General features: G+C 45.9%; 1 protein-coding gene and 1 pseudogene across 9 annotated transcripts; one reads left to right on the plus strand and one right to left on the minus strand.

Moving 5' to 3' along the window:
* The first annotated feature begins 45,395 nt into the window (after positions 1–45,395).
* GAPcenA (GTPase activating protein and centrosome-associated) lies at positions 45,396–193,421 on the plus strand. Of its 9 annotated transcripts, none has more exons than XM_055063597.2 (26): positions 45,396–45,620; positions 45,952–46,043; positions 48,595–48,726; positions 51,497–51,583; positions 51,844–52,028; positions 55,614–55,731; positions 66,403–66,586; positions 75,937–76,134; positions 84,218–84,380; positions 85,299–85,417; positions 86,284–86,350; positions 88,423–88,534; positions 89,891–90,057; positions 100,305–100,464; positions 100,998–101,359; positions 128,517–128,591; positions 144,707–144,832; positions 147,692–147,835; positions 149,327–149,368; positions 154,824–154,952; positions 155,370–155,456; positions 165,696–165,806; positions 167,843–167,947; positions 174,774–174,857; positions 178,813–179,070; positions 189,746–193,421. In XM_055063597.2, exons 5-26 carry the CDS (start codon positions 51,870–51,872, stop codon positions 189,890–189,892), a joined length of 3,117 nt encoding a protein of 1,038 aa, XP_054919572.1. In that variant the 5' UTR covers positions 45,396–45,620; positions 45,952–46,043; positions 48,595–48,726; positions 51,497–51,583; positions 51,844–51,869; the 3' UTR covers positions 189,893–193,421. The 9 variants fall into 9 exon arrangements, with proteins under 9 accessions (XP_054919572.1, XP_072140155.1, XP_054919574.1 ...); XM_055063600.2 differs by lacking the exon at positions 45,396–45,620 and adding an exon at positions 45,660–45,832; XM_072284054.1 differs by lacking the exon at positions 75,937–76,134.
* Positions 108,236–111,843, minus strand: LOC140215480 (uncharacterized; annotated as a pseudogene).
* Positions 193,422–209,871: the final 16,450 nt, after the last annotated feature.

A 209,871-nucleotide genomic window follows, 5' to 3' on the forward strand; every position in this document is an offset into this window, starting at 1 on the left:
TGGCCTGTTTCTTCATGACCAATTTTATCCTTTCCCTCTTCAAGTTGAGGTGAATCCTAGCTCTCACTAACCTATGATCACTGCACTTTGTCCTACCTAACGCTTTTACATTCTGCACTATGCTGGGACTGGCAGAAAGTATGAAATCAATTGCATTTCTTGTTTCACCATTAGGGCTTTTCCAGGTCCACTTTCTGTTGCTACGTTTCCTGAAGAAGGAGTTCATTATTCGTAGCTTATTCCTTTCTGCGAATTCTACCAGTATCTATCCTCTAGCGTTCCTAGAATCGACGCCGTAGTTTGCAATTGCTTGTTCACCAGCCTGCTTTTTCCCCACTTTTTCATTGAAGTCGCCCATTACTGCAGTATACTGAGCTTGCACTTTTCTCATCGCTAATCCAACATCTTCATAATACTGATCTACTTTATCATCATCGTGACTGGATGTTGGAGCGTATGCTTGTACTACCTTTAATCTATGCCTCTTATTAAGTTTGATTACGACCACGGCTACCCTCTTATTGATGCTGTAGAATTGATATCAACGTTGTCCGCTATGTCCTTATGGATTAGGAATCCTAATCCGTATTGCTTCTTATCTGGGATACCTCTATAGCAGAGGACATGGCCATTAGTCAGCACTGTATAAGCCTCACCAGTTCCTCTAATCTCGCTAAGGCCAATGACAATATCTGCTAACCTCGCTGTTGTCCAGACAATATCTGACAGTTCCTCAAAAAGTCCTGCTAAGCTAGCCTCACTCGACAGAGCTCGGCTGTTAAAGGTTGCCAGGGTCAGTTTCCATTGGCGGCCTGTCCGGGTTCAGAGATTCTTAGCACCCTCTGGTGCGTTACAGGTCTGACCGCCGCCTCGGTCAGTTGCTCCGCAGCTGCTGTAGACTGGGGGCCATGGGTTAATTGTAGGAATCATGAGGGAGGTAGTGGCCGAAGAGTGCACCAGGGAGGCCAATTTCTGTTCTCGTGAGGGAGTGTCCTTGCTCAAGCTTAGCGGGCCTTCCTAATTTGGTTGTATACTTGGATTAGTATAGCCCCACTCGCTCGCGGCATCTTTTGCCGGTGTCAGGCGTCACTCGAAGCCTGCAGATGTAGTGCACTGGAGGAGGTCTAAGTCAGGCACACCTTCGTTAGATGTTAAAAAAAAGAGGATTCGAAGTTTCGACTATCGCAACCGAGCATTCGACACAGCTCAGTCAGATAATCCCGCAGGCAGCGAGGCTATCTTATCACCGAAAAGTACAGCACAGTGGGCCCTATACATGCCAAAGAAGTCCGTCGATTTATCCGACCTCTGCGGGTTTTCCAAATGTAGACGAAAGGAATGGGCGCAAATACGATCGTTCTGACTAGCTGAAAATCTGTGTGTTAACTTTACACGTGATGGTGTCGCTACTTGCTTTTTCCTTATTCTGTGCGTGAATACTGTAAGTACCTACTCGTCACTTTTCTCTGTTCCTTTTGTGCGGAAATTTTGCATCATCAAAGAAAGCACTTTTTGGCAGCGTGCCTCGTCAGTTGCTGTGGATAAATTCGTGAACATTGTCGTGGTTTGGAGGGTGCAGTGCTATAATCTATTCACGTATCAACTCCCCGAATACGTGTACAAGATCTGTACAAGTTGGCTTCTATTTATGTAGGCTTATAAAGAGAGAATCGCGGCATGTGCAGCTGTTAGGAATTTGTCCGCGTTATATTTTCTAGTGTCACTAGAAAGCATGTGCAAGATATGTCAGTAGCGTATTGCAAAGCCCTTTTTCGTAAAGCCACATTTGTTCATCTAGGAATGCCCTAGTACGGCAGACATTAAACCCATCACAAGAAGTGTCCTTCCGCAGCCTTCACAGCGTGTTTTCGCTTAACTCTTTTGATGCTCTTCTTTGTCCATAATATCCCTATATTGATGCCGTCCGGAGCCAGGGATTCTTAGCACCCTCTGCTGCGTCGCAGGTCTGACCGCCGCCGTGGTCAGTTGCTTCGCAGCTGCTGGGGATTGAGGGCCGGGGTTTGATTGTTGTGTTCATATAGGAGGTTGTGGCCAAGTGCTGCACCAGGGTGACCAATCCTGCTCTGGTGAGGGAGTGCGTTACCGGTTCTGGTCACCGGGATCAGGCCACACTCCAGGCCTGTTTATGCAATTTTATCAACACGCGGATTTTTTTTTTTCTTTCATATTTCAGGTTCATATTCCAATGGCGGCCTGTCCGAAGAATCCCTGGCTCCGGACAGGCCGCCATTGGAATATGAACCTGGCAACGTTTAACGCTAGAACGTTATCTAGTGAGGCGAGTCTAGCAGTGCTATTGGAGAAATTGGAGGGCAGTAAATGGGATATAATAGGGCTCAGTGAAGTTAGGAGGCCAAAAGAAGCATATACAGTGCTAAAAAGCGGGCACGTCGTGTGCTACCGGGGCTTAGCGGAGAGACGAGAACTAGGAATCGGATTCCTGATTACTAAGAATATAGCTGGTAACATGCAGGAATTCTATAGCATTAGCGAGAGGGTGGCAGGCCTTGTTGTGAAACTCAATAAGAGGTACAAAATGAAGGTTGTACAGGTCTACGCCCCTACATCCAGTCATGATGACCAGGAAGTCGAGAGCTTCTATGAAGACGTGGAATCGGCTATGGGTACAGTCAAAACAAAATACACTATACTGATGGGCGACTTCAATGCCAAGGTAGGCAAGAAGCAGGCTGGAGACAAGGCAGTGGGGGAATATGGCATAGGCACTAGGAATAGCAAAGGAGAGTTATTAGTAGAGTTTGCAGAACAGAATAATATGCGGATAATGAATACCTTCTTCCGCAAGCGAGATAGCCGAAAGTGGACGTGGAGGAGCCCGAACGGCGAGACTAGAAATGAAATAGACTTCATACTCTGCGCTAACCCTGGCATCATACAAGATGTGGACGTGCTCGGCAAGGTGCGCTGCAGTGACTATAGGATGGTAAGAACTCGAATTAGTCTAGACCTGAGGAGAGAACGGAAGAAACTGGTACACAAGAAACCGATAAATGAGTTACCGGTAAGGCGTAAAATAGAGGAATTCCGGATAAACAGAACAAATATTCGGCTTTAACTCAGGAAGAGGACCTTAGTGTTGAAGCAATGAACGAAAATATTATGGGCATCATTAAGGAGTGTGCAATAGAAGTCGGTGGTAACTCCTTTAGACAGGATACCAGTAAGCTATCGCAGGAGACGAAAGATCTGATCAAGAAACGTCAATGTATGAAAGCCTCTAACCCTACAGCTAGAATAGAACTGGCAGAACTTTCGAAGTTAATCAACAAGCGTAAGAAGCTGACATAAGGAAGTATAATATGGATAGAATTGAACATGCTCTCAGGAACGGAGGAAGCCTAAAAGCAGTGAAGAAGAAACTAGGAATTGGCAAGAATCAGATGTATGCGTTAAGAGACAAAGCCGGCAATACCATTACTAATATGGATGAGATAGTTCAAGTGGCTGAGGAGTTCTATAGACATTTATACAGTACCAGTGGCACCGACGACGATAATGGAAGAGAGAATTGTCTAGAGGAATTCGAAATCCCACAGGTAACGCCGGAAGAAGTAAAGAAAGTCTTGGAAGCTATGCAAAGGGGGAAGGCAGCTGGGGAGGATCAGGTAACAGCAGATGTGTTGAAGGATGGTGGGAACACTGTCCTAGAAAGGTTGGCCGCCCTATATACACAATGCCTCATGACTTCGAGCATACCGGAATCTTGGAAAAGCGCTAATATAATCCTAATCCATAAGAAAGGGGACGCCAAAGACTTGAAAAATTATAGACGGATCAGCTTACTGTCCGTTGCCTACAAAGTATTTACTAAGGTAATTGCAAATAGAATCAGGAACACCTTAGACTTCCATCAGCTAAAGGACCAGGCAGGATTCCGTAAAGGCTACTCAACAATAGACCATATTCACACTGTCAATCAGGTGATAGAAGAATGCGCGGAATATAACCAACCTTTATATATAGCTTTCATTGATTACGAGAAAGCGTTTGATTCAGTCGAAACCTCAGCAGTCATGGAGGCATTGCGGAATCAGGGTGTAGACGAGCCGTATGTAAAAATACTGAAAGATATCTATAGCGGCTCCACAGCCACCGTAATCCTCCATAAAGAAAGCAACAAAATCCCAATAAAGAAAGGCCTTAGACAGGGAGATACGATATCTCCAATGCTATTCACAGCATGTTTACAGGAGGTATTCAGAGACCTGGAGTGAGAAGAATTGGGGATAAAAGTTGATGGAAAATACCTTAGCAACTTGCGATTCGCTGATGATATTGCCTTGCTTAGTAACTCAGGAGACCAATTGCAATGCATGCTCACTGACCTGGAGAGGCAAAGCAGAAGGGTGGGTCTGAAAATTAATCTACAGAAAACTAAAGTAATGTTTAACAGTCTCGGAAGAGAACAGCAGTTTACGATAGGTAGCGAGGCACTGGAAGTGGTAAGGGAATACATCTACTTAGGGCAGGTAGTGACCACGGATCCGGATCATGAGACTGAAATAACCAGAAGAATAAGAATGGGCTGGGGTGCGTTTGGCAGGCATTCTCAAATCATGAACAGCAGGTTGCCACTATCCCTCAAGAGGAAAGTGTATAACAGCTGTGTCTTACCAGTACTCACCTACGGGGCAGAAACCTGGAGGCTTACGAAAAGGGTTCTGCTGAAATTGAGGACGACGCAACGAGCTATGGAAAGAAGAATGATAGGTGTAACGTTAAGGGATAAGGAAAGGGCAGATTGGGTGAGGGAACAAACGTGAGTTAATGATATCTTAATTGAAATCAAGAAAAAGAAATGGGCATGGGCAGGACACGTAATCAGGAGGGAAGATAACCGGTGGTCATTAAGAGTTACGGAATGGATTCCAAGGGAAGGGAAGCGTAGCAGAGGGCGGCAGAAAGTTAGGTGGGCGGATGGGATTAAGAAGTTTGCAGGGACAACATGGCCACAATTAATCAGTACATGACCAGGGTAGTTGGAGAAGTATGGGAGAGGCCTTTGCCCTGCAGTGGGCGTAACCAGGCTGATGATGATGATGGTGGTGATGATGATGATGATGCTGCTGCTGATGATGATGATCGATGCCGTGCGCATGCCGCAGTCTTCGGCCGAAGGAGTGCGGCCGCGCCCTATCTCGGGGATAAGTTGCAATGGGTGCAACGGGGTGCAATGGCTAGGCAGCAGGGATCGGTTGAGGCGTATGGTGTGCGCTCTACTCTCGCGCGCACAATGTAAAAAGTCGAGCAATCTCAAGCTTCCGAGACGCGTTAAAGCTGGAGGCAGCATGAAGCGTTCGTTCGACACCATGCTTATAGTAACTTATTTAGTAAGCGGATGTCTACTGGAATTTATGCAGCCGATAAAGCAGCTAGCTTTTCTTCTTAGTAGATGTTTTAATTTGCCACCACAATCAATGCTTCGTCTTTCAGACGAAACTGCAATTTCTCCCCTACGTGTCTTATTTGCCTCCTCTACTGCTGCAATCCTTTTAACCGGTGCTTCACTTTATATATGCACGGTGTGCCAACTATCATGCACCAAAATTTAAAAAAATATGAAAATGCCACGTAGCTGGGCAGAACCAAGGTAGTGTTGTTAGCCGTCGCTTGGAAGTATACAGTGCTTTTTTGCATTCTGTCGAATTACATAATTAGTCTTAATTAATTAATCAACTTCTCAAATATTATAATTAGATTAAAAGTGTCAGTGAGAAAATTGTAGAGCAACATGAAAAACTCCCGATACAGCTTTCTGTTGCCCAATACATGCTACATAAAGGTGTTTTCCGAGTGTGAAAGAAGCCCGCGAATACACGCAAAATTGCCGCGTTTTTGATGTTGGTCTACAATTGATCATAGTGTCACATCTATGAAGAAAACCCTAAACTTGCCTGACCTTTCGTTGCGTCGAAAGCCATCTCGCCTTAACCTTTTTCGTAAAATCTATTATTATAACAACGAGCTGAAGGACGTTCTATTTCATCCACCGCATTATATATCTTCAAGGACCGATCATCGCTTCAAGGTGGGTCTACCTTCTTGTCGCACAAAATTGTGTAATGACTCTTTTTGTTCCTAAACAAGTATCGCATGGAACCACCTTCCCTCCACAATCGCCAGCATAACTGATGACCACAAGTTCAAGGTCGCTTTACAAAACGCCTTGTAATACATATTGTTTTTTTGCTGCACGCCTTGCCATTTTCCCCCCACCTTTTTCTTTGGTGCCTTTGGGCCCTGAAATTATTTTAAATAAATAAATAAATAAATAATATTTGAGAAGTTAGTTAATTGAGACTAATTATGTAATTAGACGGAATGCAAAAGAAAATAGTCTGAGTACCTCCACGCGACGGCAAACAACACTACCTTGGTTCTGCCCAGCTACGTGGCATTTTCATATCTTTAAATCTTGCTTCATCATAGTTGGGACGCCCTGTATAAATTAACAGCCGTCACCTTAGCACAATCGTTATTGCAACACTTGCGTAATGCGGAGGTTGTAGATTTGGATCCCACCGGCGGCATTTTACCTTTTTGTCCGCACTCATTTCGCATTCTTAGTTCCTTTCTAGATTTCAATTTCCACTAAAGCAACGGATTTCATGTGTGCTTTCCTTGGCTTGACTGCCTGTTGGCTTTTGACGGTCGTGATTAACAAGATTAGAGCCCATCGGTTTTCCTTCCTCTCGTGCATATATATACAGGGTGTCCCACGTAACTTGAGCCAAAGCTTCAAAATTAAGGGCACTCCGGACGCGAGTTGAACCGAATGCATAATGTTGGAACTGGCCTAGAGTTACTCAGGCAATTTTTTTTATTTTCCCCTTAACTAACGGATTAGTTATGTTTAATTAATCAACTGTTTAAGTGTTGGCTGCAGACCCCAAGTGTGATATGAAAAGTTGTAGAGCACCTTGAGAAACCTCTCAATAAATTGTTTCCAACGCGATGTATCTCACGTAATCCTTTTTCCCGAATTGCAAAGAAAGCCCGCGAAGTATGAAAAAAAGCCACGTGATGGAATGGTTGCGCAGTGGTACCGTGCTGCTTGCTCTCAAGCGTGCGTTCGGGGAACAAGGTCGGCTGCATCGTGACTTCTTTATTCTATGCCGTGACTGGCGACGGGGAAGCGGCAGGCCGTTCTTTATCTCATCGGCAGCTCTCGGCCAGCAGCATGCATTGGCGCCGTCATCCAAAGAGAGCTGACCTTGTTCACCGAACGCACGCTTGATAGCAGCACCATACCACTGCGCAACCGCTCCGTCACGTGGCTTTTTTTTTTTTTCCATCTTTCGCGGGCTTTCTTTGAAACCCCGAAAAAAGGACTACGTGAGACTTATCGTACAGGAAATAACTTGATCGGTGGTTTCTGAAGATGCTCTACAAATCTGCGTATCATACTTTGGGTCCACAGCCAATAATTGAAACGCTGGGTAATTCAACTTAATAAATTAGTGAGTTACGGGGAAAACAAAATATTACCTCAGTTACTATAAGCCAGTGCAAATAGTATGCGTTAGGTTCAATTCGCTTCCGACGCGCGTTTCATTTTGAACAGCTTGGCTCAAGTTACGGAGGACAACCTGTATAAGGCAAACGTACGCAGTGTAACTCTAATAACGTTTCGGCAGGTGGTCCTGCCTCCATCATAGTAATCACTCTGACGAAAGCAGAACCACCATATATATATATATATATATATATATATATATATAGCGGAAGCTACCAGACAACTCTCGGATGCCACTTTCTATACGAAGCACTTCCGCACGACCCAACCAATAACTTTAAGGGCATTTTGAAGGATACGCTTATGGCACTACTAAAAGAGAAACAGATAGATGAAAAAACCACTCGGTCACTTGTACCGCTCAGTCCTGTGGCTGGTGGATTTTACTTGCTCCCGAAGATTCACAAACAAGGAAACCCGGGCCGCCCGATTATTTCCGGTGTAAACACTACAGCTGAGAACCTATCGCGCTGCGTATACTCTCTTATTAAAAAGATTCCCGAAACGTTTCCGTCATTTGTAAAAGATACCAATCACTTTCTTCATCATCATCATAATCATCATCATCATCAGCCTAGTTACGCCCACTGCAGGGCAAAGGCCTCTCCCATACTTCTCCAACTACCCCGGTCATGTACTAATGGTGGCCATGTTGTCCCTGCAAACGTCTTAATGTCATCCGCCCACCTAACTTTCTGCCGCCCCCTACTACGCTTCTCTTCCCTTGGAATCCAGTCCGTAACCCTTAATGACCATCGGTTATCTTCCCTCCTCATTACATGTCCGACCCATGCCCATTTCTTTTTCTTGATTTCAACTAAGATGTCATTTACCCGCGTTTGTTCCCTCACCCAATCTGCTCTTTTCTTATCCCTTAACGTTACACCCATCATTCTTCTTTCCATAGCTCGTTGCGTCGTCCTCAATTTCAGCAGAACACTTTTCGTAAGCCTCCAGGTTTCTGCCCCATACGTGCGTACTGGTAACACACAGCTGTTATACACTTTCCTCTTGAGGGATAGTGGCAACCTGCTGTTCATGATTTGAGAATGCCTGCCAAACGCACCCCAGCCCATTCTTATTCTACTGGTTATTTCAGTCTCATGATCCGGATCCGTGGTCACTACCTGCCCTAAGTAGATGTATTCCCTTACCACTTCCAGTGCCTCGCTACCTATCGTAAACTGCTGTTCTCTTCCGAGACTGTTAAACATTACTTTAGTTTTCTGTAGATTAATTTTCAGACCCACCCTTCTGCTTTGCCTCTCCAGGTCAGTGAGCATGCATTGCAATTGGTCTCCTGAGTTACTAAGCAAGGCAATATCATCAGCGAATCGCAAGTTGCTAAGGTATTCTCCATCAACTTTTATCCCCAATTCTTCTCACTCCAGGTCTCTGAATACCTCCTGTAAACATGCTGTGAATAGCATTGGAGATATCGTATCTCCCTGTCTAACGCCTTTCTTTATTGGGATTTTGTTGCTTTCTTTGTGGAGGATTACGGTGGCTGTGGAACCGCTATAGATATCTTCCAGTATCTTTACATATGGCTCATCTACACCCTGATTCCGTAGTGCCTTCATGACTGCTGAGGTTTTGACTGAATCAAATGCTTTTTCGTAATCAATGAAGGCTATATATAAGGGTTGATTATATTCCGCACATTTCTCTATCACCTGATTGATAGTGTGAATATGGTCTATTGTTGAGTAGCCTTTACGGAATCCTGCCTGGTCCTTTGGTTGACAGAACTCTAAGGTATTCCTGATTCTATTTGCGATTACCTTAGTAAATACTTTGTAGGCAACGGACAGTAAGCTGATCGGTCTATAATTTTTCAAGTCTTTGGCGTCCCCTTTCTTATGGATTAGGATTATGTTAGCGTTCTTCCAAGATTCCGGTACGTTCGAGGTCATGAGGCATTGTGTATATAGGGCGGCCAACCTTTCTAGGACAGTGTTCCCACCATCCTTCAACAAATCTGCTGTTACCTGATCCTCCCCAGCTGCCTTCCCCCTTTGCATAGCTCCCAAGGCGTTCTTTACCTCTTCCGGTGTTACTTGTGGGATTTCAAGCTCCTCTAGACTATTCTCTCTCACCTTAACGTCGTGGGTGTTACTGGTACTGTATAAATCTCTATAAAACTCTTCAGCCACTTGAACTATCTCATCCATATTAGTAACGATATTGCCGGCTTTGTCTCTTAACGCACGCATCTGATTCTTGCCTATTCCTAGTTTCTTCTTTACTGCATTTAGGCCTCCTCCGTTCCTGAGAGCCTGTTCAATTTTATCCATATTATAGTTCCTTATGTCCGCTGTCTTACGCTTGTTGATTAACTTAGAAAGTTCTGCCAGTTCTATTCTAGCTGTAGGGTTAGAGGCTTTCATACATTTCGCACTTTCTTCAAGATGTATTAAATCTTGCCATTCCGCATAAAATCCTTGTAACACTCGACGTCACCTCTCACTATACTAACATACCGCATGCCGATGGAATTGCAGCAGTCCTTAAGACTTATGAAGATTCCTATTTCGAGAAACCTGCTGATAAAGAAACCCTGCGATCGTTGTTAAAGCTTGTTCTTGAGCTCAATCAGTTTTAACTTAATAATCGTCATTACGTTCAGATTAGTGGTACGTCAATGGGAACTCGAATAGGCCCAAATTACGCTAATACCTTCATGGGTGTTCTGGAAAATGATTTTTTATCCAGTATTAACCTGCAACCTTTCCTTTATAAACGCTTTATTGACGGTATCTTCTTAATTTGGGCTCACGGAGAGATTAGCCCGTTAAAGTTCATAGAAGGGTTCAATCGCTTTCACCCTTCAATCAAATTTTCGCACAATTACTCGTCAACTTCGGTCAACTTTCTGGACTTCACAGTTACGCTATCGCAAGGTAAATTATTGGCAAAACTTTTTCGCAAACCTACTGATAGAAACCAGCTTCTACATTTCCGGAGCAGCCATGTGCGACATTGCAGAACCTGTATCCCCTACAGTCAGGCTCACCGCTTCAAGCGATTGTGTTCGGATCGCAAAGATTTCATTTCTAATTGCCAACAACTCAAAAGTGCTCTCGTTAAACGGCAGTATCCGTCAAACTTAATTGACGACGCCATATGCCGAGCAGTTCAATTAAGCAGAGCCGATATCCTTAGCGAAAACCGGTTACCCGAAAAGCGTAACAGCCCCAATCTCGTACTAACATTCTCGGCATCAGCGCCAAAAGTCTTTTCTATATTGAAACGCCACCACAATATCCTTTCCCAAAGTGAACATCTTCTGGGTATTTTTCCTGAACCGCCTCGCGTCGTGTACCGACGGTGTAAGAACCTCCGCGATATGTTAACATCCTCAAAATTAAATGAGTACAACAAGACGTCTGGCTGCGCCCCATGCAACAAAGCGCGTTGCAAGGTGTTTGCACATGCAAACCATAGAGAGAGTGATTAGTACGTCCTCGGACTTCACCCTAAAACTTCGCGGATCTTTCAATTGCGATACCTCGAATGTTGTATACATGCTCGAGTGCACAGAGTGCAGAAAACAGTATATTTGCCAAACAGAAACCTCGTTTCCAATACGCTTGAATAACCACAGATCGCATGCTAATACACTTCCTAACCTACCATTATCAAGACATATTCGCTTACCAGGCCATTCTTTCGAAAAACTCAGGGCCACTATTCTTGAATCAGGCTTTCATTCCCATCACGATCGCGAAGTCCGCGAGTCTTACCTAATCTATAAGTTTAACACCGTGTCATCTGGCATTAATGAAAGCACAGGTACACTAACCAGCGTGCCTAGTAAGCATCCTTGACATTAGCCGTGACGCCTTATGTATGCCATGAGACGCAGCTTTCTTTCAAGAACCCTCTATTATTATTGTCTTTTTTTCGCTGTTGCGTCAATTCTGTGTCACATAATGTCCATAGTCTGCACACGACACTGTGTTCCACCATACGCATGCCAATAAAAGCCCTGGTCATTCATCCTGCTCGCTATGACGACTACTGAGCAGTGCGCTTCACCTGCACCCTGAATGTACTATCGCGCGGTGCCTTATTATCTCCATGTTCTTTTTATTGTATTATTTTTTTTTATTTATTGTTGATTCCAAGTGGTTTACATTGTAATATTGAGTAAACGAACGATTCATTTCTGCACTGTGCTCCACGTGTGTGGTATCGCTATCGCCAGTGGTATCACTATATTTATGTTGTTTTTTCTTGTTATTATTGCGCACAACTTTATCTGATGTATCGCGGGTTTATAAGGAAGCCCAAATGCATGTTTACATGTTACTTTGACAAAGGCTGGTCCACCAGCCGAAACGTCAGTCAAACATACTGTGCTCATTGAACGTACAGTCGCGTACAGAATAAAATGGACCACGGGATCTCCGAAAATGATCAATTCCAGAGCAGCCTGTAGCAGTAACCAGTAAAACTGCCCACGACAACGTTGTTAGCATATTCTAGTCGAGGTCCAAAATGCAAATACCAGATTGCGTTGTGAGGTTGCGGAGATATTCAGCTTTTTCTTAGATTTCATGGTCCGTAATATTCTGTCCGCGACTGTACGTCTTACTCTTTTTCTTCATATATATTGAAACGTGAACTTATCTTTATCGGGCGACCACGTTTCGCCGCCTAACAAATGTTATCGCACAGCGCGGGACGCGCCTGCATGTATCCGAAGTTTCTGGAAAGTTATCGATGCTTCTATCCGCTTTCTGTTGCCGCCGAACCTTATGTTATCTGATTTCATCGCCTGACGCGAATGGCGTAGAACTTTGTGGAAGGCATGCGGATCCCAACGATTAGTCTCGAACGTTCGATGACTGCTGTATAAAAGCCGACGCGTTTGACCCGCTGATCAGATTTTCGGCGATCGCCGACCGTGTTCGCCGCTATCGTTGTGCTGTAAGTGTAGCCTGTTTTGTGGGCACAGGTCCGCCCAATAAAAGTTAGTTTTGTCTTTCACAGTATTTGCTACTGTGTTCTTCAACGTCACCACCACGTGACATCTGGTGGAGGTGCTTTTCGTTCATGTACCGGACGCCCCCGACAAGCCGTGATCCAAGCCCGGACCGCAAAGAGGACACCAACATAATCCCGGAGCATCGAGCAAGCCGCTGTCTTCAACAGCTGCCCCCGGAGCACGGACTTCTACCTGAGAAGACCAAGAAGGTTGTGGCCAAGGCAACCCCAATGGCAGCCCCAGCGTCCCCCATCGTGCTGCAGCAGCCCAGGGAACCTCCGACGTTCCGCGGATCAACATTCGAGGACCCGGAAACCTGGCTCGAGACGTATGAGAGGGTCGCTACGTTTAACAGTTGGGACAGCGACAACAAGCTGCGGCATGTCTATTTCGCACTGGAAGACGCCGCCAGGACCTGGTTCGAGAATCGAGAAGCCACCTTAACGACGTGGGACCTGTTCCGAAGCGGCTTCTTGCAAACGTTTACAAGCGTCGTGCGAAAAGAGCGAGCCCAAGCACTACTAGAAACCAGAGTGCAGCTGCCAAACGAGACGATCGCGATCTTCACGGAGGAGATGGCCCGTTTTTTCCGGCACGCCGACCCGGAAATGTCAGAGGAGAAAAAAGTCCGCTTCCTGATGCGAGGCGTGAAGCAAGAACTTTTCGCAGGACTTATTCGTAACCCGCCGAAGACCGTAGCTGAGTTTTCTGCAGAGGCATCGACGATCGAGAAAGCTCTGGAGATGCGCACCCGGCAATATAACCGCCAGGGGCTCACGCCGCAGTACGCCATCCAAGGACTGGATTCTGGCGACCTTCAGGAGACCATCAGGGCCATTGTGCGCGAAGAACTGCGCAAGGTCCTGCCTTCGTCGCAGCTCCAAGTGGCTTCGATCGCCGACATCGTGAAAGAAGAGGTGCACCGATCGCTTGGAGTTCCCGAGCTGCAACCACAATTACCGCAGCCCCAGCCAGAAGCGATGACATACGCCGCCATCGCACGCCGTCAAGGTCCCCCTCCGCGACCTGCAACGACGCAATTCCGTCGTCCGCCGCCGCCGCCGCCAGCAAGCTCACCCGTCGCCCAGCGCACCTACGCGAGGAAGACAGAAATTTGGCGAGCCCCCGACCACCGCCCGCTCTGCTATCACTGCGGAGAAGCCGGCCATGTGTATCGCCGATGCCCATACCGGGAGATGGGACTGCGAGGTTTCGCCGTCAACGCTCCGCGCCCGCAGCAAGGTGAACGCCCTCGCGATATCGCCGACTACCTCGCCGCTACTCAGTGGAGCTCTCGACGACCGTCGCGTTCGCCATCACCAGGCCGCTGCCTCTCGCCGCAGCGCCGACCATACACTGGCCCACCCCGGGGCCGGTCAGCGAGCCCATATCCGGAAAACTAAAAGCAGCGACCGATGGAGGTGCGGTTGCTGTTCGTCGAACTGACGAAGATCCTCCGCCGCCGACGAAGACGACAAAGAAACCATCTCGACGACCTAATGACGACACGCCGCCGTCCCGACGAAGTCAGGAACCCAAGACTACACCGACGAAAGACGGCTTGACGACGCGACGTTCCAGCTTCAGTTCAACACGACGCAGCCGTGATCCGACGCCAAGACCCAACTGCAACGCCAGACAAAGAACCACCGACCTCGACGTACTTCTCGACGGCCACGCAGTCACTGCCTTAGTCGACACAGGGGCCGATTACTCCGTAATGAGTGGACACATCGCCGCCCAGTTGAAGAAGGTTAAGACTGCATGGGAGGGCCCCCAAATTCGGACCGCTGGAGGACACCTCATTACGCCGGCTGGAATCTGCACGGCAAGAATAACCGTACATGACCGGACTTACCCTGCCACCTTCGTTATCCTCCAACAGTGTTCACGAGACGTCATTCTCGGCATGGACTTCCTGAACCAACACGGCGCAATCATAGACCTGAAGTCAAAATCGATAACGCTTTCGGAAGATCAAGCGATACCGCCGGAGAGCTTTCGTAGTCACCACGCCTTGAGTGTTCTCGAAGATCAAGTGAGCATCCCGCCTCGCTCGAGCATTGTTATTTCGGTCGGCACCGAAACACCCGCTGACATAGAAGGCGTCATTGAAGGCGACCAACATCTACTGCTAGACCGTGAAATTTGCGTCGCAAGAGGGATCGCTCGACTGCATGGAGGGAAAACTGAAGTGTTGCTGACAAACTTCAGCCAAAAGTTCAAGCACATCAACAAGGGCACGACGACCGCGTACATCGAGGAAATTCTGGAAACCAGTAATGCGTTTGTCCTCTCGGATTCCGCCGCATCTACCCCGACGACCATGGTTCCCGAACCAGACTACGACATTAATCCAAGTCTCCCCGTGATTAAGCAACAGCAGCTGAGAAGTCTGCTCCGACGATACAAAGGCTGCTTCTCGACGTCATCGAGGATTCGACAAACACCAGTCGCCAAACATCGCATAATCACCGAGGAGTGCGCTCGACCACTCCGCCAGAGCCCTTACCGAGTTTCGCCGCGAGAACGTAAAGCTATAAGAGAACAAGTCGACGAAATGCTGCGCAACGACATCATCCAGCTGTCGAAAAGCCCGTGGGCATCCCCTGTTGTCCTCGTAAAGAAAAAGGACGGAACCCTACGTTTCTGCGTCGATTATCGTCGTCTGAACAAGATCACGAAGAAGGACGTATACCCCCTCCCACGAATAGACGACGCATTGGATCGGCTCTGCAACGCTAAATACTTCTCGTCGATGGACCTCAAGTCTGGCTATTGGCAAATAGAAGTCGACGAAAGAGATCGCGAAAAGACGGCCTTCATCACCCCAGACGGCCTCTACGAGTTCAAGGTTATGCCATTCAGACTGTGCTCGGCGCCTGCAACGTTCCAGCGCGTCATGGACACTGTGTTAGCAGGACTGAAGTGGCAGACCTGTCTCGTTTATTTGGATGACGTCGTCGTCTTCGCCGGAAATTTCAACGATCACCTTAGGCGGCTTGCAACAGTACTAGAGGTCATCAAGTCGTCAGGGCTTACTCTGAAGCCGGAAAAATGCCGCTTCGCTTACGATGAGCTTCTGTTCCTAGGCCACGTAATCAGCAAATCTGGTGTCCGTCCAGACCCGCAAAAGACAGCTGCCATCGCACAGTTCCCGCAACCCATCAACAAGAAGGCAGTGCGTAGATTCCTTGGCATGTGTGCCTACTACAGGCGCTTTGTCAAGGACTTTTCACGCATCGCCGAGCCTTTGACACGTCTAACTAAATGTGATGTTGAGTTCAAGTGGGAAACGCCGCAGGCCGACGCATTTGAAGAACTCAAACGACGCATGCAGTCGCCGCCGGTTCTTGCGCACTTCGACGAGTACGCCGATACAGAAATCCATACTGACGCCAGTAGCCTAGGCCTCGGTGCCGTTCTAGTCTAGAGAAGGAACGGAGTCGAACAGGTGATAGCTTACGCCAGCCGGTCGCTGTCAAAAGCGGAAGGCAACTATTCTACGACCGAAAAGGAATGCCTCGCCATCGTTTGGGCTACAGCTAAATTTCGCCCTTATCTTTATGGCAGGCCATTCAAAGTCGTCAGTGACCATCACGCGTTGTGCTGGCTAGCGAATATAAAGGCTCCTTCAGGACGACTGGCGCGGTGGAGCCTCAGACTACAAGAATACATCACTGTAACCTACAAGTCCGGACGAAAACACTCCGATGCCGATTGCCTATCACGCGCACCCATTGACCCGCCGCCGCAAGATGACGAGAATGACGACGCCTTCCTAGGTATTATAAGCGCAGAAGACTTCACTGAACAGCAACGGGCAGACCCGGAGCTAAAAGGCCTCGTCGAATATTTGGAAGGGCACACCGACGTTGTCCCCAGGGCATTTAAGCGTGGATTATCTTCCTTCACGCTTCAAAACAATCTACTCGTGAAGAAGAACTTCTCACCAGTCCGCGCCAATTACCTTCTTGTTGTCCCGTCAGGACTTCGTCCAGAAGTATTGCACGCCCTACATGACGATCCGACCGCTGGACACCTCGGATTTTCCCGGACACTATCGAGGATACAAGAAAAGTATTATTGGCCGCGCCTGACCGCCGACGTCGCCCGTTATGTCAGAACATGCCGAGACTGTCAGCGACGCAAGACACCGCCGACAAGGCCAGCCGGATTACTACAGCCAATCGAGCCTCCTTGCCGACCATTCCAGCAGATCGGGATGGACTTGCTGGGACCCTTTCCGACGTCAATAACCGGAAATAAGTGGATCGTCGTGGCGACGGACTGCCTCACCCGCTTCGCTGAAACAAAAGCACTGCCGAAAGGTAGCGCAGCCGAAGTGGCGAAATTCTTTGTCGAAAACATCCTGCTGCGACATGGCGCCCCAGAAGTCCTCATCACCGACCGAGGAACGGCCTTTACAGCGGAGCTCACCCAAGCCATTCTGAAATACAGTCAGACAAGGCACAGGAGGACAACGGCCTACCACCCGCAGACGAATGGTCTTACGGAGCGGCTGAATAAGACCCTCGCCGACATGCTAGCGATGTACGTCGACGTCGAACACAAGACCTGGGATGCCGTCCTGCCGTACGTAACATTCGCTTACAACACGGTGGTACAAGAAACAACACAGATCACGCCGTTCAAGCTGGTCTACGGCAGGAACCCGACGACGACGCTCGACGCCATGCTGCCGCACGTCACTGACGAGGAGAACCTTGACGTCGCTACCTACCTCCAGCGCGCCGAAGAAGCCCGACAGCTCGCCTGCCTGCGGATCAAGAACCAGCAGAGGACCGACAGCCGACACTACAACCTCCGACGACGCTTCGTCGAGTACCAGCCCGGCGACCGTGTTTGGGTATGGACCCCGATACGCCGACGAGGACTCAGTGAGAAACTACTGCGACGCTATTTCGGACCCTACAAGGTCATCCGACGTATTGGCACACTGGACTATGAGGTCGTGCCAGACGGCATTTCGCATTCACAGAGGCGCCGCGCACGATCTGAAGTGGTCCACGTGGTGTGCCTTAAACCATTTTACGGACGCTGATGAACTTCCTTATTTTGTTGTTTTCTTTCCTACGAGTGCTTTTCTTCATTACTTTCGTTTGTTTGCGGCATCGGGTCGATGCTTTTTAAGAGGGGGGTAATGACACGTGTACTTATCTTTATCGGGCGACCACGTTTCGCCGCCTAACAAATGTTATCGCACAGAGCGGGACGCGCCTGCATGTATCCGAAGTTTCTGGTAAGTTATCGATGCTTCTATCCGCTTTCTGTTGCCGCCGAACCTTATGTTATCTGATTTCATCGCCTGACGCGAATGGCGTAGAACTTTGTGGAAGGCATGCGGATCCCAACGATTAGTCCCGAACGTTCAATGAGTGCTGTATAAAAGCCGACGCGTTTGACCCGCTGATCAGATTTTCGACGATCGCCGACCGTGTTCGCCGCTATCGTTGTGCTATAAGTGTAGCCTGTTTTGTGGGCACAGGTTCGCCCAATAAAAGTTAGTTTTGTCTTTCACAGTATTTGCTACTGTGTTCTTCAACGTCACCACCACGTGACATATATATATATATATATATATTGCGACTTGGATGTTGGGCGTATAGAAAGACTGTATACAGTATATTGACACGTGTACTTGTCTGTATCGGGCGACACGTTTCACCGCCTAACAAATGTTATCGCACAGCGCAGGACGCGCTTGCATGTGTGGGAAGTTTCTGGAATGTTATCGATGGTTCCATCCACTGTCTGTGACCGAAACTTGTGTAATCTGATTGCATGTGTGCGCGACGCGAATAATGTAGAACTTTGTGGAAGGCGCGCGGGTCCCAGCAATTAGTCTGGAACATTCGACGATTGATGTATAAAAGCCGACGCGCTTGACCCGTTGATCAGATTTTCGACGATCGCCGACTGTGTTCGCCACTCTCGTTGTGCTTTAAGTGTAGCCGGTTTTGTGGGTGCAGGTTCGCCCAATAAATGCTAGTTTTGCCTTTCACAGTATTGCTACTGTGTTCTTTGACGTCACGACCACGTGACAATATATACAAGATGAGTCAGAGTAGTTAAGATGGCTGACCACCAACAACACGCAGCAGCCAGCGTCTCGCGATCTTCTTCTTCTTCCTCTCTCTTCTTTCATCCTTCCGTAACAGGACCCCCGGGTGGTGAATCGCCGTCTCGGCGCATGGTAGGCGAAGAATTGCGAGCGAAGTATGGCTTCAGCCGCGAAACGTGCACGGCGTCAACAGGCGTCGGACTTGCGGACGCATCAAACTGTAGCGGCTAAATCGCGTAATTTACGTCGTTAACTTGACGTAGGACTTCATAAGGCCCTGTGTAGCGAGAGAGAAGCTTCCTGGAGAGGCCAACCCGACGACACGGTGACCAAAGGAGCACCCAAGCACCTGGCGCGAACTTAACATCGCGATGGCACCGGTCATAACGCTCTTTTTGTATATGCTGCGAGGGTAATAAACGAGATTGGGCGACTTGACGTGCCATGTGAGCGCGATCGATGACTTCACGAGCGTACTCAGTTGCAAAACGTGGCACAGAAGGGAGGATGGTGTCACACGGCAATGTGGAGTCGCGACCATACAAAAGATAAAAGGGTGAATATCCTGCGGTTTCATGTCGGGACGAGTTATACGCGAACGTCACGTAGGCCAGCGTGGCGTCCCAGTCGCGGTGATTGTTGGAGACGTACATCGACAGCATCTCTGCGGTTGTTCGGTTGAGACGTTCCGTAAGACCGTTCGTTTGTGGGTGGTAGGCGGTGGACAGCTTGTGCTCAGTGGCACAAGAGCGGAGGAGGTCGCCGACAACTCGAGACAAGAACGAGCGGCTGCGGTCTTTAAGTAACTGTCGAGGTGCACCGTGGTGGAGAATGACGTTGTGGAGGAGAAAATCGGCGACATCTGTTGCGCAACTAGTCGGCAACGCCTTTGTGATCGCGTAGCGTGTCGCGTAATCAGTAGCGACGGCGATCCACTTATTCCCTCTAGTCGTCGTCAGAAAAGGGCCTAGCACGTCAAAGCCTACGCGAAAGAACGGTTCAGAGGGAACTTCAATTGGATGGAGTCGTCCCACAGGTGGCAGGGAAGGTTTCTCCCGGCGCTGACACAATTCGCAAGTTGCGACATAACGACGCACAGAGCGGTATAGAGACCCGGCCGGAAGAACCGGCGTCGTACGCGGTCGCATGTACGCAAAATTCCAAGGTGTCCCGCCGTCGGTGCATCGCGACGTTGTTCGAGAACGACGGATCGCAGGTGACGAGGAAGGACAAGGAGCAACTCAGGGCCGTCCGGGTTGATATTGCGGTGGTAGAGGATGCAGTCGTGCAGCACGAACAAGCGGCACGTCCCGTCAGTGTTGCCAGATTGCACACCTGCGATGGTGGACTGTAAGGATTCGTAGCGTCGTTGTTCAGCGCGCATGTCGGTCATGTCAGTAAAAGCCATCACGCAGGTCACCGGATCATGCGCAGCAGGATCAGGATGTAACGACCGAAAACGTGCGGCCGTACAAATGTGGCCGGAACTTGGCGAGAGCCCATACTAAAGCCAAGCACTCCCGCTCGGTGATGGAGTAATTTCTCTCGGCAGGTGACAGCAAGCAGCTGGCGTAAGCTATCACGCACTCGGTACCATTCTGTTGTTGGGCGAGAACAGCGCCGATGCCATGGCCGCTTGCGTCAGTGTGGACTTCGGTCGGTTCAGATGGATCAAAGTGGACAAGTATGGGAGGGGTGGTCAGAAACCCGATGAGAGCAGCGAACGCGTGAGCCTGCTCCGGGCCCCATTAGAATGGCGTGTTCTTCTTTAGAAGATCTGTCAAAGGCCGAGCAACGTCGGCGAAGTTTTTGACGAAACGGCGAAAGTAAGAACACAGGCCGACGAAGCAGCGCACGTCAGAAGCAGAACGTGCCACAGGGAAACTGCGTACGGCTCGAACTTCTTCCGGATCTGGTTGGACACCGGATGCGTCAACGAGGTGTCCCAACACGGTAATCTGATGGCGCCCGAAATTACACTTCGTGGAGTTCAGTTGCAGGCCGGCTTTTCGGAAGACCGCAAGAATGGCAGCGAGTCGGGTAAGGTGGCTTCCGAACGTGGGAGAAAAAACAATGACGTCGTCAAGGTAACAGAGACAGGTGGTCCATTTGTAGCCTCGCAGAAGAGAGGCCATCATGCGTTCAAATGTCGCAGGAGCATTGCATAAGCCAAAGGGCATGACTTTGAACTGATATGAGCCATCCGGCGTGATGATGGCTGTCTTCTCGCGGTCCATTTCATCAACTGAAATCTGCCAGTAGCGGGATCGAAGATCGATGGACGAGAAGTATTTAGCTCCGTGCAAGCAGTCCAAGGCGTCATCGATGCGTAGAAGTGGGTAGACGTCTTTTCGCGTGATCTTGTTTAAGTGGCAATAATCGACGCAAAAACGCCAGAGACCATCTTTCTTTTTCACACGGACAACAGGCGAAGCCCAAGGGCTGGCTGATGGCTCGATGACCTCTTTGTGGAGCATTTTGTCCACTTCTGATTGGATGAATCGACGTTCAGCATGCGATACACGATAGGGACGCCGACGAATAGGATTCGTGTCTCCAGTGTTTATACGGTGGTGAACAACAGATGTTTGGCCTAAAGGCCTGTCGCCGAAATCAAAGATGTCGCTGTACGATTCAAGCAGGAGACGTATGTCCGTGGCCTGTGCAGAGGTGAGGTCAGGTGCAATCATTTTCGCGAAATCATCAGTTAAGGAACCAGAGCTTCAATTGGCGCTAATAAACCACTCTCGGCATTCAGACTCTCAATGTCGAACTCGGAACCACTAGAAACACTGGCCAAGAACATGCCGGCCGGAATAACTTGAGGGCACAGGCTGAAATTCGGAAGCGGTTGAACGACGTCGTTATTAGTAACCGTGACCAGCGTATGCGGAACAGCAACGTTCCGGTTCAAAAGCACGTCGATGATGGGGCGAAGCACATATTCACCGTCAGGAACCTGTGGCTGTGCGGTCAAAGTGACGTAAGTAACTGCCTCGGGTGACAGACGCACATCGTGAAGCGAGCACAAGTGCGGTGGGGCGGTGCTCGGAGCATCGGCGAGTTGAGGCAGTTTTAACTGAAGAACGCCGGCCGCGCAGTCGATGAGAGCAGAATGAGTTGATAAAAAGTCCAATCCAAGGATAACGTGGTGAGGGCAGTTGTCGATCACAGCAAAGAGAACAGAAGTAGGGCGGCCGGCAATACTTAAACGCGCAGTACACATTCCAAGAACAACCAGCACGCCGCCATCGGCCACACCAAGCACTCGGGCAGCTGCTAGGTTGAGGACCTTCTTTAAACATCTACGCAGGCTAGCACTCATCACAGGTACGTGGGCTCCAGTGTCGACGAGTGCTTGGACAGGTACGCCGTCTATTTAACGTCAATTACACTTCTCCTTGTGGGCACAGACAGAGGATTTGCTGCAGTAGTAGAAAATACACCACCACCTCCGATGGCTGCATTTCTTAGTTTTCCGAAAGGGCGCGGCCAAAAGCTACAGGGGACGAAAGGCGACATGGCTGCGACGAACGGGAAGATCGGCGACGCGTTTACGGTGAACGAGACTGGCGCCCGCGCGGCGATGATGAGCGACTGTACCACGTGTTTCTAGCAGAGTTGTCTGCGCTGTTAGACTCGGCGGTGGGCAAAACATTGCGGGCATTTCCATCAAAATGGTTCAGGTTGGTCGGCGTGCGAGGTGCTGAGGGCCACGAGTTGCGACAGTGTCGGGCGACATGACCAATGCTGCGACAGGTGAAACGTATCGGCTGGTCGTCTGTAGTTCTCCACTCAGTCGAGTTGCGATAACGCGGAGAGAAGCGCTGGGGTGGAGCGAAAATAGTAGAAGGGCGTTCGTTAGCTCTGGGATTGGCGACAGCACAGACAGAATGTAAACCAATGTTTTCAAGTTCCTGGCGAACGATGGCTTGTACGAGGGGCACTGAAAAAGTGGTAGCATCAGGGTTACACGAACAGAAAGCTGCGGACGCCATCGCATTCAGTTCACGTCGAACGATTCGCACCACGTTCTCTGAGGACGACGCATGCTGCTGTGCAGGTTGATCTTCACACGTCGACGTTGCGGCAGTATTGGGAAGTCTGGCGAATGGTTGCAATACGCGTCGGCTTTTTGCCTGCTCGAATTGTCGGCACTCTTTAATGATGACATCAACTGTAGAGCAGCTTTTGCACATGAGCAGATTAAAGGCGTCGTCAGCAATTCCCTTAAGCATGTGCCCTACCTTCTCAGCTTCTGTCATGTCGTGATCGGCTTTACGACAAAGTGCAAGCACGTCCTGGATGTACGAGACAGGACTCCGTGGGGGATTGGGATTGGGCACGGGAGGCCAGTTCCTGGCTTTGGGGCAATATTACGGCCTGCTGGTTTGCCAAACAACTCTGTCAACTTCTCCTTGCATTGGTCCCAGCTTGTTAGCTCCTCTTCGTGGTTTTCGTACCACACCTTTGCCGTGCCTCTTAGGTAGAACAACAGGTTAGCTAGCATAAGCGTAGGGTCCCGTCTGTTTATTCCACTCACGCGTTCGTACATGGCCACCGACTCTTCAACGTCGGCGCCATCGGTCCCGCAGAAAGTTCCAGGATCCTTGGGTTGCACAACCACAACCAAAGGTGACAGCGACGTAGCTGGCGACGGTGACGTCGGAGGCGGCAATGACGTTGATCCCGCGTGCTCACCGTCATTCATGGTGCGGACGGTGAAGCGATGTCCACAGCGGAGCTCCGTTTCCAACCGTGGTATACCCCGCACCTCCACCAATATGTTACGGGGATGTAGGGCGTATAGAACGACTGTATTTCAATATATATATAAAAAATATGGGGTTTTACGTGCTAAAATCACTTTCTAATTATGAGGCACGCCGTAGTGGAGAACTTCGGAAATTTTGACCACCTGGGGTTCTTTAACGTGCACCTAAATCTAAGTACACTGGTGTTTTCGCATTTCGCCCCCATCGAAATGCGGCCGGGATTCGATCCCGTGACCTCGTGCTCAGCAGCCCAACACCAAATATATATACAAGATGAGTCAGAGTAGTTAAGATGGCTGACCACCAACAACTCGCAGCAGCCAGCGCCTCGCGAACTCCTTCCTCTCTCTTCTTTCATCCTTCCGTAACAATATATATATATATATATATATATATATATATATATATATATATATATATATATATATATATATATATACACACGGGGTGATCATTTTTAAAGTTGTATGGAATTTTTAAAAATCGTCTCTGGCAGATAGCACAATTCTTGTCCTTGAGCTGGGTTATTCGAAGCGGCGGCTACTACTAGCACGAGAAATCATATCACATATTCAACTAATTAACGAAAATTAACTAATTCTTAGGTCATTACTTCACGGTCCATATTCCGATTTACGAATTGTAGCCGTTGAGCTTTCAGGGCGAATCCGCTTGAAATGAAAGTTCAGGATGACCCCAGTCGCGAGATATTATTTCCAAAGTGGGGGGCGGAATGCATGAGCGTTCTAGTTACTTTTGTGCTTCAATGCATAAAAGAGCGTTTTGCTAAAAAAGTAAGTGGAACAACAGCGCATTTTTATGGCGAGTTCGATGGCGCATATCTCCAAACTGGCGTCATTCTCGAAATTAATTCCTAGCGGATATGCCTTGCAAGCTCACCGGCTGCAACTATTGCAATGTGTGCCGTAAGGCAATTAATTCAGAGATAATTAGTGAACGTAGGTAATTAGCTGTATATGCGCTTCGATTTGTCGCGAAAGTAATGTCGCCCTCTCTGAATAATCCAGCTCAAGGATTGGTCAAGATGTGTTTTTGGGCTAGTTGGTTCATATCGGTAGTAAAACAACGCCAGAGAACACAAGGAACCAGACGCTCGTGGTCCCTTGTACGGGCCGTGTGTGCGTGTCGTTCTTCTTCTTCTATTCCCTTGTGTTCTCTGGCGTAGTTTTGCTGTGGATTAAGGACTATATTTATGTTATCTACAACAGACGATTTTTAAAAATTCCCTAAAACTAAAAAATGATCACCCTGCAAATATATCGTCAGCCTATGTTTATGTCCACTGCAGGACGAAGTCATCTCTCAGCGATCTCCAATTATCTTTATCTTGCGCTAGCCGATTGCAACGTGCGCCTTCAAATGTGTATATAAATGGGTGTGGGTCAGGGGCGTAGCCGGGGGGGGGGGCTTATGGGGCTTCAGCTCCCCCCCCCTAAATTTTTTTATGCTGTCATGCGCCGCCGACCAAAACAGCCCCCGGCGCCGGAAAATCGTGTTGCATTTTCTCTGGGATGTCCTTTTCATGCTCGAAAAGACATTTCAGTGCGAACATCGCGAAATCGGGCTGGATTTCGCGGCAACGTCCATGCACCAGGAGTCGCATATCGTAATGCAAGGATCCCCAACCGAGCACAGTTTCAAGCATAGAATTTCTTACAATCATTATTACAGGGAACTCTGGCGCAAGTGTCTACGGGAGCTGCAGTGAGAGCGGTTGTACCAGCATGGGAATTAGGAGAAGTACATGGATTCATGGTCGGATTAAGGAAAATGGGGGCCCTGGGCCCCCGTCGCTTGCTACGCTACTGGAAATATGCCATGTTTCATTTTAATTCCACCAAATTAAAAAGAACGAAGTGCGATCAACGGGATTATTATTATTGTTATTATTATAAGGAAAACAACAAAACTTGCTTGAAACGCGTGCTGTTGTAAACACCAACACATATGTTCACTTTGTGATTAATCTGCATTCTGTTTTCAGCAAAAGTTAGGCTTTAAGGAAAAGTTTAGTGCACTCAAGACGAACAAGAACGTAGAAGAGAGAACACAGCTCAGATGTCGATCCTTCTGAAGCTAGGCTTTGTTTGCATCACTAAGTTAAATCCGTGAGGAGACGCATGGTTGTATCCAAAACATTCTTTATTAAAATTCAAGCATCACACTGCAGCAATCGTTATACACGTTACTCTATAAATATGCAATAGATATATACAATACTTAAGGCAATACAGACAACATAAAGATGCACTAGAATACAGATGAAAATTACCAACTGTAATTACAAAACATTATTTGAATATATTTTCGTTAAAGGTAAGACAAGCAAGGACGACACCAAATAAACGTGGTACTATCAAAAACAACAAAAATACAGTTCTTTATAAGCACGCTAAATATCACAAGAAGAACAAACAAGGGACGAACAACGAAGATTTGCATATCTTGAATCACACTGCTCAGCGTTTCAGTGGCAACGTGGAGGCGGGGAGGCGACTCAACGAACTTATTGGAACTATTCATGCATAGCGCAAACTGTCCTCTTTTAAAATGGCATCTTTCGCGCCTTCGCTTTGGCGAAATCAGATATAGTCTGTTCGAAGGATATGTCGCGGAGGAGGTCACTTTCAATGGACATGTTAGCAAGCGAGTTCACCTTGTCGTCAAGGGGGCTCGAACGAAGGCGATTTTTTATCAGCGACAACTTGGAAAACGATCGTTCGGTCTCACAGTTTGCCACGGTTATGCTTAAGTACATTTGCAAAGCAATAGAAAGGTTCGGAAACACATCAGTAAGCTTTCTTTCGTGCAGTAACTTCATTATTCCCAGGGGACTCGTGTCCTGGCACACAGAGTTGTGCAGAAAGTTCGCAAACTGAACGATTTCAGCGGAAAATGCTGGCTCCAAATAATTTTTGTAGGTTTTCATCAACTTCTCAGCCTGTTGTGCCAGAGAGGCCTCGCTCCCAACTTCTGTCAGCAATTTTAAGGATCCGAACCTTCGGCAGAGTTCAGTGTAGGCAGCCTTTCGCACTCGCAAAGCAGAGCCTAGACTGTCAAGTACAACATTGTAGGTTTCTACGATAGACTTTTTTCTACCTTGTAGTGCACTATCGCTTTTTCCGTCCGGGTGCTTACTCAAAACGATGCGTTTGCCCTCATCTTGATAACATTGATTGGTACTTAGCGTGCGTGCTCTCTTCGAAGGTATCAAAGAGAGGCCGCAAAGAATTAACAAAGCCTTCTAGAGAGCTTAGCAGGTCTACAGCAGTTGAAATGTCTAGGCCTGGTATCTGAAGTGTTACGCTCGTTTTCTCAAAGCGCTCCAAGGTTTCACTTGTTACGTTTCGCCTACAACGCGCGGTAATGCCGGCGCAGATGCAACGGACGCCGGGGCTTTGTTCAAAGCGGCGGACATTTTGGCCCGTTCAACGCCGCCGCAACGCCTACCCGCCAAGCGTGTCCAGGCGTGTTTCAGTGCCACGTGTCTTCGTGTGTGCGTGTGTGTGTATGTGCCCTCGCTTGTCAAAGCGCGGCAGCCGGGGAGCGGAGTTCCCCGAATGAGGAGCCTGGAGGTCTCTCGGCTCAACCGTTCGCGCCGTCGTGTGTGAGGGTTGGCGATGCGTCACTACACTCGGTTCAGCAGGTCTCTCGGCTCGACCGTGCGCGCCGTCGTGGGCTCCTGCTGCGCCGTCCCGTGACCTTCATCCCGTGACCTTCCCTTTTGGACCGCGACGCCGAGAGTATAAGAGCAGCTGCCGCCGGACGCCAGGGGAGAGGCTCCGATTTGTACTGTAGAGTTACGTGCTCTCCCGTCTCTCCACTTCGGTCGACCTGACCGGCCGCTCTTTTGCTATGTTAGAATAAACAAGTTGTTCTGTTACCAGTCTTCTCATGCTTTGCCGGGACCTTCGGATGCTTCCAGTGCCCCAGGCCGCCAGGCCAACGCTACCCTTGGGGCTTGCGACCCATTGGCAATAACGGGCGTCAGCACCGAGACGCCAACAACTCGTGCCAGCGGTGCGATTCCAACATCTGGTTGCCAGCGGTGAGATCGCGACAACGGAGGCCAGCAGCGAAGAGATGCGGTTGACTGTATGCTGAGCAGCACAACGACCATCCGGGAGCAGCGCAACGAGCCCTGTGTGATGACTGGTTGCCTGCAGCGGAACGACTGCGCTGAAGTCTTGGCTGCGAGGTTTGGTGAGTGCGGGACTTTCTTCTTCTGAGTTTTGCCAGGCTTTTGTTAGTGTTAGAAACAGAGCTGGTAATTGTGGTTGTCCTTGCTGCCGGGTTAGTTTGCGGCAAGACAATAGTAGGCAGTAGAGAAAGCAGCATTCAGAGCAGCCATGGATTTGAAGTCGTTGCGCAAACCGAAATTGCTGGAGCTTGCAAGAGAGTTGGGTCTGGATGTCTCAGACAAACTCAGAAAACCAGAACTGCTAAGGGCTATTCTTGAGTTAGAAGCTGAGGATGACGAGCTGTCGGAATGCCTTGAGACCATTGAGGAGAGGGAGACGACAAAAAGACAGGAGCAGGAACGTAAAGAACAGATAGAACGAGAGCAACAAGAGAAAGAAAGAGAGCGCGACCGTCAACACGCTTTGGAAATGAAGCGTCTCGAGTTAGAGATGGAACGCGCTCGTAATGGAAGTCAGGCACACGGTGCAGGAGAACGAGTATTGTTCAAAATGACTGACCTGATGCGGCCGTTTAAGCTTGGAGAGGACATTGGTTTGTTCCTGGTTAACTTTGAGCGAACGTGCGAGAAGCAGGGGTTCTCTCGGGAAACGTGGCCACAGCGCTTGCTCACTTTGCTACCCGGCGAGGCGGCCGACGTAGTCGCTCGCTTGGAGAGAGAGGAGGCAGAGGATTTCGACAAAGTGAAATCGAGTCTGCTAAAAAAGTACCGGCTGTCAGCGGAGGCGTTCCGTCGGAAGTTTCGGGAAAATGAGAAAGGCAGAAGTGAGTCGTATACAGAGTTTGCCTACAGGCTAATGTCAAACATGCAGGAGTGGCTCAAAGAAGAGAAAGCGTTTGGTGACCACGAGAAAGTTCTGCAGTGTTTCGGGCTAGAACAGTTTTATAGTCGGTTACCTGAGAACGTGCGGTACTGGGTCTTGGATAGGCCAGACGTTAGTACGGTGGCTAGAGCCGCTGAGTTAGCCGAGGAGTTTGTGACGCGTCGGGCTCGTGGAGCTAAGGACGGTCAAAAGGGTGAATTTGGCTCCAAGTTTGAGAGGCCGAAGTTCACACCCATGAGAGCAAAGGGGGATACACGTAGTGCGGATGCGAGTGAAAGCAGTCCGACCGAACGTAAGGAGACGGCGGCCACCGAAGCCGAACGCAGAAAGCGGTTCGAGACGAGGCAAGCGCGCGTTTGTTATACGTGCCAGAAGCCGGGTCACTTTTCGGCGCAGTGTCCGACCGAACGTAAGGAGACGGCGGCAGCCGAAGCCGAACGCAGAAAGCGGTTCGAGGCGAGGCAAGCGCGCCTGTGTTATACGTGCCAGAAGCCGGGTCACTTTTCGGCGCAGTGCCCAGAAACAAAACCAAAAGTCGTGTTTTTTTCATTAGGCAGCACTGACGAGAACATCAAGCTTCTCGAGCCTTACATGCGAGACCTCCTCGTGAACGGGAAAGAGTGCCGAGTGCTTCGCGATACCGCAGCTACGATGGATGTAGTTCACCCCTCTTACGTAGAACCCGATATGTTCACGGGCGAGTGCGCATGGATCAAGCAAGCAGCGGAAGCTCATAGCGTGTGTCTGCCGGTAGCAAAAGTGCTTATTGAAGGACCTTTCGGAGCACTTGAGACGGAGGCCGCAGTGTCATCTATGCTGCCCCCCCAGTACCCGTACCTATTTTCGAACAGGTCCGATCACCTCCTGCGCGAGAAGGGGCTTTTGTTTGGTGAGGCTAGCGTTCAGGCCTTAACCAGATCGAAGGTTCGGGAGCTCGCTGCAAAGGCGGTAGTTGCGGGGCCGACGTTGTTGAACGATGAGAAAGGGTCAGAGGCGCAGCAAGCTGGTATTCAGAGCACGCCCGAACGGGATAAAATTGAGCCTGTAGCGTTAAAGGCACCTGATACTGGAGAGGAAATTCCCGATGCGGGAAAGTTAGAAGAGCTTCCGGTCGAGCTTCCGGGACTAGGCTCAGTGACGAACAGGAAAGACACCGATCAAGTCATTAGTGACTTAATAAGTAAAGCATCGCTGTCGCCTGAGCAGAAAACCGAACTACACCAGCTCTTACAAGAGTTTCAAGGTCTGTTCTCTGAGAGGCCTGGTAGGACTTCTGTCCTCACTCATGACATAGAACTTACCTCCCCAGAGCCAGTACGATCCAAGGCGTACCGGGTGTCACCCCGCCAGAGCGATATTATGGAGGCTGAGGTAAAGAAAATGCTACAGCTCGGTGTTATTGAAGCGGGTGAGAGTGATTATACCTCCCCTTTGATTTTAGTTGAGGTACCGGGCAAGGAACCTCGTCCTTGCGTCGACTACCGCAGGCTTAATTCCATCACTAAGGATCAAATTTATCCGATCCCTAACATCGAGGAGCGCCTTGAGAGAGTGAGTAGCGCTCAGTTTATTTCCACCCTAGATCTTGTCAGGGGTTATTGGCAGGTTCCACTTACAGAAGAGGCTAGTAGGTATGCGGCGTTCATTTCACCAATGGGGACATTCCGTCCTAAAGTTTTGAGTTTTGGTTTGAAGAACGCGCCATACTGCTTTTCAAGCCTCATGGATAAAGTGTTGCGGGGACAGCAAGAATTCGCTTTACCGTATCTAGACGACGTAGCGATATTCTCCGCATCCTGGCCGGAACATATGGCGCACTTGCGGGCAGTGCTAACCCGCCTGCGCGATGCGGGCTTGACAGTCAAGGCTCCCAAGTGCCAGTTAGCACAGGCCGAGGTTGTCTACCTCGGACACGTGATTGGTCGGGGTCGTCGCCGCCCCTCTGAAATAAAAGTGGCCGCTGTGCGAGACTTCCCGCAACCGCGCACGAAGACCGATATTCGGTCGTTCTTAGGTGTCGCCGGCTACTATCAGAGGTACATCCCCAGGTACTCTGATATCGCGGCTCCCTTGACGGATGCTCTAAGAAAGACAGAGCCGCAAACAGTCGTCTGGGATGAGACGAAGGAAAGAGCTTTTAGCGCCCTAAAGAGCGCCCTAACAAGCCAGCCTGTGCTACGATCGCCCGACTACACAAAAGGGTTCGTTGTTCAGTGTGATGCTAGTGAGCGAGGCATGGGCGTTGTACTGTGCCAACGGGAAAATGGAGAAGTAGAACACCCCGTCCTGTATGCTAGTCGTAAGCTGACGAGTCGTGAGCAGGCGTATAGCGCCAGCGAGAAAGAGTGTGCGTGTATCGTGTGGGCCGTTCAGAAATTGTCATGTTACCTAGCCGGCTCGAGGTTTATCATTGAAACGGATCACTGCCCTCTCCAATGGCTGCAGACCATCTCTCCCAAAAATGGCCGCCTCCTGCGCTGGAGCCTCGCTTTGCAACAATATTCCTTTGAGGTGCGTTACAAAAAGGGGAGTCTCAACGGTAACGCCGATGGCTTAAGTCGAAGCCCCTAACGTGGGAATCAGCCTCAAAAATTGCTTGTTACTGATGTTTTTCTTCCTGAGGCAAGATTTTTAACCTATTGCTTTTGTGTAGTGTTTCAAAGTGATGATGTGCTTTCTAGTGCAATTTTTCGATTTGTGGACGCGTTCTGAGTGCTGCTAAACTACTGTAAGGAACTAGGCAGCAGTAAAAAAGGGGAAAGAGCCTGGCAGGGCTTAGTGAGGGTTGTGCCGTGCTTGCTGACTGAGCGGTTGACTTTTGGCGTGGTTCTAACGCTTGCCGGAAACGAGAACAAAAATGTCAACTCTCCCGAAGTCACTTTGCAGTGTCCTGTGTGCACCTGAACGTGAGAACGAGGCCTTCTCTGTGCGCTGCGCTCAAGAAACGCCCAAGGACGCCCAACTTCGGTTATGAGCATCATCGAGCGACATCCCTCCGGACAGCGGATGCAGTCCCCTGACCTTCGGGATCTCCTTCCCCCGGCGGGGCGGTCTGTTACGTTTCGCCTACAACGCGCGGTAATGCCGGCGCGGATGCAACGGACGCCGGGGCTTTGTTCAAAGCGGCGGACATTTTGGCCCGTTCAACGCCGCCGCAACGCCTACCCGCCAAGCGTGTCCAGGCGTGTTTCAGTGCCACGTGTCTTCGTGTGTGCGTGTGTGTGTGTGTGCCCTCGCTTGTCAAAGCGCGGCAGCCGGGGAGCGGAGTTCCCCGAATGAGGAGCCTGGAGGTCTCTCGGCTCAACCGTTCGCGCCGTCGTGTGTGAGGGTTGGCGATGCGTCACTACACTCGGTTCAGCAGGTCTCTCGGCTCGACCGTGCGCGCCGTCGTGGGCTCCTGCTGCGCCGTCCCGTGACCTTCATCCCGTGACCTTCCCTTTTGGACCGCGACGCCGAGAGTATAAGAGCAGCTGCCGCCGGACGCCAGGGGAGAGGCTCCGATTTGTACTGTAGAGTTACGTGCTCTCCCGTCTCTCCACTTCGGTCGACCTGACCGGCCGCTCTTTTGCTATGTTAGAATAAACAAGTTGTTCTGTTACCAGTCTTCTCATGCTTTGCCGGGACCTTCGGATGCTTCCAGTGCCCCAGGCCGCCAGGCCAACGCTACCCTTGGGGCTTGCGACCCATTGGCAATAACGGGCGTCAGCACCGAGACCCCAACAACTCGTGCCAGCGGTGCGATTCCAACACACTCCAGAAAAACGCCATGAATGCAGTCTCTAGTTTTGTCATTTTCTTGAAGAGAGAGTGCGCTTCGTTCCTAGTGTCCGCGTTTTCTTCCTCGTTCTTTGATATAGCTTCAAGGCAACACAAGACTGCATTGAAATTTTTCAGAATGGCCTGACATGATTCAGCGTGTCTTGACCACCTGGTCTCAGAGAGACTTTTCAAAACAAGAGTGCTGGCCAGTTCCGCCCATGTTGTCCAAAAGATACCTCCATATCGCTTAGGTGAGGCAGCAAAGAACACATACAGTCTCTGAATTACAGTGAAAAATTTGACTGCCTCAAGGCAACTGTCAACGCTACACGCGCCAACTAAGTTCAGTCAATGATCAGCACACGGCACGTAGACTGCAAATTCGTTCAGGTGTTTGATTTGAGCTCGCAGTCCTTTGTATTTTCCTGACATATTACTCGCATTATCATAAGCTTGGCCCCTACAATCATCAGTTGAGATGCCATTGGTCGTCAAGAGGACATCACGGTATCGAAAAGATACAAGCCGGTATGCGATTCATTTGGAACAATTCCAAGAAACCGTTCGTACACTTTCCCGTTTAAATAGTATCGATTTATTTATTTGTACATACTGCAGTCTACACAGACCAAGCAGGTGGGCGTATTTCTGCAAACACTCATGCAGGACAAGAATAATATGTGCTCTTGTGCTAGACATATGGAACAGAAAAAGGAAGAGAGCAAAGAGAAAAAAAAAGTAACAAGTTGGCCTTTTTGTATTGCAAAGAACGATATTCACACCATCAGAAAAATGCACTGGGATAGTCAATATCACATCAAAATAACAAGTTATTCACAATATCACATCAAATAACAAACATAACATGAATAAAAGAGGGTAAAAAATAACATTCCATATCATTGTGCAAAATACTTGAGTAGTGCCTGCTCAAGATTATCAGCAGAGAAAATTTCTGAGGGTAGATCATTCCACTGAACAACAGTACGAGGAAAGAATGAATTTTTAAACAGGTTAGTGCGTGCACGGAAAGGGAGCAAGTTGTGAGCGTGACGGTGTCGAGACGCGCGTGGCAGGTAAGGTTGAATGTATGTTCGTCCATTAAATTCAAGCGGCTTGTCGTACATCGTGAAAAGAAATTTTAGTCGTGCCACAGTTCTTCGTGCTTCTAAGGTAGGGATATGGTTTTCGGTCATTAGTTGATCGTAAAACAACTGACAATCGTAAAACGTAATCGTAAACAACTGACAGCTGATCAACGTGAGTAAGGTCTGAAGTCGAATCAACAAATAAAGAGAAGTATTTATGCGTTTCACTTCGTCAACGAGACGTTCCTTGGCAGCCTTTGCCATATGCTCGATAAATTCATCACAAATGGTTTTGACAGATACGATGGGTGACCTTTTCTTTGTTCCCGTAGCGTTTGATGTGCTCCTCTAGAAAGGGATCAAACTTGGCAATGGACTCACGCACTGCCATATAATTGCTATTTTTCAGTGAACCAAAAATATCCTCACTGCCCCTAAACGCTAGGTTGCGCTCAGCTAGAAGCTTAACTACAACGACTACGCGCTTCAACACCTCTGTCCAGTAAGCGGTCTCAGTGACAAGATGCTTAACCAGCTCCTTGTCAATTGTGCTGCTCGAGTTAGAGCGGGCGAGCCATACTGCCACGTAGTTCCGGTGCTCGACGCTATCTTCATGTGCGCAAACCTTTTCTTCTGCTCTTTTCCAATCAGAAAAGCCGTGCGTGGTGAAAGCACTGGGGTCGCTTGAAATCGAAAATAGTTTGCACATGAAACAGTAAACGGAACCTTTGGACTCCGAGTACATTAACCAGTGTCGCTCGTACGCCTCCCCATTTACAGCCTTTCGCACGAAAAGATGAAGTGACATATAGTGTTTCTGAGTTTTGTATTGCCTTTCGGAAGGCGGAAAATTTTCTGCCCGATTTTGAAAATACAATGGCCCTTTCTCAAGGCATACACTCCGAAAGCTGTCAGTAATAACGTTCGGCCACTTAGCAGGGTCACTTCGGAGAATCTCGCAACGTACCTCTTGCTGCGGGGGTGCCTGTACTTCGCTGTTGCCGCAACGAGAAGCCGTCTCGTTCGTCCTCTCGAGGCACATTTTGCGGGTGGGGACATGATTATGTGAAGCCAAACTAACAGGAAACAAGTGAGTCGGTTCTTGGAGTGCTGTTTCCTGGCGCTCGTCAGTAGAAGGAGGCTCATCGGGGAGGTTTGGCACCTGTTGATCAGCAGTAGTAGAACTCGGGCGTGGCGGACCGGACACCTGGAGCTCTGTGGCAGGGGCCCGGCCGAGCAGCATAGACGTTGCTGACTCAGGAACAAGACAGGGCTCGGTTAGCGTCGGTTGCTCAGAAATATGGACGACCGAGGTTGGCCCCGTTTTCACAGGATCCAGACAACCAAGATGAGTCAAACCTTGTTTCTTTCCAGGAAACCGTGGTGATGGAGTTGACAAGTCCTCCACAGAAGCATAGTCGGTACTATTGGGAGTTCCAATAACCACGGACTCTGGATAGAGCGATCATACTGCTCCGCGGAAGCTGCATTCAGTAGGTACTTTGTCAACTTTGGTAGCTTCTTTTCATGCTCTTCTCTTTCTAACTTCGCCTTTCGTTTAGACGCACCACTTTGATGCTTCCGATCGAGCATTTTCGCATGAATGGATGCTAATTGTTCACCGGGCACTTCGTCAGTCCGACGCGACCGCAGGTGTCCAACGGTGGCCGTCCCGATGACTGGCGCACGCTGCCTGCATGGTCCGTGGGTGGCCGAGAGTGGTGCGTCCCCCGGGAGCTCCTCAGCGGGCGGGCTTATGCAAGCTTAACCGGCGGCTCGGGTCGGAATCGCAGCCAGCGATCAACTTCCTTTTATAGACGCGCGCCGCGTCTCTTTGTTACTAGCGCCAAAGCAGGCGTTCACATACGCATAGAGTTCCTTGTACAAATTCCCTCCTTCTCCGTACAAACTCACTCCTTCTCCCGTTCCAGTCTCGTCTTCCCATTGGCTAGGAGCAATCGTCTGTCCTGGGAGGTTCTCAATTTTTCTTTCGCCCCGTCGACGCCGAGTGCGAGAACGAAGGGGAGAGGGCGACTCCTAGCGCGGGCGAAGTTACGCGCCCTGCGTCGCCTCTGAGTCATCTTTTTCTACTTCTTTCTGGAAAGTTCGGCGGCCAGTCTGGCCTACTTTTTCCGTCGAGCGCGCCCGAGGGTGCGCAGCCACTAGGCAGGAATGAGCCCTGGAGACAGGCCTTTCTGTCCAGCTCTCCAACTTCCCCCTTCACTCTTCCACAACCCTAGCCCGAACAGTGAACATTCCATGCCCCACGGCACGCGGACAAAAGCACGTGTGACATCTTCTTTCCCTTCCTGCCTAGACTCTGCCATCAGACTCACCATCATCTGCTATCAGACTCATCCTGCCCCGCCCAAATTATCATCACGGTAAAGAAAAGTCCAATGGGAGGCACTGTTGGGTACTGCAGCACATCCTTTCTATGAGAAGGACAGCGGCGGAACTATTTGAGAGGTGGAGGGTGGCGTGGTGGTGACGAGGGGCAAGGGAGATTTAGGTTCTCATCCCACATTACACGTTTTAGGTGTTTCCCCCTTGCCCCTCCTCTCCAGACAGCACTGGACAGACGGACTGACAGGAAACCAGGAAAACTCTTCCAAGCAAACGCACCTCGCTTCGTAAGAAAGAGGGCCCTGCCGGGGTAGCGGGGGATTCCTGTTTTTTGCAGCTCGACAAGCTCTCCCCAAATGATCAGGCTAAACGCATGCTGTTACATTAGGCGGGGGCCCCGTCTGCTCGTTCTAGTTTTCTCGCTTCATACATGCCGCTCGAATTTCCGTTGCCCATGGTTCCTATACTAAGCAGGTTAGGATAAATGGGTCCCCTTTCTCCTACTGTCCAAGGTAAGGCCCTGGGCTGCAGCCCCCTTCTGCGTCTTCTGCACTTCGAAGAGCATAGATTGCGCTGCAATTTAAATTTACGACAATAAGATTTATATAGCGTAATATACAAAGCCACAAAAACGTCTGAAGCCACAAGCACGAAGATCAGACAAATCCATGTACTTCCCATCATTCCCATGGTGGTACAACGACTGCAGCGCCAGAGTTCCCTCTAGTAATTACTGTATGAAACTCTATGGTTTCAAGGGCGTTTTGATGGCGAGCGGGCTCATTGGGGCATCTCGCGGAGGCCACGGAATCTACGGAGCGCATGGATTTCAATTCTCAAACTTTATGGGTATAAAGTTCTCATAAACTTTTGATGCAAAAGTTGCATTGATATTTCCAAAGTCGTGCTTTAGATTTTCAGCTCCGGAACTTTGTGGGTTTAATATTATTATAAACATTTGACGCCAAAGGTGCATTGACTTTCCTAAAGGCGTACATAGGATCATACAACGAGACAAGCCAAATCAACACACTATCAGAAAATTTGACAAGGCACACAGCGAGCTCTGATGAGACGAAGCGTTTATTTATTTATTTAAAATACCTTACAGGCCCCTTGACAGGGCATTAAGTAAGGGGGGGTAACAAAAGTGCAAATTGTCTCGACAGAGTACAAACATGCGTTGTGACAGTTCATTTGTGCCGTCATGTCACAGAATAGATTATCAACATCTCTTTTTAAACCTGCGCCAAAGCATACATGTCAAGGCATTAACACCAGCTAAGGTAACTACGTTCTTATTTATTTTTCTACTTTGACTTTTATTCGCGAGAACACATTGAGCTTCTTTTTTTTTTTCTCTCTCTCTCTACCCGCGGGCTGCCGGAACCAACCAGAGCGCATGCGTTTTCCTTGCCCCGACCACCGCGCGGCGCACTTCCATGCGCGTTCGTTTTTGTCTGGCCGAGTGGATTTTCGCCTGGGAGAGTTTTGGACGCTTTCTGGCTAGCAGACCAGAAAAAGAAACAATGCATTGTCGCTCGCCGCCATAACTGCGGGGACTCAACGGATTGCAACGCGGTCGCTTGAGCGCAACCTCTCCGGGCAATTTTGTCTCGCCGGTGTAGGATACCGAGCAGTATGTGTGTGGGGTTTCCTGTAGACTAAGCATGTCACATTTTCTTCGATATTCCTTCGGTCGCCACATAAGGCACCCAAAGTAGGCATTACATTATGGCCAACATGCTTTCCTTCCATTTTTTTTTTCATTTCAGTCCCACCGCCCCACAAAAGAAAAAGAAGAGAGAGAGATTGTTGCGGCGCTGCGAATGGTCGCATGGTGAAAGTTCGATTTTGTTACTTCTTTTGCGGAAAGTAATGGGCCACGGGACGCTTCACTTGCCGGATACTCTTATTATATTATTGCAATAGCAATTATATGGACACTCCAGGCGCACTTCTGCCGTCGCCATAATGTTCCGTATAAAGTCCAAGGGCGATAATAACATCGTGACCGCGCGCCGCATGCTGTATGTGCGAGTGAAAGCTCAAGGGGCGGGGGGGGTGGCATGGGTGAGTCGTCGATTGTGGCTCAGTCTTGTGTGCGGAAGGGAGAAAAGCGAGAAGAAAGCGCGCCGCCTCCTGTCGCGCGCGATACATCAGGGGGAGTGGAGGGTGAGGGTGGTATGATCTGTGAATCTGTGGTTGCGCAACATGTTTATCTGGCTTGTTTGACGCATCATATACAGTGACGTTTTCTTAGATAAGCCGATCTATTGGAGACTTATACGTTAAGTTTAGATAACTTGTTGCGAGGTTTTGTGTATAGGTACAGTGAACTTTGTTTCCAGTGACACTTTTTTCCCTTTATCAAGCTGTATTTTCGCATTTGTAGATTCCATTGTATCTTCGCATTTATAATGTACGAGGGCGAGTGAAATGAAGGTGAGCCCTCGTACTGTGAGCCCTCGTACTGGTGAGCCCTCGTACTGAGCCCTCGTACCCTGTGCAATAATGGTTTGGTTCATTATGTGCGAGGCATGCGCGTAGCACACAGGCATCTCTCATTTACAAAAGTGACACGCACGTGTGAGGATAAATGCTCTTTAATGCTCTCATATACTGGGTTGAACGTGGGTGCGTGACATAATGGACAGTCCAAAAGCTGAACAGCGCAGTGTCGTGAGGTTTTTGACAGCTGAAAGTGTTCCCCAAAATGAAATTAGCAGCCGTTTGGCTGCCTTTTACGTTGAACATTGCATTTCATTGGCCACCGTGAAGCGTTTGAGGAAACGGTTCAAACGGTTCAACTGTGAAAGTTGCAAAGATGATCCAAGACCGGGCCAAAGTTACCTTGCAATCACCCCCAACGCAATTGCAAAGGCTGTTAGGATCGGCCTGCAGGGGTACTGCTGCAGGTGCGTCGACCGATCCGGGATGGTGGAGCCCTTCAGAGAACCAGCGAGGACAGCGCTAACCAACCGTGAACTTCCTTTGGAGAACTTGACTACGGCGGGCTCATCCACCAAGCGCCTCGTTCGGAGAACAGGAAAAAGGCAGCTCTGGAATTTAGTGGCGCCGGCTGGGGTCGGGCGTGACCACCTGGCTACGGGGACGCAGGACAATGGCCACCACGACGACTGCGCTGCAAAGGTCGTCTGCCCGCGGAGGGGGCACTGAAACCTGTGTGTGCGTGTGTGTTTGTAAAACGTCCGGCAGAGAGGTAAAACGTGCCGCAGAGAGGTAAAACGTCCCGCAGAGAGGCGGCCTGTTTATGGTGATGTCGAACGTGTTGCCTCACCTAGGGATCTAGGGAACACGAAGTGGTTAAAACGAGCTGTTGTCGGCGGCTAGTGTGTGCTCGTTGTCGTGCTCAAAATGTACTCGTGAGCTGTGTGCTCGTTTGCTGTATGCTTCGTCTTGCGGGCTTCATTTGGGAGCCACGCTAGACTGTCGATGTATGTCTTGTTTAAACTGTAAATAATGTAAATAAACCCTGTTCACCTAGTTCCTCCCAAGTTCCTCTCTACGACCTTCAACTCCTTCAAATGGTGGCAGCGGCGAGATCGTCCGACAACTCCTACATCTGGTTGACAGCGGTGGGATCGTCCGACGAATCTAATAAGGCTGATTAGACAAGAACGGAGGATAAGCATCGATGAATTGGCAGGACGTGTGAAAATCAGTCATGGTTCGGGTCACACCATAATGAATTATCATCTCGGTTATCGGCTCTTGTGTGCGCAATGGATTTCCAATATTTTGAACCACCGCCAGAAGACGGAATCATGGTGCCGCTACTATGAGCCTGAAATACGATGGCAAAGCTTACAGTGGAAATATTCGAATTCGCCACCCCCAAAGAAAGCAAAGGCCGCCGTTTCTGCCGGAAAGGTGTTGTTGACTTCTTTTTCGATCGTCAGGGGCCATTATTGATAACCTGGACACAGACAGACAGACACAGAACTTTAATTACAAGGTCCTGAGAAGCTTTGCCCTAGGGCAGAGCTGCGGGCCGCTCCCACGTGGGGACTGGTAGGCCGAGCCTAACCGCCGCATCGTGGGCTCTCTGGACAGCCCAAGTTTGACGTGAATATTCTGAGCTCTGGATGGCAGAGCTCCATTCTTTTTCTGTGATGCGATTGGGTCCCTGTAACGAGGGGCATCGCCAGAGCATGTGTGCGAGATTACTAACAGCCCCACAGTCGGGGCAAGTAGAGCTAAAAGCCTCTGTAGTGATCGTGTGGAAAAGGGCCAGGTTTGGATAGCACTTATTCTGAAGCATGCGTAAAGTGGACGCCAGAAGTCTAGCCAGTTTGCTGTGAGAGGGAGGATAAGTGCTCCTACCCAGGTGATAGTGCGTAGTAATTTCGCTGAAAGTAGTGAGAGTGTCGCGAAACTCGAGAACCCCGGTGTCTGAGCTCGATCCTGCTCCCGTGCGATGGGTTAGCGGGCGCGCTTGAGAGTCGGCGATGTCATTGAGATTGGGAAAGGGGTCAAGCTGGGGGTCGAGGTGAGCCGGAAACCACGTGATGGTGTGTGGAGAGATTATCTTGTTCTTGAGAATCTTGTGAGCCTCCTCAGCGATGGATCCTGAAGCGAAAGCCCTGACCGCCGATCTCGAATCAGTGAAGATTTGTGATCTGCTGTTGTCTAGGAGTGCTATAGCAACTGCGACCTGCTCCGCTTTGATTGGTGTTGAGCACTTCAGGGAAGCCGCATTCACTATCTGTCCGTTGTGATCGCGAAGTTAGACGACTGTCCATATTGGGCTGCGTCGACAAAACATGCCGAGTAGGGATCGTCCTTCGTACGCTTGAGGAGGGCGAGGGCTCTTGCCCTGCGTCTGCCTACGTTGTGTTGAGGATGAACATTACGGTGAAACGGTGCAACTCGTATGTTGTTCCTTTGATCTTCTGAAATTTCATATTTCCGCTCTTCCATGAGGATAGGGTTGATCCCAAGAACCGCCAGGATCTTCTTTCTGGTCGGGGTACAGGATAAACCGGATAGTTGGGCTGACTCCTGGGCCTCGATTATCTCGTCCAATGTGTTGTGCACTCCTAGTTACATAAGGAGGTCCGTGCTCGCTCGTAACGGAATGCCTAGTACTTTTTTTATACTTTTTTCTGATGAGCGTGTTTAATCGTTTCTTCTCGGAGTTATACCAGTTGTGCATGGCTGCCACATAAACTATATGGCTCATGAGGAAGGCGTGGAAAAACCTGAGGAGGTTGTCTTCCTTTAAGCCTCCACGCCTATTCGAGACTCTGGTAATAAGTCTGATCATGTTCTCAGTCTTGGCTGTGAGCTTGTTGAGCGTCGTATTGTTACTGCCACGGGATTCGATGCACATGCCTAGGACCCGAATGGTGTCTACTCTGGGGATGGTACAGCCGCTTTTAGTGTGGCGTTTGATGTTTATTTCAGACAACGGTTTCCAGCCTCTATGTTTGGGACCTCTTCTGACTGGCCTGTAGAGGAGGAGCTCAGACTTGCTCGGGGAGCATCTAAGCCCCGTATTTTCCAGGTACATCTCTGTTTGATCTACAGCCTCCCGTAAGCCTAATTCAACAGCTCCTTCGCTTCCTCCGGTGTACCAGATTGTGATGTCATCAGCGTAGACCGTATGATTGATCCCTTCTATGCTGGAGAGCCTTTGCGATAGTTTCTTCATGGCGATGTTAAAAAGCAGTGGTGAAACTACCGCTCCTTGTGACGTGCCTCTGTGGCCCAAACTGAAATTGTCGGACTTGAGGTCACCGGGCCGGACGAAAGCCGATCATGTTGTACGGAAACAATCCTTGTTTCTCGATGTGCTTAGAAATTCGATTGTGTGTGACATGTTCCGCTAATTTCCCCACGCAGGACGTGAGGGAAATGGGGCTGAGGTTTGAGAGAATAGGGGGCCTTCCAGGCTTTGGAATGAGGATGACCGAGGCTATTTTCCAGGACTCCGGGACAACCCCTCGTTCCCATATTCCATTAATCTCCTCTGTCAACCATTCTATAGAGCAGTCGTCCAGGTTTCTGAGGGCCCGGTTGGGGACGCCATCAGGACCAGGGGCCGACCTGCCATTTAGATTCTGGAGAGCTTCCCTTACTTCGCATGCCTTGAAGGGGTTATCTAGCTCGGGGCAAGATGAGCCTTTGTAGGGGGGATAGTCTTCGTCACTCGAGTTGCCCAGTGGCAGATACATGCGAGCGAGTCTGTCGAGTACGGTCTGCAATGTCTCTGATTGTGATGCCTGGTGTAGAACCTTCGCTATCACTTGTCTTTGGTTTGACTTGGTATTGGTATAATCAAGCAGATGCTTGAGTAGGTTCCATTTAGCTCCAACTCTCATCTGGCCATCCACGGAATTGCAGACCTCATCCCACTGTTGTCTGCTCAAGGTTTGGCAGTGATCTTCTATAGTTTTGTTGAGCTCCGCGATCTTCTTTCGGAGCCTTCGGTTGAGTTTCTGCCCTTTCCATCTGTTCAACAGTGACGTTTTAGCTTCTAGAAGATGAGCGAGGCGGCTATCCATCCTGTCCACCTCCAGTTCAGTCTGGATTTTCTTAGTCGCCGCGCTGATATCCTCCTTTAACTGTTCAGCCCACTGCTCTAGGCTAAGTGCTGAGTCATGTGTTTGTGCTCGATCTTCCCTAATCTTGCGAAAGTAATCATAATCTGTAATAGTAAACTCTTTGAGGTCCCCGCTTCTCACGTTGACGGAGGTGGCCATGATGTTGTGATCACTGCCACGGTCTACTTGGAGGTTGCACCAAGACGCCGATTCCACATTCCGTATGAAAAAGAGATCAGGTGTGGTATCCCTAAATCAGGAGTTGCCGATCCTGGTCGGAAAAGCCGGATCTGTTATAAGCGTGAGGTTATTATTGACCGTAGTTTGCCATAGGTCAACGCCCTTGCGGTTAGCTTGTTGGTACCCCCATGCTTGATGCAGAGCGTTGAAGTCTCCGGCCACCAGGAGTGGGAATGTCTTGGCCTTGCTTGTAGCCCTGTTGATAATTGCCGCGAATCTTTGCGTGAGGTCTTTGGGTGTACTGTATTATATGTTAAGTATAAATATACTTGTCTTGAACTATCCGCTGGGGATGATTTCAACGAGCGAGTGTTCAACCTTATTGGATTCAAGATTCAAGTGAGCATTTGACCAAACTGAGACCGCATTTTACGTAGTCCGGAACTTTGAGTCCATCAAACAGGATGACTACCGTGCTTGTGTTCTTGATTCGTCTCACCTCGAGGGCGCTTGGATCCTTGGGTTGAATGATGAGGCGTTTGAGCTCCTCTCCATCGATGGTGGGATCAATGTCACGAATAACTCCCTTGCATGAGTTTTCGGGGGCTGCGATATATGCACTAACTTCGTAGCTTGCTTGTCCAATAAGTATGGCTTTCGCATCGGTGTAGGCTATGGCGTTGCGCTTTGATGGTGTGCTTGCCACCAATATGTTTTGCACCATGTTCGGACATATGATATCCTCCGCCGTATCCGCCTCCGTAAGTCTAGCAGCGGTAGTGAGGGCTTGGGCAACTCTGAAGTGGCCCATCTTCTTGATGTCCAGTCCTCCACGGGGACGGATTATGATTCGAAGATGCTCTTTCGGTAGTCGAGGCAATCTCGAAGCAGTCGTTAGCCGTGTCTTGACACTCGCCGGAGCCTGGCTTTTATTCCCGCCACGTCGCATGTCGGTGACTCGGCCGCCCTGCCCGAGAGGGTCTTGGATGATGGGTTTTCGCTTGTGTAATGCCGTGGTCCACCCAGCGCTTTCACTGACTTCGTCGGGAGAGATATCCTCACCTTTAACGGTGATTTGCATAGCCGTAGACTATCAATCGTTTCCGATATTGTGAAACGTCGGATCGGCTGCGTGTCGCAATCAAGAACAAACGACGTGGAAAATTGAGGAATGGGGTTATCTTGCTCCAAGACAATGCCCGTCCCCACGTCGCTGATGTGATTAATACAAAACTGGCAAAGTTCAAGCGGGAAACGCTGCAACATTCGCCATATAGCCCAGGCCTGTCGCCTTGCGATTTCCACATTTTGGAGCATTTGAAAAAACAGCTCAAGGGAACCAGATTCGTGTCGGACGATGATCAGTTACAGACTTTTTGAAGCAGCAACCCAAGGAGTTTTATCAGACGGGAATCACGCGACTCGTTAGTCAGTTGGACAAATGGCTAATGCTCATGGAGACTACTTTTCAATAAAGTACCCCGTTTGTCATATATTCGCATTGGCTCACCTTCATGTGACTCGCTTTCGTATATATTGCAGAACTTCTTTTTATATGTGCTCTCTGTTGCGACTATAATTTCGGTGCAATTACTCACAATACATGACCGGTGACAGCTTCTCCTGCGCAAAACATTGTAACAAAGGACAGCGCCATTCAGATTTTTCCCTGGTCATTGCATGTGTAGAAAAATGTAAACAAGGCTCTTGAATGACACAGAGAGATATATAGATGCAAATGAGAGAAAGGCAGGGAGGTTAACAGTTTCATTAAAATATTTGTCCACAACTTGTTCATTCTGTGGCCTTTACATTTTTTATATCAGTGGCATGCACTGCTTTGCTGGTTTCAAAGTGATATAGTTCTAAAGTTCGTGTGATATGTTCTTTACTTACTAGACAGAAAACATGGAAGCATGGATATCAGTAATTTCGGGCACAATTTTGGAGACATACTAGTATATTCTTTTATGAAAAAAATACATATTTCAGTTGTCTTGACAGTGCGCGGCGTTCAAGAATTCGTTTGCAGTATCTTTGACGATGTCAATGCAGTTATTAATAATGGATTTGATCGCTCGACAAATTCTATAAGGAAGAGGCCGAGCTGCAACGTGAGCCCCCCCCGATTGAAATTTCTGGCTACGCCACTGGTGTGGGTGTGTGTGCGCTATACAGGTCACAGTCTATATGAGCGCCCCTTCCCCCCCCCCCCCCCACCCCTCTAGTGAAGGGAGACGAATATTAAAAAAAAAAATTATGGGGTTTTACGTGCGAAAACCACTTTCTGATTATGAGGCACGCCGTAGTGGAGGACTCCGGAAATTTTGACCACCTGGGGTTCTTTAACGTGCACCTAAATCTAAGTACACGGGTGTTTTCGCACTTCGCCCCCATCGAAATGCAGGCGCCGTGGCCGGGATTCGATCACGCGAACTCGTGCTCAGCAGCCCAACACCATAGCCACTGAGCAACCACGGCGGGTAGACAAATACGGTCACGCAACGTGTTCAGGGTGTAATGGCCACGCCCATCACACATTTTTCATGCAGGGAAGAGTCAAGGAAGCAAAAGCAGTGCCGGTAGTGGCGTTGTAGTTCATACTGTTTTAGCGCAGAATTTACAAAAAATAAAATAAAGGGACACGAACTTGTGCTTTTGTAAATTCTGCGCTAAAGCAGCATTAATTATGGATTACCAACAAGCCTGAACCAACGATTTGCTCTGTGGTGTTTTAAATTGAGCGCGCTGGGGTGCGATTGCGCAAACAGTAATCCTGCCATGGAGGAAAGAAACAAAAGCTTGCCTTCTTCCATGATTCATGCGATTGACAGTCACCAGGGTAGGCTTAAAACGTATTTTTCACAACGGTTGCTTTCTGTGTTTGTACATAGCATAATATTTTTAAAAACTTTTAGTTTAGCTCATGACTAATCGCCCTAAAATAAGTGTCTTTTTTTAGCATCTGGCAACTATGAGAATCAGTTTGTGGTTGCCAGACCTTCATCAGTGTCATCTATCGTATTTGCATTTAGGGGGATGGTGATGCCCTAGTCTACTGCATCGCGGCCTAGCCCTATTGCTCTGATTTTATTTTTCCCCTTTGGCATGACCCTACTACATTGCTCTCGCAGAAACTTGAACCGACAGTTTCGGCGTGCGAGGCTACTTGCAAGCAACAAAGACGTCAGGGCCTACCGTCGTTTCTGCTTATGCTGATGGGTAAGGGAAGAAACATTGTTCAGCACGATCGCTTCGCCACCGCTTAGCAGCGATCCTTCTTTATTAACACTGAAAGTGTTGCAGTTCCACATCATAGATGCGTGTTGCTTTTACCTCATGAAATTGGTATGAACATACTCCGTCGTCGGTCATAATCATCCGACAGAAGATAGCTGGAAAAGGAGGGGGTGTAACGTGCACTCAAATCGTCTGTACGTTTTTAGTTTCTTTTCTTTAAAAAAAAAAACACACTTGTTTTACATATTTCGTTGATGGCGCTCCACGGATTATGTTGCGTGTAACACTCGTTCGTTCGTTACGCTCATCGCAGGTAACTGCCGTGGACGTTTTGGCAGCGATCGAGTGAAAGCAATCATGTGGGCTAGAGCAGTCAGCTGCTGATAAACAGCGCACTCTTGTTGTGTAAGTCTCCTATACGGAGTCTGATTTCGCTGCTTTGCTGTGTTGTGTTTCGTTTGGCCGATTGCTTTCAGCTGTGGCTTGTTGTCATGTGTCATGTCGTCCGTAGTTAGCTGCAGTCTTTAGTATCTATTGGTTTCCGAGGAAAATTTGAGTTTCAGCTACACTGATGGCAAGCCAATCGTTTCAACTTTTCCAAGGTATTTTAGAAAGAAGAAATCTTTCCAAAGAGGACCCTTTCCTTTGCATCGCCGAATTTAAGGAAATTGTGTAGGTTGGCAATGACTGTTACCCACGGGGCATAATATTCCTACACCGTGCTGTTACCGTAAGCAAAAAGAAAAAAAAAAGCAGCAACAAATGCACGGTCAGCTATTGTGCAAGTGGCAAGGTAGTTTCTCACGACGTGCGTTTACTTTTCTTTTTATCTTCATTGACCTCAAGCAAGTTTTTTATCTGTTGAGTTTATCACTTAATGCTACAGTTATGCACTGATATAATTCATGTCTTAGGTAGTGGCTTCGGATGCTTACTGAATATGAATACTGAACACTTACTGAATATGGATTGGTTTTGTGTACTGAGTAATGATGATGATCTTTGCTGACCCATTTCCTTCCTTGCTAATAAAGCTACCTGCTGTAATGGCTCAGTGACTATGTGGCATCTGCTGCTTAAAATGAGGTAGCCAGTCTCATTCCCAACCACAGTGGTCTCGCTTCATTCAGGGCAGAATGCAAAAGAGCTTGTGTGCTTGGTCTAGGTTCATGTTAAAAAACTCGAAGTATGGAAAATTGATCTGCAACTGGCCACTATGTGTCATTTACAGCCAAGATGATACTCTGGGATATTAAATGTCATCACTCAATATTTTAAAAGCTTCAGAGCTTCAGCAAGTTTCAAAATTAAATGACTAAGGTAATAATTGTACCCTTTTTTAGCATAGCTTCGTCCTGCAGTGGACATAACATAGGCTGCTGCTGCTGATGATGATGAGCATAGCTGTGCAGCGAGGAGTTATTTCTTTTGGATATCTCCATACTTGTGTTATCATTAAACTGTAGTACAGCCACATGAAAGACGTTTGTAATTTTTTCATCTCGAGAATACGCAGCACACTGGCATATAGTTTAACTAAAAAGTTGTACAACTGCTATCACTTTTCACACAGAAAGTGACAGCTCATGCTTGAAATAGTTCCATCAAATTGTTGTACTATTGATCTTAGTTTCTGAATGTGTCATGAGTTCTAACATTCCAGTTATGTGTGAGGTACAGCTTTGATTGCTGCCATGCTGCATATTTGGCTTGCAGAGCCGCAGGATAAATAGCGACATCATGTTGGCGGATTGAGCCACCACTGCAATCGCATTGGGTCTCATTTTAATGCATGCCATTCTCATTTACATTGCAGCTGCTAGAACAGCACTTGTCCCTTGCTCTAGGCAAAAGGAGCACATTTGAACATAGTGAATGGACATGCTCTGTGAGTTAAAAAGTGTGCATTCAGTGGCCACTGCCTGTTTATCAATTTTTGTTTTTATGCAGAAGCACAAATAGCAACACCTAAGGCATTTGACAACACACAAAGAGCAGGCACAAGCATGCCCTTCATATTCTAGCTGTATTATAGCAGTACCTAATTTTTATTTTTATTTATGAATACTGCAATCCCTGTTCAGAATTTTAGTAGTGTTGGAATGAGTCACAGATACAAGACCTTTACAAAAAGTTGACGTAGAAAATACACAAATGCAGACTTTTAACATATTTGACAAACAAGAAAATACATTTCATAAACATTATTATGCAGGCTGAATGAAAGAGCATTAGGCTGGCAACCTAAGAACGAATGAAGGGAAAGTTTACTGTGGCCTTGCCCCACATTTTATTCCATTGACTAGTGTAGCATCAGCTTCAATGGTGATCATCGCCATAGCTCACCTCGCATTCCTCAGGTTGTTGGCTATGGGAGAATTGGTTGAGCTGGACGTAACATTTACCTTGCTGCTTCTCCATTTTGTGAATAAATCATATAGAATGGCCTGCCTCTCCAGCAACCTTCACATCTTCACAGCAGTGACCCAGATGATGGCAACCTAGACAGCCAATATAGTGTGTTGTATACATCACACGACCTTCATTTAGGCCTCATCTCTGCTCTGGGCATGGTCTTTTGCATCATTTTTATCAACAGCTGTCGCCATCACTGCACACTATCACCACCACTGCTACTCACCTCATGTTGCCTTGGCCATGAGTGAGCTGAGGGAGAATTCCATTATGTCACCAGTCATTCTAGACACTGCAGCCCAGCTGGTGATGTAATGCTGCTACACTTCACTGTTTCGAGATCATATGGCATATGGCTGCCATACTCTCTCCTTGTTATGTCCTTACAGCTAGCATGCATTTGGTGATTTGGTCCAGATGCCAGCCATTGCGTGCATCTGGACCATGGCACACCCCTTCAAATCTTTTAGTGAACAAGGAAGTTGCAGCATCCTGCTTGTCCTGTCACCGCTCTTTTGTCACTCTCGGCCACATCTGTCAGATGCCAACCTTCAAGGGCTACCATAAATGCACAGCAGAAACAAGAAAAGTATGGACGTAGCACTAGGCAGGGCATTGGCTATTGGCGCCCAACTGCGAGGAAGAAATGTTGTGTTAAGGGGGAGTGGAAAAAGTAAGCATTGCTCTATTTGTTTTATATCCTTTGTTAGAGAGATTTACCGCCGGATTCATAAATGTATCTTAACTTGAAGCCCATGCTTGACTTGATTTAAAGGACACCTGTCGTGAACGCACCAAAGGAAACACAATGAGCGTCTTGGGCGCGTTCGCACCAGGCGTCGTTTATATCAAGTCAAGCATGGGCTTCAAGTGAATATACATTTCTGAATACGGGGGTTAGCGTAACCGGTGGTAAGGTATATGCAATGGTGTTTGCATAGTACCGAGTTACCAAATTCTGGTAGTGATATTTTGTGACACTTCATTTAACCACAGTGCCTTATTGGCATGGTTTTGTTTCACAAGTGTTCTTGTCGAAAAAATATTTAAAAGACAACATGTTCACAATTACACCACTGCTGAACATTTACTCCCGAATGTAAGTAGAATACACATGGTTACTGCAGTAATATCTCTCTGTCTGGTTGAGCTCTGTACCACCAGGGGGCTTCACCAACCTGCCTGGTAACATTTGTGCTTTGGGTAACCTAGTAATCCACAAACAGTAAGAAGTTTGCAGACAAACTAAAAAATCATTGTTTGTGGGCCCTTTTCAAAGATTTCTTCTGGAATACATTCATTGAAAGACTCTCTTCAATGTGTTCTCAGGTTGAAGAAAAGGCGTTGCAGCTAGGGCCCCTTTATAGTTTGTGCCTGGAGCACCGTTGGCATGACTCTGCACTTTGCAGCAGTAATGTTTTTCATTACATGACACTGATGGCTCTAAGTGCCACGCGTGAAATATTGCATAAAGCTACATTTATGTTTGACCGGTGTCAGCCACTTTTTTGAGATGCACCTAACATTTACATCAGTGGTGGGTGTTTGCATTTCTCTATGCTTGGTAACTATATGTTTGTCATTCATGCATAGTAAGTGTAAAAATAAATTTAAATTGAGTCATTACATTTCTGATAAATTCTGGCCTTACTGCACTATAAAAAATGAGTCAAATTGCAACTTTTTTATTTGCTGCCAAATAATGAATGTTGTGTGTTTTAACAAAGATCATCATCCAGTGTATAGCTGTGAAAACTACTCATTATTGTTGTCCATTTTTCAAATTCTGGAAGTTTTGGTGCATCTTGAAAAGATTCAAATGGGAGGTTTTTGTCTGGCAAGGCCTGTAGCATGTGTCGCACTTCCCAAAACGAACAGTGCAAATTGTGCACATGACATTGTAGCAGCATACAGCAGGGATGATAACAGCGTGGAGCCACTCACGACTCCAGGCTCGCACTCATACCCCAAGCCATTTCCGTGCTAACACTCAGACACACTGACCAGTTCAGTGGCTTTCTTAGCTCTTTCTCTTCTCTGGTCTCTGATTGTGGTTTAAGTTCAATACAGTTAGTTGCTTGTGGCCTGCCTGTTTCCTCTAGCACGGGCATGCACATTCCTTTGGCTTTTGTTTTCCTCAAATACTAAGTGAACGTTTGTGTTCCCAGTGGTTCACTTTTATTCTATCAATAATATCTGTGCAAGATAATATGTCGAACATACCTCGTGTGAGAATTCAGCATGAACGTATGCACTTCAACCTGGCTTTTTGCACCAGCTTGCTGAGTGATTTTTTCACTGTGTCACTGGTTGGTTCCTCCAGCATGGGCATGTGCATGACTTTTCCTCAAATACTAAGTGAACATTTATGTTCCCAGTGGTTCACTTTTATTCTATCAATAATATCTGTGCAAGATAATATGTCAAACATACCTAGTGTGAGAATTCAGCATGAACGTGTCCACTTCAACCTGGCTTTTTGCACCAGCTTGCTGAGTGATTTTTTTTTCTTTTCACTGTGTCAGTGGTTCTCATATCAGCAGTCTTATTCTACAGAGATGTGCTGGACGCGATTTGTAGGTTACTGGCTAGCTTTAACCCCCATATTCAGAAATGCATCTTAACTTGAAACCCATGCTTGACTTGATTTAAATGACGCCTGCCATGATCGAACTAAAGATAACGCAATGCGAGCGTCTTGGGTTCCTAAGCACCAGGCGTCATTTATATCAAGTCAAGCATGGGCTTCAAGTTAAGATGCATTTCTGAATACGGGGCTAAGTGACCAGCTAGAATAGCTTGTTTTCAAAGAGAATCTGATCTGACCTATCTTTGTGAAATATGTCAGGCAGGTTGCCAGCTGTCATAATCATTGCAACAGGTCTGAATATATATCTAAATATATATGGAATAAAATGAACTAGGAGGTATGCTATGAAAATATTGCTAGCAAAGTGTACCTTTTCCCCATTATGGGCAACTCGATTCAAGCCCATTGTGCAGGCATCACAGCAGCTAACTTTATCACAAGCACAAATTTCTTTAGCCTGGTCAAATGTACTAAGTTTAATCTGTAGATGCAGTGTATATTTGCTTATGTTCTGGACTTTTAAAAGTTATCATGCATTTCACCAAAATGTATATTACAGTAAAACAGTATGTAAATGCACTCGTTGTTGCTATTGTAAGTGTTCATTCTGAATTTTAAGTTCTACAGGCTCACAAGCATTTTCCTGGATTACTTCTACATTATGTTAATTCAAAAGACCAACAATTAAGCTAGAATTAGATGTATGGCGGTACAGTACAGCATTGTTAAAATGAAGCTGCCAAGTTTCATGTGATCCCATCCCGACTGCATGCATTTGACTGCATCATACAGAGTGCAGTAGCAGCATACATTGCTGAGTATGCCTATGTTGCATCCACTGCCTCATCCACAGGGCATAAAAGATGCACAAGCGCTACAGGACAAAAATGACTCTTCAATAACCATGACATTCTTAGGACACATTTGCAGTGGCAGAATTGTAAGTACAGCCTGTGTCTTAGGTCGCTATGTTGTTTTTACAGGGTTTGGTTGTTACAGTGATGCTGTACTGCACATGTTTGAATATGTTGCAACTAATATATCTTTTAACAAAATATATAATCATGAAATGGCACATTTACTTCAAGAAGGGAAGGGTAACGTTGATTTTTCTTGTTTTTAGTCTCAGGACAAAAAGCCTCATCCATGTCACGATCGGACTGCAGAGTTGTGTGACACAGGTTCGTATCGTGTATGCAGGGGAGGAGTCCCACTGAGAGAAGGTCATGGAAGAGGAGGCCAGCTCGGACTCGCTGGCCACAAGCGAGGAATACGAGCTGGTCTGCCCAGAAGCACCTCGGCTGAGTATAGCTGGCAATGGCAGCCAGGATCAACTGCAGAGTCACTTGGGAGAGCTGCTAGCTGAAGGGTCTTCTCTCCAAAAGGTGGGTGGGGGGCACACAAGCAATACAGTAGAATGTCGTGAGGCAACAAAGGGCCAGCAATACTTGTCCCATTTATCATAAGTTTGGTTTACTGTGGAAGCATAGCCAAAGTACACGGCATGGAGACAGCAAACACAGTGTCTATGGCAAACAGGGATGAAAAAGTACTACATTTTGTGTGTGTGTGTGTGTGTGTGTGTGTGTGTGTGTGTGTGTGTGTGTGTGTGTGTGTGTGTGTGTGTGTGTGTGTGTGTGTGTGTGTGTGTGTGTGTGTGTGTGTGCGCACCTGTGTGCACCTGTGTGCACACATGCACATACAGTAGTCCCCTGTTAAGACGAACTTAAAAGGACTGTAAAGACATGTTTGTCTTATCAGAAGTCCACCTTAAAGGACCTCTCGCCAGGCCACATAGCAAATTGTTGCATGCCCTGTAGGGAGCGTTCTACTGAAATAATTTTTTTAATTGGTTCATTATTAGCAGAGAGAGAAACATTTGAAGTGTCGTGGACCATTGATTTCAGGAGGTGAGCTTCACTACCAACATCAACACTCTCGCCACTTGCCCCATCTAGCCTAGCCTCCGCAAGGAAAATTTCTTCCCTGTGTTCTCCCATACCGGAGCCGGAGGGTAGCATCACATAGACATCATGGTCCTTGCCTTCTTTTTTTTTTTTTTTTTTTCCATGCGTCCTTGCCGTGCGGCATACTTCCAGTGATGCTCTTGTGCACAAGCCCACGAGTGGTTGCGTTTCTTTCGTTTTGCTCTGTGCATGATCTTGTGAGCTGTGCACGAGAACACCTGTGTTGTTATCTGGCTGCTTCTGCGAAATGGGTCCCTCAGTGCACACATGTTTGGAGAGGCTGGCCCCATAGAGTTTCCTACAAAAATTACTAGAATGAACTCTGGCGCTAGTGTCTACGGGAGCTGCAATGGGAGCGGTTGTCCCAGCATGGGAATTATGGGAAGTACATGGATTTGCCTAAACTTCGTCTTTTTGGCTTCAAACGGCTTTGTGACTTTGTAAACTCGGCAGGATTCGAACACAGGGACTCTAGCACAGAAGCCTGATGTTGAAACCATTAAGCCACGGACGCATGTATCGACAAGCGAATGAAACGCCCTTATGAATTTATCGCGGACATGCCAGTGCCTTGAGACACTTGGCGCGTTTCGATTTGGCCACCTGGACAAGCTCAACCGTTGCAATTAATAGCAATTGTGCGCGTTCCCGCCGTCTTCTGTACTTCGAAGAATATAGATTGCGCTGAAATATACGACAATAAGATTTGTATAGCGTAATATACAAAGCCACAAGAACGTCTGAATCCACAAGCACGAAGATCAGGCAAATCCATGTACTTCCCATCATTCCCATGGTAGGACGACGACTGCAGCGCCAGAGTTCCCTCTAGTAATTTTTGTAGGAAACGCTATGGCTGGCCCAGCTCGTGGATCCTTACTGCGATATACCACATCGTTGTGCCGCTGGAACCGCTGTCAGACTAGCTGTATGATGAGTCAGTGCCAAATGAACATCGAGGTAGATTCGAGCGGATGAAAGAGCATAATTGCGCACAGGAACAGTGGAAGAAAATGACATAGTTTCATTCTCTGTGCACGCAACTGCATGACGTGGGAACAAGCACACAAAATATAAGTACATCTCTATTGCTACAGTATGAAGTAAAACAAAGACATGAAGACAGGTTTGTATGTATTATTATTTCTCTAAAATTTAGTTCATCTATTGAAGCAACAGATCAAATAAATAACTGATGTTACCTTGAATAATTCTCGAAGTCTCGTGTCACTGTGAGTGATGTCTTAGCACTTCCATTTACATATGCACACTTGTGCGACTGATGTCAACTCTCCAGCTGGGAACGCAGCACCCATGATGAGAAGGATGCATGCTGTTTGGTTTGAAATTTCAGCTCTTTTCCGGACACGTAGCTCTGTAACATTTTGCAGACTATCGTTAGCACACATTGTACGCACTGTGCTTGGCAGCTCAAAATGGCCAGATCTAGCGAGGGGCCCTTAAGTGATGCACATAACACATCTGCTACACCTCACTTGTCCATATATGCATGGCACAAAATAATAAATGAAACTGCAATAAGACGAAAATGAAGATGCCAAAAAAAGGCACTTATTGGACTTGTGTCACAAAGAGTACAGCTTTATGAAGTCATACTTAACTCATTGCTTACCACACCAATAGAGCAGGGGTAATATATGTCCCATATGTGCTGCATGAAAATTTAAAACTGCCAGCCCTCCTACGGACTTGCCGCCATCTAGTTTATTGTCTGTGAACTAAACTTTCATTTTCTGAATAGTTTTTTTCTCCTGAGCGGCAGCAAGTTACAGTGGTTACGCCATATCCTTTAATCATTAAGGTAGCAGACACTTCGGTCACTGGACCTTCGTGCAAATGACTTCGTTCATGCAATTCTGTTGCGTATTCGTGATTGTTTGGTTGCATCTTGCGGCAGTGACTTTGAGGATGAACGGAGTCATCAAATTTTAGTTTAGACAATGGTGGAGGCCCTCATAACCACTAAGCAGGTTTCACTAGGCAGAAAGCATTTTTTTGTAGCTCACGTTCCTTATGGCCTAGTAGAACATTATAGGCAGTTGATGTGAAAACAATTTGCATATTTCAGATCTTTTTCCCTTGTTTCTACTTTTATGTTATCAACACAACAATGCAAATGTTTTATCCACTGTTCAATTAATTTTGTGCTTCACAAGTAATATTACAAATAATCTTATGCCGTAGCATATTTTAAAATTAAGATCATTAAAAAGTACAGTTAATTTAGCTTTCAATTGATGTATAGCATGACATTGTAACCATGATAATATTAATAAAAGATTATTACTAAAGCTTTGAAAAGGTGTCCAATTTTCCCATGGTAAGGAAAGAGTTAAGCCACTGAGTAATTGTTGCTTGCTGGGGCTATGCAAATATATGCACTGTCACAAACGCTGTCATTTCACCTAGCTTGCTCAAAAATGAATGCCCTTATGTTGTTAAAGAAAATGCATCGAAGTATTCAGGGCATTATTAGCTGCATCATGTGTGAAGCGGAGTCTTGTGGCTCCTGGGCAGTACCCTCGCCCAATCGCCAGCCTGCAGAGGCGCATTGAGGACCTCCTCAATTATTGTTTCTCTGGTGTAAATTCTGCAGGCTTCCACATCATCATTACTGTCGGCATAGCTGTTTAGGTCCACAGAAATATAATTTGCTTTTCGTGTAGCTATGAGAGTCGTGTCCCCCTCCAAGTCTGCCTATGCGGGCCTCTTGCTGACTCTTGTTGCAGGCTTAAGTGGAGGCTGCAGAAGTTCGGCTTAACCGAATGAGTAGTTCATGTTAAGCCATGCTTTTTGCATTGCTTTTCTGGGAAACCAACTAAATGTTTACACATTGGTTTTCATATAAAAGAATTCAACTGAAACGGAGTCTACTATATTTTTTTCTACTGCCATTTTAATTGCAGGAACAGCTAATTAATAGAGGATATAGTGCCCCCCCCCCATTATTAAAAATTAAATTTGTGCTTCGTTTCTCTCTAGGATTCAGCCCATAGTAGTGACGAAAAGGGTGGAGACGGTGAAATGAAGACCCCATTCGAGAGTTCTCCAGAGGAAGCCATGCCAGAGCCCAAGCCAAGGTCGTCATCGCTAGAGTCTGGTACTGTATCCTTAATGTGCTTTTCTGCATGTGTTGAGCCTCATATGGAATGATGCCTTCACTGTTCAACTTTCACTAACTTTAGTTAAAACACAATGGGAGCTATGTAAATGCAGCTTGCACAAATGCTTTATGTTTCTTGGAGATTGTGTGGTACACAGGAAGTTACAGTTAAAGGGGTGTATATAATCAACTTTGCATTTCTTGCATTCAAATCTATCTTTATACATTGAAAACTTGAAGGCACTGGTATCCTAAGCCAAGTTCATTTTGTTTGCCAGAAGGGTAGACATTTGGGCCAGTTGGTACATTGTTAAATAGTGAAAATTGTGCGAAAACACATTAGACTGAAAAAATAGAACAGAACACTCAAGCACTAACTTAAACCAAAGGTTTAATGGAAGAAGGGTGTAGGATTGGGCTTGTTGGTGAAACATGCTTTTAAGTTTGAATAACAGAACAAGGACAGCAGAGGGAACAGAAGAGAGAACAGAGTGCTGTCATTGAAGAGGGCCTGTTGTACGAAAAATGTGATTAAGAAGGGTGTAGGAGTGGGCTTGTTGGATAACCATTCTTTTAGGTTTGAGTAACAGTGTAAGGACAGCAGAGGGAACAGAGGAGAGAACAGAGAGCTGAATTCTTTCCTCTGTCCCCTCTGCTGTCCTTGCGCTGTTATTCAAACTTAAAAGCTTTCATAGGCGACCACCACCCAGGTGGGCTGTGGAATTTATGCAAAGCCAGCCAAAATCGCTCTCAATGCTATCATACATAGGGTTAAAACATCACACAGTGCTTAAAATTATGTAAAATAGGACAAAAAAAAAGAAAGAAAGGAAGCCTCAAACATGCAAGAAAAACTGTTGCATTGCTCACACACCTATCTGCGGCTTAAAACAACTTGTTTCTGTCAAATAAACAGCAGGCACGCGGCAAGCCCAAACCTAAGCGTCTCCACAGCCTCAAGAACCTCCTGTTGCACCTTTTCTTTAGCCTGCTGAAGAATGCCCGTGTCTCTAAATTCAGGATGGCTGCCCAAGCATTTCAATGAGTTGGCAAATGAGTCCTGCCAGCAAACAAAAGTGATGCTGCACGCTCCCTTAGCCTGTTATCAAGACAGCAACCTGTCTGACCAATGTGCTCTTAGCCGCATGTCAATGGAATTCTGTAAACTACACCAGTAGCACACAGCATGAATCACCTTATATTCCTAGCTGTGCATTGTGGTTCCTTGCATTCAGTTCTGCTAACTCTACTGCACAAACTGGACAGATTGCGGGGTGCAGAAAACACCACCTGTACACCGTATTTGCTTGTCATCTTCATTAGATTGTAGGATACATGGTGCGCATAGAGCAGATGCTCCAGCTTGGCCCCCCTAAAACATTTTGAATATTTGGAAGACACCTCAGTCTGAAGTGCCTCCTTCTTGAACTCCTTCACTAGGGTCTCGGCACACGCAACTGTACATGAGAGAGCATGCGAACACTGCTACCGCTGTGGTTGTGTGTGGGGAAGCCTCGGTATTTTAGCTTTCTAAACTTCCACAACCGTTGCTTTATTTCCGTGTAACTACATTGAGCATTCAGCTTGCATAAATAACTGCCTGAGCACGTCTTCTGCCATGAAATGCACTATTTTAGAAGTACTGACTGTTGGGTGTGTTGGTAATCCATGATATAGCAAGGCAGATGCACACTGGAGCCAACAAAGGAATGCCCTTTATTCCAGAGCATGCACTTATATAGCTTTTGCCGAGATGCTAGCGGTGCTTCTGAGATGCTGCTAGTGCGATGACACTACGCTCTTCCTCCCCCTTTTTTTAAAATTATAACCCCAACGCTCTGGCTGCCGACGCTCTCTTGTGCTTCTCCGGAAAGGGATGGGCCCGGGTGATTCTGCGTTGTCCACGCCTGGTTGGCCGAGGTCGGCGGATTGGGACGGAGCCGCTTCAGGTGTATGGCAAGCAGGGCCCTTTCCTTGTGGCATTGCTGGCTGCTGCTGTCTGTCTTTGACAGATGGAGCCAATGCAGGCGAGTCAGATTCCGTTGGAGGGAGTGTCTGCTGAGTTCTTGGGAATGGCACAGGAAGAGGAATCACGGGCTGCTCAGGGACAGGAAACGTTGCCTCTACCAGATGGTCTGCGTGAATGAACTGCTCTTGGTTTTGTATGTTCACAACATAAGTCACATGACTGATTCGTCTCACAATCATACCAGTAATCTGTGCCGGTTCACCTGGTCTAGTTCCCTTCACCTGCACCGTGTCACCTTCTTTGAACTCGTGCCAGTGGGTAGCAGGCTGCTAGACGTGCCGTCGCTCGTCTTTCTCCAGACGATCGTGAAGCTCTGGGTGCAGCATGGTTAGCCGTGTTTTTGGACTCCATGATGGGAACAGTTCGGCCGGGGTGTTTCCTGTTGCTGCACATGGGGTGTTTCTGCGTTGGAAAAGGAACTGGTCGACCCGATGTTGAATAGATTTGGAAACTCCCGCTCTCTCTTCATCCTTCAACTGTTTTTCCAGGTTCCTTTTCACGGTCTGAACAAGGCGTTCGGCAGCTCCATTAGACGCCGGATAATAAGGTGGTGTCGTCTTGTGGCGGATTCCGTTTGATGAGAGGAAAACTGCGAACTCCAACGACACGAACTGTGGGCCGTTGTCAGTGACAACCTCTTCAGGCAGGCCAAAAGCTGCGAAAATAGTTCATAGTTTTTCCACCTTTTTGGCTACAGTTGTGACAGACATGCAGATGACCTCTACCCATCTCAAATAAGTGTCCACAAGAACAAGCAACTAATGAGGTTTGCAGTATGTGAAGTCAAGGTGAATTCTCTGCCACCGTCGTGTTGGCCAATGCCACGAACTGATAGGTGGGCGTGACGCAGCGTTTTGAGTTAATTGGCAACTTGTGCATTCCCTCACTATTTTTTCAATGTCCTCAGTTTGCTTGGCCACCAGACATGACTTCGCGCAAGCATTTTCATGCGAGTCTCTCCCTGGTGCCCCTTGTGCAAGAGTTTCAGTACCAAGCATTTCAGCGGATTTGGTATGAGCACCTGGTTGCGCCATGTGATACAGTAATTTTCAACAGATAGCTCATAACGCCAAGCAAAGTACAACTTGAGCACTTGTTCAGTTACTTTTGAAGGCCATCCGTGCCGCGTGTACAGCAGTACTTTCGACAAGACTCGGTCGTGGCTGATTTCTTTGCGAATCTCATCAGCCGATACTGGCAGCTCGTCAGTCACCGAAAAGAATTGGATGTAGTCGCTGACCTCATTCATGTTTTTCAGTAGAATGTGCGCCAATGCATCTGCATTCGCCACTGCGTTGCCTTTGCGGTATTGCCACCTGTAGTGATAGGCTGCAAGCAAAAGCATCTATCTTTGTATACGGGCTGCTGCTGAGGTAGATGTTGGTTTATCATGTCCGAGCAACCCTTTCAGAGGCAGATGGTCTGAGAAAATCCTAAATTCACGGCCGAAAATGTACTTGTGAAAGCATTTTATCCCCAAAACAACAGCCAGTGTCTCTTTTTCTAGGTGTGAAAAACCCATTTCTGCTTTGCTCATGGTGCTCGAAGTGTATGCTATCAATTTTTCGTGGCCGTTCACAACATGAAAAAGAACCGCTCCTACTCTATAGGTAGATGCATCTGTCACTAATCCTAGTGGTTTGGAGGGATCGTCAAAGGTCAAAATGTTGTCGCTTATCAGCCGTTGCTTGCTTTCTTGGAAGCAGTGTTCTTCCTTATCTGACCGATGCAAGCTTTGATCTTTCTTCAGTAGGTTGTACAGGGAAATCAGCTTAGCAGACATGTTCGAATTGAATTTGGCATAAAAAGTAAGCATGCCAAGGTAGGCTTTTAGTTGCATCTGGTTTGTGGGTGCTGGAGTGCTTTTGACAGCATTAACCTTCTCTGTGTAAGGGCGTACACCCGAATTTTCATTAACATGGCCTAAATACTTCATAGAGGGTTGCAAAAACTTACATGTCTTGCTTTACTCTTAAGTCCGCGGAGCTGAAACCTTGCGAGCACAGCCTCAACCCGATTCTGGCATTCCTCGACAGATGCTCCGGCTATGAGGACGTCATCCAGGTAGCACACAACTCCTTCCAGTCCTTTCAGCATCTCGTCCATAACAGACTGAAAAATAGCCGAGGCACTTGAAATACTGTACGGCATGCGCAGACACTTGAACAAGCCAAGATGGGTGTTAATAGTAAGCAACTTCTGCGAATCCTCATGAACTGGCAGCTGCTGATATGCCGTGGTTAAATCAAGCAATGTGAAGACTTTTCCACCAACCAGTACTGCAAAAATACCCTCTACGAGTGGTAATGGGTAGTGTTCAGTCTTTATGAAAGGATTTAACGTGACTTTATAGTCTCTGCATAGTCTCACCTTGTGCTCAGGCTTTGGGACGACTACAAGTGGTGCGGCCCAGTCACTCTGCATGACTGGCTGCAAGATCCCTCTGTCCTTGAGTGCGAGCAATTCCTGTTTAACAACATCTTTCAGTGCATAGGGAACAGGACGAGCTTTGCAGAAGACTGGACGAGCCTCTTCTTTCAAAACTATTTTCACTTCATAGCCCTTTATCAAACCAACTTGCGTATTGAACACGTCAGGATACTTCTGCAGCAGGAGTTTTACTTTTTGCTCTGCTACCACCTTGAAAACGTGATTCCAGTTCAATTTGAGCTACGCAAGGCAGTCGCGCCCTAGTAGGCATGGTTGAGTTCCAGGAAGGACAATTACTGGCAAAGTTTTCTTTTGACCTTCATGCTCGACATTTACATGTGTCTGTCCTGTCGTCTCGAGCGGTGTGCCACTGTAACTTTTCAGTTTGAGAAGGTACTTTGTCAGACCTGGCTTCCGAGGCAGTTGAGCGCAGATCTGCTCGTTGATAATAGATACGGCTACACCAGTATCTATATGCATGCTCACAGGTTGACCCGCAATTTTCACTTCTACCAGATAGGGCCTCTGAATTTGCTTGTTTAAATCAACTTGAAAAAGGTGCAAGTGGTCCGGCTCGGTCTGTACCTCGAGTGCATTAACCGCTTTGCCATTTTTTTTTATGCAAACCTTCACTAAACAGCGTACTTTCTTGCACCAGTGACATCATGCCTTACGATATTTGCAATCACTTGCATCGTGCTTGTCTCTGCATCTGTAGCAATTCCCACTAAGCCAGAAACCTTGTGGTGTGCTTACCCTAGGTTTTCGTTGTGGACGGCCTTTCTTGATGACATCGTGGATGGCTTCATCCATTTGCGGATTTCCATTGGACGGTCGGAAGCTCTTAGACTCCCTTTTGGCGAGTTCTGCTGCTTTCGCCAAGTCGTACGCTGTTTCGAAGTTGAGCTCTTTCTTCTTGAGCAACGTTGCTTGAATGCTTGGGTTTCGAAGCGATCACGTATCGTGTCATCCAGAAAAGTCCCGAATGCGTACTTGGCAGCCATGTGTCTTAGTTCAATGGCAAACACTAAGACGAACTCCATTTCGAGCTGGTGCCGGCGATTGAACTTGAACCTCTCAGCTATTACTTGGCTACCCAGCACGTAGTGATCCTTCAAGACGTTGACCACGTCCTCGAACGACTTGTCCTCCGGTGTAGCAGGCAACAGCAGGTCCTTGAGGGTTTTGTACGGGCGTCATCCGAGGGCAGTGATGAAAGTGGATTTCTTCAAGCTGCCGTCTTCAATTTGCATGACTTTCCAGTAATGGTCGAAACGCTCTACATACGAGTTGAAGTCTTCGTCACCGCCTTCGACGTAGGAATCGAATTCCCAAAACATCGACACGTTCAGTCACTGTGCCCGCCCCGCTTCGCTCGGTGCCAATGGTAGCCAGACAGGCGCTGCTCACAGACGCGATCCCATCCTCGTCGCCAGATGATATAACAAGGCAGACGCACACTGTAGTCAATGAAGGAATGCTCTTTCTTCCAGAGTGCACGCTTATATAGCTTTTACTGAGACACTGGCGGAGTTTCCGAGACGCTAGCGGCGTTTCCGAGACGGTAGCGGCGCTTCTGAGACACTACTGGTGCGATGACACTACAATCCATACTCAAGGAAGAATGGCGCAAATAAACATGGACGAGATAGTTCGATAGTCTGCACTCGTCTATGTTTTTCTATCTCGTCCCTGTATTCTTCCTTGAGAAATGAATGCCCAGGGGAAGAAAATAGCCATGATAACATGCAGCTTGCGGCGGTCTCAGTAAAAAAAAAAAATCTATGATTTTACGGGCCAAAATCACGATATGCTTATGAGGCACGCCGTAGTGGGGAACTGCACATTAATTTTGACCACCTGGGATTCTTCAACGCACACATAAATCTAAATACATGGGTGTTTTTGCATTTCACCCCCATCGAAATGCGGCCGTCGTTCGATAGGCTTTTTCAATAGGCACTTCAATAGGCTTTTTAATATTTGCCTGAAGTTAACCATCACACATTTTCAACGAAGTGCCAGTGTTGCCACTTGTAAACTACAGCAAACATCTGGGCTGTTGCACCCCTACTCACCCATGAGTAAGTGTCATTTCTCGGTTGCGCATAGCGCCAGATTGTTCACCAAGCACAGCTGTTCATTTTCTGTTAAACTGTGAGCAGTATCTTATCAGGAGGTAAAAACAATGAAACCATTACTGCATGGGTGGCTTCCACAGAATTACTTGGTTTAATGATAAAGAAAAGGAAACTGAGCTGCCCTGTGCGCTTCAGATTTCTCAGCAAGGTAATGCCCTTTCTGAACGAGATTTAGGTAGGATAAATGTAAGACAAATCTCACAACTAAACATCTTCAGTGGGGCTTTTAGCCTAGGATTAAGGCAACCGGCAAGGGCTAGGAGCTGCACTGTTAAAACTGTATTGTAATTAGGCAGTTGTCATAGCAAGCAGTCGTTTAGAAGCATCAGTAACCCCAGCACTTACGCTGCTTGTGCTTTCAATGCAGAAACGAGACTAGGTGTTTTGGTTCTTAATGTGCAACTATTTACAAGAGGCTAAAATGTTCTAATCATGGGCCCTGATATTCTGACCATGGACGAAAATAAAAAAAAAAGTAAACAGTTTTATAATTGTCAAAAAAAAAAGAAATAAAAGGTGTTGGTGTGAAAACAACATACAAACACGATCATTTATTTATTATGTACAATAACTGACGTACAGGCAGCACAAAGAGGCATCCGGTCACGAATGGTCCACCATTCACAATTCAGGAAGTTTGTTAAAAGTATGGCACTGATACAAGAAACATAAAGAACATCAAAACATGGGATTACTGGGGAGCTGGAACAAAACAACAAAGTCATCCACATATCTAAAAACTGCTTTTGCTTTGTCCTCTGTCATAACGTTCGAGAGCTCATGGTAAAATTTTACAAGAAAGGTCTCTCCTAAAACTGAGGCCACCGAGAACCCCCACAAATCCCCCTGTTTTGGTTATGTAATTTTCTCTTCTGAGCAACTCCAGTTGAACACAGATAGTATGTTAGAAGTTCCAAGAAGCCATCCATGGAAATTTCACAGTTGTTCTGAAACCATATAGGTCCTATGCCCTTTATCACGTCTCACGCAGCAACCAGGAGTTCTGCAGGCGGTACTGAGCACAACAGTTCTTCGATATCCACAGAGAAGTCAAATTTCACACCCGTTAATCCTTTCCTAAGGCAGTCCACCATGCTATTTAGAACTATAGTGGTTTGATTTTTCTATGAGGATAGTGTTCGGGTATATTCATCCTGAAATTTGTCGCTCAGCTTGGCGCTTTCTGATAGGAGAATGTCAGTGTAGAAAGGCGCACTCCCTAGTGATATATCTCGTCACGCAGTAGTTTCTTCTTTTGTTTTTCAAGCAGGGTCAACAATAGCTTTCAGTCAGACTTTCGTACATTGCTTGACATGTTGCATGACAAGCTTCTTGCTTTCAAGCTTATGCTTATTTAAATTGTTTAATATGAGGTTTGCATTTTAAAGCAATAACTTTCTTTACGACTTACCCCACCTTGCAATGAGTTTCCTGCCTCTATGCAATGCCCTTATACCCCTGTCACACTGGGAGCTTTAATGTCATTCGAATCGAATGGCATTCGGTGCAACGAATGTCATTCGCCCCCGAAGGTGCTACACTCGAAAAATTAATGTCATTCGGTGGCGATATCAATGGCGATGATTCCGAAAAGAACGTCGCAACTAAAGTAGAACAAGGCAGGTATAAAGTGCTTGCATAAGCAATCCATACGTTTAAATATATTTTTGGGACGTCAGTTCACTGAAAAAAAAAAATATTTTAGCAATGCGTACAAAAAAAGTTGTTCTATTTCAGACTATGTGGCCACTATAAGCCAAAACAAGGCTTAGCAACCTGCAGCCGATAAATTGAAAACAAACAAAATGGCTGACATGGCGACGCTGGACGACGACGCTAAGTTGCAGGAGGTGAAGCGATTAGTTGCTGCGTACTTTGCATTACGAGCAAGTCCTAATAATCAGAGGAAGCGATTAGACGTTCTATGGCCGAAGAGCAGAGTGGAGGCGGCATGGGCGGCGGCCAGACGCTGCTGAGCTGGAGAGTAACAACATTTTGCGACAGCCTACCGCACAGATTTTGTCTCTTTAAAGTAACAAGTCCATTAAAACACGCAAACTTTATTATTTCTATACGAGTGCGGTTTTCAATTTGCAAATACTGTGTCCTGTTTTGCTTTGTTTCTGGGGTTGAGAGTACACATTCGCTCCGAGTGCGAAGCCGAATGAGTTTCTGGAACTCATTCGATTGCCGAAGTCATTCGGTGCTAATGACATTAAATATCGCTGTGTAGCAACCGAATAATGTCATTCGATGCTAATGCCATTCGGTTCGAATGACATTAAAACTCCCAGTGTGACAGGGGTATTAGATGCCCAAAGGTGACCATAGGCCCCATAGATGGTGCCATAACTCTTAACACAAAGCATTCTTTGCTTCTTCCAACCATTTTGCGCTTTTGGTCTGTCTGGTGCTGTCTGGTGGTGGGATTGGAACCAGGGTCCCCCAGCTCAGCAGGCATACACCCTACTGCATAGTTTTTACCTCTTCATTTTAAATTCCTACTGTCCCTTATGGGTAGTTTGTAGCATGGGGCGCAAAAGTGTTCAAAATTTTCTCTGTAAGTGGTAAAGTGCTACAAGCAATACAGTAATGTGCAGTATGTTTCGGTGGGCAGCACACATGCAATATGTGTTCACAGTGTGCTAAACTCAAAATAATAAAAGTTACAGGAAAACCGTTTTTCTTTTTCCCAAAACATGTCATGAGGTAACTAACATCTGTGTCACTATTGTTCGCCAAAGCCACCATTGGCCTCAGAAAAAGACTTGTTTTAGGCATAATTGTAGTTTTGTGTTAACCTCAGTGCTGCACAAAGGAACTGTGTCATTTTTATTCTTTCTTTTTTTTTCTTCTTTTTATAACTGTGACTTCATCTTATTTTCACAACCTCGTCTGCTTCTTGCAAGTTTGATTGATTAGTTGATTAAAATGTTGCAACATAGTTTCAAACGCATACTTGCCAAGTCTTCCTAATTAGCTATACAATGGTTTTCAATCATTTTGTTTGGTAGCATAGCTGTGGAAAGCAGCTCTTAGAAATCAGACTTTCTGATTCTTGATTCTGATGCACCAAGACTGCCACCAAACAATGACGTCACACAATACCAATCTACGCCAGCATGCGTTGCACTGACAGTCTTGGAGGCCATGCCTAATACTGCACTTCTCTGAAGCTCTCCGTAAACGGCAATGCTGGCGCTCAAGTATCTTAGAGGTGATTTAGTGGCTTCCGCCCTTGTGTGTTCACTACCACACTGAGTCTGGCAGCATCGTGGCTTAAGAGTCTTAAGAGTCTTGATGGCATTATACTTTCTTAGCTGCTCCATTATTTATGAGGATTACAATGATATATTATCGTTTTTCTGATTTTAGTACACAGAACAATAAGTTACTCAAATGACTAGTGTCTTTTTTTTTATTGTTTTTTTCTTCCTTTCTTTCTTATTAAGATTGCCTAGACTCTCCTTACTGCTTGTCGAATTTCTCCCTAGGTCTCAAGTCTGGAACTGGAACTAAATGTGCCAGACAGAATTGCACTGAGCTACACTCCATTTTTCTCTCTTTATTCACGTCTCTTTTGTTCCATGGCAGAGTCTGGTGTCATGCACTGGAGCACTTGTTTCATCTGGCAGTCAGCAGGCTGGTAAAAATAAAAAAGAAATACTGTAAATTGCATTTGTTCTTGCTTGTGTGCACCTTGGCATGAACTATCGTTGTACCAGGCTCTGAGAGAGGTAGACCAGTGGTCAGAAAAGAATAATTTGTGTATAGTCACACAGAATATTAGCATTATTATAAGGATACACTACTGCACTGTGCATGTTCACAAGAGAGGCTAATCCACCAATGCAGTGATAAAGTCATGACTACTGTTATAGGCAACATACTGCAATTTCAAATCAATCTATATAGGACATACATCCTCAGATACTCACTTGTTATACTGGTGGCAGTTTTTATGGTTTGCTGCTCAACAAAAATCTTCAATTTGTAAATTTTTCTTCTTAAAGTGGCACCATGTAGACAAATTTGAACTTGAATCAAGTGTTATTGGTATTGTGCTAGGTTCCGAGGTGCTTGGTGGAGAGCAAGCCTTTGAGGATGTGGCCTACCTGGGCTGTGCAGCGATCAATGCTCCACGAAGTGAGCTGGAGATACAACGCAACATGGCCATCCTTAATGATCAGTCCTCGGAGCAGCACATTCAGGTGGCGCTAGTAGTGCCCCCGGACTCGGAAGGTGTTGTCACGTGAGCATATATTTCTCTCTTTTTTTGAAAAGAAAAGGACACTGAAGGCAAACACTTTCAGGTTAGGCTGATAGATAACATTTGTGGAAATCTTGAAATGTTTGGTCAGGAGACAAACATTTATGTGTGAAAAGAAAATCACACTTTACTGCAGAACTTATGGGTAAAATTTAAGAGCTTCAACATCATTGTTATAACATTCCAGGCTGCACACTTCTCGCTGTGTCAGTGGTCACCACACTTACATCAGCAACACAGGCGCACCACCCACCTTAAGAAAAGTAGAAAGAAAACAATTTACTGCACTGTACTTAGTTGCCAATGATGCAAAAGAGAGCTGTTGCTGAAATTTAATTGCCATCTATCTTCTACCTTATGCTCATGCTAATCCTGCCTTCTGATCTCGGTCAGGGTGGCACATTTAATATTTTGCAGGAGTAATCATAAATCGAGCCTGGCCTTAGCTTTCTCATCAGTGTCCTTCTTTGTCCTTCTTAAGCAGGAGGTGTTACGTTGGCATGGCTCTTAAAGATGGTCCGTGCAATTTTCATTGTGCTAGCAGTCAATGTTAGTTTTGCACCGTATTTGTTCATCAACATTTATGTCCATCCCATTCCACAAAGCACCTACAGCTTGCTCAAGAATTTCATATACAGTCGAGCCCGCTGATAACGAACCTGAGTGTTGCGCGGCGTCTGTTCGTTATACCCAAAGTTCATAGTAAGTGGACGACAGCTTAAAAAGAAAATAAAAGTGGCTAGTCAAAACAAAAAATTTATTTCTTTGCAAAGAAGTTCGTGATGGTCATCTGTTTCTGCAGTGCAGATCTGATGAGGGCGGTCTCCAGTTTATTTAAAGCAGAAGCGTGCTCTTTGCCGAGGCCCTTGGCATAGGCAAGTTGCCTGAGGCTCTCTGTGTAGCCCATGGCTACAGGCACGCTTATGGGTGTTGGCTCCGAAGTTTCATCGTTATCCAATTCCTCCGCGTCGCTCTCTGCCTGTACTTCGCAAGTGATGCCCTCGTCCGTGCACGGTTCCACAATAACAGCATCTTCATCAGCAGAAATAAAGTCATCCCAACCAGTGTCGTAGCCCCCAATGTCGGAGTCGACGACGGTAACGCAGAGCTTAGTGTCACAAGGTGGCAGCTCTGCACTCCCCCTACTCTATCGCACGCGCCTTCTTTGCCTCTGCATGTCGCAGTCAAACTCGGCCAGCCACTATGCGAATAAATTGTGCGTCATCCACGCCTTAGTATTGTGCCTGTAGCGCACAGGTACACAGCTCTGAAAGCAACGCAGCTTCTTTGATTTTCCGATTACAAAGGGCACGCACCGGTTGCTGCCATCCATATTAGTGCACAGAAGTACTGTAACGCACACTTTACTGTGCTTGCCGCCAGCACATGAGTCGCCTTTCATGGTGTGCGTCTTGTCTGGCAGCATCTGATAAAATATAATGCTGGTTCATCTGTATTATATACATCCTGCTTCGTGTAGCTTGCAGTAATGGCTCGGTTTCTTACAAGCCAAATGGCAACGTCTAGGTCACTTACCGAAGCTGCCTCACCGACAATCGATTTAAAAACAATCCCATGCCGCACTTCGAATCGATGTAGCCAGTCATTGCCTGGGCAGAAGTCGGGAAAATCTAGCAGGAACACAATGTCTTTGACTTTGCCCAGCATCATTGGTCCACTTATCGGAATGTTGTGAGCCCATGCGTCGGCGAACCACTTAAGCAGAACATCCTCTACGTCCGCATAGGTGGCCTTCTACAGGCGTTTTCTGTTCTTCGAGTCGGCGACAGAGATGGTGATCTTTTCCTTGTTCTTTAGAATCGTCAAGATGGTTCATTTAGACATGTTGTACTTCTTCACCAACTCTCAGTTTTTAGTGCCTTGAGACATTTCCTTAAAAATCGCTCGCTTCATTGCCATGTTAAGCGCTTTTCGTTTCGGGACCGCTGCAGGCACGGCATTTGTCTGCCATCCTGAATTACAACTCGAGTCTGACTAGAACAAAGTGCAGAAGCGAGGAAGAATGGAGACTAGTGTGGAGAGGCCTGCTTCGCAGTAACGGCCAGAAAACAAAACATCTGAACTTTAGCTGGCGCCGTAGCGCGCGCGTCGCGACAGTGAGGAAGTTGCAAGAAAGAGTGAGGAGAGGGGAGCGGAGTTGCGAGGATGGGCAGGAGGGCGATCTTGGAAGCCACAAGCCAACACTCATGGGCAGTGCGTGACGGCAGGGGAGAGGGTAGAGGGGCATGAACCGGATAGTTTGCCTCCGAGGCTTGGGAAAACAGACGGCGCGCACAAAGGGATTGGAGGTTGTCGTTACTTTGCATCGCGGCTGTGGGTTTACGCCGTTTGTTCGCTGTAACCGATTGGCAGGGCTAAAAAACGTTCGTTATACGTGCAATTTTATGCCATTGAAGTCGTGTATATTTTGATGGTCGCACAGCTCTCATTAATCTTAAGTGAAAGTTTGTCTTAAGTGGGGTCGTTATATATGAGCTCAACTGTAAATACCACAGACAGAGGAATTGTGGTAGTCAGCTGAAACTTTGTACTCGTAGTGTAAAGTGTAGACAGACAGAAGATGTTTTCATAAATGAGGTAGTTTAATTAGAATGAGTACAAATAGAGTCGAATCTTGATATGATTACGGTTAGTCTGAATTTTGAGATGATACAAATTTTGAAAAAAGTTGTGGCCAGAACGCATTAAGTACAACACATTCTGTTTCGGCGGGACTGAAAACACTCTCCCTGGCTGTAGAAGATGATACGAATTTTTGAGCCGCCGCAAGATCTCTTTCAAGTGAGTACAGCCACGGCATAGAATTGCGAAGTTGGAATTTAATGTCTTAGTCTTATGTGATCCCGGCAGAGACCTGCGTAGTTAAAAAGCACTCACTGTTGCGTGCAGTGAGCATTGGCAGTGTTGGGGAGGAAACAAGTGCAAAGTTCCAGAATGGTCTCCTCGACAACATTGAGGGAAGAATTTACCAGAAAGTCATCAATGACTTCTTCAACCAACAGTAGTCGTGATAAAAAAACAAGAACGTATTACAGTCGCCGACCAATAAATCGGACACCGATAATGCAGACATGCTCGGCAATTTGGACAGCTTCGTGGCACTGCCAATAGCCCCATAGACTTAATGTATAAAGACGACTGATATTTCGGACAGCCGCTAGCTCTACATTCGCTTATCCGGACTCCGTCCGTGGCTGTAGCATGCGCCAACTCAGTTTCCGTTATCTTCCCTGGCAACCTCGATGAGACACCAAGTATGGCCTTGGAGATTACACACTAAACTGTAATCTCTGAGGCTTTGCCTTGGTCGCTGCTCTACGCCTCTGAGATTTAACTGCAAATGCCGATCTTTGAGGCTTTTCCTGAATTGTGAGGTCACATCAACATCATGATCATCACATCCTTTTCCGGCACCCCTATGGCATGGTCCGCTATCACCAGTCTGTTATGGATGTGCTTGTTTGTTTAGTTTGCATTCCAGACGGCAGGCACTCTCCTGGTTCCAAGAAGTCTTTCTCGTGAAGTTATAGTAGGCCATGTCAAATGGCACCAACAGTGCCCTCCCAGTCCGAATGAGCCCAACTCCGCAACTGAAGAGGCTGAATTGATGCCTACCACAACAAGCTCAAATGCGGACATCATTGATGACCTGCTAGGCTGCGGTGAGCCAATTCCTGCCGCCGTTAGATTTGAAGATTTGCAAACGTCAGCAGCGTGGTTTCGTCGTGTGCTGAACTGAGCGATGACGAAATAATTGAGCAAGTTCTCACACCATCTAACAGCGACTCTGACTCAGATGATGACGTGTTGTGTGCTCCGGAGCCTTCCACATGCAGATCTGATTCAAGCCCTTGCAGTCCTTACATCATTGTACAGCGAAATTCAATACTGGCAGAAATACAAGCGGTCTTGGTTGCACATAAGTGGAAATGCGTGCAGCAATGCATCGACCACTTGTTCCTTGCACAGGGGCCTTAAAACGTAAATAAAGTTATCTTTATTGAACACATTCATTTTTTCAGACATTCAATAGTTCAGACTTATTTACGTCCCTGTGGAGTCTGAATTATCGGTCGTCGACTTTATGTTCACTTCATTGTTGTGACTGTCGTTTACTATGCATCATACCAATTTCTGATTATATGAATATAATATTACAAGGTCCTGAAAAATTAATATTTAGATTCGACTGTAATTACTAAAGTTGTCATAATTTCCCAACAAATAGCCTTGTAAATCACAACATAGAGACAGTTTGTACATCATGTCATTTCCTACAAATAAAACTGCTTCCTGTGCTGTAATCCCAGTAGAAAAAAAAAAATAAGGGATTTTTATTTATGTATTGCATTGTGTTGATTTTCAACTTTACCAGATGTATAATTCATGTGAACGATTTTTAGCATGCAAGGTGCATGAAGAAAGTGTCACAAAATGTGCGTACAATGCGTGTAAACATACTTGTATGAAATGTAAAATGTACCTGTATGCCGAATGTCAACAGGAGCAAGAGCCTCTGCCAGGCCTCATGGCTTTTATCTCTTACTCCTCTTTCTTGTATAAAAAAGAAATAAACTTTATTGAGTTGAATTGAATGTTAGCCATACTAAAGTATTGGGTTGAAACTTACCACACAACCACTTGAATTCCTGTATACCCTCTGATATGTGTCTTAACCCTTTAATGCCGGAATTATTAAAGGCACAGCATAAAGAATTGTTGCATGAGATTTTAATTTTATTTAGCTATCATAATCGAGTGCCACCAATATTTTATGTGAAGACTAAATTTTGTATGAACCTTGGGGTATGTCGCAAATTTGCAACATTCGGCACATAGGCAAAAGAATGTTGTACCTATATCAAAAGAAAAAGAAATTAGTCTGGAGCAGTTCCTCACTTAACTTGTGGAAAACTGTTTCTTTTGCACTAAACATGACCACATCTATAATGAATGGGTGACAACTTTTTCTGGTGACCTATGGCTAGTTAATATATTGAAGACAGTTGACATTTTTGTTCAGACCGCATTTTCCACGGTGCACACTAGGCACACTAGGTCATGAGTATCAAGCCGGTCCGCCGCGATGAAGCACATACTCGTGTCATCAGCGTGCTCTCCAAGCTACACCGGCATCAAAAACTGGATCCACTATGCCCAAAGAACGAAAGGCTTTGAAAAGACTACGAGACTATGAGGACATTGTAATAGTTCCCACGGACAAGGGAAATGCCACGGTCGTCTTAGACGAACGGAACTATGAAAACAAGATGCGAAGTTTGCTAGAGTATGAAGGAATGTACAGTGCTCACAGAATGAAATAGGACACGGAGCATTTAGTAGAACCCTACATATGTGCAAAGTACGCGAGAGCACCATGTCATGTCACTAGGAATTCGGTCACCAAAGGTGAAGAGGACTCCGATGTAAGTGTACGCGCCACAATTACGTCGATGTGACACGAACTGCAGCCGGTTGAAACGAAAGTATGCGCATTACTTAGCCCTAAATTGATGCGTTTTATTCCGTGAGCACTGTACATCCCCCTGAATCGTGATCTCACTTCAAAGCTACAAAGAGACTTGCAGAAACTATTGGCTGACGTGTTCCGCTTTGTTCCTCCACAGCAGAAGTCCCTTTACTTTTTTCTTCTGTGCAACAACGGTTCCGCACCTGCTCTGTATGGATTACCGAAGATCCACAAAGCAGACGTCCCAATGTGCCTAATCGGCGACTTCACCCACTCGCCTCTGCACAAGCTGTCGAATTACCTTCACCGCATTATCTCCCCTTTGGTCGGCAAGAGTGGAATGCACGTACAGAACTTGTATGATTTCAATGAAAAAGTTCACGGTTCTCGATGGCAATGAAATCCTGGTGTCCTTCGATGGGAAATCACTTTTCATGAGCATGCCAACAGACCTCGCCGTCAAGGTTTGCACAGATCCACTTGAATCAGACCGAACTCTACCGGAAAAAACACTAATCAATGTTCCAGGCCTCAGCAGACTTCTGCAGTTCTGTCTGGGCAATACTTATTAAGCAGGTCCATGAAATGGCAGTGAGTGCTTCGATTTCAGTCATCACAGCAAACATGACAATGGAGTCACTAGAGTCTCGCACGCTCTCCAGCTTCACACCATGTCCAAAGGTCTTCCTTTGGTACATGGATGATTGCTTCTCCATGATTAAGAAAACGGCTTTAAGTGCATTTCCTTTGCATCTCAATAGCATGGAACCAGCCATACAGTTCATGATGGAGAAAGATGCCGAAGGCCGTCTGCCTTTTCTAGACACCCTAGTAAAATGCAACGGTAATAGAATGTCGTTCAGCGAAGTCGGAAAAAACATGCGCACCTGCATCTACCTCAGCTTCACTTCCGTACACCTGACCTGTAACAAGAAGTCGATGGTCGCCTCACTTGTACACCATGCAGAAAAACTGCTCAACCTAGGAGGGCCGAGTGGCTGATCTGGCTACCACACGCAGTAACCTGTTGTCTTCAGCCTGCTCCAGTTCGTTTATCAAAACTCTCAAAATTGCTTAGCTCATCCGGTGTCACAACAGCCCCAGCGACGAGAAAAAGTAAAAGGGATTCTGATACCATATGTCCTCGGTGTAAGCGAAAGCCTGTCTCAAGAATCTTTTGGTCGTACAAAGTCAATGTCATAAGCTGAGACACACAATGGTGACAGTGAAAGACAAGCTCGCAAAAGAGGAGTTCGCGGGTTTCGTGTACAGGATTCCTTACGCCGGTTGTGAACATGTGCGCATCAGTAAAACGGGTGATTTCAGAAAAAAAATTAAAACAGCACAACTATGATGTCCATACCAAGCACGTGGCAACAAACGTGCTGGCTGAACACGCAGTGTCCATGGGCCATGGCATCGACTGGTATAGCGTGAAGATAATTGGAAAAGAAAAGAGCAAGACTGCAAGGCTTTACCTGGAATCCTTTCATGTCCAGACGACAGCACACACGCTCAATTGCAACTCAAGCAATCTGCCCCCGATAAAAACCCAATGCTTACGTCACATCATGAAGCGTATATAACCAACCTTCACTTCATTACCTTCATGGTGAACAAGGCTCCCATAGTGGGGCCAAAACATCTTTTTCCTTTCTTGTTTTCGACGATTGGTCGGCGCTTGATATTTTCCGCCATGAATTTTCCCAGCCAGACAGGTTTTCATTGAACCCTGGATTTCAATATGGGCATTGTATTTGAGCCTTTACATGCTAACTTTTCTTTTTTTTAAGAAAAACCATCTAAATGTCTCTTAATTTTTAAATGACTAATTCATTATTGAAATATCAGCAGTGAATTTGTTATTTGCTGTTGTCTTTTACTGTCAGTTATGTTTTCATATTTATGAGTTGCAGATAGGCAAGGTCAGAGAAACAGTCTGTATGAACATCTGTATTTTTTTAGAACAGAAGTCAAGCATGCATCCTCCGTGCAATGCATTTGCTAGTGTGGCATGGAAAGGAAGTGGCAGACACGCAGATGTGCACTTGAGTGAGGTCACCAGAGGTTCTGAATCTTCCTCCCAATTGTTAGTTCTAAGTTGAAGCTCCGAACACGACTTGCTTTTGAGGTCTCATGGTTTTCTTTTTCTTGCTCTTTTTCTTCTTCTTTTTTTTTTTTTTTTTTTTTTTTTTTTTTTTTTTTTTTTTTTTGAGGTGGAGAAACATCCAAAAACACCGTGATTTTAAGCACTGAAATTTTAGCACTAGTGACAGGGGTGGAAGAAGCCTTGTTTTTCTTCTCCTTATGGTGAAGGTAAAGATGAAGAAGTGGCCTGATGACAACATAATAACAATGACATCACACGAAAATGATGGCATAACGGAAAGGACAGATGGACACAGCAAACACAGTTTTGAGCTTTTACCTACTGTCACAGTAAAGCACAAATGATTGAATAAAACAGTTTTTTGTAATCTGCTCATTCATTTTATCTACGAAGTCTGCTGAACTTCTTCTTCACCACTGGTGGCTGGGGCAGCTTAACACTGCACATCATTGAATGAGACTACAGTGAAATGATGTTAAACCATAGTCCGCCGGAGCTTGGAAAAAGTACGTACTTAACGGTAGTACTGCTTGGCCAAAATAGCATGAGATCGCCCACTTACTGTCAAAAACAGAACTACGAGAGAGTTCAATGAAAGGGCAGAAAACATGCAGTATTTATTCACTTCGCACAACAAAAGTCTGTTATTTTCATTTGATGCCATGGCGGGCTAGCAGCGACGACGACGACGGCTTCAAACTCACTCAAACTACAAGCCAGCTTTTCTGCCAGCCCCCTCTTCTTGGCAAACACCTGCATGAGGCTGGCATAATGTGCAGCTTCTGCCACTGTCAGGCCTGAATCACCCGTACTTACGCCTTCTGTGTCGTTCTCTTCACTGTCGTTAGACAACACTTCAACAATAACAGAGGCAACGATGGTGAAAAGTCAAACCTCGAAACGTTGAACTTTTAGCCAACGTATTCTCGCGGTCCTAGCAACTTGTCCTTCGCATTCCAAATGCCACACACCATAGTAAACGGCACATCCCTCTCGCATGCCAGCACCGACTTCTTCGTGCCACGTTCAATAGCACGAACGATGTCCAATTTTTCTTCTATGCTGAGCACCTGGTTTTTGTCCTAGCTTGCACGACACCACAACACAGGCCACAACACTCTCCGACTCTGGCACTGTGCCGAAGTGATGTTGATGTTGATGTGGCTTCACCCTCCCAAGCGCTCTCTGCATTTGCGCTTGGGGGCCGTTCCGATCTCTGAGGCTCGTTGTTCTGCTGGGCCGACATACCGCCGTGATTTCGCGAGGAAAAGTGAAAACACTACGAGTTAACCGATACGTAGGCAATAAGGTGGTACGGTTTATGCGGATACAAAATTCATTATGTTCAATGGCCGCTGAGTTTGGGGATTTGACTTTACTACTCTTAAAACGAAACTGCTGTTGTAAGCGGGTACGGTTTAACGAGGTTTTACTGTAACTACAGTCACAGGCTAACAACTATATTATCAGCACTTTTGCACTGTCTGGAACACTGCCTAGTCCCACTGAGAGCTAGCACAATTTCACGACCAAGAGTGTGAAATGGGTAGCTCTTATGAGATGGCATGATTGCAGCATGGCCCTGAACAGTTAGTGAAATATCTTTTTCTTGTTGCAGTGTTGCGACTTCTTCATCATACCATTTTTCTCATGTGGATGTTATGCTGTTAAAGCTCTTTTCCTCTTTTAATGTACTCAACTTTCATAATATGGGCTGGCATTTTTGTGCAGGGTGTACGAGAATAGCACACGCAGTGAAGTTGCCAGTTTCCCTGTCCAGCGAATTTTATTTTGTGCCAGAGGTGCCCTAGGCTCTGCTGAGCAGCACTGCTTTGCTTTCACCTGCTCACATGGAAACAGTGCAGAAGAGGCCATCTTCCAGTGCCATGTCTTCCGTTGCACTAAAGGAGGACCCCCTGCTGTCCATAGGTAAATGCAATAGTAGCAGCAAAGGCTGGCTGGAGACAAGGGATGACTTGCAGCTACAGAAGTGTTCCAACAAACTAATATCTTTAGAGCACTCGCATACTTATAAACATAGAACAGTACTGCTGCCACCAGAGACATTTCCGTAAGACACACACAATACCAAAACTGAAAACAAGCTTGCTTTGTTTTTTTACCTTTTGAATTTAATAAATGATGTCCACATTGAGATGATAGCATGTAGGTAATGCTTATCTATTTATTTCTGCAGCAAACCCCCGTTAAGTTGAACTTGCACATTGAAAAATTTCGTGGCACTGAGTCGGCACCAATAAGTCTGTGTATTTTTTAGTCCCCCATGTTGAGTACTTCTCCTGGTAGACTCCAGATACGGTAAACTCCTGTTAAACATAGTTAATCTAAATTTTCATGCAGGAATAACAATGTGTTTTGGTTTCTCACAAGCCCATTGCAAAAAAATGTGCTTAAATGGGCACAGACAGGAAGCTTTCTTATTGGTTTTATTGCTGTATTGGATAGCCACCAACTTAGTAATTGTGCTATGGAGCCTTAGTTTCCCTAGAGTACAACAGATAACTAACTATGTTGCTTTTTTAATGCTACCATTTCAAAATGTGCATCAAGAGTTGTGAAGCTTCGAATGTCAAACAGGAGTCCAATCACGCCACTGAAACCTGTTGTGGCGGTCTCGTGGTACCAGATAACACTGGCACATACACACACACTCTGGCCATGCTGTGGAAAGCAGAGTCTATTCTGCACTCTCCATGACAAGAGGGGAGAGTGTGTGCCTCTGCGTATTTAAGAAAAGCACACAATTGGAAGGACCAATTTGACAGATTTTGACGACACATCATTGTATTGCCTTCAAACACCACACCAAGTTGACTGGCGGGCTTTAAGTGTACGTGGCTGGGGGTTTAACCTTCACTTTTTGTGATGTGTTGAGCCTCCTTTTTCACATACATAAGCATGCTGCAGTTGACATGCATTTTGAGTGGGTCGTTTAGAAGGTGCTGTAATTAAATATTAGTGGTGCTCTCGAGAAATTGAGACATCTTACCGTAATTATGCTAACTCTATATGGAGTTAACAGCTACCTAAATATGCAAAAAATGTAGAACACAACGTTTTCGGGTCATTACTACTTTAATAGGGCTAAATCACTTAAGCCAAACTTCCACAGCCACCACTGATGCCTGCTACTCAGCTGAGCGAGGGTCCTGCATCAGCAGACTTGGAGGAGGTGACTCTGCTAGCTGTACGAGAGGCAAACGGTGTCTCTGTGGACATAAACAGCTATAATGCACCAGCAATGGCATGGAAACCTGCAGGGCTGGTACAATAGAAACAATAATTGAGGAGGTTTTTGAGGTGCCTCTGCGAGATAGTAATTAATGTGAAAACAGTGCCCAGGAGCCACACAAACCAGCAATGTTCACCCCGCCCTAAGTACTTTGGTGCATTTTATTTTTCAGCAACACTGAATAATCTTTAGCAAGCTATGTGAAATGTCTTTTGTAACAGCGCACAGGTTTGCACAGCACCAGGAAGCAACAATTACTGAATTGCTTAAGCAAGAGTGCATAAAGCAAGAAATTCTATCACGCAAATGCAATAAACATCTCTTCTTAAATCTCCCTTTTGGTTTTATTGCAGTTTGATTTATTCTTTTGTGTTGTGGATATTTTGGTGCACTAGGAATTGTTATTTAGTTTTGTGGATCTCTTCTGTTTACCCATCAACTATGTAGCTCAAGCTGTACTCATCCTAGCTGTTCGTACCAATATCTTCAAGGATTAGCTGTACTCATCCCGGTCACAGCTTCGTCTGCCTTGCTTGCCAAAGAAGAGGTATGCTTGTCGAGTCAGTTAACGTCATACATTTGAGCTTTGGCACTTCAACATATTCTTCAATGCTTTTGAACCCCTTCGTTATCATCTGCTCAGATAATTATGCTTGAACCTTACACATGTGCTGAGGAACACCGTTGGAGTCTCTTTCTGAGCATGTGTTTTAGTCATATTTTGGGTGAATGTAAGAGATAAAACGCACATGTAATAAATTTTTCGAATCCAGATATGGCGTGCTATAATTTGCTGTAATTATAAAGAAACGGTAAATTGTGTACACTTTTTCACTAAAGAACTTAAAGGATCAAGACAAACTTCTAATAAGATAAATATATTTCTTTAGAGTTAGACCTTAGAGTTAGTCTATAACAGTAGTCTACTCATATCTCAATACCTTAACAGGCCATGCAAGACTGTTACTGATGGGTATCCTTCTCACTATGTCTCAATGTGTAAACATCAACACCCAACACAGAGACAATGTCGTATAACACACGGAGAAAGAAAATGTTGCATCCTTTGCTGCCAGTGTCTTTCATTGTTAATTTCATTCATTCTGAGTCAGAGCAAAGGTGGATGAACATGCCTAAAGCAGAAGAGCATAAAGGGAAAGGGCAGGTGGGAGCTTATCTATATGGCACAGATGCAGAGGCTGTTGAGAGATGCTGTCTCCCACTGTCTCCCACAGCCCTCTTGGCAGCACTTTGTTTGAAGGTTTATCCATGCTGACAGCACTCTTTTCCTCACAACAAGGCGCAATGAACAATCATCATGCATGTGCACCATGAGTAGCAGTGCAATTGGCAGTAAGCTGCGTTGGTTTCGATGTAAGCATGTATGTGTGCGACAAGGTCTCTGGCACCGCAAAAGGGTTCTGCGCGAGGTTAGTGCCAAAAAAGCTGCTTAATTTTATCGGCAGGCTTCGCATCATGACATGTCAAGCATTTTAATGTCCAAAAGTGCAGTTTCACGGTCGCACACTATTTAAAGTTCTTGTGCTGTGGTAGCCAGTACACTGAAATATTGCTTGTCTCGGAGCTCCACTTACCTCAAAACATTTCCTGGTTTTAAGGGCTTACTGTATTTCATAATACTCATACTTGGGCTTATTTGTGTATACCTTTGTGCATGTGCCTGTGTTTATTTTGCGAAAGTTGTCCGCTAGAGTAGCTGTAATAGATTAATGGCAGGAGTTGTACACTGCACAAAAATGAGCTTTTTATTTTGTGTCAACAACCTAGATATTGGCAGAATGGTTTCGGTGGTGCTTTCATGTCTAAATGAACAACTAATTGAGCACATTCCCAGCACATTTTGAACACAGCATCAGTGCATCTAATTAACGCTGGGCTGATGTCTATGCAAAATCAGCATTGGACTTTATTCTGCATGGCTGTCACTTATACAGTCAACGTCCGATTTTTCAGACTCCCTAGATGTCACGAAAACGTCCAAAAAAATCGGGTAGTCCAAAAAAATGAATGCATGCTTTTTACTGCTCTCAAGGGCTCAAATCGTAACAGGCACGTCTGAAATAGCACAGAAAGCCGGCGAGTACACTTATTAGACATATTGGTGACTGTACTGCAACAGGAGACAGCGGCTGCGTGCATGTATAATTATGGAACATAGACTGTCCCGTGACAGTGGCTCCTTTCCATTCTTGTTATGCTTCACTGCACTAGAGTGGGTATGCTTATCCGCGTAACACCGCCGAATTGCGGCGAAGCTGACTTTTGAGAACCAGCATTATGCAACGCTTTACTGTTGCTGTACTTTCCATGCTTCGAATTTGTCCGCAAGAATGACAGAGGTGGAGTCGGCACCATTGTTGGCAGCGGCAAATTCTTTCAATGAAGAACACGACAGCGCAAAGCAAACCTCAAAGTAGCTAGCCCTAGCATTGCTGCGGTGGCTGCGGCTGCAAGCGGATCGGCATGAAAGAGTGCTGGCCTGATGCTGCAAGATAATTAAAATGGCAGCAGTGGTGGCTTCGATTGATGCCATTTCGCACTTGCAATCACAGCAAAAAGTCTGTCTGGTAAATCAGATGGTGAAGAGTTTCAGCGTACAAAATTACAGACGTCCTTGTACATTGGCTCTATGGAATACGTGGGGGTGCCGCGAACATGACTGAATTATCGGGCATGTCTGAAAAATTGGTCGTTGACTTTAGTGGCAATGGTATGTAATATGTCGTGGCTACAGGTTGAGTACCATGTGTAGACAGGGCAATGTTGTGCTGAAAATATAGTGGTTGATATTCAATACACATGGTGTTCACGCTCTCTTTTCTTAAGAATTTCGAAGAAAAGCTTACATTATTACTGAAATGGTGATACAGTGAAACCTCATTAAACCGTAGTTGGCTGGAGCTCGGAAAAAAATGTGTACTAAAGGGCAGTACTGCTTAAACGAAATAGCGTGAGATCGCCCACTTAACTCTCAGAAAAGGAACTCGGAGAGAATACGATGAAAAGGCAAAAAACATGCAGTATTTATTCACTTCGAGGGACCAAAGTCTTATTTTCGTTTGATGCCGCCGCGGCCTAGCAGCGACGACAGCGGCCTCAAACTCATTTCAGCTGTGAGCCAGCTTTTCTGCCAGCCCCCTCTTCTCTGCAAACTCCCACATGGGGCTGACAAAACACACAGCTTCTGCCCCTGTCGAGCCTGAATCGCCCGTGCTGTCGCTTTCCGTATCATCCTCATCACTGTCGTTAGGTGACACTTCAGCAACAACAGAGACAACGATGGCTTCATTAGACATGTCTGGAGAAGTCTGAACTTTGCTGCTGTCTATGTCTCTCAAGTTGGTGAAGAAAATACCTTCTATAACACCCTGCCGCTCCAGCACTTGGCCGAGAAGGGTTTCACAAGCTTGGTCAACGATGTCAGAAGACTGGTCAACGGTGTCAGAAGTCTGGTCGATGGTGTTGCTAGCATCCTCTGCGTCACCCACACAAGCCGTGTGTGATGTTATTGGGGCCGGATCACTCCAGAAAAAGGGAGAAGCATCACGCGAAAGCACGAACACACATCAGACTTGTATTGATGTACACAACACAGATAACGGCACACACACGTGACAGTTTCCCAAAATGCCTCATAGACGACATGCACTATATCTATAGATCGGTGGATTATGATTGGCCTACAGTTCCGGCGGAAGCGTGTGTCGCCGTGTCTGAGACCTCGTGGAACCGATGCTGGCCAGCGGGGTCGGACAGCAGTGTCGGCCGGCGGGTCGGACAGCCGTGTAGGACGGCCGGGTCGGACAGCTGGGTCGGATGGCCAGGACGGACGGCTGGGTCGGACAGCCGGGTTGGACGGCCGGGTCGGACCGTTGGGTTGGACGGCCGGGTCGGACTGCCTCGCGGGGCTCAGGTAGCCGGCCGCAGTCACCAGGTCACGTCCACAGCTGGCGGGGTAGCCCTGTGGCCGCTCACCCGAACGCTCGACCGCCCCGGTTCAGGACCGCCAGCCCTCCTGGGCCAGTTGCCCAGCGGAAGAGCAGGGCGAGGTAACCTCCCAGCGGGCGACAGCGTTGACTCGGGTGTGGCGTATTGGCGCGGGCGGCGATAGCTCCTATGTGCCAGACACCCAGCGAGGAAGCTGTTTCCTGTCGACCGCCGAACCTCGCGGACTGCTCACGCCACAGGCCATGGGCCACACTCCCTCGCGCCACGCTTTTGAGGCGCCACTGCCGACGCTCCCAAATTGGTGTCAGTGATGATGATGGCTCTCTTGGGGGTATTTGCAAAGGGTCGCTGTCCTCTTCGCCCCTAACAGCGCACTGCCTTCCTATGTTTATGCTTTCCACTCCCGTGTACCATATATTATGACACCGTGAAGCCAGCGCACTTGAAGCAGTTCTGCACGGTCGTCATTCACCCTACTGCCACGAGTATTCCAACGGGTAAATTGCACCCAGCAAGTCAGTCAAAAGAACATTGCCACACTCAAGGGCTAGAAAAATTCTGCACAGCGAATTCTTTTTGTGCAGCTATTTCACAGCCCAAATGACGCCTTTGTTCAAGGGCTGGGCAATCGCTGAGGTATTAGGAGGCAGAAACACAAACTTCACAGGTGCAAGGTTATCCAGCACGTCGTGTGCCAGCGCATTATCTAGAATAACTATAACTCTTCTGTTCTTCACCGCAAAATGGCAGTCAATGAGGCGCATGTACTCCTAAAAAAAAAGTTTTGCAGTCATCCATGCTTTTGTATTGCTGCGGCAGATGACTCCAGACGGCAGTTGGGAGCCTTTGAAATATCTCGGCTTGGCCGACTTCCCAAACACGATAAGTGGAAGTTTTTCAGTTCCTGGCAAGTTCATTCCGAATACAACTGAAATCCTGCCATTGGCATGCTTGCCGCCAGTGCATGTCTCGCCTTTGAACACAAGCATTCTGTCTGGCAGCAGCTTGAAGAACACTATAGACTCATCCATGTTGAAGATATCGTCGGGCACATAGTCCATCAAGACGTGACTCAGCTGACCATTTTGCCATTGTTCTGCGTCATCCACATCAGCGGTACCTTCTCCTGAAATGGTCCTCCTGTTTATGCTGTGCCTCACCTTAAACCTTGCCCTAGGTTTTTCGACCGTGCTGCTTTCAACCACTTCACCAGTGCCTCCTTCACATCCGGAAAAGTTTAACCTCATAGCCGACATCTTTTCGTAGTCGCAGCCGCACTGCCAAGCAACCTCTCTTTCGACTTCCGAATGCCACACACCGTAGTCAACAGTAGATCCTTCTGACATGTCAGCACCGGCTTCGGCATGATGAAAGTCCTAGCTTGCAAGACGCCACAACGCTCTCTTGCACGGCGCTGAAAGAACAAAGAAACAAGTGCCCTCTGCATTTGCGCTTGGAGGCCGTTGTTCTGATCTCCGAGGCTTGTTGTACTGCTGGGCCACCTGATAGGGACAACATACCGCTATAATTATGCGTCAAAATGTGGAAACACTACATGTTAACTGATACGTATGCAATAAGCTGGTACAGTTTATGTGGATGCAAAGCTCATTATGTTCAATGGCCGCTGAGTCGGGGATTTGACTTTACTTGTTTTAAAACGAAACTACTGTTAAGCGGGTACAGTTTAACGAGGTTTTACTGTACAGTCGTTGTCCGTTAATTCGACTCTGGTTAATTCAATTTTTCATTTAGCTTGATCCCGACCAAAGGTTCCAGCCGGTGCCTATGCATTTTTATGGGCCCAAACTTTCGGTATTTCAATCCTAAAATTGGCCTTCACCAGATAACTTGAACTTGACCAGGTAGCACGCCTGGGCTGTGACCCCTATGCTGACACCTCTTTAGTGGCAGCATGTCTCAGTGGAGCTTAGGAGACAGTGAATGTGTTGGAACACATGTGAGTAAAATCTCCCATTGAAAATGCCTGTTTTCAGCCTGCCCTAGGAAGATTTTCAAGCAGTAACTGTAGCTCATAATGTCTGATTAAGGCATTTATTCAATTCTAACACATGTCTCTTTTTTTCTTTTGCCAAGAAAATTGGACTGAAAATAGCCTGCATGTTGCAATCAAACTTGAAACCGAAACTGCCTTCGCAGTGTTCGTGTACTTTACCAAATAATGTACATGCCATGTGGTTGAATAAACTCAAACTCAACTCAAAGGTCAACCTCCATGGAGCAAAAAAGCTACAAACTTCCTGTCACCCGACATTAAAAAATTGGCTATTTGCTGCCAATCTCTTTCCAGATTTTCACCACCTAGTGAGCACTGCCACCGGAAGTAGTCTTGCGTGGCAGAGAGCACAGGCAATGAGATCTTAGGACAGCCATTGGCTTCTGTAGGTCACCTGAGTCGAACTCGTCTGGCCACAATGACTACTCCTGGGCAGCGGCAGCACGGTCGGCGGCATTCACCCGCTCTTGCTTGCATGGAGTGTGAGGTGAAGAATATGTGGCAGTGCTTTGTGCTGGATTTTCCACCACACAAAATTAGTGTTAGAATCGAGCAAATACTGCCAAATGAATCAGCAGTGTGTTTCGGTGTATTTTCTGCATCTTGTTTAATTCAACTTGCCGGGTGATTTGATCGCTCCCGTCAGGCTTGAATTAACAGATGTCAGCTATCATAAGTTCGCTCTGTTGGGTACATTGCTGAATGCATTCAGGTTTAATGCACCAGCAATGAATGATGCTTGATAGAGGCTGCTGTGCTTGCATGGCCTGCAGGGTGTTGCAGAGCTTTGCTGCAGCATTTCGGAGAATGCCACGGCATCCTCCAGGCAGTGTGGGAGGCTCACCCCCACTCAGCTCTGTCAGCACTGGTGTCCCCAACAACGAGCAAGTGCACACCTTTGAGGCCACCCTGGATGTGCGTGAGGAGGACACACGGGTAAGCGTACCAGAGCAAATTGTTGGCGTTTGGCAAGGCTAACTTTCTACAGCTGAACCCACCTATAACAATATTCAAGTGCCAAAGTAATCCTATTGTTATAGCCGATGATTGTTTTGACCAGGTTGTTCGAAAAAAAGCAGAGGGCACAAACATCTAAACATTTTAATTAGATAGAAAGAAGTACTCTGGAACCCACTTATAGCATTATCGGTCTTAACAATACTCAGACGTAACAATGAGCAGCTGTCGCACCGTGAACTTTTGTGTGTGTTCTAGGGCAAAATAAACCGCCTACAATGTTTCTATGCCACATTACTGGCTATAACAATTAAATCTGGCTACTTGGTGTCTGCACTGAAAAGAAAAGAAAAACGCGAAATGCAAGAAAATAAAAATAAAAATACAAACTTGCCGCACCCACCTGCGTGCACCACACGTGCGTGCCCACATGCCAGCCTCACATGACCCTCTCTCGTTTCTCTTTGACCCCTCCGACACATGAGTCGAAGTTGAAGGAGTGGAAGGGAGACGGGAGAGACAGCAAAGGTGTGCAGTGGCTCGTGTGTGTTTTGCATTTCTCTTTCTTTTTTTTTTTTTTTTTTTCTGTTCCCCCAATAATCTGTTCCCCCAATGTTCCCTCGATATAAATCTGCCTCACTGAGAGTTGATTATACCATGCCGTAGCTGTGTAGCTGTGGGAGCCGACGTGAGGCGAGGTGAGGCAGCACGTGCATGTGATAAGACAGAAGCTGTTCACCGGGATCGCACTGCGTTGCGATCCGTGCGAGCTGTATCGCACCATACGCGCATGTGTGACGTGAGGTTGTGTGCGTCTGCAAGCGTACGTGGAGTCTGGGCTTTATATGCTATGCCCACTCTTATTTATTTGCTATATTTTTTTTATGTCCTCACTAGGGCAACTTCTCAGCCTGTGCTCGAGATAAAGACTGCTTCAAGTTTCGCTGCAACACAGAGAAAATGGTACAAGTGACAATTCAACAGACAGCTGTCACCCCAGAGCTTGGCATTGAAAGGTTTGTTATCTTGAAGCATTTTAAGCACTTATGCATGCTGCTACAGCTGGCTGTTTACATAATTAGTGAGAGACAATGGGAAGTCCTACAGAATGGTCTTAGTATGATTTCGATCCTGCTGGTGTTGTCACTTAGTGGTGCTAAAGGGACTGGCTACTTATGAGAACTGGCAATAAGATTACGCAAAATAATATATATGATTCTGTAGTGACAGATTTGGGCATGAGAACAGTTGAATAAGTTAATTTCGTACACTACCTATGATGCAGTGAATATGTAGAAACAAAGTGCAGATTAATTTTTGGCAGCACGCTGACAGCCCACAGGTTGGCCAAATAGCTCATGAAACTTCGTCTCTAAGGTCATGAGCTTATACTCTTCAGTTTCATATGAGACCCTTGCAGATCTCTCTAGGTAGAATATGACATTGGCAATCATTAGGGTATGGTACCACCTATTATACAGTAAAACCCTGTTGATACATATTTTAAGGGACATATATCCCTTAACATTTCTCCGTTGTGTTTCAGTCAACAGCCCTCAGTTACATTAGTCCATCTTCTCCCCCTTCACATGCACTGGTTGTGCATCGACTTGAAACACCCTTGATTACTGGTGCTGCTGTCATTATGTGTGAGGGCAGGAAGTATACGTTTACTAATGTGGGAACAAATGTGGTTGAAGGGGAAAGATCACATTTGGACCATCAATGGGAGAAACAAAGTAAGGGTTACATAGAAAAGTGAAAATCTGAAATAGATACTGAAACAGAGTTGATGAATAGACAAATGAAGCAGTCCACATAGACATTATGAAAGCTGCTTTTATTTCAATGTGAATTTTGGAATTTTTTTAATTCATGGCAGGTGCTTTGGCATGTTGGTTTGCCCTGGACGGCATGTGAAGCACAGTGATATGCAACTTATTGGAATGGTGAGTATTGGTACATTTGGGCTTATTCACGGTAGTGCTGTCCCATTTATTGAGACTTGAATAATTTGTCCTTTTCAGCATAATGTGTTCATTAACTGTGGCCAAAGTTAGCACTGAAATGGAGATGAACCTACAAAGCTAATGCCATTTGGATGCTGAACAGCAGTTCTAAAAACTTGTCTAGAAGTGCATACTGCTCTTATGCAAACTGCTTTTGTCTCTTTTTTTTTTTCTGTTATGGATGTTAAGGGCCCCTCACCAGGCCACATAGCAAATTTTGGTTGTTCACTGGAAGTTGTTACGTGCCCTCTTGGGAGCATTCTACCACACATATTTTTTTTTTTTTCAAATTAGTTCATTAATAGCTGAGGTAGAAATATTTCAGTACTGTGCACCCATGAGTTCAGGAGACAAGCGTCACCGCCAACAAGGACACTCTCTACACTTGCCCCGTCTAGCCTCTGCAAGTGAAACCAGATCTGGAGGATTGCATGATGCATACCTCATGGACCCCGCCTTCCCCCCCCTCTCTCTCTATTTTTTGCTGCGTGGCGTACTTCGGCTGACAGTTGTGCATGCGAGCTGTTGCGTTTGTCTCGTTTCGCACAGCACACGATTTTGCGCGCTGTGCACGAGAACACCTCACTAGCGGTATAAGTGAGTGCTACATGAATACTGAGGCAGACACAAGCGGATCACAGAGCATGATTGCGCTTAGCTCTCAGCGCGCGACTGCATGACGTGAGAGCAAGCAGACGAAATGGAAGTAGATCTCTTTCCCACCCAGACCAAAATGTTGCCTTGAATGCCGTATTTACTCGCATAATGAATTCTTTTATTTCCGAAAAATATGTGCAAAGTTGGGGGGTGTGTTCATTATGCAGGGTAAAATTTTGAGCAATTTCTTTTTCCATGGTCACCTCTAAAAAAGTCAGTTTTGCAGAAGATGCGAACCATCGATCCCAATAGCAAGTGTGCAGACAGCTACATGAAGTAAGGATAGTAGTTTTGTCAGCCGTATAAACTTGCAAACATTCGCTCCAACGCGAACTGAGCGGCAAGAACGCAGCACACACGAAGGTATGAGCCGCCATCGACTCAGCTCCCGACGCAGATCGCTTTGAAGATAGGATGCACTGCGCAGCCTCCCTTTCCCCCCCTCCCTCTCCTCCCTCCAGCGCCATGCGCGCTATGGAAGACGGCGTGTTTCCTTCCCGCTTTCCTCCGTTGTACACAGCAGATTGAGCCACGATCGTCGGCACCCCTCAGGTGCGGTTGTGCACTACGCAGTTGCTGCCACAGTGCAACGCTGCCGTCCCCCCCCCCCCCCTCCCCCCCCCCGGTGCATTTTGCGCGACGAAAAATGGCACACAAGATAGAGCCACGATCATCGGTTTCCCTTGCACACTTTCACTCACACCATGCGGCGCTCAGTGATGATGGCGACGATGGCAAAAATGCACCTGGAGCATCCATATAATTGCTTTATCGCAATAAAAGTAAGAGACACGGTATGATTCGGTGTCCGACAAGGCATCGAACACAGTCGCACCCGTCTCCTACTTCATGGCAGCAAGTTCAGGGTGTGATCATTATGCAAGAAAAAGAAAAAAGCCTACTTCTTGGGGCTGCGTTCATTGCACTAGTGCATCCAATATGCGAGTAAATACGATAATTCTCTAAATGTCACATGTCACTGTGAGCGACATCACAGCATATACATGTACATAGGCACACTTGCTAATGTACATCATCCCCCTGTCTTGGAGAGTGGCACCCTTGAGGCGAAGGGCAGACGCCGTTTAGTTTGAAATTTCAGCTCTTTCTGCAGCATGTTCTGATGTAATAATTAGCAGTCATGATCGTGAGCGCGCATTGTATGTACTGTGTGTGTCAACTCAAAATGGCCAGACCTGGTGAGGGCCCCTTTAATGTTAAGCATTGCAGTGCTGTGCAGTGAAAAGAAAAAGCTTTTGTTTTCCAGTCTTCCCTTTTATAAAAATTTTTTTGGTTAACCTATTCTTCACCCCTCCCCTATTTTTTACTAATTTTGTTTTCTGATGGCTGTTTAGGTATCTATGGCGAAGTCTACCGTGGGTGCAGAACCAACAGCCTACCAAATCACAGGCAGATGGAATCCCCAGGAGTCAGCTTTTGAACTGCTTAACACGGAGACATCACGAGGTAGCTACAATGTTCAGCATTGAATTTAAGTAAGGAGGACAGTGTTCCCACTGTCCTTCTTTTAATAGAGCATCCTCCTGAGCACCCCACCCCACCCCCCATTTTTAATGCGAAGCTTTCTTTGCCTTTTCCTTCGACTTTCCCACTGCTGCTGCTGCTGTGGCTGCTGCTGTCCAGCACACCGCTTCGGGGGTGGTTCAGAGCGTGTATATACATGGAAGGAGCGTGGCAGAGAAGGAAAGAGACACAGGGAACTCGTTTGGACCGCACTGCATCAAACGTGCACAATGACCTCTGGATCTCCCGGGTCGTCGCCACATTAGCCTCTTGACAGCTGTAATTATCCGTGACTCCCCGCAAGTGCTTACCTTTCTACCAACGTGCAAGTCCAGAGGGAAGCTAGATAGAATGGAAGGGACAAGGGGGGAGAGGAGGCAGAGAATGGGTAGAACCGATGCAGTTGCGAAACGAGTGAATAACAGCCTTGCCACCCTTCGCTCACACTTCCCATACAAATACAAGATTTGGGGGAGGGGGGGGGGGGGGGATGCAAGGAAAAGGTGACGTGAGAAGGCAAGGAAACGCTGGATAAACTTAAGTTCAAGGTACGGTACGGTGTGTTTCTGCTATTTCTGAAAAATAAAACCATGCAAATATGTCTAGTGGACAACTTACGCAGGGCGTGCAGAAGCAGAGCCGCATTAACTGAAGTGCACCGCAGGGTCTAGGCGACACAACTGAAGCGGTCGCACTTCAAATCAACACTTCTGTGCCCGCCACGATAGCTTTGCGAATATGTTATTGCTCAAAATCACTGATTTGACTGAGACAGCCGCATTTCGACGGGAGCGAAATAAAAAACGCTCGCGCACTTTGACTTAGGGACACGTTAAAGAACACCACGGAGCCAAAATTAATCCGGAATCCGTCACTACGGCCTGCCTCATAATCCGATTGTGCTTTTGGCACGTACAGCCCCATAATCAAATTCAAGTTCAATGCTTCTGCCACGATGCGATGTGCCATGTGAGGCAATGACAATGCTCAACCCTCTCAGAGGTTATGAAATAATGCACACAACAACGCCTCAAGCAAACACCTCTCCCTTTGTGTTTTTTGTACTACGCAGACAAATAGCAGTGGTGCACACAAGGTAACGTTTAACATCAACTCACCACTCTCGTGTTAGCCTAAACGTTGAAGAAATTAAGCTTTAGCCATCAACATCACCGCAAATTATCATCAATCAAAGCATCCAGCGCGGAAAGCTTCGCTTACATCGATTCCCACAGTGCGTAGGATCTGCATAATTATTTTTTTTTGTCTTTCTTTCTTTTTTTCTACTGCTTATGGTAGACACTAGGGTGTACCTGACGGTGGCTGTGGATTTGGTGGTGACTGGTGTGCATGAGCCGGTTCGTTTTGTCTTTGAGACAAAAGCCAAGATCTACCCCCAGTCAGAGAAGTTCTGGTATTTTGGACGGAAACCATTCCACGAAGAGTTCTTTCTGCGACTGAGAGAAGTAAGAAACCTTGATCCTCTTTACTGCTTTCTCTTTTACTTTACTGAGGGAGTTTTTCTTTTATTATAAGAGCTATTGAACTCCATCCAGTGGGATCATAACTGTTCCAAATAAAAAATTTTCTAGCATTTCATCATTTGGACCGAGGTACCGTAATACAAACAACACATCCTGTTACTAAAACGTTAATTTAACCAATTAATGTCTGGGAGCGCAGTTTAGTGTGAGTCAAGCCCAAATATATTGAATGGAATTGCCGTATGTGTAATTGGATATAACATCAGAATTCTCTTGAGTGTATGAAGACCAGTGCTGTGTACTGTACTGTAAGCACAATACAGACTGCTTATAGTTATCACACAAGTCACCAGAGTCATGAATATCCGCATTTATAAGTGGTACCGCACTATAATTAAAACAATTTTCAGAGCTTGCACATATGTGCAGAACATGTAGACCAAGCAACTGCATGTATCTGACAATTGAAGTATGCGATCAGGATGTTTGCATTCTTTTAATTTTGCAAATGTTGAAAGTTTGATGCCCAAGGACTGACCTTTACAGATGGTACTTGCATGAAGCAGACAAAAATAACACTGAAAAAAAATATGCAGAAGAAGACAGTGTTTACGCACTTAAACTGAAAAGCTGAAGAGCAACAATACACACCACACATTCACGGTGGAGTTCTGCATGGAGTGCACAGAGCTTGTCAGTACTATGCACATAAAACCGCAGTTAACATATTTCACATTACCCTATGTAATTTTGATGGGACACTCTAAAATCTTGCTTACTTGTAGCATGATCAGGCTTATTCTTGATTGTATGTTTCATGCTTCAGGCTTCCATACATGCATGCATGTGCGCTTCTGTGCTCATGTGGGCACTTGTGTGGTCTTGTGGGCATGAAGCCATAAAACTAGGAGTGTGCGAATATTCGAAAATTTTGAAAATATATATTTCTAATATTCGTATTCGATTTGAAAACTAGGTATTAGAAAACATCCGAATATTCGATTGGATACGAATATTCAAAACAAATTGAATATATTGCTCGCCATGCAGGAGCAAACATGGTTCTTAGCGTTTATTTTTATCTAATCTAAGAAAGTGTGTCTAATATTGTGCTGAATATTGCGCTAATTTGATGCTGCTGACGAAATTTTGCCTGTAAAACACGCTTAGCCACTGAACGTCCAAGCTGTAGTGTTGTGTTTTGTTACATTCAATTCACGGTGGCGCCACTAGCACCACTGACATTAACGCTGCTTAGCCATGTAACAGAGGGCGCCACTGAAGTGGTTCCAGGCATTCGTGTTTATATATCATGTCAATAAACAGCACCGGGGCACTTCGTTCGTTGCCGGCCCAGCCGAAGGTGGTATCATTCCTCTCGTCTCGACATGGTGTCAGAAGTTGGATCTACTTCAAATTGACGATGATGTCTCGGGACGACAGCACCAAGGACAGTGAGCCACTTGCGGCTGCTGGCAAGGGAGTCATGGTAATCGCTGCGCCCCACTTGCAACCGCCCCCTCAATTCGACTTTGAGAAACCGACGGCTTGGCAAAGATGGTGTCAACAGTTCGAGGACTACAGTTTCGCTACAGGTCTTCACGCAGCGGGTGACGAAGTTCGCGTCAGAACGCTGCTGTACTGCATGGGAACCAGGTCACGGGACATTCTATGCTTATTGCAAGTACAGGACGAAGACTACGCAAGATACAGTGTCGTCGTCGGTAAGCTCGACAGGTATTTTGTACACCCCACCAACGAGATGTATGAGAGCGCAAGGTTCCACCGACGCGTTCAACAGGCAGGCGAGACTGCTGATGCGTTCTTCACGGCCCTAGGAAACATCGTGAAGCACTGCAACTACGCTTCACATGTCATAGAAGAGCCATTGATCTGCGATCATTTTATTGTTAGCCTTCATGACACAAAGTTATCGGACAAGCTCTGCCACAATCCGAAACTTTCATTAGATGAAGCGCTCATGTGTGTTCGTCAGGCAGAAGACACAGAAAAGGAAAGAGCAAATCTTTCGGCACGCTCGCCAGCAGTGCTGGGTCGTCTTAGGAACGCTGGGCTGACCCTTAACCCTTTCGCTGTCGGACTTTTCTGGCCGTGACGCACCTCCAGTGTCGGCTTGGTTTCAGGGAACGAGCATAACAGGGAATGAACATAGCAATTTATTTTTGATTATGATTGGTATAGAAATAACATAGTCAATGCAATATGCACATTTCAGTGTTCTGCAGCTGTTGTTAGTAAACATCATCATCATCATCAGCCTGACTAACATCCGTTCAACATCCGAATCTGACGATGCGGAACTCATCTCTTCCTCGCATGAGACGCTGTCCGAGTCCAAATCCGAGCTCGGCTCGTATTCTGAATCGGAAGAGCCACCACTCCAATGAGCAGACGAAGGTCCCGCGCGCCTCAGCTATCCGAAAGTAACCGCGCGCAGAAAGGATGCGCTTTCAGTCGCCAGCACACAGGAGAGAAATGGGACGTTGTGTGATCAAGAAGACAGAGGGAGATGGAAAAAGGCTAACACAAAGTTCGAAGGGCTTTACGTTTACTGCTGCAAGTCGGAAGCGACGGTGCGGCAAGAGAGCGAAAGCAGCAATCGAGTCACTCTTTTCGGAGAGGCAACGGCTCGTGCGCCTGAACTTGCGCGCCCTAGCAAACATACCAACAGAAGAAAAATAAAAACATTCAAACCAGCGGAGATGGCAGAACAACCCTTGAACCCGTAACTACACGCGCGCGACGCATGATCCAGCGAACGCGGAGCCACCGCGCCACTCAGTGAAGACAAAGGGGGGAGTGGCAGTCGCACCGTACTCTTCAATACATGTACTACACAGGTCGGGGAGAAAATACAAACTTGTAGAAAGAGTCAACAGATGGCGTGGCCAATTTAGGAGCGCCAGCTTTGCGCTCAGGCGCGAAATTTTGAACGCACAATAGAGAACGTACGGGTACGTCAGTGACACTGTGGGGGGAAGTGCGATGACGTACCGGTACGTCCGTGACAGCAAAAGGGTTAATAAGTCAAAATGCAAATTTGGTGTTGCAAGCGTCAAGTTCTTTGGGGTAGTTATTAGTGGCAGTGGTATTTCGCTGGACCCAGACAAGCTTGCCACTGTCAGGCGCATGGAACCTCCGGTCGATGTCGGTGATGTCCGCAGATTATTGGGCATGGCATCCACGTCGGAGAGTTCTTACCACACTTTTCAGAGGTGACGGCAACCATTTGTGGATTGCTCAACAAGAAAAGCGAATGGGCCTGGGGACCAGCCCAGCAGGATGCGTTCCAGAAGTTGAAGGATGTGATGTCGTCCAATATCTGCATGGCGAACTACCACCCACTGCACCCGACCATCATATCCGCAGATTCTAGTTCGTTTGGCTTGGGTGCTGTTTTGCTACAAGACCAACCGAGTGAGGAGCGTAGAGCTGTGGCCTACGCATCACTCTCCCTCACACCAACGGAACACAGGTACAGCCAGACGGAAAAGGGAGGCTTGGCAGTTGCATGGGCAGTCAAGCGGTTTGACGAGTATGTCCATGGCCTATACTTCACTGTCAAGACTGACCGCTTACCGCTCACATCACTGCTGGGTTCTATGGATGTCGATGCTTTACCACCAAGAATCCAAACCATTCAACTAAAGCTCATGAGGTACCAGTACAGGATTCTGTACGTTCCGGGGAAGTTGCTAGCAATGGCTGATACTCTTTCAAGAGCCCCTGTCACACCTGTATCTACCGCTGAGGAAAACGAAGTGGAGTTGTATGCGAGTGAAGTTGTCAGCAGCATCGAGCAAGACACACCAGTCGGCCTTGAGGCAGTTGGTCCACACCAGTCGATGGATAGCGAGTGCGTCGCCCTTGTGAAATACTACAGACAAGGTTAGCCCCGAAAGAGCAAGGTTCCATCGAACCTCTTGAAGTATTGTAAGTACCAAGGGGAGCTGACGGTATGCAAGGAATTGCTTCTTAAAGGAAGGCGTCTTGTGATTCCGGAAGCTCTGCAGAGGAATATTTTGGATGCAATCCATGAGGGTTAGTATTAGGGTGGGAACCGGTGCAGGGCACGTGCTTGCGACTCTGTTTGGTGGCCTAACATAGGCAAACATATTGCGTCAATGGTTGAAATGTGTGAACGGTGCGCAACTACAAGAGTTCAGCGGGCTGAGCCTTTGCTATCAACACCTTCAATGGAGCGCCCATGGCAACAAGTGAAGGCAGATTTGTTCCACCTGGAGGGACAAAATTTTCTTCTGCTTGTGGACTACTATTCACACTATCCTGAAGTCATCATGCTACGCAACACTTCCAGCCAGGCGGTGATTTCGGCTATCAAGAGTGACATGTCATTCCCTTACCACTTCCAGTGCCTCGCTACCTATCGTAAACTGCTGTTCTCTTCCGAGACTGTTAAACATTACTTTAGTTTTCTGCAGATTAATTTTTAGACTCACCCTTCTGCTTTGCCTCTCTAGGTCAGTGAGCATGCATTGCAGTTGGTCCCCTGAGTTACTAAGCAAGGCAATATCATCAGCGAATCGCAAGTTACTAAGGTATTCTCCATTAACTCTTATCCCCAATTCTTCCCAATCCAGGTCTCTGAATACCTCCTGTAAACACGCTGGGAATGGCATTGGAGAGATCGTATCTCCCTGCCTGACGCCTTTGTTAATTGTGATTTTGTTGCTTTCTTTATGGAGGACTACGGGGGCTGTCAAGCCGCTATAGATATCTTTCAGTATTTTTACATACGGCTCGTCTACACCCCGATTCCTGATTGATGTATATATACCGTGTAATGCGGAATATAGGTCAAGGCGGAATATAGCTCGACCCCCTTACATTGAAGCAAAGAAGTCAACATAAAAATTATAAGGCACAAAACTTCGTTTTATTTAGTGGTGCCGCCAGACTCGTCACCTGCTCATTCATTTGAGCTATCTAAACTCTCGTCCGATGACGACTGCGTTTCACTGGCTGCGTCCCACAACATGTCATCCTCGGTGCCGTCCAAGGAGTTGCTAATGCAACACTTCTTGAATGCCCGCACCACCATATCGTCGGGCAGCGAGCGCCAAGCCTGCGACACCCATGTGGCCACAGTGGCGAGAGGCGGCCTGCGCAGCCGGCCGGTTGGGTCGTCGGGTGGTCGGGTTGTCGCCGGCCATCCACTGATTATATTGTTCACGGACACAGTCTTTAAAGGGCTTGTTGAGCACGACGTCCAGTGGCTGAAGTGTTGACGTCATGCCTCCCGGAATGACGGCGAGTTCCGTCCTCCCGTCGCGGAGTGCCTGCTTCACACCTGTGGTCAAGTGCCCGCGAAAGGCATCCAAGACGAGCATGCTCGGACACCGCAGGAGTGCGCCGGGTCGCCGATTCCAGACGGTCTTAATCCAATTGAGCATGAGGGCCTCGTCCATATAGCCCTTTTCATTCACGCGAACGACAACATCCCGCGGGAAAGCCTCTTTCGGCAGCGTCTTCCTCTTTAATATTATGTTTGGGGGCAGCTTTCTGCCGTCTGCAGTACACGCGAGCATCACCGTGAAGCGCGAATGCTCACGTAGAAAGAAGCTTGACTTCTCTTGCGCCGCGTTCGCACACTGTGGTGGGCGACGGCATGTCGAACCACACCGTCGTTTCATTAGCGTTGCCGATCTGTCCCAACATGTAGCCATGCTGCTGCCGGAGACAGATAACATAGCGCTGGAATTCGACCAGCTTGTCCTCGTATGCCTCTGGCAGCTTCTGGCAGATTGATGTGTGCCGTCGAAGTGCGAATCCCTTGCATCGCATGAAGCGACGAACCCAATAAATGGAGCCCTTGAATTGTTCCTTGGGCAGTTCGGATTCTCGGGCGATCTCAATAGCTTTGATGCGGATGAGTTCTGCTGTCACTGGCAAAGATCTGGCACGATGCTTGCGGACGCCACCACCCTGTCTTCCACCCCGCCACCCTGTCTTCGAGCTCCGGGTGCACCGCACAGCGCCCGCGAGTTGGGCCGCGTCGGTCACCAAGACAAGCACATCAAAATTGGATTTCTCCGCTCTTTGTGCGCGTGCGCGAGGAGCAGTGGTTGCGAGGGAGAAATGTGGGGACTTTCGGCCCTTCAGATTTCTCTTCGCCTAGGTACTACGGGGAAGAAAGTTGTTAGCTCCGTTTGTCCCTATCGAGCTGGCAGACAGCATGCGTGGCCGGGAAGGCGAAGAAGCCGTGTCCGAGGTGAGTGTTGCTATTTTGTTGCGATGGTAGCATATTACATTTTTATAGTCCCAGGGAGATACATTTGGAACTGAGGTGTCTTCTCGGATCACTTTAATGGCAAAGCATTACAGCGTGCCGATGCATTGTTCATTAGTGTCATTGAGCTAGGTCAGCGTACCGCACACTTCAGGAGATTCACGGGAATGGAAACAGTTTATGAATTCGACTGTCGTGCCGATGCGAGGTTGTTGCTCTTTCTTTTTTTCTTGTTTTTATGGCGGTAGCATATTAAATTCTGATAGTTGCAGGGGGATACGTTTGGATGTGAGGCGTTTTCTCGGATGATTTTAACGGCAATTGAAGCATTATGTCGTGTCGGTGCATTGTTCATTAGTTTCGTTGAGCATACCACACACTTCAGGGGAATCGCGGGAACGGAAACAGTTTATGAATTCAACTGCCAGGCCGATGCATTAGTTCTTAATGTAACTGAGCATACAACACACTTGGAGATTCGTGGGAATGTAACATTTTGTATTCTGTATGTGAAAGTACTAAAACTTGCGTCGCAATGCAATCTGAGCCGTAAATCGTTGTGAGAGCTGTACAGCCACACTGGCAAAACACTGCGCCCTGTTGATGAATACGGAACAATTAAATGCATGCTAAAGAACAATGGTCGTCATGCTTCATAGCAGTAGACCGTTGTGAAAGCTGTACAGTAACACTGATATTGGCTATGTGGTGCAGATTCGTAGCGATTCTGAGGTGCTTGTGCGCAAGGGTAATTAATGAAGGAGCGCGTATTACTAATCCCGGCTGTTACGATGTCTAGCTCATATACGGGGCGCTCTATGTGGGCGAAACAAGGGCTCAGATCACTACAACTACGTGCGAAATAGCTCTGAAAGCCTGCCAGTACACTTGTTCGGCGTCTCCGTGCTTGTACTGCGACAGGAGACGTGACGGCAGATTCGCACGTATATCACACTCTGACAGCGGCCGCTTTCCACTCTTGATATACTTCGCCGCAATGCACTGCGCATATTTGATTGCGCGACACTGGTGCCTTACGGCGAAGCTGACTTTAGGCAAACGGCATTCTGCAACGCTCGAGCTATCTTGTCCGTCACTGCGGATAGAAAACGCATACATGTTCAAGCTATTTGAGCTGCATCATTTTGTTGATGTTTACCCCTCTTTAATAAATGAAGAGGATAACGTACGCCTGTGTGGGTGATTCAAAATTGTTAAAAAGCCTGGTAACCTATGTGCAGTCAGTCAAAAAGCACTATTTATACAGGCGTCCACGCTCCTGTAAAAAAAAATGCAATTCAGTGATGACCCTCTGGAGATGGATCCGCACCTATGTAAGCACAGTCGGCTCATCAGTCACAAAGTAGGAGCCGAAGAGAACTTTCCACTGCATGGATGACTTGCCTAGTATGAAAACGTCGTTTTCACCTTTTGCTCTCCGGTTCGCCACATAAGCATTGCGTATTAAGACGAAGTCTCACTGTTTAGTGCAATGCATTTGTCACTGGCTGACCACAAATTAATCGCTATCAATGTCGTATAATGAGCATTAAAAAGTTCTCTTCAGCTCCTACTGTGTGACTGATGAGCCGGCTGTGCTTACATAGGTGCGGATCCACCTCCAGAGGGTCAATCATCACTGAATTGTATTTTTTTTTTACACGAGCGTGGACACCTGCATAAATAGTGTTTTTTGAGTGACTGCACATAGGTTACCAGGCCCGTATATGAGCTAGACATCGTAACAGCCGGGATTAGTAATATGCACTCCTTCATTAATTATTACCCTTGCGCACAAGCACCTCAGAATCGCTGCGAATCTGCGCCACGTAGCCAATATCAGTGTTACTGTACAGCTTTCACAACGGTCTACTGCTATGAAATTGCATGACGACCATTTTTCTTTAGCATACATTTGTTCCGTATTCATCCGCAGGGCGTATGGTGTTTTGCCAGTGTGGCTGTACAGCTCTCACAACGATCTAAGGCTCAGATTGCATGGCGACGCAAGTTTTAGTACTTTCACATACAGAGTACAAAATGTTCCATTCTTACTAATCTCCAAGTGTGTTGTATGCTCAGTTACGTTAAGAACTAATGCATCGCTACGACGTAATGCTTTGCCATTAAAGTCATCCGACAAAACACCTCACGTCCAAACGTATCCCCCTGCGACTATCAGAATTTAATTAGCTACCGCCGCAAAAAAAAAAAAAAAAAGGAAAGCAACAAACTCGCATCGGCACGGCAGTCGAATTCATAAACTGTTTCCGTTTCCGCGAATATCCTGAAGTGTGCGGTATGCTGACCTTGCTCAACAACACTAATGAACAATGCATCGGCGCGATGTAATTAATACCAGGCGACTTCCGGAGAAACTCCCAATGTTCGGAGACGCGCGCGCTGCGCTCTTGCGGCCACTTCTGTGCCACAGCCTAAATGCTTTGCCACTAAAGTTATCTGAGAAGACAACTCACTTCCAAACGTATCCCCCTGCGACTATAAAAATGTAATATGCTACCGTCGCAACAAAATAGCAACAAACTAACCTTGGACACGGCTTCTTTGCCTTGCCGGCCACGCATTCTGCCGATTGTGCTGCCAGCTCGGCTAGGGACGAACGGAGCTAACAACTTTCTTCCCCATAGTACCTAGGCAAAGAGAAATCTTAAGCACCAAAAGTCCCCACATTTCTCTCTCGCAACCATTGCTTCTCGCGCATGCGCAGAAAGAGCGGAGAAATCCAATTATGATGTGCTCGTGTCACCAAGGAGGCGATAACGATGCGGATGCCGAAAGGTCTGCGCTCCTACATGTTGCCAGACGACTATTCATGTTGTGCCAAGGGCCGGTATATAAGTCGAGGGGTGAACTTTTAGTAATATTTTTTGGAAAAAACCTCGCTCATATTCCGCACTATACGGTGTATCATGTCAATAATCAGCGCCTGGGCACTTCATTCATTGCCGGGGCACTTCGTTCGTTGCCGGGGCACTTCGTTCGTTGCCGGGGCACTTCGTTTGTTGCCGGGGCACTTCGTTCATTGCCGGGGCACTTCATTCATTGTCGGCCCAGTCTCGACACGAGCTATGCAGGAAAGCCAGCCCCTTAGTAGCAAGAGGCAATGGCTTGCGAATCAACAGCGAGGGTGCACTCTTTTGCAGGTTCCACCCCTCAATCCTGAGCTTATCACTTGACAGCAAATCCGATGAGTGATGACTGGTACAGGATCAAATGCCTCCGAGTTTACAGGAAATCGATGCTGTATAGTAAGGCACAGGTTGGCGAGAACAGACAACTAGCGGAAATGACTCAATTTTCCAAAGCTAACATAAGCCAAATATGCAATTTTTTAGTGTAGCAACTTACAAGTTTTTTTTTTTTTTTCTTTTGCCAATGACAATGTGTTGCAATGTTCCAACATTGTGAAATAAATGGTAAATACTCCCGCCGTGGTTGCTTAGTGGCTGTGGTGTTGAGCTGCTAAGCACGAGGTCGCAGGATCGAACCCCAGCCACGGCAGCTGCATTTAGATGGGGGTGAAATGCAAAAACACCCGTGTGTTTAGATTTAGGTGCATGTTAAAGAACCACAGGTGGTCCAAATTTTCGGAGTCCTCCACTATGGCGTGCCTCATAATCAGATCGTGGTTTTGGCAAGTAAAGCCCTCTAATTTTTAAATGTTAAATAAACGTTAACATGTTAAAATAAGCCAACTTGCTAATAAATGCATGTGCATATCATTATTTGATGTCCAATTTGATATTCGTTGCAAAGTATTTGTATTCGATTTGTATTAGAAAATTTTGATATTAGCACACCCCTACATTAAATCATAAACTCTGAATCATGTGCCTGAGCTGGTGGTGCAGGTTCAGAAAGGCCATGTTTATCCCTTCTTTTATATAAGAAGGGAAGTAAAGTGCACTTGTTTACAATGTGAATTGTTGCGTGGCAGGTGGATCCAGAGGAAGCTCGCCAAGGCCATCGCTGGGAGGTTCTCGGTGTAAGTAGTGGAAGCCAGATCCGTCGCAAAGCAGCCCTGTCCCTTGCCTTGGATCAACACAGTCCTGGCCAGGAGCCGTCTCCTGAATCTGCAGCAGGAGACATAGATTCTGGTAGGTAGTTTACCCAAATACGCTTTCTCTCCTTTATCTTGCTGAAGGCCTCATGGGCGGCACATGTGTATGCACATGTGTCTCCATGGCTGTAAGTTCTCAAGGTGTATGAATTCTTGATAATATTATATCTCTGTCATTGAGTAAGGGAGCCCTGCATCATTTTTTGAGCATGGTTGATAAACCTGTCTGATCACACCATTTTGCAGTCATAAACATCACAGCCAAATATTACCCCACTAAGCATGGCAAGTAACCCGCAGCATTATCAAAAAGCTTGCTTTCTCTTTTCTTGCAATTCTTTATATTTCCATGGTCCCTCATATACACTGGGACATCTTGGTAAAATGGCTGGTAACATGGAAATTCATGAATCATTTTGCCTTCATATGCAAGGCAAGTAAGCAACTTCATTGAAAAGTTGTGCAGGTCCCCTTCATAAGCGTGCACATTATACCGGTCGACAGTAGTCTAACTGCTGAACCACTGAGATGCAAGTATGTATAGTGTGACTGGTCTCCTCTGTGGTGCAGATGTTGATGAGCCACTGTTGAGTGGCACAGGTGAAGTAAGCAAGGACTGCTCAGCCGGCGAGCTGGAGGGATGGGCCCAAGTGCTGAGTCGGTGGCGACAAGCAGGCCTGGAGGCAGGGCCTCCCAAGGCCTTGGGACCTCTTGTGCGGGCAGCAGGCATCCCAGAGGCGCTGCGAGGAGAGGTCTGGCAGCTGCTGGCAGGTGCTGCCCAGGATCCCCAGGCCGCTCAGGCCTACCGGCTGCTGCTGGCACGCGACTGCCCTTGCGAAGGTGTCATTCAGCGTGACCTGCACCGCACTTTTCCTGCACATGAATTCTTCCGTGATGCAGCTGGTCAAGATGCTCTCTACAAGATTTGCAAGGTACACACAACAGAAGCATATTCCATGCAAGCAGAGGTCACTTGTTGAATCTGGCTCTATTGATGGGTGGCTGCTAACCTTCACCCATTGGCTTTCAAAGGCAATGATTCATTAGTTTCAAATTCTATTTGTTGTCTCTCGCCCTTCTGTGTGAAGCAGTTGTTTAATGCAATGAAACATAGTTTACTCGTCACTCTATTTTATCGGAAAACTGGGAAAATTCTGTACACCTGGAATCACCCTGCCAAATATTTATAGAGATGTATTGGGTTGGACATTCACTAATTTGACACCAATTTAACGCACATCAGTTAATTCGACATCAGAATGCGCACTGCATGTGCCATGCACGGTGTTTCGGTGATAAGGAAAGCATGGGAAACGTACAAACATGCATCCATATTGTGATTGGCAGGATTGTGACCTTGCCAAATCATCATTATCATCATCGGCCTGTTTTATGTCCACTGCAGGACGAAGGCCTCTCTCTGTGGTCTCCAATTACCCCTGTCCTGCGCCAACCAATTACAACTAGCGCTTGAAAATTTCCTAATTTCATCACCCCACCTTGTCTTCTGCCATCCTCGACTGTGCTTCCCTTCTCTTGGCACCCATTCTGCAACCCTAATGGTCCACCGGTTCTCTAACATATGCATTACATGACCTGTCTAGCTCCATTTCTTTCCCTTAATGTCAATTAGAATATCAGCTGTCTCCGTTTACTCTCTGATCCACACCACTCTCTTTCTGTCTCTTAATGTTATGCCTAACATTCTCCATCCCATCGCCCTCTGCGCGGTCCTTAACTTGTTCTCAAGCTTCTTTGTCAGTCTTTAAGTTCCTGCCCCACATGTTAGCCCCGGTAAAATGCACTGATTGTACACCTTTCTTTTCAATGATAATGGTAAGCTTCCACTCAGGATGTGACAATGCCTGCTTTATGCGCTCCGAGCCATTTTTATTCTTCCATAAATTTTCTTCTCAGGATCAGGGTCCCCTTTGAGTAATTGACCTAAGTAAACGTACTCCTTCACAGACTCTATAGGCTGACTGGCGATCCTGAACTCTTGTTTGCTTGCCTGACTGTTCATCATTATCTTTGTCTTCAGCATATTAATCTTCAACCTCGCTCTTACTCTCTCTCTGTTAAGCTCCTCAATAATTGTTGTAACTCGTCCCCAGTGTTGCTGAACAGGACAGTGTCATCTAAAAACCGAAGGTTGCCGAGATATTCGCCATTGATCCTCACTTCAAAGCATTCCTAGTATGATAACTTGAATACCTTCTTCCAAGCATGCAGTGAATATCATTTGAGAGATTGTATCTCCTTGTCCGACCCTTGTCTTTATAGGTATCTTCCTACTTGTGGAGAATTAGTCTGTAGATATTTTCGAAGATATTGACATAAGAATGCTGTACTCCTTGATTACGTAATGCCTCTATGACTGCTGGTATCTCTACTGAATCTAATGTCTTTTCATAAGCTATGAAAGCCATATAGAGAGGCTGATTGTACTCTGTGGATTTCTCGATTATCTGTTTGATGACATGGATGTGATCCATTGTAGAGTACCCCTTCCTGAAGCCAGCCTGTTCCCTTGGTTGTCTGAAGTCCAGTGTTGCCCCTTGAAGTGTTGGACCCTTGAAGTCGATAGATAATTCGTATAAAGGGCTGCTAGTTTTTCAAGCATTATGTCTCCTCCATCTTTGGTTAAATTGACTGTTACTCCATCTTCTGCTGCCGCTATTCCTCGTTTCATGTCTTGCAAAGGCCCTTCTGACCTCATCGCTAGTTATAGGAGGAGTTTCTGAATCCTGTTCATTACTGTTTCTAGTGGAGGTATCCTGGCTCCTGGGTACTGTACAGATCAGTATAGAATTCTTCTGCTGCTTTTATTATACCTTCGAAATTGCTGATGATATTACCCTGCTTATCTTTCAGTGCATACATCTTGGTTTGTCCTATGTCAAGTTTCTTTCTCACTGATTTCAGGCTCCGTCCATTTTTTACAGCTTCTTCAGTTTTTCTCACTTTATAATTTCGAATGTCACTTATTTTTGCCTTTTTGATCAGTTTTGACAGTTCGGCGAATTCTCTTGAGTTTGACACTTTCATTCTTTGTCGTTTCTTTATTAGGTCCTTTGTTACTTCGGAGAGCTTACCTACTGGTTGCCTTAGTACGTTACCTCCTACTTCAATTTCTGCTTCTTAAACCAGTCTAGTTACTGTTTCGTTCATTATCTGTATGTCCTCTTCATCCCTCAGTTCTAAGGCTGAATATTTCTTTGCAAGCCGCAGCCTAAATTGGTCTGCTTTTACCCTTGCTGCGTCTAGGTTGGCCTGTTTCTTCATGACCAATTTCACCCTTTCTCCCTTCAAATTGACGTGAATCCTAGCCCTCACTAACCTATGATCACTGCACTTTACCCTACCTAACACTTCTACATCCTGCACTATGCTGGGATCGGCTTAAAGTATCAAATCGGTTTCATTTCTTGTTTCACCATTAGGGCTTTTCCAGGTCTACTTTCTGTTGCTATGCTTCTCGAAAAAGGTGTCCATTATTCGAAGCTTATTCCTTTCTGCAAATTCTACCAGCATCTCTCCTCTAGCGTTCCTAGAATCGACGCCATGATTGCCAATTTCTTGTTCAGCAGCCACCTTTTTCCCACTTTTGCATTGAAGTCACGCATTACTACAGTATACTGAGTTTGGACTTTTCCCATCGCTAATTCAACATCTTCATAAAACTGATCTACTTGCTCATCATCGTGACTGGATGTTCGAGCGTAGGCTTGTACTACTACCTTTAATCTATACCTCTTATTAAGTTTGATTACGACTACAGCTACCCTCTCATTAATGCTGTAGGATTTGTCAATGTTGCCCGCTATGTCCTTATGGATTAGGAATCCTGCTCCGTATTGCTTCTTATCTAGGAGTCCTCTATAGCAGAAGATGTGGCTTTTAGTCAAAACTGTATAAGCCTCACCAGTTCTTCTAACCTCACTAAGGCCAATGATATCCCAAACAATGCCTGATAGTTCCTCAGAGTCCTGCTAAGCTAGCTTCACTCAAGAGAGTTCGGGTGTTAAATGTTACCAGGGTCAGTTTCCATTGGCAGCTTGTCCGGGTCCAGAGATTCTGAGCATTTCACATCACAAAATTGCAGCAAACAAAATTGGCTTTAAGACGGACATTAGTAACTGCTCTTGCACACGGTGGCTTAATAATCCTGGCATGCATGCTCTCTTGAAGGATGCAGCACTCGCAAGCTGTCCGTGCTGGTAGCTGCATTGGTTAGTTCACTTACCTCTACGTCTTGGGATTGAGCTACTTTGCACATAAGCCGCTATACATGCCCTTACTGAGATGTATGTGGTCCAACAATTACCAATTACTTTTTATGGCACGCACATCGGCGACGCACTCATGTTTTTGTTAATAGATCAGGGGCTGTATTTCGTAACGATCAACTTCATCTCTTTATGTTTTCCAATAGGCTTTCCTTGGGTATTTAATCATTTGAAAGCCCGCTAATTCATCTTTCTTTTTGCCTGTCTCATGAGATGCAAATTAGTGAGTTTTTACTGTACTAGCCTTTTAAGGGGATGTATCTGTAATCAGTAGCTATTGACTCAATAACCATTGTAGGGAACCTCATTTTTTCCTGCGCTCAACAACAAATAATTACAACCTATTTCATTGGAGCCAGTTTTCATATGAATTTCAGATTGTTGTTTGTGACATCTAAGGACCAGCAGAATTTCCTATGATCCCGGCAGGCGTATGCATTACTTAATGGGATCAAAGTCTTGTTAATTGAGACGTATTTGGCCTCACACCGATTAATTCGAAGAGCTCTCGGAGCCCGGTGAATGTCGAGGACCGTAAATGGGCAACGCAAAATAGCAAGAACGCCACTAGCGTCCAGGTTATTGTGGGGTGTCATGAACTGCTAACATGGGTAGAATGTGTTGGCATTTCCACCGAAGACAGCTCTCGGAAATGAGCATATGGTAAAACCTCATTAATTTGACCCTGGTTAATTTAAAGAATTGAATAATCTGGACGTCCTATGGTCCCAGCAGGCATATGCATTACTTAATGAAATCAAAGGCTTGCTAATTCAGACGTATTTGGCCTCACACCGGTTAATTTGGGCAGCTCTCAGAGCCCGGTGAGTGCAGAGGACCATAAATGTGCAACACAAAATAGTAAGAACGGCGCTAGCATCCAACCGAAACGAAGCGGCAGAGTCCATATCGCCATAGTCATCAGCGGAACTCATCTGTAAACAAGAATGCCGGAACGCTGCGTGCCTATTTGTGGGTTTATAGCCTTTATTAAGGCGAAAGCCATAAGTGGCTCATGGGTCGAAAAATGTGTTTTCTGGCGTTATCGCAGAATTGACCGTCCGGCGTTATGGCACCAAAATTCAGCGGCACCGAAATTGATGGTGCCACCATTTATGGTTGAACCCACGACCTTTGGTGTTAATTAAGCAGGGTGTCTACCAACCGGGAAAACTGGGAATTCTCAGGGATTTTGAGTAGTCTGGAAAAACTCAGGGAAAACTCGTGGAATTTGTGCCTCTATCAGGGAAAATTAGCTGTAATATTTTTAAACGGTCGAAAGTCGTGGTAATGCTGGCTCGAGTAACAGGCAGGAATCGTAATGAATAGTCTTTGACACCCTGTCGTCAGCTGGAGGAGTTGCCGGTGTACAGTCAACGACCGACTTTTCGGATTCCAGATAATTTTGACGGCTTTGCGGCACTACCACGTACCCCGTAGATTCAATGTATCAGAATGTCTGAAATTTCGGATGCAAGAACTTTTTGCCATTTGCTTTTCCGGACGTTTTGCCGTGACCGCAGGTCCAAAACGGCATTAATCAAAGCCACCACCATTGCCATTTTGATTACCTGGCCGCCTCGAACCGGCGCTCTCGCACGCAGATCCGCTGGCAGCCATAGCCACCACTGCAGCAATGCTAGGCCTAGCTGCTTCGACGTTCGCCATGAAGCTTCTTGCCATTGGGTGCCGTGTTTTTTATTGAAAGAATTCGCTGCTGTCAGCAATGGCACGGACTCCGCCTTTGTGGTCCTCGCAATTGGCTTAAGGCGTAAATATAGTCCGAAGTAACGCGCGCTCGCACTCGCTACGTTACATTGGCGAAAACAACTCCTTCTATAGTCCGACGCACTGCAGCGCCGACGTAACCGGGGGCTGCCAGCGCGCCCCGACGTGCCCGGCGCAGATTTGGCTCCTGCTCCATTCGCGCGCCGCTGCCGCTGACCGCGTCGACCCACAATGCATCGCGCGAAGGAAAATGGCGGATGCCTGTGCAAACAACATGAGTGGCGCCAGCGGCTCAAACGTTGAACTTGCATCGGATAGCGTGGTGGAGAGATTTATCGAAGCCATAAAACAACACCCCTGTGTGTACGACACTAAGCGACTCGATTTCAGGGACCAACAGCGCAAAGAGAACGCGTGGGAACAGATACGGCAGGCAACGGTCTCTCTACAGGTGAGTTGTGCTCGGCTTCATTTGCACGTTTCTCGGCCGAAGCATGCCACTTGCTGCATGCACCGTACTGTTTGATCGATATTTTTTGTCCCTCCTTTCCGTTTGTAGTTGAAGAGTGCCACAAGTTGTGGAAGAAGCTCCGAGATCGCTTTACCCGCGAACTCAAAGCAATCGAGCTCGCAACGAGGAGCGGCAGCGCCTACGTCGCGAGGCAGACATGGGAGTTTGCCGATGCAATGAGCTTCTACAAGAACTGTGGTCGTCCCAGAAAGTGAGTTGTTTTCTCTTTGTTTTGGAATGTTTGCTTTCGCTACTTGAGATACGTGGAGGTACGCGCATGAAGCGTGTTCGTTGTACGGCATGAATTGGGTGCTACGTTCACGCACATGTTGTGCACTGAGCCTCCTTCGTTAACTTATGTTTTTGTACCGTGACTTTCGCCGTCCGTGCTGGAGGATTTAGAATCCGTGTTTTTTTTTTTTTTTTTGCTTTTTTCTTTTGTTTCACGTAACTGCCTATGAACTGCTGCGCTGTATCGCGTTTAACAGCATGGCTTCGGGAGAAGACCCTGGAGAAGTCTGTCAGCAATTGCTCGTCATTTCGGAATGTTTCACAGCTTTTATGCGGCACTCAGATGAGGGGACCGAATCCGCAGTAAAATCAGATGAACGTTTTGCCAGCTTTCAAAAGATAGAGTAATGCCGAACATGCCATCAAATAAACTTGCCGGACGGTCGGACATATGGTGCGAAAATTCTGTGAATCCTCATGCTTCCGATTGTGCTTTGGTGTTGTGTATTTTTGCATGTTTGGTTTCATGAGTTCGGCTCAGCTGCATTCTTGGAACTGGCGTAGACTTCGTTTTGGGCTAACATGAAATGTGCATTGGCTTTTGGTTGCTTGGTTGTTCGGCTTGCGGCTTTGCTGTTAGCGCTGAGGGTGGGTCGAGGGTTGCAAAGGGTCAGGATATCGGTTAGGGTGGTGGCTCCTGCTTCTGGAAGGCTTTACTCACCGAAGTTTCACAACACCAGCATTTTCGCTTTGTGAAACTGGTACTAACGTGGACAATTGGGACAGTTCGTTCAGCATTCTGCGTATTGAAATAGCGCTACCCACAGGCACGAAAACGAAGGCAAGACAATTGCGTGGGCCCTGAATTCAAACTGAATTGCATACATCAGTTGTAGTTAGATCTCATGTGTTTGTCTTACTTTCGTCTTCATCTCTGTGTGTAACGCTGTTCCACTCGACAGACATTGGCACTATTTTTGCAGTAAAATAAAAAAAGGAAACGAGAAAACTGAACTAACTAGAGTCGAACCTGCTTTTTTCAGGACTACCTGCAACGTGGGCTCAGGTGCCGTGCCAAGAGGTGATGACAGCGGCTCAACAGCAGAAGAAATCTTTAACACAATACAAGGCAACTCGTCAGCACCATCGCCCATCGCCAATGCTGATGACTCAGAGCCTGCAGCAGCTAGTCCTGGTCAACCTGCCAGTCAGGAAGACTTCACAGTGAGCGAGCCACCATCAAAACGGTCAAAGAAAGGAAGGAGTTGCGACTACTTCGAGGAGCAGCTCCTTTCACAGCTCGGCAAACACGCCACAGAAAACGAGGCTTTCGGGCAGTCTATTGCCATGAGCCTTGACAGGATGCCAACGAGAATTGCCTCTCGCTTTAAGGTTAAAATAATGGAACTCTTAGCAGAATTTGACCAGTATGAGGCAGAATATTAAGGTATACTTTTTGAAGCGTAGGTGACAGCAAATACATTATTTGCGCTTTGTTTCTTTTGATAACCTGAATATCATTGCAGTTCCTTTTTTTTCTTGCATTTCCTGCCATGCAGTGCAGTTTCCTGATATCATTGTGTTCATGTTCGTATTGTTTTAGTCAGCTGCAGAGCTGTGATATATTTGTTGTTTGACTGTTGACCTGTTTCACTGTGAGTATTGCAAGTTTCAATGTAGTTAGTAGTCTCCTGCCTCTTTCACCGCTTCATTTCTTCGCAATGCAAGGTGCAATGCAATGCAAGGTGCAATGCGCTTTGTTTCTTTTGGTAACCTGAAGGACATTGCAGTTCCTTCTTTTTTTTTTCATTTCCTGCCATGCAGTGCAGTTTCCTGATATCATTGTGTTCATGTTTCTATTGTTTTAGTCAGCTGCATAACTGTGATATATTTGTTGTTTGACTGTTGACTTGTTTCACTGCAAGTATTGCAAGTTTCAATGTAGTTAGTAGTCTCCTGCCTCTTTCACCGCTTCATTTCTTCGCAATGCAAGGTGTGTGTGATATCCTGGTAACTTGAAAGCATTTTTTTTTTTCAGCGCAGTATTAGACAGCACATAGGAAAGGGACACACGCAGCAGAAAGCCGAGTCCTGTGTTTGTCCTGCTTGTGTTTGTTTCCTACACACTGTCTAATTTTACGCTGGAAAATGCTTTCGAATCACCGAGACCAAATAGCACATCTTTATACTCTTGCAAGTGATCTCGTGCTTTGAGACTTACAAAAAGGAAAAGAGGCCCCCTGCTGAAATTCCACCATATGTTTACTCACAGAGCACATGTTGATTTATATGTCAAATGCCTTCCGCAATATAATCCTACACACCTTGATGTGTTCAAACTAAACGTTATATACGAAAACAGTTCAATAACATGGTACATGAAACAAGCACACAACTTTATGTGGTATGCCTGTACTAGAAGTAGGAACACAAATGTTACAAGAACCGTCACAACACGCGTGTTATATGTCACTGGTGCAAACCATGTATAACTCCTGAACTGACCGATCACGAGATTGATAAATGAAGTTTCACATTTTGAGCTGATGTGTGATTTTTGCTTGCTTTGCATGGAAAAGAACGCAGTTTATAGGCAACAACTTCATGCTGTACATTAGCATCGCCTGACTACCCTCAGTTGCCATGGCAAAGAACCCCTTGGGGACATGAAGTACTCTGCAATGGCGTCTCAAATTCTCATGGCATCTGAAGCTGAGCGGCTGCCATTGCCAGTACTCTGCTGGTTTATGTACGCTATACTCTGCCTCCAACCGCCTTCTTGCACTCTGTCGCCACTGACCCTATCAGCATAATCATTAGGGCAATAGGCATTGTCGAACAGCAGAAAATTATGTAGGCACACCGCCGCACTAACCATGTTCGTTAGCAACTCCACGTGACCACTAACAGTTCCCAGGAAGCAGCGCCACCGGGAAACCAAAATTCCAAACGCGTTCTCAACGCAACGGCGTGCCCTTGAGAGCCTATAGTTAAACACTCTTTTCGTGTCATTCAGTTGTCTGCCGGGGTAAGGGCGCATTAAGTAAGGCCGCAGCGGAAATGCTGCGTCTCCGACGATGCACAATGGCCACCCGTTGTAACCCGAAGGCAAGTAAAGTGTGGTCTTCAAAGCTCTTTCTGATCGGGCTTTTTTGAAAGAAAGAGCCGTCAGAGAGTCGGCCCTTGGCACCAATATCTACCAGTATAAAGCGGTAGTTCGCGTCGGCAACTGCCAGCATCAGTAAAGAATAAACCCCTTGTAATTATAATACTCCGAACCACTCTCGTCAGGGCACGTAATTGCGAAGTGTTTGCCATCTATGCACCCGACAGCATTGGGAAACTCCCATTTCTTGTCGAACCCCTCTCTGATGAGCTCCCATTCTTCTGAGGTCGGCTCTCGCAGCACAAGTGGGGAAAGGCAGTCCCAAATGGCAGGCAGGGTCTCTTTCAGAATGCCGGAGACCGTGCTTACATGCATGCGGTAGCTCATAGCAATGTCGATCATAGAACCGCCAGTTGCCAGAAACCTGTGAAAGGTAGAAACAGAAATATTTAATTATAATGCAACATTGCTGTTCGTTTCCAGAAGCAGAATTCTTGGGACTCGGGTAACACGTACGTAAAGTGCCACTCAGTTGAAAAGAACTGTTAATATAGAGTCAAGCTAGAGGGGAGGGGGGGGGGGGGTCACCACAGCTGTCTTCAGCTACGTTCAAGCATTCAGTCATTTGTGACGTGCTGTTATTTCACGGGGACGTTGACTGAAATGCGCGGCATGCATGTGGAAAGAAATGTGCATTTGGAAGACCAGCGCGAGAAGTGGTTAAACGACACACAGTCGTTTTCCCTGCTATTGCGCTGCATAAAGACTAGATCGATCGAAAGAATGAAAATTTTCTAAACCTTATCCGGAGGTTATGTGCTCACTTTCATGGGGAAAAATAGGAAATACAATTCACAGCGAGAAACAGACGGTAACCTCTTAGGTAGAGCGCTGTGACAGATAAAAACAAGTGGATATTGGTAAATAGGCTACGGAACATAACTAAAAGTCACAATATTTACTGCAGCGTGACTGCCAGCCTTTCTCCTGGGCTGATTGGGTTCTTGTGGTTCGACGGATGGAGGATGCGGTCGTGGACAAGGCTCAGGAGTTTATCAAAAGAGGCCTTGGTCATCCTGTGCGGGAAGTCGTTGGACATAACGGTTTTCAAGCATGCACTAAGCATGTTCAAAGCAACACCTAGTCCCATTGCGACAGGTTACATACAGTAAAGCCATATTTAAAAAATTGTTGCCCAAGCAGCGTCACGGAGTGTGAAAGCATTCGGCCCTACAAAGTATAATACAAGGTTTCACTTTCCTTCGTGCATTTTTATAGAAATAAAAACATCTGCTCACACACTTCACAGCAAGATAAAATCTACCCAAGAATAAAACGCACCCTTTATGCGAAGTCTATTTACCTGAAGTACTTGAGATGGTACTCTGGGTCCTTTTGTCGTAGTTCTTGCACAAGCTGGTGGTACTCGCCTGTGCTTTTCCGCTCAGCGAAAATCTCTCGCACATACATCGAGCGCCTGCGCTTTCGCCGCAGACGGTGCACTAATAACGCGAGAGAAAGTTTCTGTCGCGCAGATAAAATCCTAGCCATGGTTCGTAGTAGCCGCTATGCCGTGATGGAGCGAAACGGATGAGGCTGCAAAGAAAAAGGCGCGAACGGAATGCAGACGACCCGCGGGTCGGCGAGCGGCGCGCATGTCTGCGATCCTTCTGCGCATGCTCCGAAGAGAACCGCGTACAGCGCGCATCGCCGAAGTATAGAGGGGATCGCATTTGTTCGGCGTTGCGTAACCGGCGTAACGTAACAGACCGCGAGGGACGCTTGCGCGCGCGCCGAGCATGTCGGACTATAAACGCGCCTTTAGAAGCTTGGAAAGCACGGTGCATTGCATAATGCCGGTTCCCGAAAGTCAGCGTCACTTCTGTACAAAAATGTTACTTGGTGAAGCATACACAAAAGTATTGCAGTGAAGCATAACAAGCGTGGGAAGGGGCTATTGCCACAGGACACAGTATGTATTCCTTAATTATAAACGCGTTCACCCGGTATTTCCTGTCACAGTACGAGGACCGATATGCCTAATACATGTACCGACAGGCCTTCAGAGCATTTTCGAATCTGCCTGTGGCGGTTTGAGCCCTTAAGGGCAGTAAATGACATGCATTTATTTTTTACAACTGGCTGATTTTTCGGATGTTTTCGCAGCCCCTAGGGAGTTCTAAAAATTGGACGTGGACTGTGCAACTGACCAAGAAGTTGCTTCAAATGGTCCGTGGGGCGAACAAGTGGCGGAAGGAGGACAAGAACAGAAGGGACCTATGCTTTGAGAAATGAACGGGAAAGGAAGCGTGCTGCCGCTGTTTTAAAGGAGCTTGAGCTCAAAAAACAGTGTTGGCTGATGCCGAGATGCAAGTGTCCCTCATCCAAACCAAAATAAACTCTTTAAAGCAGTGAAACACAACCCTGAGGCGTCATGCGCAGGCTGAGAGTATGTCAGGACAGTTGAGGTTGACTTACGAGCTGTTGAGAGAGATTCTCAATTGTGACAAAGTTTGGGCCTTATACCACTGAGCTTGCTATCAGTTGATAGAAATAGCTCATATTCTAAAATATTTGCTTCTGTATGCATCTCCTTTTTATTCATATTTGAGAATCTCCGACTCAGTTTGCAATTTTTTTCTAAGACATCTTATTTGCTGTGCATTTTACTAACCCCTCCCTTCTATTCTCTTTTTGAATAACATAAACACTACTCCTGAGTATTCAAATTGTATTAAGTCATTGTTTTTTCATATGCTTACTAGAGAGTGACAGCATCGGGCAATATGGTTTCAGCCCGTTTGACATAAGACATAGTTCTGCATCACTCAGGGAATTTTGCAAAGGACTCAGAGGAACCCTGGAAAACTGAGAGAATTTGGAACTGTCAACTTGGTAGACACCCTGATTAAGGCAAAGTTAATTAAGGCAATCAAGCCCATGACCTTTCGTGTTAGTCGAACCCTCGACCTTTGGTGGGACCAAAGTTGCACCAAAATTGATGGTGCCATCATTGATGGTCGAACGCTCAACTGTTGGTGGGAAGCGAACCCATGACCTTTGCTGTTAACTAGGTAGAAGTTAATTGAGGCACAGTTAATTAGGATGTAGTTAGTTAAGGTACTCCAACCCACAACCTTTGGTGGGAATTGAACCTTCGACATTGGTGTGAAGGCAAAATTAATTAAGATACTCGAACCCAAGATGGACACGGCAGCCGAATTTTGTTGGTTGCGAAATGAAAAAACATTCATTTACTTAGATTTAGGTGCATGTTAAAGAATCCCATCTGGTCAGAATTATTCTGGAGGACCTCACTACAGCGTGCCTCATGATCAGATCATGTGTTTAGCATGTGAAACCCCATAATTAAATTTTCTTGCATTTACTGCCATCTAGCATTTACCGCCATGACCGCATGCTTTCATAACTGCATAGTCGCTGTCTATGATCACATTTATTTTGACTATGACTTTGTCTGCAGCAGTTGCAGCAAACAGTAGTTTCATTTCGACTTAGTGCATGCATTGGCCACATGCCTTCAGAACTACTTGGTCATCATCCACGATCACATCGACAGCGACCGCAGTTGTGTCCATAGCAGTTGCGCCAAACAGCAGTTTCATTTTGACTCAGTGCAATGGCTGTTCGCGCTCTGTCACAAACACCGAGGAAGCTGTCGAGGATGAAGAGCGCTGGCTACATTGCATTGGGACTGATGATCGTTGGCGACCGGCTCAGTGGCAAAAAAATAATCGGGATATGCGAGTTGTAGTGAAAAACGTGTCTCGGGTGGAGACGTGCACCATGGCCATGTTGCAAAGGAAGTAGCGAGGCCTTCGCTACTGTGAAAGCTAATCACACACAAGATGATGAGAACTGGAGCTTCCACACTGCTTTTGTGCCAAATAGAAACAGGGTGTGCTGATTCATTCAGTAAATAAGTGTGTTGACGTAGTAAGCATTTGTTTATTAAGGTGAAAGCTTTAGATGGCTCATCAGTAAAAAAAATCCAATGTCCAGTGTTATGGCACCAAAATTCCATGACGCCAAAATTGGGAGTCGAACCCTCGACCATTGGTGGGAGTCGAACCCACTACCTTTGGTGTTAATTAAGGTGCAGTTAAAGTAAAGTTGATTAAGGCACTTGAACCCATGGCCTTTGCTGGGAGTTGTGCCCACTACCTTCGCTGTTAATTAGAACAACATTAATTAAGGCACAGTTAATCATGGTAGAGTTAATTAAGGCACTTGAACCCACCGTCTTTGTTGGGAGAAAATAAGTAATACGAAGTAACAATGCATTAGAATGCAAATGTCAAGTAATTTAATGAATGTCTCGTGCACTGGCTTTCGCTTTCATCCTCTTTAGTGTATGCTAAAGTGACTGTCAACTTTTTATTTTCTTCATAACCTCAATAATTCAACATTCAGTTAACTTGGACATCTTTTTCGGACCTGTCAAATCTGATTTAATGAGGTTTTACTGTAGTAGGTTTAAGTGCATTCAGGCATTTCCTATGTAGCCAAACCACTTCCTCCCTGTTGCTTTGTGTCAAGTTCTTTTGCATTTCGAACGCAACAAGCCACTGTGAAGAAAGGAAAGGATGTTCAAAGCAACACGATCATACATTCAGCAAAAGGCTGGCTCTCTAGCCTGACTGATGAGGATGGCAGCTGGTCTGCTGTCCCCCGCTTCCAACACCACCTAACGAATTGCTGAATCAGGCTGAGTGTTACGAATGCTTGCCTACATCAAATAATGCCTTCACTCTACAGTGATGTCTGTGTCACAAGAGACTGCAGTTTAGAACTCAGCTGTTGTGTCTGTGTGATCATTTTCTCCTCTGCGTCTTCGCTTTGCTTGCGTTACACTAGTATTCCAGTATGACGTACCAACAAACCTGCATTGTGACGTTAGCTGCCCACATGATTTTTAAAATCAGAATAAAATATGTGCTAGCCTCTGTTTGCTGCTAAAGGGGTACTGGCACAGAAATTTTGTATCCTGATCTTTCTTTCTTTTTTTGCTTTATTAGATAGCTACCAACTTCATAACTACAGTACGGTGCCAGAATCTGCCTTCATTTTCCAGCGCTGTCACCTGCCACACACCGCTGGAAAAAAAATTATTTATTTATTTATTGGAATACCTTCAGGGCCCATAGGGCATTACAGAGGGGGTGGATAAATTGCATTCATGCAATTGTAATAACGGAAGCAACAACATTGTTATATATGAAATAAAATAGAAAACTAATAATTAAGGGCATAGGCTGTTATAACAGAGGTCAATAACAGAGGCCTTCAATGACAATACTGTAAGCAACATTATTGTATATGTAAAGTACAAAAGCGCATGAACAAATAGCAGCACAGGTGGTCTACAATGGCGGCCTTTAAGGGGAGACGCTCCTCAGGAACCTTTTTTTTTTATATTAATGCTAGGCAAACGAAAATTGTACCACTTATATAGCTTCGTATCCTCATTCCAAATCTGTTTTTAGTTTTAGGATAGCTTGATGCTTTCATCTCCTAAGTGCCATGCATAAGTGAGAAACAGTGCATGTTTGTGCAGCTACTGGACCTAGCAGTTGGCATGATATAGCAGTGCAAAATGGCTTTTTTTGTCCCTAACACTCCACTGAGTGCTAATAACCAAGATAATGCAATTCCCTTGACAGGCGACATTTTGAGAGAATTTCATATCTGGTGCTTCGCTTTCAGTGGCTGGTACCCAAATGTATTGAATATTTCCATTCTTAAAAATAAACTGATTGCATTAAAACCTAGATAAGTGCATTCTACACATCCTACAGATTATGCACACCAAATTTGGTCTTCACTGGACCAGAATAAGCCCATCAAATGTCATGCACAAATGCCATGTTTGGCCAAAAATATGAAGCTGAGAAAAACACATTTGAAAGTTATTAAAGTTCTTAATTTGTGTTGTAGCACTGAAATCTATGTAAAAATTGCACATAATGCAGGCCAGGGTATCTAGATCCAGTGCACAACTTTAGAATTCACCTGCACCGTATGTTGTTTCCTCACTCAGTCTTTGTGAGCACCATGCTGACCCACTTCCTGTGCTGTTACTTTCTGACCCAACCCCAAGTTATCAGCCACTGCTTTTGTAGCAGCGAGGTGCACTTTCTTTGTTATGACGGTGAATGATTTATGGTGCATCGGTTTTGGCAAACCAAGAACTGTACAAAATCGGACGAGTTGATTATGTCCAGCTCCAATTGCTCGCGCCGCAACCACTGCCTTGATATTCACGACGAAACTCTCTTGGGGTGGCCAAAGGGCGCGCTCCACCGTTAGCGTCGTCTGCGGGAGGTGCGCGCCGCGACGAATACGTTGACGAGATAATGGACGTGGTACACGCTGCATTGTTGCAACACAACTCCAAAAACGACGCGAGTCCTTTCCGTTTTTTGGCCAACTCACAGATAAAAAGGTCACGCAGTCCGCACGCCGAACATGCCGCGGCTGTTAGATACATGTACAGGACCGTTTCCTGAGCCTACTTCGAGTTCCCCAGACCTCATCGAATCGCACCACAGCTAAGTAGGGAGCGCAGAAACACGGATGCCACATTCCTGAGGCACAACACGTGCAAACAAGTTGGCGGACCCCACTTCGTGTGCAGCCGGTGGAGCTATTCAGTGCTTGATTCTTCCAGAAAACGAGGGGATAGCCCGGCACTGTTGCAAGTAAAGTGGGTCCCGAAGCAAGACGGCTGTAATGCGCCGTGATAACCTGACGGCTGTAATGCGCTGTGACAACCTAGCAGCGTCGCCCCCGTCCGCCTTTGAAGAGGGCATTTGCAAGCCAGCGAGGCAATACCGCAGGGAGAAGTAAGACATCGTGAAATTCTGCCCGCCTTGGTCCGCCGTCGCCCCCACCTGGCTATTGTGACGGCGAGTTGTAAGTCAGCAAGGCAAGACCGCAGGGGGACCAAGCGGCAACTCTCTTCGCCGGGTATGACACCATCGCACGGGCGCCTACCATTGGCCGAAAATGGCATCATCTGAGCGGGCTCGCCCATTGGCCGAACGCCGTTTTAAGCCAAGACACCGAAGGGCTTAAAAGACGCAGACCGGGAGCAGCAGGAGAGCATTCCTAGAGCATTCCTGGATTCATCTCTTTCGAACTTCTGGTGACGGGCCGCAGCGTCCGAGTTGCTGCCGGCCCGTAATGACTCTACGACTGTTAATTGACGCTTACTGTAAATAGTGTAAATAAACCTCTCAAGTTTTTCATCCCGACGTCCTCCTCAACTTCTACACGGCGCCCACCAGTGTGTTCGCGGTGCCGATCTCGCAGCTAAAGGCACCTGCCGTCTACTCGCCGCTCCTATCTTGATTGTCGAGGATTCTAAACTTTTTCTCCGATGCGCAGACTAATTCGTCAGCACTGTCAACGAATCTTGAGCAGCTGGCCGGCTCTGAACCGTCGAAAGCGTCGTCGTCACCTAGGTTAGGCCTAGCTGCCGCAGACGTCTCCGTTGCACGCTGCTTGACTTTGGGCTGAGTTCCCTTGAACTTGTGCTTCGACCGATACTTTCGAGATCAAAAATCGCATTTTTTCACGGGATACATCGAAACAAGGAGCAGAAAAATGCGTGAAAGCCTGGGAACACGTCGAGAGAGCTGCACGTCACAGGAAGTGTAGACAAGCTGTGGCCGCGTCGCGCGCTAGCAGCCAATGGTGTGGCCGGAATCGCACCACGTGATTTAAAAATCTAGCGAAAGCGCTTGGTTTTGGTGGAGAAATGTTGTTTTTATGATTACTTCCCGGGGAGATTGTGATGCGGCAAAGCCAACCTCGGAGTGAAAAAGCGTAGGCCTACTGCCTTGCACAAGCCCAATGGCTTGCGACGCCGCGATTTGACACATCACGCGCTGAAAAATGGGCCAGATTTGCACCTTTTCTTGCCACCTCGAGTGCTTTCACTGAGTTTATTTATAATTTCCCTATCATTTACGGCTCTGATTTCTTTATATGTGAAAGAGGAGGGATCAATCTTGCTGAAACAGTTGAAAACATAAAACTGACTTTTCTAATGAATATCACCATTTTTCGACCCGCGTCTCCGCTTAATGACTTCATCTTCAATGCTGGCAATGGTGCTGGGAAGGTGGTTCTATTCTGAACGTGTCTTGGGTATAAATGAATCCTGAAACAGGTTAGTATGGCCAAAAAGAATGGCAACATTATACTGGTGATCAGTGTGTCATGGCAAATACAATGATTGTGATAAAAGTTCGCATTTCAGGGACTGGTTCAAGAAAAAAATTTTTTGAAAGAGACGAAGAAGAAATTTTTCTTAAGAGCAAGCTTGGGAGGCCAAGGTTAGATTTAATCAGTGAAATACTGGCAGTATGGGAATAGTTTGATAAAATAAGGTGAGCTGAATGATTCTCGATAGACGCTATTTATCCGCAAGGTTAGGTGAGCCTGGATCCCAGATAGCAGACACATACTCAAGTTTAGATCTAATTAGTGTTTGATATAGTAATAATTTTAAATGGCTTGGTGCTTCAGCGAAATTGTGGCGTAGGTATCCTAGTGCACGGTTAGCATTGTTAATGATATAATTAATGTGAGCATGCCATGAGAGGTCACATGTTATGTGCACACCGATATACTTATAGGAGGTTACCTGCTCTATTAATGTGCCATCAAATTCATAAGCAAGGAATTCAGTGGCATTAGAACGGCGAGCCAATGTCATGCTCCTACATTTATTAGTATTGAGAGTCATGAACCATTTGCTACACCAGTTAGAAATATTGTCCAAGTCATAGTGGAGGACAGAGTGGTCAGATTCCTTAGTTATTTCACGGTAAACAACACAATCGACAGCAAACAACTTTATGTTAGAAGTGTGTCAGGAAGGTCATTTATATTAAGGAAAATCAGAGGGCCCAAAACACTTGCAGAACGCCTGCTTTTCCTTTGGAAAAATTCAAGTCACTGAAAAATTCAAGTCACTGTTGTTGGTGGTTATATATTGTGTGCAATTAGTAAAAAAAACATTCAATCCATTTTAAGCTATTAGGGTCAATATTTAGAAGGCTCATTTCATAAAGAAGTAATTGGTGGGTTACTTTATCAAACGCTTTGGCAAAGTCTAGAAAGACGCAGTCGATAACTGAGCCTTTGTCTAAAACTGATGCTATGTAATTGGCAAACGATAAAAGTTGCATTTTGCAGGAATAGTACTTACGAAAGCCATGCTGAGATTCGCTGAAAAAAGAGTTGTATTCCAAAAATGACACAAGATGAGAATAGATGACGTGTTCGATAAGTTTACAGGGGATGCTTGTTAAAGAAATAGATCTGTAATTTAGAGGGGACTGGAGGTTACCTGATTTAAAAACAGGAACCACCTTTCCCACTTTCCAATCGTCTGGAATTTCAGAGCACTGTAGAACTGTTTGAAAAGCTGCGACAGAAAGATAGAAAAGTATTTTTGAGAATATTTGAGTTAATGTTATCAATACCACAGCTGGATGACAAGTTCAGTCCACAAATGAACTTGGCAGTGCCTGAAAAATCAATGATTACAGGATCCTTGGGAAAAAATTTGCAATTGTGAAGTGGTGGTGGTACAAAAGCAAGGCACTCTGAAAATGATTTCGTGAACACTTCATTGTATACATAGCAACAGTCTTCTCTGCGTATAGCTTCGTCATCGAAATTTGTAAGAGGTATCGCATTATTTTTTCTGGGCTTAGCACTATTCTAAAACCTTGGTGGGTTAGTGGTCAAGAGGGAGGAGAGCGTGTCATTAAAGAAAACTTGTCTGGCATCTCTGATAGCGGCACGCTAAGTTTTAAGGCTATCGCCATAGGTGCGCCAACACTCAGGGTTGTTGGCATGTTTTGCTGTAGGAAGCTGTCTTTTATTCTTGTTTAGAAGTCCTTTTAATATTGTGGTAAACCAAAGCAAGTGCTTCTTTTTGAAAATTATGCGTGTTGGTACATATTTATTAATCACTTATACCAATTAGTTTTTGAAAAGCTTCCAGTTATGTTCAGTAGTACGATCAAAGAAACCAGGCATAAAATCCTCCAAAAACTATTCAAGTTCTCTAACAATTGAAGTATAATCTGCTTTCATGTAATCGCATATTGTTTTAGAGGCACTTGTTTTCTGTGTGATGGTGTGTTATAGAAAAATGTATGAAAGAGTGCTCGCTCAAACCAGGGAACAGACTGAGTGACTCTGCAATATCTGGGCCAGTTGTAAGAACTAAATCAAGTGTGTTAGCTGATGTCGGGCCAATTCTAGTTTCGTTGTGAAATTAGCTGCGCATAATCTTATGAAAGCTGCGCTTTCGGACCAATTTATTTTAGGGAAATTTAAATTTCGTAAGAGTAATAAGGAAACACGGGAGAAATGTAATGCAGTTAAACCTCGATATAAGGAACTTCAATACTGTATAACAGAATTCTCGATGTAACGAAGTATTTAACTTTTCATAACGTCTTGTCTATAGAACACCATGTAATTAGAACTTCAATATAACGAAGTGTGTGTGCGATTTCAATATAACGAAATTTCGCTTCCGCAGCAAAGGAACGCTGAGACAATAAATGGAAACTTCCGCGGACGCAGATAGTCACATGACTGAATTGCAAGCGGTGGCTTGCAAACGCACTTATGAAATCGCGCGCAGCGCAACAAGAGTGACCGCTGAAGTGAAGCTGCATCATGTTCCATGTAAAGTCCAAGTGCGATAAGATCCTATCGCACCCACTCACTTTGTACTTTAGGTGCGAATGAAAGTGTGCAAGGGTGAGAAAGAAAGATGGTGGCTTCACGCACGAGTGTCTCCTCCCCGTGCGAACAAAGGGAAAGAGGGGGAGAAGAGTGAGCTCGTGGTAACGCCATCAAGCGCACGCGCGATGGGCGGGGCGGGGAGGAAGGGGGGTAAGTTGGCACACATCTTGACCGTGGCTGTGCATGGCTGTAAGCGTGGCTGAGTTTATATGCAGCTGCATACCCTGCTTTAGAGGTAACCTGTCACGTGTGCAAAGAGTGGGCATGCCGAGACAGCATGGCATCGTGTAAGCTGTCCTCTAGTGCGTTTAGCATTGAAGGTTGCGTAATCTCGAATTTCGGTGACCTGTTGGAGCGAGAGACAGACAAAGCATTTGCTCCCCGCTGTGGGCATTTTTCATGATAGCATTGCCCCAGTGCAGGTGGCGCTATTAGCTGCGGGGGCGGAGTGCACGCGAAAGCATGGCTGGCTTCGCCTAATTTGTACTGCCTATGTGAAGATATCGTCAACATGGCATGAAACCGTATCATTCGTCGCCGACTCCCAAATTTATCAAAATGAATTGTTTTCTTATTCAAACTTGCTTTTTAAAAAAATTGCCCGATAATTTCAAAGATTCTGCAGCACCTTTCCGTGTAAAAAAAAAATCGATCGGTGACTGTACTTATTTGCATAAAAGGTCGAATTTCAATACAATGAAATTTCGATATAACGAAGAAAATTGCCGATTTTACCTACTTCGGTATATCGAGGTTGAACTATACTAGGTTGTTTAGTGCATCATGCAACTGTTCACAAAAACCTGAACTTGCACTTGAGAGGCGGTAACAAATACAAAGTATCATTCTGATGATTCACCCGGATACTAACACAAACGAGCTCCAATGGTATTTTGAGCATAACCAAACTGGAAACAAGATTATCCCCTATAGCAATGAGTACCCCACCACCAGATCTGACCTCTCGATTATAGTGCTAAATGGCGTATCTTTTGTCACAGTTAAACAGTTCATCATCTCCCGATTTTGTGGGCAGCCAGGTTTATGTGAGCACGTCAGCCAAGCATGTGTCAACAACAGAAGATAAAGCATCACATTTGCTTAGCATGCTCCTAATGTTAGTGAATAAAAAAGACAAACCTGTGTAAGGTGTATTGTGCTGCGCATTGTTGGTTAGGATACCAATGTGTCACTACCAGCAAGCGAAGAGCTTGACGCGCCCTCGTCTGTATTCAGGTCGTGGCTCTGATGTTCACAGACGCTGTCAGTAGATGTAAAGTAAACATAGCATTTCTTATTTATGTACAGTTTATTATATCGCTCGGAGAACTGCTGACCACTGGCTTTACCATAATCAAAAAGCTTTTTGTGCAGGTTTCTGGTTGTCCAGCAGGAATCTTCATTAACGACGTTTTGGAAGGCTACCAGGGCTTTTGCCTGGCGATTTGTGTGCATGGGACAATGTTGGTTATGCGTCATGTGGGTTTGCTGGATCGTGTTTGGCTATTAATGGTCCCTCCAGGCCAGCATATTATTACGATATTATCCGTGAGATGCTCAAGAGACGAGCCGCCGCGAGAATGACGAAGTAGGTCTGTGCCCTTGGCGAGAGCGAGTGTTGCCCTGGCTCTCTGGCTCCAGTGTAAATAGCCTCTTTCGTCTCTGTCTTTCCACACGTAACATTCTGATGGAGGTTAACGGTCCCTGTCCTCGCCATGGAACTCCGAAGTGGTCGGTACATCGAGCTTGTCACCATGCCTCCCGGTGACGAGACCGCCTCTGCAGCGGCTTCAGCTTGTCCAACTGCTCAAGTCCTCACGGTTGCCCAACATCGCGACCCTGGTGTGTTCTTTGGCTTGGAGGGACAGGATGTTGACGAATGGATCAAGCTTTATAACATGCCAGCACTAATAATTGGTGGGACCCAACTATTATGCTCGCCAATGTCATCTTTTATCTCAGCGGCACCCCGCGCATGTGGCACCAAACGCATGACGATGAGATAACCAGTTGGGACAGTTTCAAAGAAAAGCTATGGGAACTGTTCAGCGACCCCATTGGGCGCAAGGTTGCCGCGACAAAGGCTTTTGCGTCTCGTGTGCAGACACCTACAGAGCCATGCGTTTCATATATACTCGACGTCTTGGCTCTATGCCGCAAAGCTGACAATGCTATGTCTGAAGCAGAAAAAGTGGCGCACGTGCTAATAGGCATCGCCGACGACACTTTCAATTTGCTTGTTTTCGGCAACGTCTCGACTATCCACGCCATCATAAAAGAATGTCGTCGCCTTGAACAAGCGAAGAGCCGCCGTATCTCACACCACATCACGCAGTTACCCAACACTGCTGCTACATCGACATGTGAGGGTCGACCGCGTCAAACTACCACCTGCAATGACGTAACCCGTATTGTTCGCTGCGAACTCGAGGTCGCCTGTTCACCAGCTTTTTCAGCGACGCCTCCCGATCCACCAGCAACCACGATTGCGGTGATTCAGGCCCTCGTTAAACAAGAATTTTAGAACATGGGTCTAAACTCCGTGTGTTCAACTTCTCAACCCAGCGTTCCCCAGTTCTCTTGCGGCCCTCCTTGTCCCCGGCAGTCTTTTTCTGCCACATCTCGCCGCAACCCAACCGAATGGCGTACCCCTGATGACAGGCCGATCTGCTTCCACTGCTGTCGCATCGGCCACGTCGCTCATCACTGCCACAACCGATGGCCACCACCTCCTCGGACATACACTGCCGCTTATTCCCGCACCTTTGGACCTTCTGTTCCCTATACTACCCGCCATGAACCCACTGCCGCTGATGCTCCTAATCCGAACCTTCGCTACAGCCGCTCGCCCTCGCCTCGACGCCATCAGTCTCGTTCGCCCCAACCCCGTCGCTTCTCTTCGCCGCCTATCGTCTCCCGGATCCAGCCATGAAACTAGGCACTGCAGCTTCTGGAGGTGAAGCTGCATTGTGGACACTGCCCTCGAATCCTCTGCTCACGTTACCTACAAGCCAAAACCTTCTTGACGTTCCTGTCACGGCACTCATCGATACAGGAGCACATCGTTCTATTACGAGTGCTCCCTTCCGACGACGACTGAACAAGCTCCGCACCCCAGCGTCGGCACGCATCGGCCGCATTGCGGATGGCGGTACTGTGCCTATCATCGGAATGTGTATGGCACGTGTCAGCATTGCCGGCCACCACACTCCTGTGCTCTCCACCGTGATTGCTCATTGCCCCCACAACCTAATTCTCGGCCTCGATTTTCTCTCTGCGCATTGTGCTCTTATTGACTGCTCTGCGAGTACCCTTCGCCTTGAGTTACCGATTCTCGCAGAACCTTCTGACGCACCCCAGTGCCGCTTATGCCCCACCGGCTTTCTTCGCCTGCCGCCAAAATCAATAGCCTATATTGAACTGTTGTCTTCCCCACCAGTTCCTGATGGCGAGTACCTCGTCACTCCTCTGCCTGACATTCCACTCCAATTTGACATTACCGTGCCTCACAGTATACTTGACTATTACTGCGAACCGCACTCGCCTGCCTGTCTTTAACTTTGGATTGGCAAAGCAACTTCTACCGCAAGATATTTGCCTTGCCAACGTTGATTGTCTCGGCGACCATCACGTGGCAGCGTTATCGACCGATGGTTCTTGCGAGCTCAGCAGGCCCCCCGCACCACCTCGGGCACTGATCGCAACATAAAGAAAATTGTTGCGACAGACCTGTCCTCTGTGCAGACTGAAGACCTTTGACAAGTATTATCGTCCTACCGAGATATTTTCGACTTCAACGATCACCCTTTAGGCCAGACGCTCACGGTCAAGCATCGTATTCTTACTGGCAATGCTACACCTATTCACCGACGACCGTATTGAATTTCTGCGTCGGAATGCCGAGTAATTCAAAGTGAACAAAATGCTAGATAAAAACATTGAGCCTTCTTCGAGCCCCTGGGCGTCACCTGTGGTGTTGGTTAAGAAGAAGGACGGCACGTGGCGCTTCTGTGTAGACTACAGTCATCTGAACAACATTACTAAAAAAGACGTCTACCCGCTCCCACGTATAGACGATACCCTTGACTGCCTGCACAGTTCCAGCTATTTCTCTTCTATTGATCTTCGTTTTGGATACTGGCAGATTGCTGTTGACGATATGGACAGAGAAAAAACCACGTTCATCACACCTGATGGCCTGTACCAATTTAAAGTAATGCCGTTTGGATTATGCAACGCCCCTGCCACCTTCGAGCGTATGATGGACTCCTTGCGTCAAGGTTTCAAATGGTCCACGTGCCTCTGCTACCTCGACAACGTCATCGTCTTCTCACCAATGTTCGACACTCACCTTGAGCGTCTAACAACTATACTTGATGTATTTCGAAAGGTGAAGCTGCAATTTAACTCATCCAAATGTCGTTTTGGCCACCACCAAATTACTCTTCTGGGCCATCTCGTTGACGCTTCCGGAGTACAGCCTGATCCCGACAAAACGCACGCTGTCCGAGACTTTCCGTTTCCGAAGACAGTCGCAGTCCTTCAAAGTTTTGTAGGGCTATGCTCGTACTTTCGTCATTTTGTTCAAGATTTTGCGGCGATTGCTAGACCCCTCACTAATCTTTTGAATAAAGGCGTAAAATTATTGTGGGGTACTTCGGAAGCTGCCGCCTTCTCCCGTCTCGTCACTCTTCTAACCTCACCACCCATTCTCGCCCACTTCGACCCTGATGCCCCTACAAAATTGCGTACAGATGCCAGCGGTCATGGCTTAGGTGCCTTCTTAGCCCAGCGTCAGCGTGGCCAAGGTCGCGTTATTGCTTATGCGAGCCGCCTCCTAGCACCTTCGGAGCGCAACTATTCTATTACAGAACGAGAATGCCTTGCTGTTGTATGGGCTATTGCGAAGTTCCGTCCTTACCTTTACGGTCACCCTTTTTCCGTAGTCACTGATCATGCTCTCTGCTGGCTCTCTCGCTAAAAGATTCTACATGCCGGCTTGGTCATTGGGCTTTGAGGCTACAAGAATTTTCATATATCGTGGTGTACAAGTCTGGCCGCCTGCACCAAGACACTAACAGCTTATCGCGTTACCCTGTTAACGACTCTGACTCCTCCAATATTACCAGTGCTGCTTGCGTATTCTCTGTGTCACAGCTGCTTCATTTCGCCGACGAGCAACATCGTGACACCTACATCAGAGCACTCATCGACCGTTTTGAACACTCTCCGGCCGATGCTACTGTACGCCTCTTCGTCTTCTGCGACGGTGCTATGTACCATCGTAACCTTCATCCGGATGGCTCTGAGTTCCTACTTGTAATACCTAAACACCTCCGCTCCACCGTTCTAGAAGAGCTTCATGACGCACCAACAGCAGGCCACATCGGCATATCTCAAACCTATGACTTGTGTACGTTGCCGTTTTTTCTGGCTGGGCCTTGCCCGTTTCGTATGACGTTACGTCGCCGCTTGTGAACTTTGCCAACGACGCAAGAAGCCTTCCCAGCTCCCCGCTGGTTACCTACAGCCGCTCGACATCCCTGCCAAGCCCGTCAGCTTAGACCTCCTCAGCCCATTTCCGGAATCTACATCAGAAAACAAGTGGGTTGCAGTCGCGGCGGACTACACTACTCGCTACGCCGTAACCCACGCTCTTCCGACCAGCTGCGCAACGTATGTTGTGGACTTCCTCCTACATGATATCATTTTGATGCATGGTGCTCCGTGTCAATTGCTAAGAGACCGTGGCCGTACATTTTTGGCCAAAGTCATTCACAACATCATGCGTGCCTGCTCAATACAGCATAAATTTATCACCTCCTACCACCCTCAAACGAACGGCCTCACTGAGCATTTGAACCGCACCCTTACAAACATACTATCCAAATACGTTTCAGACGACCACCGTGACTGGGACCTGGCTTACATTACATTACTTTTGCGTACAACTCTTCCCGTCTCGAAACTGCTGGCTTTTCACCGTTTTATCTTTTGTATGGCCGAGAACCGACGCTACCACTGGACACTGTGCTTCCGTCCACCACATCTTCAACTAGCGGTTATGCCCGTGATGCAGTCGCCCATGCTGACCATGCTCGCCAATTTGCGCACGCTCGTCTACAAGTGTCTCAAGACAAACAGAAGCAACACTACGACCTCCGTCACCGTGATGTCCATTTCGCGCCCGGCACCCTCGTGTTACTCTGGTCACCATCGCGTAAAGTTGGCCTTTGTGAAAAACTGCTTTCCTGTTATACAGGCCCGTATCGCGTGCTCCGCCAATTGACCGATGTCACCTATGAAATCGTTCTAGTCACGCCCACTACGTCCTCCGCTGTGACAACCAGTGACATTCTCCACGTCGCCCAACTCAAGCCCTACACCTCTCCACGCGCCTTGGATATTTACCAGCACCGTGACGGCGCTTTTGCCGCCGGGGGGGTAGTATTACGACATTATCCCCGAGATGCTCAAGAGACGAGCCGCCGCGAGAACAACAAAGTGGGTCTGTGCCCTTGGCGCGAGCGAGTGTCGACCTGGTTCTCTGGCTCCAGTGTAAATAGCCTGTAAATAGCCTGTGAATAGCCTCTTTCGTCTCTGTCTTTCCACACATAACAATATCATTACTGGAGGCTATCCAGTTCTCAGCGATCGCTGGGTGTGTTCAGAAGCGTGCTCCTATGCTAACAGAGCAGCTGCACTTGTCAGGCATGCATTGCGACCGCTATCTAAAGAAGGGCCGATGCTATTAGGAAGAAGGCAATGTCCGCAGTATTATGCTACTGACATGACATTTTCAAAATTTTTTTGTTAGTAAATGAAGGTTCTGGGCTTTGAAAATCTAGAAAAAAAAGAACATACTGGCAAGCATCAGAGAATCCTAAATAATTTACTGTAATAGCTTTCTACAAACCAGTTTCCTTATTTTTTTCAAGGGGGTGTGTGTGTCGTGAGATCAAGACACAGAAGGTCGTCACTAGGAAGCATGACATGGCAATGCTTTAGCGCATACCTGGTCTGTTATGCTGTTACTGCATTGGGCCGTGCAGTGAGTAGCAGCAGCTCAGTAGTTAATGTAATGATGTCACTGACATTACTGTTTCAGAGTTTAGTTGAGAGCAGTTCAATAAGGCAATCACTTGTTGATGGCGGGATTCTTGAGCCTGATCTGTCTTATGCTGACGTTTCTTTAAACTGAACGTCAACATAGCCTGTTCGAATGTGGAAATAACCTGTTGGTATTTCATTGCATAATGTGTGCAATATATTTATGCAATACATATTGAAGTACGAAGGGTTTTATTACAATGCATTGAAATTCTTAGTCTTAAAGCAATTCCATAAATTAATTCACTGCTCAACAGGTCATGTTGTGTATAGTAAGTCATCGTGTGCTGCTTGCATATGTTTGATTTCTGCAGGCATATGCTGTTAAGGACCCTGAGGTGGGCTACTGTCAAGGGCTCTCCTTCCTTGCTGCTGCCCTGCTACTTCACGTAAGTGATGGAAATGCAGTTTCCCAAGAAAAGCGTACACGTTGCACTTAAGACAGGTGGCTGAACAGCATGTATGTATTTATGTATGTGTGATGTATGTATGTATGTATGTATGTATGTATGTATGTATGTATGTACCTAACCGTTTTCCCACCTACCTGGGTCACTGGGTAATCCATGGTCGAATGGGTAGCGCATCAGGCTGCTGTGCTGAAGTAACAGTGTTTAAAACCAACCATTGGATCAACTTGGGTCAATAACTATGCGGCAAAGTGTACATATGTGCTGCTCTTTAACAAACCTCTTTCATGCCGACATGGGTCACTGTAAATGCGGGACTGGGTAGGTGCCGTTGTTTGAAGAAAATCTGATGCTGACTTGAAGCACTGGGTATGTGCCAGTGGTCTTCAGCAAACCTATTTGATGTCAACTTGGGTAACTAGGTATGTGTCACTGGGAATGTGCCACTCTACAATGACCAAAAACATGCTTTATGTTCTGCTCATGTTTCTCCAAACTTGAGCAGAATCGAAGCTATGTCACAAGCATTCTTCAACGACAGCAACCTGACGCATTAGCAGGCTAAGCCACAAATACACTGGGTATATGTTGCTTTTCAAAGAATGCCTTTCACGCCAGCGTTCTAGTGAGCTGCACCATAAATGCACTGGGTATATGCCGCTCATCAATCAATCTTTTGCCAACTTGATTCGCTGAGTATGTGCCACTGAGTGTGCAGCAAGCGAGGAAACAATTCTTAGCGTAAGTAGCCACTGGTGTGCCATGCTTCTCGTCTTGGAGGCCACGCATGGACTTCTCAGCAGTACCACTAGATGGCACAGTGTATCCAGAAAGAAATGCGAGAGAAGAACGTGGTTGCCACATTTTGTGTTTCGCAGCATTTCCAGACACTGGCATGCCGTACGTTTCAGAGGCCATGTGCAGGGTTCGTGGCGGCAGTGCTAGATGTCGCCAAGTGTTCTTAAGGAAGCGTGAAAGAAGGGTACCGCTACAGTACACACCTTGTACATAATTCATTTCGACGGTGTCAATACGTTCTAAAGCTATATTGATTCAATGCTAACGCATTACCGTTAACATCGTGAGATGCGTTCTGCTGCAATTTTCTCATTTATTGATTTATATACCTACATATTTCCCAGTATGCAGTACAGTAGAGGGAGTCAAAACATTGTAGAGTTCACAGCAGTTCTGCACGCACACAAAAAAGAGAAAAATAATAATAATAAAGAACTATGTGTAGAAATGTAGCGCAACCAGGGCCACACCACATCACAACAAAAGTGCTTCCAAATATGCAAGCACATGATATAGTAGCTCATAGCATACAATAAAATGCCACTTTATGCTACATTGTGAATATCGGGCGGGTAGGTATTGTTACAAACGGCCTGCAAGGGTACCGACCTACAAAATTTTCCCAGCCAGCCGCAGCTGCGAGCGTGGCAAGCTTCCCAGAAGCGACCATGGAAGCCTTCCCCACCTACCGTAGCGACTCGTTTTGTAGGGACGACGGTGTGCCACATCAACACCCCCTCGGTGCCGCTATGACTAAACGCGGTCGGCAGACCAAGTATTGTTCGTGGATTCGCCGTGGTCGCCACGGGCTGTTTGAAGCGGGTGAGCCCCTGGAAGATATTTTGCGCTGCCGTCACACGCAGCTCAGAAGTCGTGGACAGATGCGGTGGCTATTGCCTGCAGAGTTAACACTGGGATGAAGAGGCACCTGCTCGGGTCAAGCACCGTGTCTGCAAGAACCCACTCACACGGCGTGGTCAGTGAAACCTGTGCGGAAGTGTGTGTGTAAACCCCCCCCCCCCCCCCCTCAGAGGTGGGTCGGCTGCGATGACTTTGAATTGTATTGGTAGCAGGTTGAACAGCCGTTCTTCCCTCACCTAGGGATCTAGGGAGGACAGAGTGTTTATAAGCAGCTGTTGTGTGGCTGCTGAGAGTGCATTCCTCTTTCAGTCATATTAGACTGATGAACTGTAACGTTCACATGTAAATACTGTAAATAAACTCATATTCCTCATTCTCGTTGAGAACAAGTCTCTCCCTTCAACAATGTTCTCAGCGTGGATAAGTTGGATGACAGCATGGGCCAGCTACCATCTTTTTCATGCCTGACTCCAAACATTACAACTGGCTGACAGCGGGGAGACGGTCTTTGCGACGTGGTGCTGTGTCTGCGGTGAGTGCTTGGTTCTTGCTTTGACTCTCTAGGCTTCATTTTGTGGTTGTTTTGTTTAGAACAGTAGGGAAGCTAGATTGTTGATTGTTAGCTAGGTTGTGTTTTTCTAGGTAGGTTTAGCAAGCAGGACCAAGGCAGTAAAGCAGCAATCATGGAGTTAAGAACACTGCTGAGAGATGAATTGTTGATTGTTGGTGAGGACCTGGGCCTAGAGATACACAAGGAAATGCTAAAATAAGAATTATTGAAGCTGATTTCCGAAAAGGCCAGTGAGGAGGACATTGAAATTGGGCTAGAACTTCTTAGGAAAAGGGAGAAATGGGACAGAGAGAGAGAGGAATGCGAGAAAGATCGCGAGTTAAGAAAATGCAACTTGAACTTGAAAGCAAACGTTTGGAGTTGTCTCAAGGAAGTGAAGGGGCTCTGGGACGATCAAGTGAGGCAGAATCATACTGCATGGACAGGCTGTTAAAGCCATTTGAGGTCTGGAACGGCATAGGCTTGTTCCTAGGAAATATTGAAAAGGACTTGCGAGAAGATGAACTTCGGTCCGAGTGCATGGCCACAGCGGTTGCTGTCTATGTTGCCGTGTGAGGCTGCGGAAGTAATTGCCAGACTCAGTGCGGAAGATGCATATGATTATGCAAAAGTTAAGGCTAGCCTTCTGAAGAAATACCACCTTTCAGCCAAAGCTTTTCGGCAAAGGTTTAGAAGCATAGGCAAGTAGGATAGCGAGGGGTATCCGGAGTTTGCATACGGCTTAAAGGCCAACCTAGTCGAGTGGCTGAAAAGTGCGAAAGCGTACAAGAGCAGAGACAGGATCATTAAATGCATGTGTCTAGAGCAGTTTGACAAAAGCATCCCACCATCTGTGAAGCTGTGGGTGCAAGACAGAGGAAATGTAAACAATGGAAAGGGCAGCTGAATTAGCCAAAGAGTACGCAACGTGTAGAAAGCTGAACGCCGAGGACAGAAATTGGGACGGTCGAAATGGACCGCGCAAACCATTTCCGTTCAAAAAGGTTTCACAGACTAGACGACCGGAACCTGTAGACGTGGAGGAAAAGCCCTCAGAAAAGAGCGAGGAAAAGTCTAACAGGGAAACTGTACAAAAAGAGCAGAAAAGAAAATTCGAATCATTTAGACCGATCCGCTGCTCTAAGTGCCACAAACTGGGACATATTGCTGTAAACTACGGGAAGCCTAGCGTAGTTTTCTCTTACGTGGATGAAAAAGACGAGAATATGGAACTTTTAAGCGCATATCTTCACGACCTGCAAGTTAATGGCAAACCATGCCGGGTGCTGCGAGACAATGCCGCCACGATGGACATTGTCCATCCGTCTTACGTGACGGTAGATGACTTCACTGGAGAAGTAGCATGGAATAAACAGGTTGTAGAAGAACACAGCAAGTGTCTGCCCATGGCCAAAGTCAAAATCAGTGGACCGTTCGGGGAGCTAGTGACAGAGGCTGCAGTTTCCAAATTTTTGTCGCTGCAGTACCCTTACATTTTTTCGAATTGGTCGGATCAGTTACTACGTGACAAAGGGCTTAAACTGGGAGAGGGCGATGTACAGGTGGTGATGCGAGGCCAAGCTCATAAAATCGTGTCCTTTCGGCTGAAAATGCAAAACCTGCTCCAGCGGAAGTAGCAAAAGAGGTAACTTCAGTAACCAAATCAGAGCTATGCTCGAGGGATGAAAAACAGTTGAGGAAAGCCTGCCAGCTTACCAGCTCAATGAGAGCGTATCACTGGGGTGTCAAAGTTCACGCCTACAGGAAGAGCGAACTGACACACCCGCAAGCGAGACGGGGTAGTTACTATCACCAGCCTCAAAGAAATTTGATCAGCTCTTACGTGTGGCTAGAGAGTCACTGGCAGCCGAGCAAAAGAATGATGACAGCTTAGCTAAATTATATCACACAGCTAAAGAAGGTATTGCTAGGCGTAACATGATGGTACAAGAGAGCAGAGGATTGTTGTATTGGCACTACAGAGACCGAAAGGGTAGGATTCTAGATCAGTTAGTCGTACCTACTAAGTTCAGGGAGGACCTTTTGAGTCTCTGTCATGGAAATGGGTGGTCCTAGGCATAAACAAATCGAAGGAAAGATTGCTTATGCAATACTACTGGTCTGGCTGTTTCAAAGACTTAGAAAATTTGTAAAATCATGTGACGCCTGCCAGCGTTCGGGTAAACAACGGAACCTTTCAGACAACTTGTGATAGACACGGTAGGGCCTCTATCAAAGACAAAGTGGGGTTACAGGTACTTGTTCACCATGCTCTGTCCGGCTACAATGTTTCCAGAAGCAATCCCTCTGAAAGAGCTCAGCTCCACCGAAGTAGTAGACGCGCTTTTGACAGTATTCGCACGAGATGGGTTTCCAGCCAAAATTCAGGCAGATCAAGGGTCAGTATTCACCAGCGCACTGACTTCCACATTGTTTGCAAAAGTGCGGGGTAAAGTTGATACACAGTTCCGTCTATCACCCTCAGTCAAATAGTGTAGAGAGGTGGGATTCAGTGCTTAAGCGAGTTTTGCAGACGCTCTGTTGCGAACACAAGGATGACTGGGAGAATTGTCTTCCGGCCACTTTGTTTGCATTGCGAACGGTTCCTCATGAGGCTACAGGGTTCTCGCCAGCAGAACTAGTTTATGGTTGGACACTCTGTTCTCCACTGAGAATGTTAAGAGAGATGTGGGAGGAAAGAGGAGAGAGTCGAACAGTGGTAAAAGATATGCTAAATCTACTGGAACGGCTACGTGCAACCCAAGAACTAGTCGAAAAGAACATGGGAGTAGCTCAAAAGAACGCCAAGTTCTATTACAACAAGAATGCGAGGCTTCGTACGTTTAATGCCGGAGACCAGGTAATGATCCTCAAACCTTCAAGAAAGAACAAGCTTGAAGTTCACTGGGACGGGCCCATTAAAGTGTTGCACAAACTTTCAGATACTAACTATGCTCTAAATATGCCCGGTCACAGGAAGGAGGTGAGGATATACCACTGCAATTTGATGAAGCCATACGTAGAGTGGAGTGGAGTTGTTAACTGTACCATCAAAGAGCAGGATGACACTAGTACCAAGTTTAGTGAGTATAAGGCAACCTCCAACTCTGAAATCAGCCTAGAAGAAGTAAAACATTCGGTAAGCTCGCACGCTCTTATACCCAAGCAGCTAGATAAGCTAAAAGGGGTGTTAGGGGAATATCTCAACAGATTCAGCGATCGGCCGGGTAGAACCGAACTAATAACTCATGAAATAGAGCTGACATCAACGGAACCTGTAAGATCAAAGCCTTACAGGGTGTCTCCACGACAGAGAGAAATTATGGAGGTAGAGATACAGCGCATGCTAGAGTCGGGAGTTATTGAGCCTGCTGAGAGTGACTACACGTCACCGTTAATACTGGCGGAAACCCCTAACAAGGACCCTCGTCTGTGTGTTGAATACAGGAAGTTAAATTCCATCACTAGGGATCAGCTGTACCCGATACCCAACATTGAGGAACGAATTGAAAGAGTTAGCGCTGCTAAACAGATTTCAACTATAGATCTCGTGTGGGGATACTGGCAAGTTCCCCTTTCAGAAAGTGCCAGCCGCTATGCCGAATTTATCTGACCTGTAGGCACTTTTTACCCTCTTGCCCTTAGCTTCGGGTTGAAGAACGCGCCGTTTAGCTTCTCTAAGTTAATGGATATTGTCTAAAAGACTTGCAGGAGTTCGCCTTGCCATATCTTGATGATGTCACAATTTTTTCGAACAGCTGAAAACAGCATGTATCGCACCTCAAGCAGGTGTTCTCATGATTGAGGGAAGCTGGCTTAACGATGAAAGCGGAAAAGTGTAGATTTGGCTGTTCGCAGGTTACTTATCTGAGTCATGTTGTCGGCCAGGGCACGAGATGGCCGGCTGAGCTGAAAATAGCTACGATTGGAGAATTTTTACAGCCACGCACGAAAACAGACATTCATTCATTTTTGGGACTTGTGGGGTATTATCAACAGTACATTCCGAATTACTCACAAATGGCAAGTCCTTTGACGGACGCCCTTCGAAATGGAGCACCGAATAGCATGCACTGGTATAAGGGCAAAGAGAATGCTTTCCAAAATTTGAAAACGCTATTGGTTTCTCGTCCGGTGCTTCGCGCGCCAGACTACGCGAAGGAATTCATAGTTCAGTGTGACACAAGCGACAGGGGTATGGGCTTGGTACTTAGTCAGGTCGGCGACGATAATGAGGAACATCCTATCCTCTATGCCAGCCATAAACTAACTGTAAGAGAGGAAGCCTACAGCGCTTCAGAGAAGGAATGTGCTTGTTTAGTTTGGGCAGCCCAGAAGTTGTCGTGTTACTTGTACGGAGCAAGGTTCATCTTCGAGACCGACCACTGTCCTCTGACGTGGCTCAATCAAATGTCACACAAAAATGGCTGCTTGTTCCAATGGAGCCTCACTCTCCAAGAGTACAACTTCTCTGTTAGATATAAGAAGGAAAAGTTGCATAGCAATGCCGATGGTTTGAGCAGGCTAATTTGAATTCTGCCTTTAGGGATCCCGCCTAAATTTTCGAATTGTTACTGTTAATTTTGTTAAGCCAAGAAGATCCCCTCTCATTTAGCAGGACTCCCTCCATGACTGCCCAATTTGTCAGCACGAAATTCCTTCCAAATTGTAGTAGCGAAATGCAGCATTTTTTTGCTTCTGCACTTCTGTTTTCTTTGAAGCCTAGTGGGTCTAAAGTGAGATCCAAGATACGTCATCTCGGTGCAGAGCTGTGTTGTGGGGTTCGTTTTGCAGTTGCCTGTCATTGTTAGACGTTTTGGGGCGGTGTCATCATTTCACAGCTGGTCGCTGCAAGCCAAGGCATCCCCCCCTTGCCACCAGCCATTCTCTTCCTGCCCTGCGGTTATCAGCACTGGCCAGTCGAGATTTTCCAGGCCATGGAGGAGCTGTTACGAATGGCCTGCAAGGATACCGACCTCCAAACTTTTCACAGCCAGCCGCAGCTGTGAGCGTGGTGAGCTTCCCAGAAGCGACCGTGGAAGCCTTCCCCACCTGCCGCAGCGACTCGTTTTGTAGGGACGACGGCGTGCCGCAACAACAGCCCCTCGGCGCCGCTATGACTAAACGCGGTCGGCGGTCCAAGTATTGTTCGTGGATTTGCCGTGGCAGCCACGGGCTGTTTGAAGCGGGGGAGCCCCTGGAAGATATTTTGCGCTGCCGTCTCACGCAGCTTAGAAGTCATGGACAGATGCGGCGGCCATTGTCTGCGGAGTTATCACTGGGATGAATAATCGCCTACTCAGGTCAAGCGCCGTGTCTGCAAGAACCCCTTCACACGGCGTGGTCAGTGAAACCTGTGCGGAAGTGTGTGTGTAAACCACCACCCCCCCTCAAAGGCGGGTCGGCTACGTTGACTTTGAAAGCTCCGAATTGGTAGCAGGTTGAACGGCCGTTTTTCCCTCACCTTGTGATCTAGGGAGGACAGAGTGTTTATAAGCAGCTGTTGTGCGGCTGCTGAGAGTGCATTCCTCTTTCAGTCATGTTAGACTGATGAACTGTAACGTTCTCATGTAAATACTGTAAATAAACCCATATTCCTCGTTCTCGTTGAGAACAAGTCTCTCCCTTCAACAACGTCCTCAGCCTGGATAAGTTGGACAACGGCATGGGCCAGCTACCACCTTTTTCATGCCCGACCCCAAACATTACAGCATGTAGGTAGGTAAGTAGGTTGGTGGGTGGGTAGGTAGGTAGGGGGGGCGGGGGGGGTAGGTTCTCATCGCACCTCGTTTTGAGCCTCTTCAAAAATCAATACATGTCTAATGGTTAGACCAAGTGGGTACGTCAAAACTTCCCTTCAAAATTGCCTGTCCATAAAAGCTGCTGACCCAGACTGAATTTGAGGAGTGCATGTCAAAACTTTCTGCCAGTATGCCCCGCCCAAACCAATCCATGCTGAATTCAAGGAGCCCAAACATAGGCTTGCTGAAGCTGCAAATATTAAATGTGCGTGCTGCACCGCTTGGGCTTTACCAGCTTAGAGCACTAAAAACACGAAATACTTAGAGAAAGAAACACACACCACTCACGCTCAGCTTGGCCCACCAGCTTGGCACACATTGCCATCTCGCGCTGCAACGATTCATTCAACGCTTTGCATTACGTAAATGTCAGTTGCGGTTGAGTCTACAACATGGTTTAGTGACCTCGGATTGTGCGTTTTCCTGGGTAGTACATATTTTCTCGCATTTTGTTTTTCTTCTTTTTTTTTCCCCCCAGAATGTATGAATAAGGTTCTACTGTGTCACTCAGATTCACAGAAAACTGGTGGGTGTGTTCAGGTAAGGACAGTCACAGGGGGTCCCGACTATTAATGCGATAGCGTTTGGGACGCCATGTAAAATCCAGCGTTGGTGTCTCGGGTCCAGTTTCGCACATGTTTTCACGAAAAATCATTCCTAACCACACATACCCAACCACTCTTCTATCACCAAAGTTGCTAATACCTTGTCTTTCATTTTTTCCAAAGTTATTCCTTGGAATTTTGAGAATGACAGCCCACAGACAAATGTCATGAAGAAAAACACCGAGGCAAGTTTGGTTGTAGCTTTTTTTTTTTTTTTTTTTCATGGAAGTGCGAAAGTGATAAAAGGAATGACATGGGTCATCTGCTAAAGAATGTTTGGTGCGTACAGATCGCTTGGTATGTCTTGAAGAGTTGTTCGCATAGCATTCGACAGCATCCGACAGATGGTAAGTGCGATCATCATTAGCTAGACTTAGCACACAACATATAGCTGCAGCAAGTTCAGGGGGCAATCATTACATGGGAAAGAAAAAAAATTGAATTTTGACGACAAAATTCAAGGGTGCGATGATTACGCGAGTATGATCATTATGAAAGTAAATAAGGTATTGCGAAATGAAAACACTTATTGAGCTGCACTTTAATTTCGCATTCGGGAGTATCGTGATCGTCAGACAATTTTTTTTTTAATTCAGCAAAAGCAAAATTAATGTGGCATAGCAAAATCCCTCCATACACCTGAACCAAGCTTATTTTTTCTTAGCATACCTTAGTTTCAGCATGAAAATATTTAACTGAGACAAGGTTGAAGTGCTGCTTATGCAATTGCACAATCTTTCCCGACTTTGAGCCTGTCTAAAAAATTTCCATTTTTTACACTTTCATACTCTTTATACATTACTTACACAACTTACTTAATAGAAATAAAATATATTCAGTTATTTACACAAACAGAACACAGACAAGAAATCGCAAACTTAGCTTTTGAACAGGAGGCAAAAAATTGGCCTTTTTCAGCAATATTTAATGTGTCTTGCATCAGTGAGTTTCTTTCAAAATTCTTTTTTGTTCATATCTTGCTACATGCTAAATGCACAGCAAAATGTATTTAGTATTTATTGTGTACCAGTATTTCTTATTTTGGTGTCACAATTTGGCAAATCACAGAAAATCAACAATTTGACAGCTTTTGTGCAAAAACTTTTTTTTAAATCTTTGATTTCACTTATTTTCTCAGGATTTATCTAACCTCAACCAAGGTGGCCGCATTTGGATGGGGGCGAAATACAAAAACACCCTCGTACTTAGATTTAGGTGCACATTAAAGAACCCCAGGTGGTCCAAATTCGCCTCATAATCAGATCTTGGTTTTGGCATGTAAAACCCCGTAACTTTTTTTAAGGATTTATCTCCTGTAATTGGTTATCTATTATATGCAAAAACATGTTGAATATTTTGTTCTGAGTACAAAAAGATTGCAAGGAACAACAATGTGCAGGTGGTAGTGTTTGGAGCCCTGCTGCCTCTCTTTTAAATTGTTGCGCTGCGCTTATGACGGATTTAATAATGAGTTCAATTTCTTCCATGAACTAACATGCAACCTGCAAGAGCAACACAACTGCTTGTTTCTTTAAATGCAAAGGCTGGACCACTGTTGCAATTTTAATGATTTTGTTGCTATATTTAGTGAATTTTTGTCTGTTCAACAACAAATTTATCAATTTAGCAACCAATTATTATTTTTTTTTTTTTTAGTAACATGACAGAACAATTTTGTAACATTCTGGTGACTTCACCCGCCACAGCGGCTCATGGCATTGCACTGCTGAGCACAAGGACCCAGGTTTGACTCCCTGCAGTGACAGCCGCATTCCTATAGGGACGGAGTGCAAAAATACTCATGTACCATATATTGTGTTCGCGTTAAGGAATCCCATATGATAAATAATTTTCCAAAGACCTCCACTATGGTGTCTCTTATAGCCCATCTTGCAGTTATGAAATGTTAAACCACACAATTTAATTTTTAAAATGACTCGGTGATGCTATCACTGCTCCAATTGCGCTTAACTGTACTGAAAGGCGAATCCTGCTACATTTCAGCAAAATTTGAAAAATCTGCACCCATTCTGCACTGAAAAGTTTGCTGGGGCTTTCAAAAACTGAACTAAGTCCTCAAGCACCATTTTACTGCACAAGAGTGGTACAGCATGGCAGCTCCACGGTGGACCAAGTCACGACTTTGCAATTTTGCCTGGATAATATGTACTACTGTTGTCTATATTCAGTACCTTCCACCCTGACATGTGCATTGCTTACGCAATGGGACAGCCTCGCTTTTCAGACGAAGGCAGGCGATCACGCTGGATCCAGACCCCGCGCTCCTCTACTGTATCACCAATATAGAACAGTGACCAAAGTTTCGGATGCTGTATGGTGTCTCGCTAGATTTTTCAAACATAATGTGCACATTGGCGCAGAGATAGTGGCCATGAACAATTTTTCTGCTATTCAATTCCAAAAACAGTCTTAGTAAGAATCACACGTAAACTACAGCCTAGTTTTTATTCTTATACACTTTACAATCAAGAAATAGCACAGGTTACTAGCCATAAGTATTTAGGTGTTACACTTACTTCAAACTTATCTTGGTCGGGTTATGTTTTGGACATTTATGCATCAAGCTTTAAGAAGTTGTGTTTCTTAAGGAGGAAACTAAGCAAAGCTCCAGTAAAGCTCAGGCTACATGCGTGCAATACTTACATAAGGTCCAAAATAAAATATGGTTCTGTAGTTTTGTATCCCCAAACTATGCAGGATATACATATGCTAGAAATGATACAAGGGAATGTGTTCAATTCATTTTTGGTAAATACAAAAGGTGTGACTCTCCTACCAAGCTTATGCAAGGAAATGGCATTTTAACAGTGCAGATGTGTTGAAAATATGCTCGCATGGTGTCTGGTGGCTGGAAGCCTGATTGGGTCTCCGAGCGACACGCTGGCAACTACCACGAACACTTTCGTGAAGTTTGTTTTTGTGCTTACTGGCCGGAATGGCGAAAGCTAGCATGTAAGCAGAAACCTACAAACTGAATTCACGCATCACAGCCTAATCATTCAGCGTTACACAGCCAAAGGTAATACGTGCATGTCGGCACTTTGCGACGGCGCGCGACGGCGCGCGACGAGCAAAAGCAAACCGCCCCAGCAGTGTTGACCATCTCAGTATTTCAAGTAGATTGTATATCAGTGAAGCACAACACAGGACAAAATAAGTAAATGTTTCATACCACTGGCACATCTTTCTTTCACAGAGTGCTCCATCTTAAAGGATACACTTATAGCAGCAAGATCATGCTGAAGGTTCTCAAAATGCTTCCGAAGTCTGCACGTAGCACATCCACATGCTTCCGTGCTTTTCTGAGCTACTGAAGCATCTTTAAGCATATCTTAGAACACCACCGCATCGTCGTAGTCCATAGTAAGGACTGTGATGAAGAGGAAGGGGGGTTAATTTTTAATGTTTAAATTGAGTTTATGAACCAGTGACCGCTACTGTTTTCACATGGCTTGCCCACTGTAAAAGCCCCATATAATATAGTTTGCCATTGCTTTCATAAACATGCCCCAAAAGTCCATTTTACTGCTCTAAAATGTATCCTTGGCTGCTCTAAAAGCTGCTCTGAAATGGCATGGGCCAGTAGCATCACTGAATAACTTCGAGTTTAAGAAAGTTGTTTTTAATATGGATGTTTTTCTTTAAATACAGCATTTTGTAATTCGAAAGCTACAAGTAGGTAACCGAAATAGTCTGTATGGCCCTTGAAAGAAAAGCCTTCATATTGTGTTTTTAATTCTTTGCAAAACCAATTAGTATAATGAGCCTTAACGACGCAGGTGCTGCTGTTTCACTACATACACTCAATTGGTAGTCGTTCGTAAATGTGTACCAGTAATCAAATTGCAAAAACTTATTCAAATAAATATGCAGTGATATCTTGAAAGCAGCAGGGGAATAAAATGGATCAACTGTGGCATTTTTCTTTTTTATTACTTTGACTTACTAAAGGCCTACATATCTGGTCGATAGTGCTCATTCACGCAAAGTTAATGCAGATATTCCAATGCACTGCTGCTGTTTCTAAGATATTTCCGACCGATCAATGCTGCCTGGAGCTTTCAGCTGGGTCAAGGTGCAGCAATGCAGGAAATTAGCTGTGCAGTGGTCTCGTAATTGTTGTCGCTTTGTTAGCAAAATGACCAAGCAAATTTTTCAGAATTATGCTCTTTCATTAGCGCCCAACACTAACAAATTTGCCGTCATGATTTGGACCAGGTGCGTTTTTAGGCTGGAAAATCAACTTACCAGTTATCTCTTTACCTGCGATAGATTTCTCTCCTTACTACCTGAAGATAAACACAGAATTTATTCTGTCATCCATGGCTTTGTGAAATGAATTGACGTATAAGCCCTCCACAGCCTGCTGGTAAATTCACTGCTTAGTTGTTGGCGGCATGGACACTAGACGACATCAAACATTTTGCTAGATGCTTTGCTCTATCTTAGTCAAAATATAGGGTCTCAAATCGCCTACATTATATAATATTGCTACAGGCATGTGATATGTGATTGTTTGAACGAGGCACGTGAGCGCCATCACTCGAGAAAAAAAGTAGGAAGAACGAAGTGGGCTTGCGCTGTGAATCTAATCGGTCAGCGCTGCAACCGCTGTTGTAATATAACCTGTAAGTAGTTGCTCGTCTTACTGACTCGTCCTTCACGTAACATTGTGGTGGAGTGTGCCGTTCCCCGTCTCCGCTATGGAGCTCCGCAGCGGCCGCACTGTCCCGCTTTCCGTCATGGCTCCCGGTGACGACACCTCATCTCCTACTCCTGCGACCCCGACAACAACATACGTTACGGTTACAAATCCCCACGATCCTGGCATATTCTCCGGCCAAGATAATGTCGACGTTGAGGACTGGCTCAACCTGTATGAGCGTGTTAGCCAAAACAACTGCTGGGACCCTACCATTATGCTAGCCAATGTCCTATTCTACTTGGGCGGGATTTCTCGTGTCTGGTTCCGGACACACGAGGACGAGATCTCTAGCTGGGGTGCTTTCAAGGAGAAGCTCGTCGACCTCTTCGGAAATCCCACCGGTCGGCAGCTGGCTGCTAGAAAAGCGCTTGCTACCCGAGTTCAGTCTTTTACTGAATCGTATGTCTCGTACATACAAAACGTGCTCGCTCTTTGTCGGAAAGTCGACGAGAAAATGGCCGAGGTTGACAAAGTCGGCCACATACTTAAAGGGATTGCGAACAACGCCTTCAACTTGTTGGTCTTCAACAATGTGTCCACCATCGACGTCGTTATCAAGGAATGCCGTCACTTTGAGCTCGCCAAAAGCCGCCGCTTCATTCCACAGTTCTCCCAGCTCCCTAACACGGCTGCGACGTCGTCTTGCGTTGACCTTACCGCTTCACCACCTTTAAATGAGCACGTCACACGTATTGTTCGCCGCGAACTCGAGGCTACAAGTCCTGCAACGTTCCATTCACGCACTTGAACCCACCATTGACCAACCAGCCCCAGCGATCTCCCTCATTCAGGCAGTTGTATGGCAAGGATTTGCAAACCTAGGTTTTCCTACTGCCTACTCCCATCTCCTGACCTGACGCCCTACCGGTGCCGACTGCTCCGCCTCACGGCGACCTGTATTCCCCTCCCAGATACCGCAACCCTGCTGAGTGGAGAACTCTGAACAACAAGCCCATTTGCTCCCGTTGCCTCCACATTGGCCATGTCGCTCGCCACTGCCGCACCTCCTGGACGTCACCGTATTCGAGCTCCTTTTCCCCGTCTCCTCGCCCATATGCCGACCCGCGCCATTATTCGCCTCGCCGTATGCCTCCTACCTCTGACGTATCCGTCGATGTCAGTCATCCTGCTCGCTCGCCGTCACCTCAGCGCCGTCGGTCCCCGTCGCCCCAGCCATGCCGCTATTCGTCGCCGACCAATCATGGACAATTCCGTACGGAAAACTAGGCCATGCACCTCTTGGAGGTAGTGCTGCTCACGTTCGTCCTGTCCAAATCCTCCGTTGACGCTCCTCACCAACACAAACCTAATTGAAGTAGACGTAGATGGTGTTACGTTGATGACATTAATTGATACTGGAGCCCAAGTGTCCATAATGAGCGCTAACCTATGTCGTCGCCTCAAAAAAGTTCTTGTGCCTGCCATCACTCGAGCCGTACGCGTCGCCACTGGCGCCACTGTTGCTGTCAGGGGTATGTACACTGCTCGCATAGGAATTGCTGGCCGCCAAATTACAGTCCTGTTCACCGTGCTGACCAGTTGCCCTCACGACCTAATCTTTGGGTTCGGATCAGATTTCTACATTTTTAAGAGCTTTAGTGTTATCTCTATGATAGTTTTCTGCTTTGGACACACAGAAAGCAGGCGCATTTGATTTCGGGGACATGTTAGAATGGGGCAAATACTGTCAAATGAATCAGCAGAAAACTGTTTTGATGTTTTTTCTGCATTTTGTTTAATTCGCCCCTTCTCTTCCCACCTGGATAATTAGATCAATTTCATCAGCTTGTCAGGGTTGAATTAACGGAAGTTGACTGCGTTAGTCTGTTAGAGAATGTAACAGTGCCACAGGGAAGTCGAATAGTCGAGCAAGTTTTTGCTTGCACAATATGAGCGTATGTTTAATACCGCGCATATGCTACACGTGGTGGATCTCATAATTGTGTGTGTCATGTTGTGTGTGCAACATTGTGATTATGTGTTAAACAGCCAGGTCTGCAGCTGTAAGCACCCTGCTTAACATGGCACATGACAGGCTCAGCACTTCATATTATTGCACGAGGCTGTCTCTACCGAAGTCATTATGACATTCCAGAGACATTTGGGCATCTTGCCAACAACACTTTTATCTCTTTCATTGTTCTCTTCACAGAACCTTCAACTTCATGTCTGCAAGCTACTGCACGGTTACTTTTCTTTTGATTGATATTTGCACAGACACCAGCAACCCTGACGTTGCGCCACCAACTGTGTCTGCGTGAGCGTGCCATTTCTCATTGCATCTGAAGTGCATGCATACATGATGCCACTCTCCGAGGCTGCGTCATGCACACTACAAACTCCACACTAACTGCCATGCGTGGAAGTTGGGAAATTGCTTGGTAATTAGCACATCTGGATGCCAGCCGCATTTTGCTGTGTTGACACATGTTCAATGCCCTGCGGCACCAATCAACAATGTTTTGTTTGTCTTCCTCATGTAGAAAATGTGATTTGTGTTTGACTTTACATTGGATTCTGTTCACTTCCATTTGGGTTCTTATTGGAGTCACAATGGCTTTTACAGTTTGTGGATTCCCCCTCTCAAATTTCACAATGAGGCAAAAAATCATTTGATGCTCAATATGCCAGCTGATGTTATGCTTTGAATGTGTAGTGCATAGGTTTTCAAAAGCTTGTGTGACCCATTGCAAAAACAGTGTTACAAGTCACTGTCATGCTATGCTACAAACTGAAATTGCATGTTTTTGCAGATGCCAGAAGAGCAAGCTTTTGGTGTTTTCTGCAAGGTTATGTCCGAGTATGGCCTCCGAGACCTCTTCCGTAATTCCTTTGAGTGCCTCCATCTCAAGCTCTTCCAACTAGAACGACTTATGGAGGTACTTCTCTGAATTGTCTTGCTGCATTGGTGACTATTCTTTTTGCAAATGTACTATGCATACTAGAAAGCTGAGAACCAGACTACACACATTTAAATAAAAGCAGAAGGATAGAGCAAAAATGTATGGATTCTTGGTTGAAAGTATCCTGCTCTTGATTATATTGTAATTAATTTTGTACACTGTGCACATTTGTTTACATCAGTGCAAGTTAGGCAACCTGTCCGTGCCGCAGGCAGTAGAAAATGCATGTTTCCTTTTAGGACTTCACTTTGAAAACAAAACTAATGTGAAATAAGGTAGCGATGGCATGACACTTTGCAAAGAGAGAAATACTGGCTTGCAGAGTTGCTTCAGCATTTTGTAGAAATTATGCTGCCATGCTGAAAAATATTGGTACATGCACAGAATGTGGGGCATGTGTGAATGCTTTGGTATGCTGTGGTTCATTGTGCAGGATTCTCTTTTTTTCATGTAATAAAAAAAGTTTTCTAGATCAATTTTTTTAATAAGTGCAGGGAATGGGTGCACCAACCAAATTGTGTATCAAGGACTTTACAATTTTTAAATAATCATGTTCTCTTGCATATACTGCTGCTATGAGGCAGGAACTTGGTTAAAAACAGTTCGAACCACAGGCATTCTTGTTGGTACTGATATAGCATGAAAGATGCTTTGGCATTGCTCTGCAAGCTACTGGATTCTGAATGACTGGTAGAGATTTGTGGATTCTCCTTTGAAACTTCACAATGGGCAGAGAAGCATTTCATGCTTAATAAGGCAGCTGATGTTATGCTTTCAATGTATTTAATTTGGGAAATTGCTTGGTGATTAGCACATCTGGCTCCGAACCACATTTTGGCACATGTTCAGTGCCCTGCACCATAAAGACAGAGCACAATAACCCATTTTAATGGCTCAGTGGCTGTGGCATCATACTTTTGAGCATAAGGTTGCTTTTTTGATCCCTGCTGTGGTGGCCACATTCTAATGGGATCGAAACACAAAAAAATCACCAACGATTACGATACTCCCTAATATGAAATTTGAGCGCAGCTCTGTATGCGTTTTCATTTCGCGATATGTATATTGAGGCAAAGAATTTGAGAGAGACATGTAGTAGAGTCGGCGGTCGTTGAAAATCTGGTCTGGGGATCAAGCACGCCAGCTTTTATACATGACTTGTGCAAGGTTCCAGCGTAATTGCTGGTGCCGCGTGTCTTCCAGAAGTACTACACAGTTTGCGTCGCGCGTACAATCAGATTATGAAACAATCGCAGACCATGACAATCGAAACAAGTGCAAACGAGACCAAACCAAGCAAACCAAACAAGCACGAGCGAGAGCTGACATGAGCGGACGACAGTACGAAATGAACGGTCCAGCTGAGACCAGTTGAGTACAAATCGAGTAGTTAGCCGGCTCTGCATGACACCAGTTTCCTGTGCACAAATCACTGAAGGGGCCGCCTTCATTGGTCTCCGCCGTTCGGGGCTTTAATATGCCACTCTGCATTTGCTGTTTCATCTTTTGCTGTGTTCGTTCTCTCGGTTACGCTGCCGCCGCCACTTGCCGCAGGAACGGGTGCCTAAGAGCTGCGCTCTAAAAAAATGCATTAAGATATCATAGCTTTGCAGTAAACATACAAGTCCACTATTTGCAAACAGTGACAGCTTTCTGTCCTTCAGTTCCCAGAAGGCGCGACAGTTCCAATTTGTAGCAAGCAGCTTGTCGTGCTGCTTCTACCAGTAACGCATGCGGGCTTTGTCAACACTGAAATGCCTTGTGGTAACACAATTCCCATGCTTCACCGCATATTCCACGGCCTTTGACTTAAAACCAGCCGTATAACTGGAATTATGGCCCATCGCTCCCAGCAAAATTAAAGATGTGCAGAAAAGCAAGTAACAAACAATGCTGTCACAAAATGGTCACCTTCAAAGTAGAAAAATAAATATGCAGATCCCGCACACTGTAAGAGTTGTGAATAAAGGGAAAATCAGACATCCACCCGTTCGTAGCAATTGCTACAAAGGAAACCCATACGGGTTCCTCGAAAGAAAAGCCTCAGAGTTGAAGAAAAATTCGTCCTGGTCCGGGACTCGAACCCGGGACCACCGCCTTTCCGGGGCAGCCGCTTTCCGGGGCAGGTCCCGGGTTCGAGTCCCGGACCAGGACGAAAACCAGGCTTTTCTTTCGAGGAACCCGTATGTGGTTTCCTTTGTAGCAATTGCTACGAATGGGTGGATGTCTGATTTTCCCTTTATTCATTACTTCTCTCCACCTTGCGGGTTTCTGCAGAACTACTACATCAAACTGTAAGAGTTGGTGTAAGCAAAGCTTTGATGAGCCGGCAAGACAAAGTAGCGCATCACAATAAAAAGCACACAGTGACGCTATTTATACCAGGGTGACAAATCTTGAAGCGGCTCATCCTGGCCTGTGCGGTGGTCAGTCTTTTTTGTCTCTCACAAGCAACATTTTCACATGGCAGAATCCATGCACATAATGAATTCACTCTCAGGCTATGCTTTTCTTTCCTTTTACTGGTCACAAAGGCTTTAAACTGCAGAACAATGTTACTATGTTATGTTGTAAGAAAAATTTACATGGTGTTCGATGGCACTATGGTTTGGAAATTAAGAAACTTTATTATATTACAAATTTCACTAAATTGAGAATCGTTATATCAAGGTTTGACTGTAAACATGCAAATAAGGTATGCATGTGTAAAACTGTGAAATAAAAATGACTTACGTGTCCATGAGCTACCTTTTTCATTACAGTAGCAAACAGCCTGTCAATCAAAATGCAGTCATTTCAAATCAGTATTTTGTTTTTGTTTTGGCTCTTTTGCAGGACCAGCTTCCACAGCTGTATGCTCACTTTGTGGACCTTGGAGTGGAAGCACACATGTTTGGTTCCCAGTGGTTCCTAACACTGTTTACAGCCAAGTTTCCATTGCACGTAGTCTTCTTCATCTTGGACTTATTTCTACTCGATGTAAGCTTTCTTTTTTCCTTTCCGTATCTATTGTATGTTTTTCATGATGTGCTAGAGTTTTTAATGACCAAGAATTTCATACTATTTGGAGTAAAACTAATTGTACCTTAATGTTACGTGGTCAGAATTTTTCTGCCATGTAGGTAACAACAGACTATTGCAGATGACATCACCACTTTGCCAGGTGGCACATTCATGAAATAGCCCAGTATTTAATTTTCAGGGTGTTAGCTGAGTTGCAACAACTGACATCAATGGCTAACAAGCAGCCTTGACAATAACCAACTTTTTTGTGTGGGATTGGGTGAAGGAATAGTTCAAGCAATGATCCGAGTCTGAGATAATTAGTGGCCACTTCTATGGTAAGTTCCATATTAGTGTTTTTTGCTATAATATGAAGCCAACACACAATGAAACCAGAGAAAGCATAGGTTTAATTACTTGCTTTAATTGAAATGTAGAAATGGTAAAGGGAACTGAAATTGGTCAAAGAAACACAACTTGCCCACAAGTTGTTCTTAATCCACTTTCATTTCCCTTTACTTTATCATTTTTACATTTCAGTTGTCTCTCGACTTCATATGATTGTGACTAACCAAAATCAGGCCCCTCGTTTCCCCTTCTTGTTCATGTGTTCATGTCTGTGTTTTGTATTTGCCCAGTATCCGTCTGCTTGTAAGCTACCCCTGGCGAGTGACTTCGATTTCAGTCTACAGTTGCCAGACATGAAAAATCTGACACTGTTATTCTGTTATTAGAAGCATGTCTGCAAAGGCTGTGGCAGATGTCTGTCATTTTATACCATGAATAGTAACTTTAGTATTGTTTAAAGATCATAGGTTGTGATCGGTTGCATTTCTTTTCTTTTTTTTTTTTTCGTGCCCAGTATACTAAAAAAAAGCATAATGGGAACTTGGATGTCCTTATTACTCTAATGTCAGCTTCTGATAGGCTTGGGAAGTATGTAACGCCTGGTCAAGCGTCTTTAGTTTGTATTGTGACTACGGGGTCAGTATTTCACTAGAACAGAATATAAATCAAGGAAGCAATGAATCAGCAAGACCAGGCTGGAAAGAGAACAGTAGCCGTTTTTCTAAGCTTCAACAGAAAAATAGGCTTTAGTGGTACATCTAGCACAATTAGAGGCTTCTGTTCAGTAAAACTAAATTGATGCTTTAAACAGTGAGGAAACATGGATGTGCCCCATTTATAAATTATATGGCATGACATCCTTGTCAGTGAAAAAATTAGTTATGTAGAAAGTGGAAATTTGGTATTCAACATAAAATATAACACGTTTTGTGGCTTTTTAAAAAATTACTTTAGCGTTTTCTATTCACTTGCAGCAGATTTTGGTGCTCTCACTGTATCGAAGTGTTCTGGATAAGCCATTATCTCAGTTTAATTTTCCATTGTGAGCTCAATTTGGCTTGTGAAAATGTCATGTCTATGTTATGCTTCAGTTCTCTTAGTAAACTTGTTTTATCCCAGGGCACAGACACATTGTTCCAAGTTGCAGTTGCGCTCCTGACGGTGAGTGCCACCTTATGTTTGGTTGTTTAGTCTACTCACAACACATTCAGCTGTCATCATTCATAAATGGAGGATAAACCAGCTCTCCTGTTATTAAAAGTTTTACAGCTATAGTTGTTATGGAGATCACTCCCCTAGTCGTTTTGATGGCCACCGGTGTCTGTTGCTGGAATTCCAAAGTACTTTGCCAGAATTTTATAAAGAAAAGTGGCAATGCCTAACAAGAATTTGAGCTCTGGACCCACAGATTGCTAGTCAAAGATTTAACTTCTTACCCACTCTGCCGATAATAATACTGCACCTGGAGAGTACTATACCTGGCCCATTGAGTACTCGTTAAAATGATTGGCTCACACCACACTCTGTAGCTTATCAATACATGAGCACTGAGGTGAAAGAATATAGTAAAGCCAGTGGGCAAGAAGTGAAAGGCAGGAGAGGAAAAAGTCTTGTCTCCACTTCTCCGCAAACTACACACTTGCTGACTTGGACTAGAGGCATCACTGACCCACGCTTTCTTCTTATTGAGAGGAGATGGCTCGCGTGCATATGCGAATGTTCATTTCAACCGAAACCGCACAAAACAGTACAAGACTTTCTATGCATTATATAGTAGCACCAGCCATTGTGTCACTGCTTTGCATCATGTGCGAAACTGCAACTTTTTTACTTAGCTGCTGTTTCCACTTGATGCACCATGATGTAAAATATTTCTTGCAAATTCCTTGCAATGTGGCTATCAATTGTAAGGTCAGGCTGACATCTCTGGCCTAAAGGGGGGATATGGCTTTCAGAGCCATCTTCCTTGTTTCTTGATGACTATTGATGAAAGTTGGCACAAACATCAAGAATGCCTCCCTGATACTTGTATTATTCCAAATGATGTCTTGAGAACAAGTTATTTTACTAACTTTTTCTCCTTTAAAATTCATGGCGGACCTGGAGAGGTTACGAAATGCAGTGGAAGGTTTGTTGAATGTTGATTGCATAGCAAAATTTATGTTAAAGGCTGTTTCATTATTAGATCAATTTTTTTGTAACACAATATTGTTCAGTTTTCATTTTTTGTGTTATTGCATCAGGAACACTTTGAGCGTGAATGAAAAGCAATATATTAAATTTAGAGATAGTCAAACTGAAAAAGCAAGTGTGTCACGACCTGCACTGTATGTAGCTCAAGAAACGTGACAAAGAAACCTCAAGTCAAAATACAATTAAACCTCGATATAACGAACTTCAGTATAATGAAATTCTCGATATAACAAAGTATTTAACTTTTCATAACCTCTTGTCCATAGAACACCATGTAATTAGAACCTCAAAATAACTAAGTGTGTTTTTATGCAATTTCAATATAACTAAATTTTGCTTCTGCAGCAAAGGAATGCTGAGACAGTAAATGGAAACTTCTGCAGATGCAGATGGTCAAATGATTGAATTACAAGCGACTGCTTGCAAACGCACATCTCAAATCACGCGCGGCGCGACAAGAGTGACCGCCGAAGTGAAGCCACATCATATGTTCCATGTAAAGTCGAAGTGCGATAAGATTCTTTTGTGCCCCGCACACTTTATGCTTTAGGTGCTAGTGAAAATGTGCAAGGGTGAGAAAGAAAGATGGTAGTTTCACACATGAATGCTGCCTCTCCACGCGAGCAAAGGGAAAGAAGAGGAGGGGAGCGATCTCGTGGTTACACGATCAAGCATGCGCGAGGTGCAGGGCAGGAGGTGGGGGGTGTAAGTTGATGCGCATCGCAATTTCTGGCACACGTCTGGGCCATGGCTGTGCATGGTGTAAGATTTGGAGGTCGTTCACACCGCTGTCAACCAGATGTAAGATTTGGAGTCGGCCTTGTAGGACGATCGGAGGAACTTGGGGCGACAGGACTAGGCGAGCAGGATTTATTTACAGTATTTACATTTTAGACAAGAGATACATCGACAGTCTAGCGTGGCTCCCAAATGGAGCACGCAAGACGAGCATACAGCAAACGAGCACACAGCTCACGAGTACATTGACGAGTACCCTCTAGCTGCCGACAACAGCTGGTTATATCCACTTCGTGTTCCCTAGATCCCTAGGCGAGGCAAAACGTTCGACATCATCGTAGACCAGCCGCCTCTCCGCGGGACGTTTTACCTCTCAAGTTTCTGTGACCATTGCAGCGAGAGGCAGACGAAGCATTCGCTCCCCGCTGCCGGCACTTTTCATGGTAGCATCGCCCCAGTGCAGGTGGCGCTATTAGCTGCGGGGGCGGAGTGCACGCGAAAGCATGGCTGACGTCGCCTAATTTGTACTGCCTATGTGATGATATCGTCAACGTGGCATGAAATCGTCGTCCCAGTGCAGTTGACACCATCAGCCGTGGGGGCAGAGTGCACATGAAAGCATGGCTGGCTTCGCTTAATTCGTACCGCCCATGTTGACGTGGCATGAAAGCCTATCATTCCTCGCTGACTCTCAAATTCATCAAAGTGAATTGTTCTCTCATTCAAATTTGCTTTTTTCGTTTGATCAATAATGCGGAAAATCCTGCGGCCCCTTTCTGTGTAAGAAAAATCGATCGGCATCTGAACTTATTTGCATAAAAGGTAGAATTTTAATACAATGAAATTTCGATATAACGAAGCAAATTGCCGATTTTACCTGCTTTGTTATATCAAGGTTTAACTGTATACGTGTACTGGATAGTAAAGGAGAACTCTGCTCCAGAAGTAGAGCAGACAGCCAAACAAAACAGTTTGTAGGAAGGGGCTCTCAAAATTTCACCTTCTCTTCACTTCTCTAAAAAAGGCACCTAGTATTGTAGTCTTTGGTGTGTTCTGTGATACGGGGCTTCTTGGACATGTGGCCTCTGGTCTGGTACGCCTTTGTTCCCCCTTTATTTTTTATTTTTTGTATGGAATCCTTTAGTGATGCTTTACGAAGAGAATGTTGCCTGTGTTTCAAACTAAGTAAGGCGCAGAATTCCATGTGGGCATGAATAGTTTTATTGTCGTAGTCGTGAACAGCCTCATTGACAGCAGTCTCCAGTGAGTCGTCTTTCCTTGATGACTGCTGTAGAGCTTAGCATCAGAGAGCCACTGATAGATAGGCAGCAATGTAGCTGCTAGATGCTTTGCCAGTTTGTACTTGTGTGATGCCTCGCCTTCAGCTTCAATCTGCGCCAGCTCGTGGGGCCTACCGAACAGTGTTCATGATGAGGTTCTGTTTACAAAGGGGTAGTATGATACATACTATATATTAGTTGGCGCTTGATGTGCTTCATCACACACGTTCGAGAATTCTGTGGTCGATGGGATTGGTCGTACAATCCTAGGTGCTGATGCGCAAAATGGCTAGCCACGGGTCCATGGGGTCGGCACGCAACGTGCGTGGTAGCAGGGTCTGAGCCTTTGATGTGTGAAGTGCTTGGCCTCAGATACGAGGAGTTGGCACACGATATGCTTCGTCACGAGGTTCAAGGAGTCTGAGCACGAGGTGCTTCGGCGAAGGGTTCGAGGAGACAGTGTGCAATAATGTGCTTTGTCGCGGGATCCAAGCAATCCGTGCTCAATATGCTTGGTCCTGTAGTCTGAGGCACTGATGTGCGAAATGTCTAACCACGGGTCTGAGGACTCTGCACACAATGTGCATGGTCACAGTGTCTGAGGCTTCGATGTGCGAAGTGCTTGTTTGCGGGTCCAAAGAGTTGGCATACTATATGCTTTGTTTCAGGGTCCAAGAAGTATGCACTTGTGCTTAGTCTCGCTGCCTGAGGTGCCAATGTGTGAAATGTCTAGCCGCGGGTCCAAGGAGTGAGCGATGCTTGTGGGTCCAAGATGTCTCGCACTGGAAGTATCGGCTGGGCTTCTGTGATGTCTGCGACATGCTAAACATTGCAGATTACGGCATGCGAGGCAGCAAGCGCTGTTGTAATCTGGTGATTCACCTTTCTTTAAAACATAGAAGACTTCCACTTACGGCTGCCAAACTGATGAACAGTAGCTAGCTAATCTGTGATCGCTGAATGAGTGCGAACATGGATCTATGTTGCACCTGTTTCGATAGTCGTAGAGAGTTTGTGAGGCACAAGGAGCAGACGAGACCTCTACGGAACAAACGCCAGACCAATAGCGATGGGTGCCGGAGCCATGTGGTGAGTGCGGCCTATCGGAGACCTTGGAATGATCTTCAGACATTCGTTTTGAGTGCACTTGTTCCTTTGGGGAGGAAATAGCTGAAGTGGCAACTTTTTAAATGGAGAAATGCACTTTCTGACACGACCAAAATGGCGGCACTCTGTTTCACCGTTGCGGAGATATCGTAACTTGAAAAAAACTTTATTTTTTTTTTCATGATTTCTGAGAAATTTTTCGCCACCTTGGCTGATACAACAAATATTTTAGAACACTTCTACGGAAAGAGAAAGAGTAATGGAAACTGAAAATGTGACCTTTAAAAAAGACAAAAGGCATGCACTGTTAGTGTTTTGTTTCATGACATTAGTTTGTGGGCTGCCATTCTCCAAATTATGAGGAATCGTTTTGTCAAGAATGTAAGGTCTGGCATGAGCAACTTTAGTGATAGAACGGCATGGTAATATAACCTGCATATACCGCATGTCATGTAGCATGGCGCAACATGTAGCATACATATACCTAAACATATACAGAACTTCACGGCGATGGCAAAAATTCTCTTGGAGCAATAAAGTCAATTTCTTAGCCATTTATTATGATGCAAAAGCCGCGCACCCCCCTTAAACTTCAAGTAACTTCGGTAAGAGAAGTTTACAGAATGTGGGAGCCATGAAGCAACTGAATTTGCTCACAGCCTAATGGTGCAGCTTGGAAATAAGGGAGTTTGTGACCTCTTCAGTGTACAACCTGTGCACATTTGTCTAGAGCATGAGAACAGTAAGATCAGGAGTATGTTTTCACCCTCTAACAAAGGGCACTGGTTCAAGACTGCTTCCTCTGAGCTTGCGCAGTCAAATGGGTGGTCTGCCTCCACTTTGCCTCCACTCGTGGCTTGCAAGGCACCCCATTAGCAGCTCCACCCTTATCCAGGCGTGCCTCAGCAGTTGCCAGGCTGCAAAGGGAAGGCGTGTCTTATCTCTACTCTTGGCCTATCACTGAATAGAGGCGCTTTCTTTGCTGCATGGCGATAATGGCAGTGGCAGTGGTCTGCCTATCAGACATTTGCTTTGAAAAAAAATATGGCTGAACCCAGCGGCCTCAAGCAGATAACATAAACTCACTCTTGGGTGCAATGTTCTCTCAATCTAGACAAGCTTTCTCGGTGCTGTATGTGTCTGTGCAGTTTCTAGTCCCCATGCCTTGGCTTCGAGGAATTTTTTTATGGCTTCTGAACTCCCAGGGGCCTCTGAAGAGGCCCTCTTGGTGTGTCTGAGTGCTGCTTGCTGCTTTTCTTCATGTCCTTACAAATCTGTTGCATGGCCTTTGGATGCAGCTGTCATGCCGGGATCTACTGGCACTGGACTTTGAAGGTGTGCTGAAGCACTTTCGGGTGGCTGTCCCCAAAAAGTATCGTTCTGAAGAGGCTGCGAGGTTGCTTCTCAAGACAGCCGTTGGCATCAAGGTGAGCAGCTAAAAGTTTGCTTGTTGAAAATTTGTGGAGAAGCACCATAAGCTGCTAGTGCTTAATGTTCAAGGCCACTCAGCACATGGCTGCAATTGGTGCAGGCCATAGTAAATTTTCTGTTACATTCAAGGCTCTCAATACTCTAAAATATATATATATATATATATATATATATATATATATATATGTGTGTGTAGTGTCCAGCATATGTACCTCTGGAGCTAGGGCAATAATAGAAAAGACACTGACTAACAATAACAAAGACTCATGAACTGGCCTTTAAACTCATGCCCAGAGGTTACACCATGAATAAAGTGTGCGTGTATTCAAAGCTCAAAAGCAGATTTTTTTAGAAAAAAAATAAATTCTTAAGTTGTCGTATGTGAACTTTAATGTTCTTATCTTTCCTTGCAGGTGAAAAAGTTGAAACGTTATGAGCGTGAGTACCAACTGCACAAAGAGCAAGAACGTCAAATGGAAGATCCCGTGCAGGTGCTGCAGGTAATTATTGTTGCTTATTTCATATTACTGCACATGATGCACTTTTCATGGCCAGCAAAAGTTTTGAAATGGCTGATGCACATCTCTTGGTAAAATCCATTCTGCTTTGTTTAAACTATTTGACAACTTTTGGTTAAAGACTGATTAGTATGTGCTGTGTCTACCGCAGGAGTTGCTGACATCATTCCGTCCTCTAGAAGTGTGTGCATAGGACATATTGGTATACACGAACATGTACCTAGACAACATGGCTATTTATTGAAACAGATGTGTTCTTTCTTGACCTTGCACTGTATTTATTGCCATTGCCATCCCATCTTCTACAGTACTGGGAGTTCTTTTTTAGACAAGAATCAGATGGGACAAGATGTAAGATAGGGACACCATATTAAGTGAGAAGTCCATGCAAGTACATGGGTGCTTATTATAACACTGTGTTAAACGTAACACCAAAAAAATGCAACTTAATCACTTTGTTGCAAATGTGTCTGCTTCTTCTTTCTTTTTATCCTTTCCTTTTCTTGTTTTTCTTTCGTCCTTTCTTTTAAGTTAGTAAATGCTACTTCTTGCCATTTAGCAGGGTGACACGCTAAAGTACATCAGTTTCACAAAAACAGGTAAACACCAAAAACATCTGCCATCTTATCTTTCTAAAAATAAAGATTGCAAAATTGCAATTGGAAAGGCTGTGCTCCCACTCGTGCCGAATTGCGCCAAATGACATTTCCGGTGCAATCCTGGTAAAAAAACACGATTTTGCACCAAAGTGTGCCAAAATGAGACTGCGCAATATGTGTGTCACTACAGTGATCTTCAGACATGCATAGTGTGCATGACTAAAGCAGCTTAATCAGTCAAAATTCACATAATCTATGTGTCGCCGACTGATAATTCAGGCTCGATGGTGACTGCCTTAAAGTCCCAATAAGGAGTCCAAGATATACAAATTCACCGAAAACAAGTGACTTTATTCCATGAGTGGCTAAAAAAGTGTGCCGTAATCTCGGATGACCACTATCGGGGATACAATTACTTTCATGAGAATAAAGTCAAAGTTCGTCAATGCGTTGCTGCATTCACGTACACTTGCCTATGCTCTTGTCAGTCCATAGCTCTATAATTGTCCTGCTGTCGCCTCAGGTAGATGAAAGTACAATCAATCGATGCATCGAATTGTCAACCCCTGGCAACATAAACAGGACCGTGATTTTGTAGCGATGCCTTTTCTGGCACCACTCCTTTTTGCACTTCATCACTAGTAAGAGCAGCACTCCACCTGCATTATCGATGGTCGGCGAGGGCGAGGACGTCTCAATCTGCATCTACAACAAAGCACGACTTCTGGAAGCTTGCGGCCTGGCCAGGACTTCTCCAGCAGTCAGACAGTATGTCATTGATGACATGCATGACTCAACGCACGCAGTCACACTGTGTGTGCAGCCAGTCAAACGTGATTTTCAGGCATTTGAGCAGCGGAGTTACAGGATGCTGCAAGCCCACGTGTGGCTGTTGCTGCACAGGAGTCCGCTACCTTGCGCATCGAATGCTTTCCATGCAGACTCCTCGAACATGGGTACAATACCTGCCCACAAGCTCCCTCTCAGGCCGTTCTCTACCAAAGGCAGCCACTTCTAACGCTGGAGGTACACGTCGACGACATAGGGAACTCACTCCTCTTGTGGACACTGGAGCTGAGTATACGGCACTGCTTCGACGCCACACCCCAGTCGTATTGCTGCCCTGGACCAAGGCACCCCTTGGTGACCTCGGTGGCACCGTGATGCCTGTCAGGGTGCTTTCCTTTCAGCTCCACACTGAAGCCAAAAGCAAGTTCTTGGCCACAGTTCCCATCTTGGAGGGGCCTGCCCTGCGACCTAATTCTGGGAGCTGATTACTTCTCTGGCAAAGTTAGGCTCACTATCAAGGGCGATGCAGTAAACCTTCGCCCGAGTCCACGATATACACAGGGTTCCCAAGAACCCAAAACCGATTCTCAACCACAGCAGTTGTTGACATGGCCTTCGCGCTCTTCAATGATCAGACACAATAAGGCACTGGCTCCTCCTGTACTAGACATTCTACCATTCCAGGCTCCCGATAAGTCCACGGACCACGGGAACGAGATATTTCCTAACCCTCCGGTGCCACTTCTCCAGTTCACAGGGCAGCTATTAGTCGAAGACATGGCCCTTTGTGCCATGCTGAGCGACTTTTTGCTCAATGAAGCCAAAGCGACCAACACAGCTGAGATCATCATCGACTGACTATCTTTCCATGCGGCCCTAGTCTAACTATCAGATGCACAAGAGACGACAGGTTTCGGTGCAGATGCAGCTGTACCCTGTCTGGAACCAAACATGTCATGATGGGCAATGACAGCGCTCTTGCAGTCGCCCATAACATAGTGACCACGAATTGCCCTTTGTTTCATTGTCGTACATGGATAACTCAGCGGCACGCTGTATTTCACCGAGTTAATGCAATTCAAATGCATTAGCGAAGCTTGATTCGTCCATGGAAACTCTGTGAAGATGCACTCGATGAGTGAGCAGATGGTTTCGCTACTTGCATGGCACATCACTGTGGCCGGCTGCTCTTCATTGTCCAGGATCTCAGAGTGCACTTTCTCAACGGCAACCGTCCTGAAACGGCCAATGCCACCCACCAGAGCCATCTTCGGCAACTTCTCATTCTCAGAGCTTCTTGCGGCAGCGTGGCCAAGTGTAAAGAAAAAGAAAAGCGGCACTTAGGTTCAGGCGCTTGCATGCCGGAGGGTAGAGGAGAAGAAGTAAACCAGGCGTTCGGTGTAATGTTCCTTTGTCTGCTTCTCCCCATTTCAGTACTTATGTGCTTTTGTATGTGTTTTTGTTCCTTTGATATCATCGCACTTGCAGTGCGTTTGCAGATCTGGTACAGTATTCTCGGAAATTCTTTTGATGTGGGCCTTTCCAAGGTTGTTGTTTTCAAGCCAACCTCCTCATATTCTTTTTGATCATATTTCTTCCAGTGAAGACGGCCATTTATGTGGATCAGATAATTAATATGAAAAAATGTATTTTAAGAGGAGGAGGTTTTTAAGGTGACAGGAAAACCAGACGTGAGAAGCGCAATCATAACATACTATGCAGATTGGTGGACACTTATATATTTTTGGAAGGGCACTCTGCTTTTGCTGTGCTATTGGCATAAAACAACGTATGAGGCTATTTCTAGATTTAATGCCTTTTGGCAATCTTCAAGCATTCAAAATTATGCTGTAGCAGGGTGTGCGGTGTTTTAAAGATATGGTCAAGCAGCGTGAGCTGGTGAACCAAACAGCTTACTTTAAAGGTATGTACATTGTTTTCAATGAGACTAAGCAGAGTGAGCTGCGCGAACTGAACAGGTAACATTCAGCAGTCGCACGCAAAATTTCAGTCACTTGAAAAGTGTGTGTGATTACTAAAAAAATTATGTGAAAACCATTGACAGTGATTGTCAACATAAGCGAATAGCCCGAATGAATGCACGAGTGTACAAACGAACGAGCGAGCGACAGCTCCCCTTCTCCCTCTTTCCTGCCCCCCGCAACTCGATTGTGCAGGAGCTCAGGCACAACAGTTTCCCTTCCTCCATCCCTCCCGCAACACGGTTGCACAAGAGCTCATGATGTTTCCCTTGACGCCTTCGTATTGCAAATCCTGCCACTGACCACCAACCACCATCAACCACGAAAACGGGCACCGCGCAGAACATTGTTCCTGGTCGTCCTTCTTGTATGGAATGCAATAAAATGTCCTTTCAAACTCCATTCAGTTGATATACTCGAAGCCGCAGCAACCAGGCATGATGCTGAGGTAATTTGCATTAAATGAAGTGATAAAGTTTGCTAAAGGTCCATTGACACTGCATATTGAACGCACATACACCGAAAACGCTTGGAAGGGATATGGCGGCGGCACGTAGAAAACAGATGCGATACTCTGAAATTTTTTCCACTGACTCTATGACTGGCCCGCAGGGTGCAGCCATCTGGGGGCACAGAGCTCAACCAGACAAATACAGGGCTAATATAGCAGCAACCAAGTGTATTCTACTTTGCTGCTGGTGTAAATTTTTGGCCGCAGCGTAATTGTGAACATGTCTTTTTAAATGTTTCAATTGTTTTATCTTGGTTAAATCAATATTAGCTCTGTGTGTGGCTGATTAAACTCTGCGCCACCAGATGGTTGCGCCATGCAGGTCGCTCACGTTTATGCTAAAGCCCTTTCATCGTAGTGGAAGTAGTATGAAGTGGCTTTAGTTCATGCCTCCACCCATCCGGCAAAATGTCCAGTTCACCTGTGTTTACCAGAATGCCTCACATGCTCGGTGCTGTGACAGAATGCGTGCAACACACAGTGCCTGGATATCTCTCACTGGAGATCAATGGCCACATGGCTGGTGGAAAGGTTGGAGAGGCTTCACATGCTAGCTATAAGACACCAGAAGTAGACGACACAACATCACATCTTGATGCAAAGCCAGTGAAGGCGGAGCTTAGCCCCGATTACTTGGCGAACAAGTTGAGATGGAAAAACATGGCTAGGGAGGAGGGTAACTTCTAATTATCCGTAACTATTTTAATAAGAGACGCTTTGCATAAATTATGGCGCAGATGTTTTACTGTAGCTGTTCCCCACACGTCTACAAAATTTGTCCAAACCATTTGAGAAACCTTTCAGGGAAAGTGTACTGTGTGTTAATCTGGTGACGCACTGTTCCTTTGTTTTATTACTGTCATTATCATGGTGCACAAGATACAGCCACCCTACCATTGCTTCGCATTTACAACCTTCTCGCATAAGCAAGCCTTTTTTTGCCACCCAAACTCTATGCAACCTTTATATTTTACTTTGTTCAGAAATTGGAAATACTCAATATTCAATTCAGTATTCAAAGCCCCCCCCCCCCCCCCTTCTTTAAATATTTGTATCCGATTCCATTAAAAATTTCACTATTTGAACTTCTCTAAAGAATTGACGACTAGGTAGATAACAGCACAGCGTAGGTAACAAGACGGCGTTATCATCAATTAACTTGCCCAGTTCATCCACTGCAGCGGCTGAAGCATGAAGATTGCAATGACCTGGGCCAGGGCTCCCTGACCCCTCTACGTAACGCCCTTCCCCTCCTCACTTCTCACTTATGTTGCAGTGACAGGCAAAATGCACTCAAATAAGAAAAAAAACAGCAAACATTGCTTACGTAGGCATCCTGATACGCGACCTTGACCATGCCAGGCTCCTTGCATCGAATCGTAGGCTCACAGCTGCTCGCAGATAACTGCCTTAGCTATTTAGTAAATTTACTTTCACTGACCTTTTTTGAGTAAAACTGAATTGGAGGAAACAAATTCAACGTACCTTTTTCTTTTCTTTTTCTTTTTATTCATACCAAAAATGTGGAACCCTACTTATACATTACAAACAAAGTAACAGAAAACAATACTTTAAGTAGTTATACATAAATTAATGTTTTACCAAAAACAGCAGTTTTGCACGTTTTCTAAAGGAAGCCAAGGATGTTGATTCTTCTAATAAATCTGTAATCAGTAGTTGTTTGCCATAGTTGGTTTTAATTTTTGGCTTTGGAAAATTGGTATGTCTTCCATTATTTCATCCATTACTCAAAACAACCACTCGATATCCATTCTCTGAACAATATAGTAAGGGAGTCCAGCTTTCCAGCAAGAACACTCCACAGTCAGTGTTGAGAATGAAATGAAAGAAGGTGAATTGATGTCTGCATAAAACACGTTCAACTAATTGGAATCCCTCAAAAACAGTTAAGCTTCTTGTTGGCATAATGTTTCTGGGGCGTTTGTGTGGCAAATATCGGTCCTCATATGTGTTTTAGTGGCTCGCATGAAAGAATAAGAAGAACATGCAGGTGTGTTCTTGGTGCTAAATATTCTTGCGAACGGATGTAGTGTTCACTAAGATATTTATTAGGAGTGTTTGAGTAGCCAAATCTTCTAATCGAATCAAATACGAATATTCGTGAAAAACTACCTTTGAATATAGAATCGAATACTGGATATGTCCAATTTCTAAAAATTTGGAGGACGCTTAAACTTCGCCTTTAAGAGTGGAATGCGATAGCATTCTAAGATCCCTGACTGCTTCTCATGCTTCCCGGCAACTGCAGCGTATGTAACCGTAATGTTTACCAGGAAACGCTGGTTGCAAACGAACGCTATGCCCGAAGGTGGGCTTTCTCCTAGAAATGCGGCCTCTTGCGTGGGCTGTGATGCGGTGGAGGCAAGCACCATCTGGAGGTGTTGCAATGAAACGGGCGCAAAGCTCCATGGCCTGCAAGATATTCACGTGCCGGCGCGCGCACATGGTGGATGCCGTGGCCGGTCTATGAATGGTAGAAACGCTGGAAAAGGGGTTTGTTTGAGTTTTCACGTAACAGAATTATATTTTCTCATATATTCAACTCATAATTCGATGCTGTCATGTCTGTAGGTTGTCTGTAAGTCATACTTTACGATTTTTCAACATATTTTAGCTTGAGAAATTCAATTAATTCAGTAACTTGCTTGCGCCACATGGAGGGCCTGGATATGTGTGGTTCGAAATTCTTTTTGACGTAACGATGTCCGACACCGGATGCCAACGCAGGACACCGACGTCAGATTTTCTGTGACGTGGCCTACCTAATCGCATTCATCATCATCAACAGCCTGGTTACGCCCACTGCAGGGCAAAGGCCTCTCCCATACTTCTCCAACAACCCCGGTCATGTACTAATTGTGGCCATGTCGTCCCTGCAAACTTCTTACTCTCATCCGCCCACCTAACTTTCTGCCGCCCCCTGCTACGCTTCCCTTCCCTTGGAATCCAGTCCATAACCCTTAATGACCATCGGTTATCTTCCCTCCTCATTACATGTCCGGCCCATGCCCATTTCTTTTTCTTCATCTCAACTGAGATGTCATTACCTAGCGTTTGTTCCCTCAACCAACCTGCTCTTTTCTTATCCCTTAACGTTACACCCATCATTCTTCTTTCCATAGCTCGTTGCGTCGTCCTCAATTTAAGTAGAACCCTTTTCGTAAGCCTCCAGGTTTCTGCCCCGTAGGTGAGTACTGGTAAGACACAGCTATTATACACTTTTCTCTTGAGGGATAATGGCAACCTGCTGTTCATGATTTGAGAATGCCTGCAAAATGCACCCCAGCCCATTCTTATTCTTCTGGTTATTTCAGTCTCATGATCCGGATCCGTGGTCACTACCTGCCCTAAGTAGATGTATTCCCTTACTACTTCCAGTGCCTCGCTACCTATCGTAAACTGCTGTTCTCTTCCGAGACTGTTAAACATTACTTTAGTTTTCTGTAGATTAATTTTCATACATTGACGTTTCTTGATCAGATCTTTCGTCTCCTGCGATAGCTTACTGGTATCCTGTCTAAAGGAGTTACCACCGACTTCTATTGCACACTCCTTAATGATGCCCATAATATTTTCGTTCATTGCTTCAACACTAAGGTCCTCTTCCTGAGTTAAAGCCGAATACCTGTTCTGTAGCTTGATCTGGAATTCCTCTATTTTCCCTCTTACCGCTAACTCATTGATCGGCTTCTTATGTACCAGTTTCTTCCGTTGCCTCCTCAGGTCTAGGCTAATTAGAGTTCTTACCATCCTATGGTCACTGCAGCCCACCTTGCTGAGCACGTCCACATATTGTATGATGCCAGGATTAGCGCAGAGTATAAGGTCTATTTCATTTCTAGTCTCGCCGTTCGGACTCCTCCACGTCCACTTTCGGCTATCCCGCTTGCGGAAGAAGGTATTCATTATCCGCATATTATTCTGTTCTGCAAACTCTACTAATAACTCTCCCCTGCTATTCCTAGTGCCTATGCCATATTCCCCCAGTGCCTTGTCTCCAGCCTGCTTCTTGCCTACCTTGGCATTGAAGTCGCCGATCAGTATAGTGTATTTTGTTTTTGCTCTACCCATCGCCGATTCCACGTCTTCATAGAAGCTTTCGACTTCCTGGTCATCATGACTGGATGTAGGGGCGTAGACCTGTACAACCTTCATTTTGTACCTCTTATTAAGTTTCACAACAAAACTGGCCACCCTCTCGTTAATGCTATAGAATTCCTGTATGTTACCAGCTATATTCTTATTAATCAGGAATCCGACTCCTAGTTCTCGTCTCTCCGCTAAGCCCCGGTAGCACAGGACGTGCCCGCTTTTTAGCACTGTATATGCTTCTTTTGGCCTCCTAACTTCACTGAGCCCAATTATATCCCATTTACTGCCCTCTAATTCCTCCAATAGCACTGCTAGACTCGCCTCACTAGATAACGTTCTAGCGTTAAACGTTGCCAGGTTCATATTCCAATGGCGGCCTGTCCGGCCGCCATTGGAATATTACATTGTCCGGACGGCCTGTCTGGCCGTCCGGCCACTAATCGCATTATTAAAGTGAAATATAGTTTCCATGGAGTCCATTTGGCAACAAAAAGCCCATTTCTGTTATTTGATGCATCTTATGTCATTAAGAACTGGGCATCAGGGTAAATGAGAAGCTTGCAAATCAAAAACAAAGGAAAGGTGGCTATATCTGATGCACAATGACAACGATAGTAATGAAACATAACAGCGCATCACCAAATGCAGGTAGTGGAGTGTAAGGTTAGTTGAAAGAGCTAAGCGCAACTCTACAGTACTGGAAGTTTTTAAATAATCCAGACGTTGTGAGATTGGCCAATTAATAAATTGCTTTGCCTAAATCGAGACAACAAACTTGTAAACTCGTAGGCATCCTAAGGTGAGGCATGCTTATTTAAGGGCGGATGCAGGGCTGAAAATTAACTTTCAAGCCGTTGCACGAATATTTACAAAAATTTGTAGATTTATGTATCTTCTTGTTTTAGGCACATATTCTAAATTTCACTAATACAGATCAAATAGAAAAGAAGTTATAGTTGTCATATGGACCAATTAGGCATGTTACTTTAGGGAAGCTATAATTTCAGAAATGATGAAGACACACTGATTGTTTTTGTTAGATATCTTCTAGGGGCGTTATAGTGCAGGATAAGGCCAATCGCAGATAAATGTGCAACAGCCAAAATTATATTTTAGCTTTTACCTTGCGGTCTGCTGTACTCTCGGCAGAATTGTCTCCTATGATTAAAAAGAAGAAAAAAATGTTCTAATGCGGGCATTCACTCTTCATTCCGTGTTCGGTTTCTTCCCTGCTCTCGGCTGTGTCTTGAATACAGCATTCATGGGCATTCTTGACGGTGAGGGCGCTTGCAATCACACTTGATGATGCGCATCTTTATACATCTAGGAATCCAAAATAAAATCAGAAAATGTGTTTTTCTGGGCGAAAATTGCAATTTTAGCCCCGCGCCCCCCATCCCCCTTAATGACTGGAGAAAATATTGGACAGAACTGATTTGTTACAGACGTTCACTCAATAACTGTGCAACAACCACAGTTGTCTTGCAGCAGGAGCATTTAGAAGACCCTATTTGCATTTTTTCCTTATAGGATTCAAACAGAACAAATACGGTTATGTACAATACAATACAATCATGTATTGTATTGTACAGCATAAATCTCTGTTTGTACTTCGAACAGTGAATGCTTGAGACGAATTGGCACACCCCTAATATATATACGTGGCTTTGGCTGTTGATGCTGGTAATAACAGTCGTCCAGCTCAGAACTAAAGCATTGCTTGAGCTCACTCTGTGGTTCTTTGATTTTACGCTCTTGTATTCTGGTGTAACTAAACCTTGACTTTGAATCTATAACTACGGGAATAATCTGCGACTTTACCTTCACTCTGGTCGGTCAGGTTACCAAAAAGTGACCATGTCATGGCATTCAGCTTAGTTCCTGTTCACCGCGAAGAATATATAATGTGCCTAAAACATATTTTAATAAAACAAGAAAGTATTATAAAAGTATTCAATTTGTATTTGTATTCAGTTCAGCCATGGCTCTTCAATTCATATTCATTTAGGCTTCATTGGATCAGTACACACCTGCCAGCATATTGTGGTGTTTGTGACAGGTTTGCTGCATATGCCAGATGGAACAAGGGAAACTGCATTAATAAGGAGAGCATGTGGCCATGTTGGGTACTGCTCCCCCCAATTATAATTGAACTAGCCGAGTTAGTTATTCTGCTGCAAATATTTCACTGGCACATTTTGAATTTTCTCAATCCTTTTTCTTCTAGAAAGAAAAACAGCGCCTGATGGAAAGCAACTTGCGCCTGGAACGGGAAAATGATGAATTGGCGCACGAGTTGGTGACAAGCAAAATCCAACTGCGCAAGGATTTAGATGCTGTAAGTAATTATTTCTATTTAATTTTGATCTTGTTTGCACAAAGGATGCAGTTTCATGGTGTCATCTGCAGGTGATATAGATGATTGGTGAAAGGGCTGTGCTACTTTAATTTAGCATCCATTCTTAAGATCCATATGGTCTGCCCACTTCTCATGGACTAGTTTAGGAAGCACTTCACTTTGCTGTTTGTTTTACACAGCCCATGCTTTATGCAAGAGGTGTCAGGCCAGTTCTGCACGAGCAATGCTTGGCATTGAGCTGTCATGAATTAGTTAAGAAAGTGCAGGGCAAGTTGAACGGACCTTTAGTTTCCACAGATGCCATGTCAGTGTTTGTGTCTGCACTGACCTGCATATTTATTTGTCTGGTTTCTCCATTTGTCGGCAATGAAAGAAAATGTGAATAGTGGCCAGTGGCAGAATGGCTGCTGTGTGGGCTAAGCAGCTTCCTTTAAATGAAGCAAAATTATATTGCAGGTTCATTCAGTGTTGCAGATAAAAGATTGACTCTACATCCTCATCAGCCAGTGTTAGAGGGGCTTTTGAAGTCATTCTTGAGAGAAAATGGCAGCTGACAATAATGTATTGTTTTGGCAGAATAAGTAACAGCAAGTTTAAATGTTTCTGTGCCCTTCCATATAATTTGACCAATATACAGTAGAATGCCATTGATACATTTTTCAAGGGGCCAGATTCATAAAACATCGCAGCTGAGAAAACATAACAGTGAGGAACGCCCCAAATCACCACATCATCAAAAACAGCTCTGAATGGCTACCAGTACACATATCAGATATCTCAGCGTTCATACTGTGACCAAAGACAGTGCGTGTGCGCATGTAAAATTAAGGGGCATGTACATTGTTTCATGACAGTGGCCCCTTTCCACTCTTGATGTGTTTCACTGCATAACAACTCTATTGCGGCAAAGCTGGCTTTAGTGAACCATCCGAAACGCATATATATAAGGCCTTCATCAGCCCCAAAATAAATCTAGCCTTGCACTCAGCAAATTTTGCTCAGTGTGCATGGTTCCAAGTATGTTTTAACTGATGCACATTTCTTGGGGTGCTTTGCCAACTGCTCTGTGCACATTTTCTTCCTATATGCTTGCATGTGGCTTGTGCAACAATATAGATGGCTTGTAGATGGCTTATAGCAATGTATTGGTTGCAGATACAATGTATCAGTTGCTTATTGCGACGTATCGGTCGCTTGTTGCAACTTACACATATATATTGTCTTCACGTAGCAATGTGCAAGAGCGAATTTGACTCTGCACCACTAAATTTACATGACCGCCACGTTCAAACGCAATGTAAGATCTGGAAACATTATAGAATGGCGACGTATTGAATGGGAACATAATGCATGGGAGGCAATGAGATTTATGTCGGGAACATGAAAGCACAACAGTGAGGAATGTATCAAAGGGTTTCCACTGTACATCATCTCTGGGAAAAGCTGACTGTATGACATTATGCATAGCAGATGTTTGCTAAAAGTAGATGTGGCTCAAATGAATGAGACCAGCCTTGCCCTGTATATTTATTCACAAAGCAACAATAATTTGCAAGAATCAAGTTGTGAAAAACTCATCACTGCCGTGTTTCAGTCTGTGAACACAGGATTTCAATCCTCACACTGTACTGCTGGCATGTTTGTCACCACCACTAATGCAATCATTCTTCAAGGTGCACGGTGATGTGGACAGTGCATGCTAGTGAATAAAAAAGAAACACCCAATAGTTAAAGTTCTTTCTATTCTTGTTGTAATATGCTTGCTTTTATAAAGCGAGAGAGATAAAAGCAAGGACAAAGAAGTTAACCAGAGGTCATCTCCAGTTAGCTACCCTGTACTGGGGAAGAGAAAAAAGTGTACAAAATGTGAAAAAAAAAAAGAAAGAATGAACAATATAAGACTTTCTGTGTGGCTGCTGTCACACAGTCTGTGAAGGCACCTCAAAGTGTTAAGAAGAAAGTGTATGATGTCCTGCTTATGTGAACAGCTTTAATCAGGTTTGTGTTCCTTGTAGGCTGAAGACAAGGCAGACCTCCTTGGGAAGGAACTGCAGACAGCTGCTGCTTCATTGGCAGAGCTTGAAGAAGAGAAGCGCCGCTTGGACACTGAAGTAGGCCAGGTGCGCCATAACTCTGTCACTGTGCCCTCTACAGGACAATACTTGCTATCAGTCCTTGCACTAATCCAATTGATGGAGGGGCAAATCCAAGATAGCATCGGAGGGGGGGGGTCTCACTGCATTCTCAGTTTTATTGGCTCAGAAGTGCTAGCATGCATGTCTCGGGGGGGGGGGGGGGGGGGTAGCCTTGGGGGCCTGGGCCCCCTTGGGATTCACGAGTGTGTAGATACGCATGCTTTTTGACATTCTACTTATGGAAAAATGTTTTCTAATACTCGATCGAATATTTTGCTATTCGAAATTTTTGATGTTTTCAGAACAAATGAGTATAAACGACATTTTTCGTTTTAGTGAGCAACTCGCATTACCATTGATACCACTCAAAAACAACCCAAATACAGCGAATTTGTTTACAGTCTCTGACCAATTTTTCCAACGTTCCCTTTTATTAGAATGTCCATGCAATTATTAAGAAAGTTCCTTTCTCCATTTCCATGGCCCCACCACCCTCTCTTGCAACAATATATAAGGCGACCAAAGTTTTGGATAGGACATGCAGCCATGATTTTGGAAAAATGGTGGCCATGAAGGAAGTTGGCACGATTCAGGTTGTTCTCGTACTCTTGCATTCATTGGCAAGGTGGTTTCTTGACTTTCCGAGATGCTGCATAGCCATTGCAAATAAATCTGCCCCAACTCACCACCAAGTTGTAACTCCAGTTGCCAACACACAGTGAAGCAGTGCTGCTTAGGCCAAACTTAGGTTGGCAAAATAAACGGAACTCACTCAAACTTACCTATAAAATTAATTATTGATTAGGGCTCACTCGGATGCAGACTCACCATAATTCTACTCAGCCAGTCTCAATCAGACTCACTCACCAGAATCGGACTCAGGCAGGTCCACTTGGCCTACAGGCTCTCACTCACTCAGGCTTTCTCGTGAATTGAGCACATTAAATATTAAAAGACCTTCATACAAGACTAATATACAGCACTTGCAGAGGGGTTACAAACACTAAACTTTTAAGAAAAAGTGCACAAGAGTTTTAAACATAAAAGAAAGTTCCTCATTTCCTGTGCATCATAATGTCTCGTAAAACCAAATAGGTGTGATGTGCAATCTTGGCAGTGCTAGAAGTATTTCGCTTAAGCATAAAATGTGGTAAAGGAATCTTTGAACAATATGGAAATTCTTATTTGTGTGTTTGTTCATGTGCGTGCATGTGCATGCAAAGTGCAAACATTATTGTTTGAGTGCTGTGCACATGCATTCCTGGCAGCTCAGGATAGAACTTCGTCTTTTGTTTCTGGCACTGTGCGGTCTCAAGGCCTGCTTCATAAGCAGTAGAGAGCACTGCTAAAATTGTGCACAAAGAAAGCTTCACTTTACATAGTGCCACTTTTTAACTACGATTCAGGATAGCACTGCAGACGATCCATCTTGCTGTTTTGCTTTTATTGCGATAGCAATTATATGGACACTCCAGGCACATTTTTGCTGTCAACGTCGCCGTGGTGTTTCGTATAAAGTCCAAGGGAGATAACACAGTTGCCGCACTCAGTTTGCTGTATGTGCGAGTGAAAGCACGCGAGGGAGGAAAGCAGAGAGCAAATGCCCCATCTTCCGTCACGCAAAAGGCTGTGGATTGGAGGTCTGGGGGGTGGCGTTGGGCTCCGGCAGCAACTGCGTATATCGCGATCGGGTGCAAGGGGAACTGACTTACAATCACGGCTCAGTCTTGTACGTGAAAGGGAGGAAAGTGGGGAGGCTGCGCGGGAGGGAGGGAGGAGCGGCTTCTACTCTGCCAGCAACTGCGTACTTTGTGCGTGCTCGCACGTGTCATACCTTGAAAGCAACCTGCAGACAGCTCATACCTTTGTGTGTGCTGTGTTCTCGCCGCTGTTTGTATTGAAGCAATAGACAGCATGAAGGTCACTTTGCTCGCTGCTGCCGCTCTTGCTCATGACAGCATTTTGACAGCGAGTGTCTGCGGTCATCAAGTGTGATGTGTTCATGTTTGCCTGTGCGCTGACACCATGCTTGGTAATTCAGTCAGTAAGCAAATATTTCCAGGTTTATACGGCCGATAAAAACTACTATCCTTACTTCGTATAGCTGTCTACTAATTTGCTACCGCACTCGATGCTTCCCTTTTCGGGCTAAACTGCGACTTTTTGAGTTGGACATTGTGCTAGGCACTGAGAATTTGTTAGTCCTGGTAGGTCCACACGCTCAACAGTAGTTCAGTCTATGACAGTAAGTACAGATGGCACAGTTCCAGCACTGATACTGCTGACATCTATATTTGCTGTCAGCCATACTGAATGTGAGCACCAAACATGGAGGAAGGAAAACAAAACTAGGAGAAAGCAACATGTGATCTACTGGAAGCCTAGTCATAAATATATAAACCAAAGGCTCATGGGAAATAGGCCCTCACCACATGATGTGCAAGCAGTAATTTTTTGTCGCTGAGCATGCAAAGTGTAGACGAGAGAGTAAACAGGAGAGCGTGTGGCATAGGTCAATTGTGACAAGGGAGCCACTAAGAGCTACCGCATACCAAACAGTCTCTTCAAAAGGTCCGGCAACCATAGAGGGCCTGTTCCCCAAGAGTCATCGCGGTGATAGGCCCTGAAGAGAGGTGGTGGGTTGGAATCAGAGGAGGCTGGCTTGCTGAGGCTAGCTGCCTAGCATCATGCTCCCTCATTGCTTCTTTATTTCCTCCAAGGCACCAAAGTGTCCACACGAAAGCTACATTGCCTACGAACTATGATCCACAAGCGCACTGCTGAAAGCCCAGCCCACCTCATCATTCTTGAAGATTGTAGTGAGCACTAAGCATTTGGAAAGTCTGGTCGCTCTGCAGAACCAACAGGAGTACCACTCATTATAGAAATTGCTGCAAGCATAGATGCACAGCATGACCAACAAACAAGTGCCATGATGTCAGTTGTCAGTCGCGTTGAACACCAGCCAGCACCGTTTCTGCACAAAAGCAAGAGCACTTACGCTCAGTCCAGACAAAACGGGAGGAGTCGAGTGAGCACTGGGTGAGAACTGAGCCAACCAAACCTACCAACCTCTAGAAGCTCTGCCAGTGTCGATCTCACTTGCTCCTCGCAACACCGCAGCCCACAGCACTGTAGCATCTAGCCTTGTCTAACCTAGACCGCAAGGCAGCATACACTGCTCATGTGTGCCCGGATGTCACACGCTTCACTGTGAGCCTTCCCCCACTTCGCTTCCAAACCTGCCTCCAGCCTGCTGCAAGTGCGCATATAGTGAAAGTTGGCAAAGCAAACAGCACTCACTCAGACTTACTCACAAAATATATCTTTTGCTTAGGGCTCACTCAGGCTCACCAAAATTATACTCAGCCGGGCTCACTCGGACTCAAACTCACCAAAATTTTGCTCTACCAGGCTCAATCAGGCTCACGGGTTGGTCCGAGTTTGAGTGAGTTTACTAATCTATGGGCCAAACAGCCAAGGCAGTGTAGCTGGGACAAAAAATTGCCACTGGCTGCTATGGCGGCGAGCAGCAGACTGTTGCAAGAAGTTTGCCACTATGCTGATAAACTTATACAAGTGGCTCACTGGTGATCGGGCCTGAGGTCGCATGCGTGGGCTGGCCGGACTAAGGGCCGTAGGAGCGACATTTGGGTCTGTGGGTGATCAGCCAACAACTACAGTGAGCATGCCTGCCAAGTTCATCTGTGTGTTTACTAGATGGAACAAGTAAAAATTGCATGTAGGCAGTAAGCACGAAGCTGGATTTGCACAACACAGCCTAAACTGCAGGAATCGCGCAGTCAAGGTCAAATGCCACATCTGCACATTGCGGCATCACGATGACATACAACGGGGTAATGCCCACATGGCCTGGATCATCACAAAATTTCAAGTAGATTGAACTAAACACTGACCATAACCATGTGAATTAAATTTATCTACTAGTGGCCTTATAAAAAAAAATGAACCTCTTGCTCTTTTTTATGAAAATATCTGCGTAATAGTATGAACTGTTTCTTAATATGAAGCTGATTCCAACTTTGCAAGTAAGCCCCCCCCCCCCCCCCCCCCTTTTTTTTTATGTTTAGATTTTTCAACTTGTGGCTGTTGAGTCAAGGTTTTATGCAAATCTCACAACTATTCAAAGTATTCACTTACTATTACTATTCCATTTGGATTCACCTTGAACCAAAAAATTGACATTCGCACATGCCTACTCTTCTGTGATTGTGCATGAAGTAGCTTTGTGTGAGCTCCATTAAGCAGCGTTATTGGAAACGAACCCATGCTCTGAATCAGGCAGGTTATTTTCTTGCATAGAATATAGTGCCCTTCGAGCTTGTAGACATAAAGGAATTGATCAAAGACCTTTCCAAGCAGGTTTCAATTGCCATTCACACACACGTTTTTCAACAAACATAGATACAAACATACCGACTGGTCCTTTAGTACCTAAATATTATTAAATGGCTTTGGTGTTATAATAGCACATCAAATTTGACACTATTAGTGTGCTAATTTATTACAACATTAAAAATAGACGAAGTGATACTAAAGGCGAAGCTTAGATCTATTAAATTGATAGATGAGTGCCTTAAATAACAAGTGCATTACTGTTTCCAAAAACAGATTTTGTGAACAAGAAAATGACCTAGCAGGAAAAAAGAATGGCACTACCACTTTGTAAATGCAGAAAACCAGCACCTGTGGACATGAGCCACCCTGGTTACAAATTTTAATAGGAAATTATAATTGAGAGTAAAAAGTAAATTATATTCAATTTAGACATGAGAGACGACGCAGTTTGGCCAAATTTTATTGAGTTTTTCTACTAAGGAAACTGCCGGTGTTCATACCAATTTGTCATTGCCATTTGCGGGATGTGGCACCCTCTCCGTGCCACTCTTAGACTGGCAAAGTGCACTAGCACCCAATAGGACATGACCTTTCAGAACACCAGTGAAATGTAGGATTTGTGCACAGCTCTGAGGTATGTATACCTCCCTCCATTTTCTTAGGTGATTTCATTTCTGAAAGAGACGTGCTACCTTCAGTTGGAATTTTTTGAGCAACTAGTTCGTATTTTAGAACTGGACAGATGCTCTAAGAGTTTCAGTAATGTACCATGTCACAATATTCATGCTAGTTCTCTTCAGTGCTGCAGACTCTATAAGCAGCTGCAGCAGTGCGTAACGTGAACACTTGCCAGAGTGTGTTTATGTGCACATCGTCACCTGCTTGTTGCGAGCACGTTTTCTCATGAGACCCACATATGAAATTATGAAGCAAGGGCAATTACTCTGTCGACAGTTGTAAGTGGGTAGGCTGTAATAATCAATAAAAATAAACAAATTGCATTAAGGTAATGGGTGTGCCATTTGTTGGGAGCATTTTGAAGCACCACTTTTACTGATGGTGTGATTCAGTAGCAGTGTGTCTTATTAGTCTTAAGCATGTTCAAAGCCAAGTTGCAGTTTTAAAAATGAAGGTGTTTCCTCGCTTACTCATTGTAGTCAAAGTGAAGTGAGGCAAAGTAAAAGCCTGTAGCACCATTTATCTGTTGTGAGCATTTGGCACTGGAACAATGACAAGTTTATGGTGAAGCTGGCAGGGAAGAGTGTTGCCATGTTTGTTGCTATTATTGGCATTTTAACCCCGCACGGTTCTTAAGTTAAGATGGATTTATAGCAAATAAACTGAAATATATGATGTTGTGCACCATTTCTGTGCTAATTTGTGGTATCTTATGGGATGAAACAGCAGGCTATCTTTGTTTTATAATTTGAATGCATTAGAATTCTTAGGGCACTTCACGCACTTTTCGGTGGCCAAGCATCAATGGCGAAAACGATGACGAAAAAGATCCCTTAAGTTTCTCCCATGTTGAGTGGAATAAAGCCTGCGTCACTAGGGTTCCTGAAGGGCAGCAACCCATCTCATTAGCAGGCTGTGCCACAAACGTAATGGTTACGTGCCGCTTTTCAATGAATGCCTTTCACGCCAACGCTTTAGCGAGCTGTGCCATGAATTCACTAGGTATGTGCCACTCTTCGATGAACCTCTCACCAACTTAGGTCGCCGAGTATGTGCCGCTGGGTGTGTGGCAGACGATGGAACAATTCTCAGTGTTCACAGACACCAGCACACCATGCTTCTTGTCTTGAAGGATGCATGAAGCACCGCTAGTTGGTGTAGCTTGTCCAGAAAGGACTGAAAGGGAGGAGCCCAGTTGCCGCATGATGTGTTTCTAGGTGTTTGCATGCACCAGTGTGTCATGTATTTTGGAGCCCGCGCGCAGGCTTCACGGCAGCGGTGCTAGATGTCACCGAGTGTTCTTAGGGAAGCGTGAAAGAGGAGTCTTTCTGCAGTAGATGCCTCATACATAACTCGTATCGACGATGGCAACATGTTGGGTAGCTATATTGATGCAGTCTTAAACACATTACTATTGACATTCATTGTATTACGAGCTTAGAGTCACACTGTGAGCACATTGATGAGTTACTCTGCTCCAATGGGGCAGAATACGGCTGGCACCGCCTTGTTGTGCCTGCAAGCTTTGAAAGTGCCGAAGGGAAATTCTGAGATGAGTGCTGGACTTCATATTTACTTTTATTGACCCTTTAAACTTGGAAGGTTCTATTTGCACCTCCCTGTATGAAGAAGTTGCAGTACTCAATTAATTCTGATGGTCTTGCACTTCAATTTCCCAGTAGAATGCAATTTAGCCTGCCTTAGGGGATTGATTAAAATGTGCAACTTTGTAATTCATAATTCCCAAGTTGAATTTTTCTTTCTCTCTTAATAGCTGAAGGAGATGTGCCGACGTGAGCTACAAAGGGCCGAAACTGAATCTGTGCGCAACACTGCCATCCTGGCCGAGTACAAGCAGGTTAGAGTATTTGTTTTGATACATTGTGCATCCTAGTACCTTGTCAGCTGATGTGCAAAGCATTTTTTCTTAGTAGGGCTGATTGCTAATGGGATATCTAATTAATATTTTTAATTAAGCTTTCTTATTTGGGTAACTTGCATATACAAATACTATAATTTTGACAATTTTAATGACCATCACTCGTAAGTGTGCGTGCAGGTTGCTTTTAAAATAAAGAAGGTTACCAACTGCATGATGAACTATATTTGGAATACTACCTGCTGCAAAGGCTCTAAATATAGAGTGCAAGATAAATTCATAATGCACAGAAAGCCTGGCAGCTAGTCCAGGCGCCCTTGCTCAGGGAATACATTGTTTGCCTCTTGGACCTTTTGCTGATTTTTGTGCATGTTACAATGTTACCGCTAGCTGACACAAAGAACCACTGCAACCAGCTTTTCTATTACTTTGACTTGTCAGGTCCACGTGCTGTTGCACTCTACAACTAATACTTCGTGGCTGTTACACTTACATACATTTTCTTTTTTCTTTTGTTAATGGTCGGCATGTGTGGGTGTGGTCGTTCTAGGCCATGTCATTGTCCCTGCTGTTCCTTACTCTATTTCAGCATGGCCATGAACATGCTGGAGATGTACCATAGCCTATGTGAAGGTGCATCACAGTGTCATTCTTGTAAGGCAGCCTGGAAAAATAGGCTATGGAAGAAGTTTGGTAGTTAAAAACATTTACTATCTTCGAAAGCCTTTGGGAGAATTACGTTAATCATGTATCAATGATCTTTTTATTCTTCATATTTCAAGATGTCTTATTTTGTTCTTCTTACATGTAGTGCCTTGTATACCTTCATTTGTAAAAGTTCCAGCAGGTACAGTCGATCCCAGGTACGTCAAACCTGGACATGTTGAATTTTTGTCTGTATCGAGCAGTCATAACATCCCCTTGGAAATGCCAATCAAAAGTACAGCACTGGGCTACTCATGTATCGAACTCCCACTCACCACCACACTCAGTATACTATCGCACGCTGCACAATGCGTTTCTCTTAACAGGACTTCAATGACTCCTTGCGCCGTCCGCAATAAATGCACTGTTTTGGCAAATGTTGGCAAACAAGACATTGAATCTGAAGGTCAGTACATGCCATAGAGGAAAAATTGAGCAAGGTTCGTATCTCAGTTTTGTTCGCTGCAAATAGGGATGGCTCTTGCAAACTGCGGTCATTCGTTAGTGGCAAGAGCTGATCATACCGCTGCTTCAAGAATACAAAAGGCCTCTCGGTTCGATACATATTCCACAAGAAAGTGTGGATGACACTCAATCTTTTCACTAAGGGGCTCAAGCATGGGATGCTAAACTGGAGATGTCTGCACCGCCGGGCTTGTCCTCTAGACCAGAGGCTTCCATGGACAGCACTTTAGTGTTTCATGAGCAGCAAAAGCGAATCCGACCCCCTCACTTAGAAGGATTTGTGCATTGCAGTTTGGATTTAACAAACCCACCACATGCTACATCTGCACTTTGTGGAAAGACCATCACGGCAATCCATGCTGAGTTAGTTGCATTCGTGCTTGCAGGTTTACAACTTACACGTGAGTGGGAATGGACTCGGTTGTTTATCACATTCAGAGCTACTTTTGAATCTAACAGTGTCTGGCTAGTCAACCGGCTGCCAACGTATAACGATCGGCTGTTTCGGCCTGGCACATTCATGCATAATTTGCAGTACAGGCATGCTGATGGCAGCACCAATGCATATCCGCACACACCACTTTACTTCCATCCATGCTGCATCCATTTCTACCTTATCCTGAATAAAAACACGCAACAAGCACTCCCCTCCCCACGCATGTGACGTGCACCACAATCTCATGGCCAGGTGGCACAAGCTTTTATGGTCAGTGTTGTGATTAGTATGTCAGAAGGCAATTCCATAGCGTGAGTGGCTTGCAACATTCATGTGCGAAAAACAAATAAACTGATGTGCATTTGACACGGCCTTGGAGAAATGAATCAGTAAATTCCTACTTTTAACAATCTTGGGTAACTGTTCGAGGTAAGTGGCATTTTCAGGTAAGCTTTGGACAGGTATATTCTATATTTTGAATTATTGATGTACTATATAATTATTTCATGTGATCCCCTTTGAGTTCAATATGTCCGGTATGGACTGTATGCACAATGTGCAAAATGAGATGTCACAAATGTGTGGTGCTCCTGCTGCAAGTTTTAGTGTTAACTGAAGAGCTGATCACCCAGGATTCATTCCATAATCCACAGTAAAGCTTGTGGGTGTAATTTGCACAGTTTCAACAAACTCTGCTGGCATGAATTTTGTTCAATTCTTTAAATGCCAAAGATGAGCTTTATTTATTTTGAAAATCTTTAGAATATCATGCCTAACATGAGTCCAAATTGTCTGTTGCACTCTGGCGTGCTCTTTAAGTGCTAAATGCAAGCTCCGCTTGTCTGCTGTAATTTAGCATTGCAGTGAGTTTCTTCTATGGTTGCTAGGGATGCCACAGACCAAATGTTGAGATAAATTTATTGAATAATGGGGCAGTTTCAGAATACTTTTAGGCCGATATACAGCCATCTCGCATCCACCATTTGCAACTCATCTTCTCATTGCCATTCATCACCAAGTGTCATGGCACTCTTTAGCCATTTCTGCCCCTTGTGCCAAAAAAAACAATATCCATCAATCAATCAAGCATGCATTTCATCTGATTTAGTCACTAAGCTCTGGGGGCAGTTTGATGCTTGATAATATTGAAAGCAATGGAAGTCATGCGAATTTGACAGACAGTGTAAAGGTCAGTGACGCTGACAACTGTTGCCATTCACTGTGGCAGTGGATCAAGTTGGATGGTCGTTACTGTCGCATTCTTATTTTACCTTTGTGGGGTCACCCTGTGTTGCTGTTGAGCTCATTAGACCTTTGAATGAGAGCTCATGCAGAAATATGAGAGTTTAAGCTGTTCCCTCAAGCGAGGGCAGTCCTTTCCTGGGCCTCACCCATCTGACAGCACACCTTCTTGTGGACTATCCTCCCACTGCATACAAGAAGGTGCACGATCTGTTGTAAAGACTGAAGTAACACTGACACGCTGACACCATTTTCCACAAAGCAATGTGCTTTTGGTGTTGGGAGAACAGAGTGAAACTGCACATCATACCGTGTTTCAGGTGTATCATAAACAAGCAGCGTTCTAATCTTAACTGACCAGCATCCCCAACTTCATCTTGGTATACACCTCACCCACCTTCTCATATTTGAGAAGAAGACTGAGGTCTTTAGTTTGTTGGGATCCTCGGAATCCTTGCCCAGGCAAAGATCGCCGCTGAGGTGACCCAACTTTTTGAAGAGAAATTTTACCTTGCGTTTGGTGCATGATAGCCTAAGTTGCTTATGCGCCATTAAACCCAACACAACACTTAACTGACCAGCATCAAAGAGACACAGGATACCTTACGTACTTTACGTTTACAAGCTCTTTGTAGCAAATGTAACAGAAGGGTCATGGTTAGGATTAAATGAACTGAGTCCTCTATCTTCAAATGGTGCCTCATGAGTATGTTTTAATTCCACCTACAAGTTCTGACCTTAGCACCTACACATCATTTATTTGGAATCTGCAAAAACAATGGCCCATTCGGATCTGGAATTATTATTATTATTATTATTATTATTATTATTATTATTATTATTATTATTATTATTATTATTATTACCTTTTTGGATGTGAGTGCTCAAAAGACTTTTGCTGCTAATGGTTACTCGTGGCGCTGGTAGTGAGTGGAGAAGAAAAGTGCATGCATCTACACTCCTTCCCTGTACCTTCAGTTACACTTTATGCCACATCACTTCCTCTGTTGACAAACATGCAGCCTGTCTGTAGGCTCACTCGGTATATTAGCTGGGAAGAAGGTGACACACAAGATGGTTGTGCAGATCTGTCGGCAGCTGAGCGAGCAGCTGGAGCGAGAGCAGCGGCGAGCCAAGGAGTCGCTGGCAGCGCTGCAGGCCAGTGCATGCCCCAGCTGTGCAGCGCTGCTAGAGCGGGCCATTGGAGAACAGGGCTGGCCGCAGTCGCAGCAGCCATCAGGCGTTGACTGTGGCCGGCCCCAGGAAAGCGCACAGCTACGCCAGCTGGAGCTGGAGCTGGCGCAGACCAAGTTGGCCCTCGTCGAGGCTCAGTGCCACAATCAGGTACACTTGCCTAATATTATGTTGCTGTTTGGCTAGTCCAGTCATTTCAGGTACCCTCTCACTCCCCTATTGCAGTAGTTGATCCTTTGCAGTCTCATGTCAGGAAGTCCCAGCCATACATGCGTGCACTTGTATTTCAATAGCTCTCTTTTGCTTGCAGCTCCATCTCTCAAGAATCCGTTCAACATTCATATGTTAAATTTTTATGTGTCATTGTCGTGGAAGAGCAATACATTTTCAAATGTGACATCTAACATTAGGCACATTAAGTGACCGCGCTCCGAAATCCAAAGCCACGCACTCGAGTGTGCTCCAGCACGACACCTTTGGAGTGTAGCCTAATGATGATTTCAGACGGCTGCAACCGGGAGCGCTAACGCGTCATCTGACGAGTGTTATGTCGCTTCCGCGTCTGCTGTCGCATTTTGTGTGCTTTGTGAACATGGCACCTCGGACAAACTGCTGCAGTTCTTGATTGACAATGACAAGCTCGAGGAACAAGACATGCAGCGATAGAGGCAGCAACAGCAGTTTACATTTGTGATGCAAGTTGTTCGTGTTGCTATCAGGGGTACCACCCCAGACGAATAGCTACTGCGCTGCGGTATGCCAACTGGAATAATTTATTGCCGATTGCAGTGAATTACTACAGTCTGTTTAAGGGGGTACTTTGCTCTTTGGAGTGGGGTGCCCCCTTAACCCTTTCAGGGTCAGTGACGTAAATATACGGTGCCACGAACAACCCCAAAATGGTTGATGCTGTATATTTACGGCGCAGTCTGTATGGTTAAAAAGCGCACCTATTTCCTAACTTTTTTTCTGGCATGTGCTACCACTATGTGGGAATACAGGGAATTTTTTTCTCGCATCTCCCTCTCTCTGTTTTCATTGTATGGTTTGTTTTAGAGTTAGTTTGCTCCTGCGGGTCTGTATACTTACCACTCGCGAGTTGGCGCACACGCAGGCAGGCGGCGGTTTGGGTTTTGTTCCGCAGGTGGTTTCGGCTGCTTGCGCTCACAAAACTGATGGCTATCTCATTACTAATCACTCAAAGGGTGACTGCCTGTTTCTCGCTCGTTTAGTGCTCACAGGGGTGCGCATAGGAAAGATGCCGCCGTACATGCATTTCCTTTTCTTTTCCTTTTTCTTTTTTGGAGACATGCGAAAACTAATTGCCTCTGGTTGGCGATAAGATGAAGATTAGCGTAAGTTTGTCACACGTTTTGCTTTTTTGATGGGTACACAACCACAAAGTTTTCTTGAGTCCCACTCACCTACGCAGTTTGATTACGCTATGGACATAAATATTAGTGTAAGAGCAGGAACAGTTGAGAGTTGCAAAATATTCTCGTATGCGCATTTTCTAAGCCTTAAACTATGTTTATAACAATGCATCAAATTTTTAATTCTTATAAGTTTATTTCCTTTCTTTATTGTTGTTATTCATGAATGAACAGTACGTGTATACCTACGCAAAATATTTTTTTCTCACTTTACGGTCACCCTCGAAACATTACACAAATTTTTTTTTTTTCGAAATAGGTCCCTCAGAAGAATTGGAATCTGCAAAAAAAAAAATCGACCCTGGGCGATCGTATATGGCGAAAAAAATTTACCCTGAAAGGGTTAAGTCTACTCACATTTGTGGAAGGATGACGGTGTGTAACTGGGTCACGTAGCAATGAACAGATGCGGGTGCGGAGCGAGCCATGCACTTAGCGGTGCCTAAGTGCATGGTAGGAGGAGATTTGCACTTATCTGCGTGCACAAAATATACAGATATTGCTGTTGTTGCCTCCTAATAAGTGCAAAACCTTGATTATTATTACTTTGGTAACTCAATAAGGACTGAAAAGAGAGTGTTGCATCGTGTTTTATTTTCAACAAGAGCTTGCATGGCGGTGTCCAGTTGCTCAACTCTATCTCTTTAAACGATTAGGAATGGGTCCCGATCGATCATCTATAGACTAACTATGTTCCTTCTTTCTCTATTACACATGCTATGTTTTTACTCTTAGTTAAAATGCATGATTACAAAGAAAGTATATATTTAATACACATTTGTGTATTGTGACATGCTTAATAACGGACCTCTAAAGCTGTATCATTAAGATTTACGCCTTTTTAGTAGCTATACCATATTTACTCGCATAATGATCGCACTTTCCTGTAAAAAAAATTGATGCAAATTCAGGGGTGCAATCATTATGCTGGTTAAATTTCCCGCGGAAATGACAGACAGACAGACAGACAGACAACGAACTTTATTTAATCCTGAGGAGCTACTTTCAGGACCTCCTAACGGGAGGCCATTGTAGCCACTGGCCGCGCCCACGTAAAGGACAGAACGCCGTGACGCTCCGCTCTTTCCTGGGCCCTCTGGGTAGCCTGGGCTTGCTTTCGGAGTACCGTGCTTCTGATGGCCTCCTCCCATTCAGCTTCGCTGGAGAGGAAGTCGTTAGGCCACGCGGGACATCGCCAGAGCATGTGAGCCATTGAGCAAAAGGTTTCAGTGCAGTAGGGACAACTAGGGTCCACATCCGAGTACATCCTACTGAGGAATCCCCGCGACGGGAAAGATCCCGTCTGCAGCATTCTAAGTGTAGCTGACTGACCTCTACTGAGCTTCGGGTGAGGCAGAGGATAAATTCTCCGACCAAGTTGGTAATGTTTGGTAATTTCATTAAATGTGAGGAGTGGATCGTTCTGCTGAGTCCCTTCCTTCCCCTCCGGAGCCTCCAGACCGTCGCGGCGCGTGAGTTCTCGCGCACGGTCGTGGGCAAGCTCGTTGAGGTTTGGGAAGCCCTCGAGAACGTTCGTCCCCATGTGTGCGGGGAACCACGTGATATAATGAAAACCGGGGCAAGTCCTTTTCTCTAAAATAGAGGCCGCTTCTCGTGTGAGGTTACCCAACTCAAAAGTTCTGATTGCGTCTCTCGAGTCAGTGTAAATGTAGGAACGCTTTGCGTCACACAAGGCCAGCGCAACCGCAATTTGCTCTGCTATACTCGCGGTGGCCGCTCTGACCGAGGCCGAGGAGCGAAGCCCCCCCCCCCCCCCCGCCCGTCTATAACCGACAGCGCGAACACTCTCCTGTTCCCGTACTGCGCCGCATCGACAAAGACCGCGGAGTCTCTGTCATCTCTAACTTTCTTCAATATGGCTCGAGCACGGGCTTTACGTCTACCCTCGTTATGCTGCGGATGTACGTTCCGCGGGAAGGGCCTCACTAGGTAGGTCGCCCTCGTTTCTCATGTCAATGTTATACGCTGGTCCTCCATTATCCTAGGAGCCATGCCAACCTCGTCGAGAATTCGCCTGCAGCTTGGGTCGATGATAGCCTAACCACCTGGGCAGTGACTTGTGCCTCTATAATCTCGTCTATGCTATTGTGCATACCGAGTTGATCTAGCCTGTCGGAGCTCGTGGCAATAGGCAAGCCTAGCACTTTCTTGATGCTCTTGCGCATGAGTGTATTTAATTTGGTCTTTTCCGTTTTTGTCCACACTAGAGCTGACGCCACATAGTTAATATGGCTCATGAGGAACGCATTGTACATCCGAAGGAGGTTGTCTTCACCTAACCCCTTCTTTTGGTTGGACACCCTAGCAATTAGCCGCAACATATTCTCCGTTTTGGCTGTAACGTGGGTAATTGTTCTGGCATTACAGCCCCTCGCGTCTATGAGCAGGCCTAGTATCTTAACTGAGTCGACTCTAGGAATTTTCTGCCCATTATTCGCGTATAATGCCACGGGTAGCCGGTTGAGGGGTGTCACACCCTGAACCCCTTGCCTTGCGGGTCTGTAAAGCAACAGCACCGATTTACTCGTAGACAGCTTGAGACCCGTGTCCGCGAGGTAAGCTTCCGTCTCGTCCAAGGCCGCTTGTAGAGCTTGCTCCATTTCATCTAGGGAGCCCCCTGGGCACCAGATCGTGATGTCATCTGCGTAAAGTGCGTGACCTATGCCCTGGAGGCCGCCCAGCCTATCTGATAGACCCTTCATGACTATATTGAAGAGCAGTGGCGAGATGACTGATCCCTGAGGCGTACCCCGAGCTCCCAATCCGTATACGCTCGACCGAATTGGCCCCACCTGAATAGTAGCAGTTCTATTCATGAGAAAGGACCTTACAAAGGCCTGGAATTTGACTCCTAGGCCTATCCCGGCCGTGGCTTGCAGAATGTATCTATGAAACATTGTGTCGAACGCCTTAGTGAGATCCAGGGCGAGAATCCCTCTCACGTCCCGGGTGCCGCTATCAAAGATTTGCTTCCTTAGCTTTAGCATAACCTCCTGCGTCGAGAGGCCGGGCCGGAAACCAACCATATTATGTGGGAAGAGGTTTCTGCGCTCTATGTACCCGGAAACCCTGTTCAAGATTGCGTGCTCCGCTACCTTGCCTATGCACGAGGTTAGTGATATTGGCCTCATGTTGTCCAAATGAAGGGGTTTTCCTGGTTTAGGGATGAGTGTCACTATAGCCGACCGCCATCCGTCAGGCACCTGTCCTGTCTCCCATACCCTGTTTACCTCCTTAGTTAGTAGTTCCACTGCTTTATCGTCCAGGTTTCGTAATAGCCTGTTAGAAATTTTATCCGGACCCGAAGCCGATCTGCTGTTTCAATTGTAGATCACCGCCCTGATCTCTGATTCTGTGAAAGGCGCGTCCAGTTCCTCTACCGTCGCGCACTCGATCTGCGGATAATCCTCTTCCTGCGTCCGCCCTATAGGAAGGTATCTATCCGCGATCGCATTCAAAAGTGACTCTTCAGTACCTCCCTCCTGTTTGTGCCGGTGTGTGACTTTACTAAGTGTTTGCCTTTGATTATGCTTTGTCTGTGCGTCGCCCAGGAGGTGCTTGAGGAGGTTCCACTTCCCTCCTGAGCGCATGGACCCGTCTACTGCCGCACAGACCTCGTCCCATTGTAGCCTATTGAGCTCCGCGCAATATCTCTCGATCTCTCTATTAAGCTCCGCAACCTTTTTCCTCAGCCTACGATTTAACCTTTGTGTTTTCCACCTCATCAGAATTGACGATTTCGTCTCCAACAGATGCGCTAGGTGCGGATCCATTCTTAGGACCTCCGCTTCTGTTTCTACTACCTTAGTAGCCCTCTCGACGTCCTCCGTTAGCGATTCGATAGCCTCGTCAAACGAGGAAAATGTGCTTGCTCGCTCCTTCCTAAGTTTCCTGAACTCCTCCCAGTCCGTGACTCGAAATACTCTCGCCGGTCGGGCGACCACCGTTAATGTTACCGCTACTATGAAGTGGTCACTGCCCAGGTTCTCCTGCTTATTGGCCCACGTTACGTTACCTACGTTCCTTACACAGGCCAAATCAGGCGTTGTGTCTCGCGCAACTGACATGCCCAGCCTAGTGGGGAACCTTGGGTCCGTGATTACTGAAAACGCAAGATCATCCAGGATCCTCGCCAGGTTCTCTCCTTTTACAGTCCGTCTGACGTAGCCCCATGCATTATGAGGGGCGTTAAAGTCCCCAGCAACTATCAGAGGAGAGTGTTTGGCTATCGACGTCGCCTTCCTAAGCAGGGAGTTAAACGTCTATCTCTGGTCTGACGGCGGGCTATAGACATTAAGCACAAAGACGCTCTGCTTGAGACGCCCGTGCGGTATAACCTCCACGAAAAGGGCCTCCGTCTTACCCCGTCCAGATTGGATTGGATGTTCAATAAAGGCTAGATTTTTTTTGATCATCGTAGCTAGTCCTCTGCCTGCCTCGTTCCTGACCGACACAGTGTTGAAGCCAGAGAGGGTAGGGTCGTCACATAGTGTCTCCTGTAATAACAAAATCTGCGGTTTTTCCACCTCATTCGCCAAAAGTTGCCGTAACGGAGCCTTGCGCCTTTGAAAACTAGCGCAGTTCCACTGCCATATTACCAGCTCTTTATGATCGCCCGCCATGATGCTACAACAACATACCTTGCTCCACCGCCGGAGCAACCTCGGAGTGATTCACTGCCCTGCTTTGCGCTCGGACCTTGGATTTGGCCTTAATCGCCACCTTTTTTTTTAGTACAGTCACTCTTTGGATCAAAAGCTTTACGCTTTCCTGATTTTCTCTACTTATCCTAAGTAGTTCTTCCAACATCTTTCTTTGCTGGACCTCTCCCTCAGACGTTTCCGAGTCGCTCTCGTCGTTAGGAAGGGGGGCCTTACGCTTTGCTTTAGTGAGTCCTACGCGGGGTATATGTTCGACTACCTGCGGCGTCTGGTCGCTCACCTCGATTTCAATGGACTTTGGGTTTGCCTTGGCGGCTTTGAGTCGGCGTACCTCCTCTCTAAGCTCCTTAACTTCCTTAAGTAATGCGTCAACGTGCGACCTACTACCATGCTCTGGCGAAGCCAACCGCGTTACCTCCGTGGGTCTCTGTGGCTCCTTCTTCTTCCCTTTGACACGGTCCGCCCAGGTAGGCTCCTCCTGGATCCGCACGCTGGACACCGAGCGTCCTCTTGATCTGGAGCGCTGCCTGATTGCACCGCGCTTCTGCGCAGCTGGCGTGCGAGAGCGACTTCTTTCGGTGCTGCGCTCCTGCACAGCTGGCGTACGCGAGCGGCTCCTGCCGCCAGCCGTGATGACGTTGGTTCCCAGCTTCAGCTGCTCGGCGCGTCGACGCCGCTGCCGCCGTCTTTTTCTGACGATATATGGAACTTGAAATTTGTCCCTACACTCTTTGGCCGCTGTGGGGTGCGGGCCACCGCACAACATGCATTGCGGATCGCACTGGTGATCTTCCGCCGGCGATCGTTTGCCGCAGGTGCGACACCACTTGATTCCCGGGTTGGGACACACGTCAACCCGGTGTCCCAGTCCTCCGCAACCGTAGCAGACTTCCGTGTGGCGTCGGTAGAGCGTGCAGCGAAACATGCTCGCGCCGCATGCCACGTAGTTGGGCACCCTCATTCCCTCGAAAAGTACCACCACCGCTGTAGTGTTCTTGATCCGCCTGGCCTCCAAAGCGCCCGGATTCCAATTATTTACAATTCTCGCTCTGAGTTGAGCCTCACTGACTTCCACGTCGACTCCTCTTATGACTCCTCTACACGTATTCTCGGGTGGGGCCAGGTACGCCACCACCCCAAACGTGCCTTCACCGAGCCTGATTTGCTGCACTCGGGCGTACGCGTCCGCGTTTTTCTCGTGAGGAGTACACACGACAAAAATGTTCTGAACTCCGTTGGGACACATCGTGTCCTCTTCGATTGCGGCTGGAGCCAAGGATGCCGCCATGGCAAAGGCTTGCTCAAAGCGTATTTTACTGACCTTGTTAACATTCAGGCCGTCGCGTGGTCTGACAATGATGCGAAAAGTGTCCCTCGGCAGTCGAGGCGGCCTCGAAGCAGCGTTGACGCGTCGTATCGCGTCGCGTGGCGCGGCGGTGCGGCCGCCGTCCCTCCGTCTGCCACTTGTAATTCCACCGTCTTGACCCGAAGAATATTGTTCCCTGCGCCTGCCGGGCCGGCGGCCGTACGCCACCTTCCATCCCGCGTCGCATGCCTCTTCCTGAGTAATCTCTTCTCCTTCCACAACGTCCGTCCTGGATTCAAAGTCCCACATGCGCGGGAGTAGGCCTAAGCCTACCCTCGCCGTGTTCCAAACACTCGCAGAACGACAAAATGTCCTCCCACCGACGAAAATCCAGTATCGGCAGGGTCCTCCTGACGTGCCACGTCGATTAAGGCATAACTCGCCCGGTTTCGCAGGGAGACCCACTCGAGAACATTGATGAAAGCTGGAGCCGATGTCAAAGCGTCCGCACTAGCCGACTTCTTCTTCTTTCCCCCCCGCGAAAATACTTTTTTTTTTTTTTCATCCCACGTTTGCGGCGGGATGACAACAGGTGAACAAATAGGCGGCTGCCGCTGTATGTAGTGCGGGACACCAAAACAAAAATGGTGGCCGGCGGAGCAAGCCGAACGTGCTGAACGCGATTTTTTTTTTCTTCTCATGAGTACGTTACGTGCATTGAAACAGTTTCTTCTGTATCAGTAATGAATAATATCGTTAATATCGGCAAGTTTGCGGTAATAACATAGCCATGTCCACTTTCAGGGGGCAGAAACAGATGGGCGTGCTTAGCTGCCAGTGACATAGAAACACATGGCCAACATGCTGCGGAAACTGCGGCATCTTTCATCACTACTATCTTAATACGGCACGTTTCCGCTAAGGGTGGGCGAATATCTTAGCTGTGTTACAAGCGTCGGCGTATGAATAGGATACACTTCTAATGGATCAGTATAAACGTGGCTACTATCGTTGCCGCTCGCGATTTGTTGCTTGCCCACGAGTGCAGATGAGAATACTCGAAAGGCGCCTTTTTGTTGTTGTTGACCACAACCATTATAAAGCCTACCCATAATAAAGGCAAGTTTGGTTGTACCTCTTTTTGTCATGGAAGTGCAGAAAGTGATGAAAGTAATGAAATGGGGCATCTACTTAAGAATGTTTGGTGCATGCAGACCGCTTGGTTTGTCTTGAAGAGTCGTTCGCGTAGCATTCGACAGATGGTAAGCGCGATCATTATTAGCTAGACTTGGCACACAACATATCGTTGTGGCAAGTTCAGGGTGCAATCATTACACGGGAAATGAAAAAAATCTAATTTTGACGACAAAATTCAGGGGTGCGATCATTACGCGAGTGCGATCATTATGCGAGTAAATACGGTACCTTTGGGGCATCTGTGCTGTCAACAGTGCTTCCCAGAAGCGTTCCGATGCACTCTTGCTGTGCTAAAGGGAGGAAGGGGAGGGGAGGGGTGTGCACTCACTACGTAATTTGATGTAAAATTAGCTCCACACATTGTAGCTTTAGTATACTTTGTGGAGTGATAGATTTCCATGACCACACTACTACTTGCATAGATTTGGCGGTATTAGATCAAACTGAAAGGAATTACATTTTGCAGTTAGTATGGCGGCTTTCAACTCTAAAGACACGAGCTCGAATCCCTTATGTCCACAATTATAAAAGTTTTCCCCTGTCTTATCTACATTTGTCAAAATTCCAACCTTTCTGTCCCTCAATGACACAAATCTTCAAAAAACGTTTTTATCTATTGTATACTTTCGAAACAGAACAGGACAAGGTCGAATGCTTGCCGGTGTGCATGGGTAGGCATAATATGCACACTAAAGAAACAACTTGCATCCTTATGGGCATGTGGAAGACAAATGGTTTTTCATTTGAATGTGCATAAAGACATAGAGCCTCAGGGGTTGCACTTGGCCATTTGCCGTCAAATGTCTCTCCTATGCCTGTTTCACAAGTACGTCTACAGCAATAAAATAGCCTCGTTACACCTTGAACGTCCCCTTTTCACATCACGCAAACTACATAATCACCTCAGCTTCACGTGAATCTTTGGTAACATAAATGCTTTTAACACATCCGCACTTCCACAAGCCATGCAGAAGATCATGTGAAATGATCATCCCAGTAATATCGCCTCTCATAATAACTTGAATGTATTTCATCACAAGCTTGAGGTACACTTTCTGCAATAGCGCTATAACATGGATTCATCATTTAAGTTCTTAATTTGTTTATTCTGTGATGTGTTGCATTTTCTTCTTCACTTGCACTCAAATGCTCTTTTAATGTTTATTTTGCAAATGTATTCTGTTGTGTTGCGGTTGTTTTTGTTTTTTTCCCACTTGCATTGGAACCTCGTTTTGTATTTTGCAGTTTGCTTTGTTGCATTGTGTTCTGATGTTCACTTGCTTCGTAACCCTTTTCCTTACTAGTTTGCTTGTGCTTTCATTGTAATAACTAGACCCCCCTTACTCGATGACTGTTAGGCCTGTGAGGTATTTTTAAATAAATAAGTACAAAGTGTCTAGACATCCTAGTGTGAGCAAAGCACATCCCACCTTTATAGGCGTAGTCCCATTGCACAAGTGGTGGTATTTTGTCGTGCTCTTTTCCCTTGGCTGATGCCAAGCTGCAGTGCTCTCCATACCTAGGCAGTGATGCCAAATGCTGTGAAGGAACTGTTGTCTTGCTAAATGACCAGTGGCAGGTGCACACACAAGTTCACATGCTGTGGTTGTACGTACATACAAAAAAAAAGCACTGTTGTCAGCCTGTCCACAACTGCAGAATGGGTAATTACCAGCTGCAGCAACTCATGGAATCAATGTAAAAGCAAAGCGGAAACATGGTACTCTTGCACTGAATTGCAGATGTTGTCTGTGCTCTCAGAAGTGCTTGGAAATACAGCTCTCAAAATTTTCACTGAAACAAACACTTGATTGACTCTTTCAAACTCCAAATCTCCATTGGCAGCACTCTCTACAAGCAGAAAATGAGACTGCACCAAAGCCAAACCAGGAAGTGGAATTTACACCACATAATGTCTGTATCCTGATGTCCATTCTTTCAACTTGCCAACAACAGTTTCAATAGACTTCCAGAATCATGAATTGCAACCAGTGGGAATTGGTTGCAATTTGTGGTTCAGGAAATGTGCTCACTTTACATATGGGTAAAAATCACCACTCTCTGGGAATTAATTAAGCCGTCGTTGGCATTTGGGAAAATGCTGGTGCTTGAGTATGGTACTTGGCACCTAAATAAGGCCATTCTCGCTCCTAACAGCTTTATCTTATTCAATCTCTTCTGGGCATAATTGATGTGCTTTATTGCAGGACTTGACTCATCAGCTGAGCTGTGCTTCAGCCGAGCTACAGGCATCTAAGAGCACCTGGCTGCACAAAACCCTCTCTTCTATTCGTGAGGTGGCCCGCAAGGAGTCTTCTGCTTCTGGGCTCACAAAAGAGCCCACGGTTCCCTGATGGAGCGAGTCTCTTGTGGGCTCTTGACCCACGTCAGCAGAGGCTGTATCTACATCAACCATAAGGACAGCCACTTGATAAGACTGTATCTGGGACATTGGCCAGTGCACCAGTCTGCCCATACCTGAAGAGCCCAAGGCCAGGCAGTGAAATCTGACAGTGCCACAACAAACCGATAGTTTTGCTTTTGGAAAGGCTCACTGCTGCCCCAGTCAACAACTCACGAAGGCTTTTGCTGATGTTACCTCAAGCTGCTACTGCCAAAGGGTGTAGTTAATAACTGTGGCAGCAACTTGGAAACTGACCACTGTAATGGGAACAGATGACATTTTAATTATTGAATTTGTCAATTTTGAGGACTGCTATAGTTGTGACAGCTTTCTTCAGTGACATTTGGAGGCAGTGAGCACTGCATCACTAGTCTTTTGATCTTGGTCCAAAGCACTAGAGAATGCGAATGTAGTGCATGTGATATGGGCATCCTGAAGGTGTTTGTCCTTTCATGGTTACCTCCTGCTGTGGGTGGTCTTAGAGACATAAAGCACTGTGGAATAATTACTCATCCTCCACTAAGGGCTGGCCAGTACAGCAGCTCTGGCGATCTGACTCTCTGTATGCACAGAAATTCGACAACTTGCCTTCAACAACGTGCAGCTGCAGATCTGAAGCAGTAGTCTGCTTGCTTTTGGCAGTATGAACGTTCCCTCAACTCAAATGATGCCTACTAAACAAGGCTAATCTGTGCTTTGTCCCTGTGACTTGCTAGTCTCACTGATGTGACATTCCATTAGCTTGTTAGCTGTGACAGTCAGTCTTGCTAAACCTCCAGCACAACAATGGCCCAAGTTATGCACCATTTCAACAATGCAACATTCCTGTGTCACATGATGCTTGATGTGCAGTGGTTCTGTGACTGGAAGGCTTTAGGCTACCTGGACAATGCCCGGTGTTTGGTATGTTATGTAATGACAAATGAAACTGTAAAATTAAAAAGGCCTTTGGATGTGACGGTCACAAAAGGTGTGAAAAGCTTCAAGCTAGTACCATCTTTAATGTAACTGCGCTCTACCTGAAAGCCTGTACTTTTTATGAGTGAATACCACATGTAATGGTTCCTGTCTTAACTAACAAACCAGTACCAAAAGTTGGCAGAGTTTCAACTCTGATACTTTGCATGAACATTTTTATGTACTGCCTTTTGTTTCTCTCCTAATAGAAAGCTGTCTATGGTCTTCGCAAAATATGCATCAACCTTTTCCGTCAAGACAATACTGATGCAAGCTGCATTGCTCAGTCTGTCATATGCCATTGAATGGTATTGTACAGTATTAAAGAGCTTTTTTTTTATGTCATCAATGGCACACCAGGCAATAAAAGCCCCATACTTCAAGCAATTCCTTTCATGGGCACTGAAACTTGTGCACTGAGATGCAAGGACTTCACTGTGAATAGCACTCAGTGCCTCTTGTTGCCTTGTAACCTGTGCTTCTGGGAGTTGCATATCTAAACATGTTATCAAAAAATTCTGGTGGGGAAACTCCTTTGCTATTTGGGTTTTGACGTTTCAAATGATCTGTAGTGCATTATTGTACTTGATTTCCATAAGATGCTATGTTGTACAGATCAACATGAGGCACAATAATACTTGCTCCAGATGTTCAAGAAAGCTAGAGGGCTTGTTTTCCCCATCTGTTTGATCATGCAGTGCCCTTTAGGTGCATCCAAGGTATATTCACATTCAAGGTTGCAGTTTGTAATTTCATTTCCTAAAGCACTCACTTGTATTATCTGTTCACCCTTTATTTACATATTTCAAATATGTATTGGTATTCATAGCCAATGATTTGCAATGCTTTTCTTTTGTGTGTCCTGTAAGCATGAAATCAGTTCATGGGTCAGTGCCAGCCACCAGTTACTACTTATCGGTGCAATCTTGCCTGGTAGATTGTTCTAGGCAGTGGTGGAAACACTGGATGTTACTGTCATTGATTGCCTCTGTCTTTATTAAGTTTTGGTACTTATGTTAATAGGTTATGCACAGCAAAAGTTTTGTGCCGTCTCTCATTTAATGTCACCTCTATCTGTGCTGCCTCAGAGGTGTTAAGCATAGCTGCATGAACTAACAGTCAGCTACAGAGCAGTGCTTTACATTCACTGCTAATGTTTATATAGGTTTGCCAGTTGTCTTCAGTGTGCACATGGCAGTGTAAATATTTATTATTTATTGTGCTTATATAGCTCATCGTTTCTCATGATGGGGAAAGCAGAAAAATGCAGAGAGCTGCCAAGGATGACACAACAAAAAGACGGCAAGTGAGCATTGCAAGGTGCAAGTGCTCATTTAGAGCAAGACTCCCATGCATTCATGGTAAAATATGTTTTGTAGCAGCAGGCGATTTCCTGTGGAATCAACAAGCAGTGTGATCTGGTTAGTGACCGACTTCTGCTCTTATCTACCCTGTGTTTGATGCACCTGCAACTGCACAATGTTTTTATATAATTTTTGACGCAGAATATGTTCTACATCTAATTCAGAAAAAGAAGTTCACTTGCATGGTGTATGCAAGCTACCTTAATTGTGATGGCAAAATGAAGGAAATAATTACCTCCATTTTGTCAGGCAAATGCAAGGTGTCAAAACAGCTTGATGATGGGAAGTTTCTGGCACACTTGCGTACCTAGGCTTAGGTATTCACACTTCCTTATTGAAGCTAGCACTTGTATTAAAGGCTGCAGGCTATAAGCTGCAACTTCAAGTCTACCACTGATGCAAGTATGTGAACAACAAACCTTTTCAGGGAGCCCAAGTGTCATTAAAGTTGCATTAATTATACGTGGAAATGGTGCACTCTGCATTGAAAAATTTCAATTGCTTAGACATAAAAATGCTGCTTCCTCCCACTCCAAGAACAAAATCTCAAAGGTCCATGTTTTCCAAGGGACTGTATTGCACAGTATGTCTGGTGGTTAAATCCGATGCTCTGCTACAGGTTTTACTGGAGATACCCGAGAGTTGAATGTTCTTGCTGTTCTATTCCACAGTTAACATTGGTTTGTCAGCCCATGTCTTCATAACTAGTTTGGCCCTTGTTACCTAACGTGTTTAGCTCTGACCAATTTTTACAACAGGTGTGAGAAGAAAGAGTAGGCAGGACATGTCCTGCATTCAGTGCTACAGTCCCACTGTCCCAGCAGCTGTGTGTTTTGTCCCATTTTTGTGTCCCAGGCAACACCAATGTTTCATTAGCAATGTTGTCCTGTGGCCGCAGTTCTCCTTGACATAAGCAATGACACTGCAACACTGACACAACAAAAGATTGTTCCGCTGCATCACGAATAGCACTCCTTGAATGGATTTGATGGTTTGGTTTCAGGAGTCTAGAGACCATATACATCTGCCTGTCTACGACCCAAAAAATTAGATGAAGCCTGTGCTTTGCCAGATAGACCTGTGATCAGTGTCAAAAAGCAGAGAGCAACACAGTATGCTCGCCGTACATCGGAAATAAATCCAGCACTTTTTACACAAGCCTGCAAGCACCTCTCTTCAATATGTTCTTCAAGCCACACACTTGACTCGATATATTCCTCAACCAATATGAACGAAAAACTCAACTAAGCAGCGTACCTGACCACAAGTATGGTGCATTGTATGTAGTATGTCTTTAAACACTAGTTAACTCTCTCTCCTCCTCCTGCATCCATGCAGCAACCCTGCCCACCTCGCTTTGTGGTCCAAGAAATCTGGTCAGTTTAAGCATTAGGCAAAGAGCTTTCTCCTTGCTGCTTTCCAAAAGTATTTCAAATGCATAAATTTAATGGTGCTTACGAGCGGGCAATTAAGAATTCTGAGAAATGCTCAAAAGTGCTCTTGTACGGGCTCGCACCAGTATTGGTGGGAGCCAGGTTCTCGGAGCAAGCCCTTGTGGATGCACTCGTGCACTGAAATTAATTCTGAGCCCACCATGGCGGTTGCTCTCATTGACCAGTGTAGCTTTAGGATGTAAAACTGGTCATACCCGAGCAACTGTTATTCCACCGCTGGCACATGGCTTCAAAGAGCGAGTATCGTAGTAAGGGGCACAGAATACCTATGGAATGGATCGCAAAGCAATAAGCAAGCGCACTTAATGAAGCACTGCTCTACTCTGTTGACACTGTGGCAAAGCTGTCCAGTCTATGGTGCAGTGCAAAGCCAGACTGCAATACATGCATACTCCAGTCTGGCTGCATCATCTGCAAGCTCTGCGTAGTGTATAAGTTAGCATACTGCTTCAACCATTTCTGATATGTTTCTTGTGTGCGAGCACGCAGCTACCTCCAAATGCATTGCTGCCCTGCGAATTTTTTCAAAGTGTACACTCTTTAAAAAATGACACCCTTTGGGGCTTCTCTTGTCCCACAACGATAATCGCCATCTGTATTGCAGGCGTTTCCTTTCTTTAACGCTGCGATCCCGGTACTTGCCAGTAACGAACGGCATGCGCGTTATCAGTGTGACGCAGCATTCTCGACAGGAAAGTAGCGAGTGCCGAGTTTTCAAGAAAGGGAATGCAAGTAAGGCAGATGACGATTATCGTTGTGGGACAAATATACACCACAAAGGGTGCAACTGTTTTTAGCGTGCACTCCACTCTTAAAACGGTTGCACCCTTTGGGGTGTATATTTGTCCCACAACAATAATCATCTGCCTTGCTTGCGTTTCCTTTCTTAAAAACTCGGCGCTCGCTACTTTCCTGTCGAGAATGCTGCGTCACACTGATAACGCGCATGCCGTTCGTGACTGGGAAGTACCGGGCTCGCAGCGTTTAAAAAAAGAAAACGCGGGCAAGATAGATGACGATCATCTTTGTGGGACAAGATACACCCCGAAGGGTGAGTGAGTGAGTGAAGAAACTTTGTTGTGAATGCCTGCAGAACGGTTAGCCTTCCCCTGTTAGGGAGGCGTTACCGTGACGCGGCCATGACGTTTTCGCGGCGTGTGGCGCCTCTACTTCGGCCGCGGCCGCACTATTCCCTTTGGTCGACCGCGCCTGCCCTTCATTTGGGGTGGCAGCCTCTCTCCGGTTTCGCTCGGTCGTTGCCTTTCGAGGGCCGCCGAGATCTGCTGGACGGCCTGGGCTTGGAGATCGTGGTCATAGCTCCTCGTTGCGGCCTCGAGCCGCGGCGGGATCGTTGTCGTTGCAGCTTCGTGCGGATTCTTGGCACAGTCCCAAAGGATGTGAGCTGCAGTGGCTCTTTCCTTTCGGCACACGCAGCACAGATCACTTTCATAAACACTTGGACACACGTGCCTCATCAGCACCGGGGTGAATAACGACCCCGTTTGAAGTCGATATAAAACCGCCTCCTTACGGGTCAAGCCCGGATGAGGTGGCGGCATAGTCCTTCGCTCTAGTCGGTACCATTTCACAATTTCGTTGTAGGAAGTCATTTTGCCCTTGGTTTCCCACCACCACGACGGGTCGGCTGTAGTAGCAGCGGCACGGTTGGTTAGTCCTCGCGCCGCCGCGTTCGCCGTCTCGTTGTGGTTGGCGTTGCCGCGATCCGACACATCACTGCCCATGTGGGCCGGAAACCACTTTATCACCACACACCGACTTTCACTCGCGAGATCGACCACACGCAACACGCGCGGCTTCACCACACACCCTTGCTCTGGCGTAATTTTGCACTGCCGTCCTACACTCTAAGAACAGTTTACGCCCTTTGGCGTGCCCCTTCTGCCACACAACGATGATCGTCATCTGCCTTGATGCGTTTCCTTTCTTTAACGCTGCGAGCCCAGAACTTTCCAGTAACGAACGGCAGGCGCGTTATCAGCATATAGAACAGTTTACACCCTTTGGAGTGCCCCTTCTGATAACGCGCGTGCCGTTCGTTACTGGAAAGTTCCGGGCTCGCAGCGTTAAAGAAAGGAAACGCATCAAGGCAGATGACGATTATTGTTGTGTGGCAGATGGGGGACGCCAAAGGGTGTAAACTGTTCTTAGAGTGTAGAATCACAGTCCACAGAGCACTGCGTGTCGGCACAGTAAAATTTTCTAAAAGTGTAGGCAAAGTTACACACCTTGAGGTGTATCTATTGTGGGACAAGATACATCCCAAAGGGTGTAATTATATAAGTGTAGACAAAATTACACCCTTTGAGGTGTATCTTTGCTACACAACGATAATCGTCGCATGCCTTGCTTGCGTTTCCTTTCTTGAAAACGCCGCGCCCGCTACGTTCCTGTCGGGAATGCTATGTCACGCTGATAACGCGCATATGCCGTTCGTTACTGGAAAGTACCGGGCTCGCCACGTTAAAGAAAGGAAATGCGGACAAGACAGATTACGATTATCGTTGTGTAGCAAAGGGGTGCGATCAGGCACGTACCCAGGTTTTCGGGGGGGGGGCCCACCACCTCCATCATCATCATCATCATCCTGTTTTATGTCCACTGCAGGACGAAGGCCTCTCCCTGCGATCTCCAATTACCCCTGTCCTGCCCCAACCGATTCCAACTAGCGCCCGCAAATTTCCTAATTTCATCGCTCCACCAAGTGTTTTGTCGTCCTCGATTGCGTTTCCCTTCTCTTGGTACCCATTCTGTAACCCTAATGGTCCAACGGTTATCTAACCGGCGCATTACATGACCTGCCCAGCTACATTTTTTTTCCTCTTGATGTCAATTAGAATATCGTCTATACCCGTTCGCTCTCTGATCCAAACCGCTCTCTTTCTCTCCTAACGTTATGCCTAGCAATCTTCGTTCGATCGCTCTTTGCGCGGTCCTTAACTTGCTCTCGTCTCTGCCCCATATGTCAGCACTGGCAAAATGCACTGATTGCAGACCTTACATTTCAATAATAATGGTAAGCTTCCAGTCAGGAGCTGGCAATGTCTGCCGTATGCGATCCAACCTATTTTTATCTTCTGTGAATTTCCTTCTCATGATCAGGGTTCCCTGTGATTAATTGACCTAGGTAAACGTACTCCTTCACAGTCTCTAGTGGCCGACTGGCGATCTTGATCTCTTGTTTCCTTGCCCGGCTATTTATCATTATCTTCATCTTCTGCATATTAATATTCTACCCCACTCTTACTCTCTCTCTGTTATGGTCTCCAATCATTTGTTGTAACTCGTCTGCATTGTTGTTGAATAGAACAATGTAATCGGCAAACCGAAGGTTGCTGAGATATTTGCCGTCGATCTTTACTCCTAAGCCTTCCCAGTTTAATAGCTTGAATTCTTCTAAGCACGCTTTGGAGAAATTGTGTCTTCCTGTCTGCCCCCTTTCTCTATAGGTATCAGCCTGCTTTTCTTGTGTAGAATTAAGGTAGCTGTAGAACCTCTGTAGATATTCTTACGCGAAGGACGAGTCAGTAAGACGAGAAACTATTTACAGATTATATTTACAACAACGGTTGCAGCGTTGACCGGTTAGATTCACAGCGCGAGCCCAGTTCGTTCTTCCTCCTCTTTTCTGGAGTGATGGCGCCTACGCGCCTCGTTCAAACAAACAAGTACCACACGCATGTAGCAATATTTTCCAAGCTTTTTACGTAAGCGTTCTGTACTCCTTGATTACGTAGTGCCTCTACGATTGCTGGTATCTCTACTGAATCATATGCCTTTTCGTAATCTATATAAGCCACATAGAGAGGCTTATTGTACTCTGCAGATTTCGCGATAAGCTGATTGATGACCTGGATGTGATCCATTGCAGAGTATCCCTTCCTGAAGCCAGCCTGTTCCCTTGGTTGACTAAAGTCCAGTGTTTGGAGATTATTTTGGTAAATATTTTATATAATACAGGGAGTAAGCTAATCGTCCCATAATTTTTCAATTCTTTAACGTCTCCTTTTTTGTGGATTAGTATAATGTCTGCATTCTTCCAGTTTTCTGGGACCCTTGCAGTCGATAGAGCCGCCAGTTTTCCAAGCGTTATGTCTCCTCCACCTTTGATTAGATCAACTGTTATTCCACCTTCTCCTCCCGCTCTTCATCGTTTCATGTCTTCCAGGGCCCTTCTGACCTCATCGCTAGTTATAGGAGAGTTTCTGTATCCTGTTCATTACTGTTTCTAAGTGAGGTATCGTGACTCCTCTGGGTACTGTATAAAGATCAGCTTAGAATTTTTCCGATGCTTTTACTATATCTTCGAGATTGCTGATGATATTATCCTTCGTATCTTTTAGTGCATACATCATGGTTTGTCATATGCCAGGTTTCTTTTTTACTGATTTCAGGCAGCGTTCATATTTTACGGCTTCTTCAGTCTTTCTCATGTTATAGTTTCGAATATCAGTTACTTTAGCCTTGTTGATCAGTTTTTACAGTTCCGCGAATTGCGTAACGCTGTGCGGCCGCCAGTCCCATACAAACGCGTAGAGCGCAGGACTCTGCGATTCTAGACGTACTGCGCTCACCGCGAAAGGTTAGAAAAACACCCACATAATCGCAGCAGAGAAGTGGCTACGTGAGGCGGTTCGACCGATAACTGTAGAAGCGTCATTCAAAACAAGTAATTGTTCTCCACTTCCGGCGGCGTTTTCTCTACTTCCTTTTTAAGTAAACAGATGTTGATCCATAAATATGCTCATAAACAACGGTTAACTTTTTTATTATTCGCTTTTGCTTGCAGTTTAGTTGTTGCCTTGGCTCTCTCCCTTAGTAGATCGTTTAATTTCTCAACTCCTTGCGATTTTTGTTTCCAGTTGCCAATTTTGCACGAAAAGTTCTATACAATTAGGGAAAAACAGACGAGGTAACGGGCGACAGTCATCTTGCTTATGGGTTTAAGGGTTATTGCAGGGTTTCATGATGGACGCTCTTTCACATTATTTTATTTCCCACCTTACCTAACCCATATCACGTGTATATGGTTCCGGGCATCTGCCAGCGTCGCGGCGAGCCGTAACTCAAGGAAATAATGAAGCAAAGGGATAAGTTAAACGCAATTGGCGTTTTCTCCCGCCGCAACTTGTTCCATGAGAGTACAGACCAGCTGAGTAACAGCCGCATCCCTCTCCTGGTCCCAGGATCAGCCTAAACAAAGAAGGTTGAACTAACAAAAGCAACAGCTATGCGCGTGACGGTTGAATAGATGGTGACAACTGAACGCATCTCGAGTTAATCGCGCAGGTGCGGAATCTATGAGAAAACTGTCCTTCACATTACAAGAGATGCCGATAACTACCGCCATCTAAAAAGAGTGAAAAAGGCAGCATAATGCTGACCGATGAACAGCTGCCAAGTCTCAACATTGATCTGGCGGCGCTTTAGGAATGTGTGAGGAGTGGTGGCGTGGGTGGGGAGGGGGTATGCCACTTGATTTCGGGGGGGGGGGGGGGGGGCGGGCCCCCCCGGGCCCCCCCTTGGGTACGTGCCTGGGTGCGATTTTGATTAAGAGTGTACACTCTAAAACGAAATTACACCCTTTGGGTTGTATCTTGCCACACAACAATACACTCTAAAAACAGTTGCGCCCTTTGGGGTGTATATTTGCCACACAACAACAAAGCAACAGCGCGCGCATTAGATCCCATAGATGAGATGAATATTTACAATTATTATTAGGGTTATAATTATATTCGAGTGCTGATTGCTGTGCTATCGTTTGTTAACGAAGCTTTCCCTCAAGTCTAAATGCTTTAAGGCAGTTTGTCGTGTGCGTATCATGGTCACGCACGCTTATATCGCCTTCCGTTTCTCTACCACGGGTGCGCTTTAAAACCACGGCGCTGCAATTTTGCTTTCCTTTCCTTCCTTCTTCTCCGCCCTTAAACTGGCTCTCTTAACTACTACACGCAGAGACAAAGCAACAGCGCGCGCATGCGATCCCATAGATGAGATGAATAAATATATATATATATATATATATATATAGAAAATTATCAGTCATAGCTCTCGTATAGTATAGCCCTCTGGGCCGTTTCCTTTTTTCTTTCGAAAGTAGTCCTATTAGGGTTATTATAATTACACGAAGGTATTTCGCCCTCGTCAGCAGCAGTCCTTGAGATAGTTATTCTGGCGGCTAGCTTCCCACGCTATGCGTGCCGCGCCCGCACCTGGTTAAGCTGTTCCTAGACGCTAGAGTTATACTATGTCCGCGCAACCTTGAGCGATCGGAAAGCGCGTTTTCCCCTCTTTGCCGGCGGAGAAGGGAGGCTTTGTTTCCGGCCGCAGAGCCCTCCACGTCTCAGTAAGGTGCCTGGTGGTGGTCTCGTGCCGACGATGCCCTCTCGGTGAGCGCATATTCCCCCCTCATCTTTTAAGAGGTTCAATACTTACAAGCATTGGTCTCGCAAACCATATTTATTTCAAGGAAATTTTCCACGTCTCAAATATTTCTCTCGTCGTATTCGAGTGCTGATTGCCGTGCTATCGTTTGATAACGAAGCTTTCCCCCAAGTCTAAATATTTTAGGGCAGTTTTCCTAGTCTCTAAAGCCGCCCGAGTTCGCTCTTCTCCTCGGGCGGCCATTTTTCCAAGAAAGTATGCCTTCCAACCAATCGACTATCGAATCGACTATCGACTTCTATCCACTCAACCAGTCGAAAAACCGACTATCGCGGACAACATCAGTCCCTTTACACGTAAGTATGAGACTCGGAGCAGGAGCTATGGCGCTTGAAAGTAACCGGGGGCCTGACGAACCAACCGACTGAGCTATCTTTCCGGGCAACATCCAACGGTCACGAGTTCAAATCACCTATTATGTTCCTTTTCTTTTTCCCCTTTTTCTTTCTTTTTAATGTCTTTTCCTTTATTTTATCACTGTACGGGAACCCTCCTAAAATAAAAAAAAAGAAGAAAGATATATCTTCAATTATGTATGGCCACACATGTGCAGGTCATAAATACCAGGTTCTCTAGCCGAGTGCCATCCGTGCGGTATAAGCGAGCTCAGATTGGTCCACCTTGACTGATCAAATAGGGCACCACTGTAGGTTAAATGAGGCGTACAACTCCTGCGGGACCCGCCGTGGTTACTCAGTAGCTATGGTGTTAGACTGCTGAGCACGAGGTCGCGGGATCGGATCCCGGCCACGGCGGCCGCATTTCGATGGGGGCGAAATGCGAGAACACCCGTGTACTTAGATTTAGGTGCACGGTAAAGAACCCCAGGTGGTCGAAATTTCCGGAGTCCTCCACTACCACGTGCCTCATAATCAGAAATCCCGGTGCCGCACAATTCTCCACCGGAAAATACAAAAAAAAAACCGTGTGTTGAGAAAATTGCACAAACAGGCCTGGAGTGCGGCCTGATCCCGGTGACCAGAACCGGTAACGCATTCTCTAACCAGAGCAGGATTGGCCACCCTGGTGCAGTACTTGGCCACAACCTCCTATATGAATACAACAATCAAACCCCGGCCCTCAGTCCCCAGCAGCTGCGAAGCAACTGACCACGGCGGCGGTCAGACCTGCGACGCTGCAGAGGGTGCTAAGAATCCCTCGCTCCGGACAGGCCGCCATTGGAATATGAACCTGGCAACGTTTAACGCTAGAACGTTATCTAGTGAGGCGAGTCTAGCAGTGCTATTGGAGGAATTAGAGGGCACTAAATGGTATATAATAGGGCTCAGTGAAGTTAGGAGGCCAAAAGAATCATATACAGTGCTAAAAAGCGGGCACGTCCTGTGCTACCGGGGCTTAGCAGAGAGACGAGAACTAGGAGTCGGATTCCTGATTAATAAGAACATAGCTGGTAACATACAGGAATTCTATAGCATTAACGAGAGGGTGGCATGTCTTGTTGTGAAACTTAATAAGAGGTACAAAATGAAGGTTGTACAGGTCTACGCCCCTACATCTAGTCATGATGACCAGGAAGTCGAAAGCTTCTATGAAGACGTGGAATCGGCGATGGGTAAAGTCAAAACAAAGTACAGTATACTGATGGGCGATTTCAATGCCAGGGTAGGCAAGAAGCAGGCCGGAGACAAGTCAGTGGGGGAATATGGCATAGGCTCTAGGAATAGCAGAGGAGAGTTATTAGTAGAGTTTGCAGAACAGAATAATATGCGGATAATGAATACCTTTTTCCGCAAGCGGGATAGCCGAAAGTGGACGTGGAGGAGTCCGAACGGCGAGACTAGAAATGAAATAGACCTTATACTCTGCGCTAATCCTGGCATCATACAATATGTGGACGTGCTCAGCAAGGTGGGCTGCAGTGACCATAGGATGGTAAGAACTCGAATTAGCCTTGACTTGAGGAGGGAACGGAAGAAACTGGTACATAAGAAGCCAATCAATGAGTTAGCGGTAAGAGGGAAACTAGAGGAATTCCGGATCAAGCTACAGAACATGCAGGTATTCGGCTTTAACCCAAGAAGAGGACCATAGTGTTGAAGCAATGAACGACAATCTTATGGGCATCATTAAGGAGTGCGCAATAGAAGTCGGTGGTAACGCCGTTAAACAGGAAACCAGTAAGCTATCGCAGGAGACGAAAGATCTGATCAAGAAACGCCAATGTATGAAAGCCTCTAACCCTACAGCTAGAATAGAACTGGCAGAACTTTCTGTTAATCAACAAGCGTAAGACAGCGGACATAAGGAACTATAATATGGATAGAATTGAACAGGCTCTCAGGAACGGAGGAAGCCTAAAATCAGTGAAGAAACTAGGAATAGGCAAGAATCAGATGTGTGCGTTAAGAGACAAAGCCGGCAATATCGTTACTAATATGGATGAGATAGTTCAAGTGGCTGAAGAGTTTTATAGAGATTTATACAGTACCAGTAACACCCACGACGATAAGGTGAGAGAGAATAGGCTAGAGGAACTTGAAATCCCACAAGTAACACCGGAAGAGGTAAAGAACGCCTTGGGAGCTATGCAAAGGGGGAAGGCAGCTGGGGAGGATCAGGTAACAGCAGATTTGTTGAAGGATGGTGGGAACACTGTCCTAGAAAGATTGGCCACCCTATATACACAATGCTTCATGACCTCGAACGTACCGGAATCTTGGAAGAACGCCAACATAATCCTAATCCATAAGAAAGGGGACGCCAAAGACTTCAAAAATTATAGACCGATCAGCTTACTGTCCGTTGCCTACAAAGTATTTACTAAGGTAATCGCAAATAGAATCAGGAATACCTTAGATTTCTGTCAACCAAAGGACCAGGCAGGATTCCGTAAAGGCTACTCAACAATAGACTATATTCACACTATCAATCAGGTGATAGAGAAATGTGCGGAATATAACCAACCCTTATATATAGCCTTCATTGATTACGAAAAAGCATTTGATTCAGTCGAAACCTCAGCAGTCATGAAGGCACTACGGAATCAGGGTGTAGATGAGCCATATGTAAAGATACTGGAGATATCTATAGCGGTTCCACAGCCACCGTAATCCTCCACAAAGAAAGCAACAAAATCCCAATAAAGAAAGGCGTCAGAGAGGGATATACGATATCTCCAATGCTATTCACAGCATGTTTACAGGAGGTATTCAGAGACCTGGAGTGGGAAGAATTGGGGATAAAAGTTGATGGAGAATACCTTAGCAACTTGCGATTCGCTGATGATATTGCCTTGCTTAGTAACTCAGGAGACCAATTGCAATGCATGCTGACTGACCTGGAGAGGCAAAGCAGAAGGGTGGGTCTGAAAATTAATCTACAGAAAACTAAAGTAATGTTTAACAGTCTCGGAAGAGAACAGCAGTTTACGATAGGTAGCGAGGCACTGGAAGTGGTAAGGGAATACATCTACTTAGGGCAGGTAGTGACCACGGATCCGGATCATGAGACTGAAATAACCAGAAGAATAAGAATGGGCTGGGGTGCGTTTGGCAGGCATTCTCAAATCATGAACAGCAGGTTGCCACTATCCCTCAAGAGGAAAGTGTATAACAGCTGTGTCTTACCAGTATACTCACCTACGGGGCAGAAACCTGGAGGCTTACGAAAAGGGTTCTGCTGAAATTGAGGACGACGCAACGAGCTATGGAAAGAAGAATGATAGGTGTAACGTTAAGGGATAAGAAAAGAGCAGATTGGGTGAGGGAACAAACGTGGGTAAATGACATCTTAGTTGAAATCAAGAAAAAGAAATGGGCATGGACCGGACATGTAATGAGGAGGAAAGATAACCGATGGTCATTAAGGGTTACGGACTGGATTCCAAGGGAAGGGAAGCGTAGTAGGGGGCGGCAGAAAGTTAGGTGGGCGGATGACATTAAGACGTTTGCAGGGACAACATGGCCACAATTAGTACATGACCGGGGTAGTTGGAGAAGTATGGGAGAGGCCTTTGCCCTGCAGTGGGCGTAACTAGGCTGATGATGATGATGATGATGATAATCGTCACCTGTCTTGTCCGCATTTCCTTTCTTTAACGCGGCGAGCCCGAAAAAACGAACAAGCGCATTAGAACCGCAGCTGAAGTACTGAAGGAACCCTACAATGCGGCTGAAGTTGCTAGTAAAGGTAGCAGTGGCGCCATCTCGCGGCATCTGTGGAAAAGGTGGGCGCCAGAACCCCCGGCCGGTCGTAGCACTAGATTACTGCGCTCGTTCCCTTCGTGTATGCTTGGGGTGCAGATGACTGAAGCCATGTTTATTGAACGATATGTCGGCTTCTTTCTGCTGCCATGCCTGAACCGCAGTTGCTTCTAAAGCACGTGAGTCAATAAAATTTGCGGCCTGGATATCGCAAGCTATGTAGCGTTGAACGAGTCTACGGGCATTGCAATGGATATTGTTATGGATTGGGGGCTCAGTCACATCGCTCGTAACCCATTGTCAAGATTGGAGTCCGGCATGAATTAGAAGGTAGCTGGCCCATGCCGTCGTCCAACTTATCCACGCTGAGGACGTTGATGAAGGGGAGGACTGCTTCTCATCGAGAACGAGGAATATGGGTTTATTTACAGTATTTACATGCAGTTCATCAGTCTAGCATGACTGCGAGAGAAAGTACGTCAGTCTAACACGACTGCTTGAGAGAGTGTGTCGAGCATCCGCATCCCTTGATTCCAAGGGGACGGAAACGTTCGTCCTGTCATTGTAAACAGGCCGCCTCTCCGCGGGACGGTTTACACACGCACACACACACACAGGTTCACGGTCCGAAACCGACATCACACGAATTTCGTAGAACTCGGAGCGGACCCTCGCAGCGCGCCCGGGTAGCCATTGTCCTGCGTCTTGGTCGGCGCGTGGGAAGGGGCATCCGTCGACGTTCCCGCGGCAACTCCCCCACTCGTAGCGGAACAGGGCGGCGTTGGTGGGTTCGGTAACAATAGTTGGCCCGCCGAACGCATTCAGTTACAATGGTGATTTAGTGACGCCGTGGCTAGAGGTTTGCGGCGGCGCTCCAGGAAAAGATGACGCCCGCGGTCGCAACTGCTTGGCAAAACTTGCACTGCAGCTGGCCGTTCTTAACAATATATGAGCCGTGTCTGTCCATAAATTTTGCGTAAAAGGAATGTCTGCAAATTCAACACGCGAAGTTGTGTATCATGTCTCGCTAAACACTTAACATTCCCTTAGTATTTAGCTGTGAGAGACATTGCATTTTACATGGAAGAAAAATGGTGGTAATTGGCGTCAGCATGTTATCCGTGTCAGAAAGACACTGCCCAGCGAAGCTGTCATCATGATTATTATTACTCTGGTGTGTTGTTCTATTCAAATATGGCCATTCATTAATGCGTAAAAAATAGTTAGGCACGCATTTCTTATGAAAAAGTTTGCTGCTACTTTCATCCCCCTCTGAAACAGCTAGGCCTCCAAAAAAACGAATTGCTCATGGCTGCTAACACGACGGCGCGTCATGTAGAGTATTTACATAGTTAATTCACAAACACCATAGTAGCAATCACCTGAGAAAAAAGTTTCGTTGTTAAGATCGAGAGCCAATCAATTGAAAGTGATGAAATGTTTCATTGTGGCCCTCAGTAGCCGTTATCGGCATTATGGCACACCCCTGATCACGTAACGGTCGCAACCGACTGTCGGTATGGAGAGGCACGCTATGTTCGAGAAACCCTTCAGTTCACTACAACTTCGAATTGAAACCATAAAGCATTTTTTGACAGCGCCAACTGGAATGGCTAAAGTATTCTCGAGCTACTACAACGCAGCTTAGATTGCCTAGAAAACGAAAATTCCAGCACCTTCTGTATCGCCATGTCTCGATCCAGCGTTGTTTAATTATACAAACGGATAACCTATTCGCTTCGTCGCTACATAAAAAAGACGCTTGCCCAACTGCAGGCTAAATAAAGTTTGCTCCAATCCAATCGCAAATATTCATAAAGAAAGCACCACAAGCCTTGCATATTACAATATACTATACTATACTATACTATACTATACTATACTATACTATATTAATACTATACTATAACTATATTATAATACTATACTATATTAATATAATATACTATACTCACAATATACTTTCACTTGATTTCTGACCCTCCACCGGGGAATTTTGATATCTTCAGTATGTCCCATACGACTAATGATTGACGCTTCGACTTCTTTCTGGCTGCAGCCATGCGGCCCATATTTCACTAAAAAATTTGGGCCGAGCAGCCTGTGTCAGTTCGCCAAACAGATTCGTCATGTATATTCTTCAAGCAACAAGCACCAGTAAATTTCTCAAGTGATTTGAACGTGTAGCACGGAAAAGGGAATATATATTGGTACATTCCTATTTGTATTCTGTAAATAGCTGTAAGCCTCCATTAACTTTACTTCAAATTTCCGCCGCTTAACATAAACACGTCAAGAACCGCCTAATGTTGACAAGCAGTTAAAGAAGCAAGTGGTGCTTGTAGAATCTAAACTGCAGTATTAGTTACGACCCCGTGTTACTGCCGAACGTTTCTGTGAAGAAATGCAAAAATTCGATATTATACCATGAACTGCTCGTCGTGAGGAAACATGTTTTAGCGGATTAAAATCAACGTAACTGTTGTAGAAGTCATATATAGCCAGCGTTTGTGACATACTTGTTGCACCGTGGCAGGTATGGTATCATAACTGGATTCTTATATGCTATGTTATTGCGATTGTCCATCCGCGCATGAAAATCCCGCAATGGGCTGGTCTGCGCTCCTTCGGCTGGCACTGTAGCGTTGCCTTTGAGAGCTGCATTGTTGTCTAAGAAATTAGCTCTTTGAATAAATGTTTGCAAAGGAAGACGTCGTAAAAATATATTTGAGACGACCACCATAAGTATACAAGCAGAGAGAACGAGGGCGAACAAACGAAAACACCGCAGAAAGCGCCCGGACAACACCCGAACTGTAGCAGACGACAGGCGCGAGTACGTGCCCTGACGTCACGGGAGCGGCGCTCGCAGCGCCCCTGTAGTTCGTTCTCAGGGCTAATAGTTAGTGTCACGAGCGCGACGCATTTTATAAATATGGTCAACCCTTCCAACGCGCCCAATTTTCTTTTTGGCCTCGTGGCCTATCCGTAGGTCGAAGTGAAATTGATATGATTGAGGGTGATTGAAATCAAATATGAATGCACGCAGTCTCACTAATAAAATTGAAAACTTTAATTGGCTAATTGAATGTCATGTTCCATCAATTATATGTGTGACTGAGACTTGGCTAAACGAATCCATTCTTGACCATGAGTTCTTGCCTCCTAGTTACACGGTTCTAAGAAAAGACAGGCCTTCTGGCCGTGGTGGCGGAGTAGCACTTTTTATTAAAAGTGGTATGGAATTCTCTTTACTACCTCAACTTCCAAATGTTGAATCAATATGGTGTAAATTAAAACTTGATGGTCTCGCTATTGTTATCGGTGCTATCTACCGTCCCCCAAATTCCGCCCCTGACATTTTTTCGGCTATCAGTGAATATATATTGTCGGACAAAAGCTTAACTGTTCTAAACTGATACTAACCGGTGACTTTAACGCACCCGCTATAGATTGGCATTCGTTATCATCAACTGGCCGTGGTAGGATAATTTGTGATTCGTTAATTGACATGTCAGTAGCTTTCGATCTATCGCAGCTGGTTGTCGATACAACGCGCGAAGATTCTGTCTTAGATCTTGTTTTTGTCAATGATGACCTGGTAAAGAATGGATATCAGTGCCGTGTTGTTGATGGAATTTCCGACCATAAGGCTGTTATTGTTCATCTAAATGTTGCTTGTGTACCAGTACGACCAACGTTTAAAACTGTCCTGAATTTTGAGCGTGCTGACGACACTTCTATTATTGCTAAACTTGCATCATGTTTTGATGATTTTGTGTCTTGTAGTGAACACTACAGTGTTGATATGTTGACTAACCGATTTTATAGTATAGTTAATGAGTGTATAGCGCAATTTGTTCCTCAAAAGAATATAAAACGCCATGCTACACACCCGTGGTATACCAGACCAATTATACAACTCAAACGTCGCATTAAGCGACTGCGAAAGCGACGGAATGCACAAAATAATGACGGGGAGTCCCTAAATAAATTACTTAAATCTGAACTAAAAGCAAAAATGAGTGAGGCTAGAAAGTTCTATTTCAATACCACATTATCCTCCTTTATGAAAAATAATCCACTTAAGTTTTGGAAAACCATCAACCCTGCTACCTCCTGCCCGTCATCCTTCGTAATAAATGATGTGTCCTGTTCGGACCCTTCGACAATCTCGGAGGCGTTTAATGGCTATTTCAAATCTGTGTTTGGAGATGACAATGGTACCACCCCCGACATTGGTATTATCCAGGAAATGGCTCCGTTTCCAAGAATTGAGATTAGCTATAACGGTATTTATAACCTTCTCTTGAACATCGACATTACTAAGGGTGCCGGACCGGATGGTATACCAAACACGTTTTTGAAGCGCTATGCAGAATGGAATGCTCATTACCTAACCATAATTTTTTGTAAGTCATTAGAGACATGTACTGTACCGACCATTTGGAAAATCGCCAATGTAATTCCTGTGTTCAAATTGGGTAATAAGCAACTAATTTCCAACTACAGGCCTATCTCGTTAACAAGTACATTGTTGCAAACTCTTAGAGCACATAATTCACAAACATGTCCTTCAGTATTTAACTACTAATAATATATTGTCGCGGAATCAACACGGTTTCCGCTCTGGTTTTTCTACAACTACTCAACTCATTGAATTCACTCATGACATCGCTTCGGCTCTAAATAATCGAGGACAGGTTGATGCCATATTCATAGATTATAGCAAAGCGTTTGATATGGTGTGTCACAGACAACTTCTTCTTAGGCTCAGTAAAATTATTAACAATGACAAAATACTCGGCTGGATAGCTGATTGGCTACATTTAAGATCTCAGTATGTTACCTTTAATCACGCGCAGTCATCGCCGGCGACAGTCACTTCCGGGGTACCACAGGGCTCAGTCCTTGGGCCCCTGCTGTTCATTATTTATATTAATGATGTCCCACAGGTCATTAGGGACACACCAGTGAAACTGCGATTGTACGCTGACGACTGCGTGCTCTATACCAGAGTAACTAACAGACGAGATCAAGAGGTTCTTAACAATGTATTTTCGTCCTTTTGTGGTTGGAGCAATGCGTGGCAAATGAGTATTAATTACCAAAAAACTGTACAAATGACTTTCACTAATAAAAAGCAGCCGCTCAATTTCAGTTATAGCTACAATGGGCACTACCTAAACTCTGTGACTACCTTCAAATATCTTGGAGTTACTTTCACTGAAAACTTAAAATGGCATCTTCATATTGAAACAATTTGCGCTAGGGCACTTAGGAAACTGGGATATTTAAAGCGAACCCTCAAATGCTCAACTAAGGACTGCAAATTAACAGCTTATAAATCCCTCGTCAGACCATTACTAGAGTACGCCTCAGTGGTATGGGCACCATACACTGCACTTGACATTAGCAAGCTTGAAGCCATACAAAAGAAAGCAATACGGTTCATTTTTCGCCGATATGACCGCAACTTTTCTCCCTCATCTCACACATGCGCATTATCAATAGAACCCTTGGCTC

This window comes from Dermacentor andersoni, chromosome 1 (assembly GCF_023375885.2).
Source record: "Dermacentor andersoni chromosome 1, qqDerAnde1_hic_scaffold, whole genome shotgun sequence".
Classification (NCBI taxonomy): Eukaryota; Metazoa; Arthropoda; class Arachnida; order Ixodida; family Ixodidae; genus Dermacentor; species Dermacentor andersoni.

Bases quoted from the DNA above. Each gene is read 5' to 3' on its own strand.
- GAPcenA (XM_055063597.2), top strand. From the start codon at position 51,870: ATGGAAGAGGAGGCCAGCTCGGACTCGCTGGCCACAAGCGAGGAATAC. The intron at 84,381-85,298 runs GTAAGCGTACCA...TGTCCTCACTAG, and splicing joins TGCGTGAGGAGGACACACGG to GGCAACTTCTCAGCCTGTGC. The intron at 101,360-128,516 runs GTACACACAACA...TGATTTCTGCAG, and splicing joins CTCTCTACAAGATTTGCAAG to GCATATGCTGTTAAGGACCC.